This window comes from Tachypleus tridentatus, chromosome 7, assembly GCF_004210375.1.
Source record: "Tachypleus tridentatus isolate NWPU-2018 chromosome 7, ASM421037v1, whole genome shotgun sequence".
Lineage (NCBI taxonomy): Eukaryota > Metazoa > Arthropoda > Merostomata > Xiphosura > Limulidae > Tachypleus > Tachypleus tridentatus.
Window position 1 is genome coordinate 67,803,917 of NC_134831.1, and position 288,358 is coordinate 68,092,274.

General features: G+C 34.5%; 2 protein-coding genes and 1 long non-coding RNA gene across 3 annotated transcripts; 2 read left to right on the forward strand and 1 right to left on the reverse strand.

The window, feature by feature from the left end:
- The first annotated feature begins 7,783 nt into the window (after positions 1 to 7,783).
- LOC143255890 (uncharacterized) lies at positions 7,784 to 153,553 on the forward strand. Its single transcript, XR_013030909.1, has 5 exons — positions 7,784 to 7,891; positions 8,817 to 9,227; positions 131,980 to 132,105; positions 148,171 to 148,238; positions 152,846 to 153,553. It is a non-coding gene; the product is annotated as an uncharacterized LOC143255890 (long non-coding RNA).
- A 25,877-nt stretch (positions 153,554 to 179,430) lies between these two features.
- Positions 179,431 to 181,634, reverse strand: LOC143255891 (uncharacterized). The gene has a single exon (XM_076512272.1). It carries the CDS (start codon positions 180,878 to 180,880, stop codon positions 180,173 to 180,175), a length of 708 nt encoding a protein of 235 aa, XP_076368387.1. The 5' UTR covers positions 180,881 to 181,634; the 3' UTR covers positions 179,431 to 180,172.
- A 92,275-nt stretch (positions 181,635 to 273,909) lies between these two features.
- On the forward strand, positions 273,910 to 274,855 carry LOC143257689 (SCAN domain-containing protein 3-like). Its single transcript, XM_076516732.1, has 2 exons — positions 273,910 to 274,156; positions 274,347 to 274,855. The coding sequence occupies exons 1-2, from the start codon at positions 273,910 to 273,912 to the stop codon at positions 274,853 to 274,855; spliced, it is 756 nt and encodes a 251-aa protein (XP_076372847.1).
- Positions 274,856 to 288,358: the final 13,503 nt, after the last annotated feature.

Consider the following 288,358-nt stretch of genomic DNA (forward strand, 5'->3'; position numbering starts at 1 on the left):
CGAATTACGTAGATAACTTATTTTATGAAATAATTTCCTTAGGTTAAGCGATATCGTTATCTATTGTTACGTCAGTTGTGTCAAACGTGAATTCGATTTAACAAAACGAACAGGTAACAGACATTAACAGAGTGTGCAGCCAAAGAGGATTTCTGTACACGTCTTCGTGTAACTTCGGTTTCGTTTGGTTTGAATTTTGCACAAAGCTACACGAGGGCTGTCTACGCTAGTCGTCCTTAATTTAGTAGTGTAAGACTCGAGGGAAGGTAGCTAGTCATCACCAGTTACAGCCAACTCTTGGGCTACTCTTTTACCAACGAATAGTGAGATTGACCGTCACATTATGACACCCCATACGGCTGAAATGATTACGAGTCGAATGCCGGAGCCTTCATGTAAGACTAACTAAACTTGCTCACGAACTTTACCATTGTAAAGTTTCTTTAAACGACAATCTGTGATGATAATTGTACTGTAGGAGGTATATGTGAAGATAGCTCAAGTTTTAGAGCAATTAATTTCAATGTTTACACATAATTTTCTATACAGTTTTGCTGTTGTTGGAATTCACGACTCGTCTGTATAAGGTCGTATGGTAACTCGTTTTGTCGTCGTTGCTTATCGGAGCAAACGATGAAAACTGAAATAGTTTACGGGCTTTCTGCAGCTGGTCCGTGTTCTCAGTGGGGGGTGTCGGTGCTTGCGACATGCACCCATTTTCGTGTTGTACAGTTCAAATACAGTGTTGTTTGAATACGGAATTTATGGAGTGCGTGAGACTATTCAAGTGGAAAAATGATTTTCTTCAATACTGGTTCTCTATACATAAATAGTCACAACATAAAGCTAACGGACTGTAAACATTGAAAATTTTCAAACAGGAAAACAAAAAAAAAGTCACAGTTTTGGGACTCTAGCGAGTAAAACTGAAATACTTTTATCCATTTTTCCTTTGAGTTAAAATAAATTATTTTTTTGCCTTTTTTAATGTATAACTTCTACAAGGTAAACTTGCAAATGTACGGAAGTATTTTCGATAAGTAATTGCTAATGGTAAATGGTGTAAAGAAGTAATTATTAATATGTCTGGAAGAAAGTATAAACCACTGGGGAATAATATGAAAAAGTTTACTCATGCAAAAACTTGCTATTCATATCTACTTGGTGAGTTATAATGTGACACAAACGTACATAGACGAACATTCACGAAACTATGGTCTCTTCGTGCATAGTTTTAACGTATTAAAGAAACACAGTACAAAGATGAATAATTTCGAAAGATGGACTTTTCTTCTTCAGGGGCAGAGTACAGTTTCATATTTTTGTGTTGGGCTAATTTCTTGAACTTACATGTTTTTCCAACATCACGAAAAAAACAAACAGTAGCTCTTATTATTCAGTTCCTGAAGAGTTGTCAAACTATATTTCAATTTGTGCTTCAGTAAGTAAGTGTTACGAAAGTAGGTGTATTGGTCTTCGATGTATATTGGTTTGATTCTAAACACTTACGATGTTAGGTTACGTTATTGTTACATACAACATTTCAAGGAGTAGGTTATACCATGATTTCTAATTAATGGTTTATTATAAGGCCTAGAGTTTAGACATTGAAACTACGTATTTGTTCTCGAATTTATGATAAAACGTGAAAAACAACATTAAAAAAACCAATGGTAGTTTCGTTCTCAAAAGGACTTTCAAGTTCACCACATAATAAAGAACGTTGTAGCTTAGTTTCGTTACTTTGAACAAACACAGCAGTCTATGGTTCACTACGTTATACAATCCCTTTTCTCCTAAATAAATGGTGCGAGTTCTTCATTCCTAATGTTTCCATGGCAACAATACATTCGTTGTTATCAACTCAAAGGGATGTATAGCTGTTCATCTGGTCAGTCGGCGGATCCATTCGTTCTGTTCAGTCACGTGAATGTCGATCTGCTTTGTGGTGAAGAGGCATTGTCCATCTAGCTGATTTTTCTACCTTCTCTCTCTCTCCATATCACCTCACGGCCTCAGATCATCTGTTTGTCATATCGCTAGCTGGATGCCGGTCTTGTTTGCTCTGTACCAGAGAACACACTCGCCGAAGTAAACCAGAGAGTTTCGGTCAAGCCAAGCGAGTTAGTTACTCGTGGAAACTCTTCGCACGAGCTGCCTGAATGACTTAGAAAGAACAGGCAGAGAAATATCACACTGTTTACAAGGTTTGTTAGAGGAAAGATGTTAAGAAAATATAACATCTCCTTTATTATAACACTGGATTACATAGCAATACTCACCATTTAAGTATGAATTTGTATTGATGGATATTTCTGAAGAAACAGATGTCATAAAAATATAGAACTTTTACACGCCAGAAAAAATATCAGGTAAAAATGTGTTTTTAATTACACAAATCAGTGTGTATTAAATCGAAAAATAACGTTTTCTAGTCATCCGTCGCACAGTGTACTAATACATCTGTTGTGCTCCGTACGAATCTAACATATATTTCTAAATAGGATGTAGACAGAAGTAAATTACAAACCTCCATTAAATTGAGATCAGAGAGGGTTTATATATTTTTCACCACATTACGCCATCCAATGCTCTGTTAACATTATGGGATTGATATAAAGAACTGCTGTTATGGAACTAAACTTGTTTTCTATAACAATTGCGATTTTTCATTTTCTGCTGTTCAATGTGATGGGAGTGCCCGAATAGCTAGCGTGCCTAATTGTGAAGCTGAAGTTCCACAATAAAGTGCTTAGCACCTTAGAAGTTCCACAATAAAGTGCTTAGCACCTTAGGGTTGTGAATGTTGGCGACACATCGACCTCATACACATTCGTTAGACACGGTTTTCAATAAAAATAAAAAAAGGAAGTTCGTGCAAAACCGCACAAAGGCTATCTGCTCGTTACAGTTCCAAATTCTGAAGTGATAAACTGAGGGAAGACAGATAACAGCACCCTCTACCGACTTTTTTGTGACAGGACAATGGGTTTGATCGTTGTTTCTATAGCACACCCATGGTTCCAAGGTGGAGAACTCATTTTTGTGGTAACGGGATGAAAATCGCGATTCCTTGGGTTCACTCTCCGGTTACGTCATTCACTAGGCCTCAACTGACCCAGATTTATTGGAATTATAGAATCTAATGCTTATAATATCGACGTCCTTCAGGTAACCTGTGGCCTGTTGCCTGAGGACCAGGTATCACATAGTAAACTATTTACAAAGTAGCATTGGAGAAACTACTCCTTAGGTGTCTTGTGGTTTTGGGTCTATATAATAACATTCTGCCAAAAGTATAGAAACAGGCGACACAATATTACTTAAAGTTACACCAACGACACAACTGCTGATGGGTGCAATAGTACTAGGCACTAATAGTCTATACTTACGCTGTGTTTATAATGCTTAAGATAAGCTTTTTTTGTGTTAGAGAATATGGAAATGTTTTACGGATTACACCAGTGACGGTTGTAATGGTTGAATGTTAAATGTTTAAATCGAGGATCTCAACGAGTGTTTGAAAGATGAAGAGCATAGGTAACGACCTCTTTGACTTTTTTTATAAATAAAGTGTAGGTGAATATGCTTATAATAACGGGTTTAAAAGTTATTTGACAACCAGATTTATTGCTGAAATTGTGTCGTTTGTTTCTTTTGAATTTCGCGCAAAGCTACTCGAGGGCTATCTGCGCTCGCCGTCCCTAATTTAGCAGTGTAAGACTCGAGGGAAGGCAGCTAGTCACCACCACTCATCGCCAACTCTTGGGCTATTCTTTTACCAACGAATAGTGGGATTGACCGTCACATTGTAACGCCCCCACGGTTGATAGGGCGATCATGTTTGGTATGGCGGAGATTCGAACCCGTTACCGTTAGATTACGAGTCGAGTGCCTTAACCACCTGGCCATGCCGGACCGACTGGAATTGTAAATTGCGACTTGAGTTTATTAGGTAAATTCAAGTAAGTAATTGTGTGTTTATGGGAACCAACAGGATACTGAACTCCATGTGGTATGTACTTCTCACACGATTGTTGTCTCATCTGTGATGAAAATTTTATTACCATGTCACTATTAGTTACCTGTCTCTTAACATCTTGAATTACCTAGTTACAAAGGCTTTGATAATATTCTCTATTTAGTGTCGTAAGGATCACTTCAGACCAAACTCTAATCATCTACTTAAGCTTTATACGACTTAAGTTTGAATAACCTTTCATTACCTATCTACAGTTAGAACACATGTAATTTCTTACCTGTAACTTGACTGATTTCATCCACAATCAACTGAAAGATTTAGTTGATGTAAACCCAGCTGAAGCGAAAAGAAAATCTAATGTTGTTCTGCAAATAAAACGCATTCTTTGTCTATTTTTAACAATGAAAAGCAATTTCTTTTCAACCAATAATTGCTACTTTATGGTAATCTGAATAAATTTTGCGACAGTTTAAGGTTATACATTGACATATATATATTATTTGGATTCTGATGGGTTTTTAGTTTTAAATCTAGTAACAAAACGATGCATGATGAAATGTACTTTAACTTTGGAGTTTTAAGAAAACACCACTTGTATGATACGTCTTTATCTCACAATAATTTACAGCGTCAGGTAATTTAGTATAATTTGTTTGCTTATGTTTTTAGCACGAAACTGCTTTATGGGCTATTTGTGCTGTGAACGCTTTAGCATTATAAGCACTTAATATTATTAATAAATTAACATTTACACTTTGACCACTTGTTATATTCCAGTTTTATTCTCTCCGGGTTTCAAGATGTTTCTATAAAAAAAAAAAAATTAAGAGTTTTGTGATTAACAGATGGCCATGCGGAATGTCAAGTCTAGAATGTACCGACGACACAAACTGAGCATGCTTCAAAGATTAGACAGTTGGACATACAAACCGATTTACCATGGAGTGAAAATATGAACTAGCACCAAGCTATTAGTTGAAAATCCGGTTTCTATTTATGACGCAAGTGGGCGATTTCTCATCATGAATAGTCCCACTTATGAAACACACAGACACATAGACTAATTAATTAATGCACAAAGCTATCAAAAGTTCTCATCTACGTCGATTACTGTCAGGTATTCACGTGACTCTATCCATGCACGTGTATCGCGTGAATGATGTAGAAATGAATTAGAAATACTCGAGGCAGTGCTGGTTACGAAGACATTCACCGTTGTTTTATTTTTAAAAGAGAATTATAATATCCAGAAAATAGTTTAGTTAAACAGAGACAGGCAGAATATCAAACCTAGTTTTAACTTGATATTCTGCGGCTATGGAGTTTTGAATTAATCCTACGTGTTATCAACAATAGTCATAAAAGTTATATAAGTGCTCACAAATTGATATAACCGGACAGAGATGGGTTAACAAAAAACTGCAAATAAACTTTAAAAATCACTTTATTTTGTGTTAAAAAATGTAAAAATTCTGATTTCACTATGTTGTGTATTATCTATCACATACCTAAACATCGATATGTCGTTTTAGTATTTTGTAGTAATAATGTCATGTTCAAACTCTGATGTAACTGAATTTTATTATATAGCAACAATGTTATGTCCAAACTCTGGTGTAGCTGAATGGTATTATATAGCGACAATTTTATGTTCACAATTTTTTGGTACAACTGTTTAGTATTATACAGTGATAATTCTATCTCCAAATGTTGGTGTGACTGACTATTATTATATTTAAAGTAATGACATATTGTAACGATTATATACTATTATTATTTCAAACATTTGTAAGAATGATTGCTATTACATTAACAATAATGTTATGTTCATACTTACAGTGGTAGTGCTAGCATGAAAATCAACTTTTCCAAACAAGGATACAACTACACGTGGAATTCTGATCAAGTGTTTAATGGTTTGTGAATAACTATAAGTTTTATAGAACTGATAAACGCGACGTGAAAAAGAGCTCCTAGGGAGATGCAATTGAGTAATAAACATTTAAAACGATTATGAAGGAAGACAAGAAAAAGGAAAATACAAATTACGACGTTTGTTTTTTTAAATTTCGCGAAAAATTGCACAAGGGCTCTCTGCGCTAACAGTCCCTAATTCAGCAGTGTTAAGACTACAGGGAAGGTTGTTACCACTCATTGTTAACTCTTAGAATACTCTTTCGCCAATGAATAGTGGAATTGACAGTTACATTATAACGCCTCCACAGCTAAATGGGCGAGCATATTTGGTGTGACCGTGTTTCGAACCTCTGGCCCTCAGATTACGAAGCTAGTGCCTTAACCACCTGACCATGCGGGGCCTTTGATAAGTTTATTTGTAATCATGACGTTTAACTTATTAAAACATCATCGTCTTTCTCCTTGTTTAACTATTTTAAAAGTTTAGTTATCAAACGTACTAAGATATTTCTTATTTCTAAATACCATTCAGAGATGTGATTGACAAAACTTTACATCTATATAAAAAAAAATAGAACCAATCATATTCAGTAGTTAAAACAATTCTTGAAACTTTATTTTATTACTTTTTACAGCTTTTACAGAAACGAAAATTTAGTTTTAGAACTGGTACAACGTTTCGATCACCTGTGCGAGTATTCTCGAGTATATAACTTTTTTAGTATTTAAATGAAGCCCGTCATGACCAGGTGGTTAAGGCACTCGATTCGTAATCCGAGCGTCGCGGGTTCGAATCCCAGTCACACGAAACATGCTTGCTCTTTCAGCCATAGGGACGTTATAATATAATAGTCAGTCTCACTATTCGTTGGTAAAAGAGTTAGTGGTGGGTGGTGATGATTAGTTACCTTCCCTCTAGTCTTACACTGCTAAATTAGGGATGGCTAGCGCAGATAGCCCTGGTATAGCTTTGCGCGAAATTATAAAAGCAAACAAACAAATATTTAAATGGACATTCAGAAACCTAACAATTTATTTGGATTTTAGAATTGAAGGTTGCTAATTATGCTTGTGAATATTAATCTGTAGAAACTGTAATAAAATAGTACTTAATAAATAAGTAACTTTAAAATGAAACTATTAACTAGTCAAACAGTTTTATTTGTAATTTTTTGTAGCTTTCCAGCATAGCTTACTGTGATGCGTTGTAAATATGGAGAAAAGGATAAGGTAGAGGACGCTTTTCATTCGTCCTATTTTTGTAATTAGTTGAAATTATATATTGTTTTCTAGTGTAGCGTAATAATTACTTTGCTGGAGTGATTTTGAAAAACAAAAATTGAGGTGTTTATCTAATTTATATTTCGGAGTAGGCTGAAGCGTTTGATGTATTTGATCTCCAGTCTGTTATCTTTAAACTGATATTTGTAGTTTTTATGAATATATTTATCAGATGTGACTCTTTTTCTGTACTTTATCTTTCATTTGTATCATTGATTTAGAATTATTTATGGTTATCTTTGACTTTTTGTTTATTATGTGTTGTACTTTCTCTATTATATTAGCATACAGACATACATAAAACGATCATGAACTTTTATAACCAATAGCACGTGGCATCATTAATTGAAACTGAGCTTTTATTATAGACGATTGTTATACTGTTGAAACAATTACGCTATATGCGCGTCTTTCCAATAGTTTTACTACTTCGTTCGAGCTATAAATGTTACTTGGTGTATTGACAGAATGAGACTCCACTGCGCTTCAAACTCAAACATTACGGTTTTGGACCGACAGATGGCTTCAACAAGTCCAGGTTTTGAATCAGATGTGGGTTTGCGTCAGATCGTGGGGTGCCAAGTCATCCAATCAAAACAATTCAAAGGACTGGCAGAGACCATGTAAAAGATGCTTGAAGAGGGTGCACGTGCTCTTGTGTACAATGGTTTTGTAGCAAACCAATTACTCTGCACGGGGTTTGAGCAGTCGGTAAGCTAATTAAGTCCTGGAGTTGTATGAATCTAAAGTTCTTTATACGTAGACGTAGGAGTAATTATACACATGCGCTGACGTTAATTGAATACAAGCATTATATACTAAAATAAATATAGGTAGATTTTCTGAGTTTTTGTTTATTTATTTGTTTTAGTAACTTATATTTCTGTTAATTTATTTCGTGGCTCAGGAACAGATATTTGGGCGAAAATAGAAATGTTTAGTATGGTAGAAACCTTAAGGACTGTTGATCTACAGTAGCGGTGTCCAACACTTTTTTTCATAATTGCCAAAATTATGGTTTGGTTTGTTTTTAATTTCGCGCAAAGCTACACGAGGGCTATCTGTGCTACCCGTCCCTAATTTAGCAGTGTAAGACTAGAGGGAAGGCAGTTGGTTATCACCACCTACCGCCAACTCTTGGGTTACTCTTTTACCAACGAATAGTGGGATTGACCGTCACTTTATAACGCCCCCATGGCTGAAAGGGCGAGCATATTTGGTGTGATGGGGACCAAAATTAATTGAGAATGTGTTAATATTTTCGTCACATGAAAAAAATGTTTTAATAGTTATAGAAGGGTTAAAAATACAAAATAATGTTTTCAATTATCTATTGCTAAACTTAATTATATTTTGGAAAATGAGTGCTAGAAGTAAAGCATCAATTCGCCACAGGTCAATAGCTGTTTCGCCACAGGTCAATAGCTGTTTCGCCATGTGTGGTGAGTGGCGACTGTGTACGACACTTCGGCTCTACAATATAGCATGTGGGATGTGAATTTAAATATATTGAAGCTGCACCAAGATTTTATCGATTGTGTTGTCTCGAAATATTTTCACCTGAAATAGATTTTTTAAAAATAGCCTTTATCACAGCAGTGACAATATTTTACAATAAACAGAGTGTTTCTTACAGGTACGCTAGATGGAACTTCGACTGACAGATGGAAGAGTTCTGTACAATGTCTGTCGTGTAATGAAATTAGATCGGCAATCGATTTCGTGACAAACTTCACAGGTGTGACATTTCGGAATGTGTACACGTGGCAGACACGAGCAGTAAACGAGCTTTCGTGCTATGGTCTGAACGGGGTCTTCCTCTATCCAATAGGATTAGAATTATCTTTCGCGAGGAGCAAGAATTTTCTGTCGCAGTCTCCAGAAAACATGTGCTATTCTGTGATAAACACATGCTGATATATTCTAACACGGCTTTAAAACTATGTTATCCTATAACAATAATCCGTAACAGCAGTCGACCTTGAATTGACATTCAGCCAGTTGAAGTCTTTATTCGACACGTTTCTTTGTGGTTTTAGCCTTACAGGTAAGTTGTGATGACTGGTTGGACAGATAATTATATTTGATTGAAACATCGCATTCTTCACATGCAGTTTGTTCACACCTAAATGTCCTGAAAATTTAATAGTATGTTAAGTTGGATTTTTCTGCAAAATAGTTACCCTATGGAGTCCTATTTTTATATATCACACTTGCATTTGAAAATCAATTTGATTTTTTACAGAACAGTGTATTTTAGTCCTGCTTTTTTTCTGCCTGTTTTTTTGTACTTATAAAATTTTAAAATATGGTTATTGTATGGATTTTTTTTTCATGTTATAAGTTTGGGGGTTATGTTTTCGAGGCTATTTTTTCTTCAGTTCTTTGCGAACAAAAGTTCTAAATAAATCTGTTTCATACCATCATGCCGGGCCTGGCAAGGCCAAGCGCGTAATGCGTGCGACTCGTAATCCGAGGGTCGCGGGTTCGCGCCCGCGTCGCGCTAAACATGTTCGCCCTCCCAGCCGTGGGGGTGTATAATGTGACGGTCAATCCCACTATTCGTTGGTAAAAGAGTAGCCCAAGAGTTGGCGGTGGGTGGTGATGACTAGCTGCCTTACCTCTAGTCTTACACTGCTAAATTAGGGACGGCTAGCACAGATAGCCCTCAAGTAGCTTTGTGCGAAATTCCAAAAACAAACACACAAGCCATCATGCCCTCTAGTAGCATAGCGTTAAGTTTAAAGCCTTATAACGCTGAAAACCAAGTTCCGATATCCATGGTAAACACAACACAGTCAGCCATTGTGTAACATTGCGCTTCACTACGAACAACCAAATAAACAAAACTTGCTATCATTTTTTGAAAACAAATGTTTGTTTCTTAATTTTTCTATCATGTATTTTATTTCATATAAGTTGTTCTTCTGTAACGTTTAACATCTAAAGCATTTGTTTATTGTTAAGGACGAAGATATACAAAGGGTTACTCGTGCTGTGCCCACTACGAGCAACAGAACTCATATTGTAGCCCAACAAACCTTCACATTTACCCCTGAGCCACTGGGGAGGCTCATCTAAATCACATTTCGTTAAAACAGTTTTTCATATCTTAAAAATACGAATTAATGTACTAACTAATGCCTCTTGATAGTAACTCATTGGAATTACTTCCAAATTTAAAAAAAGGAGAAAGGTAAAACCACGTTTCTAGTTGTTTGTATTGGAACAATAAGCGATTTGCAGCATCTATGTTTAAGTTCCGTTTTGTTTTTAATATTTTATATATCTGTATGTATAAAAATTACTATAAATATGAATTAATTAATCATTTGTTCTAACTGTACATTTACAGATCGATAAGAAATAAATTCCGATGATTATATTTTAAAATAAACTGATCCCTTCTACATTCATTAATGTTTGTTACAGATAATTACCATCACATTATAATACAATGTGAAATGTAGGCTTAGCATTTGTCACAAAAATCCTACACAAGAGGCAGAAGTCACCACTTCTCGTATTCCACTTTAACAGGCCCGGCATGGCCAGGTGGATTAAGACGTTCGACTCATAATCTTAGGTTCGCGAGATCGAATCCCGATCGCACCAAACATGCTCGCCCTTTCAGCCGTGGGGGTGTTATAATGTGACGGTCAATCCCACTATTCGTTGGTAAAAAGAGTAGCCCAAGAGTTGGGGGTGGGTGGTGATGACTAGCTGCCTTTCCCCTAGCCTTACACTGCAAAGTTAGGGACGGCTAGCGCAGGTAGCCCTCAAGTAGCTTTGCGTAAAATTCCAAAAAAAATAAAACAAATAAACCACTTTAATAATTAGTAGTGATTTGTAGTAGATGAAAGATACATTTGAAGTGCCATTATATGCATTTTTACTTTTGAAGCTTAAATCCTGTATCAAAACTGAAAGATAACTATTTTTAAAGGGAGAATTCTTGTTGTTTTTTGTTTTCGCGCAAAACTACACCAGGGGCATCTGCGCTAACCGTTCCTAATATAGCAGTGTAGGACTAGAGGAAAGGGAGCTAGTTTTCACCCGCCCACCGTCAACTCTTGGACTACTCTTTTACCAACGAATAGTGGGATTGACCGTCTTTATAATGCCCCCACGGTAAAACTGCGACCATATCTGGTGGGATTCGGATTCAAATCCACGACCCTCAGATTGCGAGGCGAAAGCCCTAACTACCTGGTCAAGCCGGATCTCTTAAAAGGAGAGTCCCCGCTGTTACAAGAGTAAGTCTACGAATTTACAACGCTAAAATCAGGGATTCGATTCCCCTCGGTGGACTGAGTAGATAATCCGATGTGGCTTTGCTATAAGGAAACACACACACACCCACGTAAAGGGAGAAAGTATACTTTTGGGCCATGAAAAGAAAGTCGATCGATTATTCTGTTATATGAGAAATTTCATTTGCTGGCAGTTTTAACAAACATTTAGGGTCATTTTTTCATCTCTGAACTGTTAAAGTGGTATCTGAGTACCACTAAAATAAAGTGTCGTCACGATTGCATTCCTTGTAAAAAATCATTGTTGATAGTAACAGTTAAACGTGAAAAACGTTTCTATTTTTTCATTGTCCTATTGCATTATCGACATTTTGAGTTAATTTTTTTTCTTTTATTTGTTGGTAGAGGAAATTAGGAAAAAATGTATCGATATTTGTATTGGTAGTTAAAAGAAGCGCACGTGAGACGCCATGTTGAATGTTACTAGTGGTTTAATACGAGATATTATACGTTGTTCTCTATATGAGGTTTATCCTATGCAAACCTTGCACGACACGAATATGGCAACAAATAAAGAATGCCATCTTGCCTTCTCCACTTCCACCAATTGTTTGCCCATGTGTTTCATCCTTTTGTTTGCTAAGTAAGAGAATGATTTATTTATGTCAGTTATTGATACTGCTGCAGCTGTATGTTGGATGAATAGACAGATAGAATATTGAGACAAATGGGGAGTGGAAGTTGACAGACAGATGAATAGAGAGAGCAGATAGAAAGGTTTATAGAAAATTAGATGGGTGAAAAATATAAACAGGCAGAGATGAAGGAACTTAGTGAGTTCAACTTATAAGATTATTAAATATTTCCAAACAATATTTTCTTAGTGATACCGAACTGTGATGTCGGTAGAACATTCTATCTTTACGTTGTTTCGTTATAGTAAAGTTTCCACTGTCTTAGTAGCAAGTTTTCCTGTTATATGCTCGAGTGTTCTTTGGTTTGATTTTTTTACCTTTGTAAATGTTTTTAGTGACTTTCGTGACTTTGGGTTTTGCATCATCGCCACGAAAGAAACGAACAGGTATTTATCCTCTTCTGTAATAAATCTGTTAGAATCCATCATGTAAATGTAAAAAAAAAAAGCTACAATGTTATTGGTTGCGATGACCAAAATCCGTAAGAACATTTTAAAAAATATTATATTAACGTCATACAAACAACATCAGAAAAATTGTAGCTTGAATTGCTGTTTTTATAGATTTGTTAGAAACACAATTTCTGACCCGTTTCCTGCACCTAAAAAAAAACAAAAACCCATCTCATGCAAGATTAAGGCAGAGAAGTTGAGATGTGCATACCTAATGATTGACATATTAATCTAGAAAAATGTTTTAGCATTCTGCTTGTAAAAGTAATAAATGTCTTGCAAAAACTTGGTTTTTAATTTGTGTTGAAACAGACTTGCAATAATAACTTCAAGTGATGTATTGCAACAGAAGTAATAAATATAATATTGTTGCAATGAATGAACTGCACTCGTCAAGTTATATTTAACAATCAACAAATTCTAGGCTACTGTTGAATCAATAATCGAGCAGCATGTTTATGAAGTATCGTATTTAAAACAAAAAAACGAAAACATTTCTGGATGTTTTTTCTTCTTCACCCAAATATGTAACTATTTCAGTAAAGAAGAAGAAATTATTGTGTCAGTAATGTTACATAAACACGTAATTATCCTTAAGGTGTTAGTGGTGAACAAAGAACTATACCTCTGAGCCTACAGGAACATTTCATATCATTATTGTATCAGTCATCAAAGAGTGTATTTACGAAGTATTGTACTTTAAAAAATAACATAATTATCAACTTACTACGGACGGCATATTACAAACCTTGGCGAAATCAGTTAACTTTTCCAATCAGTGAGATAAGATGCACTGAAATACTCTTATCATATTATAAATATTTATTAGTGGTTTAGCACGAAATTACATGGTGGGCTACCGTTGGTATCGAAACCTCGGTTTTTAGCGTTACAAGTCCCTGGACTTAACGCTATGTCATTGAGAGACAAAATAAATGATGACACGGATGTGTACATTCAAACTATTTGGCAACATTTAGATCAAGCTATTCTACGCAAAAGAACATCTGGGTGCAGGAAGAAAACGTATTTTCTTTACAATAAAAACAAAACCTAAGTGTTCAGCCAAGTCTTTTGTAACTGTTAAAGATCACATATATTAACACGATAATTGCAGGAACCACAAGGTTAAACACAAACTTATTAGGTAGTTTCAAAACAACTTTATTCCTATATCGATGTGACAGTGACAAAATAAGAGAAATAATTAGACAGTCGTACCTAAGAGACAAACGTCTTAACAAAATAACCGTATTATCTCTTGAACATAAGAAACAGAAATTATACATTGAGTCATCACTTTTAGTTATGAAGTCACTAATACATTAGATCTCAAAATTGCTAATGAACTGTGGTTTCAATTTCGAAAACTTGAGGTAATTTACAGTGAAACCTGGAAGAGAGTTAACTGAAGAGAATCATTAAGTTATCAGTACTTTAAGGATTGTTTGTCTGCACACTATTCAGTTTTTTCATCCATAACTTTATTGTTTGTCAAAGATATACAAACGTAACGTATACATACGATCCACTAGAATTATCACAGGTTTGCTAACTTACGAAACAGTTAAATTTATTTCAAGCATGCTAAAACACCTAAAATTAGATTCCGCTTATTCAGTTGAAAATCCACAAAAAATAATATCCAAAGACGATATTATAGATATCCTGGACTTTCTTTCTCAGATACTTGTCGAAGATACCGCGAACTTAATACACAAACAGATGAGTAACAATAGGTCACTTCCATCAGTATTCCAAACATTATTAACGTATTATAAACTTGTCTTGACTTTATTACTTTTACTATAATGTTTAGTGTTAGGAGATATTAGACACCGTTATCGCCTGTAGCATAAGAAATATCAATGACACACTTTAATCATATCCGTCCCCTAGTGGTACCCTAATGTCTGCGGACTTACAACGCTAGAAACAGGGTTTCGATACTCTGGTGGGCAGAGTACGAATAACCTATTGTGTAGCTTTGTGCTGCCTAATTCCAAGCAAAAACTGAACATATCTATTAACACTGCATTTTCATGAACTTCGTATATGGTTAACATACATTTGTTTTATTAACCCACAGACAAGAATCTTTGATGTTTATCCTAAGTCATTAGAACCCTCTTTCATTTCTCTACGTTCTGATTCACAAGGACGCGGGTCTAAAAAAGTCACTTACTACAGTTTATTAAAAAGATACTCAAACAATTAAATAATTAAATTTTTGTTTACATCGTACAGTATCTGCTAAAATTAGGCGTTAAAATACCAAAAATATAAGTATATAATCATATTTTCTAATTCCACCTAGATGACGACTGAATATGCTCAAGATAACGGTTAGTTTAAGCAGTGACAGGAAAAACTACAACACGAAACCGTATGTTACTTTTGTTGGTCAACACATCACAACTTCTAATGAACCACAGATCGACGATCATAAACGAAATAAATAAATACAAAAACAAAGCCCCATTCGGTTATTTACTGTGCTTACTGAGGGGTATCAAACTCACGATCTTAGCAGTATAAAACCGAAGACTTATTGCTGTCCCGGCGGAGGACTCCATTACCACTCCTCTTATAAAGAATGCTGTTTATATAACATTTTATGTGATTGTAAGTAAACAACAACTTTAATAGACACAACGCCCGTTACAGTTAAGATTCAAAGAGATACAACAAACTGAGCTAGAAACAAATTGACAATAGCCTTTGATGTTCAGGAAGATGACCATATTATAGACTAAAAAGCACAAATAATAAATATCAAGTGGAAATAATCAAAGAATATATTACCATTTAATGACAAGACAGCAAATCACTAGCATGTACTAAAAAGCAAAAAACAGTCAATAACCATTCAGTGCTGTATAAACACCACTTATTAAAGATGTCAAACACCATTTCTAGTAGCATCGGCCTAAAAATGAACCTTTAAAAATGTCTTTTTTGTGCTTTATTCGTAACAAATAATTGTGCAAAGAATTAGTTGAAATCTATACATTTTATTTTTCCGTATGATACTTATAAAAGTATTTTTTATTACATTCAAGTATTTGTTCATTAGAGTGAAGTTTTAATTTTTCAGTTTTTGTAAAAGTGAAACTCTGTATGCATTCATCGTGAACTTGGTATAGTTCGTTTTCAGAATTATCTGCATGGGTTAACAACTTTAATACGAAACAACGTATATTGTTATGATTGTTGCGAGACATCTGCCCTTAAGCAATATGTATTGTTTTGATTGTTGCAAGACATCTGCCTTTACAAAAGTATTTTATGAGGAAACAAATTTACATTATTCAGGATGGGCCCTGCATGGTCAGGTGATTAATGCACTCGCCTCGTAATCTGAGGGTTGCGGGTTCAAATCCTCGTCGCACCAAACATGCTCGCCCTTTCAGCCGTGGGGGCGTTATAATGTACGGTCAATCTCACTATTTGTTGGTAAAAGAGTAGCCCAAGAGCTGGCGGTGGGTGGTGATGACTAGCTACCTTCCCTGTCTTATACTGCTAAATTAGGGACGGCTAGCGCAGATAACCCCTGAGTAGCTTTGCGCGAAATTAAAAAACAAAACACTATTCAGGACACTGTTGTCTGACGAAGGCTCTGGTAAGACGGCCGAATCAGTTGTTGTATCAGATACTAAACAGTTTGAAGTGATTGAAAAATATTCTTTCGAAGTCTTGCGCTTCTAAAACACAAAGAAATGTACCATCAAAACAGAAAATACGAGATAAATTTTACAATAGTAAACATAATGACAAATGATTTTTGTATGATTTCAACATCACTAACAAAAGTTATAGTTTGAAGTCAAACGACACGATCTCTAACAGTGAATGTATTACAGAAAGTAAAAGAATTTTAAAACTCTGTATTGTCAAAACACAGACATAAAAATACACAACATTATAAAAGCAACAACAAAAAGTCTGCAACAGCCATGTTTTTGTTTTTATTAATAACAAAAAATAATTTACATTATGATAGTTATTAAACGGAATCCCTAACACGTGTATGTTTTAATAACAATTTGCATTATATAAGTACCAGCATTTGTGTTATAGAACCAAATTCTTAACACAATGTTCAATAAAAGCTGGTTAATTAGTCAGTGGAACTTAAAACATGTGTAATACAAGAACAAGATAAATCTTTGTCGTGAAATTCAGCTTCGTCTCGTTAAACAGAATTTTTTCCTCCACGACCATAGTCAGAATGAATCAGTTAAGCGGAAGACACGAAAGTTACAAAAAAAATCTGACGGGGACAATAGCTTGTACAGGTTATATGTCCCCCCTTTTTCGTGGCATGGTGGAACGGCATTTGTATAGACGTTTTGTACATTTGTATAGATGTTTTGTATATAAAAATCCCAGTGGAAAATGTAAAAACAGCATGCAAAGTAGTACTCTAAGGAAAGTCGTCAAAATGAGTTTAGTCCATGAGCACAGACTGAACCTATTCATCCCTTTTATAGTGCCTATTGGGGAGGAGTGGGGGATAACGTGCTTAACAATAACCTTCACGTGAGTCTAGTGGTAAAAATCACATGACCCTCTTTCCTCTTTATCCCCTTGGGCCAACATGTCAAAGCTATAAGATAAAAGGGGGGAGGGAGGGAGGAAGTAGTTGTAGAAGACCGAAAATGCAAAGTCCGGGAGAAATCTCGTGCTCTTCGCATTCATTTAAACCAGATCATATCATCCACATAAGTAACCTTTTTGTCTTATTTCAAGATCGTTTCTAGAAAACAGTTTTGTTTTAAATAAAATTGACAGAACGATGCATCAGCGTTTTTGACTCGCATAATAATTTATTTGTGAAATTTAGCATTATAATTATAAAGAAAAAATTTAGTAAAAACTTTACATGTTTAGTTTGAAAGAATTCCACCTTCTTGACAAGAACACTTTTGTTTTCCTCATAGCTTAAATTCATATTATCTAGGTGACTCTATATATCTTCCAGACTGTGCATTTGTCGTCCATTGTTAGAACTATTTCTAATTTCGAGAACTTTTTCCAAAGTTATGTTGTCTTTCTTTCTTATAGTACTGTTTGTTGTCGCTTGTTTATGAAGACCAGCTATAACATTACAAAATAAGAAAACTGCAAAATTTTATTTCTTGATGTCTGTAATTTATGTAAGGTTATGAAAAACAAGACTATTAAAGAACTGGACAAACTCATATTTTTGCTGAAGAAATTAAGGCTTAATAAACGTTGTAAAAATGTATATTTTTGATATTAAACATAAAGCTACACAATAGCGAGTACCGTAGCCCAGTTTTTAGCATTTTAAGCCTTTAAGCGTACCGTTGCGCCATCTGGAGGAGGTGGTGGCACAAAATTGTCAAATGACAATAATAGTTTTTCATTTGACTTACTTTTCACTTTTAAAGAAAATACGTTCAGGAAGAGTTTAGTGACGCTAAATTTTCATGTGTTAGTAATTCAGAACCAGAAACCTCTGTCCTTGTCACATCTTTTCATATCCATTTTCCTTGAAATAACTTAAAAATTCGTCGCTTGTTTCAGATAATAAGTAAATAAGAACGTGGTTGCTTTCCAACTGTTCACAGCTTATTTTGTTTTAATTTTAGTTTCGTTACCTCGTACACAATACTGTGAGAAATAGTGACAAAGATAAAAATACATACAATGTATAAATAGACACTTTACCTCTTTCTTGACACGTAATATTGCCTACTAGCACATGTGTAAAGATAGATTGTGGACAAACAAACCCTTCTGTAAGAGAACTGTGAAAAAGACATTAGATCTAGCTATAAACCTAAAGAAGTTAAAGCTTTTTTTTAGACTGAAATAGAATACTATAAATTTAAAGATTCAGCGGTAGCTCAGTTGCATTAATTACATTTAGTTCACGCCTTGTTTCTCTTTATTATTAAAGAGTTTCTATTATTCATTTCTCTTTCATAACTTACCTTCCAACAAGAGTGAAATATTTTTACTTAAGCTAAAAAAATGTAATCATTAAAGAAACATAACAAGAATTCAGGCATACGGGAATCCTTTATGGACTTCCAAATGTTCATAATTCAAATTGTGTTATGATGTCTATGAAAGAGCGTTTGAACATTTGAAACAAATACGTGTCCAATATAAAGTCAATGTATGTTATCTCAGTGGTGGATAGAGAACATTTCATGTTTTTGAAAGAGTTAGTAATGAAAGAGAACTGGGGAATAAAGAGACTTTGATTATAAGCTGACACGAGTCTGAACTGAAACAAATGCCCGGTCGAAGATGGAATTTCAAATTAATAAGAACGTGCTACAAAGAACTCGTTTCCTTTAAGCTCATGTGAAGGTGTAAATATAAACATAATTCATACTCATGAGAACTTCCACACATAAGGACATGCGAAGCAGGAGTAACGTTTTCTGTCTTTGAATTAGTCGAAATGATGAGAGTTGATATCTTCTCGAAACTGAAATTCTTAGCTGACTGTGGTATGAGTTTGCTTAATCAATACGAAACATTTTTTCCCCTCTTAATACAACTTACACTACCAGAAGGCGTGGAAAAAAAACAACTGAGAAATATAGATAACATGATAGTTTTAATCTCTTACGTATGGAATGAGTGTGAAGGGGCATATGACAAACTTTCCATAACCTCTAGAAAACGTTGTTACATTCCAAGATATCCAGAGGGATTCCTGTTACATTCCTTGTTATTCCGGGATATCTACAGGGGATTGTTATTATATCCCTTGTTTCACCGTGATATCTATAGGGACTGTTGTTGCATTTATTTTTGTGATATCTCTATGCATTGTTATAATATTCCTTTTTTCTCCATGATAATTATAAAGACTGTGGCTACATTCCTTGCTTATCATTGATATCTAGAGATATTGCTGTTACGTTTTGTGGTTGTTTCTGATATCTAGAGATATTGCTGTTACATTTATTGTTTTCCGTGATATCCTCAGGGATTACTGTTAAATTCTTTGTTTCTTTGTGATATCTCTAGGGATTGGTATTGTGTTCCTCATTTCTTCATGACATCTATAACGTTTGGTGTTATATTACTCGTTTCTCCGTGATATCTATGACTTTCACCTGGAATATTCTTTATACTAAACAACGACTAATCTACAAATGATGTTCTTTGACACCTAACTGGCTTAGTCCTCACGGTGGGGACACATTGACAGATAATATCACCCGGAGACACCCTGCTGGTCAACCCTGGTCGCTCTCCATCTTTCATAAGAATCAGGACTTTTCAAGCAAAACTCTGTAACGTTCCAGCCCGTTGCTTAGATCTATTCAGAACTGTGCAGAGTTTTAGCTACACAAGCAATGTTGGAGTTAAATAGTTACTATGTAACAGCGTTATCATATTTCACCGAAACCAGTCTGTCAAGCTGACAATAACTGCTTGATATGAAAAGACTGGGCCAAGCCTCAGGAGAGCCTATACCACTGATGTGCCGATCATTATGTTTGCATAAATAGAAATCATTGTAGTATAGAAAAAAATGACACAGCATACAACAAACATTTGATTTCTCCAAATGTACAAATTATTCAGTAATCTCAGGGAGTTTGTAAAACACAAAGTTTTTTCTGTCTGGCTAAATACAGAAAGATTTACAAGTAATACAGATGCATATAGAAGTTTTCTAGGACATGCTGCAAGATATTTCTGAACTACTTTTTGTTCGTATGACTTCGAATGATTTAGATTCCAACATAAGGTAACTGTACATGTTATACAGCTGCGAAACAATCGTTTTAAATTCCTATTCTATATTACATATTCAGATATATTAATACGTTCATAGAACAATTACTCTTGTTAAAAAGAAATATGCGCTTTTGCAGCTGAAATCTCAATTTTGGTGGCAATTTTAAAAGTTCAATGTAAAATTATAATTACTAAAGTTTAAGGTTTATAAATCTAATACAGCTTCTCGCTTTGCAAATATCAAAAAGCCATAAAAATATTGTTTGTTTGGTTTAGAGCAAATGTATATTGAAATATCTGCTGTGTCTATCCTGGGAAATCTAACCGTGGACATCAACGTTATAAGTTCTTAAATTTACTGTTTCTCTTCGAGAAATATCTAGGTAAATAAACTTGGATCGAGACCATACAAACGCGATCGTACTAGTTCTAGTGTTTAAAAACAGAATAGACGAAAACAGTACCTGATTAAAAAAAAATCCTCTCGCACAGTTCGTTAAGTAGCGACAGAATATATCACATTCTGAAAAGAATTTACGAGTCCAACAAATGCACTTTATATAACAGTTAAAATAGTAATTTACAACCAGATTTCTTATTAAAGCGTGGGGCTTGTATTTTGGTCGGGTCTTAGGTTAGAGTATTTTTAGAGATAAGGTATGTCTGCAGACTCACACTACTAGAAACCGAGTTTTGATACCGGTGGTGAGCAGAACACAGATAGTCCATTGTGTAGCTTTGTGGCTAATTTCAAACAAATAAAAGAATATTCAGAGTCTGTCTGAGACCAAATCACTTTATAACAGGGTAACGTTTCAGTCGTTATTTTTTGGTAAAGAATGAGTTATTAATTAATGTTCTGTAATTTAAAATTTAAAGGAAACACTTTCTGACAACGAAACAGCGCCGACGCTAAACTGAACTGAAGGGTTTACTCTCTGTTTTTAATTAGAGAAACAAACAAACGTCACTGGTGCTTCGTGATGACTAGAAAACCCACTTGTAGAGAAAATTATATATGTAAAAACTGCTGGTATGAATAGAGAAAGCACTATGTAAAGGAGCGAACAAAATATAACATTCCAGTTAATACCAAATTTATTCAAAAACCAGGCACAAAACTAAGGTCTATACTATGTAAAAACTACACTGACAAACACAACACCAACATTATTTATAAAATACAATGTGATAACTTCTACGACTTCTATGTTGGAGAAACAAGTAGAAAAATGGAAACCAGATTCAAAGAACACAAAAAGTCACCTTCATACGTTTTCTAACACTGCAAATCAAATAAACACAACATAACCATAGAAAACACTCAAATACTAAGTAAAGAAACAAACATAAACAAAGTAGTGTCTGTTAATTAGACTGTTTAATTTATTGGCTTATCAACAACTTCTATAGTCTAAATGTAGGTTTATTATAATTATTTCATAATAAAACAAACGTTGTACTGTTATTAATAGTATAATTTAATTAATTAAGTCCAACACCTTTAAAATGTAATTATTTTCAGCTGTCAAGAGCTCCTAACCACTTCACTACGATTTGGTTTTATTGTTGAATTGTTCAGTTTTGTAACTACATATGTAATCATGTCGTCAGCGTATCTTCTTATCCTCATGACGCTCTAGTATTATCATAAATCTATCAATTTCAGAGAAATTACATTGCATCTCATATTATGGGTTATGAACTGTCCGTAGAATCATATTAGCCAGAATAGAAAATATTAGGAAGTAATTTTGAAAATATTTACTGTAAACAAATCCCTTTTAAAGTATTACAGAAAACAGAATTCTAATCAGGGGTGGAGGACTTATTTTTTCATAGTGGCTGCAACAGTGGCTAATGAAAACAATGTTGCTCACACTATTAAAAAAAAAGAAAGATGTTAGTTTAATCAAAATAACTGCATTTCAACTAATCTTCAATGTAAAATTTATGAGGGTTTTCATCAACAAGTTTCGTGAAACTTGGCTTAATATCTATGCTTAATGAACATCTCAGCTCTGTCTCTAAATTTATGTCAGTAAGCCAAGATCTGTATCTAGACTTGAGAAAATCTAGTATAGAAAATGTTGCCTCACACACCCATGTGGATCCAAACATGAAAAATAATTTTGAAATTGCTATCTTTAAATTTGGAAGACTCTCATTTATCAGAATAGTCAGCCACATCTCTCTGATAGAACATTTTTGTTTATCTTTTATGTGTTCTACACTTTGTAGGGTAAGAATCTCTCTTCAAATCCACACTTATCAAAAAACAAAAAAGATGTTATTTCCTTACTGAAATTTCTTAAGTAAAATTGAAATAGATCACGCAAAAATTCAAACATCAATTTCAAATTTTTAAATTCTGAGAAACGTGATTCAAATTTTTGAGATAGATTTTTGACCCAGCTTACATAGAGATAATCTTTTGCATAACAGAAATCATAGTCCTTATTATTTTCTTGAAAACTATTCAACTTTACAAAATATGTCAAATCATTCTTTTGTAATTGTTCCATAAGGGGTTTAGCTTTAACTGAAATTCATGAACAGATTGTGATTGATCGCTTATTATTTTATTTCTTCTCTGAAGCTTCGTATTCAAATTATTCAAGTGAGCCAACATGTTGCACAGGAAGTGCAAATCACACTGTCATGACAAAATTTCAATTTCAGGAAAATTTTCAATCTTACATTTTTCAATAAGATACTCTTTTACTTGAGGAAATAAGGAAGTAAATCTTTCCAAGACTTTTCCTCTACTTAGCCATTTTATATTTGCAAAATCAGTAAGATCATCAAAAGTACAGTCACTGATTTTCTTCAAAGACTCAACAAACTGTCAATGGATGAGAGAACTTCCACTTCAGATATAATTCACAAGTTTTACAACAATGTCCATCAAATGTTTCAATTCATCACTTTTAGACCTCTGAGCACATAAATTTTCCTGATACAAAATGTAATGGAAAGATGGCAGCGTGGACTTCACATTGTTTTCAATGAAATGCTGCTTCAAAATAGAAACAAATCCTAATTTCACCCCAGTCATGGCAGGAGTACCTCTGTTGTGACAGAAACCAGTTTTTTAAAATCCAGATTGAATTTTTTTGACATTTCAAGGAATTTTTCAAAGATGTTTTTTCCACATGTTTGATCTTGTAATCCACAAAGGTCAAGCATTTCTTCTCTCACTTGAATATCTGAAGTTACATATCGAAACCAAAATATCAACTGTGCAGTGTCGCTAACATCTGTTGACTTATCTAATGCTAAAGAAAAATACAAACAGTCCTTTAGTTGTTCAAGTAACTGATTTTCTTCTGTCTTTCACTAACTCTAGCATTCTGTAAACAATTGTTCTTCGACTTAATTGCAAATTATTTACCTTTTTGAAGAATAGCATATTTTATTTTAAAATCATAATTCTCCAAAAGAGTTTTAATGACCACAATCAATATTTCTTTTACTAGTTCAGCATCAGAAAATTATTTCTTTCTTTTGAGCTAGAATCCAAGCTACTTTATATCTAGCTAATGTAACTAGTTCTATCGATGATAAAAATATTTTAGGCCTACCTTTTGTTCACAAAGTTATACTTTTAGACAGCTAATTTCATTCATACGATTTTTACTATCAACTGGAAACTTTACATCAAATTCGTTGTGAAAATTGTTAAAGTGTTGCTTAAGGTTGTATACTTTATTATTCCTAAATATTTTGTTACACAAAATACACACTGGATTATTATTTACTTCAATCACTACAAATTTCAACTCACAACTTTCATTAAATTCTTGTTTCACGTTTTTCCATTCTCTTTTCATCAGTAATACCAGAATCAATTAAATTGTCTATATTTTCTGGATTTTCACTATCATCTGGATTTTTTCGTTTTCGAATTATCCACTTATTCATATTGTGGAATTAAAAACAAAATATATTTAAACACTTGAAAGTTGCACAATAAAAATACGTTTGAAGCGCATGCAAAACAATGCACACTCAATAACAAACATCTAAATCAGACTGACGTTACAAAATGGGCGGAGTCTGTGGCAGTGATGAAGTGCACAACATTAGTAATGACATGAGGCAATGCAGTTGCTGATTACCAAACTTGCGATAAAAAATAAATGATAGAAAAAGTTGATTCCTAAACTCGAGCTGGCCACAACTGTGCTATTCACTGGCCACATGTGACCAGTGGCCATGGAGTTGCCCACCCCTGTTTTTGCATCTATAGAAAGTTTTTAGATAATCTAACCTTAACGTTAATCGTTCCTAGGAAAGATCTACGAAAATGAATACAAAAATTGCCATGGATCGAAACAATTCAGGAAGTTTAACCTTAACATTGTGCACATTAAACAACCTTTTTTGGAATCTAATTCAGATTCCCGTGCTTGCACGATGAATCTGATTTTATGGGTCGCGTTCCCTCGCCGCAAAATCGCGTCGTGGGTGCATTACAGGAGTAAACGATCAGACAGTTAGAAGTGGGTGCTGTTGACTATAGATAACAGTCTCCCGTTGTTATAGCGGTAAGTCTATGGATTTACAACGCTAAAGTCAGAGGTTCGATTATCCTCGGTGGACCCAGTAGATAGCCCGATGTGGCTTTGCTATAAGAAAACACAAGCAAGGAAACACAAACTATAGATTCCTTCTTTCTAATGCAGGGGTCACCAAACTACGGCCCGCGGGCCAGATACGGCCCTCGAGGTCATTTTGTCCGGCCCGCCAGCAGCTAGCCGCTTGAAAATAAAATTTCATCAAATGTCCGACTGTCATAACAAAATAAATCACACCGATGGTCACTTTAAGCTGGCAAACACAAGATGATATGATAAAAAGAAACAAGGTTGTCATGCGCATTTTTAACCAATAGGAAAATTCTTCTTTCGTCCTTGCTGCCTGTTTATTCATATCGAGGTACGTATCTATGAAAGCATTAGAATTTTGAAAACAAGTACAGACTTAACCCTGGTCCTATCGACTCGTCCTGTAAATTCAGCGGCCTAGGGTTACCGCTTCAGCAAGCTCATTTATCTTAGTAGTCAGGTTATGCACTTTTCGTAACTCGTTCTTAGGTAAGTGTCGTGGCAAACGTACGTTTCAATATATTTTGTTTGTGCGTTCTTGGACCAGTACAATACTTTTCTCACAGCGTTCTGTGGTTTTCATTTTCAGATCCTGTTTTTTTTTCACCCATCGTTATGGTTGCTTTTAAAATAAGAAAAGTGGACTCTGAGTGTCGTGCTTTCAATGAAGAATGGGGAGAAAAGTACTTCTTTGAGGAAACAAAAAACCAGAAAGCTACTTGTGTGATATGCACCAAAAATGTTGTCGTTTTGAAAGAGTACAATCTTCGGCGTCACTATGAAACAAAACATCTATCAACATATATGAAATTTTCAGGAAAGTTCCGTTCTGAGAAATTTGAATCCATGAAACGTATTTTTGATTCTCAAAACAATCTCTTCTCGAGAAAGTTTGCTGAAAATTAATGCCACTCGTACAAGTTACAAAATAGCGCACAGGATGGCAGAGCGAGGAAAACCTTTTACTGATGGCAACTTCATCAAATAGTGTATGATTGAAGCAGCAAATGAGCTGTGTCCTGAAAAAGCCAATTTCTTTGAAAGTATCAGCCTTTCAGCAACTTCAGTTGTACGGAGAGCAGAAGAACTTGGAGGGAACATCGCATTACAGATATGCCAAAAAGCTAGGAACTGCATACCTGAAGATAATTTTCCAAAGCTGAAGCAGTTCGCATCTGGTATGGCATCAGTGTTCGGAACAACTTATGTCTGTGAACAAGCATTTTCAAAAATGAAATATGTGAAGTCAGTATATCGATCAAGGTTGACTGATGAACATTTGAAAGCAATTATAATGATTGGATGCAGCAATTCAAAACCGAACATTGAAGATATTTTGAAAACCAAACGCCAATTTCATAAATCTCACTAACTTTTTTGCGGCTTAGTGAAATTAAGATATGTACTCACTATGTGCGATGTGACAATTGTTCTTGCTAATGCCACCTTCTTTGAAAACCTTTTGGTAAATAAAAATGTTGGTTTTATTTCTGTTTGTTTTTTATTATATGTGTTTATTGCATGCTACTTCCACATGGCTAATGTGGCATCCTAAATTAAGTGTTAAGTTTTTTACAGAGAGCTTTCGTTCTAGCTTATGAGTATTGAACATAATGATCATGCAGCCCGCGGTTTTCATTCCCCAAGTAATCTGGCCCCCTGTGAAAAATTTTTGGTGACCCCTGCTCTAATGTATCAGTTTAAAATTAGGAAAGCTACGCGCAGATAGGCTTTGCGTGAAAATTATTATAAAACAAACTGGCTAACCCTAACCATTTTGAGATAATTATAGTAAACTAATCTCAACACCAAGCACTTTAGCATCCAAAACATTAAGAATGCTTCCGTAAATCTAACCCAAATAGTTTAACACTAAGAATTTTCCACGCACACTTATCCAGCACGTGAAATTTGACCTCATATAAAGCGATTTTCGGGTTATTCTAGAAAATCGAAATACTGAATCCAGAAATGTTAACAATTTCTGAAGAACGTTCCATTAAAACTAGTTGAATGATTCAGGAAATTTAACCTCAACACCATGTATTTTAATTACTTTTCAAAATATTTAGCCTCAACTCCAGATACCGAAGGACTTTCCAGATAAATTTAACGGGACATAAATGTTCAATTCGGTTAGAGGTGGAGATGAGTGAGACTCTCAGCTTGTCTTCGGGAAGAGAATGAGGAATGCACGACCATTAAGTATGGCTGACGAAGAACTCATGAGGACAGTAGACGCTAGGCTTAATAACGAAAAAGGCATCAGCATTGGAGTAAAAAGTTATACGATGAAACTGTGCAGAGAACAGAAATAGTGTTAAGAAAATAACTGAAATGATGAATGAAGCGTATGTGAATTTTTGACCGAAGATTAAGACGGTTAAAAGACGTAAGTTATGAAGGCACTAAAAAGTTTGAGTGTTTTTAAATGGACAGATGGTCTGTTGTGCTAAAACAAGTAAGCGTAAGCTAGGCTTACCGATAAGAAGCCAAACTTTATTGAAACACTATTTACATACACATTAGAGGAACTTCAATGTTTCAGTTAAAAATGATGAGGCGTGTTCAAATTCATGGGCTTAATTTTTATTAGGTCGAACTATCTTTTAATACTTTCCTCTTAATCTGTTCATTATTACGGATTTCAAACTGACGTGTGTAACAATAGTGTTGAGGTGTATATTTTGTTACCCACAAATCACTACCCAGGAGTTGGGTTGACGAATTCTGATATTGTGCGGCAAACATTAGGACAAAGCTGTTATCAGACAACACTGATTTAAAGCCCATAAAAGTTAAGAATGTATAATTTTTGTTTAAAAAATCGAAAACACCGTTAATATTATCATATTTTCTACTTATAAGTGACAATAATTAAAGCTATTATTTACCATAAATCTTATAAGGGGAACAAACTCTAGAGAAACGCTTGTACTAAGACCGTCGAATTCCGTTTCGTTTGCCTATAAAATTGCGTTCAGTGTACTTGAAAGAGAGTTTGAGTACTTTTATCAAACATAACACTTTGATTAAAGTTCTCAGATCTGGTTTGAAGAGTTTATTTTAACTCACAGGTTGTCACAGTCAAGACTATCAGCTTCGTTGGATACTAACCTAAGTTATACTAGCTTGTTGGAATGGGCTTATAAAAGATGTTTCTATTGCAAGGTTACTGGTCGTAGTTCTTAAGTTTAAACTACAGAACAGGGAAAAGGCAGAGAATTAGCAGCCCTGCTATCCACCACCCACTGTCGCTTTTATAAAATACTGAAAACTGAAAATCTGGGGAATGTTTTGTGATACTTCATTAATTTACACCTGGCTAGCCAGTTAAGAAATCTATTTCGGCCCGAAATAACCAGGTAGTTAGGGCGCTCGACTCAGAATTTGAGAGTCATGGGTTTGAATCCCCGTCACACCAGACATGCTCGCTCGTTTAGCTGTGGGGACATTATAATGTTACGGTCAGTCCTACTATTCGTTGATAAAAGAGTAGCCCAAGGGTTTTGGCGGTGGGTGGTGATAACTATCTGCCTTTTCTCTAGTCTCCATAATCTGAGGGTCACGGGTTCGAATTCCCGTTATACGAAACAAGCTCGCCATTTCAGCCGTGGAGACATTATAATGTGATGGTCAATCCCACTATTAGTTGGTAAAAGAGTAGCATAAGAGTTAGCGGTGGGTGGTGATGACTAGCTGCCCCCTCTAGTCTTACACTGCTAAATTAGGGATGGCTAGTGCAGATAGCCCTCGTGTAGCTTTGTACAAAAAAAAACCAAAAACTAACAGAAATCCATATATAGATGTATGATATATACATAATAGGTGATCTTATTCATAGGCGAAAGAACTTGTCTGTACTGGATATGGCAAATGTAGTACAACTGACATATTTTAACATGTTTCATCTTTAGCTTCACCCATAAGTTCGCAGAATTAAAACGACCTTACTTAAAAAATAAAGAGTACTCAGCAGTTACTGAAAGGGTTCTAGAGTGGTCACGAGATAAAGCGATGCAGGTTTCCATCATTTTCATCATTATCTGTACTTCCGCCGGATTATTATACCACATAATCGAAAGGATTATCAGCCACTGACTATGTGAACGCCAGATTTTTCCCAGCTGAATGGAACGAAGTTAATTGCACTTCCTTTTACTCTGTCCTCCTACCAATTCTTGTGTATGTCTAACACGCAATTTCATTTACCATTGCACTATTTACAAGTTGGATATATTTTGTTTTAGTAATTTTACTTAAATGATCACCCTCACAGAAAACATAACCAAAAATGCAAATATCGTAAGGACTGCAGAGACAATCCGATTATATTTTTTAATTAGTTTTTATGTTAACTGAAACAATTTTGATCACGTGTACTTTCAAATTTAATATATATACCATCTTCCACCAGTGGCACGGCGTTGTCTGCGAACTTACAACGGTAGAATCCGGGTTGCGATTCCCGTTGTAGGCAGGGCACAGATAACCCATTGTGTTAATATATATATATATCTTAGGCAAATTATAACTTAGAGATCTTAAAAAGTGTACATCTAATAATAGTTTTCTAATTCAACTTGATACTTTGTATTTGTAAGTAGAAGGTTTTTAGGGTAATATTTTTATCTATAGTTTGGATAAGTTTGGTTTGTTTTGAATTTCGCGCAAAGCTACACGAGGGCTATCTGCGCTAGCCGTCCCTAATTTAGTAGTGTAAGGCTAGAGGGAAAGCAGCTAGTTATGACCACCCACCGCCAGCTCTTGGGCTACTCTATTTATCAACGAATAGTTGAATTGATCGTCACATTATAACGTCTCCATGGTTGAAAAGGGCGAGCATGTTTGGTACGACGGGGATTCGAACCCGCGACCCTCAGATTACGAGTCGAGCGCCTTAACCACCTGGCCATGCCGGGGCCTAATTGGATAAGAGAAAAGGGATATTGCCATAAGAAAAGGTCCCTTAAATAGGAACTGGTTGAATAGAACTTACTTACTCTTGAACTACATCGAGGTTATTTTAATGTATAAGTTATTTACTATTATGACAAGCTATGGGATTATTTTATGTTCGCTCAGCTCTTATCTTTCATAACTTCACCAATTGGATATAAGGATTGGATGTTACAATTAATGAAAGAATATTGTTTGTTTGTAGTTAAGCACAAAGTGGATTATCTGTGCACTGCCAACAGCAGGTATCGGAAACAGACTTCTAGCATTGTAAGTCCACAGACATACCGTTGTGCCACTGGGGGAAATGAAAGAGGATACGAGTTTTGGAACATATTCACATAAAATAACTTTGAGACCCAACATCAGATCAACTAGAATTCAGATTGTTAGTTTTTAATTTTAATAGTTCATCAAGTCCGATTCATAAATAGTTAAATAACATAGATATTAGAATAACTCAGACGCCTCACATATTTTAAATATTCTTTCATTTGATGTCGTATCCATGATTAGACCACCTCCTTATAAGCGTAGAGAATGCTTTTTTCACCATGTGTCCCTGTTTTATGTCATTCTTTCACAGGCACAAGGAGAGATACATCCTATTGGTCAATGAAGATGAGTTCTATGGTCGTGAAAGTTTTACACTATCCATAGTTGGTGTTTCATTACGAGGTGTAACAATTAGTTATAAAACAATAATGTATAAGCATATTAAGATGATTTATATTTTTTGGGAGGACATACTATATTTTGAAACAGAACGCTGGTCCGTCTTCTTCAAGTATGATATGTAGTTAAGCAATACAGAATTTATATATAAACACAGAAACATAAGACTCGATGGTTCTATCTAAATGAAATTATGTCACCACGTGATAGGATCATAGGCAAAGGTCAGATTAGTTAAATGTGACTTGCTAAGGGAAATGATATTACTAGGTGATAATTGAACTTAGATAATTCATAAGGTGACACAGTTAGTTTTAGGCCTTTTCTATTATTTTACTTTTTCCACATATTAATTCATATTGTTTGTTTGTAAACTTATTTTTCTACGAGCTTCCACATCATCAGAGCTAGCAGAACAAAACTTAGTAAGAGAAGTCGATGTGGCCCGGGGCGTCCTTATTTATAGGCATCCCCCCCTTCAAGGAGGGATCAAACACACTCAGAAGGTCATTTAGACATGAGGAGATCTAGGAGCAAATGCTCATGGTTGCTGAACCTAACCTCTGTTGACCAGCCTGTGAATGTAGATTCACTTTCGGAATCTCAGGAACGCCATATTTGTAGCTGAGTTCCTCCTCCTACTCAAAAGCTGATGAGACCAAACGTAGGACACATGCTCAGGTACCACAGACGAGTGTCCTAACACCCCACTTTTGGGTTAGCTATAATTATTTTACTAGGAGGTGAGGGCATGATGGAAATTTAGGAAAACATTTCCAGGATCGCTGATCCCGAATATCTATTGTATTTTGCCTTCCTATCCCCTTCTCCGTAGTTCATAAGGTAATGGGATCAAACGTGGCTCAGGTGCCACGGGCGCGTGTTCTAACGGGTTATGTTTTCGGATACTGACCCCTTTGTGAGACCTTTTCTGAAGATAAAAACTAGTAAGAATGTAGAAATTGATAATTAAGTTCCACACAGTGTATTCGTATTTCGAAATACATAAAAATATACAGGAAAAACATACAATATATATTTTATTTATTTGGTGTTTTAGAAGATGTATACCGAGACGACATATTTTCATGAACGATATTCTTGATGTTGATATGTCAGTTGATTGCTTGACCCTGTAAATGCAGGTATGTAACAATATCATGGATGATCTGCAAGACAATGGATAAAAGGAAGAGTCTTCTCGACTCTTTAAGATGCACTAGAGTTCGTCTAATGGGAACGCCATTATCAAATGACTGTTGTTTTTTGCCAGTTAGTTCAAGACATTTATTTTCAGAATTCATTGACAGAAGCATTAGCAAAGGAAGGTTTCATCCACTAGATAAACAGTTGGTAACCTAGAGAAAGAAGGATTGAACAGGTTTGCAAGGCACAATAAACGTCAAGCTGTATCCCAGTTGATTGGTATTTTCAATAGTTGTAAACATTTGACTACAAACTAGGGGGTATGAAGAATAAATTAGAAAAATGATATAAGGTAGCCGAAAAACTAGCCTGAAAATCGTTTATCTTAGGCACAATCAGGAATAAAATGGGTTCAGTAGTGTTTGAGAGCAGCATGAGTGATTAGAATGATTAGAAGTGTGAGATGTCTAAATAAGTTACATTTTACCCCTTCTGTAGTAGTAATAAAATAAAATATAGAGAAAAATACAGAAGGTTTTTGCTTCTGCTTGTGCATTCTGGCAGTGTTTTCTACTTAAGGTTGTGTAATAGTGTGGGAATAGTTCTCGGCCTCTTACGTTTTTATAATATGGAGAATGATACCTATATTTTACATAAATTTTGCTGCCAATTGTGTTAACACCATAGTGATGGAGTTCGTCTCATGATAGTGCAACATTTGACTAAAGGTATTGCGTGAAATTTGATCAAAGGATATTAGAGTGACCTCTATAATTTCACTTTGTCATGTATACTTACTTTTGCCTTTGTTTTTTCTTTCGAGCATTTTATCTCAGACATTATAAAATAATTTATTATATGCAAATATGAACTGCGCAGATATACAGGTTAGGGCTAACTATTTTTATTTTTACATTCACGAAAGTAGCTTAAATATCGTTACACTAATTTTACCGTTCTAAAGAGCGATAGCCATAATTACTTAGCTTGTTATGAAGAACAGATCTTGGCAACTCTTACAATGTGTGTGTTTTTCTTATAGCAAAGCCACTTCAGGCTATCTGCTGTGTCCACCAAGAGGAATTGAGCCCCTGATTTTAGCGTTGTAAGTCCAAAGACTTACCGCTGTCCCAGCGGGAACAACTCATATAGTCAGAACCTAATCAGGCCAAGCATGGCCAGATGGATAGGGTGCTTGACTCGTAATTAGAGGGTCGCGGTTTCGAATCCCCATTGCACCAAATATCTCGCCTTATCAGCCGTAGAGGCGTTATAATGTTACGGTCAATCCCAATATTTGTTGATAAAAGACTATCCCAACAGTGGGTAGTGATGACTAATTTACTCCTTCTTGTCTTTCACAACTCAATTAGGAACGGCTAGAGCAGATAGCCCTCGTGTCAGACCTTAGGTGTTTTGATATAGATCTGTCCCTTCCCTCAAATGTAATTATCAATATTAATAGCTATTTGTAAAATGAGAACTTGAATCAACACATGATTTAGATACTGCACAAAAAATAAAGACAAATTTCAGAGTGAGGGTCCTCTACCGGTGGAAAGTTGGTGAAACCAGAAAATAGAATTTGATGCTATTCTTTATAGTAAACTTCAAAAAATTAGTAATATGCATTTTATTGTTCGTAGTGTGATAGTTACAATAAATAAAACACCAAATAAAGTACGTAGCAAACGCTATTAATTGCTTTTCAATCGCATCGTAATTATCGTGTGGAAGAATTGTGCGTTATTAACCCGTTGTTTATATTATATATTCTTAATGTTTATAATAACGAACAGGAGATGGCATTGTAATGGAGCTATGGAGTTTCTAGGCATGACGAGTAGGATTGCAATCCGTAATGTACCACAAAATATTTCTCGTGTTTTAAGCTGCGGGTACATTATAAGAGAAGCAACCAAATCCCTTAATGTGGACAGTGAGCGGTAGGGTGCGGCTGTTACTGTTTCAAAATCAGGGACAACGGTGGATAACCTCAGTAGCTTTCTGTCAATACAAACTAAAATATTAGAAACGGCGAGAGCTAATCATAGCATCTTTGTCATGAATACGAATACAAAGTGTCAAACGCCATCAAACGTTTCGAACTGTGAAAGATCGTAGAATAGCGTCACCTGCATTCCTTTGAAAAAACAAATGTAATATGTTCGTTTCACAATTTTATATTATATATCTTATCGTGTACAGATATAAAAGGTATTGTTGTAACTTTAAATTTTAATATTTTTTACAACATAAATATGTTTTTTATTTTTCATCGTAGGAATTTCTTGTTTTTGTAGTTTACTGTTGAAGGAAACGAAATTCATTTCACATAATAAAATATAGACTATTTTTATTTATTACTGATAGTAAGAGGAATACTATACATGTACAAAACTATTATATTTTTACATAAGTATACACCCAAATCTTTTTTTAAATTTATTTCAGGAAATATAAATTATCAACTGGTGTCATCCTTTCCTCTTTTAGTTTTATTAACTTCATCTATTAGCAAATAATATTTGGGCTTTGAAAAAATGCACGAGGAAGCAACAGAAACAAAAGCTCTTTCATGTTCCGAATGTCTACAGTAGTATTAACATTTCCTAGGCCTAGCTTTAGGACTAACCTTATTGCAGGAAGCCATTATTGTCAAGGAACATGACCGAGCTGCTTTTCCCACCGTTTTTACCTACATGGTCACAACCCTAAGCACCCAAACCTATTGTTGGTTAACATTGTAAATCCAAATCAAGTATTGGATGTCTGTTTCTTCCTCCCTCCCTCCTCCCTCTTCCTTCTCATAGATAAAATAACCTCCTTGTCTTGTTTACATTTTCCGTGAAAAATAAAGTTCGAGTAAACACCTTGAACGGAAGCTTTTTTTTTTTGTTTTTTTGTACTGGGTTCGAGGTGTATAATGAAACCCGACATCTACCAGAGAACTTCAGCAACATTAGCGACGAATAACACTGGTTATTATAATCAGAGAATGTTTATCCAAGATGCTAACTAAAATTTGATATATGTCAGAGAAATTTATCAACCTTAAACAGTTCGTGCTTTAATTTTTGTTTATAACATTATTCATTAAAACCAGATTGTGTTTAGGTACAGAAATTACAGAAACAGAATCTCACGTAATATATTGATAGTTTTTTATAGTGAATAGAAGATATTTTCCTAATGAAATATGGGGATACCCTACTAATAAAATCATTTCAAAACTAAGTTGTATTTTTTTAGTCGAGTTTATTCATCAATCTTTGGGAAGTATTACTCCATTCGAGAAAACTAAGTATCATAAACGTGAAATCAATTTTGTTTGAGCGATACCGCAATTATAATACTGGAGGGTGTACAATACATGGCGTCTGAAAAGTCTGGAACCATGGGTACTTCCATATATTGTGGCGTTTTCAAAACATCAGAAGAACGAGTTAATTCAAGTTAATCGAAACTTGTTTCGAATTAAGAGAACGCCACGTGACATTTGTTGACGTGCCTATGGTTACAGACATTCTGGGCACCTTAATACTAGAAACAAAATAATCTTATATAACACAAAAGTGTCGTTTTTAACTTAATCATTTACTCAACGTTTCGCTTTACAGTTTCTTCAGGAGGGTTCACTAAAACATAAACCGAAACTGATAGTACAAAGCTTCACATATTATTTCTAGTATTAACTTGTCTTCTATACATCAACACGCACTAAAGAAATTAGATAATTTCGGACACCTTGTAATATATATTTAATTTAGTAGTCGTGTCCTTAATACACCAGTCTGTTGTAAAGTATAGAACACTCGCAAGCTGAACTGTTCAAATAAGTTATGTACAAGTTATTGTATTTAACAATTGACGTAAGATGATGTATGCCACGTGAAAGACAGTGATGGAAGTTCTTGATATTGTTTAATTATCACAAAAATAAATTACTTTTTCCCATAAAAATGATTAACTGTATAACATATGGTTACTACTGGAATGTTTCTTTGTTATCTGAATTAAATTCAGCTGAACGAGTGTTACAAGCAGTCGTAAGTACATAAACTTTCCGAGCTCGAGCTACAGGAATCTAACATCTCCATGGCACCAGTCGACACGAAGGAAGAAACATTACAATTAGCTAAAGGAGGAATCCAACCAGACAAAGAAACAGGAGGCCCGTAGAAGCTGGTCAGGTTTGACACTTGCGGGGAAGGCAAGACGTAACCAAAAGAACACGAGGCTTTCTGCGTTTCCACGCTCGGAGCTGAATTGTCCACAGTGTCCGAGTTGGGAGCTACCCAGTTCAGTGCGTCTGAGAATCCGTCATGACTTTCTCTGTTGTCTAACATTTTTACCGTTTCTGAAAGCACCCAAATATAGTTGTGAGCGAAACGGAGAGTTTCTATCTTGGTGAGTTTTGTATCATCGGAAAACGTCGGGAGTACCCTCCGCAGCCTGTCCAACGCACTATTTAAGTTGTGCATGCGGTTTCTCTCCCGATCATTTGCCTTCACTCGTCGCGTTTTTTTGAGCGTCTTCATAAGCTCAGGACTCCGCGTTCGTGCTCTGCTCTTACTGTAACGCTTTCTCTGGATTATTGTTTTTGTTGTAGATTTCTGATATTTTTCATTATCACCCGGAGCGTTGTTTTTCTGTTTGTATATCTTTCTCTCACTTTTTGCTGCGCTTCTCACGTTCATATCCGATTCTAGTTTTTCAAAGTCACCATCTATATTATCTCTTTGAACACTATTTCCTAGGTCAAAATCCCATTTGGATGTTTCACTCATTTGCCGGTTTGAGTCTATTGTACTTGAGAACACACAAGAGTTTCCCGGCGGTGTTAAAGCTGAGAACATGGATTTGAAAATGATAATGTTAACACAGGTTAAAATATGGGAATTTCAATAAATCTTATTGAACACTTGTTCGCAGGATCACAACTGCATGTTCCGAAGCTAGGTAAGTCTAAAAGAGAAAAAAATGGTGACAGTTATAAAGATAGTGATGAAAATTCTTAATATCGTTCAAGTTTTACAAAAATACTTAACTTAGCTATATACCAATATGCACTATGTGTGGGGTCGGTTGATTTGACCGAGCCTATATATTTAGACATCGAAAAGAAATATTTTGGGAAGCGGTAACTATGTTAATTGTTTAAAAAATCGGTCAAAGCACTGTCCTACAAGTCCAAATTAGATAGCATCGTACAGTATTTATAAATGTGTAATTCGAAAAAAATCCACGATGTTATTTACCCCAATATACAACCAGTTAATATAATATATTCAAGGTGTCAAAATTCATAAATATTCTTCATAAAAATGGAAAAAAGGTTTGGATGTTTTTAAATACATAGCTATAAAATGGGTTATCTGTGCTTTGCTTATAATGGGCATCGAAACCCAAATTTTAGCGTCATAAGTTCACTAACTAACCGCTAGGGGCAATGAAAGTTGCTTGTTGGTTTTAAATTTCGCGCAAAGCTAAACAAGGACTATCTGCGCTAGCCGTCCCTAATTTAGCAGCGTAAAGCTAAAGGAAGGGCAGCTAGTCAAAACCACCCACCGCCGACTCTTGGGCTACTTTTTTACCAACAAATAGTGGGATTGATCGTCACATTATAACGCCCACACGAGTCGAACGCCTTAAACCACCTGGCCATGCCGGGTCTGGCAATGAAAGACTGCTGTAAAACATTCCTACATTAGTGTTATAAATAAACGAAGTTATTGAATAATTTTATTTTATTGGAATATTAATATACAATAAAAAGTAAATCACCATTCAGTCTTTCATTAAAACAAACAAATTGTTGATGAATGTTAAGAATACGAGAAAACAACGATTTGAGTTTTATTTTCTATGACAGAATTAGTACATTGTTTTAAATACTGAACAAATAGAAATGGGTGAAACTTGTGATGTACGTGAAGCTGGAATATGAAACCAAATGCTTAATATTTCTTTCAAGTAGTTAACGCGGTTCAAATCGTCTCGTGATAGCTTTTGTCATTCCGTGAAGAACAAAACTAATAAGTATGTCAGTAGAGTAAGTTTTGATTTCATAACTTATCCTCTAAAATTGTATATATTTATCATCTGGTTAAAGCATACAAATGTTTTTTAAGATTGTCAAGTAAGAAAAGGAAAAAAATAAAGAAAGGAAAAAAAAACGACACGTGCTACATTTACAAGAATCACGTGCCGAAAAAGTTTTACTTTTTGTTAGAAAGAATCAAATTTAAGTTTGTTTATAAGATCAAGTGAGTGTAACGTAAACCGTGTTTTTACAGAGCCTACAACACTACATAATAGTCTATGATGCAAGTTTGGATAAAATATCGCTAAAATAGAGAGAAATATATATTTTGCACATGTTTGTTGTTAAACATAGAGCCGTACAACGGGATACATATGCAGTAACTCGTCGCCGGGATCCAATTCCGAATTTAGCATCATAAACGCTAAATATTACTTGACATTTATGACCTGTTTTACAAAGATATTTTCAAACAACTGATTCAGGAACGCCGCCATATTCAAATACGAAGCTTATACAACATCGTAGAGTAACAGAAATAAGTTTTTAGACACCACCCAATGTTTAGCATATTTTATTGAAAGGTGACGTGCGCCATACCCATGCAGCGGGAGTGAGGATTACTTTCTTAACATCATTCCTACGCTACTGACCCCACATCTACAAACATCAGACCTCTATCATGCAAGTCTGAATTACACACCATCGTTTGGAGTACGCCGTCTCTAGTCTGAATTAGACAACATCGTTTGGAGTATGCCGTCTCTAGTCTGAATTAGACAACATCTTTTGGAGTATGCCGTTTCTAGTCTGAATTAGACAATATCTTTTGGAGTATGCCGTTTCTAGTCTGAATTAGACAACATCGTTTGGAGTACGCCGTTTCTAAACCATATATGGATGAAGTTGCAAATAGAATGAAAACAAGAATAAACTAAACATTTTTGAAATGTAAGGTCTCACACTATAATGTTACCTTATAGGGTCGACTTACTTTTACTTGTTACAACAGATAAGTTTGCCAAAACTAGACTTCTTTGTTAAATTTTACTAAAAATAAATACGTTGACTTCGAATCTGGGAAAGAAATGAAAACACGTTGATTGATCCTTCTAGCTAGAGAATGGTTGATTTCACTCATAATCGAAGTTCGATACCCACGATGAACACAGCGCAAGTATCTCTTTGTATAGGTTTGCGCTTTAAAGCAAACAAATCTTCAGGCGTCGACCTTTTTGTGCTCTCTTGTTTGTTCAATAATTACAAAAGTCTGAGGCATTAACCATAAGACACGAACTATAAGTAATCGTTCGTAATTAAGAATTATCTGAATGTTCAGTTCTTATGTTTCAAACAAATCAGTGAAAAAATCACGCTATCACATTTATATCTTAAGTACGTGTGCATGGTTGTATGTGTTTTCTTATAGTCCAGTCACATCTGGATATCTGCTGCGTTCAACGAGAGGAATCGAATACCTGATTTTAACATTGTAAATCCACCATGAAACCTTAAATACACTTCATGGATCTGTATCCGAAGTTCATAGTCGTTGATTCGATATATGAATGACAGTATAATAATAATAATAATAATAATAATAATAATAATAATAATAATAATAATAATAATAATAATAATAATAATAATAATAATAATAATAAATTTAATGTTTTCAAAGTCTTAGAAAGAATTATGATAAATAGAATGAGGATTACTTTAACAGCAAGTGCTATGATAAAGTAGGTAAGCTGAGAAGTGCTGTATAAGTCTGCGACGATCAGAACATAACAACACAATCCTTTATAACGCCTTAAATTAAAATTCTGCACATTTTGCCACGACTTATTTCTTTCATCTCTCCGGATCTGATGTAATTAATTCGTAGCTACATATCAGGCTTATGTATACGTGTGCTTTTGTACAAAACAGAAAATAGGAAGATAAGTTTAACAATAAGTTTTAACAATACTGTGGATTTTACAATACATTAGATTTCTTGAAAACTTAGAACTACCAAGAAGTTTGTTAGGAAAAGAAATGTATAAACCTCTTTAGTTTCTTTTTGATATCATATACTGATTTTTATTCCTCTTTCTATGAACGCCCTCAAGTGGCACATCTGTATGTCTGCGCACTAAGAACGTTAAAAATCGAGTTTCTATACTCGAGGTGGGCAGAGCACAGATAGCCCATCGTGTAGCTTTGCGCCTAACTTCAAAACAACAAGTTTCTATAAATATATATATAAATAAGTATATCTAGTCAATTTGATGATCCATTAAATAAATCATTTATTAAATGCAGAGAACAATATTATAATATAAAAGATTTTAACGAGGAAAAAAAAATACAGAGGTATGTTATTGTGACGTGACTTACCAAGTAACACCCTCAACCGTGGTGCTGATACAATATGTTTTAATCCCTCGTACACACAAATAACAAACAGTACGGATCCAGCACGTCGCGTAGTGTATGCAAGAAGTAATAATGTAACTACAAGACACTCCGGTCCGCGTGGACTAACATAGGACAACTCGGCAACTTGCTTATATACCACAGTTTGAGAAAGCGAAAGTCAGTCGACAAACCAAACCCGGGCCATAGGGTGGCGCGTGCCCTGTCAGCGGTCCGTACATCGTTGCCCTGCGAGGTGGAGCCTGACTCTTTCAACAATCTAACAAACTCCCATTTCTCATTGGCTACTTCGATTTCTCTCATGGATGAGACTTGTTGGCTAATCATTGGAAAGAACAGTGATTTTCTGACAGAGTTGTGGCGAGACAGCACTGTCCAGATTGGTGTGGCTTGAAGGAAATTTTTGTCTGGACCCAGTGTTCACGAAGAAGTTTAAATATTAATGTATCTCGGAACGGCTGGTATGAGCATTAACACTTTTAATGACAAGCAAACAACAGCGTTTCGACCTTCCTAGGTCATCTTCAGGTTAAGAAAGAGTGTGAGTTCAAGCATAATATAATGTAAAAGATAACACAAAAAATACAAAACACTTACACTTCACTTCAGCAAGAAATTTAAACATTATATGTAAGTTGGAAGAATATAAATCCTAAGTTTATTATGCATATCTTGTTGTTACGTAGAAACAAGTACAACAAATCTTGTTAGCTCCCACTGCATTCTGTTGAACTCCTCTGGTGGTGAAATAAATATTCAATTTAATTTCGTTTTATTGTTTTATCTAAGAAGTTTCGCACAAATTTACACAAGGGTCATCAGCGATTAGCTATCCCTAATTTTGAATGGATAGTTTAGTGGGAGGGCAATTAATCAACAGTATCCATCGTCATTTCTTGGGTAACTATTGCTTCTGATAGAACAATAGAATTTGACCGTCACTCGCATAGCACATCCACTGCTCCAAAGAGTGGAGTGATATTTTATAGCCACGGGGTGCGAACCATATGTTTCATACTCCGTAGACATGAACCACTAGGCCACGCCCGACTCTTCTAATTTAATTACGTGTGAGTAAACATATTTCTAACTCATTATATATATATATATATATATATATATATATATATATATATTTCAAACATCAGTCACTCGTCTCTTTAACTTCGGCTATCTTAGTTTCGAATTCAGAATCAGTTAGTGCAGGAGTGAATAACTGGGTCAACATGGTTTGTGTTTTGGTGGGAGAATCTCACTTAATTAACCTTTAAAAACTCTCCTGGTATCGATATTTATGGCTATGTATCACACACACGTCATATAAAAGATACTTTATACATCAACATGACTAACACATACATCATATAAGAAGATACCTCATACATCAACGTGACTCACTCGTACATCATTTTAAAAGATACTTCATACATGAACATGACTCACACATACGTCATATAAAAATATACCACGTACATCAACGCGACTCACACAAACGTCATATAAAAGATATCTCATACATCATCATGACCCACACATACATCATATAAAAAGGTACCTCATACATCAACGTGACTCACACAAACGTCATATAAAAGATATCTCATACATCATCATGACCCACACATACATCATATAAGAAGGTACCTCATACATCAACGTGACTCACACATAGATTATAAAAGAATATACCTCATACATCAACGAGACTCTGTAAACATTAATCTTTAGCCTAGGTTGAAAAGTATTCCTCCACTAGATGTGTAGAACGGAACATTTTCTAAGTAATGTCAAAATGTGTAAAACTGGTACCACGTACATTAGTTGTTTTTTCAATTTCTACAGTAATTTTTCAGAAATTTGAGATTTTTTCTTTAAAGGAGTATATTGAAGCTGATTGATGTCTGGAATATATAGCCTGTTTAACTACAAACTGTGTTTGTATGTATATATCTATGTATGTGTCAGTTATCTTCAATCGGCGAACATTAGAGGTTCGAGTATCTTTAAGTATCAACTTCAATATAATAAGAACCGTTAACTCGTTGGAAGTATAAAGACTGTAAAAAGCTCACGGGAGACGTCTTGAAATCTGCCCAAGTGGCCTTTGTAGGGTTAGATGTGATTGACAGTGATAGGGTTGAAAGATTTTTTAGTAGACCATTAAATTAAAGCATGTGTTCCTTTTGTAATGTCAACACCTGCCGCTTTCCACTTATCTTAATACTCTTTTCTACAGACCGAAAAAAAATGAGAGGAAAAAAAACAACTCTTCATCTCCCTAACCCTACCACTCTTTAGAACAATTACAGTTCAGGTAGCAGGGTCTTATCACCCAGCTGTGCCAGTAATAGAGGCATGCAACGACACTAAGAGAGAACGAGAGACGCGCATTTAAACCAGGATGGATATGAGGTGTAATATGAACAAATTGTTTACGAACAAAAAGAAGGAACGGTTAACGGTACTAATAACATTATGTAACGAAATGTTTACTTTTTCTTGTAACTGAACAGAAAGTGTTATTACCCAATTGCTTATGCTTAAAGTAAATGGAAAAGATCTATTTTCCTCCTCAAACTTTGCTTTTGTGACCTGGGAACGTATAACGAAAACATGATGGGAGACTATATTTGGGGGCTGATACGTGAAAGTGATTTGCGTTACAGTCGCAAATCTCGAAAAAACTACTCACTTCTAAACATTTTTGTATAACTTTAGTATAAATACATGTAGATCTTGATTCATATGTTGTTTTATTCAGATCTTATGTAAATGAAAATGTGCAAATTTGCTCGTTTTTACATAGAAAATAGGTTAATTTCTAAATTTCGTTATCCTGGTCACAAAAGCAAAGTTTGAAGGGAATAATGGCCATTTTTTGTACTTTCACAACATAAGCAATTAAGAAATAACACATACTATTTAAAACCAAAATTTGACTCAAAGGTATGGATGAATCGATGCATACAAATACAGAGACAACAATTTCGACGCATGGATGAAGAAAAATTATTACGTACTTCACAAAGTTTCCGACCAGTAATTACCGTATTGTTTCATGTATAAATATATTAATGTACTTGTGCGTGTATTTTCTTATAGCAAAGCTACATTGGGCTATCTGCTGAGTCCACTGTATACATTCGTATAGAAGGAAAGAGGTAAATGAAAACGCGCACTTCTAAGTTATGTAGTGATAAAACAGTCATTTATAGAAAATACAAAGCAGTTAATTATGTACCTTTTTCTGTTTATATACATATATATATTATACAGATAAACATATGCATGAAAACACATGTATAACTTTATATATATATAAATATGTAAAAGTACATATACACACTTACACAGCAGAAACATTTTAACGGTTAAGTTTCATTAATCCTAGAGCGGTTCTTTGGTTTTAACGATTTAATTTTTTGGTGTGTTTAGAAATAGTGGTTTGGTTTGTTTTGAATTTCACACAAAACTACACGAGGGCTATCTGCGCTAGCCATCCCACATTTAGCAGCGTAAGACTAGAGGTTAGACAGCTAGTCATTACCACCCACCGCCAACTCTTGGGCTACTCTTTTACTGACGAATAGTGGGACTGACCGTCACATTAGAACGCCCCCACAGCTGAAGGGGCGAGCATGTTTGGTACGACGGAGATTCGAACCCGCGACCCTAGAATTGCGAGTCGTGTGTCTTAACCACTTAAGTCATCTAAGAGGCCGAAACGTTGTTCTGTACTTTATTTTAATTAAAGTTTTAATACTTATACCAGCTGTCTTAAGATACATTTTTTCTTCAAGTGGGTTTTATTTTCATCACGAGCAGTTTTTGTTTGAACTGTGGTAGATACCACTCTTGTGTGCCGTGTAGTTATTTTGTTTCAGAGGCTAGATAAAAGTTGCCATCTTGGGCAAAGTTGTGAGTGCGGTTAGTGACAAATATCTTTAATACAGGCAGTACGGCGCCCTTCGTTGTAACTAGTGAAGTGACCTCTGTTGTGAGGTAATCATAATAACATGCTGTTGGCCTGGTAATGAGATAAGTATCTGTTCAAAGCGGGTGTAGTGTTGTGGGCCAGGTTATGAAAAGTATCTTTTACACAATCGTAATAATTGTTCTTGGCGAGTTATGACCATTGTTGTGTACACGATAGTAGCCACTGTTGTTTTAGTGAGTTGTAAATATTGTTATGTACACGATCGTAGTAACTGTTGTTGGCGAGTTATGACCATTGTTATGTACACGATTGTAGTCGCTATTGTTGGCAAATTGTGACCATTGTTATATACACGATTGTAGCCACTATTTTTGGTGAGTTGTGACTACTGTTATGTACACGATTGTAGCCACTATTTCTGGTGAGTTGTGACTACTGTTATGTACACGATTGTAGCCTCTGTTGTTGGTGAGTTGTGACTATTGTGATGTACACGATTGTAGCCACTGTTGTTGGTGAGTTGTGACTACTGTTATGTATAAGATTGTAGCCACTGTTGTTGGTGAGTTGTGACTATAATTATGTACATGTTTGTAGTCATTGTTGTTGGTGAGATAGGGAGCAAGCATTATTATGTACAGAATGGTAATCAGTACTGGTGATTAGTTGTTAATACAATTGGGAGTACATTTGTAATCATTGTTGTTGGTGAGATAGTGGGCATCATGTACATGACATCACTATTGGTAATAAGCTGTGATCGCTAATGGTAGCACTATGGTAATCACTGTTGTTAGTGGAATAGTTAATATTGATGTTGTAGTGGCTGGTACTGCAAGTACTGAAGTGGCCATGCTGTGAGTTGTGTGGTGACCACTATCACTGAACAGCTAAAATACACCATAACATATTGACTGCGGTCTGGTTTGATAAACCTGTCAGAGTAATCGATATGTTAATATATTAACAAGAAAGAACTATATATATATATATTGAATGTTCTTGTTTGCATCCAAGTAGCTATTCTCCCGTAAATAATCTTCAATTAATTTACTATTTTTGAAATTTTTATACGTATCGTGCTGTGTCACAAAGCTAAGTTTTCCATCGTTGTTTTCCATGTACGTACAGTTGGAATTGACTTTGCCAAAGTTTACGGTCAACCAGTTCATTAAAGACATCTATATCTACCGTTTACGGTTTAAGCTGCTATATAAAATGAATTACAACCTAGAAAGTCTACCCCGTTTGTTTAAAGTAGATTTGTTTCGAATCCCTGAATTTAAATCAGGACAAAAATCATACGTTCATACGAATTCCGTATTGTGTATTATATAACATCTGACTGTGTATGTGTAATACTGGGAAGAACCTCATGGGATAACCACGTGTAGGTTTCGATTCCAGAAGCTACGACGATATAATGTTACACTTAATAAGTTTTACTACTTAAAGGATAAAATATATCTTGTAACACAGACATAAAAAACGTAATCAGAGAGACATTACAAGGAAACTGTCAATCACACAACTCAGAGAGACATTACAAGGAAACTGTCAATCACACAACTCAGAGAGACATTACAAGGAAACTGTCAATCATACAACTCAGAGAGACATTACAAGGAAACTGTCAATCACACAATGAAAGAAAGATAAGAAACACGTGAACAACAGAAAACACAAGGAACATTCACACATAAAAACACGATGTTTAATAGACAGAAAAAGCGTTTGGTCTTAATATAAGTCAGAAACACACATTCAGACAAGAATCAGAATCATGCAGCCAGAAACTGAATAAAAACAAACACATAAATAAAATATTATCGTAATAGATAAGTTTAAGTTAGACACCAGAACATAAATAACATTCAAACAGAGCATGGACAGACAAAAACTGCATTGCAACCAGAAGACATCAGCAGTGGCATTACATACAGAAGTCAATAAGGCGTCAAAAATAGCATTACAAACAGAAGTAAAGCAAACATCAGGAACAATATTACAAACAGCAGCCAACAGACACTAGAAGCAGAATTACAAATTGCAGTCAGGAAGACATAACCAACAACTATATTACCTACAGCTTTTAGGTAGACATTTAGAGAACAGCATTCCATACACAGTTAGACATATATCAGAAAGGGCATTACAATAATCACTCAGGCACATACTAAACCAGCATTACAAACAACAACCAAGCAGGTATAAGAAATTTCATTGCAAACGGTAGTCAGGCAGATGTTAGAAACAGCATTACAAGACAAAGCCGGGAAAACATTAGAAACAGAATTAAAAAAAAAAACAAAACAGTCACATAGAGATTAGAAACAAGCCACATGCATTAGCCAAACTTAGAAACATCTACTCAGATAGTCTTTATATATAGATATTACAAACTGGATGTGTCACATACTACCACACACTCACACATCGTGCAAAGATGTGGGAATTTCAGACAAATATGAACATACAACACACAAACATTTATTCAGATAAACATATTAAATGGTTTGAAGTACAAACAAGTACTAAGTAAGAGGCATGAATACCAGTATGGTAGATGTTTATTTAGACAAACTTGTAAACTCGGTTTGAGTATAAACAAGCATTCTGAGTAATATTTATCAAACAACTGAAGGCTCAGTAGGAGATTTTTTCACAATAATATGTCAATATAACAATATCTTTTTATGCAAACCAGAAACCAGTGTAGTAAGATCATTTTGTAGCAAACCAGGTGACAGTATAGAAAGGTCTCTTTCTAGCAAACCAGGTGCCAGTATAGTAAGATCTTTTGTAGCAAACCAAGCGACAGTATAGACAGGTCTCTTTGTTGCAAACCAGGTGCCAGTATAGTAAGATCTTTTGTAGCAAACCAAGCGACAGTATAGACAGGTCTCTTTGTTGCAAACTAGGTGCCAGTATAGTAAGATCTTTTGTAGCAAACCAAGTGACAGTATAGACAGGTCTCTTTGTAGCAAACCAGGTGCCAGTATAGTAAGATCTCTTTGTAGCAAACCAGGTGCCAGTATAGTAAAATCTTTTTGTAGCAAATCAGGTGTCAGTATAGCAAGATTTCTTTGTAGCAATCTAGGTTTCAATAAAGGAATTTTTTGTAGGAAACCAGGACCAGAAGAGTAAAATATTTTTTTAACCAGATGCCAGTGTAGCAAGAACTTTTTGTTGCAAACTAGGTGCTAGTATAGTAGCATCTTTTTAAATCCAGGTGTCTTTATGGTAAGATCTTTTTGTAGCAGTCTAGGTCTAAGTATATTTGGACCAGGTACCAGTATTGCAAGACCTTTTTTGTAACAAACCAGGTGCCAGTATAGCAAGGTATCTTTGTAGCAAATTAGGTTCCAGTAAAATAAAATAGTTTACTTGCAAACAAGATGTTATTATAGTGAGATATTTTGCAGCAAACCGAGTGTCAGTATAGTGAGATTTTTTTTTGCAACCTAGATGTCACTATAGAAAGATCTATTTTATTCCAAACAATGTGTAGTTTATTAAGATTTTTTATTGCAAATCATGTGTCAGCATCAATAAATACATTTGTTTAAAATCATTTGTCAGAACAGCAAGATCAAGATGTCCTAAATTATGTGTCAGTTTCAAGTTATCCTCTTGTTCAAAATCATACTTGTGTATGATATAAGAGTGAACCGTGTCCAAACCTTGTAGTTTGTAGACGGCCATTTAGATAACGTTCTCATATTTCAGGATAATATTCAGAGTATCGAACAATATTTACCCCTCAGAATTTATTGTGAAATCAAAGACGGAAGTAACTATATTTTTTGTTCACTGAATCTTTGCTATATTATGACATATATGTGGCGAGAAATTTCAGTAAAAATATATTTACACACAGGCACACACCTTGGAGAATTCATAGATACATAGTTGAAATTTTTGTTTCTATAACAAGACAGAATCTATAAGTAAAAGTTATATTTTAAAGTCAGTTGGACAAAATAAATTATTGTTAGTAGACCTTACCCTCTCTTTAATTTTATTTTAATTGATAAGTTTGACGAATTAGGTAGAAGATTTCACCAATTTTACTTTTCACACACGCGACACGTGCCTCGACAACGAAATTTCAAGTAACAACGATATGCACACACTGTCGTCCAAGTGCAATTCTTTTTTCCGAGCTGAGATCGACGTCAGAAGGCCTATCTAATCGATTAACTCTAGTTGTTCTTGAATGTCAGCAGGCCATCAGCTTAAAGTCAACTTAGCTTTTAGGACACTGTCAAAATCTTGACATTAAGCCTTCATTTCGAAAGGTGTACTGCGGCCTTTTGTTGACTCTTTAGTTGAGCTCTGAATAAATGAATCACTTAACCTATGAATGCTAATCAGGTCTTCCGAGTAGCTCGTCAAACCATTCCTCTAGCCTCAGTCCGTGCGAAGCACGCTCTGCTCGTGGCAACCCGTTCTGTCAGGTGACGTAGTGTCGAAGTGATAGATGTGGTGCCGTTTGTAGAAGAAGCTTCTATTGTTGGAAACTTTCAGTCGTCTACTGACTAGGTGGCGACCACAGAGGGGATTATGTGCAATATCTGATTGTTAGGACAGTACGTGTAGCGGACAGGCTATTGATAGCTCAAAATTTTATGCAAATATGAGTAACTGTGGTATATTCATTACGGTGTTTATATAACCTCTTAACGATTTCATATATTACATAACCATCGAGAAAATTCAGCATGATAAAACAAAAGTGCTCGATTTATGACCAAGCTATCATTACTTGTGCGTTACGAGATGCCCACACTCTGATTTGGATGTTGTCAAATAGCAATGTAGAAAACAAAAGGAGACTCTATGTGTTTTGAGATATCGAGAAGCGAATAGAATTTGCAAGCTGGAAGTATCTGTCTGCGTTTATAAACGGACGCTTGTCAGTCTCGTACAATAAGTTTCCTGTCATGCTACACTAAAAAGGAACCCAGCAAACAAAAGTTTGCTCATAATTCAGATAAAAACAGTTTTTTACTGTTAGATTCTTTAGCTTTGTCTGTGTATTGAAGCCATTTCTAATTTACTCAAACGAGGTTAGTTATTTTCTGCTACAAAGAGAAGGCAAAGATTTCGTTTTCAATAGTTATATCTTCTATTCACGAGTATCACCGCAATGCTATCGACACGTTTAGGTACAAAACAGTACCTGAATAATCCGTGTAATTATGGGAAAGCACCAAAGATGCGGATAGATAAAGGTTAACATTATCATTACACGATAATTGAAGCTCGCAGGAAGTGGCTTTTGTTCCATTACACTATTTTCAGAAACTTCAGCCCAAACCCCGTATTTAATGTCAGTGGGCTCGTTCATTGGCTAACGACATCGTTCATTAACCTCTTATCATCTTGTCAGTTCTGTTTCAGCGGGAACGTATTTGCGGGATAGGTTCCAGTAACAGATCTGCTGTACATGAAAGTGCACATTTCTATTGTTATACAGTTTTAATTTACTTAAGTAAAATTATGTTAGACAAATATATATTTCTTGCAACACAGAATCCATTGTAGATATATTTTATCTTTTTTACTAATTTGTTTGTGACTTATGATAAGATTTGTCGACACTGGCCATTCGTGTGAATGGCGTAACAATACAGATTGCCATTACTTACAAAGTACGAAACATAAAGGCAACAGTTGGGAAACTTATATAAAAATACATACAATGCAAAAGATGGACAAAATTCGATAATTACAATCACAGGTTTTACTGAGAAAAAGTTATTGAATTCGCCATAAATGTAAATTGAATTGGCTAACCAAAGACAAAGAAATTAAAAAGTGAAGTCTTGAAGCTTGTAAAACGACCGATAAGTTGGGTTGAAATATCTCTAACCAAAGTAAATCGCAGGTTAGAGACATTATTAGTTCGAAATTATTTTTAACTAAGCCTAATACATCTCATGATTTCGAAATAAGATAGTTTTTAAATATCCTTACACTGTCAAATAAAGCGAGAACTAGAACTCAAGATATTTGGAGAAGTTCTGTGTGTCAATTTTTCATTTGTTAAGTTCTCTTTAAATCGTTCCAGTTTTCAGTGTTGTTTTTTTGGTTATCAGTTTTGTCGAGTTATTATACTGAACAAAATATGTTCACTTTTTTAAGTCTGCGAGATCGAATTTTTCTTTTAAATATGTAGATTTTTAAAAAAATTAATGAATGTAAGAAAAAGCATTTAATAATATCCTGTTACTTTTATGTTAATACAGTGAAAGTCGAAGCATTGGAAACTAATAGGCCTAATATTTATGATAAAGTATACGCAAGAGTGCAAATGTTTCTTTTTGGTTTTTTTACGTTTCTTTGAACTTCAAGTATTTTATGACTTTTATTTAATACTTTTATTTTCTATAAATATTTGTTTTTCATTCATCTATATACATTTATTTATCTTCTACAGGTTTGTTAAAAGTTTAGACAGGTATTCATTGTTTTAACAGATGTATTTGCCTTTTGTTAAGCACAAAGCTACACAATGTGCTATCTCTGCTGCGCCACGAGTATCGAAATCTAGTTTTTAGCAATGTGAACCTTCAAACTCAACAGAAGATGGGTACAAGTATCTTGTCTTTGAACGTGTGTTACGAAAACTTGTATGATTCTGTCTTTACAGAGTCTGATGAGAAATCTATGATCATCACAGGTTAACTTAAAGAGGTATTGATGTTTTAATGTTGTAATCAACATGAAATAACAACATGTTGTATTTGATAATGAGGACCTGCGACATTGCACAAAAAAATCCTTGATAATAATATATGTATAACAAATAAATTTAGTTAGACGCTTCCTAATGTTTGTCTACAAAATAGGCCCTTCTAAGGACAAAGTTAACCATGTTATTGTCCCCACAATTTTAGTATTTGATATTTTTTAATCTTAATGGAGTATTTTCAAAACATCGGCAAAATAGTAAAGTCAAAGTCTCGTTTGACTTGACGTAGTCACGCTTAATTTATTACTGTTGACTACATGGGAAAGAAAAATGACCAGTCAACACAACAGTCGTTCGGAACATGGACCTTACGAATAGCAGCCCGATACTCAAACCACTTTATCACGTTTGGTTCCCTGAACATGTGTGATAAATAAGAATGGTTTAGGTGAAAAGCACGCAAAATTATTTTATTATCGTAGTGTTAGAGTTAAATTATTGAAAAATGAACACACACGTCGACATAGTCAACTTTATGTTTGTGTGCAGTAATGCGTCTCCAAATTTCCACGGATATACAGACACATTAAAAATACAAGAGCTCTTAAGCACGATTCAGATACATTGAATATTGACATTTATATTCTAAAATGTTTTGTCAAAAGAAAAAATATATTTCCATGTAGTTCAAGGTAATTATTCTGATTCTCAATATGGGCTCGGCTGTTACGACATATGCAGGGATACTTTATTCAACATGGAAATAACCAGTGATACTAAATATATGTGCTGCATTATGTTAAAGTGAGACAATTAGTAACTAGCAATATAATTAAAACGGCAGTATACAATAAGGTTGTCTTTTCATTTTTAATTAAGTCATGCAATAAGTAAAGAATAAAACTACAGGAGAGACGCCGGTTCCCCTTTTTTCTTTCTTTTATTTTAACTCTGTCAGGTCACGCCAGAATTAGGCTTAATAAGGCATTTATATCAGAATGAGTTAAACGAGTTCGTGCTGTGTGACCATGTTTTCCATAGTTCGTTGCTATATTGAACATTGGAAAAGCCAAATAGTGACAGGTGTTAGATCATTTTCACTGAGGTTCCAAACTGAAATTGTCGTTTAATATGCTCGTAAACTCTGTTCTAGTGGTGGTAGAACAATGTTTCAATGATTAATGAAACACTGAATAACAACGCATTCTTGGGTGACGTAACAACGTGAACATTACACATTCAGATTACGGGGTAATTTGCCCCATGAAATTGGTCGTTTCAAAATTATGTTTATTTTAGAACAGTGATGAGCATTATATATGTAGAGTTATCAATTTAAGTAAGTGATTAATGGAGCACCTGGTGAACAGTTAATAAAACTATGGGGAAGGAATTTGTTCTAACTGGAATATTAAGTCACGTACCGTGGAAAACCTGTTCAAAATATAGAACATCAGAAGTTAACGAAATATGTTTGACAGAACTATTTTGTATGACTTCAGTATCTCGTAAATTGTTTTTCGTTATTATTTTTATTATATTTCTATTGTTCATTCCATATATCATCTATCTAGCTCAATTTCATTAGAGGAATCAGAATTATTAATATCTATGCCATTCTTTCTCTCTTCTGGAGATATTTTAATTTATAAAACCCAAAAAACAATAGGTCCTGCTTTTGTTCGAGATGTCGTATGAATAAGTCACACAATGTATACACGAAAGGAACGAAATCTTGTCATTTTGAATATCTGGCCATCTGTCGGGGTGAAAACTCCACTAGCACGAGAGTATAGCAGCGTAGAACGAGGGAGAATGTAGGCGGTTCTTTGTGTTTAGATGGACAACTACTGACACGGGTCGTCAACACAAAACTAATACAACGTATTTTTATTTTAAACCGTACTTATCCTTTATTAACGTGTATTTAAAAATAGGTTATATTTTATGGTATTAATCAGCGTGAACGAGTTAAGTCATAAGAGAATAAAAATAATACCTTTCTAAGTATGTTTCAGTGAGGTAATTTAGAATGGTATAGACGTGTATGTATCATTTGAAAACCTATATGGTAGAAAAAACACACCACAAAAACCTGAAAGTAAACTCCATTTCTGTTAGACTCTTCCATAAATGATGAAAATATTCTAGCGTCAAAAATTCAAGTAAGCTTATTTCTTCTCTAGGCGATCAAAATCTTTTTGTTGCAATACTACAAGTAAACTCAATTTTTACTTGATCTTTCTTTGAATGATTAAAATCTTCTGGTGTTAATACTGCATAAATCCATTTTCTTCTAAGTTTTTCTCCAGATGACAATAGCTTATACCAACAAACATCGATATTCACTTTAGTTTTAGAGGACAGTATGCTTTTACAGACACCAGCAGCGGTTTATTCCCTTTAGGTTTAGGATAGCGCATATTTTTATACCCACCAGCAGTAGTTTTTTCACTTTAGTTTTAGGCTACAGTATGTTTTATAGCCACCAGCAGTGCTTTAATATTAAAGTTAGGACAGTATAATTTTCACCTATTACCGGTTATATTCACTATATTTCGCGGTCAGTATATTTTTGCACCCACCAGCAGCGAAGATGGTTTCCTCTAGAGGTCTCAATTTTATCTCAAGGAAATTTCACCTTTACAATTGAACCTTGGTATTGAGTGAAAGGTTTTGTCGGCATCAAATATGTCAGACAGACATACATTACAACATATATTTGTTTATGGTGTGAATGCTTTTTTTCCAAATTGAAAAGGCCCAGCATGGACAGGTGGTTTAGGCACTCGATTCGTAATCCGAGGGTCGCAGTTTGAATCCGCGTCACACCAAATATGCTCGCCCTTTCAGTTGTGGGAGTGTTATAACGTGACAGTCAATCCCACTATTCGTTGGTAACAGAGTAGCCTAAGAGTTGGCAGTGGGCAGTGATGGCTAGCTACCTTATTTCTAGTCTTACACTGCTAAATTAGGGACGGTTAGCGCAGATAGCTCTCGTGTAGCTTTGCGTGAAATTCAAAACAAACCAAACCAAGTTGACGAAGCATTATTATAAGTAATTATATTATTATAAGAATGTGTAAGTCTTGGTAGAGAACAGTACTAGGATGTTTCGCATTTTTTCTGCATATTTAACGGAAAACGAGACTTTGATAGCTATTAATGAGATATTTCTTTTCAGGTAATAATGTAGTGTTAAAAAATATAATAGGCCTAACACTAATGTCTTATGACACGCATAATGAATTATAAGCATGTGTTGGTAGCTTAGAAAAGGCATTTACACCATTACAATTATTTTTGCAACAAATGACTTACATAGATAGTGTTCCGACAATGATGTGTTCTGGATTGAGTGGAACGTGTTGTCGGCAATAGATATGAGGAACAGTATGGCTGGAATACTAGTATCATATATTTTTCTAATTCTAGAACATTCCTGAGCCACGAGATAAAGAATGCATTGCTAAAAATATAATAGTCCCAGCAGTAATGTCTAATGATAAATATAATTAATGATATTGGCCTTTACATTTACTTAAAGGTTCTACGGTTCTATCATGGAATTTTCTGATGTTGAAGCTGACCCACTTTTGGAATAACAAAATTAGCTTTTGGTTCGGAAGTTATTCTGATGAAAAGCAAAGTTAATACAAACGTGATAATTTTAATAAAAATAAAGAATGTTGAGTTATTTTAATTCTTAATCTAAAAATCTGCTTTTCTAATCACTTAAACAAATTGATAGTAAATATATTTCACCCATTTAATCTCGTTCACACCACAACATCGTTTTAAATTGATGATATAAACAGTGCCTATACTAGTGCTATGTTTGTTGCATTTTATTTGGTCTCAGGAGCTTTGCTATTTATGCGAAAGGCCTAGTTGGCACTAGTTGTGACAGATGTAATGTGGTTGACACATTATGACATATTCTTCTTTATTGTCGTCTATGAATTTTTAAAACTACTTTAATAAAAGTGATAAAAAGTAAGTTAAACAAACTTGGGGAGGTTGTTTAACTTACTTTACAAATAATACAAATAGTATTTCGATCACTACGATATCCGTCGTACCCCAACAAGCCTCATGAGCCCTAGTACTGGATGAAAGAAACCAGACATGGCCAGGTGGCTAAGGCACTCGACTCGTAATCCGAGGGTCGCGGGTTGGAATCCTCGTCGCACCAAATATGCTCGCTCTTTCTGCTATGAGGGCGTTATAATGTTACGGTCAATCCCACTATTCGTTGGTAAAAGAGTAGTCCAAGAGTTGGCTGTGGATGATGATGACTAGCTGTCTTCCCTCTAGTCTTACACTGTTAAATTAGGGACAGCTAGCGCAGATGGCGCTCGTGTAGCTTTACGCGAAATTGAAAAACAACAACGAAAAACAAACTGGTTGAAAGGTCTCGTCAGCACTGGTATGACAGGTATAGTGGATTTACATATTATTACATTTTGCTTTATTTTCACTTACAAGTTCTTATAATTACTAATACAATCTTTTGTCGTTGTGGTCACGTGACACATACCGCGATAAAACAAAGGAATAAGATGAAAAAAAATTCAATTTATCAACTGAAACCGAAAATATTGTGGCCCAAGTAACTGATGATATAAATCAGTGGTGCACAAAGTGTTTTCTTATTGCAAAGCCACATCGGGCTATCTGCTGAGCCTACCGAGGGGAATCGAACCCCTTATTTTAGCGTTGTAAATCTGTAGATTTACCGTTCGTTGTACTAGCGGCGGACATCTGCGCTAGCCATCCCTAATGTAGCAGTGTAAGACTAGAGGGAAGGCAGCTAGTCATCACCACTCACCGCGAAGTTTTGGGCTATTTTTTTACCAAAGAATAGTGAGATTGATTATCACATTGTAACGACCTCACGGTTGAAAGGAAAAAGATGTTTGGTGTGATGGGAATTTTTGATGGGAAATTAAAAGGTTTTTCTTTTTTGCAAAAACACTTGACAACTATTATAAAACAAACAGAAACCTAATCAAGTCCAGCGGTGTAGTTACTACAATATGCAACACATTACAAGCCATCACTTACATGTACTTATTTACACCTGTAGATTGGATTCGTCCGCCAAACAAAGAGTTCTCACAGCTGAAGACTGAAACAAAGCTGTAAATGTAGTACGTGTATGTTATAATACTCAGTGAACGAATAACAAAAATAAGTGTAATTCTCATAGTTTTAAATAATTTCAGGTTAGGGGTAAGTGATCAGATATATAATTATAATTGTTCTTAGATGTATATATTTTTTATCCCCACAAGTTTTAAAAGGTCATGGCTAAGGGGAAAGTTGCAGCTCCTAAGCCATTCCTCAGTTGCTTGTATTTAAATATTATAATATAAATAATACACTCATTTTGAGGCATATACTCTTTCAGTAGATTGTAGTGAACTAGAATTAATACCTACTAGTAATATTAATTATTTTCGTAAAGTAGCAAAGTTAAATAATGAATAAATTAGACAACTCTCTGATGTACTTCCTTTAAACATTTAAATGTAACACGAATTTTTCATTTTTTTTACAGCACGTCGTTACTCACAGAAATAATAAAATGAAATATGAATTCATAAACACATTATGTACTAATATCAATTATCGTTAATAATAACAACAACACTATTTGGACTTATGTGAGGTCTCTGAACTATCGAGATGTGAGCTCGAAATCCACCATAACGTCAAGACAAACGTACAGCGCTATCTATCGACATTTGTGCGACATGATAGACATTTGTTAAGTCATTAAAAAAAAAACAACATCGGCGAAATTTAATGGACTACATATATTTCCACGTGCGCTTTCAGGCGTGTGTGTTATGTCAACCAAGTTTTTGTCCTTTTCTTTACTTGGTTTTCGTCATTCCATATACCTTTCTCCTGTAATCTAGTTACGTTATGACTGGGGTACTAAATTATAGCCATAAAACGCTCTAGAGCTTATATTATCTAGTAGTGGAGGTGCTCTCTGATCTCAAAAACTCTCTTCTATGGCGAATGAGGTTATAGGATTACAAACTCTTCTGTTTAGCAGTAGATGAAAGGCAACGACTTGCAAGTTTATGAAATAAAAGAAGACAAAAGTACGCTTGTCGTTTAAGCTTCCCAAATTTGATTATACATAACTTTACTCGACCCTTGTTCATTAAATAAGTAATGTTTTAAAGATCAGATCGCATAATTTAAAAAAAATGGTATATTAAAGATGCATTGTTAAGAAAACTACTGTTAAATTGAGGCATCATGGAAAATATCACAGATATTACCTTTCAATATCATGTGCTGTTTTGGGCGTATCTCTACATCAGATAAGTGAGCGTATCTCCGGTAATAATAACATTTGAAATGAACACTTTATTTTTGTAGGCCTGTCCTTGTAGCTTTAAGATTCCCTTATCTTGGAGTGAGTGCCTCGTACTTATGGACTTACTAAGCTAAAATACGGAAATAAATTTCCCACGGTGGATACACAATGAGCTCATTGTGGTTTTAATCTAAAACAAATGAACATACTTTGAATGATGACAAAAATTAAAAGGTTCGTATTTACTCAATTATTTACATGGCTGACTGCGCTACATGTTTATTATTGTGAAGTGTTTGCAGTTTTAACCATCATCTAACACTAATTTAATGTCATATTTTTCATTTCAGTTTTACCTTTTAAAACTATAGCTTTATAAAACCCAAAGAATATTTGAACCTTAGCATTATTATCCAATACTGAGACGGATAACAACACAATGAACGTCGTCAAATTATTATTCGGTCAATAGTAGCTCTGTGAATTCATTGTTAAATTTTAACTTAAGTTTGTTTGTTTTTATTTATATTATTTTATTATATTATCTACTGTTCAGAAACTTTATTTTTTTATGATTAGTCTGTCTAATGAAGCGTGGATTTGTTAAAGATAGCAACAAGTACCTTGTTCACTTTTTGTAGTTTGTAATTTATTTAAAGCAATGAAAATCATTATTATTTAGAAAACTGAGCTTTTTTAAAAAGTTGCAAATGTGTGAGTAGAAGTAAGTTACTCACTATTATTGTTACTTGCATAATATAGTCTGAATAAATTACCCACTACTGTTGTTACTTGTCTAATATAGTTTGAATAAATTACACACTATTATCGTTACTTGTCTATTATAGTCCAAGTAAATTAAACACTATTGTTGCTGCTCTTCTAATATAATCTAAGTAAATTACCCACTATTGCTGTTATTTGTGTAATATAGTCCAAGTAAATTACTCACTATTCTTGTTACTTATCTGATATAGTCTGAATAAATTACCCACTATTGTTGCCACTTGTCTAATATAGCCTAGGTAAATTAACTATTGTTGCTACTCTTCTAATATAGTCCAAGTAAATTAAACACTATTGTTGTTACTTATCTAATACAGTCTGAATAAATTACGCACTATTGTTGTTACTTGTCTAACATAGTCTAGGTAAATTATATACTACTGTTGTTACTTGTCTAATATAGTCCAAGTAAATTAACTATTATTGCTACTCTTCTAATATAATCTAAGTAAATTACCCGCTGTTGTTAGCTACTCTTTGTTATGTAGTCCAAGTAAATTATACACTACTGTTGTTACTTGTCTAATATAGTCCAAGTGACTATAATTATTCAGTTTAATGTAATCTTGAGACATAAATTCTGACACACATTATATATTTATGAGTACAAGTAAAAACAAATAAACAAAAGATTTTCTTTATTTTTACATGTAATTTATTCATTATTGTTTCGAAACTCCTGTGAAAAATTTCCTTTCATTTTAACCATTTGGTTAGTTACAGAAAACTCTTATACTTGTTAAATAAGACATGAAAAACTATTTGGCAGGTAAAATGTTAATATGACGTATAACTTTAGAGAAACTATCTTTTTTATTAAAAGATCCTTGTAGACGTATGTGGTGGTGAGCAAAGAGAAACGTACACTTAAGCAGTTATCCTTAAAACAGTTAAGTGCAGTATATACGTGCCAGCTGACACTTAGTTGTTTGTATTTAAATACCACGACTGATGCTTTTAAGTCAGCCAACGCTTCTCGTCACAACTCAAGGCCCAAATTAACTCGTGTGAACAGGAACCCGTGTGTATCATACAAAATTCGTTGTGCGTAAGGCACATTAAACATCAATTTTACACGAACATTTTTTGAACAAACCTGACGTGTGTTTGACTTTCAGACAAGAATTACATTAGTCAGAAACTGCAAATCACCGAAGCTTCCCATGACGACTGTTCAATAGATTTTTGATGACTGTTATAGCAGTTTATCTACGCTTTTTATCCGGTCACGAGGGTGCTCGGGGAAGAAACGGATTTTATGAATGAAGATTCGATACACTGTTCGATTTTACCAACACTGTTGTTACACAATTGTCTCCTTTCTTCATGAAGAAGTCAACCGATATTAATTATTCTACTGGAAAATTTGGAGTTGTAAAAGAACGTTGTTAACGTGGGAAGCCTCCAAAATCAGGGTAAAAGTGAGGGCATTTCTCAGTGACGTGGAAAAAAACCCACTTGTAGAGAAAAATATATATGCAAAAATGAGCCGTTTTTGCATATATATGAGGGCATTTCTTTTCAATAGTATGCAATAGAAAAATAATTTATCAACGAAATTGACGAAACTGTATTCTTTCGGTGAATATAACAACAGTAAATATTCTATTGCTTTTATCTTATTTGTAGCAATAAATAAATAACAAATCATGTTTAGTCTTCAATAAAGAAGTAAGTGTTTTAATAGGCTTATGGGTTACGTATTTTCTAAAGTCTCTACAAAATACTAGCATGTAACTGACAAGAAGAAATGTGTTGAGTGACTGGTCGTTTCGTTACGGTAACTTTTTTGCCTTAAGTAACAGAGAATGTATTGGAAGAAAAGGTTTAGTTATTGGTTTTTACATGCAATACTTCACAGTTGGATATCTTTTATGTGTTCACCACTGGAATCGAACTTTCCTTACTACTGAGAGAAAAGTAACATACACTTTAGACCCAATAATAAACTCACTGTTTTGTCTCAGAGATTCTTTAAAGATTTAGCCTTAGATCAATTTAGCCATATTTTTCTAAATTATTCATCCAATAAACTTCTTATGAGGCTGTAGATTTTTAAAATATATTTTCTATGGACATTATGAGAAATCCCCCATTTTTCTTTATGTTTGTTTGTTTTTGAATTTCGCACAAAGCCACACGAGGGCCATCTGCGCTAACCGTTTCTAATTTTGCAGTATAAGACTAGAGGGAAGGCAGCTAGTCATCACCACCCACCGCCAAGTTTTTGGGCTACTCTTTTACCAACGAATAGTAGAATTGACCGTCACGTTATAACGCCCCCACAGGTGAAAAAGCGAGCATGTTTGGTTTGACGGGGATTCGAGCCCGCGACTCTCAGATTACGAGTCGAGCACATTAAGACTTACTGTGTCAATGAAAACTTTTTGTCAATAATTTGTTACGTTTTGAATACAAAAGTGGTTATAATTCTTGATAGGCTTCTTAAATTGTGATTTTGTTACCAAAATTTTATAAGCGTAAAAATTTCGTCACAAAAATGGTTTTATTATGATTTTTTGGTGCGTATCATTTCACAGAGCGTCTTCATTATTTCATTTTATGGTAAATCATTTTTTTACTGTGTTATACAGTTTCTGGTGGATGACAAATCGCTTCTTTATTCTAATATATGGTTTCTTATTGGCAAATAATAGCTTTTTGTACAATTGTATACAGCTCCTGATAGGCAACGAGTGCCTTTTGACTTTGGTATACAGTTTTTGGTGGACAGCGAACCACATTTTCACACTGATATATAATTTCTGATGGGCAAAAAATAACTTTTCACTTTTTCCGATGAGCAATGAACCACTTTTTACTCTGGTGTTTTGTATTTGGTGATCGGATATATATATATTTTTTACTATGGCGTTCCATTTTTGTGTGGAACGAATATTTATTTTCACAGTAGAATACAGTTTTACTGTGGACAACGAATGACGATTTTGTTTTCTACTGTAGTATGCACTTTCTGGTGGATGCCAAGTAATATTGTACTCTGGTTATAGAGTTTCTTGTAGGTGGTGTGTAATTTTCAACTGTTGTGCACAGTCTCTGGTGAGCTGCGAATATTTTTAATATAATATACATTTTCTGTTGGATGACGAACTACGTTCTTCTATATTGTACAGTTTCTGATAGATGACGAATCACTTTTTTCTGTGTTGTACGGTTTCTGATAGATGACGACACACTTTTTCCTGTGTCTGGTTTGAGTTTTCTTTCTAGCTTTTGCCACATATATTTTCTTTTTTTTGTTTCTAGTTTTATCAATCTCTGACTTTTTCCCTCAGTTTCTCTGCATATCTTATTTCTATTTCTCTGACTTTTTATTTCAAGCCTGCTCTACAAATCTCTCTATGACCTATAATATTCATACTTTTCAAAATACTCCTTCATCTATTTTTTGGGACTTCTTATCTTTTTTTAGTTAGACAGTTGTCTTCCTTATCCAATTCACGTCTTTTTGTCGTCTACATAATTACATAACTCCACTTCTTTCGTCCTATTGAAAACTCAGCAGTTATTTGCACTGTATTTATTTTTAGATATCCCATATTTTACATCACGTACAATTGTTTATTTAAACTTTCTGTCTTATTTTTACATCGAATAAAATTAGTTTTTCGATCTTCATACAAAGTTTTTTTTTTTTCCCAACAAAGTAAATAGTGTTTAATCATTCTATGATTAAAACCATTATAAAGAAAATACAACAACGGTGAAAATAAATAACGTTCTATTTACTGGATGGTTTGGATTACATTATCAGTAGTTACCTCCAACATCATTCACATCATGACATCATAATTTACCACTTCAGTTACAGTACATATGAAACTACGTATGCGTAGTTTGTTCTATAATATTTTAATAATTCGTATTGTTTTTGACTGTTGGTTGCTGAGCATAGAATATGTTGAAATCCGAACTGTCCAGCAATAAACGGTTGCTGAATTTTTAATTTGTGTTTGAAAAATTCATCCTCGTCAGTAAATTTAGTATTGTTTTAACGCCTGAGTAAAAGGCGTAAGAACAGCGTATTGTTTAGTATTAAACGCTGCTTGTATGTTCAGATACAACTACAGTTCAACGAGACTTGTGTTTTATAGTAACAAGTCACAACATAGGTAGTAATAATATTAATAGTTAGTAATAGCGAAATTTCACTGACAAGGAAGATTGCAGAATGGATAACAGGAGACGCACACTGCTAGCCTGAGGTCACAGATTATTCTGGCTTAGCGACGAGAACGTGGGTTCGTCAAGTTCATAGTTAATTCGATTTTACGTTCATTCTAGTACAGCATAAACTGTCACATTTACTCTGGTAAATACGCTTTGAGTCCACGTCTTTTAACGTAAGCTGTATAGTAGAAAGATGCAAAACGTGGCTTAATAAACATACAGTTATGTTTTTTTTTTTTTTTTGTATAATGGTCCTGCACGTGTCTAACAGATTATCTGACAATAAAAAAAGAAATCGTTTTATAAAAGGAAAATGAAAGATATTTCACGCGACACGATTAAAACACGTGACAAGTTGAACAGTAACTTATGTATGTTGTTAGGTCGCGAAATACATTTTTTTCTACAGTTAATAGTTAAATTGGAATTAAATTCTTAAAATTTGACAACACCTTATGCACAGGTTGTCTACGCTGCCAGCTTAATAATTCATACAGGGTTCGGGTATAGTTGGTTTTAATTTTAAACTACTGACCAGAGGGAGAAAATCAGCAGTAAACAACTACCGTCACGAGGCCTTGTTTGACTCTTTGAAGCCAATAACGGAATCAACACATTTTTATAATGCGATCAATACTCAAAGTCTACAGTGGCTTTAGCGGCATTAAGTCTCGAACCTTGGACCATTCTAACTTTGGCATAACACGTTAACTCTCTTGCTTGCCACAAAAAACAAAACACTTTCATACTTTGGTAGGTGCTCTGTAAGCTCAACAGTCAAACCTCCACTTAGCTCAATAATTGTCACCGATTTCTAGGTGCTTTAGTCTATCAGTTCAAAATTATTAATCAAAACCTTTGGACAAATATTTTTTGCAGTCCAACATTATTTTTCCTTTAATTTCACAGTACGTAATATTTAATTTTCCTATCCGAGTCAGTCCAAATGTTTTGAAGTAACTATTAGGCTATGCGAGGCCTCGAGTTAATAATATTTAACTGTTTCGAGATGACCAGAAACCCACTTGAAGTGAAAACATATCTGAAGATGGATAGTATGAGTATTAACACTTTTATCAAAATAAAGCAGAGAACGACGTTCCGACTTTCTTAGGTCATCTTTAGGTTAACAATAACTGTTATTTAATCGTTTGTTACAACAATGTTTATATCAGTCTGGAGCCTCGATACGACTAAGTGGTTAGGGCGCTCGACTTGCAATGAGATGGTCGAAGGTTCGAAAGCCCGTCCCACTAAACATGTTCACCCTTTCAGCCGTGGGACGTTATAATGTGATGGACAATCCCATTATTCGTAGATAAAAGAGTAAACCTAGAGTCGGTGGTGGATGGTGATGCCTAGTTGTCTTCCCTCTAGTCTTAAACTGCTGAATTCCGGACGGCTAGCACAGATATCCCTTGAGTAAATTTTCGCGAAATTAAAAAAAAAAAACACGTCTTAATTTGTCTTTTCCTTGTTCTTGTCTTCTGGCGTAGGTATAGCTCGTGTACCTTTGCGCTAAATTCAAAACAAACAAATAATAAGTATGGGACATGTTCTGGGTCCTTGTTTTAATGTTTCTGAGTTCTCATGCTGTCGACTCTATACAGTATTTATGGAAATTAGTATTTGAACAAAAAGTATTTTCGACAGAAAACAAAACAAGGAAAAAATGGATCAGTTGAAATAATTATTCAGGAACGTAGGCAGAAATCTGTGAAAGAGGGGTTACTTTTGGAGGAAAAGGAATGACTGTGTGAGATATAATAGGGGTTACTGGAGCATACGGAAACTGAAATCAGCGACATCTACTTCTATTTTTCAAAAACTGCGTTTCTTCTATGTGTATAATCATAAAAACAATGATCGTTGTTATGCTTAGTATATTTGTTTGTCTGTCATTCTTTATGTCACCTGAACAGTTAATTATAGATAAAATACATATCAAAACGTTTAACTTAAAGAACGCATGAATATTGTCATTTCTTTCAATTCCTAAAATTTCAGATCAATACCAACATCGCTCCGCCAGTTTGGTAGCTCATGAAACGACAAAAGATGGCTCTAAACGGCATTAGACAATCACATTTCTTATGTGCTGAACGGCCAACTTGAAAAATTTGTTTGTTTAATTTGGAATTTCGCACAAAGCTACTCGAGAGCTATCTGCGCTAGCCGTCAATAATTTAGCAATGTAAGACTAGAGGGAAGGCAGCTAGTCACCACCACCCACCGCCAACTCTTGGGCTACTCTTTTACCAACGAATAGTGGGATTGACCGTCACATTATAACGCCCCCACGGCTGAAAGGGCGAGCATGTTTGGCGCGACGCGAATGCGAACCCGCGACCCTCAGATGACGAGTCGCACGCCTTAACACGCTTGGCCATACCGGGCCAAGATATTGTTTGTTATTAAGCACAAAGCTACACAATGGGCTATCTGTGCTCTGCTCACCACGGGTTTCGAAACCCGGTTTTTGGCGTTGTAAGTCCGCAGACATACCGCTGAGCCACTGGGGGGGGCATTTTAGTGAGAGGAACGTGTTTGACTGTATAGTTACTGTTGTTTGGTTTGTATTTATATAATTTTCTTATCGATATGTATTATATACATGCGTGGCTTTATTGTATCATGCAGAATAGATCTAATTGAATTGAATATATCTCCTTAAACACTTCTTACAGAAATAATAACTGTGAAAAAGCGCTCACTTCCATAGCGATCTTTTCTTGCGCTCAGTACAATGACAAGGAAAGATGGCACCCAGCGGAAAAAAATCTCGAAGCTGAGCGTAATAATATGTTGGACACATCAATCGCATTGGAAACCAAATATTTTTTGTCAACAATGCATTGCATTAAGTCTCTTTTGCTTGGCCCGGCATGGCCAAGCGCGTTAAGGCGTGCGAGTCGTAATCTGAGGGTCTCTGGTTCGCATCCACGTCGCGCCAAACATGCTCGCCCTTTCAGCTGTGGGGGCGTTATAATGTGACGGCCAATCCCACTATTCGTTGGTAAAAGAGTAGCTCAAGAGTTGGCGGTGGGTGGTGATGACTAGCTGCCTTCCCTCTAGTCTTACGCTCCTAAATTAGGGACGGCTAGCACAGATAGCCCTCGAGTAGCTTTGTGCGAAATTCAAAAAACAAACAAACAAAATATTTTGCTTAAAAACAAACGCAATGCAATTTTTGTTAGTGAAATAACACATGGAATAACAAAAGATGGCTGTAAACGGCCACTAGACAATCATGTTCCCTGTACACGCTGATCGAACATTCTGTATTTATTCTTCGTCATTATTGAAAACTACACTTGAAATTTTTCAACAGGGATCTTCTAGTCCTTTGTTACCATTTAAATCTATCTAATCATCCGGGATCTCGCTTCTTTCTTGGACGAGTTAACAACTCATATATCTTTCTGCAAGAATATTCAGGACCTAATACATTTTTAATACCATTTATAGTCTCTTCTCGTGATATCTCTGATGAAGGTAGCCCCTACTATCTCGTAGGGTCCTCATTATGATGTCTCTGAAGATGGTAGTTCCTATCACTACGTTCTGTCCTTTTCATGATACCCCTAGAAACAATAGTACCTATCACTACGTCCAGTCCATATTATGACATCCTTGAAAACGACATTTATATCTAGATAATACTTGGAAACACAGTTTTTAAAGATTTAAAATCAGTTAATCACCTGAACAAATCGAGTTGCATTTCAATTATCTGATAATTTTTATAGAAACAATTAAGAAGAACGTTAGTTGTTTAATTAAACTTGTAATATGGAAACTATTTTTTGTCACTGATCAATGATTCCAACCACCATGTATAGTCCTTCTCAAGACATCTCTAGAAACAGCAGCCTCTGTCATTACATCCAGTCCTTCTCAAGACATCTCTTGAAACAGTAGCCTCTGTCATTACATCCAGTCCTTCTCAAGACATCTCTGGAAACGGCAGCCTCTGTCATTACATCCAGTCCTTCTCATGACATCTCTGGAAACAGCAGCCTCTGTCATTACATCCAGTCCTTCTCAAGACATCTCTGGAAACGGCAGCCTCTGTCATTACATCCAGTCCTTCTCATGACATTCCCGGAAACAGGAATCAATGATCAGCCGAAACGTAGGACATTGACTAATGGGTATTTAGTATCTAACAATTGATAATAAAAATTACATATAGGTGATTGTATCGGCTACTATCAATAACAAAATTGAAATCCCATCGGTGCAGCTTTTCCTAAAGACAGTAAGTTCAAACCATCAGGTGGAGTGGAGCTTATTCATTGAATTCTATGTGTGTGGGTTTTCAGGAGTATATTCAAATGGTACAATTATTTTTAAGGACCATTAGAAGTGGTCAAGAAATTACTTTCTATTGAAACTTTACAGAGTAAAATACCTGTCCTACTAACATCTCACCCAATGTTGTTTTTGACATGAAGCAAATTATATTTGTCTGGGTTCTGAACTTACAGGGAGAAATGTGCAGGAATTCATAACACACTGAGTATAGCGAAAATGGGTTCGACTCTTTGGTCATTTGAAGATTTTGACTTATCTTGATACAACGGTATCAAGTACGCCATCTGTTGTTGGATTAACGTTCTTCTCAACTTCAGATATTCAAGGTCCCGAAAAATGAAAGTAAACAAACGTAATCGAGTTATTAAACATGGCTATTTTGTTCTTGTACTTGCAGTGCACTAGTGAGAGCATCTGACACAAGAGGAATGGAAAGACTCCAGAGGAAGTATGGGCAGTTATTTCTTAAACATAATGCCGAAATAGGCAAACAAGTATAATATAAATGTAAACAAATGAATAGAGATAAAATAGCATATGGCAAACGAAAATAGTTAAGCTGACGAGCACTTTCTTTGTACTGTAACTTCAACCCGATTGTATTCAATGTGGCACATTCTGATTGCAGTTGGAAGTCATTCGATGGCTCAGCGGCAAGTGTACAGGTTTATAACGCTAAAAATAAAAGTTCGATATCCGCAGCAGGCAAAGCATAAATAACCCATTGTGTAGCTTTACGCCCAATGACAGACAAACAAAATACATGTACCTCTGAGAGTCAACGGTAAGATCACGGACTAACAACGTTAAAATCCAGAGTTTGAGTCACCGGGACAGATGGAGCGTATTATGTAGCTCTACGCTTGACACAAACAAACTTTATGAAAATGCATTTTGTAATGGAATAACTTCTAAGAAAAGAAGAGCACAAAGACATTGGGAGAGAGGATGGGTGAACGAAAGGTATCAGTATTCTCACGTATTAGTGCTTTTATGAGGTAATCGGACGGACAAGGATCATTTTGGAGGAACTTTAGTTAGAAAGAATGGAACCGCTTTACAAATTCGAATCAGAAGCGTAGATTCGCGAACTATAATGTGAGTCTGAATCACTCTATTTGTTTCCGAACGAATAAGAGAAAGATGAGTCTGTTTGTTTTGAATTTCACGCAAAACTACACGAGGGCTGTCTGCTCTAGCCATCCCTAGTTTAGCAGTGCAAGACTAGAGGGAAGGTAGCTAATCATTACCACTCACCGTCAATTTTTTGGCTATTCTTTTACCAACGAATAGTGGAATTGACCGTCATATTATAACGTCTCCAACGCTGAAAGAACGAGCATTTTTGGTGTGACGGGGGTTCTAATCCGCAACCCTTAGATTAAGAGTCGAATGCCTTAACCGCCAGACCATGCCGGACCAGCAAAATCTAAACAACAACTCCATATTTGACTTCAATTTATAGTACAATACTTGGCTGAAGATCTTTGTATAAATGATAAATAAATAACTTAATAAATTAAATAAATCTAGCATATGAACCACATTTCGTGGTAAACATGACTACAACATTAGTAAAAATCGGTAATCGCTTCTTAAAACTAAAAGAAAGATTGGTTTACTATTAACAAAAGTGAAGTAATAATAGTTACCTAATGACGTTTAAACATTAAAATTACACACTGGAGAGAAATTGAAGGAGATAAACAAATAATAGCTTTTTAAACAAAATAGCTTATAAATGTTTGATTCTTTGTTTTTGAATTTCGCGCAAAGCTACACGAGGGCTATCTGCGCTAGTGTCCATAATTTAGCAGTGTAAGACTAGAGGAAAGGGAGCTAGTCATCACCATCCACCGCCACCTCTTGGACTACTCATTTACTAACGAATAGTGAGATTGACCGTTATATTATTGTGTATCTACGACTGAAAGGGCGAACATGTCTGATATGACAGGGATTCGAATCCGCGACTCTCAGATTACCAGTCGAACGCTCCAACACTGGCCTTTTTATAATATATACAGTTTATAACACTAAAAACTTAAATTATTTTCTAAAATATATCTAACATTTTTATATTAAACTTCATTGTCTCAGATTATAACTTCCGAAAAGTTTGTTAAATAACGAACAGTACTTCAGTTTTATCTCTTCTTTTGTCACAGATCTAGAAGGAGATACATAACATATGGTGTTAGGGTTAGGCGGTTGTCAAGGTAACCACGTGACAGTATAATTTATTCAGAATGTTGTCTCCAAAGTTATCGATGGTCTACGATCTTTTAATTCCCTGATGGCTGCTGCCCAAAGTTTCGTTCCACAGACAGTGCATGTTTGAAATCAGCTGCGAGTACTAACAGTTCAGCAGTTCTTCGCATACTGTTAGGGATAAGATGTCATTGTCGAATAGGGGAGGACTTGGGTATAGTACTCAAAAAGAACGACACCTGGCAACAAACTACAAACTATTATAACACGTTAGTCATACTGTATCCAACATCAGCATTCACTATTGCAATTACTATAAAGTTTACTGAACATAAATATTGACTATGCCACAACTTAATGTCCACTACATTACCCAATCATAAACGCCATATACATTTCAATTTACTTAACATTTACTACAGAACCCAGTAATAAACACTATCTATACCACATCCTACTTAACGCCCACTACAGTACCAAATCATAAACATTGAGTACCACAACTCACTTGGACTATATAGATCAACCAGACAGCACTAAAAACAAATTTTTATTATTTTGTCTTGTAAATCAAGCTTTCACATCTTAAGTAAAATGCCTATTTTCATTTTTTAGAGCAGATAATTTGGTACTGTGTGTTATTTAGATTCAACTTTTATTGCTGGTTTCTGTAGATAAATACGTGTTAGTTCATTCCGTGGATTTATTGATGTTGTCATGGTTGAAAGATCCTGATAAATATATCAGACTACATACAATAATATAAAGAGAAATACTGTTTATTTGTTTTGGAATTTCGCGCAAAACCGTCCCTAATTTAGCAGTGTAAGACTAGAGGGAAGGCAGCTAGTCATCACCACCCACCGCCAACTTTTGGGCTACTCTTTTACCAAAGAATAATGGGATTAACCGTTACATTATAACGCCCCTATGGCTGAGAGGACAAACATGTTTGGTGCGACCGCGATTCGAACCCTCGACCCTTAGATTACGAGTCAAACGCCTTAACCCACGTGGCCATGCCGGAGCCCAGAAATACTCCAAATCACCTCACTAATTATGATGTAATATTTGGACCCTACCGGTACCGAAAGGTATAAAAGTAAGTTGATAATTTGGTATTAAGTATTACTGCTGTTTGTGAAATAAAATAGTCGTTGTTGAGTAGAAACAGCCTAATGTGAGTATTGCTACAATATCCTAGGGAAATGACTTTCTTATATAGAGGCTCAGTACACTGATTATATCCTAGAACAAACTCTCTTTATGACAACCCTTGTAAAAAATTAAATTTTTTTCAACTATATTTTGACCAGAGTAATTGTGTTGAAAATGATACTTTTCAACAACATAAGAAGTTACAATTATGTTTTAGAAAGCAAAGATTAAGGTTTGACAGTGGAAATAATACAATCCTAGAAAATGATTTGAAAATATCAGAACAACGTGACTTGCGTTCTCAAAAAAATAACAAAAAATCGACACGCGATTTTCAGAGAATTTTCCCAAATAGTTGTTGTAATTTTCCTCTTCATTAATTCAGAAAACCAACTAGTTTCCACCAAAAATTCGATACAATAGCTGAAAGCCGAGACAAACCACTGCAGTGATCTTCAGCTTGGGTGCACGTTCGGGCGGCCGGCTGTAGTCGGTTCTGCTGTGCCGTTGATCCGTGAGATCGGATGTGGCAGGTGGCGAGATGCTGTCACAAATCTCGAACCTTCGAGTGAGAACACAGTCAGACTCATTAGAAAATGGTTTAAGAAGTTTATTTAAGGGCTGCCGCAGGCTCGTAGCTATACATTTACTATTTCGCGCTTGGTTGTAGAAACTGGTGTTAGTTTTCAGATAGGAGGAAGTGAGTACATTTTATAGCCCTAATTATGTTATATTAGAATTTTTTTCCGCTAGATATGTTGACCATAGCCAAATCCTCAAACCACTAAACAGTCTGTGATTTGGAGAAAACCCACTTGTATAGAAATATGTATGTAAAAACGGCTCGTTTGGGTTGAACCTGACAATGACCGAAGAAGGTCAAAACGTTGTTCGCTCCTCTACGTAAAACATTTTCTGAACCTAAACGAGCCATTTTTACATGTATATTTCCTTAAACAGTCTGTGCTATTCAAAAGTAAAATATTGTTTTAATATAGTATGGGTATTTTACGTGTTAAGTATGAATGTTGCGCTGTATTGTGTTATCCTATCTTAATGAGTATTGGAAAATAAAATATTGTTTTAATATAGTATGGGTATTTTACGTGTTAAGTATGAGTGTTGCGCTGTATTGTGTTATCCTATCTTAATGAGTATTGGAAAATAAAATCTCGGATTTTAATCTTTTAAATATACCGCGTAGTTTCTTTATCCTTTCTTTTTGGAAGCCCTAGTAGGAAATGTCTACATAAATGTTGACTCTGCTCTTAACCCTTGTCAAAATATTGTGAAGACACTTCTTCGTTGTAAGCTGAACTTCCTTTCACATTAAGGAAGTTGTTGTTTTGAATATTATGTTAATGCCACGATAAAAAAATAATTGTTTTAAGTTTTATTTAAATGTTTCAAGAAGGATTTTTTTCTTTTCAGAGTAATTTCATTCTTTCCCCCCAAAGAAAAAGAAAACAACAACAAAAATATTATTTTCGGCATTATCTTAATGTTGTTCTGAGTATTGTAATGTGTTAGTTGTCACCGTAATGTGTCATGTGTCATCTTAATATTATTGAATATTGTAATGTATCGTGTGTCACCTTAATATTATTGAATATTGTAATGTGTTGTGTGTCACCTTAATATTATTGAATATTGTAATGTGTTGGGTGTCACCTTAATATTATTGAATATTGTAATGTGTTGGGTGTCACCTTAATTTATTCAATTGTAATATATTGGGTGTCACCTTAATATTATTGAATATTGTAATGTGTTGGGTGTCACCTTAATTTATTCAATTGTAATATATTGGGTGTCGCCTTAATGTTATTGAATATTGTAATGTGTTGGGTGTCACCTTAATGTTATTGAATATTGTAATGTGTTGGGTGTCACTTTAATGTTATTGAATATTGTAGTGTGTTGGGTGTCCCCTTAATCTTAATGTTATTGGCATTGTAATGTGTTGAGTGTCACCTTAATGTTATTGAATATTGTAATGTGTTGAGTGTTACCTTAATATTGTTGAATATTGTAATGTGTTGGGTGTAACGTTAATATTATTGAATATTGTAATGTGTTGGGTGTCATCTTGATGGCCAGGTGGGTTAAGGCGTGCGACTCGTAATCAGAGGGTCGCGGGTCCGCATCCCCGTCGCGCCAAACATGCTCGCCCTTTCAGTCGTGGGGGTGTTATAATGTGACGGTAAGTCCCAATATTCGTTGGTAAAAGAGTAGCCCAAGAGTTGGCGGTGGGTGGTGATGACTAGCTGCCTTCCCTCTAGTCTTACACTGCTAAATTAGGGATGGTTAGCGCAGATAGCCCTCAAGTAGCTTTGTGCGAAATTCAATCAATCTTTTTTGTTTTTTAATACGATGCTTCTATTGGTTAACACAATTTACAGATGCTCGGAAATCGACAATAACATCTGATATTTACTTTGGAAACACAATTTCTATGAAATAACTCTCACCTTCCTGTTCGGTGTGCCCATATTCACTGGCTTTGTTTTACCAAATTCTTGCAGAGTTTGTGTAGTTTTTAGATAAAAAAGAAATCATTTAAAATAAGTAAAGGCTAGGCATGAATGTGCTGCCATCTGCAGGCTTTTCGGCTAATTAATATTGTTGAGCTAAGCACACTAAATTACTGCTTTTACTCTTCAAAGTTAAATTTAAGTAGTAAAGAAATGTGGATTTAGAGTAAGAGTATTTTTCATGTTACACATTATTAGTTGTTGGTATTACTAACCATTATGTTTTGTTTAATTGTAAAAATTCCAGTAATTTCGAGTGCACATTAAAAAAAAATGCTTGAAGATAACTAATAAAGCGTTATTATCCAGACAGCATCATGTTATTTTGTTCATTTATTTTAGTTTTCATTCTAGTCGTACATCTATGTTTCCCAATAGCATAGTGGAATGTCTGCGGACTTACAATGCCAGAAACCATATTTCAATACCTGTAGTGGGCAAAACACAAATAGCCCATTGTGTAACTTTGCGCTTAACTTCCAATAAACAAATCATACATCAGTTATATAACTCACAATATGTAACAAAGAAAACTACTTTTTGATCAGTACACTGTTGTAATATTTTTGTATTGAAAACCGGTTTTCACACGGAGTTAATTTTATAAAGTTTGTATTTCATTTGTTCCCTTATTTACTTGTTTTTAAAGTTCGCGCAAAGCTACTCGAGGGCTATCTGAACTAGCCGTCCCTAAATTAGCAGTGAGTCTAAAGGGGAAGCAGCTAGTCATCACCACCCGCCGCCAACTCTTGGACTACTATTTTACGAAGGAATAGTGGGATTGACCAAAATTGTAACACCCACATGGCTGAAAGGGCGAGGATGTTTGATGCGACAGAGAATCGAACCAGCAACTCTCAGATGGTGAGTCGAGCGCCCTAACCACCTGCCCATTCCGGGCCATTATGAAACAAACAAAGAGAACATAGAGTATACAAAGAGAACATAGAGTATACATACTCGCACCTACAGTCAATCCCACTGAAATGTGATCAATTCCCCAACTTCCTTTATTATTGGATAAAAGCCTGTGCAACTGAACTTGCTGGTTTCCAATCGATCTACATTTAGAAAATAAACTAAGAGAATGTTCCTAAATTTTATAGGAAAATACGATTTCTTTGTCCAGTGGTTAATGCCACCTCGTGACTTTTGTTCTTACTCAGCATTGTTCAGCCGTCACAAAGAGAAAATGTCGATTCGACCAGCAATTTGGATGTTATACATTAATGATATATTGTTTCAGGCAGATTAAAAACTATCTACTACAGAGAACAAAGAAACAAAGCTAATAGAAGAAAGCAACCTCAAATACTTTCTAAACCACGTGTGTATGCTGAAACAACATTCACACTAAATAAATAAAATATAAAAATATTTCTATGTAGCTAAAGTAGTTAGAAAACGTAGAATATACCTGCATCATATTACAACGTTACTTTATATAGGTAAGATATTTTGATTTACAGTATCATTAATTAGAATTATAAGTCACTGGGACAAGCTTATGAAGTAAACGTAAAAACATTTGATGCACCTGATATGTGACAAAAATGACCATTAAATATAGTATGTGAAATCAACAACAATAACAAACATTTTGTTTCTGCTGTCTTTGAAAAAAGTGTCATTTTGATAAATGTTATTCTGAATGATCTTTTCTTCAGTCATAACTTATCCTTTCGTTAACTTATACACGTACATAAATTAGTGGTAACTTTACGGATTTACAACGCCCGAATTCGGTGCTCGATTCTCCGCATTTCACAGAGAGCAAGTAACCTACAATGTAGTTTTGCGTTAACACAAACAATACACACACGCACACACACAGATTATATTTGTAGCTGCTGCCACCTAGTGTTAATTGAACAAGTTAAATTGCTTGTTAAATTCATAGTATAATTTTTGTTCAGGCTCAATGTGAAAAAATATAAGCACCTTTTTTCCCCTTTAAAACACCTTAGGACATTTTGGTTGATATATTAATTATATATCCTTCTTTGCATTCACTTATAAGTTCTTAGAATTATTAATATCATTTTCTCCTGCTGACACTGCGATTGTTGGATCGGCTTCGAGAGTACAACGAACTAGCTAGTTCGTTAATTAGTCTGAATGGTATTAATGTTAATTTAAGCCACAAGACGAGAATTAAAAAAAAATCTGATGTTAAAATATAATAAATAACAACGTGTTGTTAGTTCTTAGCGTAACTTTGTTTATAGATGGCTTAAACAAGATTAAATATAATTACAATTTACTTCTTCAATCTAATTTGCACCATAAGAGATGCTGTTCATACAAATGATAATATAAATAGTGTCTTGACCACTAAATAATTTTTATATCGTATCTACTTCAAGGCGATCTGGCGACTTCTAGTATTTAGAGATAGGTCTTGTCGGCAGTGTATCTGCTTAGAATAATTTATTATGATGGAATGTTCTATAATAATTAACCAAAAGATGCGCACTTTTTATTATCTTAAATCATTTGCTTAATGATGTATCTGTGTCTTCGTTTTATTCCTCAGTTATTAATTATTTGTTAGGTCGTTGTTTTATTATCGTTTGTAGGCTATCGTATTTTAATAGTATTCCAGGAACATACTAGTAAACCCGAGTGTTTAAAATGCTAGAAATCGGGTTTCGATACCTACAGTGTGCAGAGCACAGACGTGCTTAAAATCAATCAGCGAACTAACAAACAAACAAAATTAATAATATTTTAGGTTACTTTAAGCAAAGACCAAATTATTTGGTAGCTTCACCCGTTTCTTGGTGCTAATCATTTGCACACTGATTGGTTCCCTGTCGGAAGAAAAAAAAAAGATGTGTTTTAGAGTATCTCGAGTATTTTAGGTTTGGAGCCCATCAGTTATGCACACCGAGAAGTTATTGTGTCCCAATGCTAACATTTGTTTGAAATTAAGTACACAACTGATTGTCTGTGCTCAGTTCACCACGAGTATCGAAACACGGTTTCTACTGGTGCAAATCCAGAGACACACTGCTCCTCCACTAGGGGTCATAATTGTAGATAGCGAGTTAGGATAATGAACTATGCCACTTTTTAATACACTCCACGAGGTTTCTAAAGCATTGGAAATGAAAGGCAACAACTATCTTTAGTAGACAACAAAGGAAAGAGACATTTCAAAAAATATTTTCCCTCGACATCGTTTATTAGTGATTTCTGTTTTCTACATACAAGTTAAATATTGATATAGAATAATGTATATATCTTTGGTGTAGTTTAAAGAAAATGGACACCATATGTGTATTTTTTCAAATAATTTTTACATTATGGAAACTTGTGGTCCAGGAAAGTCAACTTTAGACCTTATTCACAGATGAGTCAAATAAATATCTCAGTTCAAACAGCTTAAGAGGCTTCAATACTTGACTTTTTTGTTTATTTATACCTTAAAAGGCAAGAGAAAAGAGCTAAGACTATTTTTAGGCCTAAATAACTACAATATAAAAATAATGTTTCACGTATTATAATGCCATTTCAACCTTCCTGACCAACTTAATAATGTTATCTAAAAGTTACAATAAACTCATCCACCAGTATACGTCCATGTGTGCGCATACATAATATACGCATTTGCGCACGAAACTACCGAAATACTGTGTAACAAGTAGCACAGTGTATAAGCAATTGTCACAAGGACAGGTAAAATTATGTTTAGGAACTTCACAACTTCATATAAAATATTTAAAATCTAAGTTTTGTATTACTGTTACTTTATATAAATTATTTGTTTTAGAAAAAAGCCACATTTGGGCTATCTATTGGTATACACTGTGGGGAATTAAACCTCAGATTTTAGCGTTATAATACCGTAAACTTACCACTTTCCCATCGGGATAAAAAGAAACAAAAATCTTCGTTTTTCTTTTCTTCTGAAAAAAAGTATATTCCAAGGTTTGAATTTTGGATATTTGTTCAATTCTAACTTGTTATGTTGCTTGTTTTACCACCTGCATACCTGATCGTGCACGTACAGATATACGCACCTGCGCACCCATGTACCAATACACGCATCCCAGCGCACATATATTTAAATATACAATTGCGCATGCGTGTACCGAAATATGAACGTGCGCATATACCAGTGTACATGTTTAAAAATGGAGAAAAACAAACAAACTTGTTTTATAAATACATTGGGAACTTGACTAGTTATACTGTTCACACATATTACACTATTTCTTTTCATTTTATAACCGTTGTATTTTCTTTGTTTTAAATATTCAATTATATCAACAGTATAGCCTCTGTCATTAGATTATTTGTATGTTTCACTTCATTATTGTAAAGCGGTATGTCTCCGGATTTACAACTCTAAAATCAGCGGTTCGATTCCCTCGGTGGGCTGAGCAGATAGTCCTTTGTGGTTTTGCTGTAAGAAAACACACACACACATTTCATTATCAAGCTAGTGTTTATACAAATTATCTCTAGTCCATTAGAGAAGGTCTTGAATTTGAAGATTTCAGTGGTGATTTTGGTCAAACATTTACTATGACAGCGGAGTCAGTTGCAGCGTAAGTTAACTCAACTGAACATTTTAATTGACTGCAGAAGCAATTTAATGTACTACGTTTAGGCTTAAATTTTATTGTAATGCCACAGATTATATGCATTGCACATGTGGTAACCAGTAATGGTTTGGTTTGTTTTGAATTTCGCGCAAAGCTACACCAGGGACTATCTGCGCTAGCCGTCCCTAATTTAGCAGTGTAAGACTAGAGGGAAGGGAGATAGTCATCACCATCCACCGCCACCTCTTGGACTACTCATTTACTAACGAATAGTGAGATTGACCGTTATATTATTGTGTATCTACGACTGAAAGGGCGAACATGTCTGATATGACAGGGATTCGAATCCGCGACTCTCAGATTACCAGTCGAACGCTCCAACACTGGCCTTTTTATAATATATACAGTTTATAACACTAAAAACTTAAATTATTTTCTAAAATATATCTAACATTTTTATATTAAACTTCATTGCCTCAGATTATAACTTCCGAAAAGTTTGTTAAATAACGAACAGTACTTCAGTTTTATCTCTTCTTTTGTCACAGATCTAGAAGGAGATACATAACATATGGTGTTAGGGTTAGGCGGTTGTCAAGGTAACCACGTGACAGTATAATTTATTCAGAATGTTGTCTCCAAAGTTATCGATGGTCTACGATCTTTTAATTCCCTGATGGCTGCTGCCCAAAGTTTCGTTCCACAGACAGTGCATGTTTGAAATCAGCTGCGAGTACTAACAGTTCAGCAGTTCTTCGCATACTGTTAGGGATAAGATGTCATTGTCGAATAGGGGAGGACTTGGGTATAGTACTTAAAAAGAACGACACCTGGCAACAAACTACAAACTATTATAACACGTTAGTCATACTGTATCCAACATCAGCATTCACTATTGCAATTACTATAAAGTTTACTGAACATAAATATTGACTATGCCACAACTTAATGTCCACTACATTACCCAATCATAAACGCCATATACATTTCAATTTACTTAACATTTACTACAGAACCCAGTAATAAACACTATCTATACCACATCCTACTTAACGCCCACTACAGTACCAAATCATAAACATTGAGTACCACAACTCACTTGGACTATATAGATCAACCAGACAGCACTAAAAACAAATTTTTATTATTTTGTCTTGTAAATCAAGCTTTCACATCTTAAGTAAAATGCCTATTTTCATTTTTTAGAGCAGATAATTTGGTACTGTGTGTTATTTAGATTCAACTTTTATTGCTGGTTTCTGTAGATAAATACGTGTTAGTTCATTCCGTGGATTTATTGATGTTGTCATGGTTGAAAGATCCTGATAAATATATCAGACTACATACAATAATATAAAGAGAAATACTGTTTATTTGTTTTGGAATTTCGCGCAAAACCGTCCCTAATTTAGCAGTGTAAGACTAGAGGGAAGGCAGCTAGTCATCACCACCCACCGCCAACTTTTGGGCTACTCTTACCAAAGAATAATGGGATTAACCGTTACATTATAACGCCCCCATGGCTGAGAGGGAAAACATGTTTGGTGCGACCGGGATTCGAACCCTCGACCCTTAGATTACGAGTCAAACGCCTTAACCCACGTGGCCATGCCGGAGCCCAGAAATACTCCAAATCACCTCACTAATTATGATGTAATATTTGGACCCTACCGGTACCGAAAGGTATAAAAGTAAGTTGATAATTTGGTATTAAGTATTACTGCTGTTTGTGAAATAAAATAGTCGTTGTTGAGTAGAAACAGCCTAATGTGAGTATTGCTACAATATCCTAGGGAAATGACTTTCTTATATAGAGGCTCAGTACACTGATTATATCCTAGAACAAACTCTCTTTATGACAACCCTTGTAAAAAATTAAATTGTTTTCAACTATATTTTGACCAGAGTAATTGTGTTGAAAATGATACTTTTCAACAACATAAGAAGTTACAATTATGTTTTAGAAAGCAAAGATTAAGGTTTGACAGTGGAAATAATACAATCCTAGAAAATGATTTGAAAATATCAGAACAACGTGACTTGCGTTCTCAAAAAAATAACAAAAAAATCGACACGCGATTTTCAGAGAATTTTCCCAAATAGTTGTTGTAATTTTCCTCTTCATTAATTCAGAAAACCAACTAGTTTCCACCAAAAATTCGATACAATAGCTGAAAGCCGAGACAAACCACTGCAGTGATCTTCAGCTTGGGTGCACGTTCGGGCGGCCGGCTGTAGTCGGTTCTGCGGTGCCGTTGATCCGTGAGATCGGATGTGGCAGGTGGCGAGATGCTGTCACAAATCTCGAACCTTCGAGTGAGAACACAGTCAGACTCATTAGAAAATGGTTTAAGAAGTTTATTTAAGGCTGCCGCAGGCTCGTAGCTATACATTTACTATTTCGCGCTTGGTTGTAGAAACTGGTGTTAGTTTTCAGATAGGAGGAAGTGAGTACATTTTATAGCCCTAATTATGTTATATTAGAATTTTTTCCGCTAGATATGTTGACCATAGCCAAATCCTCAAACCACTAAACAGTCTGTGATTTGGAGAAAACCCACTTGTATAGAAATATGTATGTAAAAACGGCTCGTTTGGGTTGAACCTGACAATGACCGAAGAAGGTCAAAACGTTGTTCGCTCCTCTACGTAAAACATTTTCTGAACCTAAACGAGCCATTTTTACATGTATATTTCCTTAAACAGTCTGTGCTATTCAAAAGTAAAATATTGTTTTAATATAGTATGGGTATTTTACGTGTTAAGTATGAATGTTGCGCTGTATTGTGTTATCCTATCTTAATGAGTATTGGAAAATAAAATATTGTTTTAATATAGTATGGGTATTTTACGTGTTAAGTATGAGTGTTGCGCTGTATTGTGTTATCCTATCTTAATGAGTATTGGAAAATAAAATCTCGGATTTTAATCTTTTAAATATACCGCGTAGTTTCTTTATCCTTTCTTTTTGGAAGCCCTAGTAGGAAATGTCTACATAAATGTTGACTCTGCTCTTAACCCTTGTCAAAATATTGTGAAGACACTTCTTCGTTGTAAGCTGAACTTCCTTTCACATTAAGGAAGTTGTTGTTTTGAATATTATGTTAATGCCACGATAAAAAAATAATTGTTTTAAGTTTTATTTAAATGTTTCAAGAAGGATTTTTTCTTTTCAGAGTAATTTCATTCTTTCCCCCCAAAGAAAAAGAAAACAACAACAAAAATATTATTTTCGGCATTATCTTAATGTTGTTCTGAGTATTGTAATGTGTTAGTTGTCACCGTAATGTGTCATGTGTCATCTTAATATTATTGAATATTGTAATGTATCGTGTGTCACCTTAATATTATTGAATATTGTAATGTGTTGTGTGTCACCTTAATATTATTGAATATTGTAATGTGTTGGGTGTCACCTTAATATTATTGAATATTGTAATGTGTTGGTGTCACCTTAATTTATTCAATTGTAATATATTGGGTGTCACCTTAATATTATTGAATATTGTAATGTGTTGGGTGTCACCTTAATTTATTCAATTGTAATATATTGGGTGTCGCCTTAATGTTATTGAATATTGTAATGTGTTGGGTGTCACCTTAATGTTATTGAATATTGTAATGTGTTGGGTGTCACTTTAATGTTATTGAATATTGTAGTGTGTTGGGTGTCCCCTTAATCTTAATGTTATTGGCATTGTAATGTGTTGAGTGTCACCTTAATGTTATTGAATATTGTAATGTGTTGAGTGTTACCTTAATATTGTTGAATATTGTAATGTGTTGGGTGTAACGTTAATATTATTGAATATTGTAATGTGTTGGGTGTCATCTTGATGGCCAGGTGGGTTAAGGCGTGCGACTCGTAATCAGAGGGTCGCGGGTCCGCATCCCCGTCGCGCCAAACATGCTCGCCCTTTCAGTCGTGGGGGTGTTATAATGTGACGGTAAGTCCCAATATTCGTTGGTAAAAGAGTAGCCCAAGAGTTGGCGGTGGGTGGTGATGACTAGCTGCCTTCCCTCTAGTCTTACACTGCTAAATTAGGGATGGTTAGCGCAGATAGCCCTCAAGTAGCTTTGTGCGAAATTCAATCAATCTTTTTTGGTTTTTTAATACGATGCTTCTATTGGTTAACACAATTTACAGATGCTCGGAAATCGACAATAACATCTGATATTTACTTTGGAAACACAATTTCTATGAAATAACTCTCACCTTCCTGTTCGGTGTGCCCATATTCACTGGCTTTGTTTTACCAAATTCTTGCAGAGTTTGTGTAGTTTTTAGATAAAAAAGAAATCATTTAAAATAAGTAAAGGCTAGGCATGAATGTGCTGCCATCTGCAGGCTTTTCGGCTAATTAATATTGTTGAGCTAAGCACACTAAATTACTGCTTTTACTCTTCAAAGTTAAATTTAAGTAGTAAAGAAATGTGGATTTAGAGTAAGAGTATTTTTTCATGTTACACATTATTAGTTGTTGGTATTACTAACCATTATGTTTTGTTTAATTGTAAAAATTCCAGTAATTTCGAGTGCACATTAAAAAAAAATGCTTGAAGATAACTAATAAAGCGTTATTATCCAGACAGCATCATGTTATTTTGTTCATTTATTTTAGTTTTCATTCTAGTCGTACATCTATGTTTCCCAATAGCATAGTGGAATGTCTGCGGACTTACAATGCCAGAAACCATATTTCAATACCTGTAGTGGGCAAAACACAAATAGCCCATTGTGTAACTTTGCGCTTAACTTCCAATAAACAAATCATACATCAGTTATATAACTCACAATATGTAACAAAGAAAACTACTTTTTGATCAGTACACTGTTGTAATATTTTTGTATTGAAAACCGGTTTTCACACGGAGTTAATTTTATAAAGTTTGTATTTCATTTGTTCCCTTATTTACTTGTTTTTAAAGTTCGCGCAAAGCTACTCGAGGGCTATCTGAACTAGCCGTCCCTAAATTAGCAGTGAGTCTAAAGGGGAAGCAGCTAGTCATCACCACCCGCCGCCAACTCTTGGACTACTATTTTACGAAGGAATAGTGGGATTGACCAAAATTGTAACACCCACATGGCTGAAAGGGCGAGGATGTTTGATGCGACAGAGAATCGAACCAGCAACTCTCAGATGGTGAGTCGAGCGCCCTAACCACCTGCCCATTCCGGGCCATTATGAAACAAACAAAGAGAACATAGAGTATACAAAGAGAACATAGAGTATACATACTCGCACCTACAGTCAATCCCACTGAAATGTGATCAATTCCCCAACTTCCTTTATTATTGATAAAAGCCTGTGCAACTGAACTTGCTGGTTTCCAATCGATCTACATTTAGAAAATAAACTAAGAGAATGTTCCTAAATTTTATAGGAAAATACGATTTCTTTGTCCAGTGGTTAATGCCACCTCGTGACTTTTGTTCTTACTCAGCATTGTTCAGCCGTCACAAAGAGAAAATGTCGATTCGACCAGCAATTTGGATGTTATACATTAATGATATATTGTTTCAGGCAGATTAAAAACTATCTACTACAGAGAACAAAGAAACAAAGCTAATAGAAGAAAGCAACCTCAAATACTTTCTAAACCACGTGTGTATGCTGAAACAACATTCACACTAAATAAATAAAATATAAAAATATTTCTATGTAGCTAAAGTAGTTAGAAAACGTAGAATATACCTGCATCATATTACAACGTTACTTTATATAGGTAAGATATTTTGATTTACAGTATCATTAATTAGAATTATAAGTCACTGGGACAAGCTTATGAAGTAAACGTAAAAACATTTGATGCACCTGATATGTGACAAAAATGACCATTAAATATAGTATGTGAAATCAACAACAATAACAAACATTTTGTTTCTGCTGTCTTTGAAAAAAGTGTCATTTTGATAAATGTTATTCTGAATGATCTTTTCTTCAGTCATAACTTATCCTTTCGTTAACTTATACACGTACATAAATTAGTGGTAACTTTACGGATTTACAACGCCCGAATTCGGTGCTCGATTCTCCGCATTTCACAGAGAGCAAGTAACCTACAATGTAGTTTTGCGTTAACACAAACAATACACACACGCACACACACAGATTATATTTGTAGCTGCTGCCACCTAGTGTTAATTGAACAAGTTAAATTGCTTGTTAAATTCATAGTATAATTTTTGTTCAGGCTCAATGTGAAAAATATAAGCACCTTTTTTTCCCCCTTTAAAACACCTTAGGACATTTTGGTTGATATATTAATTATATATCCTTCTTTGCATTCACTTATAAGTTCTTAGAATTATTAATATCATTTTCTCCTGCTGACACTGCGATTGTTGGATCGGCTTCGAGAGTACAACGAACTAGCTAGTTCGTTAATTAGTCTGAATGGTATTAATGTTAATTTAAGCCACAAGACGAGAATTAAAAAAAAAATCTGATGTTAAAAATATAATAAATAACAACGTGTTGTTAGTTCTTAGCGTAACTTTGTTTATAGATGGCTTAAACAAGATTAAATATAATTACAATTTACTTCTTCAATCTAATTTGCACCATAAGAGATGCTGTTCATACAAATGATAATATAAATAGTGTCTTGACCACTAAATAATTTTTATATCGTATCTACTTCAAGGCGATCTGGCGACTTCTAGTATTTAGAGATAGGTCTTGTCGGCAGTGTATCTGCTTAGAATAATTTATTATGATGGAATGTTCTATAATAATTAACCAAAAGATGCGCACTTTTTTATTATCTTAAATCATTTGCTTAATGATGTATCTGTGTCTTCGTTTTATTCCTCAGTTATTAATTATTTGTTAGGTCGTTGTTTTATTATCGTTTGTAGGCTATCGTATTTTAATAGTATTCCAGGAACATACTAGTAAACCCGAGTGTTTAAAATGCTAGAAATCGGGTTTCGATACCTACAGTGTGCAGAGCACAGACGTGCTTAAAATCAATCAGCGAACTAACAAACAAACAAAATTAATAATATTTTAGGTTACTTTTAAGCAAAGACCAAATTATTTGGTAGCTTCACCCGTTTCTTGGTGCTAATCATTTGCACACTGATTGGTTCCCTGTCGGAAGAAAAAAAAAAAGATGTGTTTTAGAGTATCTCGAGTATTTTAGGTTTGGAGCCCATCAGTTATGCACACCGAGAAGTTATTGTGTCCCAATGCTAACATTTGTTTGAAATTAAGTACACAACTGATTGTCTGTGCTCAGTTCACCACGAGTATCGAAACACGGTTTCTACTGGTGCAAATCCAGAGACACACTGCTCCTCCACTAGGGGTCATAATTGTAGATAGCGAGTTAGGATAATGAACTATGCCACTTTTTAATACACTCCACGAGGTTTCTAAAGCATTGGAAATGAAAGGCAACAACTATCTTTAGTAGACAACAAAGGAAAGAGACATTTCAAAAATATTTTCCCTCGACATCGTTTATTAGTGATTTCTGTTTTCTACATACAAGTTAAATATTGATATAGAATAATGTATATATCTTTGGTGTAGTTTAAAGAAAATGGACACCATATGTGTATTTTTTCAAATAATTTTTACATTATGGAAACTTGTGGTCCAGGAAAGTCAACTTTAGACCTTATTCACAGATGAGTCAAATAAATATCTCAGTTCAAACAGCTTAAGAGGCTTCAATACTTGACTTTTTTGTTTATTTATACCTTAAAAGGCAAGAGAAAAGAGCTAAGACTATTTTTTAGGCCTAAATAACTACAATATAAAAATAATGTTTCACGTATTATAATGCCATTTCAACCTTCCTGACCAACTTAATAATGTTATCTAAAAGTTACAATAAACTCATCCACCAGTATACGTCCATGTGTGCGCATACATAATATACGCATTTGCGCACGAAACTACCGAAATACTGTGTAACAAGTAGCACAGTGTATAAGCAATTGTCACAAGGACAGGTAAAATTATGTTTAGGAACTTCACAACTTCATATAAAATATTTAAAATCTAAGTTTTGTATTACTGTTACTTTATATAAATTATTTGTTTTAGAAAAAAGCCACATTTGGGCTATCTATTGGTATACACTGTGGGGAATTAAACCTCAGATTTTAGCGTTATAATACCGTAAACTTACCACTTTCCCATCGGGATAAAAAAGAAACAAAATCTTCGTTTTTCTTTTCTTCTGAAAAAAAGTATATTCCAAGGTTTGAATTTTGGATATTTGTTCAATTCTAACTTGTTATGTTGCTTGTTTTACCACCTGCATACCTGATCGTGCACGTACAGATATACGCACCTGCGCACCCATGTACCAATACACGCATCCCAGCGCACATATATTTAAATATACAATTGCGCATGCGTGTACCGAAATATGAACGTGCGCATATACCAGTGTACATGTTTAAAAATGGAGAAAAACAAACAAACTTGTTTTATAAATACATTGGGAACTTGACTAGTTATACTGTTCACACATATTACACTATTTCTTTTCATTTTATAACCGTTGTATTTTCTTTGTTTTAAATATTCAATTATATCAACAGTATAGCCTCTGTCATTAGATTATTTGTATGTTTCACTTCATTATTGTAAAGCGGTATGTCTCCGGATTTACAACTCTAAAATCAGCGGTTCGATTCCCCTCGGTGGGCTGAGCAGATAGTCCTTTGTGGCTTTGCTGTAAGAAAACACACACACACATTTCATTATCAAGCTAGTGTTTATACAAATTATCTCTAGTCCATTAGAGAAGGTCTTGAATTTGAAGATTTCAGTGGTGATTTTGGTCAAACATTTACTATGACAGCGGAGTCAGTTGCAGCGTAAGTTAACTCAACTGAACATTTTAATTGACTGCAGAAGCAATTTAATGTACTACGTTTAGGCTTAAATTTTATTGTAATGCCACAGATTATATGCATTGCACATGTGGTAACCAGTAATGGTTTGGTTTGTTTTGAATTTCGCGCAAAGCTACACCAGGGACTATCTGCGCTAGCCGTCCCTAATTTAGCAGTGTAAGACTAGAGGGAAGGGAGATAGTCATCACTACCAACCGCCAACTCTTGGGCTACTTTTTTTACCAACGAATAGTGGGATTGACCCACATTATAACGCCCCCACGGCTGGGAGGGCGAGCATGTTTGGTGCAACCAGGATTCGAACCCGCGACCCTCGGAGTACGATTCGAACGCCTTAACACGCTTGGCCATGCCGGGCCAACCAGTAATGAATCTAACATTGAATAAATCAAAGACAGTAGAATGAAAAACTATGGTTAGATACAAACATCAAGTTATAGGGCCGAAACAAAATGTTAAAATGAAGAATAACTTGAGAAAAGAAGAAAAATTACCTAGACTCTTATTAAAATATAATATAGTTGTTACACAAGCTGATAAGAAGGGTTTATTGTTATCTAGTTATATTTTCAACGTATATCAGTTGTGAGATGATCATTTTATATCCCCTTAAGAAGAGATTCAACATCAAAATTCATTACTTAATAAAAAACACATGTTAATAAATAACTTTATCATATGAAACGATAAAGAACCCGATTTCTTCTAATTTTTGCCCACTTCATTTTTATACTTTACCCGAGATTTACAAATTAAATAATAGTTTCAGACCTATTTTATCTAGTATAGGAACCTTATCTTAATTAGTATATTGCTAAAAGTTTTTCGTATTTGAATAATAAGAACAGATTTACGATCAGAAATTACGTTTAATTTGTTGAATAAATTAAGAACATTAATCGAAACCCTTCTAACAAATTGGTATCATTTGATATAGTTTCTTTGTTTAATAAATTATCTGTAAAATATGCTGTTGACTGTTTCCATCATAGACTAGTTCAAGGTTCCATTTATCTGGATAAAACTGTTATAATTATTAATTTAATTAGAGTATGTGTTGGCAATTTTTTTTCCAAGTTAAAGAAAATATTGTGAACAAAATATTGGTTTAGCCATTGGTTCTCTTGTTTCTCTACACTTACGTTATATTTATATAGACACTTTTGAACGTATTGCTCTTAACAATGCAAATTTAAAACCTGATTGCTAGATTGGATTTGTTGCTGACGTCTTCTTGGTTTGGAGGCATGAGGACACCGAATTAAAAATATTTTCTAATTATCTAAATAATACTGACCCTTCTAAAGCCATCCAGTTTATATATAAAATTGAACAATATAATTGTCTACCTTTCTCAGACGTACTTGTAAAAATAAATAACAACGAAACTACTTTTACAACTGTTTACCGAAAACCCTTCTCTGTTTCTACGTCGCCACGTCAAAATCATGCCACCCATTTTTCTCAAATGTTTTCATACTTATATAAACACAGCAGTTAAAATTTGTTCCGATCTCACTGATTTAAAAAAGAAAGAAAGAATTGAGGTATATATAAGCAGCTGCTAAAGAAAGAGGTTATACTGTGGATATAACTAAATGCTAACGAAAGAGGTTATACTGTGGATATAACTAAATGCTAACGAAAGAGGTTATACTATGGATATAACCAAATGTGTAATACAAAGAAAATACAATTCAAATTTAATTAAACAATGCATTGGATCAAACAGTGTTTATGATAAGAACTTGTATGTACTTGTTTTGAATTTTGCGTGAAGCTACACAAGGGCTATCTGCATTAGCCGTCACTAATTTTATAGTGTAAGACTAGAGGAAAGGAGCATTGCTCAATAGTAGCCACCGCCAACAATTACGCTACTCTATTACCAACGAATAATGGGATTGGCTGTCACATTATAACGCCCCCACGGCTGAAAGAGCGAGCATGTTTGGTGTGACATGAGGTTCGAACCCGAGACCCCAGATTAAGAGCGAGTGCCTTAGTCATCTGGCCATGCCGGGCCTTTATGATAAGAAAAGAAACAGTATAGTGATATTCATATGTGTAAACGGAATAACTAGTAAAGTCGCCAACGTATTTAGAAAACATTATTAAGCCGTTTAATAAAGTTAAAATAATATTTCTTAGAACTAATGATAAAAAACGATATTCTCCTGAAAAATAAGTTATATATCAAATTAGATGTGAAAGTAATAAATATATTGGTCAGACTAAACGTAATTTGAAATACCGCATTAATAGACATAAATGTTATGTACCTAATAAAAAATGTTAATTTGTCCGGTGACCGAACACAATGTGGAAACCGATCACTCAATACAGTGGCACAAAACAATAAATTTAAGTAAATCCCATACTTTAATCCCCCGCTAGTACAGCGGTAAGGCTACGGATCTACACCCTACAATCAGGGGATTCGATTTCCCTCTGTGGGCCTAGCCGACAGCCCGATGTGGCTTTGCTATAAGAAAACACATATATATACACACACCCATACAGTAAATGAGTTTAATATCAGAGAATCCACTACAGGATATTATTGTAAGCTAAATAATTATTTGTTAAATAGAGATGAAGGGTTAGGTGGCGTTCATGCTGAATTTTGGAGGGAAATATTGACTTCATGTGTGTTGTACTTATGTCATCCTGGTAAATTACAGCGAGTTCCACCATTATTATATAAACCTCCGCTGTTCACATAAAATTTTATTTTTGAAAATGGTGGCAGAAGCTACAAAACATTTATAGTTATTTTTAATTTTTTTGAATTGTATTATGTAATGTGAACATTGTTTTGATTATATTTATAAATAAAGTTTATTGCAAAATATCTTCCTTTTTATATTATATAATTTAGCAGATCTACTTTCAAATGTAGTTCTTGTAACTCGATTTGCACAAATGGGATCTTTCAGGAACAAGTGGATTATCCCATTTAGATAAACGTATTTTGTTATGAATTTTATAAGTATTGAAATACTGTTGAAGAGTATGTGTTATTGTGTAAGCTCAACTCACGTGTGTAAAGAAATTGAGTATACTTTTGCAGAGTGCTGCCATCTATCAGTAAATATGGTTAACTTTTAACTAAATGTTTCTAATTGTAATACTGTAATTTTGTGGACATGATTTTTTACTATACATGCCATTACATGAAGAGCTGCATAATTAATTTACTAGTTAACGAATACTTTCAAAGTTACAATTAGAAACTTTAAGTGTTTCTGTTACCACCTCACCCCAAATAGCTCAGAGATAAATTTGAGGGCTTACAACACTAAAAATCTTTATTCGTCACCTTCGAAAGTCACAACACAGACAGCTTATTGTGTTGCCTTGCGGTTAGAAACATAAAAATAAACAAACTGGGTTTCTCAAACTGTTTTTGTCCGTTTCCTTATATTCTAAGTACAATGTGTTTGTGTTTTGATATAGTTGAAATATGTACTTATTGAATATAGATACTTGATACAATTTCTGGAAATGTAAATAACGCTGACAAATACAAATAAGTATTATTCTGTGTTCTAATAGGTAAATGTCAAATAACAGTAGACCAAACATGCAAGGCACTGCATAGCCAGGTGGTTAAGGCACTCAATTCGTAATTGGAGGGTCGCGGGTTTGAATCCCCATCACATCAAACATGCTCGCCCCTTTCAGCCGTGGCAGCGCTGTAAAGGGACAGTCAATCTCACTATTCGTTCGTAAAAGAGTAGCCCAAGAGTTGGCGATGGGTGGTGATGACTAGCTGCCTTCCCTCTTGTCTTACACTACTAAATTAGGGACGGTTAGCGCAGATAGCTTTCGTTTAGTTTTTCGATTAATTCAAAACAAACCAAACATGATAAAAAATGGTTGCAACCACAGAGGTAAACCGCTGTTTAACAAAGATAGGGTAAAAACAGCTAAAACTGCGAAATTAAACTGTGAAATATATAAGAATGCACGAAAAAACGACTACAATATCGCAGGTATATGCAATAAAAACAGTTCCAATTCTATTTGCACATTTCGGAATATAGGGGACGATTGTTTGTTTTTTGAATTTTGCACAAAGCTACTCGAGGGCTATCTGTGCTAGCCGTCCCTAATTTAGTAGTGTAGGACTAGAAGGAAGGCAGCTAGTCATCACCACCAACCGCCAACTCTTGGGCTGCTCTTTTACCACTATTCGTTGGTCCGTCACATTATAACGTCCCCACGGCTGAAAGGGCGAGCATGTTTGGCGAGACGGGGATGCAAACCTGCGACTCTCAGATTACGAGTCGCACGCCTCATCACGCTTGGCCATGCCGGGCCTATAGGGGACGAAACAAGCGATAAAAAATAAATGCAATGTGGTAAATCAGTTGTTCAGGTTTTATGAATAAAATAACTACCTTGATAAATGTTAAGTGTTGGATATAGGAAAGCGAATACTTTGCACTGACAAACGGTAAATGTTCGTTTTTGGAAATCGATTACGTCAATAAAATTGACTGTAGTAACTTAAGGATTCAGCCTTGAAAGTAGGATAACATTTATGTAAACGAATTAGTTACAGTTTATGAAGGGCAACTAATGAAGTAAATTAAAATAATGTTTTATAAAAATACACATTTCTTGTATTTAGGATAAGAATGTGTTAGAACTAATATTTTGTAAGAGTGTGTGTGTGTTTTCTTATAGCAAAGCCACTATCTACTGAGCCCACCGAGGGGAATCGAACCCTTCATTTTAGCGTTGTAAATCCGTAGACATACCGTTCTACTGGCGAGGGTACATGAGTTGCTAGAACTGATATTTTGTTAAAAAGGATACTTTGTAAGAAATGATATTTTGTCAGAAAATTATATTTAGTAAGATACGCTATTTTCATAGAAACAATATTTTGTATGATACGGTATATTGTAAGAAACGTTATTTTCTAAAAAACAATATTTTGTTAGAAACAATAGTTCGTAAGAAATGATATTTTGTTAAAATCAACAGTTTGTTAGTAACGATATTTTGCGAGTGAGAGAAACTGCTTCCACTTAAAGTAGAAAATGACTTTTGAAATCATACACACCTGCTAAATGATTGGATATAGCAGCGAACGATAGAGGACGCCTTTCAGAGGAAGTAAGAAGGTAATAATTAAAAGACACCGTTTTTCACTCAGATTTTCATCATTCAACACCTCTTGAGACTGGAGTAGCCAACAGAGTGTTTGTAATAATAGGGTGTATGAACAGAACAGAGCAACTGTGTAGAAGATATTCAATGAAATGGACACTTATCATAAAACGTCGTCGATGGGCGGTTCAGATTTTATCTGTTTAAACACATAAAAATAAGGTTGGGTCAACCAGTGCACAAACATCGTGTTTCTTGAAAGAATCTCCGATCTACCAAAGTGCTCTTATCGGTACTCGATCAGTTTCAACACTTTTCTGACTTGTACTATGTAATTGAATCTTTGTAAGACTTCTGACATGACTGATAGCTCCCATATTTAGACTAAGGTTTGTTCTGTTAAAAAAAAAGTATACAAGATATATGGTTTATTTGTTTATTTTGGAATTTCGCACAAAGCTACTCGAGGGCTATCTGTGCTAGCCGTCCCTAATTTAGGAGTGTAAGACTAGAGGGAAGTTAGCTAGTCATCACCACCCACCGTCAACTCTTGGGATACTCTTTTACCAACGAATAATGGGATTGACCGTCACATTATAACGCCCCCACGGCTGAAATACAAGATATATAAGTCTTCCCTGTATATTTTATTAATTAACTTTAGCAACTAATTAGTAGAAAGACACGGAATACTTTTTCGGCAAAAATAAAACGAAACAAATCTGAATTTAAACATTAATGAGTCAGACGTTTCGGAACTAGAGCTAGATAATTCTTGTTTATTTTGGATAGCCCATTGTTTATTTGAGTGAAAACTTGCGTCATTAGTAAAACAATAATGATGAACACGTAGCATTAAAACTGTACCGGAAACGTTTCGATAACTCGAGCGAGCAGTTTGTTCTCTTTGTTGGTGTTGACAACACAAGATAACTTCTAAAAGCCAGCATTGTTTCGTGCTAGTAAAATCTGCATTATGTTATGTTCCCTATTAAGATGCTAATAAAGCATTCTGTTACAGAAGCCTGGCGTTTGTTTGAAATAAATACAGTTCAATAGAAAGAAATACAATGAGAAAAACAGAATTAGCTTCGTTCGATAGAAGTCATTCACAAACAACACACTCAGTCAACTGCTTCAAGACTCTTGCTTTCTTTTTAATCCTGGCCTGGAATGGCCTAATGGTTAGCGTGGGTCAAACTGGGTCCAAAGTTAGATTTGCGATTCCGATAGACAGATACCGCACTTTCATCTGTGTGCTCATTATGAAAGCGACAATAATTTCTGTTACTTGGTTCAGCAAACTCGACAAAGCGACGGATGTTCTTGGTTAGTCAGTGTAATTTGAAAATAGGGACATATCTGAAACAGCCCTACATGCCTAGATGGCTAGTGCGCTCGATTCGTAATCTGAGGGTCGAGAGTTCGAACCCCCGTCATACCAAACACTATCAAAGACTATCAGTCTTTGTGACGGTCAATCCTACTATTCATTGGTAAAAGAGTAATCCAAGAGTTGGCGGTGGGGGAGACGACTATCTGCCTACCCTCTAGTTTTACACTGCTAAATTAGGGACGGTTAACGCAGATAGCCCTGGTGTAACTTTGCGTAAAGTTCAACAAACAAACAAACTATATGTAAATATTAGGGTTGAATATTCCACATTCCCTGTTGTTTCAAACATCGGTATGTCTGCAAACTTACACCGTTAGGAACTAGGTTTCATATCGGTATGTCTGCAAACTTACACCGTTAGGAACTGGGTTTCATATCGGTATGTCTGCAAACTTACACCGTTAGGAACTGGGTTTCATATCGGTATGTCTGCAAACTTACACCGTTAGGAACTAGGTTTCATACTCGTTGTGAGCAGAGCACAGATAGCCCATTGTGTAGCTCTGTGCTTAATTACAAACAAACAAATATCATATATATATATATATATATATATTGTGAGAAGCGACTATCAGCTATCTCCAAAGTCTGCATGTATTGTGGGAAGCGACTCTCAGTTCTCTCATCTTCAGGCTAAATTACAGCTACTAGAATATTAATTAAATTTACGTGTTTTTTTTTTCATGAATATCCCCTTCTACCAAATTCGAGAATTCTGAACAACGTTTTTCCCTTTCTCTTGTTTGTCTACGTAGAATGTGAAGGGGCTTTGCACGAACTTCCAAACAAACAAATCTAATAAAAACAAGAGCACTCAGAAAGAGAACATACCTTCTGTCCGCTGCTTCTTTTCGAGGTTGAATTTTTTTAAATCGGATGACGTCAAATTCCACCTCCAAAATATCAGAAAACCTTCTCAGATCGAGAATGATGAATGATCTGGATAACCTTTTTTTAGTGTGATGATGAATCCCAACCTCAATGTGCCCGTGAAATTTGGTGCTAATCCGATCACTTTACAGAATTATTAACCCGAAACCGCGAGAGTAACATCTTCTCATTGTAAAGCGCAGATAGCCCTTGTGTAGCTTTGCGCGAAGTTCAAAAAACAAAACAAAGAAACTCATTATAAAAAAAGTTTCAAAGTGATCCAGAATCGGTATCCAGATTTTGGAAAGACTATTTCATATTGACTTCACACCTTGGGTAAAACCTTTGTGTACATCGATCCACTAGTTTTCGAGATAAGCGCGCAGAGACACAGACACACACTTTCGTCCCCATACCTAGCGCGAGTGTAAAATTCAATGTATAATATATAACATAGTAAAACGATACAAGATCCAGTTTGTTTGTTTATAATTCTGTTTGCATTATTTTTTCTTAATGAAGTTATCTTAGTCCAACTTTCTGTCTTAATTAACATTCTGTAAATAACTATTCTTTCACTTGATTATACTTAAAAAACAACAACAAAATAACTGTGGTACTTTGATCGTCTTCAGATCCAATTGTTTTATACACAATTATCGTGATGTTTATTATCTCAGGCGCTCGATAAATTTGAGAAATTTCCCGTTACGTGTATGAATAACTAGAGATATTTTTATTACACTTCGGCTTTCTTTTAAAAGTACAATAGGAATTTTGAGGAACCTGAGAATATTCTACTTTTGAAATTAAATTAAATATATATATATACAAGAGAAAGATTTTCAATTAAAAAAACTACGAGTGCTAAAGAAGAATGCTAAAACAAAAAAACATATAACCGCCATAATTTATGTATAATAAGTATTTGATATATACAAAGCTTAAAAGCCGCCAAATTTATTGTATCAATGAAACAACGTACTTAAAACTAGCTAAGCAAATTACATAAAAAAATGTAGGTACAATGCTATACTGGACGTTTTCAGCTCTCTTGAAAGTTTAGTTGCGATTAACTTCAAGCTTCTTCGCATAAGGTTTATTTTGTTTTGAATTTTAAACAAAGCTACTCGCTAGCCGTCCCTAATTTAGCAGGGTAAGACTAGAGGGAAGGCAGCTAGTCATCACTACCAACCGCCAACTCTTGGGCTACTTTTTTTACCAACGAATAGTGGGATTGACCCACATTATAACGCCCCCACGGCTGGGAGGGCGAGCATGTTTGACGCGACGAGGAGGCGAACCCGCGACCCTCAGATTATGAGTCGAACGCCTTAACCCACTTGGCCATGTTGAGCCACTCCCCTAAGAAAAGTAGTTTTTTAGGTTGTTAAATATTGGGCTTTCTTCGTAATAAGTACAACAGATTGTATTTTAATGTCATTCATGATAAAGTATAATATTTGGAAAAAAAAGAAGTGAAAGATGTTTAGCCACTGAGAAAGTTAGTGAGCAATTGCTTTTAAGTCTTGCTGCAAGAAGGAAAGAAAACATACGAATAGAAAACACAAATTTTGTCTTTTGTTTGATATTCTTATAATATCGCATCGTACATTTCTTTACCACCAGTGGACTTTTAATGTACATTTTTTCATGTTATGTATTTGCAAACAGACTACTTATATTCTTATTATGAATACCACGTGCGCCACAGCATAAAGGATGCTGTCCAATAACTGGCAGGAGGTGTGACGTGTACCACGTGAGCAATACGCGAGATCGATAACTTGAATTGACTACAGTTGTTTTAAATTCAAGAAACTCTTATTTGTTCTATCCCAGTATTTAAATAGGAGTGGGATATAATTTCTGGAAGTTTAATATTTTCTGAATATAAAATAATAATAGCTTACAACAACACTCAGCTATCGTAAAAAATCGTTTTTATAGGTATAGAAGTCAGTAAAGTAGAAAGCAGTTAAAAGGAACTTGGGTTGCATTTCAGAAATAGTCGAAAACTGCAAAACTGTAGAGTACTACAGAACCACTGGAGAAAGATATTTTTAACGAGGTGTCAAATTTAGAAATAAACGTTATAGCAACAAAACAAGGTATTTACGTAATAAAAATCAGATACTTTTATCGTCTTTCACGCCTAAGCAATGAAACGAGTTAACAGCTATGAGGTTGCAAAATGACAAATATTTTTAAGTTCTGAAATATCTTTCCATTCTTTGCTTTCCGAATTAAACAACAAGGAGGGGATTCCTGGGAAAACCGCCATCATCGAACAAAGACTACTGTTTAAAGGAAATTGATAATTACAGATTTTATGATTAAAAAAAAAAAAAAAAAAACGGCCTGATGAACTGTTCCAGCGGAGAGGCCTGTCACAACGGTCGGTCGATCTCTCCTCTTCTGAAGGTCATTCAAAGCACGAATTTCTGGTGTGAAAGGCAGCAGCAAGAAACTATTTATAAAAAGGGTTGCAAGGTTTTAGCTTCAGGGTGGGATATTTATTTTGCATAAAAGACTGCGTTTTGGTTGGTAGATATGAATTCTACGTCAACATCACGGGTGTCCTTATCATCACGTATCCCACAATACAAGCGTTATATTTGTAGTTAAGTTTTTTATAACATTTCTTGAATGATTACTTGGGTATATTGTTTTTTCTTTTTGCCTAATGAGTTTAACAGAATATTCCTAGGCAAACCAATTAACATAAGATTTCAAACCTATGGGATGTTCACCAAGTCTACACAGAGCTAATGCCTAGAAGAGCTCTGAAAGTTATGAAAAATAGTATTGCTTAGGAGACGCGCCTTGTTAAGGTACATGTGACTTGTTCAGATTGACGAAACAGAAACTTCATACCTGTCCTCCCCCCAGTGGTACAGCGGCATGTCTACGGACTTAAAAGCTAGAAACAGGGTTTTGGTACTCGTGGGGGGCAGAGCACAACTAACCCATTGTGTAGCATAACTACAAACAAACAAATTATATATATAGTAGTAATACATGTAGTCGTGAGTGTATAATAACTGTGTACTAGCATTCAAACAGTGGGGTAGGTAAATGGTCTTTTAAATCATACGTCACTAACAGATGAACAAAACTGACATTATTAGAGAGTCTGGTTCGGGTGCTTGAACCGGTTTGTTTTGTTTTGAATTTCATGCAAAGCAACACGAGGTCTATTTGCGCTAGCCGTCCCCAAGTTTGCAGTGTAAAACAAGACGGAAAGCAGCTAGTCATCACCACCCACCGCCAACTCTTGGGCTACTCATTTACCAACGAATAGTGGGAGTGACCGTGACATTATAACGCCCCCACGGCTGGGAGGGCGAGCATAGTTTATGCGACGGGGATTCGAATTCGCGACCCTAAGATTACGAGTCGAGTGCCGTGACCCTGGCCATGTCGGGTTTATGCTCGAACCGAACCATATATTCACTGGCTGTAGGCAATTATGGAAAGTAATAAGATCAAATAAAGAATTGAAAACTCAACTGCAATAAACCTAAACAATTCAAAACGGTAAAAATACTGTAATAAGATACGAAAGGTGAAATAAATGAAAACAAGTAAAGAAGTAAAACGAGTATGTTCATCAACCACACATAATCAAAAGCAGCCTTATCTTCCTTCCATAGAAATATATTATGCATGAATTTTCATTTAACCCTTTGACGGGTACGGACTGCCTCCAGCAATTGAATGCGAGTGTATTGTGAACAGTGTACGACTCGCGAAAAATTTGCGTGTGTTAAAGGGGCCGCAATCAAAGGGTTACAGTAATACAAATGATATCACATACCAACAGACAGAAGTGCATCAAATATATTAAACCAAAATGAAAACAAACGCGGCAAGGTATTTTCTGGATATAATCAGTTTACAGCTCGCCGATTTCGATTTCCTGTAGGCCTAGGTCATAAATTCTTGAAAACAAAAAGTTATATATATATGTGTGTGTGTGTGACAGCTTCATTGTTGGTTGTTGTCTTATTCCTTAATAAAGACGCTTAGTTTCAAGCTAAGGAGACGCTGTTAAAGTTACATTAAAACGTTTATTATTCTCTCCTGTAGTTCTCATACCCAATAAAATGCTTCATATGTTTTTGTTTCACATTTTAATCAATACAGTATGTGTGCTCATAAGATGTAGAATGCAGCCAACTCAATTGTTTGTTTATCCTATCTCAGGCCACTTCCCGGGAAGAACTTGGCGCGTCCCTTACTGTTTGTTTATTGTTGTTAGGCTCATGGCTGTACAATAGACTTTTTACGTAGAGCTCTTTACGGGAATCGAACCCTGAAAAAGAAGGATGATAATCCTTTAAACTTACCGCTAAACCAACGCCAAGAAATCTAGAAAACAACTGGACTTTTACACGGAAATTCTGTGTAATACTCAACTATTTCATGTCTGATAACAGATCTAGAATTCTGTTTTATAACTAACTGTATATTGCTTGAGTGCTTATTGGTTTTATAAACATGAAACATACCTGCTTTGGTTTGCATAACATGTCAGAACATATATAAATAACGCACAGAGAAATTTTTTGGGGATACTTATTGTTTAAATTAAGTTAAAATGAATTACTGTGCCATTTATAAACACACCACAAGGGTACGTGGAAGAATCAGTTGCTGTTACATTTGTTGATAACTCAATTACATGTAGTAGCATTACTTTTTTTTAATTTATTGGTGACACCATCAAACATGACAGGCTAATTTTAACACACTTACTCTTGAATCCACCACATGTGTTATACTTATTTTAATAAATGTATTCATGATTACACCACACGTGGAAAATTCTTCTTTATTTTTTTCACATTTATTGAGAAATCTACTACATAAAAGTATATCTATTTTAATACATTTATTGAATAATCCACAAGTGTTAAGTTTTTTTCCAACATATTTACTAACGACTTACTATTATGTGGCACACTTAATGTAATACATTTACCAATTGCTTCCCAACATATGGTATTCCTATTTAAATACATCTATTGACGGATTTATTGCACGTGCTGGCCTTGTCTTCCTGCACTTGTATCCATTCAGATCTAACTGTACAAGAGTTCACCTATAATGTACTTTGAATGCAATCTATGATGTTATATTTTAATTTATTTAGAAGATAATTTTTGGAAACATTGTATTTCTCATGAAATACTCGAGTCTTTCAAAAATTTGCATTTTCTAATTTCTCTCAAAGTGTCTTTTAACAACTTAGTAGAAAGTTATTTTGCATATTTGAAGGTAAACTAGTATTAGGCCTATATCAATAACACGTTTAAATACATCTTTACCGTTGTTATTTTTCAGTACAAGAGTTAAAAGCATAATTTTTCTTAATATAGGAACATCTTATTTTCTAAAATAAAACAGCGAAATTTGTTTTCATTGAAAAAATACAGAACAAATCACAGCTCTAGCCTCTCATATTATATAAACCAAAAGCAAGATGCTTCTGAAAATAAAAATGAAATAAATATTTTAATTGATATGTTTAATAGAGAGCGCTAATAATAATGATTAATAGAGGGCGATAATAATAATGATGATGTTATAATATATGTTTCGTAGAGTACGTAAAAATAAGGGAAAATTATAAATATGAGAATCAGTGAGTACTCGGTAAGTGATTCGGTTCAACGAGAGTTATCGCGTGTATTCAGTTATTAAACTGATTAGCCAAGGAATTATTGAAGTAAATTGGGCGTATGAATCGTTAGTCTCGGATTTTCTGTTGAAGCATCGTTCGTAAACTTAGTCTCCAACTTGTGTTAAAGTGAACTTACCCTGCAGCAAATATTATTTGAGAAATAAACCATTTCTTTATTTACATGAACAATAGTTCGTATTATCTCTATAAAATAATTCAGAAGAGCCCGCCCAAAGATACAACACATTTCAACGATATTATTATTGTTCTATCGTAATGTGACAGTATAAAACACCGATGTTTAGTTAATAAGTCATAATATATTGTATTTGAATACAGTTTCTCAATTGAATCACAACACTCTTTGCAATACTCTCATATTATAATTACGTTTACCATATTAAATATTTTTATCCTGCCACTGCATTTTGATAGAGTAATAAAGTAACTTAAAAGCACTACTAACAAAATGAATTGAATCAATGATACTGAGACGAATCTAAATATAGTACATTTACTTTGATGAAATAATGTTCAAATTTAATAATATTTTGTTATAATTGTATAGATTTCTAATGGCAGAAGTTTCACCGACTGTTTTTTGACTTGCTCTGTGGGACATTGGTAAGTCTTCGAATTTACCACGCTAACTTTAGGAGTTCGATTCCCCTCGCTGTACATAGCAGTTACCCATGTGGCTTTAATACAAGAAAACACACATACACACTTAATAAACCGATGACAGCAGGTGCTGCCCTCTGTAACAAATTTCGTTTGACGTGAAGGGATGTGAAAACCTATTGAAAGAGCATTTTGTTGTTAGTTACATTGCCAAGGACTGTCGCAATAGACCTGGAGCTAATTAACCACTAAGAAACACTGACAAAGAAAAGTATTACGTGTACAGCAGCAATCTATATCTTTGTAACAGATAACTGTTTTTTCAAGGTGTTCAATTTGGCTTTATTATTTTTGTTTAGAGCAATAAAAAATAAACCAGCATGAATAATTAAATCAGTCTACACTGTGCAAAATTTTATCAGTTATATGACATAACTTTGATAAGAACGTAGCCTGGGCAAACTTTTGCCTTGAGTAGCAAACATCTGGCTGATTTGATTTCACTGCTCTTACGTGTACGTGCAAAGAATATTAACCAGCGAGAAACTCACTACTCACTCAAGCGAGCTTGAAAACATTTATTTATGTCGTAGCCAGAAAAGACGTTATATAGAGATGTTTTCTTTACATAGATGGATGTAAAGTACATGATTAAGATTAGGGTCACGATAAAGTTATGGAAAAAAAAGAGAGAGACATGAGATAGGAAGTGATTTGATAGAATCAAACTCTTTATTTATTTGATCGATAACAAAATGGATTCGGAAATCTCTAGTTATAAATTACTTATCATCCAAAGTCCAGAACTTTTATAAATACGATTTTGGAGAAAATACTGCGTTCTCCCATGGATCAATGACAAGTCTAAGAATAATTTTTTTTATCGGGATTCGGTTCACGTTTTGAACCAGAGAGGGTTAGGTTCAGCTTTGAACCGAGATGAAATTCGAAATAATGCAGATATATCTATTAAGATGAAGATTAAGCTATTCAATAACATGGTTCTTTCATTGTTTTATTGTTATTATGGTGGAGAAAAATGGACAGGATTTGAGGAAACCGAGTCTAGATTGAAAAGTTTTGAAAACAACTGTTTAAGAAGGTTCGTGTAGAGCAGAATGTTAGATAATATAAGAAAAGAGTCATTAAAAGAAGGAGAAGTGAACAACAATCAAGTTTACCAAATTACAAGGCTAAAATTCAGGGCTCGATTCCCCGCTGCGAACACAGTAGAGAGTCAGTTGTGTAACTCTACATAAAAATAACAAAGATGATTAAAAGTTGATGAGCTATAAAGATCACAATCAAATCCCACTTTCCGGTTATAAATCAATAACCCAAATATTGGCGATGTACGATTTTGACCAGCTGTCTTACCTCTGATCTATTAATTCAAAATTGAAGACAGCTGTGCTCGAATAACCTTTCTGTAGATTTAATCGAAAATTTATCTTACATGCGTATCAAATATTTACATAATTAAATACCATGAGCTTATATTATATAATATTATATATGTGATGGACGATGTAAAAAGCGGTTCTCACAGCGGAAACAATTTATAGCTACAAGTTTGTTTTCACTATCTGAAAATTTGTAGACATTCTATCACTTCATAATAATTCAGAGTAATTCACGAATACCAAGAGAAATTTGAATAAATGACCAACATCAAAACATTGAACAAAACAACAGACACGATGTTTCTCAGAGTGAAGAGTAATCGTGCTATTTTAATATAAAAACTGAGAATTTAACCGGATATGAACAAGAAACTTCGAAACCAAAACGTTGTCCCATTTGACTAAAATAATAATAATCACCACAGGCTAAGAGAGGCTGTTATATATATGTAACGTTTAATAATATAAATAGCTATTACGTAATTCGCCAATTCAAGTGTTTCGGGCAAATATTCGTTATCTCTTTAACGTCCTACGACGTCATCATGGTATACGTATATATATATATAGTGAAATTAAATAAATATATTTCAATAAAGTTGAATAAATAAATAAAACTATGGTTATAATATATATATATATATATATATATACCTCTTTTGGCCACTAGCCAAAAACAGGCACCGTGGTCGGCAATACAAATCTTAATGAACTGAAGGTTACCATATGTTAGGTATTAAAAAACATCAGCACAATTATTTTTCATCTCCATGTTTTTCCAAGACTAGAATAAATAAATTCGTTATTTTGAAACACGGCAAAAGGAGGTTTTAGAAGAAAAAAAGTTTGTGAGAGAAAGCAAAATAATATGTAACTTTTGAAAGTCCCTAACGTATGACTGAAACACTGGTCCATACACATGACAAGTTGCAAATATAAACTGGAAATGAAATAATGGAACTGAGCTTTAAACAGAAGTTGAGAGTGACAGCTATTAAACATTGATACTAGTAAACTGGAAACAGAAGCTGAAACTGACAAAACAGGACATTCATACAGTTAAGCTGCAAACAGAAAGTAAAGTCGCACCAATATAAATAGAACAGTTACTCTTTTCTTTAAAGGATTCCGACTGTGAAATTTTGCGGTAATTAATAGATAAAAACTTGATAGATTAGCGTTTCATCGTTTGATGATCCAACATAGTTTCCGAATAAAGAGTTGATAAAAAAAAAAAGACCATTCAACTGCCAGAAGGTAGCCATACAAAGGCACGTGTCTATCGCTTGTCCTACAGGCAGCTAAACAGAAGATTATGGAGGGCCTGGGGGAAATTGCTCTTGATGTGCTTTAGAAATGAACTAACGCCTCCCTGGACTCCCCGTTACCCACCTGTTGGTATTGACATCTGGACCAATGGGTTCGGAATATAATGCCAACCGTTATTAACGTAAGTTACTCTAGTTAGACTCCATTATGTTGTCATGTGCCACGTGCTTATAGTTCATCTGGTCACGTCATGACACTGCGTAAGTATTAATGTTAAGAAAATAACCTCTCCGTCAGGGAATTATCTCCTGACTGTGCTCACATTCTAAAGAAATGTGTGCTTCTGGGCACTGACCTTGAACACTGTCATCATACCTCCCCCCCCCTTCCATTAATAAATCTCAAAGATCCTATGTGAATAACCATGCATTCACAAGTACACATGATTTAAGACAGACTCTAAAACGCATTTGTTAAGAAGACAACTTATAGTAAGAACATCAAGAGTATTTCTAATTGAAAACAGATTCCTTTGAAAATCACAATGTTTGTGATCCCAGCTCTATCGGTAAATACTCATTCTCAAAATATTAAGCCTGAATTTTTGTTTTGAAAATTATTAAAACCATTTCAAACATGTGAAATAACAATAAAAAAAAATTGAGTTTGATGTATTTCTACAAATTAATTCAATGTACACGCGATGTAAATACAGAGTGTTTGTTTTGAGTTTCGCGCAAAGCTACTCGAAGGTTATCTGCGCTAGCCGTCCCTAATATAGCAGTGTAAGACTAGAGGGAAGGCAGTTAGTCATCATCACCCACCGCCAACTTTTACCAACGAATAGTGGGATTGACCGTCACATTATAACGCCCCCACGGCTGAAAGAGTGGATACTACTAATTTATTCCTATAAGTTATTCAATAGACAAGTTGTTTGAAGATTGTATTGTTATTTATTCGTCATTAAAGTTCCAACTTGCCTATTAGCGAGGTATTCGTGCGATTTTTGTTTAATGTCACTTGTCTGAGGAATTTCTATCCCTCGTCTGTTAGAGAACAAGGGAATATTAATAAACAATATCTGTTATAGTGATAATAGTCCATTCTATATATAGTCAATAATTTACATAGATCTTGAAAAATATTTGAAATATTTCGGAATTTTAAACTTAAAATTTAAAGCTTTATTTACCGCTAATTATTGTCGCATCTGAATAGCGAAAAATATCCTCTCTCCTGGTTTAACTACGTTTTTCTTTTATGTTTTTGGAAGCCGTAATTATTTTGCAGGAAATGAATCATATATATAAAAAACCCGTGAAAAATGGTTTACGTGATCTGCTTACATATGGTTTTAATCATTTTCATACCTTACGTAATAAAAAACTTGACTGATTTATGAAAATGGTAAGTTGCAACATTTTGAATTACGTCTGGTCTACATTTTAGAGTCATATCTAATATTTGAGCCTATTAATTAATGAGCAAAAAAGGTGAACAAGGAAAAATGTTAGCCCTAATGCTTAAAAGACTGGAAGACAAAAGTTAAAATTACTATTTAAAAATTGGATTTTGACACCCTTGGTGGGCAGAGCACAGAGAGCCCATTGTGTAGCTTTGTACTTAATACAAAAACAAACAAACCTTTTAAAAACCCTCAGGTTCTCTTACAGTTCAAGAATTGTTAAAAAGTTAGTCCTTAGATTTTCTTAAACCGTTATATGATTTTGCTTCGACATTCACGTGCGTAAGTAATTCATATGGGTTCCAAATTCACGAATCACAATTCATTGTTTATTTTTTACGACGCTACGCTCTTAGTGTTTAAATTGAGTATGTCTTTTTTTTTTTCAAACCAGAGACATTTTATGGGATTGATATGTATATACATACATACATACATATATATACTTATGTTAATAACGTTTTCTACACTTAGTATACATTGATTATTTATCTGATATTTTCCATGCTTTGCATCACACAGTTATGCAGATGTTAGAAACGTGATGAATTTTAAGAGACAAATAATATTCAAGAAACAGAAGCATGAAGTTGCTTGCCAGTTTAATTAATTTTGCTTGTTTGTGTTCAGCACAAAGCTGCACAATGAGCTGTCTGTGCTCTGCCTATCACAGGTTTCGAAACCCAATCTCTAGCGTTTTAAGTCCGCAGACGTACCGCTGTGTCACTTAAATTTAATATCGGACAAACCTAGTAGCCCGTTTTCCCGGGTTCAGCAGTGTGATTAACTAGTCATCGAAGAGAGTTCCGCAGAATCATATAGAAAGAACCCCTACAAAACTATATAGGCAAATTTAGTCACAGTGTAACAAAATTATTATATCTAAAAACCTCGTTAGGGTTATCACAAAATAGCATTTGTAGAAATACAACTAATGTGAATGTCTGTCTATATTGTTTGTTTTGGGGCAAAGCCACATTGGGTTATCGCTGTGTCCAACGCAAGAAATCAAACCCAGGTTTTAGCGTTGTAAGTCCTTAAATTTACAGCTGTTTCAGCAGGGAGACCAGGACCTGTATATTACTACACATAGAAATACATTTAACCTAAACTGAGCAAAACGTTTGTCCAGTAGTTTTATATTTACCAACATTAAGCGAAAATCTGAAATTGACGCTTCCGTATATTTCACTACCGTAGTTTGCTATCGTAACCACCAGATATATATTATTACTTAATACCATATTTATATTCAGTAAAAGAGATTCAAGTATTATTATCCAGACATTTATATCACTGCCAATGTTTAGAACTAAATACAACAAAAATAATTGTTAAAAAAAAGGACAACAGTAATTGAAATGATTCAATAACTGCAAATTAACCCTAAAAACTAAAAAAAATGTTACGGATGGCTCAGAACAGTAAACAGTTCCCAAAGTGTTCGAGGTCGGTATGACCTGGTGGTTATAGGCGCTCTACAAGCGATCTAAGGGTTGAATTTTCGGATTCCCATCACCAAATATGCTCGTCCTTATAGCTTCGTGGGGAAGCTATAAAGTTATGGGCAATCCCAGTATTCGTTAGTAAAAGAGTAGTCCAAGAGTTGGTGGTAAGTAGTATTGACTACCTACCTTTTCTTTTAACCTAGGCTCGGCATGGCTGGGTGGTTAAGGGACTAGACTCGTAATCTGAGCGTAGCGGGTTCGAATCCCTATCACACCAAACAAGTTCGCTCTTTCAGCCCTGGGAGCTTTATAATGTAACAGTCAATCCCACTATTCGTTGGTAAAAGAGTAGCCCGAGATATGGCGGTGGGTGGTAGTGACTAGCTGCCTTTCCCCAGGCTTATACTGTAAAATTAGGGACGGCTAGCGCAGATAGTCATCGTGTAGCTTTGCCCCAAATTCAAAACAAACCAAACCACACAGGAAGTAAGTTCTGGGAAGCGTTGATGTAGAAGCTACTTTTGCTTGCCGATGCTGCAATTATATAATTTAAGTTGAACTGCTTGCTGGGAAATTTTCAGTTTTATAACGATTTATAAAAGAAATCGTATGTAAAATACTTTTTAATCCATGAAAATTGAAACATTTTTTTTTATAAATCGAGTTCTTTCGAAAGGTGGACCTTACGGTTTTTATAACTTCATATCAAGACTTTTTGAACCTACGTGTTTTTCTGACACCATGCAGCAATTTTTTATTCACATATGCACGTGACTAACTCATTAGCACGTGCCATTTTTAAGTATCGTAAACAATGACTTAAACTTCATCACTAACATTGTGTTTTGATATTTTTATAAATCATCTTGAAATTACAAATTCGCGTATCTGTGGGCGTGTCCAAACAACGTGATTCTGATGATGCGAAACAAAATATTACTCAGTTAAAAGTGAAGAGTTTCATAAGTAATATTTCATTATTTTTATTATTTTTGATGCTATATAAGACAAACACGTGTTGATTTTTTTTTAAAGCTATTTCATTGTTACAATAAAATATACTAGAATTCTTCATACCTTTATCTACATAAAATAAATTATGGTGAAGAGTTTACTCCTGTTCGTAAATCATTCCCATATAATATCTATAAAGGTAAAAGGGCGTGGCTTTAAAACGCCATTCGTCGAATTACTGTCTTTTTTGGCTTTGAAGTTTTTGTTTAACCCAAATTAACTGTCACAAGAAGATAGGAAAGGAGAAACGTAGTTTTGTCGGTGATGTGTTTTTGTTTGAGAATCTACTGCCATAGCGTGTTAACCTGTTAAGAACAGCTGCTTGGAATGTGTAGAGTAATAAATAAAAACATAAAAGTAATATGCTTTTATTTGTTTGTTTGTTTTTAATTGGCATTAAGTCTACAGTAGTAAAACAAGCATAATTTGCAGTAACTATTTTTTTCATTTGTCTCAATAAGTGTTATCCAAAATTATACTTACAGTGGTTATAGTGTAATGATTAAAGTAGTCATGAATTTCACCGCTCCATAACTATTATATAGGACATATATATATATATATATTTATTTATCAGGTCATCCCTTAAGTAATGTCCGATTTTAGGTTCAGAAAAAAGAGAAAGGATTTCAAATGTTTTTAATATTATTTAATCAATAATGTGTTTTCCATTATTATTAATTACCTCCTGCCAACGATTCACAAGCTTCTGAATGCCACTTCTATAAAATTCTTGGGGTTTGGAGGAAAAGAATGTAGAGAGAGTAATTTTGACATCTTCGTGTGTTCCAAGCTCTTTTCCATCAAGATAATTTTGCGAACTTCAGAATAGATGATAATCAGATGGGGCAAGGTCTGGAGAATAAGGATGACGTGGAAATTTTTCCCAGTCTAACTCTTCAATCTTTGCAGATGTGATCCTAGTTGTACGGGTCATGTATTATCCTGGTGCTATAGACTTCCTGAAAGAAAACCTATCAAATAAGCAATACTAAATAGACTTGTTTAGGTCGTTTTAGTGTAGCTTAGATTTATAAGTGGACCATTAGTTGAAATATGTAACGCATGTTCTTGTGAGACACCTGACTTCATTTGTTTCGCTCCAGTATTAAGTCGTGTATTTTCAAAATTCTACTTCACGATTTCTCTTTATTTCGACTATGTTTTTTATATTTTTCGACTTCATAGGATACCGCAGAGGAAGCCTGGACAATTTATGGTAATCTAATACTTTGTTTGGTAATTAAATAATTTTATGTTTTATACTATACGCTTGTGTTTGGCTGGTTTGTTTTCACTGTCCGTGTTCAATTTATCTTTTGTTTATCAATTAAATGCAAAAACGTTATCACTTCCTGTTGAATATATCAATGTAACGTATTCTAAATCATATTTATAACTAGGGACATTCTTCGTTGATTTCTAATGAGACCTGTAATACTAACAATAAAAATAAATATAAGTGTGTGATAAACTTGTGGTAATTCAACCCACTACAGACCACAACATCAGAACGAAGCGTATTTTATTCTTATTTCATTCACGACCGTTGGGGTACTTTAGATGCTGATGCTCCAGCTACGATTATTGGGTTGATATATCTGGTGGGCCTATTTCCTTTCTCGATAGCTGTCCCAAATTTAACAGTAAAAGACTAAATCAATCATCTAACCTATAACTGCTAAAATGACATCTATGCTTTGCCCATTACGGGTATTGAAGCCCTGTATTTGACTATTCTTTTTCAAGAAATAGTGGGATTGACCGATTTATAGCACCCCCACGGCTAAAAGGGCAAACATGTTCGGTGACGGAGATTCGATCCAGCCTGCTCAAACGCCTCAACCGCCAGGCTAAGACAGGTCCATAATGGTTATATTCACAGTCAAAACACCCTTCTGGGTGAATAAGGACAAGGTGGCTTGTACTCTTGGATATCCTTTTTGAAGATTTTGTTTAGGAGGTGTTTTAGATTCAAGCTCCGATTCCAGATTCTATTTTTCACTTGTCACCGTTTTCAGGTGAAAATATGTGTTAGAAAGTGTCCTTCAGTGGTTTCACATAAGATTAAAAACCGGGCATTCAGATTCTTATTGATGACTAAAGGAGACGAACCTTGTTTTTTTCATAAAAACGGGCACAGACAATAACGCCCGTGTAACTAATAAAGAGATCACGAAAAGATTCGTTATCCAATAAAATTAAAGCCAAACATAGGTTCTTCACAACCAGTTCAAGAACAAAGCTCGTTATGTTTTTTTGTTTTTGAATTTCACGAAAAGCTACATGAGGGCTATCTGCGATGGCCATCCTTAATTTAGCAGGGTAAGACTAGAGATAAGGCAGCTAGTGATCATCACCCACCGCCAATTCTTGGGCTACTCTTTTACCAACGAATAGTGGAATTGACCGTCATATAATAACGCACCCACGGCTGAAAGGGCGATCGTGGGATTAGAACCTGCGATCCTCAGAATGTGAGTCGAGTTCTTTAACCACCTTGCTATGCCGGCCCACATACATACCGCTATGCTTTTGGGTGGAGCATTCCCAATAAGAGCAAGATCAGAATAAGCAAAAATATCAGAAAATAAACTCTTATCATTTAATCGTACTGTATGTGCACGTTCATGCGACACCAAATGTATAAGAAAAGATACCGCTGCTAAACCTATGTTTATATGTTGTCGCACATAAATTGAAACAACAAAGATCAGATGAAAAATGAAGAACGAACACGGCAAGCCAGGCTGTTTTCTTCATTTTTTTCTCATTAGAATTTCTAGTTCTGACATGGATTGTAAATCAAAACAATACACAGACAATGTTTGATAACTGTAGAATTTACGTGTCGCTTTTATCCTTTTATAAGGTCTTGACAAAACAAAGGGCTTGCGTTTTACATCTGATTACCTGTAACTCAGGAGTTGGGTGTGGTTTACTTACCGGAAACCCAAAAATAAAACATAAACTCGGCTGGAGAAATTAACATATCCATATTACGAATAAAACTTATCAGAATAACCGAACATAATTTGCAGAGAATGGAACGTCAGTAATGCTTATGGACAAGACATAGGCCACACATAAGAAATATTGTCAGACTTATCTGAATGTTAACAGCCACCATGAAAACGAGACACGACTTATAACAAGTTCTGTTGTAAGTCTTTCATTTTATAAGTAGCTTGTACTAGTAATATGTACTTATTACTTGGCGCGCAATCCACAAAGACGTATATACTGTGTACTGTGTTTCTCGATTTTTGTAGGTGACTAAACACACAAAAAGACAACAACCAGTAATTGTCTATTTTAATTAAATCACTTGTTTAGTGTTGATAATTAGTTTTACAAATATGATACAATATATAAACTGGTAGTACCACAAGGGTAACCAAGAAATCAGATAGGATAATTACTAAGTTACCAAATTTTGAAAAAGACGATAAAAAATTCATATAAAGGTATTTTTTCGCAGTGACGTATAATGCTGAAATTCGAAGTGTGATCTTAAAAGTGGACACACTGTAGATAGTCTATTGCGTAGAATTGCGCTAAACTAACCAAAGAAAACTTAATATATGCTACCCAGCAGCTCAACGGTAAGTTTTATCAGTACTTCTAAAGCTAAAGTCCTAGGTTCGATTCCCGTGATGAACATAACGCTGATAGTGTAATCTGTAAGCTTTCTGCTAAAAATAAAGGAGTATATACTGGTAGGTTTGTTTGTAGTTTTATTAATGCAGTCTATGCTTCACGAAGTTTATATATAAAACCACATCATTTAACTAAATCTACATCTCTAACTTAGAATTTGTTGATTGATGAAGATCATTTGATTTTTTCCTTCACGTATACCCTTCTGAATCTAAACACATGCATGTCTATTAAAACCAGGTTTCATGCGTTTATCGTTCCAGCAGCCAGAAAAGTGATAAGCTCTTAAAGACCAGGAATTATTTCGTGCCTTGAACGTTTTGTAGCGTCTATTTCATATACTTCCATATGTGGAAAGATGTTTATCATCTTAGGTTTGACATAATCGGTGTCTATTACAGCTAACGTAATCGCCCTTCTTGAAAAGCGGCGTGCACTGCCAGTTCAGAGGAAAGTGCTTAAAACATGAAGCTTCTGGAATAAAGACTGCTTAATCGTGATTCTAAAGTGCATTAATTCCACACAGAACGTGTCATTATCGTGTTATCAGGACCATCAATTAATAATGTGGTGTTCTCATTGGTCACGCATAGCCTGCGATCCTGATTTCTCGATCGACACAAACCGCAGACAAACTAACGAGCTGGATATTGTTATCTTGGACGGTAGGCCTACTTAGTGTTGCCTAATGACGGTAAACATGCCATTACTAGTAAATTACCAACTGATTAAATTTTCGAAGTATATTCTTTTTTCCCCTAGTATATAAGTAGTGTAGCTTAATATTGTTCCCCCTTTTACTTACTGGTCAACCACTAGAGGGCGTATTATAACCACCAACCCAGAAATGTCTTAACTGTTAGATGGTGTGTGTCTTTTCTTATAGCAAAGCCACATCGGGCTATCTGCTGCATCCGCCGAGGGAAATCGAACCCCTGATTTTAGCGTTGCAAATCCATAGACTTATCACCGTGGGACCTCTTAGTGGGAACTTTGACAATAAACTTAATACAATAAATATTAGATAAATATTTTTTGTGAACAAAGTTAACAAAATTTCATGACCTTTAAGAAGTGATTTTAAAATAATTAATTTACAATGTGTTTTTTAAAAATATATCTTAATGTCTTCAAGCCTTATTCAGAACATAAACCCAGTGACCAGAGCGCTGCCTTTTATCCCTGAGGGAGGAAAGCTCACTTTCCGACAGCGTCCGGGCCATTTTTTTTCTCTGCTGATCCTGGGTATTATGGAATGTCATTATTTCGTACTAGACCAGTTTTAAAAAAGAAAAATATTCATCCTACGATTTAAACCACTTTTTAATAATCAAGAAGAAAAACTATATGATATTTTAAATATCGATTATACGAAATTGTTTACAAAGACATAGAGACAATCAGGATACAAGGTAAATAGTGCTAAAGACAATATCAGGATAAAAGTAATTTGAGCTAAAGACATAATCAGGATACAAGGTAAACAGTGCTAAAGACACAATCAGGATACAAGGTAAATAGTGCTAAAGACACAATCAGGATACAAGGTACATAGTGCTAAAGACACAGACAATCAGGATATAAGGTAAATAGTGCTAAAGACACACAGACAATCAGGATATAAGGTAAATAGTGCTAAAGACACAATCAGGATACAAGGTAAACAGTACTAAAGACACAATCAGGATACAAGGCAAATAGTGCTAAAGACACAGAAGCGATCAGAATATAAGATAAATAGTGCTAAAGACACACAGACAATCAGGATACAAGGTAAATAGTGCTAAAGACACAATCAGGATACAAGGTAAGCAATGCTAAAGACACAAGACAATCAGGATACAAGGTAAGCAATGCTAAAGACACAGAGACAATCAGGATACAAGGTAAATAGTGCTAAAGACACAGACAATCAGGATACAAGGTAAATAGTGCTGTAGACACAATCAGGATACAAGGCAAATAGTGATAAAGACACAGAAGCGATCAGAATATAAGATAAATAGTGCTAAAGACACACAGACAATCAGGATACAAGGTAAATAGTGCTAAAGACACAATCAGGATACAAGGTAAGCAATGCTAAAGACACAGAGACAATCAGGATACAAGGTAAATAGTGCTAAAGACACAGAAGCGATCAGAATACAAGGTATATAGTGCTAAAGACACAGATAATCAGGATACAAGGTAAGCAATGCTAAAAACACAGAGACAATCAGGATACAAGGTAAGCAATGCTAAAGACACAGAGATAATCAGAATACAAGGTAAATAGTGCTAAAGACACATACAATCAGGATACAAGATAAATGGTGCTAAAGACACAATCAGGACACAAGGTAAATAGTGCTAAAGACACAGAAGCGATCGGAATACAAGGTATATAGTGCTAAAGACACAGACAATCAGGATAAAAGGTAAATAATGCTAAAGACACAATCAGGATACAAGGTAAACAGTACTAAAGACACAATCAGGATACAAGGTAAATAGTGCTAAAGACACAGAAGCGATCAGAATATAAGGTAAATAGTGCTAAAGACACAGAAGCGATCAGAATACAAGGTGTATAGTGCTAAAGATACAGACAATCAGGATACAAAGTATGTAGTGCTAAAGACACAATCAGGATACAAGGTAAACAGTACTAAAGACACAATCAGGATACAAGGCAAATAGTGCTAAAGATACAGAAGCGATCAGAATATAAGGTAAATAGTGCTAAAGACACACAGACAATCAGGATACAAAGTAAATAGTGCTAAAGACACAATCAGGATACAAGGTAAGCAATGCTAAAGACACAGAGACAATCAAGATATAAGGTAAATAGTGTTAAAGACACAGACAATCAGGATACAAGGTAAATAGTGCTGTAGACACAATCAGGACACAAGGTAAATAGTGCTAAAGACACAGAAGCGATCAGAATACAAGGTATATAGTGCTAAAGACAATATCAGGATAAAAGTAATTTGAGCTAAAGACATAATCAGGATACAAGGTAAACAGTGCTAAAGACACAATCAGAATACAAGGTAAATAGTGCTAAAGACACAATCAGGATACAAGGTACATAGTGCTAAAGACACAGACAATCAGGATACAAGGTAAATAATGCTAAAAACACAGACAATCAGGATACAAGGTAAATAGTGCTAAAGACACAGATAATCAGGATACAAGGTAAATAGTTCTAAAGACACAATCAGGATATAAGGTAAATAGTGCTAAAGACACACAGACAATCAGGATACAAGGTAAATAGTGCTAAAGACACAGACAATCAGGATACAAGGTAAGCAATGCTAAAAACACAGAGACAATCAGGATACAAGGTAAGCAATGCTAAAGACACAGAGATAATCAGAATACAAGGTAAATAGTGCTAAAGACACATACAATCAGAATACAAGGTAAGCAATGCTAAAGACACAGAGATAATCAGAATACAAGGTAAATAGTGCTAAAGACACAGACAATCAGGATACAAGGTAAATAGTGCTGTAGACACAATCAGGACACAAGGTAAATAGTGCTAAAGACACAGAAGCGATCAGAATACAAGGTATATAGTGCTAAAGACACAGACAATCAGGATAAAAGGTAAATAATGCTAAAGACACAATCAGGATACAAGGTAAACAGTACTAAAGACACAATCAGGATACAAGGTAAATAGTGCTAAAGACACAGAAGCGATCAGAATATAAGGTAAATAGTGCTAAAGACACAGAAGCGATCAGAATACAAGGTAAATAGTGCTAAAGACACAGACAATCAGGATACAAGGTAAATAGTGCTAAAGACACAATCAGGATACAAGGTAAACAGTACTAAAGACACAATCAGGATACAAGGCAAATAGTGCTAAAGACACAGAAGCGATCAGAATATAAGGTAAATAGTGCTAAAGACACACAGACAATCAGGATACAAAGTAAATAGTGCTAAAGACACAATCAGGATACAAGGTAAGCAATGCTAAAGACACAGAGATAATCAGGATACAAGGTAAATAGTGCTAAAGACACAGACAATCAGGATACAAGGTAAATAGTGCTAAAGACACAATCAGGACACAAGGTAAATAGTGCTAAAGACACAGAAGCGATCGGAATACAAGGTATATAGTGCTAAAGACAATATCAGGATAAAAGTAATTTGAGCTAAAGACATAATCAGGATACAAGGTAAACAGTGCTAAAGACACAATCAGAATACAAGGTAAATAGTGCTAAAGACACAATCAGGATACAAGGTACATAGTGCTAAAGACACAGACAATCAGGATACAAGGTAAATAATGCTAAAAACACAGACAATCAGGATACAAGGTAAATAGTGCTAAAGACACAGATAATCAGGATACAAGGTAAATAGTGCTAAAGACACAATCAGGATATAAGGTAAATAGTGCTAAAGACACACAGACAATCAGGATACAAGGTAAATAGTGCTAAAGACACAGACAATCAGGATACAAGGTAAGCAATGCTAAAAACACAGAGACAATCAGGATACAAGGTAAGCAATGCTAAAGACACAGAGATAATCAGAATACAAGGTAAATAGTGCTAAAGACACGTACAATCAGGATACAAGGTAAGCAATGCTAAAGACACAGAGATAATCAGAATACAAGGTAAATAGTGCTAAAGACACATACAATCAGGATACAAGGTAAATAGTGCTGTAGACACAATCAGGACACAAGGTAAATGGTGCTAAAGACACAGACAATCAGGATACAAGGTAAGCAATGGTAAAAGCACAGAGACAATCAGGATACAAGGTAAGCAATGCTATTGACACAGAGCTTATCAGGATGCAAGGTAAGCAATGCTAAAGACACAGAGCTAATCAGAATACAAGGTAAATAGTGCTAAAGACACATACAATCAGGATACAAGGTAAATAGTGCTAAAGACACAGAAGCGATCGGAATACAAGGTATATAGTGCTAAAGACACAGACAATCAGGATACAAGGTAAGCAATGCTATTGACACAGAGCTAATCAGGATACAAGGTAAATAGTGCTAAAGACACATACAATCAGGATACAAGGTAAATAGTGCTAAAGACACAGAAGCGATCGGAATACAAGGTATATAGTGTTAAAGACACAGACAATCAGGATAAAAGGTAAACAGTACTAAAGACACAATCAGGATACAAGGTAAGCAATGCTAAAGACAGAGACAATCAGGATACAAGATAAATAGTGCTAAAGACACAGACAATCAGGATACAAGGTCAATAGTGCTGTAGACACAATCAGGACACAAGGTAAATAGTGCTAAAGACACAGAAGCGATCAGAATACAAGGTATATAGTGCTAAAGACACAGACAATCAGGATACAAGGTAAGCAATGCTATTGACACAGAGCTAATCAGGATACAAGGTAAATAGTGCTAAAGACACATACAATCAGGATACAAGGTAAATAGTGCTAAAGACACAGAAGCGATCGGAATACAAGGTATATAGTGTTAAAGACACAGACAATCAGGATAAAAGGTAAATAGTGCTAAAGACACAATCAGGATACAAGGTAAGCAATGCTAAAGACACAGAAGCAATCAGGATACAAGGTAAATAGTGCTAAAGACACAGACAATCAGGATACAAGGTAAATAGTGCTAAAGACACAATCAGGATACAAGGTAAATAGTGCTAAAGACACAGAAGCGATCAGAATACAAGGTATATAGTGCTAAAGACACAGACAATCAGGATAAAAGGTAAATAATGCTAAAGACACAATCAGGATACAAGGTAAATAGTACTAAAGACACAATCAGGATACAAGGTAAATAGTGCTAAAGACACAGAAGCGATCAGAATATAAGATAAATAGTGCTAAAGACACAGAAGCGATCGGAATACAAGGTATATAGTGCTAAAGATACAGACAATCAGGATACAAGGTATATAGTGCTAAAGATATTTAGCATTTAGACATTTATTCAGACAATCAGAATAAAAGGTAAATAGTGCTAAAGACACAATCAGGATACAAGGTAAATAGTTCTAAAGACACAATCAGGATACAAGGTAAATAGTTTTAAAGACACACACACAATCAGGATACAAGGTAAACAGCGCTAAAGAGGGATAAATAACCGTTAAATTTAGTAGTTGTCCAAGTGCATGTAAAGCAAATAAATAATAAAAATAATACTACAAACTAAGTGGTTATACCCAGAAAAAAAAAACCATTATAAAACACAGAGCTAAACTTGCATTGAAATTAATCAAAGTATTGGACTAAAAACATAATTATTATCATAGGCAAGGCATTTGTATACTAAAACTAATGTGACAATTTGAAGTAGTGTACCTAGAATGAAAGTGAACTTTGGTAGTATCACAGACTGTCATTATGGAGTTATAACGAAAATAATGTTTCGGTATGGACTAATGGACATACAGGGAAATTGAACTTCAGTGTTGTAACAGACGATACATGCATAAGTACAGAGGGAATTACTGAAAGTACTGTTACTGCGCAGACGTACTCTAGTCTATATTTTATTTAGACCATTAGTTATAAATTAAATATATAGACCTAAGAAAAGAAATATAAATATCTGTTTAGTTATTTTTGTAAATTTTAATTTCAAGACAAAACAAGAAGAGAAACGTAAGAATCAATCTCTAAAATTTTTTTTTTTTCATTTATGTAAAATGTATTATATATTATACTAAAGAACGACAGATGGCGCTAACAGTATTATATATGTCGTAAGGATAACAGGTTTATTTCAGACCCTATCGTCCATTTTATTTACCATAAAAAAAAAAGAAGGATTATTTAGTGTTCCCCAGTGGGACGGTGGTAAGTATACGGACTTCTTAAGGTGAAATAAGGGGTTTGGTTCCCATCGACGGACGCAGAATGTACAGCTCTGTGTTGTTCTGCTCTAAGAAACACACACAAGTCTCTCTAGTGATATTTTGATTAAGGTATTTAGCGGTAGTATGGCACTGAAGGTAATATAATTTGTGAAGTGTAAGAGGAAGCTGAGATTATGTACAGAAATATTATTGAAAATTAATTAAACTTTCAGTGTTTTATAAGTGATGTTGAGAACTCTTAGATTTTCTCAAATTTGAAAATTTACAGGAGCAGAGAGTCGATGAATTATTTAGCACTACACAAAGAAAGAGACTAAAATGAACTAATCATTATATAAATGATTGGTTTTGTTAACCACAGAGCTACAACGAATGGTTCATCTGTGATGTGCCCACTGTGAGTATCAAAATCCGACTTATAGCGTTACAAACCCTCAAACATACCAAGAGGCCACTCTTATTCATTGCAATAAACAAAGTCACTTGAAAAACAACCAACCAAACAAACAAGGGTATTTTGTCTTTATACTTAGAGGGAAAAAAGTTGATTGTCTAAGATGTTTGAAGTTAAGTACAAAGCTACACAATAGATTATCTGTACTCTGCTCATAATGGGTATGAAAACCCGATTTCTAGCGTTATAAATCCGCAGACACTCCGCTGTGCCATTGAAGGGGGACTGATTGTCTAAGAATAATCTGAAAAATAGATATGCATCCTTTAAGCTGATCATCGCCAACGATTACTGGAGTTCCTTTTGCCGACTGTAGCTAACAGAGTGCGTGAAACATTATACGATCGTTTGCAGGATATAGATCGGTTTGTTTGTGATACTATTTTCTGTAAAGCAAGACGAGGACTATCTGCGCATAGCCATTGCTACTTTTGTAGAATTATACTATAAGGAAGGCAGCTAATAAACAGTGCAACTCGTCAACTCTTGAGTTTTTTTTAGGGGGCTGAATAGTAGGATTTAACTTTCGGAGTCCTTACACGTCCTCCAAAGTAAGGACAGTACTTTGCGAAAACGGGACGCAAACCACGAGCCCTCTTTCAGAGTCCAAACATACTAACTACTAGACCACTCCCGATCCATCTCATTTTGGAATTTTTCAACCTCAAAAATTAAAAACCCTTGCTGAGGGGCAATACACCTCAGGTTTGATCGTCTATGATTTTAACTTGTTGACAGGAGAGAAGACAGTCATTATTTTTAATGTTGACTTATTCATCAGAGGGAACATAGCCAGTCAGTATTATCCACCACTAAAATGGTTTTGTCCGTTTTTTTGATTGAATAACAGGATTTCCTGTCACTTTTATACATACACCTATATTTGTAGAAATATAAACAGTGTCTTCAAGTAAATTTTCCTTACTATTTTTATTGCATTACTTTATAACGCCAGTTATTTATTTGAGGCAGCATTTAAAATTTGAACTTTTAATAGTAGAATTACTTACTGGTTCCAAATTCCACTGTTTTTGTAAACACAATTTTTAAAAACTATTTCTTGAGAAAAACATATTTTCGCTGGTCACACGAATCTTAATAATACACGAGCCACACACACAAAGACCACGTCGATATTGACAGTTACTCAGACTAATTATTAATACTTCTGAAGTACCCTATGTAATTTACATAGAAAATGAGTGATTCACTCAATGCTTTGTTCAATTCTTTACACAGAGCATTACGAACAAAGAAAACTCATAAAAAACATGAAATAACCCAATATCACGCACTGTGTGGACCACATTAGTAGTGAACGATATAAAAATAAGCCAGTAATTTCAGGGTTTGGACTTAACAAAATCTTTCTGTAATAGATTTATTCAACAGTTTTAATAAGACCTAAAGCTGCAACGTTATGTAAATAGGAGTAGAAGACCGGATGAAGTTATAAAGCTATCATCACGTCTCCATAAAACCATCTTACTATAGCGACTAGTAAGTAACACTGTACATTGAGGAGTATTTTAGTGTTGAACAATGTATTGAGGAAACATGTGAATCAAGAATTTGGGGGCATTGGAATAATAGTTTTGAATCGTATAACTTGAAATGTTTTAACGCTAAAGCAGAATTTGAGAGTTACGTATTTTTAACACCTTTTGGCTTAATTCAGAAATAGATAATATTGTAGAAAGTGATAACACTGAATAATTGTTAACACTGTGCAACTTTAAAGCAAAGCGGTTGTAATAGAGATGAGGTAAGACTACTCAAACGATAAACCGGAGTACAGCTGAATAATAAGAAAATAAGATGGAACTGAACAAGTGATAACACTGAAGAAGTATGATGGAGCAAAGTGAGTAGGTAATAACTATGCGGAGTACAACTGAGAAAGTGTAATAACACAGTAGGGTGTAACTGAACAACTGATAATATTACAGAAGTAGAATGGAGCAAAGTGAGTAAGCGTAGACAATAAGAATGTCGAGAAGAACTGGGGCTGTAAGAAAATTTCATATCACTAAGTGACTGACTTGAATAACTGATAAAAGAGTGGGGTAGAGCTGGTTAATTAATAGGTGGTTTTAAGCACCTATGTGTTACTTTCTTTAAATGTACATTACGTCTCTGTGGTGCAGACAATAACTTACCAGTTGATTGTTTTGGGTTGAACTCTTTTGGTTTGTTTGTTTGTTTGTTTTGAATTTCGCGCAAAGTTACATGAGGACTATTTGCGCTAGCTGTCCCTAATTTAGCAGTGTAATACTAAAGGTAAGGCAGTTAGTCATCACCATCCACCGCCAACTTTTGAGATTCTCTTTTATCAACGAATAGTGGGATTGACCGTCACATTATAACGCTCCAACGGCTGAAAGGGCGATCATGTTTGGTGTGACGGGGATTCGAATCTACGACCTCGAATTACGAATGGAGTGCCTTAGCCACCTGGCCATGCTGGGCCAAACTCTTTTGATCCGCAACTATATGAAATAACCTACAAGTCACTTAGTCAACGCTAGAGATCTTCAGGCATAACATTTATAATTGATTCGGTTTGTTGTGAAAAAACATTGTGATACTCTTTCTCATTTCCTTCATTAATAAAACAACAGTTTCCTTCTCGAGAATTTCTTCATCCAGGATTAAAAGTATACAATCTTCTTTTCACTGGACTTTCTATATTATTATTACGTTGTCCGACTTATAATCACATTCGGTTATTTGGGCTAAATCCTGCCTCGTACCTGTGAAGTTTCACACGTTGTGGGACTTTGCTCATCTATGCTTGGAATTACCGTTATCAAGTAGTATCACGGCGTAACTTTTGACACCTGAATAACAAAGGAAGAGATACTAAGCTGTTATTTGGAACAAGTGTGGAAGGCAAAGGGGTTTTCTCTCGCACATTGTGTTGTGGTTGATGTGCAAAACCTATCATTATGTGGTTTTACCTGTAAGCACATTTATCTTTTTAAGACAAAGCTACTGTTCAGTTTATTAATGTAGCAATTCAGACACATACAGCAGCTTGCTACATGATTTATTTTTCTGTAACTAAACAGTAAAAAATCTTACTGATTTAGAGGCATATTAATTTAATTAGCTTGCAACACAGCTTACCAACATATTCTCCTGAAAGCTGCTAACTATAACGTAACCACTTAAACTCCCCATCATACACAAATCAGATAACTATTGTAACGATAAGGAGGTATTTGTTGATAATTTTCTACAATAAGCAGACATTGGTTAAGACCTTTGTCATACGATACGATTTTTGTAATTTTGTTAATAATACTATGTCATTAGATGAACCTTTTGATATTATAGACCAATCGTTTGATAGCTCTCAAACATTTCTCAACCAACTAAACCCATGACATCGTTTTATTTATTTAACTACAAAATTATAAAACTGCGAAGACTTTTCATGTCTTTTATGAATATGATGAAAGAAACGAAAGCTGTGAAATTAATTTTACTTAAAAACCCATCAGCATAAACACCTACCAAATGTTTTCCTACAAATTTCCATGATTCACAGTATAGTCTTCATAAAATGCTAAGGGAACCAACAAGCTAATATCTAGTAAAATGTGATATTGAAATATCACGGAATATGACGCTAATATTTAAATGTTGTGAATAAATTTATTTTCTTATTAATGATATCAGTTTGGTATGTTTTGAATTTCGCGCAAAGCTACACGAGGGCTATCTGTGCTAGCCGTTCCTAATTTAGCAGTGTAAGACTAGAGGGAAGGCAGCTAGTCATCACCACCCACCGCCAACTCTTAGACTACTCTTTTGCCAACGAATAGTAACATTGACCGTCACTTCATAACGCTCCCACGGCTGAAAGGGCGAGCAAAAAAGTATATGAAAGTATTCTTGAAAGTAATTTGAAATTGTTTTATATTTAAGGACGTGCTCTCAAGAAAACATTGAAGCAACACTTTCCCACTGTTTAAAGCTAATAAAACAGAATTCAAACAGATTTTGAACAATTTTTGAGCTACATCAACCCTGAATTTTTAAATAATATTTCAGTACAATTAACCCAAATATCGTTTGTTTTTTGAATTTCGCACAAAGCTACTCGAGGGCTATCTGCGCTAGCCGTCCCTAATTTAGTAATGTAAGACTAGAGGGAAGGCAAGCTGGTCATCACCACTCACCGCCAACTCTTGAGCTTCTCTTTTACCAACGAATAGTGGGATTGACCGTCACATAATAACGCCCCCACGACTGAAAGGGCGAGCATGTGTAGTGCGACGGGGATTCGAACCTGCGACCCTCAGATTACAAGTCGAACGCCTTAACCCACCAAGCCATGCCAGACCAAATGATATCAGAAGATACTGAATAGTCACACGGTCCAAAACATGCAATACTACTACATCTTGAAAACATTCAGAAATGACCTTGTAGGGGGTACAATAAAAAAAGTGTTTTTTTCTATTATGGTATGAAAGCTATTTAAAACATCAAGGTTTTTACTATCAGTATTGAACTATGTAAATAATACTTTTCAACGTTTTACTTTCCTGTGGCCATGAGAACAATAAGTATTGAACCATGTAAATAATACTTATCAACGTTTCACTTTCCTGTGGCCGTGAGAACAATAAGTATTAAACCATGTAAATAATACTTATCAACGTTTTACTTTCCTGTGGCCATGAGAACAATAAGTATTACTTATCAACGTTTTAACAATAAGTATTAAACATGTAAATAATACTTATCAACGTTTTACTTTCCTGTGGCCGTGAGAACAATCAATATTGAACCATGTAAATAATACATCAACGTTTTACTTTCCTGTGGCCGTGAGAACAATATTTTCCTGTGGCCGTGAAACCATGTAAATAATACTTATCAACGTTTTACTTTCCTGTGGCCGTGAGAACAATCAATATTGAACCATGTAAATAATACTTATCAACGTTTTACTTTCCTGTGGCCATGAGAACAATAAGTATTAAACCATGTAAATAATACTTATCAACGTTTTACTTTCCTGTGGCCGTGAGAACAATAAGTATTGAACCATGTAAATAATACTTATCAACGTTTTACTTTCCTGTAGCCATGAGAACAATAAGTATTGAACCATGTAAATAATACTTATCAATGTTTCACTTTCCTGTGGCCGTGAGAACAATCAATATTTAATCATGTAAATAATACTTATCAACGTTTTACTTTCCTGTGGCCATGAGAACAATAAGTATTGAACCATGTAAATAATACTTATCAATGTTTCACTTTCCTGTGGCCGTGAGAACAATAAGTATTGAACCATGTAAATAATACTTATCAATGTTTCACTTTCCTGTGGCCGTGAGAACAATCAATATTTAATCATGTAAATAATACTTATCAAAGTTCCACTCTCCTGCAGTCATGAGTACAACAAAAGTAAAAACATTGTTACTAGAAGTTAAAAAAAAAACCTGATTTGCAACAAAAATGTTTCAAGAACGGCCTCTCATCTGAACACGCACATTTGACGGGTCCACAAGAGAGAGAAAAAACTATTTCAAAATAAATGAAACAATAAAGCATGGTCATTTATGAAAGTAATTGTGTGAAACTTTTCAGCTTTACGTGTTGTTTTTTTAATTAGGAGTTTATTAACTTGTGTAGTTTTCATGTAACTGACAGTTTGAAATATTACTCTTGATGCTATGGCAAACAGTAAAGCACAACGACTTATATTAAACTGGGCTAGAAACGTATTTGTTTTCCTCGTAGTACAATCAAAATTCTATCTACTCCACGTGATTCTTTTTTCCTTAACAGTTCACTGTTGCAGAAAGTGCTTACGCATATTCAAAACTGGGAGCCAGGCATTGATTAGAATCTAAGTATTCATGGTTCGCAACCCGCTCTTACAGTGACGCGTTTCACATTTTTGGGTTTAGGGTGCACTTTAAGAATGATGTTGAAATCCTACAAAAAGCGTTGGCGGCGGGTGTTCTTGATTAGTCGGCTCCGCTCTACTTTTTAGTTCAAATGTTAGGGACGGCTATGCACAGATAACCTTTGTACAAACATTTGAAACAAAAAACAGACACTATTTTAAAAATAAAACGTGATCTGACCCTGAAATACATTTGTATATATTTGTGTTGGGCCCAGCATGACTTGTAATTCGAGGGGGGGTTGCGGGTTCGAATCCCCGTCGCACTACACATGCTCGCCCTTTCCACCGTGGGGGCTTTATAATGTGACGGTTAATCCCACTATTCGTTGGTAAAAGAGAAGCTGAAGAGTTGGCGGTGGGTGGTGATGAATAGTTGTCTTTCCTCTAGTCTTACACTGCTAAATTAGGGACGGCTAGCGTAGATAGCCCTCGTGTAGCTTTGCGCGAAATTCAAAAAACAAGCGATATTTGGGTTAATTGTACTGAAGTATTGTTAAAAATTCAGGGGTGATGCAGCTCAAACATTATTCAAAATCTGTTCGAATTCTGTTTCATTAGATTTAAACAATGGGAAAGTGTTGCTTCAATGTTTTCTCGAGAACACGTTCTTAAATATAAAACAATTTTAAATTACTTTTAAGAATACTTTCATATACTTTCTGAAAATTGGCTAGTTTTGAACTTGGGCCAAACGTAGCTCATTGATTAATGTTGAGTAAAACAGAGCTGAGGTTCACGTCTTTTAACAGTTAGAGCAACAACAACAACTAACTACACCCTGCACTTTGGGACGGTTGGTACGATATAAAAACAGTGACGGTCAAATCGCCCTGTTCGTTCTGACATTAGTAGTTCGGAAATTGTCGCTGTCAACATGTTTCTTACCCTCTAGTCTAGTGTATTATAAAATTAGTGTTGGCTCAAGTGTAAGTCTTTCCCGAAAATCCAAGAAAGAAGCAAGATAAGAAAGTAATTGACAGTAATTAAAATATTGTTAAATATAAAGGGTTTCTCTATTTATTAAGTATTTAAGTAATTCTGTAAAGTCTGTTAAGAACGTAATATTGCGTTGTTAATAGTTCATGACTTATTAATGTATACTATGTATAGAAAGTAAACTGTCATGGCTTATTAAAAAACTGTTTAAGCGCAAAGTTACATAATAGGCTATCTGCGCTTTATCCACCATGGGGAATCGATTCCGGATTTAGCGTTATAAATCTGTAAATCTATTGGTGTGGTGCAAAGATGATGTACTAGCTGTAGTGATTTTTAAGTGAGTAAAATTGTCCCAAGACTCAAGATTTAGTCGGTATTCTTAAATAAGTTTCACTAATGTATTACTAACGTATGTTTTAATAAATGATAACTGTAGGGCCAGTACACGATCGTTGAGGATTATAGGTGTATTTGCACTAGGGTTTCCGAAACAAGGTCCGTCCCTGGCAGTACCTCACCGGAATTTCATTCTTCCCCCTCCCGCTAGTACAGCGGTAAATCTACAGATTTACAACGCTAAAATCAGGGGTTCGATTCCCTTCGGTGGACTCAGCAGATAGCCCTATGTGGCTTTGATACAAGAAAACACAATCGACTCGATTATTGATTTTGGTATGACATACACCGAGGTATATTAAGTTATTTTAAGCCAAACACAATACGTTAAACTCGTGTACCGTTTGTTAAACCGAAACTGTTAAAACCACTGAGGTCAGTATTTAGTTTCGTTATGTTGATTTGTAATATCTTTTTTTTTTTCAAATTGGGTTCCAATCACACGTATTTGCATAGTTTTAGCACATGAAACATGAAATTCGAAATATGAACACAACAAACACTACATAAACATAAAATACAAACATAATTATGTGTAAAATTTAGGCTTTAAATGTTGACCACCCCTCACTAACATGCGTAATTGATCAGAGCCAACTATTAAATTTTTTTTGCTTCTTCAGCTAGCGTATAATTAGCTAAAAGCTGTCACGTGGAAAGTAGTTTTTTGATAACATAAATGATAACCTTCTTTGGGTACGCGATTTTCGTTAACCCAATTAGAAGAAAATTATACACATCACCAGCTACAAATCGTCGATATTTTCCTCTTTCGCGTACGTGATCTTTAACAGTCTAATGGAATAATGAAAGGGTAAGAGGACATTGATAAAGAAATTAATTATCGATGCTTGAAAACATGCAGTTATCAAAAAGCATTAATTCAGTATTTTTTCATAAATTTTTCAACGACCCTCTTTTCAGGACTTTATACTAAATTTTGATATTAACACATTCACCTCTCCTACTCCGTAACTGACAAAGAGAGTTCAACATCTGAGTTACACGATCATCAGAAAAACAGCCCCTATGAAGGGGGTTGATGGGTAATGGACGGTACCTACTGACTGAGGCAAATTGAGGGTGGGGGAGAAGTCCGACTGAAACCGCATTACCCGTTTTTGAAGAAGCCTCACTAGGATCTTTACAATGAATCTTTACAAGGTCTTAAAATCCAGGAATTATTGTCGAATAATAGATTAAAATCCAAAGTTACAAGGTCTTAAAATTCATGTAATTATTGTCGAATAATAGATTAAAATCCAAAGTTACAAGGTCTTAAAATTCAGGAATTATTGTCGAATAATATGTTAAAATCCAAAGTTACAAGGTCTTAACATTCACAACTGAAAACGAGAAATGATGCATTCATCAATTCTAAAATAAATAAAAAATAAATAAATAAAGGAAACATTGCATTATATGTTTTCACGGCACATTATTTTTCAGATTAAAGAAAACGCAGGGCTAAGTCTGAGCCAATAAATAGATGTTTTGGCTGAAATTATAATTTTATGCTTGGAAACCTATTACAAGACATACCTTACAATTTTTTTCCAGAAAGTGAAATTAATGACAAATCCAAGAAACCTTTGAAAAAAATAATAAAAAAACTATTTTTGTTCCCTTTTAACTGCATAATTGAATAAATGCTAAGTTTATATGTTTATAAAACAGCGAGTAGTTATTGTTTGCTTGTTTTAACCACAAAATGTACAATGTGTTATGTATAATGGGCCCACCGCAAAGATCGAACCCTAAATATTAAACCTTAAGCTCTCTATGGAGTCACTGATGAGCAGTTGATTTATAGTTGCACTATGACTTCATCATGCAATCAAACAATAATATTGTTTCATTTTACAATCAAGAATATAAGTGAGTTAGGTCAAAGGTAAAATTAATTTTCCCTCAAAATGCAGACCGTAGAAATGTAATTATATTACTTCATAACTTGCATTGTTTCAAATGTTAGAGTCTAGTTGGTGAAAGGAATTAAAAACAATGATAAACAAATCGATAAGAATAATATACGAGGTCTGTTAAAAAAATACGCGGACAGACGTCATAAAACAAAATGTACTTTATTTAGAAGTTACAGGTCTGGGACCCCTTCAAGGTAATCTCCTTCCCAACGCACACACTTATCCCAACGGTGTTTCCACTTGTTGAAACAGTCCTGGTACGCTTCTTTTGTAATGTCCTCCAGCTCCTTCGTCGCATTTGCCTTAATCTCGGGAATCGCCTCAAATCTTCTTCCTTTCAAGGGTCTTTTGAGTTTGGGGAACAAGAAAAATCGCAAGGAGCAAGGTAAGGTGAGTATGGGGGGTGGGGAAGAACAGTGATCGAGTGTTTGGCCAAAAGCTCACGAGTTCTGAGGGCTGAATTTCGCAGCAACGCGGTGCATCTTCAATTTTTCGGTCAAAATCTCGTAACAAGATCCAACTGATATCCCACACTCTTCAGCAAGCTCCCTGACAGTCAGACGTCGATTTGCCCGCACCAGGGTGTTGATTTTGTCGACGTGTGGGTCGTCAGTTGACGTGGAAGGACGTCCAGGACGCTCATCATCTTCAATGGACTGTCGACCATTCTTAAAACGTTCATGCCACTTGAAACATGCCATACGCTTCATAGCAACATCACCGTAAGCCGTGTTAAGCATAGCAAAAGTTTCAGTCGCAGATTTTCCAAGTTTAACACAAAATTTCACAGCAAGTCGTTGCTCCTTCAAGTCATTCATTCTGAAATCCGCCAAACGAAAAAATTGCACTTCACTTAAAACCGCGTAGCTAATACACAAATGAAGATATCTGCAATAGGGAAATGGCGTCGTAATCAGCTGATCTGTGCAAATCTAGCGACACCAAGCGGATTTCCCTGGAACCAACTGGAGCCGCGCAATTTAAACAGTCCGCGTATTTTTTGAAGAGCCCTCGTATTGTGCGTGTTTATTTCAGGAAATAGGTTTGTTTTTAAATGCTTTATGTGCTTGTTTATAATGGTTCAAGGTGACGCAAGATAAACAGCACACTCTTTTCAAATTCCAGGTGATTAGGGGCGCTTCACTCACAACTGGGGGTTCGAATCCCCGTCACACCAAACATGCTTCCATTTTCAGCTCTTGGAGCGATATTATGGCACGGTCAATCTCACTGTTCGCTGGTAAGAGAGTAGCCCAAGAGTTGGGGTGGGTGGTGATGACTAGATGCCTTCCTTCTAGTCTTATACTGCTAAGTTAAGGACGGCTAGCTCATGTAGCTTTGTGTGTAATTCAGAAACAAAGAAACTCTCAGAGAAAGATATTATTTATTTACCAACAGGACGAAATAAAGTACCATTGTTTCACAGAAATAGTTAATGGGCGAAAATATAACAATACAAGGTAAACATACAAATCTGTTTTGATATTTTCTAGTTTAATTCCCTTTGATAGATGAAACAAATGTAAACGAAGAAATTAAATTTGTTAATAGAAATGCTCCTTGTTAAAGAAATTAACAAAGCTTCAGATATTACCCTCGTAACCTTTTATAAGGTAATAGGTTTGTTACAGAGGTCATCATCAATCAATAGAATATCTTTATTCAAGAAAGTAACTGGGTTATCAACGGGATTTGCCACCAAACATGCTTTTCCTTTCAACCATGGAGCGTTATAGTGTGACGGTCAATCACACTGTTCGTTGGTAAAAGAGTAGCCAAAGAGTTAGCTGTAGGTGGTGTTTATTAGCTGCCTTCCCTCTCGTCCATCACTGCTAATTTTGATACGGCTAGCTCAGATTGCACTCGTATAGGTTTGCGTGGAATTCAAATAAACCAAACCGAAAGCAATGACATTTTCCCAGGAAATGTTGTTTTTGAAAAAATATAACAATTCTGTTTGCTTAAGATAACAAGTTTTTTATTATGTTGTTATTTAAGAGATAGTTTTCTTTAAAATAATATAACTTTGTTTTAGATAAGTACCTTAAATAAAGTCTCTACCATACTAGTCGTCTGCATACAATCTCTACGTCTGACTTTGATCATTTAGCAGATAACGCTGCAGGGTCCTGACCCATATACCTTAGTCGGTGCAACCCAGTGTCGTTTACGTAGCCAATGGGTCCAAATTTGAGGTATTTAGAAAAAAAATCAAGGAAGATCCGGTGGTATTCTAGATTCAGACCAGTGGTTTTGATTATTATTTTAACTGCATCTGCGAAAGACTTAACAATGGATCCTATACCACAGTGGTAAGTCAATGAGCAAAATATCCTACCTTCGGAAGAACAACCCGATCTGTACACACACCTATCGTTAAAGGTGTCTCTCTATACCATAACCGATCCTTCACTGAAATGGCCATACTGAACGGTGCCCCAAAAAGTAAATGGTTCATTTTGGGCTCTCCAGTTACTGGAAGGTACCCGCAATTTCAATAGAAAAAGTCCAAATCTTTTGTACGTGACGTTAAAGTTAATTCTATCAATTTGGAGCATTCTGGAGTTTATATCCACACAGTGAGCAGTAATTTATTGTTACATAACATCAGACGTTTCTAACTGCTTGAAGTTGTTGATTTTCCATGTATTGTCCCAAGGTATCTAGTCAAAATACCATGGTGTCCCACTGTACCTGAATATAAGCCGAAATGAGCTGCGTTTGAACAGCTCTGACAGTTGGAGCCATCCAGTGGCTTATCCGTGTGTCAGCAGGCTTAAAGTGCTAAAAATTTGGTTTCGAAAACGGTGGTAGAGAGAACATAGGTAGTCTATTGTGTAGTTTTGTTTGTATTTCCCGCAAAGTTACACGAGAATTATCTGTGCTAGCCGTCCTTAATTTAGCAGTGTAAGACTAGAGGGAAGACAGCTAGTCGTCACCACCCACCGCCAACTCTTGAGCTACTCTCTTACAAACGAATAGCGGGATTGACTGTCACATTATAACGCCTCCTCGGCTGAAAGGGCGAGCATGTTTGATATGACTGGGATTCGAACCCACGACCCTCAGATTACGAGTCGAGTACGTCAACCACCTGGCCATGCCGGACCTTGTGCTTGATAATAACCAAACCAAAAACATGAATTGAAGAGATTGTCTTTCTAGAGGAAACTTGAAAAGTTTAAAAACAACGGAAAATTTGCACAATGGGATACGTGTAACGTGCTCATTGTTTATGATACAGTGATTAAGGAGTTCTTTATTATATATATATTCATACAATTACGTGACTGTACAGTTAACCTCACAAGTTTTTCTTCTTCTCTAGAATGTGTAGCTCATTACAAAATTCCTACCTTTACAAGAGCCATTTGATTTATCTTCAAGAACATTCAGTAAAAGTAATTTCCTTTATTTGAATAACAATGACGCAATACGTTTGAAGGTTAATAACAAAACTAAAATATTTTTCCAATTTATGGATTGTAATTATTAAGCCATATTATTGTTTGTTTTCTAATTCCTGCTTTTGAGCTTTTGTCATTTCAAAAAATTATCAAGAACAAAAAACAATAACTGTACTTATAACCAACCAGACTTTCTTTTCGTTTAGGTTCTTCGGCTGGTTAACGTTACTTTTAATTACTTATAACCCAGTCATCTTGGATTTTATCCTCCTGGTGCACAAAAAATCTATATTTTGCACTGAAAGCATTTTTTTTAAAATTTCGCGCAAAGCTACTCGAGGGCTATCTGCGCTAGCTATCCCTAATTTAGCAGTGTAAGACAACAGGGAAGATAGTCATCACCACCCACCGCCAACTCTTGGGCTACTCTTTTACCAACGAATAGTGGGATTGACCGTCACGTTATAACGCCCCCACCGCTGAAAGGGCGAGCATGTGTGGTGCGACGGGGATACGAACCCGCGACTCTCAGATTCGCACACCTTAACCCACCTAGCCATGCCGTGCCCACTAAAAGAAACTTTTGTTTATATTTTCCAGGATATTCGGTTTTCTCGAATCGAATGATGTTCTGAAATATTCGATGCTGTTTTATACAGTTTTAAGAACCACAGCTTTAATTGTTGTTATAAACAGTTATAAAAACATTTAGTATTTGTAATGATTATACTTTAATTTCAGTTTGAGTTATAACTCAGATAATCGAATTTCTTTAAAGTTGTTTCTAATAATGAGATAAACCATATTTTTATATCAGGTCACATATATTGGCTTACCATAGTAGTTACAAAAAATTTTTAATTAATAATATCACGGAACGTCATTATACAAACTGCCCTTCGGTGGTACAGTGGTATGTCTGCAGACTTGCACGCTAAAAACCGGGTTTCGATACCCGTGGTGAGCAGAGCACTGATAGTCTATTGTGTAGCTTTGTGCTTAACTCAGAACAATTATTCAAATCTAAAGGTATTTTCATAAACAACAACTCGTTTTCCCTGAATGAGTTCTTAAATACTTGAGCTCGTGTTGGTCTCTGTATTTCAGTGTTGGTGACCTAGCAAGTAACTAGTATTTGGACTGAAATATTTGAAAATAAAGTCTACAGTACAGTGCATATTTATGCGAGGTTTAGTTTCGGTAAGAATACGACAGTTGCCTGTGTTTCACTTTCATGGCTTCTCATTTCTCAGGACTGTGACTGTGCTCAAACTGACGAATCTCCGAAGTTAAAGAACTAGCACACCGGTATTAAATAATTTAATTACTAGTGAACGACCCCTGTCACACCAAACATGCTCGCTCTTTCCGCCGTGTGGGCGTTATAATGTGACGGTCAATCTCACTATTCGTTGGTAAAAGAGTAGCCCATGATTTCGCAGTGGGTGATGATGACTAGCTGTCTTTCTTCCAGTCTTACACTGTTAAATTAGGGACGGCTAGCGCAGATAATCCTCGTATAGCTTTGCGCGAAATTAAAAAACAAACAAACAAACTCGTGAATGATTGTGAATTGGCGGGGATTTGAATAATTTAATTACTGGTGATTGGCTGTACCTGCTATCAGTTAGATATTTTTTGCTACAAATTTTGAAGTAAAACGCAAAACATGTGTTTTTACTAATCGTTTAATAGTTTGAGGCTTTACAAAAACAACAACAAAATATAACTAAAGAACGGGATTAAATATTATTCTAAACCATATAAGTTTGAAACGGACACAATTAGATAGTGCAAGGGTTTTGATGTGTTTTTGTTTTTTCTGTTGCTAATCCTGTATGATGTATTCCGAACTGTAGGCCTGGCATGGCCAAGCGCGTAAGGCGTGCGACTCGTAATCCGAGGGTCGCGGGTTCGCGCCCGCGTAGCGCTAAACATGCTCGCCCTCCCAGCCGTGGGGGTGTATAATGTGACGGTCAATCCCACTATTCGTTGATAAAAGAGTAGCCCAAGAGTTGGCGGTGGGTGGTGATGACTAGCTGCCTTCCCTCTAGTCTTACACTGCTAAATTAGGGACGGCTAGCACAGATAGCCCTCGAGTAGCTTTGTGCGAAATTCCAAAACAAACAAACAAACCGAACTGTATTTAATGGGAAGTTTGTCTATTGCTAATCTTGTATGATGTATTTAAAACTGATATTTGATAGGTTTTATTTGTTTGTTTGTTGCCAGTCCTTTATGATTTAATTTGAACTGATGTCACGTATTTTATAAGAGGAGAAAATGAAACGCTGTATATTACAGGTTGAGAAAGTCCAACCAAACATCAGCATTGGGGCCGAGAGTTTACTTAAAGTCAAGACAAAAATTACAGCTATCAAAGCAACTATCCTATGAAAGTCGTGTTGTGCCGTAAGGTTGAGCCCAAAGGTAAGACAATCATCCATGTTTAATTAGAGGGCGTAGTGCAGCTCCTACGGTTTGGAACAATGCAGGAGCTTTCATTAAGCTTTGATGCATTACTCCTTCAGTGTCAGCCTTGGACTGGTAAGACACTTAATTAGTGTGTAATCTGTGAAACGTTAACCACTTAGTTGCTATTAGCTACATCGTCAGGGAAACCAAACCACTACCAGGTTAATAAATATGGATCCCTGCTGGTAGTTTTCCCCTTTGGTCCTGTGAGGTACACATCGTCTAAAAGTCAGATTTTTTAAGTCCATGAACACAACTGTCATAAACACGTCATTAGTATCACCACACTGAATGGTTTATGAGGAAGTTACAGTAGAAAAACGTGACACACAAGAGTAAAACCATTCAATACTGATATTTTGGTGTTTGAAAAGTGGAGGAACTCAGCCAGGGCACTGGTTGAATCTATTTTTATTTCAGGTCCAAATAGTATGCAACGTGTTGACCATTCACTATTTACACCGTTGTAGGTTCTAGAACTTCCTAAGTTCCACTGAAAGTCAGAATACATCTCGAAACCCCTAATAAGAGTTGAAGAAATTCATGTTTACTTTTGTAAACAATAATTTACAAATGACGAAATATGTGTTACTTTTAATGTTTGAAATAAAGCACACTCTGTTGTAGGAACCTGGAACTGGTGATTAAACATCATGTCTCAATATGAATTCCTTTTGTGCTAAACATGACAAAACCAGAGGGACGCTCATTAGAGGGAATACCTCCCCAGCATATGCAACGTTGATTATTTATTGCTCTGAATAAAAAACAAAACAATAATGAAAATATATAGGCACGTCCGTTGTAATCAACGGACACAGACCGTTTGTGATAAGAGAATGATAAATAATATTATATATATATATATGTTCACCAAGTTTTATAAAACCCTTCACATATTTGACTGAGTTGTATAATCAAATTAGTGTGAAAATCAGTACCTATGTTAACACATAGGAAACGTTTCTTTTTATTTTCTTGACCTTTGATCTCCACAAACCATTCACTTCGAATATGGATCGTAGTCCAAATGTATACCAACCTTCGTCAAAATCCAATCAGCCGTTTTTGAGAAGTCTTGCTAACACACACACACACAGGGGTGAAAACATAGTCTCCGTCACCTTCGATAAGACACTCAACTGTTTTTTCACCTTGTTTTTCAGAGACCACTTATAGAAATAATTGTAATTTTTTAGCTTGAAAACTTTAATAACATGTTCGGCTTATGTTATGTGATTCTTTATCAGTATACTAAGCTATTTCTCAATCAATCAAAATATTATTATGAAATAATTTCTATAGGAATTTAGGCGACGTGACTCAAAAATTAATTATTTACCTTTAAAGTTTAGGTTTTTGATAAACACTAAAATAAGAGTAGCAAACAATGGAAGTGTAAAAACGGTTTGTGTAAATTCGATCAGAATACAGACTGTCAACATCATTAAAGTTATCACCGTAATAGTACTTTCGTCGAACGTGAATTGGCATGTAATTTTAAGTGCCTAGGAAACTAAAGAACATAAAGGAGTGAACAAAAAACTAACGAGATCATTTGAAACCATTAAGTGAGAACCTAAAATGTAATAAAACATTAACCACCTCCTGTTCAGAACTTTTAACACAAAAAAAAATAGTAAGTCCGAAAAAGAGTGTGTATGTGTGTTTTCTTATAGCAAAGCCACATCGAGTTAACTGTTGAGCCCACCAAGGGGAATCTAACCCCTGATTTTAGCGTTGTAAATCCGTAGACTTACGCTGTACTAGTGGGGGGGGGGGCGAGAACGAGAAAGTAAGGGAACCATTGAATAAAACTAAAAAGAAGAGAAAGGAAGCTGCTTTGTATAACTGCTGGTTTATAAACAATTGAAAGACCATAAAACAATGGTATATTACCGCCACTGCTACGAAAGTACCAGAACAATTTTTTCGGAAACATTTTAGTTAATTTAAGTATTCGAAACGTTGAGTTACTTCTTTCTTATTTCCAGTTATACAATTTTTGTTTAAAACTTTATACGTGTTTTTATTATGAAGTAAAAGTAACTCGAATCGTAATAATTAAAATTAATCAAATCGTGTAGAACAAGACAAAAACTCAGATCCTTATTTAAGATGATTTGCTGTTCATCTAGAAGTTCATTGTAAAACAGATTTATAAGTGTTTCACCATTGATGCTCTGCTTTGAGTGCAAAATTATTTTATGTTTAATTTAAGAAGATTCAGTTTCAAAAAATTTTTTCTTCTAAAATTCAACTTGCACGATCATCACTAGGGGAAGACAAGGTAGGTTTGATTTACCTATAATTCTGTTACACTATTTCCCTGATTAAAATTAACTTACCACCATCACGAACCTTCACATGTTTTCGAATACTGCAAATCAAATAAATACAACATAACCATAGAAAACACCCAAATACTAAATAAAGAAACAAACATTAATAAATATATCCAACATCTAAGCACGCCCTCTACATTTCTACACTCAATTACATAACCGTCTCCAAACATGTGGTCAGCTACCGGTCAGTAACCCTTTCTTTCTTTGTGAACCTGACGATGACCGAAACTAAAGGGACACTCAGTAGAAAGCATACTTCCGCCGTGAAGCGTTAATAATGCTGGTATTTCAAAAATTACGAAATATGTCTTTATGTTTGGACATGAACCATTTTTAGCTGGACAACTAGCAATTATTTTCTTCATACGTCTACTAAGTTTCATCAAAATCCGATTATTTTTTAATGAGTTACAAAGCAAAAATAATGTAAAAATTCGGTACATATGTTAACAAATGAGGATTTTTTTTTCGTGACCGTGCTCTGACCTTGACCCTCCAAACACTACTCACTTCTAAGATAGGTCATAGTTCAATGTGTAAAGCAATTTTCGTCCGAATCCATTCATCGAATCTCAAGCGATCAATTCAGCCTTTCACCCATCACTATACTGGTACAGGTATGTTGATGATACAATTGTTGGATTCACATCTACAGAACACACACTTAGGTTTTTAAATCACGTTAGCTCGATACACTTCAACATTAATACCACCAGTAAACAGGAAAAACTAACCAGATAACATTCCTTAACCTCAAGATCACTAAAACTGATACACAATTCAAAACAGAAATTCACAGAAAAATCACCCAAACTGAATTATACATTCCCTGGGACGCAGCACATGAAACAAAACAAAAACTCAACATATTAAGAAACCAAATAAACACAACCACAAAACTGTCCATCTGATAAAATTAATGATAAAATCAACAAAATAAAACAACACTTCATTAACATCAACAAATTTTCTCAAAAAAACCTTGGAAAAAATTATACACACACACCTAGACCAACAATAAATCCGAAGATACAACAGACTACAAAACCTGACACTGCTGCATATCATATTTTCCCGACATCAACGAAAAAAATAACCAACATTTGAAAAAAAAAAATAACAAAACACAACATTCAAGTAAACACCAAATTTATTCAAAAACCAGATTAAAAACTAAAGTCCACACTATGTAAAAACTACACTGACAAATACAACACCAACACAATTTATAAAATAAAATGCAACAACTGCCACGACTTCTATATTGGAGAAACAAGCAAAAAAATGGAAACCAGATTTAGAAAACATAAAAAAACAACAAACCCTTCAAACGTTTTTGAACACTGCAAATCAAATAAACACAGAAAACACCCAAATACTAAGTAGGGAAACAAATATAAATAAACGCAAAATCGAAGAAGCCATACTTAACAACAACAGTCCAAAATTAAACCAATATAAAGAAATGTTTGCTTGTTTTGGAATTTCGCACAAAGCTACTCGAGGGCTATCTGTGCTCGCCGTCCCTAATTTAGCAGTGTAGGACTAGAGGGAAGGCAGCTAGTCATCACCACCCACCCCCACCTCTTGGGCTACTCTTTTACCAACGAATAGTGGGATTGACCGTAACATTATAACGCCCCCACGGTTGGAAGGGCGAGCATGTTTGGCGCGACGCGGATGCGAACCCGCGACCCTCAGATTACGAGTCGCACGCTTTAACGCGCTTGGCCATGCCGGGCCTTATAAAGAATCACCTTTATACCTATATTGATTAATAACCTAACATCTAATTGCAACGCCCTCTACAGTCCCGTACCCGTTTACACTCTCGTCCCTAAGACTTGTGCCAGGTAACGATCAGTTGCAAACTCTCTCTTTGTTAACCTGAAGATAACCTAGGAAGGTCGAAACGTTGTTCTCTGCTTTATTAGCAAAAGTGTTTGTACCCATACCAGCCGTTCTGAGAAAACACATTAGTTTTTGTTATATATCTTAGTTTCAATAATTATTTGAAACAACTAAAAGATAAACGACAGGATAGTCTGGAGAGAAGACAAAACTGTATCAGTACTTGTGTATACGAAAAGGAAGTAAAAATAATTTGGAGAAAAACAACAACAACTAACAATGCTTGATATATTTCCATTCTTTCTATACTCTTGTGCAAATATATATATGTATATATATATATATATACTCACTCTTGTTGTTGTTGTTGTTTGAAGTTAAGCACAAAGCTACGCAATGGGATATTTACCATCTGCCCACCACGTGTATCAAAGCCAGATTTCTAACGTTGTAAGTGCGCAGACGTTCCGCTGTGCTAGTGGAGGGTCAACCTGAGTCTTTATATATACATACAAAATTATAATGTTATTTAGAGATACAAAGAGATGTGTGAAGAGCCAATCTAGAAAATCAGAAACTCTGAACCTGAGACTATAAGTTTAATCAATAATAAGATATTAAAACTTCACAGTCCTCCGCACCTCAGTGGTAAACCTGAGAGATTATAGCTGAGATTCGAAGTTCGATCCTACCATTAAATACAGTACAGTATTGTGCTTAAGAATAAAAAAAAAGTCGAAACAAAAACCGCTCAAGCTTTTATCCTAACTTAAAGAAACATGGGGACACATTTTCATCGAAACATGATACTATACTATATATTTTTAATAACATTAATTACTATAATGTGCACTAACTCTGAGAATCTTATTAGTAACGTTCACAGTTGTATAACAGAATACTGTTACAGACATATAACACGATTAATCAATGAATAAATAAGTATCCCAGAATTTGAAAACATTTAGTCTTCTGTCTGGAGAGAATTTTAGAAGCTTACAGAAAAACCTCATTAAATATTATACAAATGTTTTAGATATAAATAGAGCAACATCTGATTGAAGAAAAATGACAATAAAATATAAAAAAAGTCACCAGAATGTTTGTGGAAAGATACACGAAGAAATATCTTCGTTCAGGATATTATAATTTTGAATTTCTTGTCAACAATATCCAACAGAATTAACTATCTGGCTACTCTTTTCTGACTAAATTGAGAAATATGACTGTCACTCTTAGGGCGCACCTATGATCCCCTATATGGCAAATTACTTTCCGCAGGCGTGACGCCGACCAAATATTCACTTTTGAGCTCCAGAATACAAGGCATCATAAGACATCCAGATCCAATGGAACTGTAAGTTACTTTTCCAGACATGACTCTGCCATCATTTCATAAGCTCTAGAATATAAAAAATCGTAAGAAGTTTGCTAAATAAGTTAAGAACCAATAGAACCATAAGTTTTTGAGCTACAGAATACAGAGAATCATACGTTACTTCTTGTAAAAGTGATTAAAACGCCTTGTAGCGAGGTTCAGAGCAGACACGGTTACACACAACCCAGTATTCGTTCTGAACTTTGCTGGTAAACGCTAAAATACTTGGTTTGAATTTCGCGCAAAGCTACACGAAGGCTGTCTACGCTAGCCGTCCTTAATTTAGCAGTGTAAGACAGCTAATCATCATTACTCACTGCCAACTCTTTGACTACTCTTTTATTAACGAATAGTGAGTTTGATCATCACATAAAGATAACGCCCCCATGGCTGAAATGTCGAGTGTGTTTAGAGTGACGGGGATTCGAACCCGCAACCCTAAGATTGCGAGTTGAGCTTCCTAACCATCTGGCCATGCCGGCCCGAACTATAAGTAATAAGAATATTTTTCATAAGCGAACACTGATTAATTAATCTTCTAAACGTGAACCGACCTTGTATTTTGAAACTTAGATAACTTCCTTTAGGCTTACATAACCTACTGTTTTGAAACTTAGATAACTTCCTTTAGGCTTACATAACCTACTGTTTTAAAACTTAGATAACTTCCTTTAGGCTTACATAACCTACTGTTTTAAAACTTAGATAACTTCCTTTAGGCTTACATAACCTACTGTTTTGAAACTTAGATAACTTCCTTTAGGCTTACATAACCTACTGTATTGAAACGTAGATAACTTCCTTTAGACTTACATAACCTACTGTTTTAAAACTTAGATAACTTCCTTTAGGCTTACATAACCTACTCGATTCAACTGAACGCTTCTTCATTTTATTTTTATCCTATCGTTGTCTGAATCACTTCTTTTATTCTCACCACCATTTTCGACTGCTGTAAAGACAATTCTTTGAGAACTGAAAAAAATGAATAAAAAAACGTCTACTTTGAACAGTGACTGAAGCCGCCGAAACGTATGAATTTATTCAAGCGTGAGACATTGCAATTATTAAACAATTAAAATAATAAGAATATAAAATGACATACGATGGGGTTAGTATTGCACGAATCATCGAAAGAAGGTTTTCAAAAACAAAATTTCAGAAAATGACAGATATAAAAAACTTACCTGGATGTTCACTTTCACTCTCAGAAAATCAGTTTAGTCTTATGAATTCACTTCCGGCCTCATTACTGTCAGAAGACCAGTTTAGTCTTATGAAATCACTTCCGGCCAAACAAAACTGGCTAGATCTCTAGGTTAAAGCAAGGTCTTTCTGTTGATACAGAACTTTGACCTGGAAGAATATTCTTCAGAGGTCACGTTATCCTTCACGCGAATTTAACGACGCCTTTTTTTTATTAAGTGTATGGATGTTAAAACAAAAGTGCCTTTTTTATTCTTGAACTGAGCTTAAAGCTACACAACAAGTCATCTGTGCTCTGCACATTATGAATATCGAAACCTGGATTCCAGCATTGTAAGTCCGCAGACATACTGTTATACCAATAGGGGGCTGCCTTTTTTAACTCAGTTATTTGGAAACTTATATATGAATGAGACATTATTCTAAGATCTGTAGGATGCGAGAAGTTTTAATTGGTAAGGTATTACTTTAACATTTATAGTCTCCCGCTGGTACAGCGATAAATCTATGGATTTACAACACTGAAATCAAGTGTTCGATTTCCCTCGGTAGACTCAGCAGATAGCCCGATATGGCTTTGCTAAAAGAAAACAAAAAAAAATACTTATAGTAATACGTATAATATAAAAGCATTGATTTCACAAGGTCTTTTAATATGCGGTGGACTGAACTGATACGAAGGAGGAGTGGACAGAAACCTTAGCATTACTACTATTGCATTACATTTACCATGTGAACATTTGTTATAAGTTCTAAGCAAATTTTAGTCAGTTTCAAGTAAAACAACAACAAATAAATTCTGATAAACTGATTCAATTACATGAGAAGTCAGCAGAGCCACCTAGATTCACGTTTGGTCAATACCGAGTGAACAAAAATTGAACAATAAAAATTTTTGAAATTGATATTTAATATAGTTTTAAGTAAAGTTTTACAAAAAAAAAACCAATGGTATTTAACTTTGGTCGCGGGTTTGGTAATACACAATTCCTCGACATTCGTATTGACTTATTAGTGAGTTAAATAATATGCAAAACATTCTTGGAATTAACATTTATATCAAATCAAAGTGCAATGTCACGCTTAAATGTAATCACTTTATTATTATTATTTTTTTTACTTTTATTCTGGGACGTAACAGGTTTTATTTTTCGTTTTTTATTTGTCTTATGCCTTGAGAAAAATAGACTGACATAATAAACTATTTTTATTGGATGAAAATTTACCTTTAGGGAGATTTTCGTCTGCAACTTCAATCCCCGATAAAATTTATGAACCTTCGACTTCTATTGTTTATGCATGCACTCAGGGTCTGGTCGGTTGGTTAGCCGAAGGAGGTTAATTGCAACCTTGATATCATAACTGAAGTCAATAACCTTTAGCCTGGAGGGAAAACCTATGATTATGACACAACGCCCTCTCTCTCTTTGAACATTAACTTTTGAAGTTTAACTCTTGAGCTGTTGATTAAATTGTCAGCGAGTAAGAAGGGAATGCCGCACCATCAGTTCATTACCATAACTTACACCACAGCTGCGGTAGTGTAAGGGCATTACGACAATATCATTTACTCGGCTTTTAATCGGATCTTGCTTTTTTGCAGCAAAGAATGTAATACAGGTATGTAATCGTTATTATTTACCTGCGTCTGTTTATGTAATCTACTGTGAATGAATTTGAATACTAGATGTTTATATAAAAAATGTTATATTTTAAAGGAAAATACCTGCATCCTGTAGATGGCTCGTCGTCAATTTCTGGACGCATATTGTCAAGTATTAATAGCGTTCGCACATTTGAGCGTAAGTACCACTTGATTCACCAGAATACTCAACTCTGTCGATTTAATCTGTGAATATCAAAGACAGGCACGACTTAATTTTACCTACTCTCTAATGTTAGTTCACCTTGTATTAAGAGTGTCCGGATTGCATCATAATCCGACAACACGCACCCATGCGAGTTTCCTGTCTGCTTTCGAAATATTTATTATAGTTTTTTCTTCAGTTGAGACCTATGGTTCTCTTTCGTTACCTGTAATGTTATATTTTTATTTGTTATATATAAATAAATGCACAATACTGCTTTATTAACGCACTCGTGCATTTCATTCTAAACAGGACTATTATTTTTGCGTTTATAGAAAATTCTGCTACTGCTCTCCATCCACAGCTAAGGGATTAACTGTCATTCTTATAACACATTCAAAGCTTAAAGTGCAAGGAATATTTCGTGGTTTCACACGTATTCGAAAACGGCATAATCAAGAGCCAATTCGAGCCTGCATAACACTTTCAAAATTTTGATTAGGAATTATGAGGCTAAGAACACGAAATGAGGTATGTAAAGGCTGATTCCTACAGGATAATCACGTTGCGTTATCTCTCCAGGTCAGGTGAGCGTCAAGCAACTACATTTGGTAAACTGACCAGATCAAAACAATAATAATATTAAAATGTTTAGGTCAAAACGTAAGAGGCCGAAACAAATGTACTACATAGACTCTTTGCTTCATAATAAAACACATAGAATCACTATCGATAGGTAATCTGGTTAAGAAAGCCTGTAAATATTTTTATTTATAAAATAATTAGATCAAAGCAATATTTAAAACAATGGTAAGTATCATTTAAACTAAATCACGAGACAAAAAATACACAATGTAAACATCTTAGATCACAAAGAAAGTGTACGTTGTATGCTGTATAGGCCAAAGATGTGCAGTGTACGTAAGCCAGGTTAAAATTATAACAAATCAAGTTCTGTGTGGCTTACGTAAACTAGACCGTAGGACAAAAAGATTACCATATAAAAATTTAAGTCACAACGCAGATGTACGGTATAAGCTCTCTAGGCTATAAATGTACAATATACATATATCAAAAGATAGGTCGATAAATCATATTGCATATTAAGTTAGAACAAATCAGTTCATGTGTGACCTGTGTAAACTAGACCGTAGGACAAAACGTTCACCATGTAAACATTCTAAGTTGCAATAAAGATGCAAAGTACAAACTGGCTAGGCCTAAAAATAGTCGAATCACGAAATATTTACATAGACCAGGAGAAAGGTGAATAAATTATGTCAGGTATATTCGGGGCTGGATTATTTGGTAGGTACGATGCCTAAGGTCTACGCAATTTCATATCAGAACTTATAAGTTATATATTTATAATTTATCGAACTTTTGGTTTAACTTATATCGCTGGTAAGGCCTAGGCCGTACAATCGACTTGATCCGGCACTGGGTAAACTTACTATGTCAGAATAAGCATGAAAGAAGAAACGGAAAAGAAAAAGAAAGTTGGAAAGAATTTCCCTTTGTCAACTGAATGGAGCAATATAAAAATTTACAAAATAACGAAGGAAAACAAACTAGCAAACAAAGTGGTCGGATCAGGAGAAAGAATCATGTGAAAATTCAGAAAATAAATATAAGCTATCAAATAGACTGGTTGGTTGAGAAGAAAGTAAATTAGATATATTAAACATAGATTTAATACCTTCACACGATTGGTTGGATGAGTAAAAACTAAGGTTGTTTACGTTTGTATGGAAGTGAAAATTTAAAAGCTTAAATGTAAAAATTAATTAGGCTGTGCTTAAACTCAAATAATACCACCTACATACAGGTTGCTTCAGAACAAAGTTTAATAATTATGTAAGTTAGACTCTGAATTAAGTTTTCAAGTTAACACCGATCACAATTTAGTCATACGTACGTTTTTCAATAGGCCCTGCATGGCCAGGTGGGTTAAAACGTTCGACTCATAATCCCCGTCGCACCAAACATGCTTGCCCTTTTAGTCGTGGGGACGTTATAATGTGACGGTCAATCCCAATATTTGTTGGTAAAAGAGTAGCCCAAAAGTTGGCGGTGGGTGGTGAAACTGGCTTCCTTCCCTCTAGTCTGAGACTGCTAAATTAGGGATGGGTAGCGCAGATAGCTCTCGTGTAGCTTTGAGTGAAATTTAAAAACAAACAAACTTTTTTCATTAATAAGATTCTTGTAAGCTCTTGCTTGGTTAGGTGTAGGGTGAACAAAATAACGTTGGTAAACTAACCAGATGATGAAAGCGGTAACATTTCACAATGTTTAGATGTATTTGATCAGAACAAATATAAACCTTCTAAAACTGGCTCGACCAGACTAAAGATTGGAAACTGAAATGCGCATCACTTATTAAACTAGATAACTGTATACGGTTACAGAGTGTAGTTCATTACACAAGTGTAAATGTGGTACATACGATCATTAATTAACACGTGTCGGTATCCAAAGTGTTGTAAGATCTACAATGTATTTACATTGCGGCATATGTAGCCAAAGCTTCAGTGATAGCACTATGTAACAAGATTTTTACATTTTCTTGTTCCTCGGTAGAAAGTGTGATTTCCCAATTGCTTATGCCTAAAGTAAATGAAAAAGACCTATTTGTTTTCTCTTCAACTTTGCTTTTGTGACCTGGGAGCGAAAAACGAAAATATGATTGGGAGACTACATTTGGGGGCTGATACATGAAAGTGATTTACATTACAGTTGCAAATCTCGAAAAACTACTCACTTTTAAACATTTTTGTGTAACTTTAGTATAAATACATGTAAATCTTGATTCATATGTTGTTTTATTCAGACGTTATGTAAATGAAAATGTGCAAATTTGCCCGTTTTTACATAGAATATAGGTTAATTTCTAAATTTCATTATCCGAGTCACAAAAGCGAAGTTTGAAGTGAATAATGGCCATTTTCTGTACTTTTACAACATAAGCAATTAAGAAATAACACATACTATTCAGGAACGAAAGTTGTGTTACATAGTGTAAGTTTAGGGGCTCATAGCAACGCTAAAACTTGGGATAGCTTATTGCGCATCTTTGTGCTAAAGAACAAATTAAGAAGGCTATAGGTTTCGGATCATCTATAGATCGTTCAGCACACGTTTTCTTATATGGAACTGTGAAATTGATAAAAGGTTTCAGTTGTAAAGTTCTCACTTGTTTGTTGTGATCCATTTATCATTTAGCTCAGTGTTCCGTTTAAACGCCAGCTCCTGCTACAGTAATGTGTTTAAATGTCAGCTCCTGTTATACTGTTGTATTTAAACGCCAGCTCCTGCTACAGTAAAGGGTTTAAATGCCAGCTCCTGTTACACTGTTGTGTTTAAACGCCAGCTCCTGCTACAGTAATGTGTTTCAACACCAGCTCCTGTTACAGTGTTGTGTTTAAACCCCAGTTCCTGTTAAAATATTATGTTTAAACGCCAGCTCCTGTCACAATGTTGTGTTTCAACACCAGTTCCTATTACAGTGATGTGTTTAAACCCCAGTTTCTGGTACAAGTGATTAGGTGAAATGAATAACGATTTTATAAAGAAAGCGTTACATTTCTAATGATTCTATATTTTTTATCATGTGTACAAGTATATGAAGGAGTATTTATTTGTTGTTACTTATTCTCAATGAATTCTTAAACGTGTAAACAGTTCAACATATCATATTATATTGTGTAGCTTAGTCATAGGTCATATCACAGTGTGTAGAATAGTAATTCGTCGGAACATCATGTTGTAGTTTGTAGATTAATCATAGATAGGGACATCACATCGTGGTGTGTAGATTAGTCATAGCTACAGACATATCATAGTGTGTAAATCAATCACAGGTCGAGGTATCACATCATAGTGTGTAGAATAGTAATTAGTCGGGACACCATGTCATAGTGTGTAGATTAATTATAGGTCAGAATATCATATCCCGATCTTTAACTATTCTTCACACTACGGTGTCCCGATTTATGAGCATTCTATCATGTTTATAATAGCTATCAGTCGGAACGTTATATCATAGTGTGTAGGATAGTAATAGGTCAGGATAATAATAGTGTAGAGAATAGTCAGGTATGAAGAGGTTCTGATGTATTCCGCGACACGTTTTGTCAAAGAACTGATAAGAAACAAATATGTTTTCATCCACATTTTATTATTTTAACTTTTATAACAAATCACATATACATGTATTAGTGTACCAAACATATAAGGCACGGTATTAACGCCAAATGCTCGTGAAGCATTGCAAACCCATAGGCCTAAAATTTGTGATAAAAATCACGTTACATTGCATATATATGTATTCACATTCTTTTTAATTTGTTCATTACGAATCACATGTCAGAGATATGTATTTGAGATAAATATTTGTCCAGCTAAGCGCGAAAAGTTTTTGACTTATGGCAAATAAGAAAGATTTGCAATTCTGTCTTAAACTCATTGATCTAAAGTCTACAATGAATAAACCAAGAGGAACATACACACAAAAAGAACTTGTAGGCTGATATGACTATTATAACAAACATTACAATAAAATCTATTAAACACTCTGTAGCCTCCGGATGAATCAGAGGTAAGCTTGGGTTCTTATAATGATAAAATTCTAGGTTTGGTCTCTGATGGACACAGCGTGAATACTCTAATGCACAGGTTTGCGCTTAAAACAGACAAGCAACTCCAAGTTTTGTTTTTTTCTAAGCATGATAGGTCAATTTCTACTTACGTAACTTTCCTCAACTTTACCGGTGGGTTTACACAAAGTCCTAACTTTTTTTTTTTTTTTTTAACTTAGATGGTGGATTAGAACCAGGCTTGTTAGGGATGGTATAGGGTCATATTTGTTCAGTGTTCCGCCTGTATGTTTTGAACAAACCAATAAATTATTGCTCCGTGACTTGAGGTGCCACCTTGGTGACGCAGGCATGTTCATAATGGGATTCGTGATCGCTTCCAAAGAAACATGTTCATTTCTACACTTATAGAAGCTAAAAATGATCTGTTAAGGTCAGAATGTTGTTTTACAAAATTGGTTTGGGTCGGAGAATGTAACTCATTTTGACATAAATATAACACAATATGACACCAGGCGAAGGACTACCGTTTAAAAAAAACAACAGATAGTAATTAGGTAAACTCAAATATTTCTCTCCCCATCCCATAGGTGCTGCAATGTTTTCTTTAAACAACTTTTTCATTCGCTAAATAATCAACTTATGCTTTGAAGACCAAATGTTGTAAAAAAGCTGTTTTACAATTCATCATTTTAAATTCACGTGCACAGAATTTGATTAAAACGTGCTGAACATTATTCTAACTATATTGCGCCAGAAAACTAATCAAATTGTTCATTCATTCTCACTGAATAAACAAATCTTTCAACTCGAGAGTTACCACAATAATCCGAACAATTAACTATCAAATAACAATACCGAGAATTATTAAGAACATTACCATGAAGCACGTGGGACGTCAAGACCTGCAAGCCCAAAAAATATCTTCGATAAAAACTCCACGATAGCTCAGTGGTAAGCTTTATGGCATATAATGGTAAAATTCGGGGTTCAATTCTTGTAGCGGACACAACGCAGATAGCTCATAGTGTAACTTTGCTTAGCAAGGAATGTACTTAGCTTCCTCCTCGTAAATAATTTAACGGAAAGAAAAAAAAACACATCAGAGGCAATAAGAAGGTTTATTCGTTGTACACAATAAGTAAAACAAATAAAATGGCCACAATCTCTAACCTTGCTCAACCAGAACTACCTGTACGACGTCCTTCTTGTCCGTGGGAATGTACTTTCCGGAAGTTACCCATTACACTTTACGTGTAAGAAGACGGACAGCGGATGTCGTTAGTCTTAGTGGTAAGTTCGTTTTATCAGACCATACCAATAAAACATCATGTTCATCTTTCTTGATGAATATAAATCAGTTCGAGGTTCAAGGATTTATTGTGTAACAAATTAAACTAATTTTTAGCCCGTTTTTCTATAGGATCTGGGCTAACGCTATTGGTCAACGCACTGCACTTACCAACGTTTAACTCAAATACGTACGAACTGTATACGTGTTACACGCACACACATATAAAACTGGTACACAATCTAAAACAAATACATTGCTTCTACATCAAGTATATTTATAAGCTTTTGATTTCATGAACACGTAAAATAATTACTAAATGATAAGGTTAATGATTATCATAATTTTATAATGCGTTTTGTCCACTCTCTCTTTTGAAACCTGAGAGAGAGAAATATTCGAATGATCTTTGCTATTGTTTTATTTCTTTTTACTGGTTATTGTATTTTATGCTTTTTAGCATTTGCTCCTTTTCAGGGCCATTTCCATGTAATTTATATTGTGTTTACTGTACAGGCATTATTTGTTATTCTTCTACATTTTGTGCTGTAGGGTCCATGAACTGTTGTTATATTATGTGTGTGATTAATAGTGTAAATTGCTGTTTAGTTATGTTTATGATTATTATGATGCAGTGTTATTGTTTGTGCGTTTTGATACAGAGTAATGAGGTCGTAACACTGTATTTATTGTATTGCTTGTTTCGGATTTCGTGCAAAGCTACACGACAGCTGTCTGTGCCAGTCGTCCCTAATTTAGCAGTGATAGACAAGAGGGAAAGCAGCTAATCAACATCACCCAGCGCCAACTCTTGGACTACCCTTTTATAGTAAATAGTGGCTGTCACACTATAACCACCCCCCTCACCACAACACACACAGCAAAAAAAGTAAACATATTCAGAGGTACAAACTCGAGACCCAGAGAGTCGAGCCCACTATCAACCTGACCCTTCATGTTTTGAGCTTGTAACTTAACTTCAGCCTGAATTTTGCCTCGCTCAAAAAGCATTTACTAATGTTAGCAAAAAATAATAGCAATTGAATGTAACGAGTATCGTTTTCGTTTTCTTAGGCTCGGCATAGCGAGGTAGTTAGGGCCCTTAAGTGGTAATCTGATTGTCGCGGGTTGGAATCCGCGTCACACCAAACATGATCGCCATTTCAACCGTGGGGGAGTTATAATGTTACAATCAATCCCACTATTCATTGGTAAAATAGTAGCCGAAGCGTTGGCGGTGGATGGTGATGACTAGTTGCCTTTCCTCTAGTCTTACACTGCAAAATTTTGGACGGCTAGTGCAGATAGCCCTCGTATAGCTTTGCGCAAAATTCAAAAACAAACAAACAAATAAATCATTTTCTTAAGACAAACTTAATCTAGATGGAAATTGTTAGTGTACAAACAGTGTTTGTAAGTTAAAAGTGATCGCTTAATTATCAAAAAAATCGAAATGCTTAAACCGTATCAGTAATTCTATGGTGTTGTGTAAGTTGCCAGTTGTCGAGAAAAAAAGTACATTCTTTATTTTTTGTGCTTTCAGTTTCTTCTACGTGTCGGTCACGACTTCTTTCAGCATAAGTTCTTACTTCATGCATGGATATTTAATCAGTAAGTTGTTTTTGATTTTCTAAGAATATTTGACGTCGAGAATAACATCAACTTTTAGACAAGTTCTATTATTATTATTGTGTGTGTGTTAATAATATGAGGACACCCCATAAAAGGCCCGGCATGGCCAGGAGGTGAAGGCACTCGACTCCTACTCCGAGGGTCGCGGGTTCGAAACCCCATCACACCAAACATGCTCGCCATTTCAGCCGTGGGGGCGTTATAAGTGACGGTCAATCTCACTATTAGTTGGTAAAAGAATAACCCAAGAGTTGGTGGTGAGGACTAGCTGCCTTCCCTCTTATTTCACACCACTGAGTTAGGGACGCCTAGCAAAGATAGCCCTCGAATAGCTTTGCGCAAAATTCAAAAACAAACACGCCATAAAATGTTTTTTTTTTTAAAGAAAAAACATTCTTGATTACATCAAAACGGGTTAAAATATTCTGAGGCAAAAAAAAAATCGAGAAAAATCTATAATCATTATTTTAAGGAAACTATAAACATTTGCAGATTTATATAAACAACATATAATAGTATATTTTTGTCTGTCTTAGAGCTTCGCGTTTATAGTAAACCAATGAGCCTATATCGTATTGAATGAAGATGTAGCCAAACATAAACAGCATGTGTCAAATCCTATAATCCATCTGTAGCTATATCTATCTACAGCGCCATAACTCGTTGATCCAACGCGTAATCGAGTGTTAGCAACGCGTTGAACCAATACGTTATGGTCCCGAGAGCTTCTCATGTGGTCTGTATTTTGAACTGACAGAGCAGCTGGCTGTTTAGTGAGCAGAATCCACTGCCACTACCTGGACTTTTATTATCTGGCTTAACCGATACTCTTATAATGAACCCACAATTCCAAAGTGTGGGACGCATTTTGGGGGCAATCGGTCAGAAACCATGAATTCTCTACTAATCAGTAGACTACGCAAAGCCTCATAAGGTTATAACGTTTGATCTATGAACATGTATTTTTGCATCATCTTTTTTCTCGGAGATTCATTTATCGTCAACATTAATCTTTACAAACAATTAATTCCCACAGATACTGGCCTCGAGTGTCTGCGGACTTACACCGATAGAGACCGCATTACCATATCAGTTGTGGGCAGAACATAGTTGGCCTATTGTGTCGCTTTGCGTTTAGCTAAAAACAAACAAATCCACAGTAGTTTCATCTTTAAGTGTAGCAATTCCCTGGTTTTCTAATTTATTTGGGGAGGAAAGCTGTGGAAAACAAGAAACAAAATGTTAAATAATCTAATTCTCTCAAATCCTTTCGTCCATTTGTACTTGTTTCCTGAGCTTGTTTTATTCAATAATGATAGGGATGCCATAAGTAGTGTTTTAATTTTAGTAATATTACTGAATGATGTGGCTATTCTTGGTAATCCACTCTCAATTACACATCTTTGTTAAGCTCTCCAACAGGTGTCTGTTGCTACATATGGTGAGTTGAACAACAGCCACTGTTAGGAACGTATAGAAACTGATCACGAGGGTCTTGTTCGCGCGTAGTTTCAATTGGTAACCTGGAAGAACAACAACTTACATTCAGCTGAACAAATCCAAAAAAATGACACGCAAAGTGACTTAGAAAAGCTGTCTGTATCGTGAACTCTTTCTATGTATATACGCTTTTAAATGCGTTTTGAAACTATTGTCCTACAAGAAACGTACTATATATAGAGAAGAGTATTCTATACGAAAATGAATTAACTTCTTACATTAACTAGAAATAGTTATTAATGGATTTTCGTAAACTGTGACGAACATAAGTCAGAAAATATCAAATATTGTACGTCTGGGGTTGTTTATCATATAGTGTGTATCTGATGTTGCTTAACATATACTGTATATTTGGTGTTGTCTTTCATATACTGTATATTTCGTGTTGTTTATCATATACTGTGTATATTTATTGATTAACATATACTGTATATTTGGTGCTGTTTATCATACAGTGTGTATCTGATGTTGCTTAACATATACTGTATATTTGCTATTGTTTCTCATACAGTGTGTATTTAATGTCACTTAACATATACTGTATATCTGGTGTTGTTTGCCATATACTGCATATCTGGTTGTGTTTATCTTATAGTGTGTATCTAGTGTTACTTAACATATACTGTAAATCTGGTTGTGTTTATCTTACAATGTGTACCTAGTGTTACTTAACATATACTGTATATTTGGTATTGTGTATCATACAGTGTGTATCTGATGTTGCTTAACATATACTGTATATTTGGTATTGTTTTTCATATAGTGTGTATCTAGTGTCCCTTAACATATACTCTATATTTGGTGTTGTTTATCACATACTTTATATCTGGAGTTGTTTATCATATACTATATCTCTGGTGTTTTTTTTTTATCATATACTGAATAGCTGGTGGTGTTATTTTAAATATATCAAGTGTAGTTTTGTCAGATACATCAATTCTCAATGTCTGTTTTCTTAATATATGTCGCATTTAAGTAGCTCTCTAAGCAATTAAGAAAAATGATAGTTAATGCTATATTTATGGTGTTTCTAGTTTTAGTGTAACGGAGCATGTCACTGGTACTCACGTTATTTGTATTTGACGCTTTTGAGATATATACTCAGAGGCCTTTTACTTGAGCAATTAAAAGATCTAGAGTCGTTTTTATAGCTGATTTTTATGCCAGTAAATACAAAAAGCCACACTTATTTAAGTCGAGCAAACGGAGTACAATCTTATTTTTGTTTGTACAAATAAGTGTTGGAGATGGGAAACGTTCTGTGAGCACTGCCTTCAAAAAAAAAAAAAAAAAAAGAAAGAAAGACTCGTGAAATGACAAAGGAGCACGTGAAAATATTGTGTTATTCTGGTTTACCACACACTGTTGAACTATACGAAATATCCTTCTAATAATAACCTGTGACTAAACAATATTTTCTCCATGGTCATTCTTCACTTAATGTATAACAAAGAGCAAAAGTAATTGTCAAAATTCATTTTTCTTTCTTTTTTTTCAGCCTTGCAGTCAGTGGCTCATCGATAAGATCGAAAGCTTTTAACGCTAAATATCAAGGTTGTATATCTGCAATGGACACAGCGAAGACATGCGAAAACAAATGTACTATTTTATATGCAAATTCTCGTGGCATGTGCATTATAAATGTGATTTTTGTTAAGATATCTTTCTCTCTCTCTTTTTGTCCTCCGCTGGGACAGCAGTAAGTCTACGGATTTACAACACTAAAGTCAGGGGTTTGATTCCGCTCGGTGAACACAGCAGATAGTTCAATGTGGCTTTGCTATAAGAAAATACACACACACACATACTTTCTTTACAGAGACTAAGTAGTTAAACACAATTTACCTAAGCCATCTTCTTATCAAGATATATTTCTATATAGCTGGTTATATGTTTTCTAATCTTCCAGTGAGTTTACTTATTAACAATAAATTCTGCATATGGGACTCGGAAAAAAACAACAACTGACATACAAAGGGTTAACTTGTTTGTTTTTGAATTTCGCGCAAACTACGCGAGGGCTCTCTGCGCTAGCCGTCACAAATTTAGCAGTGTAAGACAAGAGGAAAGGCAACTAGTCATCACAACACACCGCCAGCTCTTGGGCTACTCTTTTACCAATGAATTAACTGTCACATTACAACGCCTCCACGACTGAAAGGGCGAGCCTGTTTGGTGTGACCGGGATTCGAACCCGTGACCCTTAGATTGTGCCTTAACCACTTGACCATGCCGGGCCTCAACATATGCTTTAACACATTCCATTTAACTTATTAAGTCTGTCATACAACAATACTAGTTTGAACAGTTTTGGATGGATTAACCATTGTTTGAGCAAATGCATTGTAACCAAACTTAAGTAGGATAACGCATAATTTGAGAGAAAGCAATAAACTATTATAACTTTCCTAGATTTTTTTAATTGTAATATTCAGTGTTCTTCCTTTTTATCAACACTAAAAATAAAAGAAATAAATATTTCGATCACAGTAGTTATTCTAATTAATAACCTCTTAAAACAAACATAGTGATATAGTTTAACAAAACAGCGAATATATGCATAATAACAACTGAATTACTGTCAAACTATATTTAATGAGATAGGGCATTAATATTTAAAACTGATATAAACCGTTAATTCCTGGCGTCTCAGCTGTCAATTTGAGGACTTCGAAACGCATGGTGGGCAGAGTACATTATGTAACTTTGTACTTAATAAAAAACAAGCAAATATAATGCCATTTCATTGTGAAAGAGTTAGTTACTTATTATATGAATATAAACAATTAGGTCTTATACTGTATATATTTGTGCTTTGTTTTGCATTTCACAACCCTACAAAATTGTTCGTCAGATTGCCCAAAGTTTTAGTGTATTTCTTCCTTAAATATCATGCAGCGTCAGAATTATGATCTGTTCTACTATTGAACTTTTTAAGGAAGTTTCTCATTTCAGACTAAATTACAAAGCAATTCTTTCTGCCCTTGCTTTATCATGGTTATAAAAGGGAAAAATAACAACTTATTTCTGGGGTTTAGAAGTACTCGTTTTAATTATTCTCTTTCAATATTGTCTATTCATCTCAGATTATTGAAGCACATGTCACCCTTTCACCACATACCGTCTATGTATTGTGCCCCTGGTGTTTGAGCTCTGCCCATCATGGTCGGCGCAGTGTGAAGCCATAGCCGTATACTAGATCATTTTTAATGTTCTCGAGGATGTAGTCATTGACCAGTCGGACATTTCAAAACAACAAATGAAAACACTTCCATTACAACATCTTCTCATATTGTCTCTGTAGTTATTGAAACCGACAGGAGGGCAGGTAGCTTTGATGAACCGAACATTGATGGAGGACCACCTGTGCAGTGTCTCTCACGGCTTGTTGCTCTAACGCACCGCCACATGGGACAGCTAGAGCAAGTTCTTGTGGTGGTGGGCAGCAGAAAGTTTACTATTTCTTGTTATTGGATAGAATAAAAAAAGAATTTCAGTATCATTCGATCATAGGCAACTTTCCCCCACTAGTTCGCGTGAAAAGTTGAATGCGTTTTCTTACTGGGATATACAAAACGTTAAACGTTACCGCGAAATAGGAAACATGTATCTTTCTCTACTGGAAAGTAAAATAAAAACAAGTCAAATTAGATAGACACAGAGTTCAATATCTCGTAGCTGAAAAGGTTAAATATTTCTCCATGTTCAGCAGATACAGTATTTGATCTATTTTAGCGTTGGGCAAAGAAAGAGTTCATTTCATATTTCACTGTACTGTAGAGACAAGAAATCTGATATCTGCTATAATCGCTCTCTAAAATACGTCTTTGTATTTTCAGTCGTTATGAGTTCTGATGTTTTTGTCGTTTTTAGCTAAAACTATCAGTTTGTTGTCATTTGAGTTATAAAAACTGACTCCAGTACATTTCTAAGTCGGGAAATAAAATAGCCAGTCTCTTTTCGTGTTCGTCATTATTTCAGGTAAATCAGAATATAATTTCTTTATATTTCGGCCATTAAATACAGACGTCCTAAAATATTCTATTGGAATAGTTTGGCGAACAATTATTTAACCTCATCTTTATTTCTTATAAAATTTTTTATAAATTCAAAAAAATTCTAAACAGCTTCAGAATGATAAATTGTTGACCAAATTAGATTCACCGCTTCAAGACTAATATGTGTAGGATTTATTACTAAATCGCATACAAAAGTTTCAGTTTGTACAATACTTACTTTCCATGTAAAAGATATAAATTCATACTCTCAGATAGCTCATATTGTATGACGTTTTATGTTACATTAATTCATGGAAAGTAGGAAGAGGTTTAGCAGTGGCGTGAGTTAATTCGTCTCTTTGATAATCTTCACTTTCTACAAGATTTCTTAATAATATAAAAATGACAGAGTTCGTCTTAATTTGTTTAAAATGACGTCGTTCCTTTTCACGCCGATTAACCACTTAAGAGAAAAGATTAATTGGTGTTTGTTTTACTTCAAAAGTTATAATGTCCAAGCTCAAAATTAATAGTGTATAGAGTACTATCTAAAAGGCGTTAGAATGAGATAATATTTTGTTATTCTTTCTATTTTATTGGGTTAATTTTTACACGCCATTACAGAATGTAAAGTACACAACCATGGTAATGCATCACTGACCCCTGTTGATAACTGAATGAGTCAAGGCGAGAATACTTATTATTCTTGAATAAATATACTGATCAAATTTAGGGTCTGAAATAACTGTCATGGTATCCCATACAGTGAGTTAACTATACAGAAAGAAGCAAGCAAGGAATTAACATATAATACAGGTATATGCTAGAAGAAATCGTTTTACTAACACCTCACAAATAAACCTTGATAAAAACAGTGTTTAACAGTATATATTAAGTTTTGTTGTCATGCCACGGCCTAAAAGTAAATTGTCAGTAGAATAGATGGTTCGCGTGAAAGAGTTACGTTATGTTGATAGGATTTTCTGACAGACTGCCGCAGACTTGAAATATTTCCCTGTGAGACTGAGACAGGAAAATTTGAAAATAGGAAAGGAAGAGGCAGGACAACTAAACTCAATGGTACTGGTGTTAAGTATCTTTGTTTATTCATCCTTCGGGACAGAAGGAAAACTGCCACTGATCTCAAGCATGAGATAAACAGCCATGTGCCAAATGACAGAAAAGTGTCCAGATCTACAGTATCAAGAAGATTTAACATGAATGAAATATTTAGTTGTGTAACGGCTGAAAAACTTTTACTGCAGTCTCCAAATATTGTCAAGAGACTAAAATTTACTAAAAGGTACAAAAACCGGACAGTTGATAATTGAAAGAGGATGTTATGGACGGATGAGTCCAAGTTTGAAATACTTGTTTCAAGGCGTAGGTTGTATGTCTGGTAGAAGAAAGGGAGAAAGATACTTACCTGTAAACTAAACACTTACTACGAAACATGGGGGAGGCAGCGTGATGGTTGGGGGCGTTTTTCTGCTGAAGTAACATAAGATGTTTGCAAAACAGATAGAATAATGGATCACCTTCAGATACTGATCCCTTATGGTACACCCAGTAGTTTACGTAATATTGGTAAAGGATTCTATTCAAACATTTATCCAGCCTTATCTAAGTCTATTGATTGTTTGGAATTAAACAAAAGGCTATAAAATGGGATATCGGTGCTCTGGCCGCCGCGGTATCAAAACCCGGTTTTAGCGGTGTGAGTCCGCAGACATGCCGCTGTGTCACTGGGGGCACTAAGCTGAAACAGAAGCTTCTGAAGTCATTCAAATGACACAATAGCCCCTCCTAAAGATCCCCAATCTCAATCCAATTGAACAGATCTGGGAGTTGATAAATCGAAAACTTGAGAAATCAAAAGTTACTTCTAAAGAAACTTTATGATAATGCATTAGAGACATTTGGAGTAAAATCCCGGAGAACACTTTGACTAGATACGCTGTAACAACACTTTTCACTTTTCTGCAGTTATTAAAGCAAAAGGGGGACACACAAAATACTGTTTGCTGAACTTAAGCACTTCCACTGAGCTTCTATTGTACTAAATATAAAGATTAATAAAATTTTGATGTTTCACCTGTGATTTACCTTTCACTGTTCTTGGAAAGTAGCCTAAAATTTTGTTTTAACTTTGTCCTAACACTTTAAAACAGTACTGTGTATAATGTGTTACGGAAAAAGAAAGTAGAACTATTTGAAATACATTTAAATAACATAAAGACGGATAGGCAATTATTCCTTCTGCAGTATCTATACCTTTCTGGTTAATAGATTCTCAAATATATTAGTATATATTTCGAAACAGTCTGTTTTACAGTTTTGAGTTGATAACCTAAATGAAAGGCAGGTATTCAACAACACTCACCACTAAATAATCTTAATGTTACCTTCACAGAGCATTCACGTCCTCAAGGTGTGGCGCACGTTTCTGAGGCAAATAATCGCGAACATTGTTGAATCCTACGAGTTACAGTGTGAGCAAGCTAAGCACTGGAACCTTCCCAATAATACACCATACATTGTTTTATATCACTGATCCAACCAAATCTCTGGTGCTCGTAGCCAAAATTATGTTCATACCCAATCGTTGTTTCAGACAGTGAGTTAATTAATTAAAACTAAATTCCTATAAGTACTAACGACAGAATATCAGGTGATGCCTGTTATTCTAAGCTTACGTTTTGGATTTTGTTATGTTTTCCTTTTTGTTGTTTGAGTTCTAACGGCGGTTGGAAAATAAATGCATTCTCTTGTCTTCTTGACATCCTGGTCCAGACTGAGGTTTTTGAGTTGAAGGTTATTTGTTAAAAGACAAAATAAGGAAAAATGTTAAGCCTAATTGTTTTAAAAACATTGGATCTCGACCTGTGTTCCATAGATCTTCCATCTATCAAGAGGTTCATAAACTTTCTAAAGTGTGTCTGTGACGATAAAATTCTTCCATGTTTCAATTAAAGAATAAAGGTGCTATTCTCGACTAAATAATTATAATATTTTACTCGATAATTTTATTAGTTTACTTATTTACGCCACTGTCATTTTTAAACATTGTAGAACCAGCTTCCACAGGCACGTTCTCAAGAATATGTTTGGTCCATAAAGGGATCCATGGGGGTAAAATGTTTGAGGATTATTGTTTTAATCCGGCTTTGTTGCACGCTTTAAATAAATAACTGATTGCATATAGTGTTGACCAAGTTTTGTGTTTAGTGTATTATATAGTGTATTCTTTCATTTCATTATACATCCACGAACAAATAAATATACAACTATCTATGTCGTATTGAAGTTACACAAAAATAACTTTTTAAAAATAATTTACTACATTACGAACCTAGTTTCTTAAAACTGGTACGTTATTGAAAATACCATAAGATACGTCTTTAAGAAGAAGAACATCTCTAGCTTAACCTATCACGCATTATCTGGATCCCTTATGCTCTTCGTTTCTTAAGTAAACTATGTATAAAAATAGGTATTGAGGCACTTTTCTGTTTTGCTGGAGTTAAAGCGTAATCTAAAACTGCACTTAGAAATTATATGCTAGGAAAGAACGAGAAGGAAAATGTTCCTGAGAGGACATAAGTCAAATTAAATGTACATGTACTTTAGGTTTCACCATCATTTCAATATTTCCCTGTGGGACAACCATTGTGATTTCTATAGTAGGTAATGAACGACTTTGTAAAGTAAACTACATTTAATTACACCATGGTTATGGTGGAGAAACATACTACAACTTAAAGAATGCTCTTTATACTGATGTAATCATAGGACCTGTAAAATAACAGATCTCTTGAACTCCTACACGGTCGTCCCACCCCCGCCTTCGCCTATACAGGGACCTCCACGGAGAACCTTATGCTTATCCCATAAACCTTTGAAGGGACGATTTTTAAGTAGGGTGTGCTGAACGTCGTTGCAAAACCTAAAACTTTTGTATATACTATGACCTCAACGACTGGGGGTGTGACAGTACCTCCCGTACCACATGTACCTCTTTCCTGCTTTATCTTTTTATACTTATATCATTTTTCCACGGGAAGTACCTTTTGCTGAGGTGCTCTGAGTAAAAATATTAAAAGAGGGTGATTATTGATTTACTTAATATACGTTTCTGAAACTATTCCTCCAAGCTATAAATCTTAGTTATGGTGCACAAGTTTTTGAACTAATTTGATAAATAACTTTCAGCAAGAATTCACAAGCGTTAAAAACAAATGAAAAACAAAGGTGTTTGTCAGAAGTAACGTTTAATTATATAAATATGAAATATCTCTAAAGGTATTAAATGAAAAATTAGATTTCTACTCTATTCATTTCACGATAACAGCACATAAATAAATAAAATTAATTTTTGAGCTGTGATTATTAAACTTATTTTAATTTTCTCACACAGATGTTTATGTTCAGACTAAACTGTTCTGTTTATTTGATTGTGTGCTACGTTTTTGATATTATATTTTATATGTATAAAAATATATTTAATCGACACCTGGTGGAATGATGTATCTTATGTATGCATATAATTTACGACGAAATTGACTTTCATTCTGTCAGAAAAAAACAACGTATATTTAATTAGGCGACACCTGGTGAATTGAATAGAACATATACAAGTTAGACTAGCTGCGAAATTCACATTTTAGTATTTAATTTTCGTGCCAAGTTCTCCTGGTTAATAGATATGAGGAAATCGGACGAAACCAGCTACTTTCAGGTGAAACGGAGAGGGTGTTTAATAGAAAGCTCCTAGTTTTCTGCACAGAGGAATTCTCTCTCAAGACATTAAAGGAGCGCTTTAGGCTCATTTTATATTTATCTACTGAGCATGTCAAATAGTATTATGCAAGCATTATTCAATCACTTCCTGAGCATTGCGTAAGGGAGAAACTTTCAACGCCGTGAGGCATCTATCATCTTACCTAGATAGAGCCTGTCTTGTACAGACAAAAATTGAAAACAAAGATAACCAGCTAACTATGAGGAAAACAAAAAGGTTCTGCTGCTGAGAAAATTTTAGTAGATAGAACAACATTTGTCGGTAGAGTTAGCAAAAAATACCTTCGTTAAATAAGTTCCTCTGGTGATATTTGTCACACATTTTATTTGATTGTGACAAATAAAGCTACTCTTGAGACATAAAGAACGGATCTGGGATTGAAATAGATGTTTTGGACCTAAGTAAGTTCAGTACTCCCCCAGTGGTCTTGAGTTGGAAGCATAAAGGGCAAACTCGTTTCTTGAGGAGTGAGGATTGCGTGGAGGCAGCAACATTTGAAGTTGGAGACCATAAAACGAAGCGTCTATTTTATCATGTTCTTTCTAGGAATCTATTTTTTTCTCAGGTGGAGCTTTAGCCATCTATTAGGTACCTTCTTTTCTGACCGAAGAGGTACGAACGGTAATATGAGACCCGAGCTACCAGGTCGCCTAATGTTTTGTATTAGTTCTTCCACAGCATTGATTAAGCTGTTGCAGGTTAATTGAACCTTTTTGTTTTCAGCTCCATAGAAGGATGTATGTTATTTCTCTTGCCACGGTGTTGGATCCTGTAATTTGGTATTGGTAATATGGGGTTGATGTTTACGGGTGGCCTAACCTACTCAGAGTTCCGCTTTCGGTCACGATTTCCATTTCGAATGGACGGTCTCATGTGTCACGTGATCATACTTTATTGGTTTGTCGGTTTCGGTTTTTGAGCACCTGACTATTTAGATGCTATTTCCTTGATCAGAGTGAGCTCCAGTAAATAAACACCAAATGTTTAAACCTAACTTTGACGGTACATATGCTGCTTTCGTTTCTGACTTTCTAACACAAATAAGTTCAAACAACAACACAGTCGTCTCTTTAGGAGACAGGGAAGAATAGGGTAATACAGTAAAACAATACAGAAGTTGGCATTGACGAGAATTAACGCAGTATTAATAGAGAATGCTTAATTTTACAAATTACAATTGTGATGCCATATTAAAAATGAATCATTATCTATACGAACCTTTTCAAATTTTATTATTATAAAATATGTCAATTCACATTTCTGACTTCTTTGTACTGTCGGAAGGTGAAGGGTTTTTTTTTTTTAAACTTATATATTGAGGTTTACTGCGCCTGCAGAACACACGTTTTGTTCTGTGTTAAACTTCATTCTAACTGTTTATATGCAAACCAAACACTTGTGGTAGTTAATTATGCTCTCTAAGTTAACTATCAACGTTAGTGCCTCCCACCTCCACGTGGCTTAACGGAAAGTTTGAAAACTCTTAACGCTAAAAATCAGTTTTCGATATCTGCTGTGATCACAGCTACCCATGCAGACTTGTGATTAACAAGAAACAAATAAAAAAAATTGTGGTAATTTGCTTTATGGCACAAATCTGGTTTAGTTGACTTTGAATTAATCTTAACATTTTCACTTGATTTTGTTTTTTAATTTCGTGAAAAGCTACACGAGGGCTACCTGCGCTAACCATCCTTAATTTAGCAATGTAAGACTAGATGGAAGGCACCTAGTCATCTCCACCTACCGCCTACTCTTGGGCTACTATTTTACCAACGAATAGTGGGATTGACTGTTACTTTATAACGCCCTCACGATTGAAAGGCCCGGCATGGCCACGTAGTTAAGGCACTCGACTCGTAATCTGAGGGTCACAGGTTCGAAGCCCTGTCACACCAAATCTGCTCGTCCTTTCAGCCGTGATGGCGCTATAATGTGACGGTCAATCCCATTATTCGTTGATAAAAGAGTAGCCCAAAAGTTGGCGATGGATGGTGATGACTAGCTGCCTTCCCTCTAGTCTTACACTGCTAAATTAGGGACGGCTAGCTCAGATAACCCTCGAGTAGCTTTGCGCGAAAATCATAAAACAAACAAACAAACGATTGAAAGGCATGTTTGGTGTGATGAGGATTCGATCCCGCGACCCTCAGATTACGAGTCGAGCGCCCTAACCAAATTTTCTACTATAAATATAGGTAAGTAATATAAGTCAGTTAAAACATTGTATACCTGAATTAAACTTATTCAATTAGTTATGTAAGTCCTAAAAGAACTCAGACACATTAAACAGTGGAACTTTTGATTTATTAAGTTTTAGCACGTCTACAGTTTTGCATAATTAAACGGACTTCTGACGCCGAAAACTGTGTGTAAACAATCGTTACGGGCACAACACAGATAGCCCATTGTGTAGTTTTTTGCTTAACAATAAACAAATAAAGCATCACAAAAGCTTGGAGGCTGCTGAAAGATACGTAGAAATAATATGAAACAATAAAAGTTTAATTTTTCTTTCTCACTATGCTAAACCTATTGGGCTGTTGAGATCCAAAAGAAATTCGAATACACTATTTTTAAAGGTGACTGTAATAAAAAGTAATATAAGTTCGCAGTAAGCAACTGTAACTTGCTCATATTATTGCTTTTTATCACATCATCTAACAAATCAGTATTTTAATAACTACAAGAAACATGTGAAATAAAAGCAATGTTGCTAAGTCTGGATGTATCAGTCACAGGATTCTCTCATACTTTACTTGAAATTTATGGATAATGAAGAAAAGGTACCGATAGAGAAATTGGAAACAAAATTATTTCTTGGCTTTGGTCATGAGCTTGTGGTCACTTTATGCACCATTCTTCATAATCTTTCTCAACCTTGCTGACCTTGTCTTTTTTTTAAAGGGATTCATTATTAGTCCCAACCATCTCCATGTTTTTGTGTGTGGTTTTAATAACCTTTTATAGCAGTATATTTTTACCAGTATGGAATTACTTTATTCCTGTTTCCTATTACGTTGATCAGAACAGAATCACGCTTTACTTTTTGTGTATTATAACGCTATCTTATTACCCTCTCTCTATTTAGTTTGCTTGTCACTACATTACTTTTCGTCATGTTCGTCAGGCTTGTTGTTGTACTTTTGCCTCTGGGGACAACAGTTTTTCTTTCTTAAGTTTATTTTTCTTTGTTGTTGTTAATATCCTTTTCCACTGCGGTACACCATTTAAAAATCAACGTGGAGTTAAGATAAACTTAAAAAAAAAAAAAACTTTGTTTCGTTCAACAGAAGAACGTTGACCACAAGAGGTCAATGATCGATCAGCTTTTGTTTTCGAACTGTTATAAACAAAAAACAGTAAAATAAAAGTTCTGTTGGTTCTTGGAAAATTCGACATGGTCTGATAAAAACCAAAACACGGCTGAACAGTTGTTAACAAAAGAAGCCTTAAAGGCTCGTGCTTTTTTTCCTTTTTTTCTGTGTGAAACTATCCATTTGTCAAAGATAAGATGAAACATCGAGAGGTTTTCACTGTTGGATAGATGTAGATAAGTGCAAGAGGTCATGAAACGATCCGGTATAAGCAAACTTGATTCATGGAACACTTTGTTTATCTATCTATCTGTTTATTTATTTATATATTTGTATGCTTAAATATTTATCTATCTATCTGTATACCCATTTATCTATCTATTTTCTGTTTGAAAGATATATCAACAACTTACTAAGTTTTTAGAAGTAATCTCCAAAAATGTAATATTTTTCTCCTCAACTGAAACGAAATTCGAGACTCACCAAAGTTATGTATTCATTATATCAATATGTTGGTTTCATATAGTTTTTTCTCTGCTCGTTTTATGTTAAAGATGAGTTAATAAAAGCATATTTTTTTGCGAACTAAATTATTCAAATAATTTTTTCTCATAAAATAAAACTGAAGCTTTAAGGCCAACGAAATATGTAGTCGTAACAAAAAAGTGTTTTTAGCTTATCGTAATGAGAACATAATTTTGTTCAGTCTTTTAAGAACCTATCTGCTCTAAGATTTTATGCAAGTACAACCGATTATTTACTTGTTGATACTGATCATCGATCGATGAACTTGGTGATTTAAATATCATCTAATAAAAATGTATTTTCTCCCAGCGGCTTAGCGATAAGTCTTTAGACTTATTACGCTAAATTCGAGTTTCGATACCTCAGGTAAACAGAGAACAAATGGCCTATTGTGTAGCTTTGCGCTTAACAACAATCAATCAAGATGTATTTACTTTTATATATTAACGAACACCGCAGTTAGAAGAGATAGACAAGAGTTAAAACAATAGGATCATAGGAAGTCCCTAATACGAAATTGTCCAGACATGGCCAGGATTTTAGGGCGCTCGACTCATAATATTAGGGTCGTGGGGTCGAATTCCCGTTACACCAATCATGCTTGCCATTTCAGCGGTGGAGGCATTATAAGTGAAGGACAATCCCACTATTCGTTGGTAAAAGAGTAGCCCAAGCTTTGCCGCTAGGTGGTGATGACAAGCTGTTTACCCTCTAGTCTTACGCTGCTAAATTAGTGACGGCTAGCGCAGATGGCCTTCGTGTAGCTTTGTGCAAACTTAAAAAAATCAAACCTAATACTAAACTAGCCATGTTAATTTGTTTCCCCTTAAGGAAAGGAAAGGAAAAACAATTACAAACCATTTCATAAGAACAAAATTCATGCATTAGAAACGATAAATTCATTATGTGTGAACATCATTGTATTGACAGCAACATAAAGTAATTAAAAAAAAAGGGGGTAGAAAATTATATCTGAGTAATATTAAATCCCAAATGACTCAGCAGTAAGCCTATTGGACTTTCTCTGGTCTGTCCATTTTACTGTTGTGATCTAACAAGAACTACATCAAAAGATGAACTCAATGTTTCTGGTCTATTAAAAAACTTAGAGGCTTAAGAATAAGTTTTAAATTCATCTAGATTTTGGTTGTTTGAAGAGATGAGTGTTTGTGCGTTTGAAGGTATTTTTTGAGTGCTATTTTCGTTTCTTGTACTGAGCTACGTAGAATAAGAAGGAATTAAATTGTGTGGTTTAAAAAAAACTGAAGTGTTAGACGCCGTTTCTTTCGTGTGAACGTCTACTATAAGGCAAATAGCAGTTGTTTTTGAAAAGATAAAGCCTATTTGTTTATTGTTAAGCACAAAGCTACACAATAAACTATCTGTGCTGTGCCTACTGAAGGTGTCGAAACTCGTTTTTAGCGTTATTAGCCTTCAGACTTAATCCTGAGCCACCAGGGAGCAAAAAACACAAAGAAACAGTTAGAATCTCTCTGAAAGGGGAAAAAAAATTATTTTTGTCACCAGTAGTTCAACAGTAAGTCTGCCGACTTACGACGTTAAAATTCAGTTTTCGATACCTGCAGCGGACAGAATAAGTGTTGCCTACTGTGTGATTTTGCACTTAACAACAACCAAACCAAAGTATTTTCCATTTACAGAACTTTGAGACTCCTCTCCACTGGCACAGCAGGATGTTTGTAGACTTAAAACGCTAGAAACCGGGTTTCGATACTAGTGGTGGCTGGAGCACAGAGAGCTTATTGTTCAATTACAAACAAACAAAATATTACTTTCTATTACATATTCTTTTATACTACAAGCTGCTCTTGTTTGTTGCTTGTGTGACAAATGGTTTTTTTTTCCTTACTTCTTCCAATGAACTCTTATCGTAGTTCACTAAGAAGTAGACTTATTTGATGCACCTGAACTGTTAAATTGTCCAATTAGGATTAAAGCTCGTGAGTTATCAGAAAAACCCAACACTGTGTATTTTCACAACTAAGAACGCTTAGGAATTGGGTAGTTGAGTAAGTGGATAATTTTTACGGTGGAATTATTTATTGCGCCAGATTAGTGTTCACCAGTACTGACCTTTAGATATTCTAAATCATAAAAATCGCACGACATACCGGTATACAGCGTAAGTGCGCGCCACCTAGCGCGGCAAAAATGAAAGTCATGACCTTCACGGCACATAATCCTCATAATAACAACCAAGTGCAGGCGGCATTATTACCAGTCACGTAGCATGTTGTAACCATCGTAAGCTGTAACCGTTTATAATAATTTTCCTTGAGGTTTATTTCTAGTAGAAGGGGGTGATGAACTATGGGAGAACAGCAAAACGTAACATTCTTCGTTTAGATATACCTGGACGAAGATGAGTGTGTGCGTATGTTTTCTTATAACAAAGCCACATAGGGCTATCTGCTGAGTCCATCGAGGAGAATCGAACCCTTGATTTTAGCATTGTAAATCTGTAAACTTAACGCTGTACTAGCGGGGAACGGATGAAGACGAATATGTGTCTTAGTAAAACATGGGGCACATTTGAAGCATTCTTTCTGCAAACAGTTACATTTTACAGACTTTAATCCGCTTATAATTTGAAAGGGTTGGAGCAAAAAATTTGGCGAGAAAAAAAGAGTAATAACTCCCTGGGAGAGCTTTTAGTTTTATATAGCTTTATTTCAAACCATAAACCAAAAAACAAACAAACAAACAACACAACATTCGCATGGACTTAAACTCTTACGTTGGGTCAATAGGAGTTTCGATTTTAATGTTTGTTTGTTTGAAATTAAGCACAAAGATACACAATGGACTATATGTGCTCTGCTTGCCACGGGACATAGAAACCCAGTTTCTAACGGTGCGAGTCCACAGACATACTGCTGTGCCACTGGGGAGGCTCGATTATAATGAGTATTATCTGTTCGTTTATTTTCCTGTTAAGCACAAAGCGTCTGTGCCGTGTCTATCACATGGATTGAAACCCGAATTTAGCGTTATAGTTCTCAGCCATACTGCTACGCCACCGAACGACCTTCTGATGAGCATGTTTAGACTATGTGTTTGCTCTATCCTCTTAATACTTGGCAGACAATTAAATACTTAAACAATATTCAAAAACAAAATACCTACAAACTCGCAATGTAATTTTTTTTCCAGGTTTAATAAGTCCCCCCACAGGGACAGCGGCAAGTCTTTGGATTTTAGGTGCTAAAATCAGGGATTGCATTTTCCTCAGATAGCCCATTGTCGCTTTGCTCCAGCACACACACACACACACACACACACAGAGCTTTAATAAATACACCGTATTTGGTATATGAATGAATAATATAGCTATCAGCTTTAATCATAAAATAATAATAATACTAATCGCCAGAAGTATGAAAGCTCGCTCTAAGTTCTCAATGAAGTGAAAGTGAGGCTGTAGCTAATACTTTGCTAAACTTAGACGGCAATAATATAAAACATTTCAAATAACTATATTATTTCTGTCCTATTAGCTAAACTATTTAAACAATTCACATTGACTGAGATGAAACCTGTTTGTCCTATCTGGCCATTGGTAAAAGTTTTCTATAGAGCGATAAAGCCAAAAAACAATGTGTGAAATATATGTTTATAATAAAAATAATAAAACACTTTTGCACTAGTTAAGTAGCAAAGGGGCTCTCTCTCTTGTATTCGAACCAGTTTTAAAATTTACAAGTCTTTCTTTTGCGTTATGAATGTTTATAAAATAAATATATTTTAGTGCTGTTCCAATGAGACTCAATGATGTGACACAAATAAAAGCAAATACATTATATATCCTTAATCTGTTTTAAAAGTTCTGTCTTAACATGATATCTAATTGGTATAGAACTTTGTACTGTCGTTTACGATTTGTATTTTGGTGGAACATTCTTGAAAAACCTGTAGAACGAAGAGCCGAGTGTTTTAATTAAAGAAAAAACACAACACACAGCAAGTTGATGTTATAAAGTCGTTTGTTTACAGTATTAATAGGTCTTTTGTACACTAGTATGCACTACTGAAGTTAAATCATGACTCTGAAAATTACCTAGTACATTCAACCACATGGACAAAGCAGAACTTTTACTTGCATTTTAATAAATTGTCAAACATTCGTGACGTAATGTCGTTGAACACGCTCATCACTTTTCGTTATTTATGCGTTATAAGAGTGGCAGTCAATGTTTTTATTCGGTACAAAGTTGGATCATGCTCTTATGGCGGCGGATTCAGCTGGCTATCTTACCTTTGATTACCAGTTCAAAATTAAGAACGACTGTATTACATTGGCCGATTAGCCCACGAGGCAAAAACTGAAAATATCTATCATAATAAGCTTATGCATTTCCCATTATCTTCTTAAGTAGAACACATAAACATAGGACGAATATTCATTGTTATTCTAAATCGTGTTTGGTCGACTTTACCAAAGTTAGACCTCTAGTGCGTGAAAAACCAACCTGCTCAGCAGCCATTTTGAGGTTACAAGAGAAGACATTTTCTAATTACAGGATATCTCAAATATTTGACACCATTCTTAATTCAGGCAGTTCACATATCATATTCTTATGACTTATTCGTTTATTTCATTTCTTCAAATGTTTCTCTAGGTGTTTGACTAATTAGATGTAATACGAAGACAGAACTTTTATAAAAGATTGGGGAACTATAGGTGGCGTTCGATAAAGGTGCTTTACGATTTTTAATGCACTTCAGTCAAATGGTCAGTTAGCTTTATCTGTCTCCTAGCTTTTTGCTAGGCTGCATTAAAGTAGCCGGTAATGATTATTAGGTAGTAGATATAACACCAGAAGGGCAAGTTATGGAAATGAAATTATATGTAATTGGCATTTCAAAAACTTGTAAAATGATGGAGTGATGTTGATGTTTTATGTTAGACTGTAAGACGTGATAAAACGTTCCACTAAGATTATCATGCGCACGATGTTCTCGTGTATGTTAACCTTCAGGTAAGAATAATAACCACAACAACTGAAACTAAAGAAAATGTGTTGAATAATTAAACTCGAACTTCTGACTTGTATAAAGCAGAACGAACACAATGTAAAACATTTTATAAAACTACATTTTTATTTCTCTCTCTGTGTAACTTTATACAACTCGCAATACAATACAACTCTCTAACTGGTGCAGATCTTATTTCAAAGATGAAGCCTAATAAAGACCGCAGAAAACCTAATATAAATTGAATCTAATAAGTGCTATAGACTTATTACAATGAGATTAATACTCTCTAGTACGTTTTACCAATATAATTTGACCATCCAATAAGTTAAAATAAGCATTTTCCAACGATTAGTACAAGACTAAGGAATTCTCTAGTGATACCTACTGTGAGAAAGTTTAGTAACAACAAAGAGGGAATGACCCTGATAGCATGTGATTAGCGCGAGAACATGGCGGCATAATGCGAGTTCAACAGTACTTTCAACACAATACGTGTGCCGAACGCGCGTAAGGGCGAATACATTGTAAATATTACTAAGAAATATTTAGTTTTTAGCTTGAAGGAAAAAGATTTATATATGACACGTTCACATACATAACATTTGTTTTACGTAGTACTTCTAACTAGCCTGTAAAGATTTCTGCTATTAATACAAAATGATTAATGTGTTATTCAAATAACACATTCTCTCTTCAGAGTTGCTGTTGATGAAATTATTCATTCAAAATATATGTGGAGACATATGTTCCACAACAGTAATTCTGTGAAGAACGTATTAACTAAATAAGCTCATCTGTGTGCTCTTATTACCATTGATTTAACAGCTCTAAAAATTCCAGGTACGCAGCTTGAAATCGTTTCATTTATCTTAATCTGAACATACGTTAAAACAGATTTTTTTCATTTCAAGAATCATTAATTCTAAACAACAACAACAACAAACTTTAATCATTTTTTCTAAAATTTGTTTTTTTTGTTACTTTTCTATAGTGATCTATTTATTTAGTTGCATATTTACCTCCCACAGTAGCACAGCGTCATGTCTGCGGACTTACAATGCTATAACTGAGTTTTGATATCCTAGATGGGCAGAGCTGAGATAGTTCTTTGTGTAGCTTTGTGATTAATAATAAAGAAACAACAACAATATATTGACCGAAAAATTAGTACTTCATTTTATGTCTTACAGTGGCTCAGCGGTAAGTCTAAAGGCTTATAACATGGGGGGCACAACATTGATTGCCAACTGCAATGTACTTAATAACAAACAAAGCCCCTTATTTTATGTAGTTAGAATGGTAAATTTTATCTATCTCTAAACATGAATCTTTGTGCAATGTCGTAACGTTATTTTATTTCTATGAAAATATAAATTTATGGGTGTTGTTCTTGTTTTGAATGAAGAACAGTGCTACATAATGGGCTCTGCGTTGTAAGTTTCAGCGTTGTAAGTCCGCAAACACATCGCTGGGCCACTGGGGGGCGATTTGTGAGTGACTTACTAAACGGTTTTCTTGCCCTCATAGCTATTAAGCATAACGGCTTGTAACGCTAAACAAATTGGGTTCCAATATCCGCAGTGAGAAGAGCCCTAGTCTGTATCTTTGTGCCCTATCAAATAGTTCAATTAAAACAGTTACAGAAATTAATTAAATCAAAACCAGTGCTAGCTCGAAGAATAAAAAGAAAATTAACCAATACCGTTTAGTGTCTTATAAAAGTGATAGTCAAATCTTCCTATCCGATCAAAGGAGACTAGCTCAAAAATTTGTGACAGACGCTTGCGAAGAGATGGTGTTCCTCTGTTCTATCATTTTTATAAAAGTAGATGGATTTGTGTAGCTAACCTTTTATTGCATCTTTCTTTGAAAATCATATGAGAGAAAAAGTGGGTTGGTGAAATTCTGCTTTTTTTAAACAAAAATCATCAACGAGTCAATATTTATGATATAGAAAAAGTAAATTCACCCACATCAGGTTCGGGGACTGGTTAGTTTAAGTATTTAAGAATAAAGGCATTACAGATACTGCGTAATACAGCAATCAGAGTGTTGTATTTCGCACCATTAGCTGGATGATTCTGTTTTATATTTACACACAAACATGCATACAAATCAAAGATGTTTACAGTGAGATTAAGAAATCAAAAATTATTCTTCTACTAACAGCTCCTGTTTTATCATTAACTCGTAATAGAAAATGTCCCGTGGCCATAGCTCCCACACATTGGGGATGTTCCATTCATTTCACAAGATCCGATTGCAGATGTCAAATCAGTCAGCAACTGTGGAGAATCTGTTAAAGGTTAGGAGCTGAGTGCTTCAACCCACAACTTCTCAACTCCTACTGCCTTTCGCTTTCTGCTTTAAGGTTGCAGGAAGGCGATTACCTCAGTGGCACAGCGCCATATCTGCGTATTTACTAGAAACTGGGTTTTAATACCAGTGGTGGCCAGAGGAGATATATCTCATTATGTAGTTTTGTGCTTAATTTCAAACAAACAAATACCCTGAATATTTAGATATTTAAAATAGAAATACACCGCCCTATCTTTCCACAGTGGAAAACTTCCAAACTTCACTGTTTTCTTTGATAAGTCGCACAAAAAGGCAAAAGGATCCAACAAATAAGCAAAAATATTCCTGTGGTAGAAATAGACCACTCTATAATTCTACAGTTTATAATCAATTTCCGTTTTCGCTCTCGTTTAATAATTATAAAGTGACTTTAAGTAGAACTAAAAACCTTAATATTTCTTACATTAACATCCCCTACAAACAAAGGTTTGTTTGTTTTGTTTTTATAAATTTCTCGCATAGCTACACGAGGGCTATCTGCACTAGCCGTCCCTGATTGAGCAATGTGAGACTAGAGGGAAGGCAGATAGTCATCACCACCAACCGTCAACTCTTGGGCTACTCTTTTACCAACGAATAGTGGGATTGACTCTCACAAATAACGCCTCATCTGAAAAGGCGAACATGTATGGTGTAAAGGGGATTCAAACTCGCAAGCCTCAGGTTACGAACTGCCTAAACACCTGACCGTGCCGAGCTCCAATTAGAAAGGAAGTTTAAAAAACATTCTTTGGTTTCATACCGCAAAATATTCAATTTGTATTACATAACGATAGGTAGCGTCTTGATGGAGATCGGTAATTCTTTCAATTACCCCTAAGGTTTTTATCATCTTTATCAGTTTTATCTTAGAATTACAGTTAACGTTTTGATTAGCTGCATAAAAACATTCCAATGTTTTTAGTACTGTTCCGTGAGGTGCATTTAATTAGGCTTAAGTTTAAAGCTGCGTGCTAAGTGCTTTTGTGGACCTAAAAGTACATGTTGTATATTTTTTTATATCTAAGCTTTATTTTTAGGACGTACAGTTATTGCTGCTAGGTTAAAAAAAAAAAAGGAGTAAGCCCATCATTAATTATAATTCTACACGTCTAAGCACGTGACATAGAATATTCCCTATTCTTTTTTGATGATTTTAAAAGTATTTAGAAAATCGTGGCCATTAGAAAAAATGTGTATTCACTTTAATGGAAATATTATTACCAGTGTACATTATAACTGCACCTTAAGTGATAACAAATATTTGAAAATACAAGTTTGGTTCGTTTATTGTTGTGGGGTAAACGTTTAATCTTTTTTTACAGTTTGAATACATAAACTTTTATAATTACATAAAAAAATACAAATATTAACCACCCAGAAGAGAAGAGGGAAATCCATAGCTTCTGTCCTACATTTAGGTTAAGTTATATCAACGACTTGCTAATCCAAATTGTCAACATAGGCGTTACAGTCATCTACAATTTTGTTATCAATTTAACTGTATTTTTATAACAACAAACAAGTATTTATTTGTTTGTTTGTTTGTTTTTGAATTTCGCACAAAGCTACTCGAGGGCTATCTGTGCTAGCCGTCCCTAATTTAGTAGTGTAAGACTAGAGGGAAGGCAACTAGTCATCACCACCCACCGCCAACTCTTGGGCTACTCTTTTACCAACGAATAGTGGGATTGACTGTAACATTATAACGCCCCCACGGCTGAAAGGGCGAGCATGTTTGGCGCGACGGGGATGCGAACCCGTGACCCTCAGATTATGAGTCGCACGCATTAACACGCTTGGCCATGCCGGGCCCAACAAACAAGTAAAACATTCACCTGTTTCTAAAATTAATAAACACTTTATATATACATACATATTAATGAACACCAACTTTCTTAGTTTTAAAATAAAACTAAATGTATTTTATTCTCATTCCTGTCTTAAAACCTTTTTTAAGAACCATCGTTTTAAGAACCATTGTTTCTAAGTTTAATAACTACTTAAGCCACTCATTTCATATAAGTTTATTTCTCTCATTTTCTGAAACGTATAGTTGCAGATTTTGTTATCATGTTTTATTTGAAGACAATATCTTATTAATATAAACTGCATCAAATTTATATTAGAACATACTTTTAAAGACTTCTTCAAAACCATTTTTTTTTCAATTTTAACTTCATAGCTTACTTCCATTTTATTTTATTTTTTATCCGCGGTTTCGTGGCTCATATAACGTCTCTGAGCTTTCGTTTGAAGTACGGACTGGCATGGCCATGTGTTTAAGGCACTTGACTCGTAAACCGAGCGTTGCGGTTTCGAATCTCTGTCACACCAAACATGTTCGTCCTTTCAACCGTGGTGGCGTTATAATGTGACGATCAGTCCCACTATTTGTTGGTAAAAGAGTAGCCCAAGAGTTGGCGGTGGGTGGTGATAAATAGCTGCCTTTCCTCTAATCTTACACTGCTAAATTAGGGAAGGTTAGCACAGATAACCCTCGTGTAGCTTTGCGCGAAATTCAAAAACAAACAAGCAATATTTTGAAATACAAACGTTTACCTCATATATTCGTCATCTCTTGGCCCATTTAAGAGTTAATTACAATTTTGGACTCAGGAAGTTAAACCTTTTACAGTGATGTATTTGACCACACTGAAGGTTTCATAGATTAAGTTACTCTAGTCTTCCTGAAATAATTTCAACTTGGTCTTGGAGGTATCCTGATGAGTAATAAAATTGAATCGGGTATATGCGCGCACCACACTGACGCAGGAAAGTTTAGTTAGTAAAAAGGAATAAAACACAGATTAATTTACTTTAATTAATTTAAATTTACTCTTCCTTTTGGTCTTCACAGTTCTGTTCGACATCACAGCAGGTTTCGAAGTTGTGGTTGAGCTGATCCACTTAAATATACACTAAATATTATGACATTCACATTGCTCTTTTTCCTGTTTTTATCTTTCTTATGACATTTCTCTTTGATTGGCATAGAAGTAAAAAAAAAGTGGATGAAGCAAGGATGCGGTAGTCGTCACACAAGTCATTATTTACTTCATCTTTGTATCTTCCGAATTCCACAAAGTAAGTAGTGAAATATTCTCCACCTCCTGATCGTGTATCCATAATTTTTAATACCCTTATATCAACTATACAGAACAAAATATTTATTAAAATCCATATGCAAATACTGTTAAAATAGTTAAAATAATCGATATATGTTTGTTGACTTGTAGATGTTGGCCAACTCACTTTCGTACTTGGTAAACTTAACAGTCCATTGAAACAATATAAATCAACAACACTGAACAAGCTATTTAACATGTTAAAATAAACCTTTTAGTCGCCTACATCGTCATGCCAGCCTCTTCACCACGTTAAAGTGAGCTTTACGGTTGCTTACGTCATAGAACAAACGTTTTATAATTTTATCATATTAAAATAAGCCTCTTAGCTACTCACGTCATTGTGTCACGAAAATAGACACAAATTATAAGACGTTATCAATGAAAATAAAATATATAATAACATGCCAACCATCATATATCGCCTATATTCAGTGCTAATGAAGCTTTTTGTACATTACCAGAGCTCATGAGGTCGTCTGGGATACAATAGATATTGCAGTGGTCGACACGCTATTTATATCATTAATTACTTGAACAACAGTTGTTTAGGTGTGAAATGGGTGAAGTTAGTTTGTGACATTTATTTACGTTAACACCAACTTGTTTATTATTAATATAATTTATTCAGGGCCTGGCGTGACCAGGTGGTTAAGGCACTCGACTTGTAATCTAAAGGTCGCGGGTTCGAATCCCCATCACACCAAACATGTTCACGCTGGATGCATTTTAATGTTACGGTCGATCCCACTATTGGTTGTTAAAAGAGTTGGTGATAGGTGGTAATGACTAGTTGACTTCTCTCTAGTCTTATACTGCTAAATTAGGGACCGCTAACGCAGTTAACCCTGGTGTAGCTTTGTGCAAAATTTTAAAGAAACAAAAGCATTTATTTACTTATTTTAACTGCTTATTATTCAGAAGAACTGGCGGACCAATAAGGCCACAACATCAACGGGAAAAAAATACATCAGTAAATACAAGATGTTCTATGTTACATTTAGTGCCAACAAGGATTTTTGGTCTGGTCAGGGTTTATCAAGGCTACTGAAAAACGACAGATATAGAAGTTAGCGGTAGAAGCGATATTTATATCATCAGTTACGTGAATGACAACACCAACAGTCCTTATGAAACGGTGTCGAAACATCGCGCTTGTTATTAGAATTCACTCTTATCTTTCTGTATGTATTGAAATTTTGGGTATTACAAACTACAAAAATGACTTAAGCACTGCGATAAACTGGTCGTATCTGTTTATCTATTTGTATACGTAGGGTGACTGAATTGCTCACTAAATATTGTATGCTGTTTTGATCTAAGAGCTAATTTTATTTAAACGAAATGATATTTTGTGGCGGTACTGCCGAAGACAGCTTTTTATTTTTATCATTCAGCAGCTTATGTTTCTGTACTCAGGACGGCTGGTATGGGTATTAACACTTTTATTAATAAAGCAGAGAACAACATTTCGAACTTCTTAGGTCATCTACAGGTTAACAAAAAATCCACACCAGCCGTCCTGAGATACATTTTTACGTCAAGGGGGTTTCTCGTCATCACGAATTTATGCTTCGTTGAAATCAAAGCTATTCTCCTGGTCTTACTAAGTGTCGGCTATGCACATTGATATGTGAGAACGCATTAAATAGTTGTGTAATGATTGTATTTTGATTACTTGCCTTATTTATACGGGGTGAAGTAGTTAACTCGTGTAAGAAATAATTGTCAACTATCTAGTTAACCCTGCATATTTATTACTGCGCAAGATATATTAGTGCATTGTTTCTCTGAATAAGATTTCTAAACAAATAATCTGGTACATATAGTTATGTTCACTTATCTAACAACAACAGCAGCAGCAAAATTAGGATCCATTACATAATGTTTCACATAGCCCTATGGCATATTCCCAAGTTTCAAAACTTAATTCGTTTTCAAGTGTCCCCTGTCAGGTTGAAACTGTTCTACTTGAGGGCACCTATTGGACGGATGATCAAAGGGTTACAAAGCCGTGTTTTCAGGGCTCCCTGCCGAGCTATTCACGCAAAACTTTAATGGGGAAAACTTACATAAGACGATCCGTCCACTGTATGGAAATCACAATGCTGATTTTCTCAGCTCCCGGGCTTCCATCGTGTTTCAACCAACACTTGTAGTTTGAGCTTCCAGCCAAAGAATCTTATAACAAAACATCATAAAATAATAACCAAACGTTCATTAGTAACAATAATAAAAAACGATGGCTCGAGTTTTGTTGAAGCTCAGGTATTTCATTTCTGTGATGACATATAATGGTAATGAAAATATTTATGTAGTTACTTAGTATCTTGGATATAATTACAAAGCACTTTGGTGTGAAAAAGCAAAAACAAAACAAAAACACATATTAAAAATAGGCATTTAATTTTATCCTAGTTTTTAAGTCAGTGAACTGAAAAGGAAATTAACAACAAACAAACAAGTTGTAATACTGTTCAAGTTACGGCGAGGAACATACCTGAAAGGAAATTAACAACAAACAAACAAGTTGTAATACTGTTCAAGTTACGGCGAGGAACATACCTGAAAGGAAAGTAACAACAACAAACAAGTTGTAATACTGTTCAAGTTACGGCGAGGAACATACCTGAAAGGAAAGTAACAACAAACAAACAAGTTGTAATACTGTTCAAGTTACGGCGAGGAACATACCTGAAAGGAAATTAACAACAAATAAACAAGTTGTAATACTGTTCAAGTTACGGCGAGGAACATACCTGAAAGGAAAGTAACAACAAACAAACAAGTTGTAATACTGTTCAAGTTACGGCGAGGAACATACCTAAAAGGAAAGTAACAACAAACAAACAAGTTGTAATACTGTTCAAGTTACGGCGAGGAACATACCTAAAGGAAATTAACAACAAACAAACAAGTTGTAATACTGTTCAAGTTACGGCGAGGAACATACCTAAACAACAAACAAACAAGTTGTAATACTGTTCAAGTTACGGCGAGGAACATACCTAAAAGGAAATTAACAACAAACAAACAAGTTGTAATACTGTTCAAGTTACGGCGAGGAACATACCTGAAAGGAAATTAACAACAAACAAACAAGTTGTAATACTGTTCAAGTTACGGCGAGGAACATACCTGAAAGGAAAGTAACAACAAACAAACAAGTTGTAATACTGTTCAAGTTACGGCGAGGAACATACCTAAAAGGAAATTAACAACAAACAAACAAGTTGTAATACTGTTCAAGTTACGGCGAGGAACATACCTAAAAAAGTAAACTGAAATTTTAAGAACTGTAAATTGGAATAATTAATGTTAACTTTCAAACAGAGCAAGATATCTACAAATCAACTGGATTACAATGCATCGTTTCATCAGTGGGGTACTTTTGTTGTTAACAACATTTTCGGCTGTAATCCTAATAACGCCTTAAATGACTTGAGCAGCTTAGAATATTTAAGTTAATCGTAAATACATACATTAAGCTAACAATGCAACCAACTCTCTACAATAAAAGTATTTTTATTTTAATAAAAGACATAATTATAAAATAACAACATTAGGTATATCAAAGATTCTAACCAATACTGCTAACGAAAATAGCAATATAGGAATAATGAAGTACACTTTACTTACGGAACACAAAAGCTATTGAAAATACTAGCTATTGGCTTTGAATACTGCTGCTGATTTAAGTTAAGCACAAAGCTACACAATGGGCTACCTGTGATCTGTCCACCACGGGCATCAAAACCCAATTTTTAACGTTGTAAGTCCACAGATATACTGCTGTGCCACTGATTTCACTGGGGCAGATTTAACTGCAGTGAAATTGTAATGCTGCAGTGAAATTGTAATGCTATCCCACTGCAGTGAAATTGTAATGCTATCCCACTGCAGCATTTATAAGACGCATTTATGATACGCACAGAGGCTGTAGTTTTGTTTGATTCATCATAAAGCCATACAAACAATGAGTTACCTGCGCTGTATCTAACACGCAATTCAGTGTAATAAGTCCTCGAGCTTATTGTGATCTACTAGGAGACGAGGTTGTAGTTTAGGGAGCATCACTTCATTAACTATTTTGTTTATTAGTTTCATCTGTACTGATTTACCTATAACCAATCAGCTCACTACTGTTTGCAAAATAGAGGTGTCTTATTAGTAACTGTATCTGAGTTTTATTTGCCAATTACTTATGCTATGTTGTTATTGTAACATTATATGAATTGTGTACTCTGGTTAGTTGTCACGAATGTAACTTTGTAAAACACGAAACAGATGAAATACAAATCATGTAGTTAATTGTCTCTGTTGAAGCATCATTTCCTTTTTCAAACAGTATATATTACAGGTAGTTTTGTTTTTAGAGTATTTTAAAATAAATATTATGCTAAAAGTTTGTTTGGTTGTTTTGAATTTCGCGCAAAGCTACTCGAAGGCTATCTGCGCTAGCCGTCTCTAATTTAGCAGTGTAAGACTAGAGGGAAGGCAACTAGTCATCACCACCCACCGCCAACTTTTACCAACGAATAGTGGGATTGACCATCATATTATAATGTCCCCACGGCTGAAAGGGTGAGCATGTTTGGTGCGACCGGGATTCGAACCCGCGACCCTAGGATTACGAGTCGAACGCCTGAACACGCTTGGCCATGCCGGGCCCTCCTGTAGAAGTACATCTAGTACATATATATATAAATATACTTTATCAAGAGACAAAGTCTACTATTAGATTCAAATTAACTTCTCTCACTTCTAGAGAAAGATGATCATGTAAACCTTTAGGTCTAAGATATTATACTGTGGTTAATATGATTTATACAATAAATTTTTGGGACGGATAACAAATACAATGGAAACTGTTATTAGGCCACCTCCCAGTATAAAGTTGGCCCACCGAATCTGTATCAGTGGCAGAAATTTATGGTGGATAATGCAGAGTTCAATTCTATCCCAGAACAATGTCATTGGGTTGATTGTTCTGGATTAATAACATTACTGAGGAAAACCGGTCCATACAAACATACAAATAATATACTAAATTACAAATACATGGGTGTGCATGAAACTAATAAAATGGCGTGTTTACAATGTTACTTGTGTTTGATATGTTATAGGTTTTCTGTGAGTTGTGTTTAATGTTGGATGTGTCTTGTTGGACGTGTACGTCATACACTAAGTTGATGCAGATATACCTATTATATTGGACTGACAGCAAATAAAATGTTCAATGTAATAGAGGTGTTGCTAGGTATTTAGAATATTCAGGGTTCAGGCACATAGGCACAGGAATTTTCGGCGTTTCAATTTGATATTGTTTATGGTTTTCTAGTCTCATTTATTAAGACCCAACCCGAAGATTCGGGGCAGGGGACCTGAGTGCCACAACCTAGCGACGTGTCCTTTTTGTAGCGAGTGATATCCTTTAAATTCAAAGTTAATTGCAGACAACATGTTTAACTGTTTGGTTTATCATGAGCAGTATATTTAATAACATAGATTTAACATGTTTAACATGATTGAAATTCCAATACAGTTTGACTATAACCGCAAAATATACACTGAGTTTGTGGTGGTTAATGTACTAATGTACTTAATATAGTACGTGTGTATTTAATACGTAGTTTATGACGGATATCCATAATATTTTTAATATAATGAACTCATGAAGAATAACATGTTTAATATATCGAAAGTATGATTGGAAATATATTTAATATGTTTAATGTATGATGGGTAATATATTTAACATCTTTAACGTATGATTGGTAATATAATTAATATGTTTAATGTATAATGAGAAATATATTTAATATGCTTAATGTATGATGGATAATATCTTTAATGTATTGAGTTTATGGTGGTAATATGTTTAATATACTGAATGTACGATGGCTAACATGTTTAAACTGTTAAGTTTATGGTGGATAATATGTTTGATACGCAGAATGTATAGTACATAATATGTTTAGTATGCCGAATGAGTTTTTGGCGATTTGTATACTTAATATGCAACTTTCAGCTCTCAGTAGAATGAACCTTTACTTGTGTATAGGTATTATAAAATTTATTGCCACGTTAAAAATGCACGTAATTAACGTGTTGTAAACCAGTCGGTTTTAATGTCTTAGTACAAAATAATTCAATGTCTGTAACTTCATTTGTCCATTACTTACAACAGTCTATATCTGTGAGTTTTGTTTATAGAAGAAAAAAAAATGTTTGTAAGTGCACAACATTTTTCATCATATATCTGACGAGATAATTATATTGAAGACTTAAGAAAATCGCAGTTACAAGACATACGTCATGCATAACTGCAGGAGAGGGTTTAGTTGTGTAAAACCTAAAACCATATAAAACTAACAAAAAGAATGTTCATGCATTACGCAGTTCAACTGATATAATTGATGAAAGTATATTGGATTAGTATGAAATAATATTTATAAATGTATGTTATAGAAACATAAACAAGTTCGCGAGAATATAAAACCAAATCAATGACCAAAAACACACTAGGTTTCTGAAAACGTTTTATTAACATTTTAAATTGATGGAATATTCAAAATTATTTATTACATAGTTGTTTGTACAAAGTTAGTTATGTACAAATTGTATATACAAAGTTGATACCATTGATGGAATGCACACAACCACACAGTAAACTCGTGACCGACTTAAAGTGTTAGATATTCTAAGGCTTTACGCTACATCGGTGTCTTAAAGTTGCTTCCTTAAAACCATCACGTAACGCAGATTGACTAGAGTTTAACGAAACTTTGTGCGTCCAGCAGCGCCAGTTTATTCAACAAACGCGCGTATCATCTCTCAAAAACCGCGCGTACATGGCACTTTCATCGTGCTAAAACACATCAGAAAACGACATTAAAACAATGGGAAATATGATAGGTGAACAAACATGTAAGATTGAAATCTTGTCCTTTAAAATACTTTTTAAAGTTATCTTTTTTCTAGCTCTAGTTACCTAAATTAATGACATTAACACGAGACTAATAATAAAGTCTATATAACTTAAAACAGTGTAGTGTTCTCTCCTCTAGTGGCGCAGCGACATGTCTCTGGGATTGCATTGCTGACAACAGGGTTTCGATACCTCAGTTAGCCCTTTGTGGAGCTTTGTGCTTAACTTCAACCAAAATCAAACAGACATTAATTCTAAGAACATCCTTATACGTTAATAGCTTGGAAGTGTCCAGAAAAAGGGTAACTTAGTCACGTAAAATAACTTATAAAATACGCATGTGGAAATTACGCTATTGTGAAAATGACGTTTTCTTCTTCAGTCTCTGTCTAAAAGTTCACATAAAGCTGATATATAACTCTGGGCCATCTGAAGTGTTTCGTATTTAGACAGTTTCCGATCCTCACCAATCGAAGGCACCACTTCCCGGAGACGGTCAAATGCAACATTCAAGCTGTGCATCCGGCGCCGCTCACGAGCGTTTGCCGCCAGACGTCTGTTCTTCAGTACGGTAGGAGCCGGTATAGGTTTTTCTGAGGATTGTCGTTTGGAAGGACGGGTTTGGTTCATATTCTTTTTACATACGGATGACTGGGTGATATGTATCATAGGGGAGTCAATTCTAAGTGGTTCACACGAATGTGGGAAACAGTGAGAGTCATCTAGGCCAGGTTTTACTGAACTGTCCCAGAGGTGATGGGTTGAGTCTATGGAATCGGTTGGTGGATAGAAGCCTTCGTCCGAAGGTTTCAACACTGGAGTCAGCTCCAATAAGTCGTGTTGAGGGTCAGCTGGAGAAGAGACTTGCTCGCTGAATGAACTTTGGCACTCTTTAGAATACTTTAGCTTTCGTATGTCAGAATGACTACTACATGAGCTGGATTCTGGACTGAAACAATCATCAGAATAGATCTGCCGCGGGATATCTGAGCAACAGTTGGTATAGCCGTCAGGATCAGTTTCGGAGATAACTGGTTCACAAGTGAACAACGAGTCTGTTAGTACAGTAAGAAGTGCAGTGTCCATCTTCTCTTCTGTCGTTTGGACAGTCGCAGAAAGATGTTCTCGATCTTAGCAGGACTGGGCAATCGCTGAGACGATGCTAACAACAACAACAACAACAGCAGTTCGTGACGACCTACGCACACGTTTATCCTAATCTACAGGTAACCGGCTAGACAGCAACTGACTCCCGCCGACCTTGTTCACCTTTATATACAAGCAGGCCAGACGTGTTGTCGGCACTTGCATCATTATCTTCTTATCTGGTTGGGTGGTGCCTAATCTACGTACGTAGCCCTGAGCGCCCCCTCTATGGTAGAGGAAGAGTAGAAGACCATTGTCCGGTGTGTTAGGGGGTCATGGGCCAGTTTTGATTCACTTCTAAAACTGCCCAAGAAAAGGGATTCTACTATAACACTTCTTTATATCTTTTAATATCGTAATTAAAGAGTAACTGAAAGATTGTAAACATTATATGAGTCCTACGAGACGCGATACTGTTAACATTTGGTTGAATGAACGGAAACTACTTGTTGAAGAAACACAATTGAAAATATCGTCCTCTGTATTGGTGTGTCTACACCACGCAGTTGGCGTCCAGTCCATTCAGCCAAATTTCACCATTTCTTGTGTGATATTTACACGTACACATTTATTCAAAAATTAGAGAACATACGATAGGCTTAAAACAAACTTTCGGTTTTGTTCTTAGGTACCTTTCTTTTCGGTTAATAATAATTACAATTTGTTTCTTTGTAATTACGCACAAAGCTACACAAAGGGCTATTTATGCTGCCTACCACGGGTATCAAAACCCAGTTTCTAGTAGTGTAAGTCCAGAGATATACTGCTGTACCACTGGGGGACACCAATTACAGCGAATGTGCACTGAACGTCTGTTCTTGTAATTACATTTTAACAAAGATCTGTTTGTTAAAACAATACTATAGTAGTTTCTATTTTACTTAATTTCGAGAATATTATTTGAAAGAATACTTAACAAATTTAAGCTGTTTTTTTCTTTGTCTTATTTTCAATACTGACTGAAAAACCAAAAACAAAACGTACATGATATTCAGGAGTAAGCAAAAAAAAAAAAAATCTTCAGAAGAACGAAATTAATTTATAACTTTTTTATTTCAACAAACACAAGTTTCAGAAGTCTCCAATAGTGAATCTGAATTTTTGTCGATATTATTAAGCCTTTTTAACATGCACTTTAAGCGCAGGTAACGATCGTGTAATTTATTGAAAATATTTAAAACAAACAAACAAATCCTAACGAGAAATCTAATATTTGTCGTCTAGTATTCTAAAAATGGCCCGGCATGGCCAAGCGTGTTGAGGCGTTCGACTCGTAATCCGAGCGTCGCGTGTTCGAATCCCGATCGTACCAAACATGCCCGCCCTTTCAGCCGTGGGGTGTTATAATGTTACGGTTAATCCCACTATTTGATGGTAAAAGAGTAGCCCAAGAGTTGGCGGTGGGTGGTGATGACTAGTTGCCTTCCCTCTATTCTTACACTGCTAAATTAGGGACGGCTAGCGCAGATAGTCCTCGCGTAGCTTTGCGCGAAATTCAAAACAAACAAACAAACAGTATTCTAAAATAATGAAAGTTTCAAGCTAAAATCATAAATATCCCCACTGGAGCTCTACAATGGCACAACGGTATGTCTACGGACTTACAACGTTAGATAGCGGGTTCTACTTTAAAACTTTCTAACGCTCTAAGTTTTACACCAAGCATCGAAAATATCAACGTTTTGTTTCAGATAGTAAGAAATCGACACTTTGGGAAAAACGTTTTAGCGTCAAACACAAATGTGAATGATTTATAAAACCACTTTTGTAAATATTAATATTATTATTAAGTATTAATAGAAGAAATATTACCAGTCATATACTCATTCATATCGAAATTATTTTTAGGTTTTTTTCCCTTTTTGTAAGTTTAATAAAATATTTCAATTTACATGACTATATATAGATATAACAAAACACTGGAATATCAGACTGTTCTTTTTTCTCCTCTTTACTAATTTCTTGAACCGGCTTCGTGACTTCAAATCTCGTTTTTCAAGATACAATTTTACTGAAAATCTATAATAAAGTTTACAAATGCTGTTTTGTCAACTAAACATAAAATTTTTTAAAATACTTATATGTATATAGAAAAGAAAATGAAAAATGCATGTATTTAAATTAGAGTTTTGATTAAAAATAAGATGTGATATCTATGTTCTTAAGTTTGTTTGTTGTAAGCGTAAAACAATGGGCTATCTGATCTGTGTCTACTTCAGGAATCAAACCCGAATTTTAGTGTTATAATCTTCCTAACTTACTGTTGAGCTATTAGGTTGTCCAGAAATAAATGTCGGAATTCTCACGGTGACATGTAGAAGCTGAATGTTGAGTAACTTATCATTGGTGGGTTTAATCCAACGTTTGTCGCTTACAAGGTGTCTTAATTGTCTGCTGTTTCAACTCTATTCAGAATAAGTTTCACAATCCCCAAGGCAGCATGGACAACAAGGACTTTTGTCTCATTTTCCTCTACGACTTCAAACTTGGACGAAAATCTACCGAAACTACACGGAATATCAACCAAGCATTCGGCCATGGATCTATTATTTAACATACAGTTCAACGTTGGTTCCAAAGGTTTCGACATGGAGATGAAAGTCTTGAAGACCACGAACGTCATTGAAGGAAGCCATCCTTAGATAAAAACACTTTAAGAGAAGCTGTTGATACAGACCCTCACACACCAGTACGTAATCTTGCAGAAAAGCTAGGCACAAGCAAATCAAGCATTGCCAACCAACTGAGTGCGATTGGAAAAACGAAAAAGATGGGTAAGTGGGTTCCGCATGAGCTGACTGAAGATCAACAAAAATTCGAGGGGTTATGAGACCTGTCAAGGACGATGTTCCAAAAATTGAACGAATTGGAATTGAGGTTCTGCCTCATCCATCTTATTCCCCAGACCTTTCTTTTACAGATTTTCATTTTTTCAAGCACTTTGACAACTTTTTAAACAATAAACAATTTCAAAACCAGTCAGCTACAGAAGAATCTTTCAGGGAGTTCATTGACCATACAAACTCTGATTTCTACAGCAGGGACATAAACAGCGTCGTTACATGTTGGAAAAAGTGTGTTGAAGCAAACGGTGCCTACTTTGATTGAAACATGTTTTACAACACTGGTTTATACGTTTCCAAACTTCACAGTTCAAAGACGACATTTATTTCTGAACAACCTAATATTTCTAGCAATTAATTTAATTTAATAGGATACATTATTTGAAATAAGAATTTGTTTATAGAGGAAATATTTAAACATATGTTGTAGAAAGAATTATAAACATTTGAACGTAAACCACGTCGTGGGTAACAATGACAACCCTCTTCGCAAAAACCAACCTATTCCTATAATTAACGTTAAATAAATCAAGTAAATATTTATAGCATAAGAACAATTAAGGATGTACCACGTGCATCTTCATGTTCGAATCATAAACGAAATTAAAGTTTATTTATATTTAATAACTGAACGCCAGATGTCTCGTAAACAACTAAGCACGTGACACACTATTGTAAATGAAATCCTATGTAACTGCAACACAAAACCGCACTTTCGTATCTATTTCGGTATACATTTTGTTATCGAACTATACCTGCATTTGTTAAAGAACGTATTGTGGTAACTAGCTGCATATGTAACAATTAATGATTACAAGTATATATTTATATTAGTTTTTGTAGAAACTGCTGCAAATTGTCTCTGGTTCAGATGAAACCGTGTGCGAACGATTCACTACGCTCCACTTTGTGATTTATATGACAGCAGTAAAATTTTATAGTCTGAATTTGCCACTTGGTGACACTAGTGAACCGATTATATGCCTGATTCCAGGTATTTTAGACATCTATTCCTTTGCACTGGATGGAAAACAATAAACATTTACATGTTCTTTACGGAGAATTTTCAGCATAATTCATGTCAACAGAAAAGGTTCAGACGGAAAACAGTAAATATTTCCATTTTATTCTTGTGTAAATAGTTACAGGTTCACTAGAATATCTACACCATAACTCTTTAGTACTGTAATATATTTTTCCTTTGATTTTATTATTATTAACATAAGCACACTAATGATTCTCGTAGAGTGTTGTTTCATGATACAAATGTGCCATGTTATTGTTCAACACGTTTTACAATCTTCTATCGCAATTATAATTAAGGTACTATAGGTATTTGTACATAGTAGAACTAAAGGTGATGTGTGTGTGTGAACTATTACAATATTACTATTTATACAGAAGATTGATATTATGACATCATCAGGAGGGTTAAGACACGAGTATCATTGGTTGCAAAACACAGATCTCAGCAGTCCAAGGCCCGGCACGACTGATGATTTAGGCGTTGGACTCGTAATGTGAAGGTTGTGGATTCGACTATATTATTATTTTCAATGACAGTAAATGTAATTTTTCTACTTTCGTGGAATTACTATTCATTCTAACATTTCGTTTCGACGCCATATCTTGATGTTTATATCTAACAACAGTATTTTTATTATACTGTCTTTAATTTGTTCAATGTCAAATTCATTACTAGTTGGTACGGCATGACCAGGTGGTTAAGGCAATCGACTCGTAATCCTAGGGTCGCGGGTTTGAATCCCCGTTACATCAAACATGCTCGCACTTTCAGCCGTGAGGGCGTTAATGTTACTGTCAATCCCACTGTTGGTAAAAGAGAAGTTCAAGAGTTGGCGGTGGGTGGTGATGACTAGCTGCCTTCCCTCTAGTCTTACACTGCTAAATTAGGGACGGCTAGCGTAGATAGCCCTCGTGTAGTTTTGCTTGAAATTCAAAAACAAACAAACTGACAGTCTTGATCGTTCAGACACATATTTGTCGAAGTTTCGAAGAGGTAGTTTTACTCATACGATGCCATAGACTGATTATTTGCAAGAAAATTTGACACAGTGATTAGTACGCCTACGATCAGAAACTTTCTGATCACACTAACAGTACCACTGATTTGACGGTAATCATTCGTATTTCTGTACGGAGTGAAGAACAGTGATAATAGACCTTGTACCGTGAACATAAGGTCTACTTATTCAACCTCGACTTGAGAACTGATATAACTGGTCACATCTACACGTGACCATGTTATATATACTTGTTTGTAAATGTTGATATATCTATGTATTGTGCCTTTTGTTATTAACTTGGAGGACCAGCTATCGACGTATCATTTCGGGACTTCCAAGGTATGCCACATATATGTATAAGAAAATTTTAAAGATGGTTCAGGAATAAGTTTCTCTGATGAAGAACGAATTTTCGACGGTAAAAATGATAATTAACTGACGTCATCTTGAATTCTCTAGTTAGGGCATCAATTTCGATTTTGTCTGTTTCACTTTCCTTATAAATGAAGGTGTTAAAAAATAAACAATGTGTTTATGATGTAGTTCAATGATTAACTGCTTGCCGGAGTTGTATTTAAAAGGGTTATACTATAAGGAGCGTTAGAGGAACCGGGTGAGTTTCGGGTAGACTATCTAAGCGACAGTGTGTCGTCTCAATGTAGCCAAACTTCCGGTACAAAAAAGAAAATGCGCAGAGATAATCCGTTCGTAATTATGGTTTTGTTAGGGATAACTGTTCGTAATTCTTTAATTTCAAATAAGCTGCTTTGTGGTAGGTCTAAATGATGTGAACACTTAGCCGTAGCTGGTCTCAGATGGATTTTCCATGAAGTTTGTGTTAGGTATCGTATCACACTTGTTGCTCTAAACAACGTAGATACATTACTTATTTTATTCTTAGCAGTATAAATAACATTTTGAAGGGCTGTCTTCTGTTTAAATTCCAAATACGTACAATTTGTAATATCGAGATGCACAGCAAAAAGAAAACCACAACTGTCGCATTTCGAAGAAAAATGTTTATGTTTATTTGAAAACCGACGACAAAATATATATTACGAATATACAAAACCTGTTTAACATGACGACAATATATATAACACGAATGTACAAAATCTGTTAATACCAAAAACACCGTCAAAAACTGTAAGTATTTTTGGAGTATTTGATTTTTAGCGTTGGTTGTTGTAGCGTCTTTCTTCAGAGCCGAAATTGATTTATTTTGTAAATTTCGGACGAGGTTTTGATTAATATCATTTGAATTGAAATAGCGGTAGCAATGCATTATAATGAAACAAAATTTTCTTTATATAATTATTTTGAATTTTCATTGTGGCGCATGTCGATAACTGTTGTTTCGTCATTTTCTTCAAATTATTGACAATAATTTTCATTTCTGAATGTTCCAACAGTGGTGAACGTTTACCAGGCCCGGAATGGCCAAGTGGCTAATACACTTGACTCGTAATTTGAAGGTCGTGGTTTAGAATCTCCGTCACACCAAATATGCTCGCCCTTTCAGCCATGGGGGCGTTATAATTTTACGGTCAATCCTACTATTTGTTGATAAGAGAGGTAGCTCAAGAGTTGGCAGTGGGTGGTGATGATTAGCTGCCTTTCCAATACAAAATCAGGGACGGCTAGCGCGGATAGCTCTTGTGTAGCTTTGTGCGAAATTCAAAACAAACCAAACGTTTGCCAGGGTTAACTACTGAGAAGTTAAAAATAAAACAATAACAAACAAACCGAAAAGCCATTTTGAGTGAGAAGAAGAGATTACGACAATGTTGTTTTTTTTTTGAGCACCAACCATGAATCGAAGTTTGTTATAACAAAGTGGTTGTGGTTTGTTTTCTATTTAACAGTTTAAATAACGCTACCAAGTAAAACGCTTTGACAAACTGCCAAAGTCTGGATTAAATTGAAGATTAATTAAGTCTTTATTACTGAGATCTACACAATATATTGATATATGAAGAGAGAGATCAAACCAACTATAATATACGTAATTCTATTATTCTATAAGCGTAGATAAAGAAAGTTTATGAACTGGACAGGGCTAGTTAACACTTGTGACCACAGAAATTATGTAAAATGGACAAGATTAGTTTAACCTATGAGAAAGCAGGTGTGTAAATTGGATAAGGTAAACTTTTGCTAAGAACAAGGTAGGTGTATGGTTTTGAATGAAATGTATCTTCACAAATCATATATATATATATCTACATATATTAAGATAGGCCTTCAGTTAATGTCAACATGTGTGAACAATGCTCAGTCAAACGGATAAAAAATCTGGTCTTTAAGACAAAATTATTTACTTATATCACAAAAAGGTTTAGTAAAACGTATAACTTTCTAACACTTGTGACAAATAAAATATTATAGACGTACTTTAGAATACGCTCATAAAGCTGTAATTTTATCAATAAGCTTAAATCAAAGCAAGCTCTAACATCTTCAAAGCAAAGATGACACACGTTATACGAAGTAATAAATAGACTTAAGTAAATATTACTTTAAAACGATGAATGCCACCAGTAACGCGGTAGAAAAAAGTGATAAAGTATTTTATCGTAAAATAGTGACGTTTTACTGAGGACAAATTTTAAAATATGCCCAGTGTAAATATATAAATGTGCCACTGTCGCTTTGTAATTGTAGTGAAGGTGATGTATATGAATGTGTTAAACATATGAACAGAAGTGAATATATATACATATGCTTTAAATACGTGTGTAAATGTAGCTTAAATATCTGGTGACAATAAGAGGTACAATTGTAGTAAAATAGAACTATAGTATCTAATTTAAGTACTGGGTATGTATGGATATATCGAAGGTAGGTTTATTATTGTGGTCAATGTGAGATAAACAGAACTAATTATTTAAATTATGTTAATGCAGGTTGTGTTTATAGACTTTAGTTTTCTAAGAGTCCTTTTCATTATTGAAAGATATATACAGTCTAGCCTCTGGCGGGACAGAATCAAACTAACGCAGGAATTCTAGTAACCACTTGCAGGAGGAGCCAACCGAAAGGTGATTACAGGGTTGGACCACTATCTGGGTAATTATGTCAAAGTCTTTCTTTGTCTAACGAGCCTAATTTTCTTTAAACTTCAACGCTAATAGCCAATCTTGATACTGTCTGCCAAGCTGTCTCCAGGAAATTGATAAAGTAGATTCTTTTCGAAACAGTCTTAAAATGCTTGGTTAGTTAATTATTGTTCTGCCTAGTGACCATTATGAACAGTCGTGTTCGAAGCGTGGATCCATTGTGAAACAATTGTCAAGACATCTGTATTACGACCTTTCTGAAATACTACCTGAGCGACAGTCGTCATGTGGCACGTGGGTTGTAAGTAACTGAGCAGAAAGCCGTACACTTAGTTATACCATGTTCTAAAAATGCGCAATAAACCATTATTTGGGAATCAGCAAAACTGTCCAATTTCAAAAGTCCTTAAGCCACCCGTTTTTGTTATGATATAAAGAAGACATAATTCATTATCAGCTACAGAATGTATTCTTCAGCACGTGTGTATACAATGAGTTTCAGCTTCATCTATAGCTATTAATATTGACTTTCGATCAGATCTAGCTATGTATTTAGAGGAACTAGAGATCAGTCTGACAATAATGACATCTGTTGAACTATATTTTCTTTACGTCGTTATTTATGACGATTAAAATTCATTGTTCCATCAGTTGGGTATCGTTGCTGCTAATTTAATGATATTTTCGGTCGTAATCCCAACAATTCATCCGTCTAAGTTCAGTACTATTCTGCAAGTGCTAACTTGCTTATCACGTCAGAACGATGATAGATTGCAATTTGGTTTGTTTTGATGTGCCCGGATCGAACAACAGAAATACCTTACGTTAAAAAAATGAATGAACATAATAAAGTTTTTAAGTTATACCCAAATGACCTGAATAACAATAAGCTCTCCCTCTGAAATTCACCTCTGTCACTTCCACAACATTCATCTCACTCAAATCTTTTCTACAGATCTCGAACACGGTAGTCGCGTATTTAAAGTAAAAGAAACAATTCTGACTGACTTGACGAAAGAACACAAAGACCGCTCTCGTGCTAATGATAGCTTTCTTAAAGAGTGCTAGTGATAAATAGCGGCGATAGACAAAATGGATTCCTAGGACTTTCTGGTTCACACTGCCGTAAATATGACCAGTACTTGAGTTTTCTGCGTAAATTAACTGCATTCTTGTTATGTTAAATTTATGTTGTTTTGAGGGAGGAAAAGTTTAAATAAATCTTAGTAAGGTTTATCTAACCTGATCAAAATAATTTTTTCCAACTTAGGGTATATTGTGCATGTTGTGTAACAAGTGTTTGAATTTTATATTTCTTTGTAAAAATAATTAAAATAGTGTACAAAATGAGACAACGTAAAATATATATATATAAATAAAAAATAATATTTTTGAACGTGGAGAAATTCCATTACGGTTTGGACAAACTAGGCAATATGGACAGTTCAGAGGTCGTAAACAAAATGCTCTAATCATAGCATGTTATAACTTTTGATGACAACCTGATCCCCACACCACAGTTTTTAGAGAAGCGGTTCATAGAGCGGCTTTTTTTTTTATCCAAGTACAAACTTTTAGCACATAGCTCCTTCATATCTTCAACGATTTGAGATCTAATTACAGGTTTCGACTCAGGAGGTCAAACCCTTTCGATTGATGTATTTGACCACGCCCAGGGTCTCATAGACGAATTTATTATATTTCTGTCTAAAAGAATTTCAATTTGAATATAGTCTAGCAGATGTCCTGATTACATATATGCACACATATAAAGAAAACAATGGGTATTGATTATCGTCAGTAAATCACGAGATAGAGTGTGTAAACAATCTCGAGGAGATCTGATCGTAAGCAGAACGATTGAGATGTGAATGTTGTTCAAATCAAGAAGGATAAACTCAGTGAAGTATTCGGGTTAATCTAGCTGTCTTCTTGAGACCTGAGACTAGCCAATACTTGCCAACGGTTGACAGGCAGCACTCCTTCCACCCACTAAGCCATTTGATTTACTGGGTAATAAGATAAACATCAATAACCACATTTATGTTCTATTTACCAATATCAAGATCAGAAAACAGCCGTAAGGCCAAAGAATCCCAGGAAAGTAACTTCAGTTATATTTACAATTGGAGGTTACCTTATCGCTTCTAAACGTCAGCACTTCGGTAAACAGGTGTAAGAAAAGAACGTTGTCAGAAATGGATTGGAATTTGTACTTCACTGCTGAGATACAGATCAATAACAAGACAAGATGATAATGTAATTTATAGGATTTGAGCAGCAGATCGCAAATCCGAAGGGCGCAGCGCTTTGAAGCTCAAATTTTGTCTGTCTTGTTCTGTCTGGTAGTTAATTATTACTTTTCAGTTCTGTGTAAATAGTCTATGGTTCGAAAACAAACATTTATACATTATAAATTTTTAAATGTCAACTTTATAAAAACCGAGTTCCTAAAATTAATTGCCTATTCTTCGATTTTATATCTAAAGTGACATCGCAAGTGGAAGGTTTTGTGAAATAACCAATGTACAATCCTATCATTATATTATTATCTGGAGATAAAATTGGTACCTATAAAATAGGTAACACGTTTGAATTGTTTTGATTTACAACTGAAAAAAAGGCGTGGAAGCTAAACATATTCTAATAAATTTTACACTAAAGTCGAGTTGATAGGTAGATATCTATTTGAACATTAAAAATCTCTTGTTTTTGTAGTAGATATAAGTTAGCCTATACGGTGGGAATGTGCGTTGGCAGAATGATGCTGACTTCGATCTAGATTTATCTCTTGTTGAGGAACAAAATAAATAATGTTGTGTTGTTAATTGTTAATCTAAAATCCGATTTGTAAATGACTTGAACAAAATTAATAGTAATTGTACTTCCCTTAATATGATTCACACCATAATAGTCATTGTTCATGAAAATTGATGGTCTAGGTGTTAAAACATAGAGCATTACTGTAACTGCTATGTTCCAGCTGGCCTGATGAGGCTTGGTATTTACCAAGAGTTCGATGGCATCGGCTATGGCAGATGTGATGTAATTGACATGTTGTATCATGTTATCCTTTGCTTTCACTCGCATGTTTGTAGTAGCCAGATATATCAGACATGAAATTGATTCATTTATATATATTTTAACGTTTTTGATGTTATCTCAAAATACGAAACCAACATTCACATATCTTTTCCTTTCAAATGCGCCCCCCCCCCATAAATAACGCTGAACATTCAGAAGTGTTGGTAATGCTTAAGGCCTTAGTGTTATAATGATTTATTAATAACTTCTAATGAATTTCTTACGCCTTGAACACAGGTTTTTAGGCATAATTCTGCAAAGTGATTGACGTGTACGGACACCGCTATATAATTCACAAAAACAAGAACTGTCTGTTTGTTTGATCTTAAACACAGAGGTACACATTGGGCTATCTGTGCTCTGCCCACCACAGTTATCGAAACTCGGTTTCTAGCGTTGTAAGTCCGCAGACATACCTCTGTGCCACTGGGGGGAAAAAGAGGAAGAGAGATTAAACCTAATAATTAGAAAACCAGGTATTTCTAAATTTATAATGAATGATACATCGTCAAGTTTTACATATAAAGTGTTTACGTACAGGAAAAAAGTATTTTTAATAATGCGCAAAGCTACACCAGGGCTATTTCTGCTAGCCATTACAGTAACGAACCAGATGTTTCTTAAATTTTAAATATTAAAATCCGTCATTTAGACTGTTCAAAGGTAGGTTTTTTGTTATACAGGTGTCGTAAAAACTAACACTCTTTAAAAAAGTATGTTTAAAAAGCTATGTACATAAAATCCTGACAAGATGAATACTGACAAGATTGTTACTGGATTCTATAATGGATAATCACGCAGCACTATTAAGCAATAGCAGCAGAGGAATTGTAACTGTTCATAAAGCAAGTATAAGAATGTGTTGTTTTTTTCGTTTTAATTGTTAGATACCAAATTTTATTTGGAAGTTAATTAGGCATAATGTGAAGATAGTTCACATTATTTATATTTAAGTACAATTTTTATTACCAACATACTAAATGTTTACGTATATGTATATTACGGTCAATAATTATATGCTTGAAAAAATGCATATTTTCTTCTCTAAAATTGTTCGCATTGAAATGCAAAAGTTTAGAAATCAATTAAAAATTCCTTATCTCAGAAAATACACATAAAAAATGTACTTTGTTGGGAAGTATCTCCGTGGGAAACGATATAGAGTCACGCATGAGTTATTTCACGTAAGTAATCTAGTCACGTGCTTCGTGCATCCTTTATAAACGGATATCCTACACATTAGATCAATATTAATTATCAAAATGATGTTGATGACGCAAAACAGAAAAAAATCAGTAGAGTTGTATGACATAAAAATAACTTTTCAGAACCATGAAAGATTGGGTCAATTGCTATATACAGTTTTCAATTTTAACTATTTATACTTTATATTTTGAAATAAAATGAAATGTAACACATTTAAAATAAACTTACGAAATTAGATTGAACTTTTATGTTTAGTTTCCCTATATAGGTCTGAAATTAAGTGAATTTTTACATGTTTAAAGTACAATTACGTTCCCCCGAGCTAAACTTTAACATAAAGCTAACTCCTAATTTCTGACCCCCTCAGTGGCACAGCGGCAGGTCTGCGGACTCCTGCTTGCTAGAAAGCGAGTTTCGATACCCGTGATGAGAAGAGCACGGATAACCCATTGTGTAGCTTTGCGCTTAATTCCATACAAGCAAACTTATTTATGAAAATATGTTTGATAAGGTATAAGGCTTAAGTAGATTAATTTTTTACGTAAGAAATACACTTACCCTTATAGGTCACTGGATCCGAGGAATAGACTTCCAACTCGTTTAAACCTAAACCGAAACACTTCATTTCATAATATTTTTTTCATATTCCATCTTTGTACATTTTCAAATGATGATTTTTGCTTGAAAGTGTTTTAAGCACAAAGAAAACCAACAACAAACAATATAGGAACAATCTAACGAAACTTATAAAACCTTAGGAGAAATCTAACGAAACTTATAAACCTTAGGAGAAATATAACGAAACTTATAAACCTTAGGAGAAATCTAACGAAACTTATAAACCTTAGGAGCAAGCTAACGAAACTTATAAAACCTTAGGAGCAATCTAACGAAACTTATAAACCTTAGGAGAAATCTAACGAAACTTATAAACCTTAGGAGCAATCTAACGAAACTTATAAACCTTAGGAGCAATCTAACGAAACTTATAAACCTTATGAGCAATCTAACGAAACTTATAAAACCTTAGGAGCAATCTAACGAAACTTATAAACCTTAGGAGCAATCTAACGAAACTTATAAACCTTAGGAGCAATCTAACGAAACTTATAAAATTTTAGGAGCAATCTAACGAAACTTATAAACCTTAGGAGCAATCTAACGAAACTTATAAACCTTATGAGCAATCTAACGAAACTTATAAAACCTTAGGAGCAATCTAACGAAACTTATAAACCTTAGGAGCAATCTAACGAAACTTATAAACCTTAGGAGCAATCTAACGAAAATGATAAAGTTCTCTTATTCGAAACACTTCTCAGTATATGACGAAGTTCTACATATCCATAAAGTTCTATGCATATGATAAAACTTTATAAACTCAATAAACTTCTGAGTGTATGAAAAATTTGTATATATGGATATATATATATTCAATACCGTTCTGAGTACACGATGAAGCTGTAAAAACCACGAAGAGCTGATTACTTGACATATTTCTAATCGTGTGGCAAAGTGCTATGTATATATGTATGACAAATGTTTACGTGTGTCGTAATAATTATATTTTACCTATATGGCTGATTAATAGTACTCAGAATATATCAAGTTTTATGTATATAGTGAAGTCTTGTTTTAGTGGCTCCCTGGCCTTGAACGAATATCTATTGAAGTGATGAATTTCTATGTGAAAATAATTAAATATATATGTATATGCACGTAATGAAGTTCTTGTACATAATAAACTGGGTCTATGATACATTTTGTTAAGATAAAGTTTTATGCAAGCGACAAAAATCCGTATTCATGAGAAAGATTATAAAAAAAAATTAGTAAGTGTGTACTACCATTGGAATCTAACAGATATTCTTGCAATTTTTATTGGAACAAATAACCATTAGAATTTCTATGTGTTCAAAAAATGTTATATTTGGCTTAGATTGCTTTGGTTTGTTTTGAATTTTGTGCAAAGCCACACGAGGGCTATTTGCGCTAGCCGTCCTTAATTTAGAGGTGTCAGACTGGAGAGAAGGCAGCTAGTCATCACCACCTATCGCCAACTCTTGGGCTACTCTTTTACCAACGAATAGTGGAATTCACCATCACATTATGACACCCTCACGGCTGAAAAGGCGAGTATGTTTGGTATGACGGTGATTCGAACCTGTGACCCTTGGATTACGAGTCGATTGCCTTAACTACCTGGCCATGCCGAGCCATCCGTCTAGATTAAACTACCTAATTATTAGAAAACATTCGTGAAAGTTATGACTAAGTGAGTTTATGTTTGAATTTAATAAATACTTGCGTTCTTAGTTTTTAACACGAGTACAAGTAGATGGTACGTAGAAAATACAATGTTTATTTTGATATAATTAGTTAAGAGACATCTGGACATAATTAATACACAAAAATTAATAGTAATTTACGTAATTCATGATTTTGATTGAAATATATTAATAAAATATTTCGGTTTGAAACGACTATTATAAAAATGTTACTTATTTAAATATTTATCCATGTAAGATTAAAAGGAAATGTTTATCTATAGATGATTAAAAAGAAATGTATGCAGATTTCCTTATGTTTAGTATTTTGATTGTGAGAAAATATTTTACACCATTCACTTGTTTAGAGAATTGCAGTGAAGTTATATAGAGATGATGTAAAAAATTAAAACAAAAGAAATATGGACGAGTCTTATGGATATATGGTAATATTTGGGTATATGTATCTTTAGCAAAATTTGGAATATATTTTGTGAGTTGAAGTGTTTTTGTAATAATTTGAAAGAGATTTTTAAAAGTGCTTGCGTGGGCATGTGTTTATTAACATTAGGGAGGGAACTGAAACGTGAATGGGCGTGCCTTTATTAACATTGGGGAGATAGATATCTGATAAACGTGGATGGACGTGCCGTTCTTAACATTTGAGAAAGATATGAAATAAAGAAAGGTAAACCATCAACTATATAGTAGCGTATTAGATAAATACTGTGTTAATTATAAACAAATGAAAAGTGTATCTTTATGGTCAGTTGGTGTTACTATTGACTATTCAACCAATAATTATGAGTTTTATATATTATATATCTATTAAAGTATACATTTCGAGGCAAATCCACCTGTAAGCGCAAGAATCGATGGTAGGTAAGAACGATAAAAATATGCAGAAATCTTATATATTTTATTTACGACCATATTGTTGAGAAAACCATATTTTTATTTGTGAAATGAGTTTCAATATCTTAGACATGCTTTTCGCTTTCTTAAGAAAATTATTTTGTTTGTTTGTTTGTTAAGAATTTCACGTAAAGCTACACGAGGGCTATCTGCGCTAACCATCCCTAATACACTCACTGCTAACTCTTGAATTATTCTTTTACAAACGAATAGTGGGATTGAGCGTGACATAATAACGCCCTAACGTCCATGCCATAAAGTGTGTTGAGTCGTTGCCTGCGCATATTTTATCTAAAACTAAATAAATAAATGCTAAATAATAAACTAAATAAAATATATAGCTATAAAGGGCTCGCCTCACTTCCACCTAAAATCGCCATTACTTTCGCCATCTTTTACTTGCACGATTATTTCCACTTCTTTTTGTCACCTTCAAGGATGGCTACTCTTTCTTCAGTATCTATAAAATTCGCAACCACACAGCGTTTGTTGTAATTTGGCACTTTCTATCAGCCATCATCGTGATTGTTGATAGGACGCCCGAAATTGAGCTTGGTGCTATCTTTCAAACTGCGGCTTAAAGAATTAGAATGTCTAGACGTCCGTGTAACATAGCCGAAATCAATCATGTAGTGGTAAAAAAACTGCGATGCAGTCAGCAGCGTCGTGTCGGAAAGAGCAGGAACTATATGTATAAACAAATGATACATAACACTAGTACAGTTGCAACAATAAATTAATAATCGCTGTTGTACATATGTCATGCCTACCATATAAACATTAAATTGCATCGACGGCCTGCACCCAGCTATATAATTAAACATATAGGAGATTATGAGACTCCATATAAACCACAGACTACATTAAAACGATTTGTTGTCAAATGTTATACAACTACTGTTATTTATTAGGTAGTCAAATAAACTTAAAAACTGTTCTAGAGAAATAGCAATGATGCCTTTAGTAATATTGCTCAGGTTTTATTACAATACTCAAAGCCATTTTTGCTGTAAGCTGACAGAACAGTACGAAATAGGCGATTCCTATTAGAACTACTAAAGTGGTTTATGATATATATATATATATATATATCTCTATAGCTGCAGAAGCTGCATTTGTTTGTACATTTGTGACTCAAGTGGTGTGTTGAAAGCGCAGAAGTGTAAAAGGTTGTTCTAGTGAAAAATAATAAGAAACGACCTTTTTTTATTTGCTGGATGAGCGGCTCATAGAACGGCTGTGAGTTTAGTGGATTTTTTTTTTTCAAAACAAATGTTTAGTTAAAAGTTCCATCATGTCTTGACCGACTTGAGTTCTAATTACAGATTTGGTCTCAGAAAATCAAACCCTTTCGATTGATTTATTTCACCACACAAAGTCTTATAGATTAATGCATTCTAATCCTGCATAAAATAATCTCAATTTGAGAGCAGGGTGTTAGAGATCCTGATTAATGATAAAATCATAGCGGGTGTACACATGCCCCACACTTGGCATTTCTGGCGCATACAAATATAGCTAATAAAGTAGGAAACAAAGGTCTCATAGATTAATTTACTCTAATTTTGCTTCAAAGAATTTCAAATGAGGCGGCTACTGAGGATTCACTCTCGTTTATATCTTAACTTACATCTCAGGTTATCTTGACTTACATCTCAGGTTATTTTATCTTACATCTCAGGTTATCTTCATTTAAACTTTTCCCTGTATATTTATATTGCAGTATGTGTGTTTCCTTATAGCAAAGTCTTACCTCATTAGGGTATCTGCTGAGTTCACCGAGGGGAATCGAACTCCTAATTTTAGCGTTGCACCAGCGGGGGACAATATTGTAGTAATTAAAATATTAGTATTATCAGTATTTAACAGAAATTAGGTATTTTTAATTTTTGTCAAATATTATTTTAAAATCACGTAATTGTACTTTCAATGATTTACAGTTATTTGTAGATCTTTACAAGAAACTCTACCCACACAAACCTATTTCCAAAACCTAAATGAGATTTTACCAAGTTCAACGTGAAAGAACCAGGTAAGGGTATTTTTATCATTTGCGTGTCAACTCCGGGCATCAATTACCTGTTTCTTTCAGATAAGTGATCAACTCTATTTGTCGATTTCACCTGTAACATTCCACTCAACCCGAACAAGTAAAGCACCACTAAACGAAGAAAGAGACCTATCAGTGACTGTCAGGAAATTGAATAAAAAACGAACGACTATTACGAAGTTGCGTGACGGTTAGGTTTCACTTTTCCCTCCGTTATTGCGTTTTCCCATAAACAGCATTGTTTACCCAGTATATGACTTGGAGCATCTCCTTCCATGTGCACAAGTTTTCTTTTCTTGCCTATAACTACTTGAACACTGAAACAATTCTTTTTTACGCGACTATTTAACGATATTTAAGTAATCTTCGTATTTTAATAAGTAAATATGATAGAACTGCGAAACTTTAGTGTAATGTGGATTTAAAATATTTTTACAGAAGTCTTTTAATGTTTTTTTATATTTGTCAATAACCTGTGTATTTTATTTATCTATTTATGGTTAATAAAATAATGAACTATAATGTGGTGAGTAAACAGAGACCACGTTTAAACAACTATATGTTAATGTTTTATTATTATAGACAGCATTCATAGTTGGCGTTTAAGTAACAATATGTTAAAATTTGATTATTATAGACAGTGTTAACAGTTGACATTTAAGTAACGATATGTTAGTGTTTGATTATTATAGACAGTGTAACAGCTGACGTTTAAGTAACAATATTTTAATGTTTGATTATTATAGACAGCTTTCACAGTTGATGGTTTAGTAACAATATTTTTCAGTATTATAGACAGCATTCACAGTTGACGTTTAAGTAACAATATGTTAGTGTTTGATTATTATAGACAGCTTTCACAGTTGATGGTTTAGCAACAATATTTTTTGTTTGAGTATTATAGACAACATTCACAGTTGACGTTTAAGTAACAATATGTCAAAGTTTTATGATTATAGACAGTGTTAACAGTTGACGTTTAAGTCACAATATGTTAATATTTGATTATTATAAACAGTGTTAACAGTTGACGTTTAAGTCACAATATGTTAATATTTGATAAATATAGACGGCGTCAACGGTTGACCTTTAAATAGCAATATGTTAATGTTTGATTGTTATAGACAGCATTCAAAGTTGACGTTTAAATAACAATATGTCAATGTTTTATTATTATAGACAGTGTTAACAGTTTAAGTAACAATATGCTAAAATTTGATTATTATAGATAGCATTAATAGTTGACGTTTAAGTAACAATATGTTAAAATTTGATTATTATAGACAAGATTAATAGTTGACGTTTAAGTAACAATGTATTAATGTTTTTTCTTATAGATAGCTTTCAAAGTTGACGTTTAAGCTAAAATATGTTAATGTTTGATTATTATAGTCAGCGTTTACCGTTGGCATTTAAGTAACAATATGTTAAAGTTTGATTATTATAGACAGCGTGATCAGTTGACGTTTAAGTAACAATATGTTAATATTTGATAAATATAGACGGCGTCAACGGTTGACGTTTAAGTAGCAATATGTTAATGTTTGATTATTATAGACAACGTTCAAAGTTGACGTTTAAGTAACAATATATTAATGTTTTATTATTATAGACAGTGTCAACAGTTGAGGTTTAAGAAACAGTATGTTAGTTTTTATTATTATAGACAGCGTTCAAAGCTGACGTTTAAGTAACAATATTTGATAATTATAGACGGCGTTAACAGTTGCCGTTTAAGTAACAATATGTTAATATTTTATGATTATAGACAGCGTTCAAAGTTGACATTTACGTAACAATATGTCTATGTTTTATTATTATAGACAGCGTTAACAGTTGACGTTTATTTAACAATATGTTAATATTTGATTATTATAGACAGCGTTTACCGTTGGCGTTTAAGTAACAGTGTGTTAATGGTTTATTATTATAAACAGTGTCAACAGTTGACGTTTAAGAAACAGTTTGCTAGTTTTTATTATTATAGACAGAGTTCAAAGCTGACGTTTATGTAATAGTATATTAATCTTTGGTTATTATAAGAAAAAATATTTTACTTTGACTGTCTGTTCTAATAGAAATATAGAACAGAATATCGCCAGTAAGTGATTGGTGTTTTGAGGTATATGTCTCATTTTAGGTAACATAAATAAAATCTAACGCTTTTCTCTGCGTGTTTATGGAAAGATTCAAGCACCTTTATCTTACTCTGAAACAGTCACAAAAATATTAAGGTGATATAATAGTACAAATGTTTTGTTAATAATTCTTTGTGACTATTTTTTTCACGAACAAGGTTAACCGTTTGTACACAGTTTCGTATATCTCTGTAACTATGTTCTATTTCGTTATTTTTAAACATTTATCATCGTACTTAAAAAAAGAGATTTCGAAATCTATACTTCTACACTATGCTGGGTTTACTTATCTAAAGTTATTTTATATAAAACCTGTATTATTTGTGCTGATATATAACTCATAACCACGAAGGTAAGCGTTGTTTACAACGTATAAACGTGAGGTACTCTCTCGAATTCACTTCTCACATGGCTATAAGCATCCCCTAACAACCATTCTATCAGTTACCTGGTGACTGAAAACCAGGTGTACAATAACTGCTTTCTTGCTCAGTTTTTGGGAGACAATTTCCTTAAGTCACTGAATGGGAAACAGCTTTTGTATATCCTTAGGATATTATACGCGCATAGTTATAGAGGTATTCTTCAAAGTATTTTCGACATCAGACAGATTATAACTTGTTAGCTAATGACAGATTCATTTTGAAAAAAAAAAAAAAATTATGCTGATTTTTGAATCTAAATTAATTTTTGATCTTTCTTGATGTTTTATTTTATGATCAAATCTTCATGTTACTTTAGCTATAGTCGTAGTAAAACGTCTGTAATGTAAGTTGATGTTTAAATCACTGTCAGTGTATTAGTGATTATGCTTTAAGTCAGCTAAACAATCATAGTAAGCGTGACTAGTGCACTACCATCTTCGTTAAGTACGACGTAAGCCTGGCTGTAATCATTGTTAACCTTAATTCACAGATTACAGCTGAAAGAACTAACAGCATAGCCACGTGGAAGCGAGAAATAAATCCAGCCGTCCTGAACTGTAATTAATATCTCGCAGCTAACAAGCCACGGCTCTTTCACATGGGAATCAAACTTACTCTAACTATTCTTTACCTTAACAAAACCATAAGCTTAACTGGATTTGTAGAGTCAAACCCATCCCAGCTTTTGTTTTTTTTTCATTCTACTGTCAGCATCAGCGAACAGGATTAACGTTCTACAGCAGTAACCACCTAGAAAGTGAAACGGTTGTCCAGCCCTTCTTCACCTTGATTTTAAGTCAATCCAATTTATTTTCTTCACTGTAGGTTTATACTTATAAATGACCTATAACTAGATCAGATTTGAGCATATTTTACTAAGGTGAGAACATTTGAAGTTCAGTTCTGCCATTTGCCCACAATAACTACAGCTTACAAGTTGTATAAGTTCACGTCGATTTCCAGGAAATTATATATATACATATATATAGAATGTTATAAATTCGTGCACTTTCCTAAGTTTATATCATTCTCTCTTTGTAAGTATATAAACATATGTGTGTGTTGTATGTGTTTATTATCTAAAGACAAAGGAAAAATATTAACATATTTTTTTTATTTAGCTGTATAACATGGATTGGTTTATGGTGTTAATTTATTATGACTGACTTCCCTTGTATTTTGCTTTAAAACAATATAAAGTCATAATGAATGACACACTTTTACATATGCTGTAGCATTATAAGTGTCTTAAACCATTTTTAGCACATATTAAGGTGAAGATTTCACGGTTCAATTTTAATGTGAATGTTCTAAGAGTTTGTAGTATGTTAGCATTACCTGGTAATTTAGTTTAAGACATAAACATCAAACTTTCGAACATGAAATAATATGAGCAGCTCAGACTCACCTTAAAAATAATAAACGTCTTATCTGCCAAGTGTATTTTTAGTATTTCATTCTCACTATAATATACATGTAAAATATTCTTATTCACTAGTAATTACTGAAGACTATATAACGTCAGTTATTTTACTCGTTTGTTTTGTTTCTTATAAGATATCAATAAAGCAATTTACGAATTATTTAAGTTGAGAAAACAACTACTTTAGAATGATTCTTGTAAAGTTTATACATATGCAGAAGAAGTTGGGAGTTTGTGGTGAAGGGGGTTGGGTGAAGCTGTAGACTGGAAAGGGAAAACCGTTTCCAGTTAGCGCCATCTTATCTTTACCACCTGTAACCCTGTTGGAATTAACAGCTCACGTACACATCTAAATAGCGTAGTTACTATACAATCATAGAGACAGTGTCAGAAATCTTGATTTATAGGGCACGATATGATACTTAAGCAGTTCGTAAATTTTAGTAAGTTTTGCGTTTTGTTGCCCTGTTTTGCCTTTCAGAAGTATCGAAGTTTTGGGGGCCAGTTGCTTGCCACGTACATCAGGTTTTACGAGAAACGAGACAATAGTTTTTAAAAGTTCAAATGATCTATAATAAGATTGTCTTCCGTACCAAGTAGCAGTCTTTACTGTCTGAAACGGTTAAGAGGTTGACGTGATTACAGAAATGCTAGGCTGCCGAATTACGCCTCCTTCCATACTTCTTCCAATAATATAGAAACAAAAGTTGCTCTTTATTAGCTATCTTATTCTCAAACATTAAAAATCTCTTAGGTGGAATATTTCTTTCCAGAATTCTTACCTGAATTCGGTGTTTTAACAAATAGTTGAAGCTCTACGTTGCTATAAGTTAACTACCATATTGCTTTACGTTTCCAAGGGTATAAAACGATAAAGTTAATTAATGCAATTATATTGTTAAGTGCGCATTTTTATATTAACTAAATTAAGCTAATTCTCTGCTAAGTGTCTTGGGTATACATCATTATACTAATTAAGATGTGAGCTCTATACCAGAGCTACTATAGCTATTTAATTAATCTAATTATTGTGCTATGCTTTTCAGCGTATACATTTTTATAGCCAATTAATTAATTTAAGATTTGTTTCAAGTTTCCATGTAATATAGTTACAAAATCACTTAATTAATCTGCGTACCATTTTAAGGTTTAAGGATTTTCACTAATATAGTTACGTAATTAATTGCGCTAAGTTTCTAAGGTACTTATTACTATAGTAATTTATTTACTTCGCGTGTTGTGCTATATTTACACTACATTTAACCAGAGTGTAATTTATAATAGTCAGCTAGTTAATTTAATTATTGTGCTAAGTTTCTAGAATATTTATATACCTTAAGGGTTGTGTTAGATTTATACTAGTTTTCACCAAAGTATACTTAGTTGTAGCCGGTTAGTTATTAGTTTATTTGGCATTTCTTATGACAGCATGGGCTTTCCATTCTTACATTTTGTTGTTTCAAATGTGTTTTGAATTTTATCAACCTAGAAAATATTGTTCTGAAGAAGGTTGGAAACGTTTTTTTTTTATTCCAAATCTCTACATATGTACAAATTATATGACACCTTTTTAAAATAAATATTCTAAGCTCGTGGTGATTTGGTTTTACTTTGCCTTGTAGTAAAAATGTTTTCTATGTATTGTGTAAAAGATATATACTAAGTTAACGTGACATATCGAAAGAATTTGGAGAATAAGAATCGAACGTGTAAAATATTTAAATATATGTGTAAAAGTATATTTTTTTTTCTTTCAAGAACTTAATAACATTTCCGTTATGAGCTAAAAGAACGGTGTAGTGTTATTTTATAATTGTTAGCTACTTCTCACGTATAACTATTGGCTAAATATTACTCACATCTTTGTTTATTTAAATAAAACACATACTCATAACAATGTAATTTGGAATATTTATACAAGATGGAAATAAGTAATCGCCTTTGTTTTATCGACACAGGACGTAACTTCACGTAACGCTGTTGAACGTTAAAACGAAAAACTCTGCTTTTCTTATGAATCAAAACCTCTCAATGAAGGTTTACTATCAATCAAAAATTGTCAATTGTTCACTATCAATCAAAACCTGTTGATAAATGTTTACCATGAATCATAACATATTATTATACGTTCACTACACATCAACATTTGTTAATGAATGTTTACTATGAAACAAAAACCTATTAACATATGCTTATCATGAGTCAAAACTTGTTAATGTACGTGCACTATGAATCAAAACCTGTTAATGAATGTCAACCAATAATCAGACTAATTTTTACCGATGCTGCTTTGCGGCTCCAGACGTAATTTCTAACTGTTTTATATTCAATTGCTTTTGCTTTTGAGTAAGCGTCAATTCTCTTTTGGCGATTAAAGAGCATCTTCAATCAATGACTATTTCTCAATCAATCATAAGCATTGCTTTTTATCGAGCAAAGACAACTCCTTCAGATATTTTTGATTAAATATAGTATTAAAACCTCACGTCTAGTTATTAATTTATAGCAAATAAAATCCACTTATTTACAATGTAATAAAATCTAGTAGTATCGCTAAGGTCTCGTGAAGGTTCAAGCTAAAAACGACGAACATTTTCATCGCCAACCGGAATCAGAAGGCAGTGAGCTACAACTTCCAAAAAGTGTATTATCATCTCTTACTTCATATGTTTGATTTAATTATGAAACCTCTGGACAAAAAAATAATCAGATAAGCCAGTCTGATTTTTCTTCAACCTGCTCAGAGTCATATTAAATCCTCTTCAACAAGTTAAACCGAGTTAATTTCGCTATTTTTCTTTCAAATAATATAATAGTTGAGTTGGAACGCCAACAGTAGAGCTGAGACAACTTCCCTCACTCAACTCTTGGACATATCTTAAAGTAGATTGGACAGTACAAACGTTAGGGTGCTAAAGAAGATATAAGTGTTCAGTAAAAGGACGAAACAGAAATGATTATTGGTAATGTAATATACAGTACGTCGTTCTGTAAACAATACGATACTTACACGAGCAGTCACGGCTGTGTCGTTATCCTTAACAGTGTTCCATTGTCAAATAGATCTCGGTGGTTTGTGATGACGAAAAACCCACTTGAAGTAAAAGTGTATTATCAAGATTAACCTGAAGATGACCTGAGAAGATCGAAACGTTCTTCTCTACTTTATTTTAATTAAAGTGTTAATACCTATGCCAGTCGTCTTGAGAATACAGATATCGGTGGTTGTTTGTTTTAGCGGTCACAGAGGGCGGTAGTATCGTTTCAAATATATAACATTGACAGCTGTTACCGCGTCTTCGTTTGTTTTTTGTTGAATTTCGCGCAGAGCTGCTCGAATATTTCCTGCGATAGCCATCACTAATTTAAAATTGATAGAATAGAAGGAAGAGAAGTAGTCAACACCGACGTAAACTCTTTGGCTATTCTTTATTAAAGATAAGTGGGATAAACTGTAACCTTATAACGTCTCTCCGCCTGGAAGGTCATGTTAGGTGACGGGCTTCGATCTCGTGATCAAAATATTTCGAATCGATCGTTCAAATCAGCATGCCATGCCCGACCTTTGCTACTGTTGCAGAGTTAAGGTTTTTTTTTCTTCTTTACAATGTCTTTTGAAACGGTTTCAAAATATAGTTGAAAGGTTTATTTTTAAGCACAAAACTACACAAAGGTCCATCTGTACTCTATTCTCCACAGGTATCAAAACCCAGATTTTAGCAGTATAAGTCCGCAGATACTTTAATGGAACGAAAATATGAGACTAAACCATATAAAAAATGATCCCTTTGTGGCAGGATGATAGTGTTACAAAAAAGTATTTCTTTGTTATCCACAAACCAGTTAGTTACTAATTTAAAGAATACTCCTGAAAAGAGCCGAAACTCCTATGCGCTGTTTCTTTTCGTTTCTGTGCGAAGCGAGTTCCTAAACCCTGTTTATTTTTTGGTGTGTGGGTCAAATTACTCGTGGTTCGTCGTAGCCAGCTGGTTAAGGGCGCTTGACTCACAATCTGAGGGTCGTGGGTTGGAATCCCTGTCCCACCAGACATGCTCGCCCTTACAGCCCTGGCAGCATTATAACGTGACACTTAATCCCACTATTCGTTGGTAAAAGAGTAGCCCAAGAGTTAGCGGTGAATGGTGATGACTAGTTGCCTTCCCTTAGTCTTTCATTGATAAATTAGGGACGGATTGCGGAGATACTTCTCCTCTATCTTTGTGCGAAATTCATAAAACAAGCATAAAAAATATTGAGATGTAGAACTCCCCAATTCATTAATTAATGACAGTTGATGATTATTTCACATCATTCTTTACTAACTCAATGTATGTTTTCAATAAGATCCTTTACATTACTCTAAGTTTTATTATGATATTAATTCAGTTAGTTTATTAGTTCTGAATTTTGAGCAAAGCTATACGGAACATATCTGCGCTAGTCGTTCTTAATTTAGCAGTGTAGAGCTATAGGGAAGACAGCTAGTCATTACCACCCACTACTATATCCTGGGCTACTCGTTTACCAACGAATGGTGGGATTGATCGTCACACCCTCAGATTGTGAGTCGAGCACACTAACCACTTATATCAATGCAAAATCAATTAAATTAATTGTAAATATTGTCAAGTGAAGATTCACAGTGAAGACGAAAGCGAGATTCACATTAAGGTTTCTATTAACAGTGGACAATAAACTTACAGACGCTAGAACAGAAAGGCATTAAGTACAATTCAGATTTTATCCAACTTGTGGTCTTTTACGACTACACTGAGCATTATCCCCTCGTGTACTAAAGCTAGAGCGAGACTTAGCTAATGATTGATCTGAATTAAACGAAATGAAAACAACGTTGAATACATAGAAATAACACAGAACGAAGAGAGGGCTTTTTTATCTGTTTTATATTTACCAATTACATCAAAGTCACACAAAGACTACTTTGTTACTTCATAAGCAAACAACCAAGAAACGGAACTCCCAAATTTTTATGGCCCAATAATCCAATGAAAACAAAAAAATATTCTAAATTGAAACTTATAAGGTAAACGAAATTTTTTCAAGACGTTGATTTAAGACAGTTATAAGGTAAATGCCATTCTTTCAAAATGTTGGCTTAAGGAAGTCATAAGGTAAACACCATTTTTTAAGACGTTGGTTTAAGGCAGTGTGAATGTTTTATGTTTCCCGAGTAATAGAACAATTGTTTTGTCATTATATATTTAGGTGTATTCATTTTTCTGTTTGCCACAGCACTTCCTTTGGATAAGCAGTAAACTTAGAATGATTTGTTGTACTTTATATCGAAGTAGAATATGTGTTATTTACAGGAAGTCTTTGCACATTTTAAATTTTAACCTTTAAGTGATTAACTGGCGTAGGTAGCGATCGTTGAGGACTTGTCCGTCTCAACAAATGTTACATCACCAAAATGTTGAGGACTTGTCTGCCTCAGCAAATGTTACATAACGAAAATATCCAGATAACATGTGCATGTTTTTATTTATGTATTTGCAGTTTAGTAAACTGGAACTTTCTTAAGAATCAAATGCATAAGCTAATGAGGAGTGTGTCGTCATATATGGGAGCTGAGGCGCCATGTTTAGTACCATTTTTATTACTTGTTTCAACTCGAATTCCTCACCATATTTTAATGCATTGTCGCCATAGTAAACTTATGACTAGATGGGTATATAAAAAGCCTCCCAGATGAGAAATATTCATAGATCAAGTTCGTTAATCGACGTAGAAACCAAGGATACAAGATTATGAAAGATCTTTGAGTATGCCCTGTGGACAGCAATTACCTTAGAAACCATAGGCCTAACCATCCACAGCAATTCTTTTATTTCCAAAGAGAAGGCTGTTCATAATACTTTGACCTATAAAAAACATTGCGACGAAACTGGGCATATGTTTATATGTTTTGATATCGTTGACGAAATAATAACCAAACACATAACTTGAAATTATTGATTGTTTTCATAAGAAAAGTAACTGAAGAAACATGTATCACAGCAGCCACATTCGACTACAACCCTGTAATTTACTAGTACAGTTCCTCTGGACTATTATTCGCTCGATCTGTTTGAACGTGATCTTGTAGGTCAATGTTCACGTGCAGTTGAAGGTCTGATGAAAGTTTGTCAAGATGTATGGCCTAAAATTAACCACTTTTGTTACAACGGAAGTTGTTGTGTTGGTCAATAGTTCGTAATAATGGTATTGAAACTAGGCTGAATGAAAGAAATAGTTCCAGGGCAATATGTATTTTAAGACATTGTTTTTGAGTTTCAACGATTAACATACAATAGATTTCAAAATCCTATTACAAGATCACATACAAAGTAACTAGCTCATTTCACCAATTGGAAAACAATTAAAAGGTTTTTATTTTAATTGAGATTTTCAACCTTCTGACTCTTTATCTGTTAAATTTGACAACCCATTCTAAATTATAGAACTTTTTACAATAACAACATGTAAGTTACTATCGACTATGAAGATAATTTGCAAGACACGTTTAAATATTTTTGTAGTCTATTAATTCATAAGCTCATCTCCATTTTCTCTCTCACTAGAAGTTCGTGTTACAACGTTGTGACCATAGCGATAAATATACTTATTAAAATATCAGTATGTATGGATCTGTCAGATTATAACGCAAAATACGACTTGCTTGAATATAGATATATATGTGTCTGTCACTAAGAACAGCAACAACAATTAAGTTGCATACCTCCCGAGAAGCTGTTGTCTTTTTAACCCCAGCTGAGGCTTGTTGAGACTCGATTTATTATTACTGCCAGGATTTTGATATTTCAATAGTTCTTGAGAACACGTCGTGACCTTTACGTTAAGAGCATAACAGTTTTTTTTTTCTACGATGATTTTCTTACGGGGCTACAACTCGGAACTAGTTGGTCCTTCATAAGGACACAGGAACTGATGAGGATCTGAGTGGCGGTTGCACTTGTGGAATTTGTGATTTATTCTTGTCTTCTAGAAATAATAACATTTAAACAACATAAAAATAAACATTTAAGATTATTTTTATAGAAGAGTCAAAATTATTGTCAAACTCATTTAGTCTATATTTGTTAGCGTTCAAGATATAGCTGTCTCACAGAGCCGTCTGACGGCGTGGAATATAAACGAATCAGAATGACGTATATCTAGCCCGTTTTATTTTCGTCTCTTCCCCGAGGCCACGAACAGTCCTGTATACCATATGTTGAGTATGGTAAATACCACGCGCTCTTGTTTTTAAGAGTAATTTCGAATTATATACCTGACAAATATAAACAGCATTTAAATTTAAGTATATTTTACTTCTTGCTGTTATGAATAATTTGGTTTTCTTTATATTTGTAGATTCACCTTTAACATTCTTTTAGTTTTACCAATGAGTAAGATTGTTTGTTTTAGAACAAAACGACACTGGATTATCAGCTGTGTCCATCGCATGGAATCAAACCTTGAATTGTAGGGTAAGTCTGTAAACCTACAAATGTGTGAGTTTGAGTTGTTAATTCCTATAGCTACCTAAATCATTGGCCAGGTGGTTAAGGCACTCTACTCGTAATATGATGGTCGCGGGTTCGAATCCAAGTTACACCAAATATACTCGTCCTTTCAGCCGTGGACGCTTTATAATGTGAAGTTAATTTCACTATTAGTTGGTAAAATAGTCCAAGAGTTGGCGGTGGGTGGTGATGACTAGCTGCCTTCCCTCTAGCCTTACACTGCTGAATTAGGGACGGCTTGTGCAGATAGCTCTCGTGTAACTTTGCGTAAAATTAACAGCAAACTATTTATTAACCTTTTCACACATGCTATCACTTATGTTATAAGCTTGGTTTATCCTCTTGTCTATGTTATGTATTCATACTTTTATCCCTATTTTCCACATTACTGTTTACAGTTCATAGTTTGGTAGGGTTGTATTCAACTTGTCAACTTAAGCTTTAAAACTCGCTTATCATGTCTTTTTTTCATTTTTTGTTAAAGTGGCGGTAAACTTTCCTTCCTTCTTCGTATTAGCTGTCAAGTTTTCACAGGAAGTAGATTTTGTCTTCTCACCCGTCAAAGGCAATCTCTCCTCCACCATAACACTGGTAAAATATCTTCAAGAAGTAGGCTTATTTCTCACACCGTACTACCCGTTAAATATTGTAGTGACGAATTTGATTTATATTAAAATGTATAATAAAATATATTTATCTTCCTTTTTGAACATCACGTATTGCCTGTTAGAGGTAATTTTATCTTACATATTATTTAAGAAGCCCCCAGTGGTTCAGCGGTATGGTATATCTGCGGACTTACGAAGCTAAAAACCTGGTTTCGATACTCGTGGTGGGTAGAGCACAGATAGCTCATTGAGTAGCTTTGTGTTTGACTCAAAACAACAACATTATTTTAGCAGTTTGTTTGTTTGTTTCTGAATTTCGTGCAAAGCTACATGAGGGCTATCTGCGCTAGCCGTCCCTAATTTAGCAATCTAAGACAAGAGAGAAGGCAGCTAGTCATCACCATCCACCGCTAATTCTTGGGCTACTCTTTTACCAACGCATAGTGGGATTGACCGTAACATCATAACGCCCCCATGACTGAAGGGTGAGCATGTGTAGTGCGACGAGGATTCGAACCCGCAACCCTCGGATTACGAGTCGAACGACTTAACCCACCTGGCTTCTCGTTTAAGAAGCATTATACTCTGAATGTAATAGTGCAAAACTGTTAAAAATAGAAATATTTTCTTTGCCATATTCTTTTAAAAAGTTGTTTCTATTTCTTTCTTCCGAAACCATCCATTAAAACCTGTCTCGCTGGGACAGCGATAAGTCTTCGGATTTACAACGTTAAAATCAGCGGTTCGATTCCCCTCGGCTGACACAGCAGATAGCCAGAGGTGGCTTTGCTATAAGAAAACGCACACACACAACATTAAAACTTGTTATATGATAAGCAGTTTATTATTCATCTCTGCACCACTTATTGAAAGTTATAATAGAATTGGTCGAGGTTTTTTCTCACGCGGGCCTGCATAGCCAGACTCGTAATCTGAGAATCGCGTGTTCGAATCCCAGTCATACTAAACATGGTCGCCCTCTTAGCCGTGGGCGCGTTATAATGTGAGGGACAATCACATTATTCGATGGTAAAAGAGTAGCTCAAGAGTTAGCGGTGGGTGGTGATTGACTAGCTGACTTCCCTTTAGTCTTATACGGCTAAATTAGGGACGGCTAGCGCAAATAGCCCTCATGAAGCTTTGAGCGAAATTCAGAAACAGCGGTTCTTTAGAGCTATTAGTTTATCAACTTTTATTTTGATCACGTATTTTATCTTAAGATAAGTAAGGATTATCTTTTGATTTCCATATAAGATGCTCAAACGATAAGCCTACTTCTAGTTTTCCTCGTGTTCGTTGTTAATATCCTATTTGTCGTAAGGTAATGTTACGTTAACATTAAAACTGTGATAACGTTGATTTTGACACTTCCGTATTATCTGTTAAAAGTTTCCGAATCTTTCTCTTCCACATCCCATAGTAAATGATAATATCTGACACTGTGTTCATTTTTTACCTTTATATTTGTTGTTTAAATTTTTATGTGGTTGATTTTTACCAGCTATGGCTTAGCATGGCTCAGAAGTTAGGGTACTCGAAAGATTTTGATCATGTTCGATTTCTTGTTTAGTTATGGGATATTACAATATGAGGGTCAGTGCTATTATTCTTTGGTAAAGAGTAGCCTAAGACTTTGGTAAAGGGTAGTTATAGTAACTGCCTTCCTCCAGAATACCACTTCAAAATAAGGGATGACTGGCGCAGAAAGTTCTCGAGTAGTAAAACAAATAAGCAGTCCATTTTAGTATTATCTATTATAACGTTTGATAAGATTGGTATTTTTTAACCTTTATATTAGTTGTTAAAACTTGTCACGTAGTTAACTTTTGCATTCACATTCTTGTCATGAAATTTGTTTTTTTCATTTTCTATTAATTGTTAAAACTTGTGATAAGGTTAATTTGATCCTTTCTCACATTAGCTAGGATAACTTATGACGTTGATTCATCTTTCGGGCAAGACTTGTTCTTGCGGAGGAACACTGGGTTTACGAGCTGTCGAGTATGAATACATGCGATAATATAAATTATTTCCTGCGCTGTTTCTTTTTCCTCAATATTAGTTTTTAAAACTTGTAATGAATATATTTTCCATCTTAATTTCAACTACAAAATATTTTATTAAGTTATTTTATTCTAGGTTTTACTTGTTCAATTCTGATAAGGTATATTCATTTCCCTTTTTGCTCAATTTGTAAAACTTTGCCATTTTTCGTCTACACTAGTTTAAAAAATTATACAGTAAATTTATTTTATTTTCTCCATAGCAACTGGAGCGGACACGACTTATTGATTAGTATGACAAGCTGAGTATTGAATGGTCCAGTTGTTGGTAGTAAATATCCCCAAATTTGAAAACTTTGTTCTGAATAATGTATGCTAGAAATGATTAATTGAAGGGTGTGTAAAGTGTTAATGCGTATTTCTAAAGGTAATGTAAAACCATGGTTGCTTTTATGACTCGTATGTCGTTGCAAAAGGTTTAACGTCCATCAGTGAAACTATTTGATATCCAAGTTAAGTCTGTGGTGTTATACAGATGTGCTGGATCAGATGCAACCAACTAAGAATTATTTCCAGTAAATTGAATATTATCTTTTATAGATATATATATTTTACGTAAGAGATGCCAGATTTGTTGATGCTTTGGTAATCAATAGTGCTATCACATCATGTAACAAAAGGGCGTAAGGAGGTGACAGATTTGTGGTAAGCTATATGACTGCCATAATTTGAAACAAAGAGGCGTAAGAAAATGCTAAGTTTGTAGTCCATTGGTATGCCATTTCAATATCACATGTAAAAACTAAGGAGCTTAAAGGGGGATGTCAAGTTTTATGGTCCTTTGATAAGCAGTACCTCAAATTTAAACCTGTTCGATAATATAGTTATGTTGATAATACCTTTGTTATTTTTAAAAAAACAAAACAAAACACGAATTTGTTTGTAGAGTCTTTAAAGACACAACATTCTTTTGTCAAGTTTACGTATAAAGAAGAAAATAAGTCCAATTTATTTTTTAAGAAATTGCCAGTATAACTTTGGCAATTATGGAAAAAAGAAATGTATCATAAACCAACATGTAGAAGATTATACTGTCAGGTTGACAGCTTTATACCTGTTAAGTACAAGGTAAATCGAACAAATATATTATTTTATAGAGCTTAGCATATTTGCAAAATAAAAATTAGAAAGTGTGAAACAAATATGTTCTTAAAAACTGTTTCCAGCTATCATTAATTAAAGATGTCTTGAAATGTTTGTGACGAGTGTGCACACCCTTCGTAAATTATCCCACTTATGAATAAAAAACAGTTATGTTTGAGGGATTAAATATGAAATATCTCGAAATAAAATTGCCCACAAACTTCAGTATGTGTACCTTTAAAATTAGTGTTGTGAATACAGAACGTTTTAAAGATAAAGGACAGAATAAAAAACTTCAACTGTCTTCTGTTGTTTATCGATGCAACATGGACGAGATAATGAAGCAACGTGTTGCTTCAACACATACATGAACATCTGAATTCCACGATGTGGACGAAATTACATGTATGCAACATACACAAAAACTTTTGAAGCCCAAGATACGGACAAGATTATAGAGAAACACTTTGTTTAGAGAACATATGAAACCCAGTGCTGGTAATTCTTAGAACATCTACACGTGGTTATAGACTGCACATGAAAATAACATTTTAATAATTTGTAGTCACAAGAGAAGCAAGATGTAAAAACTAAAGCTACGAAAACACCCCAAATATATATTTTTAAAAACATAATTCAAATATCATAATTTTTAACAAGTTTGTTTTCAAGATGCATATCTTCCATGCGTTAAAGATAAGCCACAAATTCACCCCTTAAATTCTCATAAAAAGTTAAAGGAACCACTTTGAGAGAAATTATTTGACCTATTATATAGTAAAGATGTATCATAACTGCTGGCAGCCATACGTAAGAATACCTTACTTAAATGTTATGGCTCGTAATTCAATGCCCTTGCCATAAGAGAATGCTCAAATAAATAAATTATAAATTATATTTTAGCAAATTCATAGTTCCCAAAAAAATCTAGCTAAGTGAAACTCACTTTGAAACTCGAAGTATTATATAAGTGACAGTATTTATAGTTATTAAAACTTTGTAGTCTTTTATAGTTATTTTTCTAATTGGATAAAAATTATGTATCTGTATTTTTGACTTAATAAGAGAGATTCTACTTGAATTATATATCTTTATTTTGACTTAACGTGACAGATTATATTTGATTTATATATCTTCATATTTTGACTTGATGTTACAGTTTGTTTTTGGGTTTTTTAAGCACAAAGAAACATATGGCTTACTTATGCTCTGCTAATCACAGGTATCGGAATCCGGATTCTAGCGTTGTAAGTCCGCAGATGTACTGCTGTACCACTGAGGGGCTAATGTGATAGCTTCTATTTGAATTATATATCTGTATTTTTTTACTCACTGCTACAGATTATAATTAAGTTATATAACTGTATTTTTTACATAATGTTACATATTCTACCGAAATTTATCGTCAGTTGGTTCCAACTATTTTTAAACAGAAATAAATATTTGATTTTCTTGTGACATCAAAAACAATTCTGCAAATGCTTTTGTCGTGCTTTGTTGATTGAGATAATAATTCATGTTTTCGTCTGACACAAACCTGTGGAAAACAAGCTTGAAAAGTAGGCTTAAGAAAAATAAACTAAGCAACTTTTAAACTGGAAACAACAAAGGTAGAGAAAATGATTTATTTCGAGTAAAATTTTCATAATCCGAAAACGTAATGCGTTAATATTACATGCTATAATCGTGCGATGCATCAGATCTTATGTAATTACTCTGCACTTGAATTCTATATATGAAACCAGCTTGCATCAAAGTCGAGGTAGATATTCGATAATAGAAGTTAGGGTATCTTTTACTCATACGTGTTGTGTACGTTTTACATACCATTAAACCTATAACTGAACTATAAAATCACACTTGTGACCTTACCTAAATTCTTTGATGTAACTTGTAAGGTTTATAACCATAATATGAGCCTATAGATGATAAAACTCTCAGTGTGATCTATAGCGTGTCTACTACAGAAGACAACCCTGATGTAATTCATAGAGTTGAAGCCTATTATTAGTGACGGTCGGCTTCTTTCTACGGCTGCGCCACTGGATTACAGCTTCAATAACTTATAAAACTTGGCACCTAGCCGTGATACTTCAAAATGTTCCAACCTTGAAGTTAAGAAAACGGTATCATTATCAAAAACTGTATTTATCAGATATTGGTAAATAACTAAATAAAAGCTTTTTTTTGTTAAAACTCCATTAAAACTATATTATTTTACCTGGATCATTTACTATTTACAAGTATTCATGAATCGTGTAAACTTCTAGAACGGTAAACATGGACATTTCAAACAGGTAAAATAATAATACGAGAATGCTTCAAACTACTTACAGACATTTTAATACGTAAACCGACAACAACAACATTGTACGTAAGTTTTAGTAGTCTTACACTGCTAAATTAGGGACGGTTAACGCAGATAGCCCTCGTGTGGCTTTGCGCGAAATTCAAAACAACCCAAACCTTATTTTATTTTAACCCCACTAGTTGACGCCTGATAAACAAGCAAACTTTAAAATGTGTTATTATAGCGTAAACCTGGAAAACATTTAGCTGAAATTCCATATGTATTATTATTTAGATATAACTTCGGTGTTGTTGGAGTTTAAAGACGAGCGGTTATGCGTGTCAACCACATTGACGTGCTGGCGCAAGTAATACTTTCTGTGAAGTGTTAGGTGGTGCATAAGTTTTCATAGTTATACATATTTTATTTATAACAGTTTGTGAATGTATAGTATAACTTTTAAGACCAATTGAGTGAAACAAGGTAGGGTATAAGCTGTACAAACTCGACGTGCATGGTAACATTTGCACTTACATATCAAACCTTTTTAGTACCTATCACTGCAGTAGCCAGTAAAGTTCTTCGGAGGGGTGGTGGTGTTAAAATAATAAATGTAACAATCTCATCTGTAAAGTAACACAAGTTAGATAAAATAACATAAACAAGTTTAACCGTTAAACACTTAAATGTTAATTTCATCAAGGAAACTCACCAGTAAAAGCTGTAAGTAAACTACATATATATATATATATCAATTCGTTTAAGAGTGTTAACCTAATTGTTAACGTAAGAGCAAATTGACACCTTTTTTCTATATTTTCCTTTCTCATAAAGCCAGACCCGGCATAGCCATGTGGGTTAAGGCGTTCAACTCCTGATCTTAGGGTCGATGGTTCGAGTCCCCCTCGCACCAAATATGCTCGCCTTTTCAGCCGTGGGAGCGTTATAATGTGACAGTCACTCCCACTTTTCATTGATAAAAGAGTAGTCCAAGAATTGGTGTGGGTGATAGCCCTTGTAGAGCTTTGCGCAAAATTCCATAAACAAAACAATTTCTCATAAAGTATAGCGATGCAAGTTTTAGGAACCCGGCATGGCCAAGCGTGTTAAGGCGTTCTACTTGTAATCCGCGGGTCGCGGGTTCGAATCCCGGTCGCACCAAACATGCTCGCCCTCCCAGACGTGGGGGCGTTATAATGTTACGGTCAATCCCACTATTCGTTAGTAGAAGAGCAGCCCAAAAGTTGGCGGTGGGTGGTGATGACTAGCTGTCTTCCCTTACACTGTGTTACACTGCTAAATTAGGGACGGCTAGCGCAGATAGCCCTCGAGTAGCCTTACGCGAAATTCAAAAAACAAAAAAAACAAGCAAGTTTTAGTATGTAATTTTTCCCTCTATCGGCAGTTTTTTTTTAAAAATCATGCTAGTAAGATAACCACTTAATATACCATCACTGTTTCTATATCTAATATCTTATTTACATGTTTTTAATGAGTTTAGATTGCCGTGTTTTTCATAGGACATGTTCTTGTTTATTATTATACCTTATTGATTTCGTTTACTAATAGGTTGCACAATAAAAAATACACACAACGTCCAATTGGTAAAGGTCTAACTGAACGATTTTCTATTGATAGGAGATTCACTTGTAATAAACCATCTCATGATGTCATTAATATTATTGATAGCTTAATCGCTACGACTTATAAAAAATAATTTAACTGGCAATCTCACATGAGATGCTGATATCACTCCCGTCTCAGAGGGCTACCTTCATTTCTTATCTACGAAAACCAAACACACAAATAAGTGTTTATATTATTCTAGTAATTAATCGGTTTATCTCTTCAGTCAACGATAGCAAAGAAATTTTAAAAAGCAATCGGTGTTATTTGTCTGTTCGGAGAATGGAAGTACAGGGTGTCGATAAATAAAATAGCCCATTTTAAAAATTGATAACATCAATAATATAGTAGATACAACTCTCCGGTTTTATTTATAGAGCATTTGGCTACTTTTTCCACAAGATGGTGCTCCACCATAATGGAGTCCTGAAGGCTGGGAGTTCATGAATAACACATTCCCAAACAGATGGATTGGCAGAGATGGACCAACGTAATGGCCTTTCATGTTTCCCTGATATAAAACCGTTGGATATTTTATGTGGGGGAGAGGGACGTTGTGAGAGATCAGGTATATTCAACACCTGTGTGTGATATCGTGGATCTTCGTCACAGAATAATCGATACAACAAGGAAAGTAGCAGAATAATTGATACAACAAGGAAAGTACTCTTTAGATGCTCAACAACACCAGGAGGGTTTAAATTTCCCGCAATGCTACACGAGGGCTATCTGCGCTAACCGTTCCTAATTTTGTAGTGTAAGACTAGAGGGAAGGCAGCTGGTCATCATCACCCACCGCCAACTCTTGGGCTATTCTCTTACGAACGAATAGTTGGAATGTCCGTTACATTATAACGCCCTCACGGCTAAAAGGACGAACATGGTGGTGTGACAATACAAAAGTTTATAAGTTTTTCGTCAAGTTAAATAACATCAGAGTGTTCTATTAGTAATATTTTCGAAGTTATTAAAATAATATTATTATCATTATTTCAAAATGGGGCAGATAATTTATGAGCACCCTGTATAGAATCGAAAGACAGGAATATGTTTAACTCTGCCTGAAGGGGAACAAAATGAAAGCTGAAAATATCACAGCTGATGTGTGGTAATAAAGGGTCCAACATGTTTATGAAATACTTCATGCTTTACAGGTCAAAAGAATATATATGAAAAACTGATTCTTAAAACTCATACTCGCAGTGCGTGGAGTTCATAACTGGTTTAACATAAATATCCCTTTCAAAAAACGATAATTAACCAAAATCTTCCATTATTTAAACAAGGTTTTATTTGTTCTTCGGAGGGTTATGTCGAGTATTTCACACAAGTTTCTTTACTGTTCTACGTGCGAGCAATGTGAAGTTGATTTTCAGCTTATATAATGTTTATGAAGTGATATCCGCTATTTAACATATATTCTAACACAATATCCACTGAAATATCTTAGGCATTTCTCAGATATGTTATTTCCAGTTTCTATATGATAACAACAATATTATTGACTTCACATTGCTATTATCGTTTTAGTGGCCCCCCGATAGTCTTCGGATTTACAAGGCTAAATTCAGGGGTTCAATTCCCCTCGGTGGTCTCAGCAGATAGCCCGATGTGGCTTTCTATGAGAAACACATATTATCGTTTTAGTAATTCTCTCAGTAGCTGAGAAACCTCAAACATTTAAACATCGGTTTTTCTATATAAACCCTCAGTTTCCAGATTTTACTTTAACTGAACATTGATTATTGTATACATTTCTCTTCTGATTTTACTCCAATTAACACCTATAGGTGTTTTTAATTGGAGTTTATTCACCATAGTAAACATGTTATATATGTATAGGATTTGAAAATAAACATCAATGATACTATTACACATCGGGCTATCTGCTGCGCCCACCGAGGGGAATCGAATCCCTGATTTTAGCGTATTTACAACCTTGGTTTCGTCATAAAGATATAATCTGTACCTGATTTTCTTTACTTATATTCATGATCCTTCCATCTCAAGTGCACAGCGGTATGTCTGTGAACCGACGACGCAAGAAATCATGTTTTGATACCCATGGTGGGTATCTATGTGCTTAACTACAAACAAACAAATATATTCATAAAGGATTTAAGAATAATGAGTAGTATTAAAGCTACTAATTTGTTCTTATATATTTTTCACCAGGAAGGCTATTACTATATTGTAAAGAAGTATGAAGCACACTGTTCTTTAGCAAGGTTACTGATAAGGTGTTGGGTTTCCCAAAACAAGCACAATTCTCTGACAGGTGGGAATTGAACGATAGATAAACTTTTTTAAAAAAAATCTATAGATAACTGGTTGTAATTTAGCTGAGGTTTTTTGAATAAATAATTGCCTTATAAACTACTCCTGTCGAGCGTGGAATGGCCTGGTGATTAGGATAACCGACTGGCAAACTGCGAGTCGTGGGTTCAAACCCCGTCACCGAACATGCTCACCCCTGAAGGTGTTATAACGTAACAGGTCAATCGTAGTATTTGTTGGTAAAAGAGTTGTTTGAGAGTTGACAGTTGGAGTTGTTGACTGGTTACTTTCTAAATTAGATTCGGCACAGATATCCCTTGAGCAATTTCGTGCGAGCTATGATGGCAAACAGAAAAGGGTCAAGTACAGAAACAGCTTCCTCACGAATGTTATGTGTCCTTATGCTGGTCTCAATGAATATTCATCTTTCTGCGCTGCCGCTAAGAGTGAGCAAAACCTCTTCTTGTACAATACGATGTTATGTTAGAATTTGGTATTTGAATGGAGGGTATTATACTTATTGTCCTTTGGCTAGAGACTGAAAAGGCATAAATGGTAGTGCAGTGAAGGTCATATATGGATTCAGGCTGCAATTTTTTTTATTATTATGTTTTACTTTAGATGTTCTTCTTGTTTTTTTTTAGTTAGGTCTGGGCGCAAAGCAAAGGATGAACTACATATACGGTGCTTATCGCATGAAACAAAACTCAAATGTTAGCGTTGAAAGCTCCAAGCTTACCTTTAAGCCATCAGAGATAATATTTCGTTGATAAGGGTACTATACTAGGTTGTCATTGGAGTTCACTGCAGGTACCATGAACGAATACTCCGTTGAATACAACTGTTAGAATCATGTTGATCCACATTTAAAGTTGACTGCAAGTACCATGAACGAATACTCCGTTGAATACAACTGTTAGAATCATGCTGATCCACATTTAAAGTTGTCTGCAAGTACCATGAACGAATACTTCGTTGAATACAACTGTTGGAATCATGTTGATCCACATTTAAAGTTGACTGCAAGTACCATGAACGAATACTTCGTTGAATACAACTGTTGGAATCATGTTGATCCACATTTGATCTGAAAAAGCCGTTTGGTAGCGAAGTTTCCACATTTAACTTCTTTCCCCATCAAATCATCATGTTGCGTTATAAATAATATCTCGCTTACACACGTTCACCCAGTGGTTCAACGGTAAGTCTGAAGCCTTCCAACGCCAAAATCCAGACTTCGATACCCATAGTGAGCATAGAACATGTAGCTTTGCTCTTAACTACAAAAGAACCAACGAACTTAAAACCGCCAGACTGGTAATTCTATTATACATGTTAAAGTTCAAAGTATAGAATTATTTTACCTTTCATTAGGTCCTGGATACGATTTGGGATAAGATACTAACAGTCTTTTCCTGACTACTTTTAATACACTCTTACCTTTGAACTAAATATTTATTGCATGATTGTTTGTGATTTTATACGAAATGAAGACAATTTTGTCCTTTAAATTTAATTATCTATTTTACATCTAAAGTAGTATTTTTTGTTCTAAACCTGTTTGGTTTGCTTGTTGTTACGTGCACAGCTGAACAATGAAATCTATGTTCCGTTCACCGCGGGCATCGAAATATACCTTTTATCTTTATTATAAAAAAATCAGAATTACCGCTGAGATACAGGGAGAGAGGGGCAAACTGAAGAAATAATTCTTTATTTTAAACCTATCACAGCGATTCTTTAGTTTGGGCCTCTCACTAAAGCAGATACGTTAGAGATTTCCCACAAAACAAAATGTACCAAATACCCAAAATGTGAGTAATTAATTCAATGTGATGTAAAATTCGATGATAAGTAATAAAATGTTTTAAGTATAATGGATAATGATAAGACTTCAATTAAAAATAAACCCTTAAAACACTAACTGGCCAGGTGGTTAGGGCGCTCGACTCGTAATCTAAGGGCTGCGAGTTCAGCCGTGAGGGCGTTATAATGTGACGATCAATCCCACTATTCGTTGGTAAAAAAAGTAGGCCAAGAGGTGGTGGTTGGTAGTGATGACTAGCTGCCTTCCCTCTAGTCTTACACTGCTAAATTAGAGTCGGCTAGCGCAGATAGCCCTCATGTAGCTTTGCGCGAAATTAAAAAACAAACAAATTAAACACGTTCTATATGAACTGCTATAACAATAGCATACATTAAGTACGAAGATTAGTGTATAACTATGTATAGTTTTTGAATAAACGACAAACGCTTTTATGAGAGTTAATTACTTTAAAAATGTATTTGTGTTGGTTGAAAATATACAGATGTCATATTAGTGCGACTGCTTAGAAACTTTCATGGTCAATTTTATTAACAATGGAGTTATTAAAGGAACACTGCAAAACGTCTCCCAGTGGCACAACGACATATCCGTGAAGTTATACTTCTAGAAATCGGGTTTCGATTCTCGTAATGGGCAGAGTACAGATAGCCATTTCTGTAGCTCTGTGCTTAATAACAACACTGGAAAAAAAAGTCCAGTAAAAAGATACACAACTTACAATAACAAAATAGAACACTCGTATTAAGTAAAATATAAATCTTCTCTGTATAGCATTTTAACAAAATAAAACAACCTCTCTTTTCAAACTAGTAAAATCTACTTTGTGTAATATTTCTCACTTCTGATCTTAGCTCTTAATAACTGCGGCGCAAAGTATGTTTTTAACGTTTTGCCTTAGTTACTAAGGTAAGCACACGATCGCTCAGGAATGCGTGAAATTGAATAACTATTGCACTTCAGTAATTAGGTCACACACATTTGAATTTTTGTTTTATGAGGTTAAGATAGAATGATATTTTTAGCTGGCCTTGAAAAAGGAATGAGAACATTGTGAACGTGCTTAGTTAACGAAATTTGAAATAAACGAACTTATTTTTTATCCAATTTGGTGTACGTTAAATTAGGTTATTTAAAGTTTTTTTTGTCATATACTGTAAAAATAAGGGTTAGTGTATCAACTTAATGATGATGAAGCGTTAGTAGTTCTAATCGCGTCCAAAAACCTTCAGGACAGATGCAGATTAGAGAAGTCTCCAATTAAAATGTTGTTGTTTAGTGCAAAGTTATAAAATGCGTGATCTGTGCTCTGTCCTCAGCAGGGATCCGAGTCCCAGACTTTATCTCTTATTACTGACCTGCCAGTCAATAAAACTGACATCAGAATGAATAAATATAATTCATTGTATGAAGAATTTTTACAATGCACTATGTAACTTATAACAGCGTTCCAGTACACAGCTTTAAAAAGTATTGGAATAACAGTAATAGTAAATTAACATTTGGTAAATCCGTTTACTTTTTAATTTAATATTATAAGCTTAACAGGAACAGGAGTTTTTAGTGTAATAACATACACGTGTGTTTAGGTTGTCCTCTATGAAATACTGAAGTACTTTTTGAGTATAAAATACTCACCTACATTAACGCGTGCATAAGGAAAACAAAGTATATTATTTAGAACAAGAAGTTTCGAATTTTCCATTAACAAGTTTTATATACTTTGAAAGGATGCGCACTGTAATAAAATTTGCAATAAGACTTACAGTGACGTCTATCGAATATCAGTAGCGTTAGTATTAATTGTCATGAAAGGTTGCACCAGTCACGAAACCCTAGTAGCAATCGAGTTAATTACAATAGAAAATATAAGCAATGCCAAAAAAACACACACGTCAATTTGAAAGTTAAATGTGTCCGTATCATTTGATTGTAGCTGTAATGCATGTCTTGGATGTAATAAAGCATCAACGTCTTGTTTTAATTATTATCATTGGTAGCACCTACATACTGTTTTAATAGACACGAAAGAAAAAGGCCCACTAGGAGCCGATTTATCATTCTGGGTTTTAGTTTAACATGAAAATTTATGATGGAAGGAACCCCGGAGTCAATTACATTTACGAATAACACGTTAAACTGCTTTGTTAGTATGTTATTATAATAAAACAAAACGCAACAAACCGAGCAACCTTTGTCTGCCTAAAGTTACAATATGTGCGATTTTGATTGGTCAACAGAACACAATATGTCCTTAATTTAGCCTTTATATTTTATACTACGTTTATAATTGAAGTATATTACTACTTTAGCTGTTTCTAAAAGTTAATTTTTTAGACTACGTTTAACATCCGACAATTTCTTTGTGTTTGAGACGAATCTTTTTCTTTTCTTTTCTCTAAATACAAACACCTACGATTTGGCGATGGATGCTACTGACTAGATGGATTTCGAATAGTTGTATCTGTTCGAAATAATGGACGACTGGTGCAGTTAGCATTTGAGTATACGTGATTATCCGATAAACAAACCAATCAATAATGTTACGAGTTGTAGAGGTTTACACAATGTTTCACGTGGTCAGGTGGTTAGAGCGTTTGCCTCTTTCTGTCTGGGTTTTGGGTATCATATATATATATATATATACCCTGGAGGGTCAGGTGCTTTTTGACCTCTTCCTCCTTCCTTTACTTGTATAGTCATGCAGTATTGGTTGGTGTTAGTTATTGCTTTATGGTCAGAGTGGGCTGAATTGCTCCCGACCCTTTTGCCTAGTAATCCGAAATTCACTGGTTCGAATCCCTGCCCCACTAAACATGCTCGACCACTTAGCCATGAGGGTGTTATAAAGCTATTGTCAATCCCAATATTCGTTAGTAAAAGAGGAGATCAAGGGTTAGCAGTGATGACTAGTTGTCTTTCTCGTTAAATTAGGGACGGATGGTGCAGAGAGCCCTCGTGCAGCTTTGCACGAAATTCTAAACAAACCACAATGTTTTACTGGTCCTCGAACAGCAAGGGGTGCTAATTTTCAAAGATTTAAGACGTTTGTCTACTCTCTTTAGGAAGTAGTGGTTCGTTCCTCTAAAAATAAAACCTAATTCGAGCTTCACCGTCATTGAATAAGCCTATGTACAACAAACAATTAGGTTCAGGTCTGTTACAGCATCATCTGCTACCGGCTGCGACCGGTGACATTTGTACCAGCAGAGTCAACACATACTTCTCATTACTTTCTCTCATTGTTCTCTTGTCAACACCTGAAAATAACAGACCTCAACAAAGTTCAACGTTTACACTTTATAGTCGGGTGTGCCGCGACACTAAAGATGAAGCAGAAGACTACAGTGACTGGCTCTTCGAGTTATTCAAGCCAGCTATCGAACTCTTTCTACTAAGTGAGTCTTGTGTGGATGACATTAATGTTACGAACGTGGCTACTAGTTTACACGTGGATAACCTAATTAGTTGTGCTAAATTATAGCTCGATAAAGCAACAATTAAAATACACGAAAAAGGGCGAAGCGTTCTGTGGAAAGCTCTATTAAAGTTGTTTTAAGTGATGAAAAATCGATCACGGAAACTATAAAATCCAACGAACAAGTAAATGAAAACGAAACAACTTTGAATAAACACACAATGTCCACAAATACTAAACAACAGGAAAGATGCATCAATGTACAGAAAAAACAAAAGAACAGCACAAAGTAAACAGGAACCATCGAAACATTCCATTGTAATATAAGGAATACCTGGTTCACACAAAGAACCACAGTTAGCTAAAGAAATAAGGAAGCACAAACCTAATGCAAATATAACCACCATCAGACGTTTAACTAAGGGCAAAGTCCTGGTAAAAGGGGTCGAAGCCAAAGATTTACACGTTTTAATAGCGGATTGGCCGAAAGATACATTTCGTTCTAGTAAAATTAAAATACACATACCGGGTATGAAACCCAATATACAGTCTTTCATAATCATGTGGATACACTATTCCACTAACACAGAATATACTAAAGATGAACTCACAAGAATACAGATTCCATACATAAACATCGAAAGAATAATTTCAAGGAGAATATAACAGCCTACTGACATTGTCAAAGTCTACACAGACAATACAAAGCGACATTTAGGAACTGGTAACTAATGGTATCAGCTTTGATACCAGAAGTTTGAAGTCGAAGAAACAAAAACACTAGCCGTGATTATTACACAACCCTTCAACAGTATAGTAACAGTAGCATGCAAATAGTTACCACGTTGTGTCGGATATGGAAGTAACCACTTCACAAGTAACTTTACAAAGAAATATAGCAGGTGTGGCCAAACTTGCTTAACGTAAGAGCCACATACGATAAACTTCAGATCTTTGAGAGCCGCCAGACATGAACAAATATTACACACACATTAAGAAATACATGTATGTAATAATATTTATTTATGTATGTAGTTTTTAAACTGTTAACTTGTATTAGTTTTAATAATAACAAAGTACACATACATATACCAAATGTTTTCAAAATCCTTGCTGATTATTGTTTTAATTATATTAAGCGTATTTAATACGGTAATGAACTACGGAACCATCTAATAAATTGTGCAAATTTGCATTTCATTAACATCAAATGAGACTGCCAAAAATAAAAAGGGTAAAAACAGATATTTTTAATAATATTTACTTGCCTTAGTAAATATCTGGTCAAAACATGGATAAGAATATGTGAAACATTAAAATTAGAGATACCTTAATCAGATACCACCTTACAAAATTTTAGTTTTATTATAATATTTTTCCGACACAAACAGACATTTATACAATTATCAGGCTATTTACTGCTAGTAGAGGCCTTGTGAGTTTCCATCTTTGTTGTGAGTCGTTGAAATTCCGGCCGATATGTTGTCTAGGCTGTACGAATTAGCTCCGTTAGGTGTTGATTTGTAAGGTCTGCATGATGCTTCGACTTCACAAACTTCATTACAGAGTCCAGTGAGTTGCAGCAGTATGTTGTGCTGAAAATCGAGATGAGCTGCTCGTTGGTTTTCTTCAGTGCAAGATATTTTATTTCTAGAAATTGTTTCCAGAACACAGTTGTAGAATGGGATTTATGGATCATCTTTAGACCCACGTCCTCCTGTACTTCTATCAGTTCCATTTTCACAGCAGATGGTTCTGTAACCAGAGGTTTGAGAATTTGACAACCGTCATTGATCATATCAATCATGAATGAATTTACAAGAAAGGCGAAGCAGAGCTTTAGATTCTGCAAGTTCTCAAACCTCTCTAGTAAATTATCAAGCAGCCCTTGTAATTTATCTTTGTATTCTTCCAGTTTGTTGTCTTTTATTTCAATATCAGGGACTGTATTTACTCTCCTTTTGAGACTGGGAAAATAATTGAAGTTTCTTGACAATATGTTTCTTTGAAAGAGTCTTATTTTATTACGAAAGCTGAAAATTGTGTGAGTAAGATCGGAAACAATATTATCCTTCCCTTGGAGCACCAAGTTGAGAGTTTGTAGAGGATTCATTATATCATTAAGGAACATTAGATCTTGCATCCATTCACCATTTCCCAGTTGAGGTTAAAATCTTTTCTTTTCTTCAAGAAAAGTAAAAATAGGCCCCAACAGATCCAGAAGCATATTTAAGACATCGCTGGTTGACAGCCACCTCACAATGCAGTAGAAGGAGACATCACTGGGTTTATCTTCAAGTTCCAGTTCTTCAATACAATTTTTGAACTGTCGGTGAGTCTTCCCATTTAAGTGTATTAAATTGAAAATTTTAAGAAGAAATTTCATAACATCTTCATACTTGAAGTACCTGACTGCCAGATGTTCACGATGAATAATGCAATGAACAGAGAGAAACTCTGGAAAGCTGGGATCATATTTCATAAGTGTAATTAATCCTGCATTTTTCTCCACCATTGCAGGTGCTCCATCTGTTGCAACACTAATGAATTTATCCAGTGAAATATCAGCATTTGTAAAGGCTCTGTCAAGCGCATTTTTAATGTCAACACCATGAGTTGTTTCTTTTAGTGCCACTAAGTCCAACATTTCTTCTTTCATAGTTACATCAGAGGAAACATAAAAACATAATGAACAAATACCGCTAGTTGTGGGTTGTCTTGTATGTCTGTAAATTAGTCAAGGGCTAAGTTGAATGCAAGAGAATTCTTTAAATAATTTTGCAGATCAGCACTGATCTGGGAGATACGTCTCTTTGTAATGTGGCGGGAAGCTAGTGTTTGTGCTATTAGTTGCTGAAGTTTTGTGTTACTTGAATATAACATTGCAACAACTTCAGCTATATTCTTCTTAACAAATACACCATCAGAATATGGATGTTTAGCACGAGCAATGTTCTATGATATAATAAAACTAACTTCACTCGTTGTATCAACTTCTTCACTGAACATTGTCAACAGTGTCTTCTGGCTATTTAGTCATGGTTTTAACATAGTTAACTTGTTTTCCCATAATTCTGATTTAGGTGAATAATCAGACGAAAAGTTTTGTGATTTGTTTTTTAGTGGCGTTTCAAGTTACTGGCTTTGTAATGACGGAGTAACACATTGCAGATAAGACACAAAGGCTTACCTGCTTTAATGGTGAATGCAAAATCTTCCTCGTACTCTGGCTTAAAATTTCTGTTTCTATCTTCATATTTTCGCTTCTTACAATTTGATGACGCCTTCTTCTTTTACAAAGTTTTCGCAGACACTTGTAAAAAATTAAGTGAAAAGAAACGATAACTCTACAGCGCACAGTATCGCACTAACACTCCGCTAATTTCGCTGCCCGCAACACAGCCACATACGCGACAATAAGGCGATCGCTAGCCACGCCCACTAAAATTAACATTGTCAGCACCGGCTTGTACGTTTACTGATTTTCCAGCACAATCCCTCTGTAATCCTTACTGATCCGAAATTTCTTTAATTCCTGACTCAAACCTAACATTAAAATTAAGATTTAAATTCTTAAATATATTTACTCACCATGAATAATAAACTTACGTTTTAATCGAATGAATTCTCAGTTTATACCCAGCAAATAATTATAAAACTTGAACATTTTTATTTACCTTTTATATTAATTGTGATACAAAAAAGAGCTCAGCTGACATATTCCCGCGAGCCGCGGTTTGGAATATAGTACATCTTTGTGTTGTACCTCTAACCAACACCATAAGAATGTTCAACATAAGTAATAAATAGCAAACAATTGTTCACATTTTTATGTTGAAAATGATGTAGATAAATGATCACCTACCCATAACCTGTGTCTTCAATCTCGTACCTCATCATAATTAATCAATCATAAAACCTAAATTTGATTATCGGAAAATTAAATGGTATAAATATGCAAACGAATTAGATAAATTAGTATCAAAGTTAATAGATGACACTGTAAAAGAACCATTAGATATTGATGTATACTGTCAAGCAGTTTCTGAGTGTCTGATAAATGCCGCTAATAAAACAATACCAAAACAACAATCATACAATTATTACACAAAATAGAAACCACATTTACATATAACAAACATGATTATTATAAGAATGTTATACAGAAGACATTACATGGATAAAGAAGATTCAATTAAATCAAGACAGGTAGGACAGTTACTGTTCCAAGTTAAATGAATATACTGACTCTAAGAAATTTTGTGCATATTTAAAAAGATTCATAAACTATCAAAATACAAATATCCGACTTTACACTACCATAACAGAATAGTCTACGCAAATAGAAGCTTTTAAAGATCAATTAAAGAAACCTTTTAAAATACATCAAGAACCAGATATTAATAACTATTTCTACAATAAAATAAATGAATATCTACAAGACATCAAGTTATAAACACCAAGATGTCCTACCGCTACAACACTCCTCCAAAATAGCAGTCACGATCCAGCATACAAAAACCATGAACACAATAATTAAACCAGAGGTTACGTTATCTATAAAACTTACAAAAACAAAGCTCAGAAGAAGATCAAATAAAAGCAATACTGTTAAAGAAATTCACTCAGAGATTGTTTGACCATTTAACAGCTGTATTTAATCTATTCCTTACTTCGGGATACATCCATGCTTCTTGGAAACAAGCAAATGTACTTATGTCCTTGAACGAAGGAAAACCAAAGAATAAGCCGGAAAATTTTAGACCGATTAGTTTAACTAGTTTAAACCTTGTTGAATGGACGGCAACTGCCTGTTGTGAAGACACAAGTGTAGAGGACGACGTTTCGAAAGTCTTTGGCCTTTCGTCTTTAGGACCTGAATACGGTCTAAGCAAACGCTTAGAGCCAGTAATTAGCAATAGGATCTCAACTTTTCTAGAGATCACATCAAAATTACCTGAAGTTCAAAATTATTTCAGAAAATTTCAGCAAACAACTGATAATTTAGTTGGCTTATTGAAAGCGTAATACATTGTTTTAACCAATAGAAATGCACTGTCACTTGCTTTCTCGATATCGCATTTGCTTTCTGTATGGCATGATGGTTTAAGAATCAAATTTAAAGAAATGGAATTACCAACATGAGTTATTCACTGGTTGTCCAACTTTATTGATGTCAGACAATGTAGAGTAAATGCTGAGGGCACCTACTTGGAGTACTTTACTCAAGAGGCTAGTGTTCCTCAGGAATGTGTTGTAACTCCTATCCTGTACATCATATATGTAAGTGATATGCAATTAAACGATATTAACTACAGTTCAACTTGACAGTTTGTTGATGATGTAACTATCTGCAACAGCTCAAACATACCCTTAATAGTATTAAACATTTTAAAGCCAGTTTTAGATCAAATTGGTGAGTCCTGTCAGAAATATAAAAGCAAAATTAATATTATCCACAAAATTACTTACATTCCGTAGAAACACTCCTAAATCATACTTGAGTAGTTCGTCATCAAAATGGTTAGGCCTTACGTATGATTCAAACTAACTTGGAAAAAACATATATCAGAAATTACCAAAACAGTCTTGCAACAAGTAATCTATCATAAGAGATCAAGGGAAAATACAAGAGCTTCCACAGAAAACATTATTACAATTTATAAACAGTATATCAGACCAGTAATATAATATACATACCCAGCATGGCTAAGTGTAACAAAAACATATCTTAAGAATTTCAACATGATACAAAATTCGGTACTAACCACAGCCTATAGAGTATTAAAATCCAGAAATTCAACATTTTGACATAATTACACAAATAAAACTTATTTCCACTAAAATACAGAATGATAAATTACTCATTCTCCCACTGTAATAAAAATTTATACAAAAATGAATTGTTAACAGAAATAGATCGCTATATCATACACGATTTGGTAGGGCTAAGTATCTCTTACTGTTAAATCTCTGTTAAGACCATTTGCGTTAGACATTAAAATTATTTTACCAATAGTTAAATACCATCGTAGTATTTAAAAAGGGGTATTGTGTGTATAAATACGCATTGATAAATATATCCTGTGAATTTAATTTGATTTCGCAACTGTTTGTGATCTTACGAAACGAAATGAAGCAAAATACTAAGGTATGAACTTTTTGAGAGTATTTGTGACAAAATTAAGAGAATATTTTACAATTACACTAAGTACTACTAACATTACATTCAAGGACTCGTCCCTGAAACGGCAAAGAAGTTAAATTACTATTTTGCGTTATAATGTTATCATTAGCACTTGACAGTTTTTAAAGTTAAATCATTAATTCAGAAGGGAAGAAGACGTTCAAAATGTACCTGACTCTCCCAGGTCCTCAACGACCTACAAACCCGGCACCAAACATCATCCTTAAGTGTAAAGTACAGCGTATAATTTATTTTGGAATATCATGCAAATATATACAAGAACTATCTGCACGTAGCTCTACCTAATTTTGAACCGATAATCGTTGAACTAGAGAAAAGGCAACTAGTCAACACCGCCCACCGCCAACCTCTTTTCAGATTGAATGCTGGAATTTCACTGCCACTTTTTAGCACATCCAGTGTTTCAAAATGTGGAACGCGTTTCTGGGGCGGATCATGAATCCTTGAATTTACATTCTGGGCACACTAACTAATTGGCTATACCCAAAAACATGTGCTTCATTATGCAGTTTTTGCAGAATGGATTGATTATAAACGTAGCAAATAGTGATTTCTCTCAATATGTATACAGAGGGAGATTACCTTTTAATAAACTGGGAATAATAAAATCTTAGTATTAGATATTTAATTAACCATTTCGTGACCCGCTGTGTATAATATATACGAACTACGTATTTATATTATAACTTTTGTTGCAGTATGTGCACCTCCATAAAATTTGCTAGACCTTTAGTAAAATATTTCGTACATAGAAAATCAGATTTTTAAATGGAATATTTTTACAAAAGATTTCTTTGTGAGTATATTGAGTCTTTTACGTTACTGTTCCCAGCTGATTCAGCGACAAGTTTACGGATTTACAACGCTAAAATCAAAGGTTCGATTACCCTCGGTGGGCTCAGCAGATAGCTCGGTGTGGCTTTGTTATAAGAAAACATTCTTACTTTACTAGTCCAAGTGCGAAGTGACTTTCGTATTAAAAACTATTCTTCTTCCCAGAAATCTCAAGTATTATTTCTATAATTTGTAAAACTTCCTACATAAATTTCAAACGTTTGTTTTAGTAAAACTTTACATTTTGTCTTTGTTTTCCCTAGCTATATGCGGTCTTTCAATTTTACCGACCTCGTAACCATAATAACAATTTAGGAAAACAAATATAAATTATGCTTTTTTCATACTAAGGTGACTACAGATTGTAACACGAAAACATGAATGTCTGGTCTAAATAGCTTAAATCCGGTAACATTATTCATTTATATATATTAATTATTTTTATTGTATTGGCCTTTTGTTATGCCTGACAAATGTTACATAATTTGCTCTGACGTGGCGCACGCGCACTCATGTAATTGTATTGAATAATATAAAACTGACATTTAATCTTTACAAAGTGACGTGTTTGCGCTGTGTTTTAGTGAACTAGTATTTAGTAAAATACAGTTACATTTCAATTATAATACATTGTATATGTATATAGATTAGTACTATTTACAGATAATTTATTAAACCTGTTTCTCTTAAACTTAGGACAGTAAATAAACGACTTTAGCAAACAATTATATCCTCTAGTTACGATGGCCTTTGTACTCGTTTACAGCTTGCTGTAAGTTTCTTAGCCTTTTTAAATTTCGCACGTGGAGGATGTGAAAGGAAATACTTTTTTGGGTTTTATATATACATTTGAAATAACAAAAAATCATAAATAGTTATATCGATACCATAGAATTCCACCATGAGTTATCAATCTTAGTAACTAAGCTGTATTTTTTTCTAAATAATTATGTAATTTCGAGCAAAATAAAGACACAATCTATCTGATTGGAATCTTAATTCAAAAGAAAGAGATGGCTTTCAAGCACTTTAAAATGACTGATAAAGCAACTAGAGAGACATTCTGAGTTTTCAGTTGGTTATTCACATATATTATAAGTAAGGGTACGTAAGGAACATTTCCACAAAAAAGAGGAAAAGCATGCTTGATGGGACAAGATTCGAATGCGCGATCCGTCGCTTACGAGGCAAAGACCCTATATATCCAGCTACGCTAGGTCTACGTGATTTTTAAGTATCATCGGAAATAAATTTCACGTAAAAATTCCCTGTTTTATTTACATTATTATAAAACGTACTGGAAAATGACTTTCTTAATTTTTTTGTTTACATCAATCTTACGTTAGGCAGGTTTACAAGTTCTTCCACTTTTAGTCCTTTCGTAACATCTTTCATATTATTCAACTTACGTGCTACATTTAAAAAACGAAAACTATAAAGCTATGCTTTATTTTCTTAACTTTTTGAACGTTGCTTTACAGAAGATGGACGGAACAATAAAATAGAAAGTATAAATACACAATATCACCTTGTTTGGGCAACACAGCACAAAAGACCCACACATATCAAAGCATGAGAACAGTATTAGTATTCCCACCTTTACCCATTTGGCCTTTGAAGACGTGTGCATCCAAGTGAATCCACGTGTGCCACAGCACGCGCTAGGAATCAGCCGAAACTTTGACCAACTGACCTTTAGGCTCGTGCCCTTGTTCTCACCCGCTAGCATTAAAAATTTTCAAGACTATAGCTAAGCACACATTGTTGTTATTAACTTAGCGCCGAACAGACTTTCTAAACTAAGATGGCATTGTCAGCCTATGGCAATTTCTTTTACCCCCCCAAACTTTTTTTATGTAGCCCTCCTAGTGTTTCCCTGTGCCAGCTGTTGCTGACAGTGATAACTTACACAATGTCTCTTCGCATGGAAAAAAGATTTACAATGCATACTTTTCAGTACACGCGTGCATATATTATAATAAAGGTAATTGTATTAGGAGCACGTGAGTACACGATTTGCCTTGAGTAATAATGTTGAGCAATGAGAATCAGAAGCCAAATAAAATATAATATAAATAATTATTTTCTGATTAAAGTAAATCGTACTAACCTGAGAGCGATAAGAGACATTTTAGGTTTATCGTGTTTCAGAGCAACAGTCTGAATGTTAATAAACATGGAACACTTTTCTATTTTCTAGTTTCTTTGTAAAGGGTTGGTTTGTACTGAATTTCGCGCAAAGCTACACGAGGGCTATCTGCGCTAGCCGCTCCTAATTTAGCAGTATAAGACTAGAGGGAAGGCAGATAGTCATCACCACCCACCGTCAACTCTTGGGCTACTCTCTTACCAATGAATAATGGGATTGACCGTCACATTAGATAAGCCCCACGAATGAAAGAGCGAGCGTGTTTGGTGTGACAGGGATTCGAACCCGCGACCCTCAGATTACGAGTCGAGTGCCTCAACCACCTGGCGATTCCAAGCCGAAATGTACAGAGCCGCGTTTGACTTTGTTCAGCTTTTAACTTATGTCCTTGTATTAAGTTATGTGAATATTTTTGTGTGTCTGTTGTGTAACACACTGTTCATTAAGTGTTGTTGTTTTCCTTTTACTGTTGCCCAGAAACCATAAGTTTAAGCTTAATGTTTTAAGTCTAATTAATGTTAACTTGTTATTTTTTTATATATTATATTTATTTTGCTTTCAAAGATCTATAGTAAAATAATATGCTTTAGCCCGGACAAAAATAAATATAAAAATTTTATCACTGAAGATACAAACTATTTAATTTTGAACTACATCGACCGCTACCAGTAAAGTTTTGTACCCGACCTGCTTGGTCCTACGAATTTGTTTATAGCTACTTCCTATGACTGAAGTTAAAAAATATGAATTTAAAAATAACTATAATTGATGCCTGTCTTTTCTCACACTCCTGGTGTCACTTGCTCGCCGTTGAAAATGTTTAATACATAGCTCGAGATACGACTGCATAATCAATCAACTCAAATTACAGGCAGTTTTACCGAGGGTCGGTGTGAATTTCTATAAATTTACTCTCTCAAACATTTCTGGATAGCTATATAAAAACATCATTGGACATCACTTGAAACCCTCTAGTTATAGCGAGATTTATCGATGGACAAGGAGTTACCTTTTAAGTAGAATATTTAATGTTTATCACATAAAGCGTCGTAAATCACAGTTCTGCTCAACTGACAGGTTCGTGAAGACACTTCATCAAGCCCGCCGACAGTAGTATTTCAGGTGGATGTTCTATCTAACTTTAAATGACAAGCTAGTTTCCAAAACACACACACATACATATATGTATTTACATTTGATGTATTTCTTTTTTAATACTTTAGAAACTTGTATTAGGGATCAGTAGGTAGAAATGTATTTTATCACCTGAATGGCCGCATAAACCTTGTTGAGTATAATCTTGCGTTTACGTTCTACCTTAAGACGACAAAATCTTGTCGAAATGTCGTAGGTTAAAAGTTTTTCATCACTCACTCAAGTCGTCTGAAAACTTTTATTTTATAAAAAGTTGGTTGCTCGTTATCAAGTTTCAACAGAAGCATAAACTGACAATTTTGACAAACTAAAAGAGATAATTCCTATTTGAGATAACTAAGATACAACTATGACTGCTAGCAAAATATAATGTTTCCTCACTGATCACATGGTCTGTAAGAGTAACTGCCAATATTAATGCTTAGTCAAAAGTTCCGAGAAAATTCTTGTGGCGGCAGGTGTTTCTTGCTCCGGTCAGAAGTTTAAAATTAGAATAAAGCCGTTTGTAAATCGTGTGTTTTAATCGATAGATCAACGTGTTTCATTGCACAAATTGCATGATTGGTAGCAGCAAAGCAGGCCTAGGATGGTTTGATGGTTAAACAGTTTGATTCGTAATCTGAAAGTCGCGGGTTCAAATTCCCGCCACACCAGACATGTTCGTCCCTTCAGCTATGGGGGCGTTGTAATGTTTGGTCAGTCCCACTATTCGTTGATAAAAGAGTGATCCAAAAGTTGGCGGTCTTAGTCTTACACCTACTAAACTAGGTAGCCCTCGCGTAGCTTTGAGCGATTTTAAAAACAACAAACAAATACAAGAGTATCTTAAAAGAAGAGAAACAAAGCACCTGTCCTTGAAAAACAAGCGAAATATGAAAACTTCTGTTCGGAGCGGTTGGTGCGCTGAAGTTTATTGACAAATTTAAAGAAAAGAATAATGGTTGAACAATTTGGGATTTGTAATCGGTTTACACTGCATTTTGTTTTTGAATTTCGCTCAAAACTACACGAGGGCTATCTGAGTTAGCCGTCCCACATTTAGCAGTGTAAGACTAGAGGGAAGGCAATTAGTTATCGCCACCCACCGCCAACTCTTGGGCTAAACTTTTAACCAACGAATAGAGAAATGACCCTCACATTATAACGCCTCCACTACGGAAAGGGCGAGCATCTTTGGGCGTGAGTGGCATTCGAACCCGGGACCCGTAGATTACCAGTCGAGCGCCATAACCATATAGCCATAACATGTTCTGCTTCTTTGTAATTACTCAGAGAGAAAACAAGACATAGTTACAGTTATCTTGTTTTTCGTAGTGACGGTGTGAATATACAAGTTGTCTTGGTTTGGTTTTGAATTTTGTACAAAGCTATACGAGAGCTCTCTTCGCCAGCCGTCCCTAATTTAGCAGTGCAAGACTAGAGGAAAGGCAGCTAGTCATTACCACCCGCTGCCAACTCTCGAGCTACTCTTTTACCAAGAATAGTGGGATTGACAGTCTCATTATAAAGCCTCCACGGCTGAAAGGGCAAGCATGTTCGGTGTGACGGGAATTCGAACCTTGCGACCCTTGGATTACGAGTAGAGTGCCTTAACCATCTGGCCATGTCGGGGTTCAAGTTGTCTTGCACCTTGTTTTACCCGCCATTATACCCCAAGTAGAGCAAGAAACGCGCCGTCGCTAACTAACGAATGAATATAATGTCCTTATCAACGCTATACGTGTAGCTAGCTACCAGTTTGGCCTCCAGTTTTGATTCCATTTCTTTAAACGGCTGAATCTTTTGTTTTGCTACTCTTTTTTTGACACACCTAAGATGTTTTTAATTGATGGCTAAAAACTGAGCCCCAAGTAACTTTGATCTGGCTTTTTTTGTTCACGTGCGCATGAGATGCCATTAAGGTTGGAAATTCCATTTCGTTTTTGTTTTCTATTCTATACAGTGTTTGAATTTTTACAAACATTTTAACAACGCCAATGAAATGGCAAATCAACGAACAATACAAATAAAAAACAATTTTAAAGCAAGAGGCAAACAAGAGTTTTATTCTCATTTTCTAAGAATCGTTTTGTTGAAAGAAAACAGCGTCAATAAGAAACAAACCAAAACGTTTAAATCTAACCAGATAATGCTATATCACTTTCATTTTTATAAAAATAGTCTTAAATTAAACTTTTCAGCAATTTCGTTAATATAAATAAGTATACGTGCAAAAAGAATAAAAGGTACATTTACAGTTACAGGCGAAGATTGTATAATAATGGTATAAAAATGATGTTCTAATTATCCCATCGTGAAGAAAAACAAAGCAAGATGTTTTTTGTTTTGTTTTTTGTCGCATTTTTGTAACTGTGAGACAGAGAAGAACCTGACGTTCACACGTGTAAATTAGAAGAAACCATCTTGTTGTTGCTAAACATTTGAAGAGTTAACGCTTTTGAACAGGAAAATTAGTTCAGGAGTATTGCTTCTGTTCCGATGGTTGGTGTTATTATGTTTAAACAGATGCTTAAAGGAAATAATAACGCTGAAACAAGTTGGTGTTTCAGCCAAGTTGGATGATAGGTTCAGACAACATTCTTGTTTACAGTGAAAACAAATAGATGTTTTATTTTTATTTGAATTTGAAACTGCATTATAGTGTTTTGTATTATCAAGTTATCAAAAATTGGCCACACGTTCTGGTTAGCTACTTCCATTAAACCACACATTTCGTACAACACCAAAGTTCTGTTTTATTTAACACTGTTGTATCGTGATCAATATAAATTTCAAGGACATATTACATACGTTCTTATATTTAAAACATATTGTTATGCCTGTTTTTGTATAAACGTGATAGTTATGTTTCAAATAATTTTTAGAAAAAACTTCGTGACTGGTTGATCAAATTCTAATATTAAGATTATTATACGTTTTCACCATTTTACTGGAAATAGTGTTATACTACTTAAAGCTAGTGGTATATAACATTTTTTAAAACTAATAAGACCTGTCTGTACATTCTGCTGCTAAAAATAAGCCGAGCAAGGTTAGTTAACTATTAAAGAAAATGTGTTTTATGAAGTGTTTGATTTTAGAAAAAAGTGAAGTTATAACTCACGGAATAAAAGTCAAACGTTTCTTATTGGCTGCGATAACATGTGGTTAAGGGAGAAATTGTTCCGTTTTCTTAACAAATAGAAATATTTTATCAGTGATGTCGAGAAACCCACTTGTTGAGAAATATATATGCAAAAACGGCTCGTTTGGGTTGAGAAAATATTTTACATAGAAGAGTGAACAACGTTTCGACCTTCTTCGGTCATCGTCAGGTTCACAAAGAAAGAAAGAGGAAACTGACCGGAAGCTGACCACATGTTTGAAAGGGGTTGTGTAACTGAGTGTCGGAATGTAGAGGGCAGTGTTAGATGTTTAAATATATAATTTTATATTATTTATTTTACTATTTTTTAATATAGGTATAAATGTGTTCCTTTATATTGGTTTATTTTGGGTTTAAGTTGTTGTATAAGTAAGGCTTCTTTAATTTTGCGTTTGTTTATGTTTGTTTCTTTATTTAGTATTTGAGTATTTTCTATGGTTATGTTGTGTTTATTTGACTTGCAGCGTTCGAAATATGTGAAAACGGCTCGTTTGGGTTGATAAAATATTTTACGATGAGAAGCGAACAACGTTTCGGCCTTTTTCGGTCATCGTCAGGTTCACAAAGAAAGAAAGAGGTAACTGACCGGAAGCTGACCAGATGTTTGAAAGGGGTTGAGTAACTGAGTGTCGGAATGTAGAGGGCGATGTTAGATGTTTGAATATATAGTTTTATATTATTTATTGGTAAATACATAGCATGGGCATTCTCCAAATATGTAACAACAGCCAGCTCATTCATCAAAGACTCTTTTAATTTCAAGTCTAATCTAAATCAACTTAATCATAAAGCCTTAATGGCCAGTTTCGATGTTATATCCCTCTTTACAGAAGTTCCAACCACTGAAGCCTGCAAGATAGCCTTAGAACTCTATATCCGAGACCCTAACCCAACTATAGACATTCCAAGCAACCAATTAGTAATCATCATAGAATTCACCACGATGAAGACAAACTTCATGTTCAACAACCACAACTATATACAAACAAATGGCCTGAGCATGGGCAACCCAGTATCACCAGTTCTAGCCAATATTTTTATGACACAAGTTGAAACACAAGCAGTTAATACAGCATTACATCCACCACTGTACTGGTACAGATATGTAAACAACACGATTGCGGGATTCACATCTACAGAACAGACACTTAATTTCTTCAGTTACATTAACTTTATACATCCCAACATCAACTTCACATGTGAACAAGAAGAAAGCAATCAGATATCATTTCTTAACCTCAAAATTACAAGAACTAACACACAATTTAAAACAGAAATCCACCGAAAAATCACCCACACGGGACTATACATTCCTTGGGACTCAGCACATGAAACAAAACAAAAACTCAACATACTAAGAAACCAAATAAAATTACCGATGAATTTGACAAAATAAAACAATACTTCGTCAACATCAATAAGTTTCCTCCACAAACCGTAGAAAACATTATACGCACACACCTAGACAGAAAGCAATATCAACCAACAAAAGTAAATATATCTCACGAATCAAACACTCACGAAACCATATATTGCTGCATACCATATATTCCCGACATCAGCAGAAAAATAACCAATATTTGGTAAAAACTAGTAACAAAATATGACATTCCAGTTAACACCAAATTTATTCAAAAACCAGGCAAAAAACTGAGGTATATGCTGTGTAAAAAGTACACTGGCAAACACCACACCAACATTATTTATAAAATACAATGTGATAACTGCCACGACTTCTATATTGGAGAAACAAGTAGAAAAGTGGAAACCAGATTAAAAGAACATAAAAAGTCACCTTCAGACGTTTTCGAACACTGCAAGTCAAATAAAGGCAACATAACCATAGAAAACACTCAAAGTAACAATAAGTTATAATAAAAATCTTATTGTATCCTACAACTGAATAGGTTCAAAAGTTAACTTGCTACCTTAGATAACTCTGTTGAATAGTCACTGTGGTTTCACTAGGGAATATATCTTACGTTATTAACCTTTAGACACTATTTGAATAGATTATTACTGATGTATATGAGAGTACAGGTTTGGAATTGGTATATCTGGATTTGATTTTCAGACAAAGTGCCACAAAATTAGAAACAAATATATCTATAGAAGTGTGTGTATGGGGTGAACAGTTTAGTTTATTGGATATAAAAGAGGCTGTATGGAAGAAACACAGAACTGTTTTCAATGGAGTTCAGTCAAATTGTGTTAATGTTAGACCTCAGTTTTGGAATCTTCGCTCTTTGTGATTTACATCAAACATATAAATGAACAACCAGTCTATAAATTATTTAAATTTGCTAGTGATATTAAAGTGTTAGGAGTTACTAGCTGTGATGAAATGCGGTTGCTTTACAATAGGATTTGGAATAACTGGTGAGATGGGTGAATGTATTACAGATGGCTTTTAATTATAATAAAAGCAAGATTACGGCATGGCCAGGTAGTTAAGGTACTTGACTCGTCATCCGAGGGTCGCGGTCACACCACGGATGAAAAGGCGAGCACGTTTCGCCAACAAATATTGGGAAGAAGAATAGCCCAAGTGTTGGCGGTGGGTAATGATGAATAGTTGCCCTCCCTCGAGTCTCACTACTAAATTAGGAACGGCTAGAGTAGATAGCCCTCGTGTAGTTTTGCGCGAAATTAAAAAGACAAACAAACGTTGTTATCACAAATTGAATTATAAACATAATTTCGATGGATAATAGTGTTATGAAAGAAAAGGAACTTGGCGTTCTGGGTTTAGCACTCTTTTAAGATATTCAAGTAATGTGTTGTTGCTAGCAAATAGGATTTTAGTTTGTAGCTACACAAATAATGTATACAAGATTGAAGAGATTATGATGTCATCGGTTAGATCACATTTGGAGAGCTTTGTTGTGTCTTGGGTTTTTTACCTTAGAAGTGACTTTGAATTGTCAGAAAATGTTAAAAGAGAGCTAGCTATCTTGGAAAAAAATATTTTCATACGAAGATAGGTTAAAGTTTCTAAAATTATTTTATCTTGAAGAAAATAGTTAGAAGAGTTCTGACTGAGGTGCTTAAAAAGTTTGTTAAGGGAATTTGAAATTCTGATGATCGTGTTTTTTTGCTTTGATGTTGAGACTGGTAAGACTTAGGGACATAAATTTTGATACGTTAGGAATAGCTTAATTTTTCATACATGGCAGTTTGTTTTTGTAATGGGTTGCCTTGAGGTGTGGTGAATGCAATTAATTAAAAAAAATAAACGGAATACTTGATAAATATTAGAATGAATTTGAAAGTTATTTTTTATTTTAAGGTTTAGTATAGTGGATGAGACAGTCTAGATGGACGAACTTGTCCTTTGTTGTCTTGAAACTATAGTATATGTACATGTATGTGTAGTAGCCACAAAGATTGTTTGTTCTTGTTGACAGTATATTTTGAGGAGTTGTCTTCTATTAGAGTACAGAAAGTGACCATATGCACACACCTAGAGCAACAGAGAAAATATAGTAGTATTATACTTCATAGTAACAGTGTAAATACACTGGCTGTATTGAATCTAACAAGAGATTGAATGCAGAAGTAGTCTTACTTCTGTTGGTAAATGCAGAAGTTTCAGTGTAGAAATGGTTTTGTATCCATCGTTAGAACATTAAGTAAAATACGTACTTCACCCATTCGTAACAAACTAATGGATTAGATTATAATTAACCACAGTCTGAGTTGTTTGCTCAGACATTTCAAATATACCAGGTTTCGAATGATTAATCTAGGTGCACAAGTGGCAGTTTAGTGATAATACTATATTTTACTAGTATTATCTAATAACGCCTCAATTTGAAAATCCTTATGCGATGTCCTGTGAGGACCACATACAAAGATATGAGTCTTTGGCAGCTGAGGGTGTGCCTAAAACGAGTAAAAATTGCTTGGGCCAGACTGTTGATGTTGTACGACATAAGAACCTGATAGACGGCTTGTAGTTTAGCATCAATTTGTGATGGGAACAGACCACCAGCAGAAAAATCATAAAAACTTGCCTGTAATTAGAGGGGCTTCAAGCCTTCCACCACTTCATTTTAAATAGCTGGGTGTAGAAATATTGCCCTGAGCTGAAAGAACTCAGAGAGCAGGAGGACTGGCGTGTATCTTCCAAAGAATTAGATAAAGAACTCGCATATAGTTGAGCTAAATCATTGTAATACCTGATGCCGTTTGAATATTTCTATAAATTTCTTTATTTTAATAACAAGTTAGGAAGAAATGATATAGATTATTGTCGAATTTTATTGAGAAATGAAAAAAGTAGCATCATTCATGAACTAAAGTTTCGCTCATAATTAACCCTAACTGTAATTTTTTTATGTTAGTAAAATGTGGAGAAAATATAGTTTTTATGCAACACTCTATTTGAAGTTCAAAAACATCATTACCACATAAAGAGTTTACAATAAACCATGATTTAATAATAAGGTAAAAATCGGCCCGGCATGGCCAGGTAGTTAAGGCACTCGAATCATAATCCGAGGGTTGCGGGTTCGAATCCCCGTCACACCAAACATGCTCGCCCTTTCAGCCGGGGGGAGTGCGTTATAATGTGACTGGTTAATCCCACTATTCTTTGGTAAAAGAGTAGTCCAAGAGTTTGCAGTGGGTGGTGATGACTAGCTGCCTTCTCTGTCGTCTTGCACTGTTAAATTAGGGACGGCTAGCGCAAACAGCTCTCGCGTAGCTTTGCGAGAAGTTCAAAACAAACCAAACTAATATAAAAATCTAGAATGATTTTAACTCATCTAATTTGTTTCGTACTAAGAAGATTGCGCTAAAGTTTGTTTGTTAGCATCCACTAACCAACATGGAGTTTTTTTGAAAACCAAAAAATGTAAAGTTTGGTGGAAGTACTTTTCAACATTTCTCATCAAACGCTATCTAAAGTAAAATGCGACGATTTTTTGTGATATACTATCATACATGACACATTGAAGCAATACAAGTTTCATTAAGGCCGGCATGACCAGGTGATTAGGGCACTCGACTTATAATATGAGGATCGCGGATTCGAATCCCTGTCGCACCATATATGCTTGCCCTTTCAGACGATCAATTTCACTATTCGTTGGTAAAGAGTAGCCCAACTTACGAACTTCTAGCGCAGATACCCTCGTGTAGCTTTGCGCAAAATTCAAAACAAATAAACAAACAAATTTTATTAGTTTCGAAACCATATGTCAGTTTAATGAACTGATTGCTTGGAATTAAGCAAAAAGCTACACGATGGGCTATCTGTGCTCTGCCCACCACGAGTATCGAAACGCGATTTCTAGCCGTGTGAGTCCGCAGACATACCGCTCTGTCACTAGGGGTTGTTTAATAGAAATATATCAAGATTACAGTACTGTTTTTTTTTTTTTTTGCTGACGTTTCATCTCTGTATCTACAAAAAATTACATATTTTCTTTGTTAATGATATTTAAACAGAACAATAAAAAACCCTCAGTCGTTTTTCTTTTCATACTTTGAAGAAATATACACACAGTAAATTTGGGTTTCAAATATCTTATTATATTACTAGCTGGAGTAACAGTTCTCTGGACGGGAGTTGTGTAAATTCATGAATAATGAAAGGTTATCTTATGATAAGAAAAGTTGTTTCCCTTATACGTAATGGTAAACAACGCAAAATGTTCATAAATCTGCAAAACATAAAACATGAAACCGTAAGTTTTCATGCATTTCCACGTGGACCCAACAAACCATCATACCAAATTTGGTGAAAATACATTTAGAGGAGGTAAGATAGCGTAAAAAAAAGCCAAAACGCTCATTAAAACCGTAAAACTATTTTTTTAATATATTTCCCCATGGATTCAATAAATTTCTATGTAAAGGTAGAAAAGTAGTGGTAAGAAAATACCCATAATACCCGCAAAATATAAAAATGAAAGTTTGTAAGTATATCGCCATGGGCTTAATAAACCTCCATACCAAAGTTGGTGAAGATGCATTCAAACCGTGAGAAGTAATTACATGGACATACAACAGACAACATACAGTATAATTATATTTACATAGGTGCATTATAGCGGGTAAGTCAAGCAGTAGCGTGTTGTTCAATGCACCCGTTAAAACAAAGAACATACAATTATTATTACCTTGAGCAATCAGAATATTCAGTAGTGTTTTTCAACACTGAGGGCTATGATATTCCAAAGGAATTTAAAAATTGCATTTGTTAGACATACCTTTATCACATATATCATTATTATTTCTTTGGCAACAATGCTTTATTTTTGCCTTACGTGTAAATTTTGTTCTTCTCAACAACAAAATGATTTAGGAGACCTTTATCGACTTTGCACATCCCGTCATATAACTTCATTTTACGTTGTTTTGGTGTAGTTTCAGAAAACAAAATACATGTAATTGAATATATTCTGTTTATTTATCGTTAAGCACGAATTCTAAACATGAGTATGATAAAACGGGTTTTGGCCACACCTCAAACTTGCCACTGAGCCAATAGGAATGAGAAGTTTTTGGTTTTTTTTTATAATGATCGATATCAAGTATTTCAGAAACAATTTACTGTTCCACCATAATACAGAGGATAAACCAGTTAACCAAGGGGACCAGAGTGTTCTGTGTAAACAGAAATATACACATGAACCTAACTGAAAACTAGTCTAGTCTTTCAACGTAGTATTAAAGTATCGAAACCGTTTGATATATACATATACACAGCCATACAACAGGTATATATATATATATCATTCTGCTAGTTTCCCGCTAGTACAGAGGTACGTCTGCGGATTTATAACGTTAAAATGAGGGGTTCGATTCCACTCGGTGAGCTCAGCAGATAACCCCATGTAATTTTGCTACAAGAAAACACTCACTCACCCACCCATCATTCTGCTGAAAGCTTCAGATCGGTTTCATGTTCATCTCAGTTGGTATGTTGGAGATTTGGGTAGCTGACAAATAACCTAAATTCTCTGCAGTAATTATTCTGTCAGGGTGGGGCACAGCACTTAGTTATCAATACTACCAAACTCCTCCAGGCATCTAAGTAACTAGCTGAAAGACAATTAAGTAAAGCGCTTATTAATAGAAGGACGTACGGTTATAGGAACTTATGTCATTGAAATTCTTCGTCAAAGCGATTATATATTTTATTTCAAATCGATCAATCTATTATACCAGGAGAATTAAATGTAGTCAAGAGAGTTTTATCAGTACAAACCCTTTCAACACATGAGACTAAAAACAAATCATACAAATGTAATTATATGAATTATCCACACGTAAGCGTCAGTTTCGCGTCTCTTAACTAATAATTATGGAGTCAGTTACGGCTGCTTTTCTCACAACAACTTGAAAGTTAATTTACTAGATTTTTTTGTCATTGTTAGAGGCGATTCCAGATAATTTAATTGTAACAGATGACCGATGATCAGTATCCGAGGGCCTAAACTTTAGTAATTCCTTTTTTGCGTGTTTTACACGGCATGATCACAACATTATTCTGAAAAGCTCAATTTAACTTCTTTTTAATTTCTCAGGAAAATCAAGATCTCACAAAGTCTTCTACCAAGAAATGCCGTGTGTGTTCGAGCATATACATATATACTTTTTTATCGTTTATATTGATAAGTACTTTTACATATTAGGCAAAAACAATATTACCGAGGGACATGTTTACAGCAAGCAAAGCGTTAAGGAACGTGTTTGCAAGAAACATACTATCATTACGGTACTAATAAGAGAATTGGGTGATTCGTTCATTTCATTCAAAAATGACAAAATTTTACAGATAACTTTATCTTGTTATCTTTATTGAGGAAAAAATATTAAATAAGTCACTAAATTAAAGTAAACATACTTTATTAAATATTAATGTACGTTAATTATTATTGCTTTAGCTGAAATTTCAAGAAATCTCCTCTCAAGTTTATAAAAGCAACGCAGAGAGACAGTTTTATATTGTTGGTATACTATAAGCTTCTGAAGCTATAACTGTGGTTAACGCTTATTAGTCCGGATATTACAGATACTTCACCAGAAACGTTCACATATTTCGACAATTACAAACCGTTTAACTTCAGTGAATTAACTTCGGACGTTAGTATTTCACGAGAACGTTAGATATGTTCATCGGTGAAAAGTGAGCTCCTAAACGGCGTGAGACTAGCCAAGAAAGAGCTATCAGTTTAGTAAAACGTACTGATATCAATTCGAAACTAATTTCCTCATCGTGAATTGTCGAGAAAATATTTAACTGGAAACTAGATAGAAGACATAATATTGTAAGTAAGTTTCTAAAACTTTTGTAAATATATTATTATTTATAATAAACATTATTACAAATCCTTTGTATATGAAATTATATGTATGTTCAGAAAGAACATTTTGTGTATCAATCTTGTTAGCAAATATAATAAATTTAATACATATCGATATTTGATTATTTTTTAATTTAAATTCAAATTTCCGGATATTTGAAATCGTAATACCTAACATAATAAGTCGGAGACTCGTCCGGTATAAATTATAATACATACTAAATCTTAATTTCAAAAAATGAGCTTTAACAGCTTTGTTTTCGAAAGTACACTCACTGGTATCTAATTGTACGATATCCAATTTCAAAATATTTTTGCACATATCCTTACATTTGGCCAGACTGGACGAACTATTTGTTATTTTCAAGTTTCCTTTTCGATACACGTCATTCGTTCTGCCATAGTTCTTTTGTTTTATTATTGGCAATTCTTAACGCTCTGTTTTTTATTTATTCATTCGAACGTGTTTGTTACCAAAATACTTTAAAGGCATGCGCAGATATATAACATAGATTGCAGATTAGACATAAGAAAGTGTGGAACCACTAATTCCAAAGTTAACGCCGAAACTTAAAATAATTCTTGTAAAATCATAAACTCGCATTTGTAAAAAAAAAAATCGAGTGTCATGGAACTGAATACAAAGAAAACAAACGTTAATACCAGAACTACCGATTAAGTACTTGCAAGACACTATCTTTTTGAATTATTTCTGCTCCAAATTGCTTGTGGATCTTTTGTTATACGATTCGACATAGCTATGTGGTTAGGAGTCGTGACGTTCAACCTGAAGGTCGTAATTTCGAATTCCTATCCCACCAAACATGCTCGTCCTTTCAGCTATGGGGGCGTTATAGTACCACAGTCAATCTTACTATTTGTTGATAAAAGAGTAGCCCAAGATTGGCAGAGTATGGTGAGGACTAGCTGTCTTCCCTCTAATCTTTCATTGCTAAATTAGGGATGGCTAGCGCACATATACCTCATATAGCTTTGCAAGCAATTCAAACCAAAGCAATCTTTTGTTACTTATAGGGTACCTAGTGGCATATGAGTGAAACCGAAAACAAAAAGTAACTACAAAATATCATAACCTTTCGTGTGATACCATTTATTAATGTTGATATCTCTTACCTGCTTCACGCCGAATAAAAGCGAGTTTACTCAGTTTTTTCTGTTTAGATCATTAAACTGAGCAAAACAGGCTTGTATGATGCAATATGTAAAGTCTATTGGTAGTGAATGGTATAAAAACATAAAAGGCCCTACATGACCAGGTGGTTAAGGCACTCGACTCACAATTCGAGAGTCGCGGGTTCGAATTCACGTCACATCAAACATGATCGCATTTTCAGCCGGTGGTGCGTTATAATGTACGAGCAATCATACTATTCGTTGATAAAAGACTAGCCCAATAGTTAGCAGTGGGAGTTAATGACTAACTGCTCTCCCTCTAGCCTTACACTGCTAAATTAGGGACAGCCAACGCATATAGCCGTCATGTAACTGCGCGAAATTCAAACCAAACCAAAAACAAATAGATAATTTGAGTGTTAAGGAATAAACTGCCATTTAACTTCAGATTATTAATATTATTTATAAACACATACTAAAATCATTTACTCGTGTTAAAAGTGACTTCAAGTGTATTCCATACCCAAAATACTTCTATTTTACTTCTGTTTTCAAAAGTTTCATAAATTAACAGGACGTAAAAATCAGTTCTAAAACTGGTATTAGTCATAGAAGGTTATTTTCATATTAAACATTATGACACCAAAAATATTCAATATGACATTACGTTAAAATTTACATTATTTCTTAAAGTATCCTCAAATTGCAGATTAAATAAACTTTCAAAAGGTTTAAAATTAGTTATGAGAGTATGTCTTGTGGATTTCTTTCACTACATTTTCTCAAATTTTAAGAGTAAAATCACAACACACACGTACACAGTTTAATAACCAGACAATAGAAGTTATATCTTTCCAAAATATAAGAGAGTAAAATCACAACTCACACGTACACTCTTTAATATCCAGACAACAGAAGTTATATCTTTCCAAAATATAAGGGAGTAGAATCACAACACACACGTACACACTTTAATGGCCAGACAACAGATGTTATAGTTTCCAAAATATAAGAAAGTAAAATCACAACACACACGTACACACTTTATAGCCAGACAACAGAAGTTATATCTTTCCAAAATATAAGAGAGTAAAATCACAACACACACGTACACACTTTAATAGTCAAACAAGAAAAGCTGTATCTTTCCAAAATATAAGAGAGTAGAATCACAACACACACGTACACACTTTAATAGCCAGACAACTGATGTTATAGTTTCCAAAATATAAGAGAGTAAAATCACAACACACACGTACACACTTTAATAGTCAAACAAGAGAAGCTGTATCTTTCCAAAATATTAAAGAGCAAAATCATTCCTACGTATACCTAGACGCTGTATTTATTTTTTGTATTTTTCTTATAGCAAAGCCACATAGAGCTATCTGCTCAGCCCACCGAGGGGAATCGAACCCCTGATTTTAGCGTTGTAAATCCGGAGACATACCGCTGTACTAGCGGGGGGCTTAAAAGAGTGTGTTTGTGTGTTTTTTGTACAGCAAAGCCACAAAGGGCTATCTGCTCAGCCCACCAAGGGGAATCGAACCCCTGATTTTAGCATTGTAAATCCGGAGACATACCGCTGTACTAGCTGCGGGCGCTACCTAGACGCTTTAATAACCAAACAACAGACGTGTGAACAAAAACAAAATTTCAAGCTTGTTGCATACGTTTAATAGGACGTTAAAATCCTGCTCTTTTAATAATGTTATTTTCTTAAAATGAACGATCAGAAATAAAACATTACTATAGTTTCTGACTCAAAGGTTTTTGATCCAATATGAACTCCAGTAATTAAATAGTGTTGTATTATATTTTCAGTTAGAGGTAGAATTCTTTTTCTGTTTATGTATTAATTAATATTGCATGCTTTACAGTTAGATCTATTAGATGTAAATTTATCTATTTGTCAAGTAGTACTATTCGTTTTAAGAAAGAATAGATAGATGTAACACTGTTTTGTAACTTTCAAGAAATATTGAACGCTTTCAAAGTAAAACATTGGATATTAAGTTTCTCTTTCTCTGTCTGTTATTCAGTATTACAACTTTTGAAGGTAGATGTGATAACTAGACGTTTAGAACTATATATCAATCTCTGACGCGATCTTTTTAGTTGACATATATTTTGAAATAATATACTTTGTTCCTGCTTGAAATTCTGTTCAAATCCTTGCAATAAGAAGTGAGATCCTCGGGCCTTATATACATACATCAGCAGATAGAGTGATTCAGTTTGACGCTACTAGATGAGTATATCTTTTTCTTTTGTTTAATTATAAAACTATGCTAATATCCTAACAAGTACTTTCAATAAACTACACTTTTTTATTTTACAGAAACACTAAATTGGTAATCACTTTTAGAGACCTAAACCAGGTGTAAGAACTGTGTTTGTAGTTTGCATATAAATATACATTTCGTTTTCGTTACAGTTTAAGATTCGTCTGTAAAATTTGTAATGGTGGCGAAAATAACCCCTCTCTCTCGCTCTTTTTTATACTGAATGATACTTCATAAACGTAAAGAAAAGTCCAACTTGAAGTCCAGGGTATTGCGCGCGATGTGTGGTCTGTTTGTAATCATGAGCAAATACGTAGGCAATTTATTAACATTACGTTAATATTTACATTATTTCTTAAAGTATTCTCAAATTGCAGATTAAATAAACTTTCAAAAGGTTTAAAGTTAGTTATGAGAGTGTGTCTTGTGGATTTCTTTCACTACATTTTCTCAAAATTTAAAGAGTAAAATCACAAAACACACGTACACACTTTAATAGCCAGACAACAGAAGTTATATCTTTCCAAAATATAAGAAAGTAAAATCACAATACACACGTACACTCTTTAATATCCAGACAACAGAAGTTATATCTTTCCAAAATATAAGGGAGTAGAATCACAACACACACGTACACACTTTAATGGCCAGACAACAGATGTTATAGTTTCCAAAATATAAGAAAGTAAAATCACAACACACACGTACACACTTTATAGCCAGACAACAGAAGTTATATCTTTCCAAAATATAAGAGAGTAAAATCACAACACACACGTACACACTTTAATAGTCAAACAAGAAAAGCTGTATCTTTCCAAAATATAAGAGAGTAGAATCACAACACACACGTACACACTTTAATAGCCAGACAACTGATGTTATAGTTTCCAAAATATAAGAGAGTAAAATCACAACACACACGTACACACTTTAATAGTCAAACAAGAGAAGCTGTATCTTTCCAAAATATTAAAGAGCAAAATCATTCCTACGTATACCTAGACGCTGTATTTATTTTTTGTATTTTTCTTATAGCAAAGCCACATAGAGCTATCTGCTCAGCCCACCGAGGGGAATCGAACCCTGATTTTAGCGTTGTAAATCCGGAGACATACCGCTGTACTAGCGGGGGGCTTAAAAGAGTGTGTTTGTGTGTTTTTTGTACAGCAAAGCCACAAAGGGCTATCTGCTCAGCCCACCAAGGGGAATCGAACCCCTGATTTTAGCATTGTAAATCCGGAGACATACCGCTGTACTAGCTGCGGGCGCTACCTAGACGCTTTAATAACCAAACAACAGACGTGTGAACAAAAACAAAATTTCAAGCTTGTTGCATACGTTTAATAGGACGTTAAAATCCTGCTCTTTTAATAATGTTATTTTCTTAAAATGAACGATCAGAAATAAAACATTACTATAGTTTCTGACTCAAAGGTTTTTGATCCAATATGAACTCCAGTAATTAAATAGTGTTGTATTATATTTTCAGTTAGAGGTAGAATTCTTTTTCTGTTTATGTATTAATTAATATTGTATGCTTTACAGTTAGATCTATTAGATGTAAATTTATCTATTTGTCAAGTAGTACTATTCGTTTTAAGAAAGAATAGATAGATGTAACACTGTTTTTGTAACTTTCAAGAAATATTGAACGCTTTCAAAGTAAAACATTGGATATTAAGTTTCTCTTTCTCTGTCTGTTATTCAGTATTACAACTTTTGAAGGTAGATGTGATAACTAGACGTTTAGAACTATATATCAATCTCTGACGCGATCTTTTTAGTTGACATATATTTTGAAATAATATACTTTGTTCCTGCTTGAAATTCTGTTCAAATCCTTGCAATAAGAAGTGAGATCCTCGGGCCTTATATACATACATCAGCAGATAGAGTGATTCAGTTTGACGCTACTAGATGAGTATATCTTTTTCTTTTGTTTAATTATAAAACTATGCTAATATCCTAACAAATACTTTCAATAAACTACACTTTTTTATTTTACAGAAACACTAAATTGGTAATCACTTTTAGAGACCTAAACCAGGTGTAAGAACTGTGTTTGTAGTTTGCATATAAATATACATTTCGTTTTCGTTACAGTTTAAGATTCGTCTGTAAAATTTGTAATGGTGGCGAAAATAACCCCTCTCTCTCGCTCTTTTTTATACTGAATGATACTTCATAAACGTAAAGAAAAGTCCAACTTGAAGTCCAGGGTATTGCGCGCGATGTGTGGTCTGTTTGTAATCATGAGCAAATACGTAGGCAATTTATTAACATTACGTTAATATTTACATTATTTCTTAAAGTATTCTCAAATTGCAGATTAAATAAACTTTCAAAAGGTTTAAAGTTAGTTATGAGAGTGTGTCTTGTGGATTTCTTTCACTACATTTTCTCAAAATTTAAAGAGTAAAATCACAAAACACACGTACACACTTTAATAGCCAGACAACAGAAGTTATATCTTTCCAAAATATAAGAAAGTAAAATCACAACACACACGTACACACTTTAATAGCCAGACAACAGATGTTATAGTTTCCAAAATATAAAACAGTAAAATCACAACACACACGTACACTCTTTAATAGCCTGACAACAGATGTTATAGTTTCCAAAATGTAATAGAGTAAAATCACAACACACACGTACACACTTTAATAGCCAGACAACAGATGTTATAGTTTCCAAAATGTAATAGAGTAAAATCACAAAACACACGTACACACTTTAATAGCCAGACAACAGAAGTTATATCTTTCCAAAATATAAGAGAGTAAAATCACAATACACACGTACACACTTTAATAGACAGACAACAGATGTTATAGTTTCCAAAATATAAAAGAGTAAAATCACAACACAATTACGTACACACTTTAATAGCCAGACAACAGAAGTTATATCTTTCCAAAATATAAGAAAGTAAAATCACAACACACACGTACACACATTAATAGCCAGACAACAGATGTTATAGTTTCCAAAATATAAAACAGTAAAATTACAACACATACGTACACACTTTAATATACAGACAACAGAAGTTATATCTTTCCAAAATATAAGGGAGAAGAATCACAACACACACGTACACACTTTAATAGCCAGACAACAGATGTTATAGTTTCCAAAATATAAGAAAGTAAAATCACAACACATACGTACACACTTTAATAGCCAGACAACAGAAGTTATAGTTTCCAAAATATAAAACAGTAAAATTACAACACATACGTACACACTTTAATATACAGACAACAGAAGTTATATCTTTCCAAAATATAAGGGAGTAGAATCACAACACACACGTACACACTTTAATAGCCAGACAACAGATGTTATAGTTTCCAAAATATAAGAAATTAAAATCACAATTCACACGTACACACTTTATAGCCAGACAACAGAAGTTATATCTTTCCAAAATATAAGAGAGTAAAATCACAACACATACGTACACACTTTAATATACAGACAACAGATGTTATAGTTTCCACAATATAAAACAGTAAAATTACAACACATACGTACACACTTTAATATACAGACAACAGAAGTTATATCTTTCCAAAATATAAGGGAGTAGAATCACAACACACACGTACACACTTTAATAGCCAGACAACAGATGTTATAGTTTCCAAAATATAAGAAAGTAAAATCACAACACACACGTACACACTTTAATTGTCAAACAAGAGAAGCTGTATCTTTCCAAAATATAAGAGAGTAGAATCACAACACACACGTACACACTTTAATAGCCAGACAACAGATGTTATAGTTTCCAAAATATAAGAGAATAAAATCACAACACACACGTACACACTTTAATAGTTAAACAAGAGAAGCTGTATCTTTCCAAAATATTAAAGAGCAAAATCATTCCTACGTATACCTAGACGCTTTAATAACCAAACAACAGACGTGTGAACAAAAACAAAATTTCAAGCTTGTTGCATACGTTTAATAGGACGTTAAAATCCTGAAATTTTGAAATAATATACTTTGTTCCTGCTTGAAATTCTGTTCAAATCCTTGCAATAAGAAGTGAGATCCTTAGGCCTTATATACATACATCAGCAGATAGAGTGATTCAGTTTGACGCTACTAGATGAGTATATCTTTTTCTTTTGTTTAATTATAAAACTATGCTAATATCCTAACAAGTACTTTCAATAAACTACACTTTTTTATTTTACAGAAACACTAAATTGGTAATCACTTTTAGAGACCTAAATCAGGTGTAAGAATTGTGTTTGTAGTTTGCATATAAATATACATTTCGTTTTCGTTACAGTTTAAGATTCGTCTGTAAAATTTGTAATGGTGGCGAAAATAACCCCCCTCTCTCTCTCTTTTTTATACTGGATGATACTTCATAAACGTAAAGAAAAGTCCACTTGAAGTCCAGTGTATTGCGCGCGATGTGTGGTCTGTTTGTAATCATGAGCAAATACGTACGCCATTTATTCAAATGCTAATTGGAAGCCCCGGATTTACTGTCAATATTACCACGACAATAAACAGAACAGCTATTCCTTATGCGTTTTTATTGTTGCTTCATAAATTAGATACAGTTCGCCGGTACACAGAGATAATATATAGTCGAACCTGCCTTTTTAAGAATGCAAATGTTTTTATGTAATAAACCGCCTCTTGTTCATCGTTTCCATTCGTAAGGTATCAGGTAATAAGTAGAGGAATGCTAATGTCTTAAAATTTGGTGGTAATTACTGACAGTTTCAAGGGAACGACATCAAGAAGCGCTGAAATGCGCATAATAATCGTGAAATATGTCTGTTTATCCGTTTGACTCTTTACGTATAGTAGCACCTGCCTGCTTATACAGATTTGTTACCAGTCACAGGAAAGAGGCAACTTTATTCTTGATATGTTCAAGTCATATCCTCAATAGAATAATTTATGTTAAACATTGTGAATGTATGAATGGAAGATCACGTGAATAGATATAGTAGAAAATGAGATATAAGAAAGTTACAACAAGTGAAATGTGAGTGGGATTTAGATTTTTAAAAATAAATGGAATACTTTTGTAGAACGACTTGATTAAAAGACAAGCCTGCGCAGGTCACGTTGAATTCGTCGATCACAAGCCCACACAGGTAGACTTTATGACTAGTTTCAGAGTTTGAATGAAATACTAAAACACTAAATCTGTGTTTGAATGATGTGAAACCTATTCCATAATGGTAATATATATATTATATATATCCTTATACCTATGTGTATGTATATGCATGTAACAAATGCATTATTTCAAGTTATATATATTAACCGGATTATTCGTCCCCTGGATGGAAGTTATTTAAATTCATGATTATTTTAGGACATGAACAGTTGTCTTCCTTACATGTAATTGTAAAACAACACAAAAATGGGAACAAAAAATGTCAAATTGAAAATTGGAAAGAAACTCCCGCATGAACCTAATGAACTTCCATATCAGTATTGGTGAATATACATTTTTTATTTTTCAGAAAATAAAAGGTTTAGGAGTCTTTTTTTTAATGACAGCGGTATTTGATAGTACATTCCGGTGTAATTATTATCAAAGTTTCTAATGTGAGTTTATTCTTTATATGATTTATATTTTAACGTCTTAGAAAACTGATAAAAGAAAGTGTGAATTGTGCGAAACCAAATCAAAAACGGTTTTTACAGTTTGAGTACGTAGCTCATTAAATAACTGGTACAGAAGCTGTCTACGTTTGGTTTCCGTATTCGTGGTTTCATAGTATCAGTCTCTTTGATCTCTGACTTTTCAATATATCTTATGTTTGAACTCCAGTGACAAAAACACACGTCTTTTCATTACCATTCCTTCTAACTGTTGTAGGATTAACCTAGTTTTTGATTACTGGTTATATAACGTTATCGTATCTTGATTATGTCTTGTGGTGTGAATTATACCTTACACAGAACTCACGCCCTTCATTTTTAATTTAGTAACAATTTACTAAAAACAACTGAAAACGTTATTATTTGTATTATTTATGCGACTTTGTACCTTCAAGTTTATCTGTTTAAACGTAGCCTCCTTTCCGTCTTCTCTCTCATGGTAGGCCGGCATGGCCAGGCGGTTAGGGCGCGCGACTCCTAATCTGAGGTTCGCACGTTCGAATCCCCGTCACATTAAACATGCTAGCCTTTTCAGCAATGGGGACGTTATAATGTAAGGGTCAATCTTACTATTCATTGGTAAACGAGTAGTCCAAGAGTTGGTGGTGAGTGGTGATGACTAGTCTCACACTGTCAAATTAGGGACTGCAAGAGCAGATAGCTCATGTGTAGCTTTGCGCAAAATTAAAATCAAACAAATAAACCACTTTCACGTAATTAGCTGAAAACAAACAAAGGTTCATGTAGTGTTCTTTTCTGTTTATTTTACACAGCTCCACGAATATTTTGTTTTAATTACATATCAAGTTGTTGACCAAACAGATACCACATTTGAAATTTGATTTCTTGTTAGTGATAGATAAAAGTTAATGGGTATGCATATTATATGTGGATATATGTGTGTGTGTGTGTGTGTAATGTTTTCGTTATTAATAAACTATTTCGTTCTTTCCTAATTTTCCAAATATGACTTTCTGACAGAAGACCAAATTATTTGATTTTAAAATTTTAAATTGCATTAAAAATATTATTATTTAATTATTCTAATAGTTCTAAGGAGAGCGTTTTTAACAATCTTTGAGACCTTTTGTAAGTTTTGAGTTCCCAAAGTTTAATTTCATGCCATTTGATATTGCTTTAAGACAGACTAGAGAGTCTTTGTCAGTGTAACATATTTAACAGCCACCAAAAAAAAAAAAAAAGTGCCTTCTGGAAACCAAAGTTATTTTCACGTTGGTCACATTGGTCATTTTGAAACATTTAACCATTGTGATCACAAAGGTGATTTTCTTCTTTTTCAAAACCATTACTTGTACTCGAGGTGTGATTTTATTATTCTTTTAGTCCAGTTACACAAAACCGAATTGGCATGATCATTCATTCCGTGCGCTTTAATAATGGCATTATAAAGGATGCAGTTAAAAAGATAAATCTGTTTTTCACACTCCATTGACAGCCAAGGAACATTATTACAAGAAGATTCCTGGTCTACTTCTTTGTCTAAAAATTACCTCCAGTCACGAGGGTCACTGGTTTGTAAGTAGCTGAGTTAGACACATTTTAAATCCTCTCACTGTACTTGATATTGTATTCAAGCTCAGTAGAACCCGCAGGGTTTTTTCTTTGGTAGTTTGTGCGTGATACAGGGAAGAACAAGAAGCCAGAACATGTTGGTTACATATGGAACAACATACAGAGATGTAGCAGCTATTCATGTTTAATATATATTCATTTTATTTTAATAGCCGCATAATCCTTTCAATAGGTATAAAACACATTAACCCGCGCAATGTCTTAAAGAATATCTTGAAACTAGGATCATAATATCAGCACATATTAACCAGTCTAAGAAATTAGTGATGTAATCTAGACATATATTACTTAGGATGTCATAATAATGTTACGTATATCATGTTATGATTGTCGTGAAAATAATGACAATTTTGTCAGGAAAGTGAAGACATAGCTTTAGCATGTAATAACCATTGCCATTAAAGTAATGACATAAATCTAGCATATAATAATTATAGCCATGAAAATAATGATATATATTTGGTAGCTAATAACCAAGGACGAAAGTAATGGGATAATTTTGACACCTAACAGCTATATTGAAAAAGTAGTAACATAACACTATCACTTGTACTTGTGTCATGAAAGCGATAACCTAATCTTGAAATTTAATAATAATGCTATGAAAGTTATAAAATAAACTAAGCCAACTTTATCGATTAATACCATGAAAGTGGTAGCGTAATAAATAATCTAAAATAAGTAATAATTAATTTTTCTTAACTATGAAAGGTTAATAATGAATAATCATGGTTATAGAGACAATTTAATCGCAGTGGTTATTTGTTATTAACCATACCGTGGAAGCTGCAATTTTGATATGTTATAACATAATCATGTTATATATTTTAATTGTAATGAAAGTAAGACATGGTTAATGATCCAAAGTAAATATTATTTTTTGCTATTTGTACCTCTAAATGGCAAAATGGATAAAATTGTGTTCGGGGCTAAACATTATATTTTTATTTCAAACACCTATCTTAAGATTAATTTATTTAAAAAAAAGTTTGTTATTTAATGCAAAAATATAAACAATAATTAATTAACATATACACGTTCACCAAGTTATATTATTTATTTGCAATTATCCACAAGTTTTTATGGTTTCAGACAAGTTGTATTTTGTATCATTATTAGACTCGTACATATACCAGCACACTCTTATTACACTTCCATCCATACGTATACAATCTCGACCAAAATGTTTACTTATTTTGTACGAATTAAGATTGTTATTATTTATATAGAATACAGATACAATTAGCACTGAGAAATACAAGTTATGTCAAACATCTACGTACGTAATTTTTATGAGACAGGTTCTATGGACGTCATTAATGAATTATTTAAACAGCAAACGATTTTATCACACATTTGTAGAAAGATGTGCAAATCAGCACTTCATCTGTCACAACAGAACTTTGCCAAGACATATGCAATGACAAAATAAAAGAGAAAAGTATTATAAATAGTGTCTGTAACCTTATGCAAGTTAATATTATATATTCAGTGCTTGTTTGGCCCTCCTTGTACGCTATTAGCCTCTAAGAAGGCGACGTGATTTGCTACAGACAACATTATTGATCTGATCTGCCATGATTTTATCTCAACTCGTGACTAGAAGACGCTGAAATTCAACAATAGTAGCTGGTTTAGTTCTGCCCATCGGTTTCAACGGGGTTACAATCTTGAGACTTTGCTGGCCATGGCAATCTTGTGACTTCCTCTTGGTCAAGATAATCCTGCACTATACGTACAATGCCACTACCATCCTTGAACTCAAAGTTATTGCCAAACCTAGCTCTAGCATATGGCAGAAATATCTATTTCTTGTGATCCCTGTAGGAGGAACCATTGACGTTTCCCTGAGAGATATAAATAGCAATTTTTCTACCATAATGAATATCTGCCTGAACATGAATTGCACCACCTCTTGTGTGTTCTCTGTAGGAGAAACAATTTTCCCTCATTTATTCTCCAGAAAAACGATGAACTTTAATCCAATCACCAGTCTCAAGAAGCCAGAAACAGGATTCATCTGAAAAGATAACAAACATGTCACTAGTGTTCTAACTGTAAGTTGGCATATTGTCTTGCCGAAGTAATACAGTGACGTCAGTGAATTCTTGTTAATATCAGGTTTCAGATAGTCCTTCTTGCAAAATAACTTCGTTTAATCATTCTCCTATTTACTGCTTCTCTTAAAAGCCTTGAATGAATGTATTCATGTTATTCCTGTCGTAAAGGAGTTGCAATACATCTTTAAATATTGATGTGTTAACCTAATCAAAATAATTCATTTTAGGCAGCGGTTTTTGACGTCTACCAGTTGAAGTTCCTGGAACAACGTTTCCTGTAATCCAATGGTGTTTTAGGATTACGTATACAGTGGACTGTATACTGTTCTGGCAATGCCCCTTTGCTTCGTACCATTTATGTACACTCGTACACTTTGACGCCCTATAAATTTTGGCATGTGACGAGACATGACTCGTACAGAGAAACTGCCTGGACAAAGCGTTGATCTGTTTCGAAAAATAGTCCAAGAAAAGCACAATCGTTAATATAAAACAGATGAGTATGTGTGTTTTGACGAACAAGTGCTCAAAACAATTTATATATATAACCTCTATTCTTCCTTCTTTTTTATATCTTTTTTAAGAATGTGAGGCCTACGAAACTGAGGTTAAACTGGATTCACAGTGTATCCCCAACACAATTTGGGTCTTACTTCTGCCGATATCTCAAACACAGGGCTACATTGTATAAATATTCACATTATAGCGTATACCCAGGTTATATTGTACCTTTGCTGTTTCTCTTATTTCTGTTTTTCTTGTTTTATGTAATATTACAGTTACACACACACACACACACACATATATATATGTGCATACATACCAGCACATTAGGATCACACTTAGAACCGCACATTACCAGAAGATAAATGTTTTTATAGTTAATTATTATTACTATTCCACACTCAGGTAGGAGGTACAGAATCATTTACAACGTGTACGTAAGAAAAAAAAAAGTGTTTTAATTAGATGGTGCTAATAATGCAACAAAATTAGTCAATTGAACAGCTTAAAACGTAAGTGGTTTTGTAACGTTTATGTAATAAAAGTAGGTCGTAGTGACGAAAAGGTATGGACAAAATTAATAATTGTGTGTAATATATATACATTTCTAATATGGGTGTGTCCACCCATCAAGAGCTCACACACTCTGTCAGCTCTAAATCATCAGTGCACTTCACGGAGGCAACAATTAATTTGTGTATCGCCACCTCTCGCGATCTTTTCTCTGCTACCGGATGGCGCACTCATGTATCTTAAATAATAAGTTGGACCTGAAATTAACTTTGAGCAGAACTTCTTTTTGTTCAACCTTTTCTCACTATGCTGAAAAAATAGGTTACTTATTTGGCTTTATGATTTATGTTAATTAAGGTGTTTCGTGAAGCGAATATTTAGAACTAGACAAATAAGATAATGTTTTTAACATATTACGTTTGTTTGCATTGCCTTAAAGAAAATAAAGGATATTTTTATTGTCATTTAGTTTTATGATAGTTTTAATTACAGTTGTTGTTGTTGTTTTGAATTAAGCACAAAGCTACACAATGGGCTATTTTCGCTTTGCCCATCTCGGGTATCGAGACCCGGTTTTTAGCGTTATAAGTCTGCAGACATACCGCTGAGCGAGTGGGGGGCGTTTTAATTACAAGATTCTTAAAAACATCCCATTAGTTGCGTTCTTAAAGTGGGTCAGCTGTAGGTTTGATGGTATGGACAAAATACAGATAGGTTATTGTGTGGCTTTGCATTGAAACAAACAAACTCGTTTTTAAATAATGTCCCTCGCTGGGACAGCGGTAATTCTAAAGATTTACGACTCTAAAATCAGAGGATTGATTCGCTTCAATAACACCGCAGATTGTTTGATATGGGATTAATATAAGCAAAACACACTTTAAACAATTATTTTATGATTCTAATGAAGTTTCCTTCAACATGGTTTAAAAATTATTTCTTTAATTTTTTTTATACTAGAAGTTCAAACTAATTTAATTTTTCGCATCTTGCTTCATTTAGTTTCCTACATATCATGCTTAAAATTATTGTATGCTTCATTCCCTGTTATTTTAAAAACAGTGTTCTTTAGATTTCTTGGGTTGTTTCTATAAATGATGAATCGAGTGTGACTTGGTGGTTAGCATTTTGAACTGTGCACCTGAATTTGTAAGTATTTACGTAAGCATCTCATTGTTGAATGAACACGGCTTTTTGCGCTTTAAACTATTGGTACGTTAAAAAGATAACGGCTGAATTTAACTATCAGGACACTGAAAAAATATTACCAACAATTAATTATATTGTTGTAGTTTTGTGAACGGTGGCTCGCAAAACTGGATAATATAATATGTAAAATATAACGGTGTATAATAGATGTAGATATTTTACACAAATAACAGTCATGAATATAAACAGTTTATGAAGGAATAATGTTTTATTGGAATATCTGTCTCTTTGGTTTTGCTTCAGTTATTCTATCAGGTCATCACGTAAGTAATGTCCGAAAATTTAACACAAAAATGTGCATCATCATATCTGTCTTCCTAGAAGGCTTTAATGACTAAAATATGTAGTAGGACGTGTATAAAAATGTTCAGACAAATAAAAGAAACTAATCCAACTCCACTTTTCAGATCATTAATCAAATAAACCCTTTTGAAGATGACGTGTCTGAGGAGCACATTAGACATATAATGCTTTATGTGTTTAAAAAAGGTAATAATGCAACAGAAACTACACAAAACATTCAGGGTGTTTGTGGTGAGGAGTATCTCAATTAAAGAAAATGTTGGTGGTTTCAGAAGTTCAGATCAGGTGACGACAGCTTAAGTGATGCGCCACATTTAGGTCGTCCTGTTGAGTTTAATGATGACTTACTGCTGGCTGCACTTGATGAAGATTGTGCTGTAACAGTTAAAGAATTAGCACAGAAGCTTAATTCAACCCATTCAACAGATCACCATCATCTGCAACAGCTTGGAAAGGTGTCAAAACTTGGAAAATGGGTTCCTCATGATTTGACAGAAGCTAACTTTGGAGCAAGAGTGGACATTTGCATTTCTCTGCACTCTCGTGAACGTAACGCACCTTTCATGGACAGGTTAGTGACTAGAGATGAAAGATGGATATTTTATAAAAATGTTAAGTGCCGCAGACAATGGCTCAGTTCAGCTAAACTGGACCCCCACCCTAGGAAAGTCTTGTTAAGCATTTGGTGGGATATTGTTGGTGTGATCCATTTTGAGTTGCTACCAATCAATGTAACTATTACATCAGACTTCTATTGTTAACAGCTAGAGCGCTTGAATGTTGCACTGAAAGAAAAGACTCCTGTTCTGAGGAATCGTAAAGGTGTTGTGTTGCACTAGGATATTGCACAGCCCCATACAGCAAGGATCACATCTGCATAGATTGAAGAGCTATACTGGGAAAAACTTCCACGTCATTTTTATTCTCCAGATCTTGCCCCATATAATTATCATCTATTCCGAAGTTTGCAGAACTATCTTGATGGAAAAGAGCTTGAAACTCATGAAGATGTCAAAACTATCTTCTCTATATTATTTTCCTCCAAACCCCAAGAATTTTATAGAAATGACATTTAGAAGCTTGTGAGTCGTTGGCAGGAAGTAATTAATAACAATGGAACATACATTATTGATTAAATAACATTAAAAGCGTTTGAAATCCTTTCTCTTTTTCTGAACTTTAAATCGGACATTACTTAAGGGATGACTTGATATATGGATAAAGAACTGTATCTTAAGAGCTGGTAGTTGGTGCTACGGACTTACTGTCTTCCATTTCTAAATTAGGGACAGCTAGTGCAGGTAGCCTTTGAATAGCTTTGCAAGAATATCCGAAAAGAGACATGGATGACCGCTTTTTTTGTTTTAGTTACGTTGTAGTTAATGTCTTAAATTACTGTAACATCCTTTTCTGTAATTATTAATTGGTCACTTCCCTTTTTTACTTTGCTGGTGATTTCTTTAATTACCAGACTGTCGCTGTATAAAGTATTAAAAGATGGCGTTCTTTGATTGCTTTATTTTTGGTTTCCTGAATTACCTGACTGTCGCTCTATGTAATTATGGACCTTTCATTCATTACTTTATTTTTGTTTTCTTTTGTTTTATTAGTCATTGCCCTCTTAACTTACCATGTTATTACTGTTGTTATATTTATAAAAGTTACCATATTCGGGCTAAGGATGGACGATTTCTTTATTTTCTTGAACAAAATATTTTTCCACTTCGTTTTTATGCCTTCGTTTTTCTTATCAATCATACGTTGATCTAAAGCTCTCAAAATTAGGTTCTACGTTTTTGACTGTTTAATTTTTATGGCTTCTTAAAAATGTTTCTTAGTTTTATTAACACACTAAATTTCACTACTTTATTCTATTGTTTTATTGTTTATTCTATTGTTTTAGTGTATGAAATATTGGAAATAAATTAGAAACTTATTTTGGGTGTCAGATATTAATGAAAATCGGAATCATATCCAGATTTTACCGTTTTTTCTCTCTCTTTCATTTCTTATCACCTCAGTCTAAGTTTTAGCTGCTGTTCTCTGTGTCACAGAAACAATAAGTTGTTAATACATGATCAAACGTTGTTGCCATAAATCTAACTGAATTTTGACAAGTAGTAATTGGTCTAGGCGTGTAAATTGCTAATAAACAGACAGAATGAAGGAAAGCATGAGATCCTTTCTATTACGTCGGATACTTTGCGCCTGTGAATAAATCATAATTTCTCAATCTCCCTTCTGGCAGATTTGCAAGCGATTCTTTTGTCGAGTCATTAGTTCTCTCTGGTTAGACGTCAATAATCGAGGTATCTCTTCTCCTCTAGCCGCTATTGAAAGAAACAGTCTTTTGAAACGAGGACTCTTGCTACATTCATTGCCAACTGAAAGGTAATATCTGTTCACGTTCCTTGTTGCAAGATTGGCTTTCTTAAAGTAACAAGTCCCTGAGGGTTGCTTATTGAGTTGTGTCCAATTTAAACAGGTCAAAGGAAATCACAAGCCAGAGTAATAAAAGCTAAAAAAAGTTCATTAGTAGTAAAACGATAGGCATGATATCCCTCTCTCTCTCTCTCTCTATATATATATATATTAAAATTTTATAGATATATTTGTAATATCATTTCTATCATAAGTTCCAAAATAAATCATATTGCCTCAAGGTTTCATGTTAACATACTTTTATAATAATGTATGTTCGATAAAAACGTTTACAGTTAGAACATATTCTTATCATCCACATATATCTATGTATGTGTGTTTTTATTTTGCTTCTTTTTAGTTATTACTTTGTAACTGATCCAATGAAAAAATACTTACAATCTTTATTCTTTGCATTGTTGAAATCACTTTTATTATCTGTGCCTGATAGAACTGTAAAGTTTAAACATTGGAAGATGAATATATAAATCGTCAAGGGTATTTTTATCACAGCACAAGTGACGTGACTATAATATACACATTGCAAAGGTTTATGTGTTTCGCTGATAAGAAGAAAATGAAAACATCGGAAAATATATTTTTTACTTAAACATTACATAATTGGTTATTCTGTAGACAACAATGAAATAATACCATTGAAGCAAATGTGAGATCGAGTCTGTCTGCAAAGATTTCAAATTACTTATATAAATTTCACTTGATTTGCTAAATGTTAACCGTCTTAAGTTTTATATTGTTCTCAAGGCAATTTATAATTTTTTGTTTATCTTTTGCTGTCATTACTTAGATATCCGACAAACGTTTCTACTTGAGGCTCAAGTATACAATAAATGTTTTTAAAAGCTTTAAGAAGTACGTACGTTTTGGATTACGCTTGTCCCTTTAACTGCCTGTAAACGTACTTTTGTGTTTCTTCTACGCTTTGATGACTTTTACTAACACTTGTTAAAAAAATTAATGAAACGTTTCGGCCTTGTACAATACAGGAGGAACTTCCTTTAACGTATTAGATGTAAAGATGAAGTGATCACGTCAAATGATTCACCTTAGCAGTGTTATTTGACTTACAAATACTAATTTTTTTCGAAGTTTCAACCGAAGTAATTAACTCATAACATAATTGAAATTTCGCCCGAATTTACTTTCTTGCAATATTCTTTATAGAGTTATAATTCTGTTTGTTTTGCTCCAACTCTACTGACTCAGCGATAAGTCTGTGGGCTTATAATTCTCAAAATCAATACCCTTGATAAACAGAACACAGATGGCTCTTTGTGTCACATTAGGCTCCATAACAAACAACAACAACAATAAACGGTCATTCTAATTTCTTGGTTACTGACCATGGAATTTCCTGTTGCATTGTTCCTCCTTAAGAACTTAATCGAATTATTTTAGTTTTGCCGAACCTTGTTTCATTACATGAAACACTCCAACCACGCACACCAATTATAACATTTGATGTTTATTTTAGAGGTGTTACATAAGTCGATCTCATTACATTGTATATCAGTTTAAACAGCAGATAGTTATCTTTTATGCCCATCAGTGGCACAGAGAAATGTCTACGGGTTTACACTGCTAAAAATCAGTTTTCGATACCCTTGGTGGGTAGAACGCAGATACCCCTTTATGTAGTTTTTCTACTTAATAACAAACAACAATTATCCTTTTAAATAAGATAATTTTTACCACATTTTTAAAACCTTTTTTTGAAAATCTTCTAGACTTTCACAGCGATGTATTATTCAACATTTTTAGACTTGTGTAATGTAGGTAGAAAATGACATTAGAAAGACACATCTGGAGGAACGGGTTTGATAACCATATGTATGTAGAAATGATAGTTGGCAAGAACCGCTTACGGAATAAATATATCTTGTTGGTATTTTGGATTAAAATCATTTCCTTGCACCTTAAATATGGTAACATTTTAACTTTGATTGTCACTACTGGCGTTGTTTCGTATGGCGGTTATATTTTCAAGTTTAGATATCTTTGTCCACATTATACATGTCTGTGAAATTCCTGTTTCTGGCACAAAGCCATATTAAGTCCTAAAACAGTTTTATATAAGAGAGGAATCTGGTTTAATTATTGTAATTGGTGTGTAACTTTAAACAACAAAATTCATCTGAAAGAGAGAGAGAGTGAGATTGGTCAGTATTACTAAGTGCAATCCTGCCCAACCATTTCGAACTGGAGTTAATCGCTTGAAATAGAAAATAAAAAAGAAACCCAAACCATTGTTTCAGCCTCGAAACATATGAATATCTTATCTGTGTTGAGTATATTATTTATTGTATCATAATTTCATATTCAATCTTATATTCCTTTTTCACAGGTGTGTCAAGGAAACTCCATTGCTACGTGATAAACATGCCATTCTTATTTATTTAATTGTTCGCCCGAATGGCACCTTGTGTGTTTTGTTTATTTGTAGTTAACCACAAAGTTGCAAAACTTTGCCTACGATAAATATCGAACCCCGGTTTTTAACGTTGCAAGTTCGCAGGAATTCCCCTGTGCCACTGGGGTCAATACCTTGTGCATAATGGGCTAAACAGCCTGGTCACAAAACACCATGTTACAGCTATTTAATTGTTCGTAATTTTGAACTATAGACCCACTGCCAGACGCTGCTACTTTAAACCGAGTAACGAAACTGACATTCGTTCCCATAACGAACCTACAGCTTTATGCACGATGCGTGCGTTTGTTAGCATGCATGCTTGAATCTGAGAAACTCAGTTCATTAGGCTCGGCTCGAGCCTAAGAATAACGTTTTTTTTTCTTGGAATTTGATTGAAACTACCTAACAAATCATGTATGGGAGTATGAAACTGACGTCTTGAGCTCACACTGTACTATGTGGGTGAAGTTTCACCCGGATCTGCTCGAACATTTATCACGTCATGAAATTCTTCTTGGGTTTGCTCATCTCTAATGTTTTTGTTTGTCATGCTTGCATTGCCTAGATGTTTATCTTTTTCCTTTACTCTCTTGAAAATTCATTTTCTGAACTCCCGCATGGATAAAAAAAACAACACATTTATTTCACCACACTATGTTACAAGCCAAACATTCTATATTAAAACATCTCATAATATGACCTACGACTACCTAATCATGCTGCATTATGTTCTGTGAACTTGTAAAAGCTGAGTATATTTCACATTTATAACACGAACAAAACATACTGAGAACAACTATAACAAACAAACAAACAAAACAACATTTTTGTCGTAGCGTTTGAAGATATTTAAGATTTAGAGATAATTAGTTATACTAACAGAAACACTGCTCTATGAACAGCTGTTTGTAATAGTATTTATACTTTATTGAACAAGTTTTAAAAAGAGTGAACGTTTTCTAAGAAATGTTTATCTGAAAAGTACTGCACGGGAAAAGCGTTCGGATTGTGCTCTTTAGTGTTACGTACCATAATTTATCTTGGACGAGTCTCCGCTTTATTATATTAAGTACGTTAGTTATTACAATTTCAAATAGTTGGAGTTTTAATTTTAATTTAGAAGTTAAATGACTGTTGATATATATCAAATTTATGGTATTTGCCAACAATATTGATACACACAATTTTCCTTCTTGATACAAATATATTTTAATATACAAACAGCAATAAAACTTATAATAACGGTTATTACAAATAATAGTTTATGTACAAGAGTTTTATAAACTTACAACCAGTACTAATTCTTCTATCTGGTTTGGAACAAAATTTTTTATCAATGGTTCACGAAAAGCGAATTAATTCTATGGTGATGCAGTGGTACACGTATCTTGACGGGAAAGCTAGTTAGCTCTGTTCTCTTCTGGTTTCATATAGGTTTTCACAGCTGAAGTTATACAATGTCTTCATAGAAATACTAACGTCTGAAATTAAATGGTTCGCAATGTTTGAAATCTATAGACGTTTCCGGTCAAATATCTGTAGTTCTCCAATTAATAAGCGTTTATCAAAAGTTTAGCTTCTGAGATTTATAATATACTGACTGTAGCGACCCAAAATGTTAAACTGTCTCTCTGCTTGTTGATTTATAAACTTTAAGGCTACGTTCTCGAAAGTTCACTTGGCCCATCAAATTGGCATTTACGCAGATATATATATATTGTTGATTCTTACACTCGAGAATCTTCCACAAATTTAGAGAACAGGCAGAACTTTTGGAATACACACTTAACAATATAAGTTAAATGCATTTCTAAATATATATTAAGCTGAAACAAACGTAGATAAAAAAATAAATACATAATAGTAAATCCATTATATTAGTCACACGTAACTCATAATTTATTGCATCAAAATTATTCAATATACAGCTCAAAATGCTCATAAATTTTACTAATATAAATTGTATTTTTATATACATTAAATCTACAACCCTTTATTGAAAAAAAGTAGTTGTTTTTTAAGAACTCCACTTTCTCAGTACAACATTTAAAATTACACCAATAAAGATATAATGAAATTCACACATACAGTTCTAGAGAAAGTAATGTTCTTCTTGTGTGAAAAATACTTGTATTTAAAACTGTGTTCTATTATAAAGAAATAGTTGTTACGCATATCACAGTTATTTTTCTAATTGACTGAATCTTGAATACCCAAAGTATTATTTTTTTCGATTTTTGTTCGTGGTGCCATTCAGTAGATAGCACAGGAATTTTAGTTACATACATAAATAGTGACATACACGCTACATCCATTATAGTAAGAAAATGTGGATTCTTTCCTTTATAGTTAGCAGTTCCAATTGATGACGTATTTATAATCATATGCTTTTATAAAATAAAGAAAGAAAGAGGATTTTTTTTCTTATAGCAAGTCACATCAGGTTATCTGATGTATCTACTGAGGGGATCGAACCGTTGGTTTTAGTGTTGTAAAATCCGTAGATTTACCGCTGTACCAGCAGGGAAGAAGAAAAAGAATACAACTATTTTAAAACAAGAACAGATATATCTGAATTTACGTTCTTAAAACGAAGATATATGGGAAGGGCTCTGAATGTTTTAAAACCACTCCTTCAATTTCATATACAGAGGCTCATATTTCTTAAGATAGATGTCCGTATGAACACCATCACCCTGCAAAGTTTTTATTATTACTTTTAAGCAACTTGCCAGAATTAAACTTCTTTGCTCATTGGTCTCTAATTTAAATTTATATATTTTTTAAAAACAGAAAATATCGCACACACAAACACATTAGACAACAAAAAGTCAAAGAGAATGAAGTAGAGTGATAGCAGCAAATAAGTTTTGGTAGGAAATTAAAAAAGAAATAGCAGGAAGATTTAGTTTAGCTGGAAAATAAGACAGCAAAATAAAACCAGAGTGCAGGAAAAAAAGTGACGGTGGTAAAATTTAGTTTGACTGGAAATTAAGACAGCTAAATAAAACCAGAGTGCAGGAAAAAAAGTGACGGTGGTAAATAGTGAAATAAACTGAAAACACATGAAACGTGATAGATACCATCTTACTAACAGGTTTCGTTGTTTTCATTTCTGTTATTTTTCCTGTTTTATTGGGGAAAAAGTTTTGGTAAAGAGTTTTAAGATGTAATAAGAACTGGTGTTTTTTAGGCTAATTTGCATTTGGATTCATATGACGAATGGGTCAATCGTAAACGACTCGACTTTAGAAGCTTGTTAGCAGCCTAACAGGCTGTCAAAAACACGGAAAGGTTGACTTCACATATATAGAACTGTCAGCTTAACATGAGCTTACCACGAAGAATATGATTTCCCCTATTTTTTAGGGTGTTGTAAAAATTAATCTACTACATTCATTAATATATGACATTTAGTAACTTTGAAGTTGATGCACGTCTAGGAGTAATTATGGGTATTGAAAGATTCATGCTTGGCTGAAAGTTGTTAAATATTAAACACGTATAGGTCGACATTGACTGACGCTTCCTTGACTTGAACATTTTACCGCCGAGAGAATATTTCCACGCGATAGGCTCTTGCACTGAGAAGTTTTTTGATAATTGTCATCCGTGTCTGAAAGCGAAGTCGCGCCCTAACACGTCAGTAGAAGATATTGTATAGAAGACTAGCCAAAACGGTTATCTTAAATACGTATGTTCACATGTGATGTAAATACAGGTTGGAAAGTGACGTCAACAAAAGACTTAGCAGTTCTTTTTCACCATACACAGTTTAGAGTGTTTCGGCATTTTCAAAAGCTGTCAGCGTGTAATTTATAATTCGATTCAATAGATATAGGTGAAATTCACGTGCTTGATTATATGATAGTCATTCACCAACGAAGGTGTTGCGTAATTCTACCTCGTATATTTATATCAAATTTATATATATATCAAAGTTATATATATATAACTTTCAAGATGTATATAAACTATTCTATCTTCTTCAATAGCACATTGTCTTTGTTTTGTTCTTAAGTCCGTCATGCCACCATAAAAAATACATTTGTCACTTATCAAGTGTCCAGCAGGTTATTATATTTTTGTTTATCACACAGTTGATTAAATGATCAAATTCGAGAGTCTGGTCTTGAAGGTTAGCTGTTATCCTTCGAGACATATGATGCTCAATGTATATAGAACGATACCGTTCTATTCTGTATATGTGGAAAATTAACGAATTTGACGCTTCATTTTCACAGATTATGGAATCATTTTTTAACCCTGTACTTCTCTACAAAGGTATTATACAGGATGGCGTATATCATGGGTCCTACGTATTTGTTTTTGTCTAAGAGTAGAGCTATACAATGCTTGGCCTATTCGCACTTTGCCTAGCATGGGCATCGAGCCCTGATTTTTAGCGTTATATGCCCTCAATCTTGCCGTTGATTCACTGGGGAATGGGCATCGTAGCTCTTATATAGTTAAAAATATTAAACAATATAGAGGCATATATATCAAGTTGGAGACTCGGAGCCTTTGTCGTAAGAGGTTTTTAAACAAAAAATCATTACATTGTTTAAGGTTGGCATGTCCACAAATTTGTAGTTGTTGAAGCCAAATACTCACTTCACTTTTACGTAACATTTACGAAGTAAACGTATCATAATATGCTTGTCTACGTGTACATCAGTGCAAAATTAATCATAAAAAATAGAAAGGAGTAACATTTGTGATTATTGAAGCAATATTATAAAGTACATACGGTGAAAAACTAGGCTTGTGTTTTACATACAGTTGGGTGGTTCGTTTTGACTAACATCGGCTGAAAAATACAGAAGAAGTAATTAATTAAAATGTTTGGGAATTAGATGTTTTCACATAAAGATGTAAACGTTGAAATTAATTGGTTTGGCTTTTGAATTTCACGCAAAGCTACACGAGGGCTATCTGTGCTAGCCGTCCCTAATTTATCAGCGTAAGACTAGAGGGAAGGCAGCTAGTCATCACCACCAACCGCCAACTCTTGAGCTACTCTTTTACCAACGAATACTGGGATTGACCGTCCAATTATAACGCCCCCCACGGTTGAAAGGGCGAGCATGTTTGGCGCGACGGGGATTCGAACTCGCGACCCTCAGATTACGAGTCGCACGCCTTAACCCCCTGGTTATGCTGGGCCTAATTAATTGGTAAAGAGCCTTTTTATTAAATACTCTCTTTTTCTACTTCACAAAACATTTATTTATTGGATAATTAAATCAAGCTGACACAAAATGCGTTTGGGTATAAACGCAAAAGTGTAGAATAATTATAGACTATAATATATGATAAGGAATACATTTACGAAATTGAACCATAAGGTGGCGCTTCTTGGTGACATTTAAACCAGCCATTTTCAATGGGGGCCATATGGCCCCTCTGGGGTCTCTGACACATTTGAAGAGGGCCATAAACTGAAAATTGTGATAAGGGAAGCTCCAAGGGCTTATGGGGGCCCCTAGTAACTGAATCGATGAAATACCCAAACAGCATTTTATGATCGTGCCACAACGTTATAAGGTCACCGAATACTGCCGACAATGTTTTTCTCGCCAAGAAACGCATGAGTAGAATTATTTCTGAAAAATAATAAAAATAATTATAAAGTACTTATTACAAGGAAAATAATGAACAAATGGCTAGTTTCAAAAATATAAACAAATGTAAACAGTTATGATAACACATTAATAAGAATTTCATGTATCGCACATAGAATGTCGAATTAAATCATTATTTTTTTACAAATCAAGTAGAAAATTTAAATTGGAAGCTTAGTTTACATAGAAAAATAAATGAGTTTATAAACTTAAACCATTATAAAAATTAAAGAATATTTAGTGTGTATTTATGTATGAACATACATAAACAGCCACTAACGAGAAAAAGTGCACTACACACTTGAATGGAGAAATTTAACAATTGAAGGCTCAACACTGTACTACAGCGGGGAGAAATCATCCAATAATATTTTATGAACAGAATAAAGAAGCTACTTGCAAACTGATACTGCTTTTCATTCGTTTTCTCTTCATTTATCGTCACTCTATTTTCAATTCCGTCAACTATTTGTGTTTTTTTTTTAACTTTTGAGCTTTATAACATTTAAATTTAAATTACACATTTACATTTTCAATTCTGTAAAAGGAATTTGTGCTATTAATTAATTTGTATTGCAGATTTAATGTTAATATTGATTTTTATTTACAGATACTATTGCTAATTATATTAATTATTATTTTATCATTCAAAACGATATTTAGGACTATTTTAATATTTTAAGTTCCCGATCTGTTATACTTAAATTATTAATATCTGTTATTTGCTTTCTTTGCATCGAGAATAGAAAGACGCTTAAGAGACTCAGTGTTTAATTTTAACTTGAAAGGTGATTGCACATTCATAGTTTAAGTCTGTTGAACCAAAGCATTCAATTATGCAACAAGTGTGGAACATTAGGGCTTAGTATAAATCGATTCACACCGACTAAATATTCTTTAATTTTTATAATGATTAAATTTTATAAACTCATTTATTTTTCTATGTAAACAGATCTTCCAATTTAACTTTTCTACTTGATTTCTAAAAATAATGAATTAATTTGACATGCTATGTGCGATACATGAAATTCTTATTAATGTGCTATCATAACTGTTTACATTTGTTTATATTTTTAAAACTAGCTATTTGTTCATTGTTTTCCTTGTTATATTGTAATAAGTACCTCATAATTATTTTTATTATTTTCAGAAATAATTCTACACATGAGGTTCTTGGCGAAGAAAAAGTGTAGGTAGTATTCGGTGGAATACTTATCGTATAGTTTTATCACATCCCCGCAAAACCCATCTTTGCTCATGTGTTTAAACTGCATGACTGCATTATCAAATGAAAGCATGAGGCCAAGCCAATTGAAAAAAACAACAACATTTGATACCTCGCATCCAGAGAAGAAAAATAAACCCTTGGATTTCTTCAAAAACCTTCGAGATAATTTTGAGAGAAGACCAATATTGAAACAACTGTTCACTCAAACGTCACAGAAATTAGACAAGAGTCTTGTTGCTTCATACAAAATTAGTAAACAGATTGCTAAAACTGGAAATGCTCACCACCTTGGTGAGTCGCATATCCTGCCTTCAATGTCCATAATGATAGCTGATGTCATGAACTTGAGTGCTAAAGAAACAATTCAGGCAGTTTCTTTGAGTAACTCCACTGGTGCCAGAAGAATCGATGAGTAGGCACGGGACATTGAAGAGGGATTGGTTAGTTCAGTACAATTGAAAAAAATTATCTTTACAAATAGACAAAACTACTTTACAAGATAACAACGCTTTTCTCATGGCTTATGTGAGATTCTGGAACAGAAACGAACTGATGGAAGAAATGTTGTTTGCCAGAAGGATTAAAACGGACACTAGGGGAATGTATATTTTTGAAGAAGTCAAAATTTACTTAAGCGAGAACAATATTCCACTGGAGGATATAATAGCTTGTGCTATTGATCGTGCCGCTTCTGTGGTTGGCCGATACAGAGAATTCATCGCCCATCTAAAAAGCGTTATACCTTCTGCCTTTACCATTCATTTCGTCATTCACAGGGAACATCTAGTAGCTAAAAATTTAGAAGGATGTCTCAATCTTTCACTTTTAATTGTCATAAAGGCTGTAAATTTCATCAACTCCCATGCCCTTCAGGATCGTCTTTTCCGGCAACTGTGTGAAGAAAATGACTTCCGGACGCTGCTGCTGCATATATCCGCCTTAGCATTAAATTTTATCTGGCAGATATATTTCAGAAACTTAATTTGTTAAACAAAACCATGCAGGGCAAAAACAGTAACCTCGTAGATAGTAAGAAAGCCATTGTTTTTTTTTCCTTAAGAAATTCGAAGTATATTGGCACAATATAGTACGTGGGGAATTTTTACAATTTCCAAATCTGAAGACGATCGCAGATGCACTGAAGGACGATGACCCTACCGTTTATGTGAAACAACTCAAGCAAATACACAAGGATATGCAAGAAATATTTAATGACCTGTTAAACCTCGGTGTCTCGGATTGGAATTTGAATCAATTCGAAGTAAAACCCACACAAGTTGAGGCAGATATTCAAGAGGGTTTGATTGATCTTCAGAGTGATATAATTGCACGTCGTCAGTTCAGTCAGTTTCAGAAATATTTTTGGATCAGGAGCTGTCGAATAAATTTCCAACACTGTGGGAAAAAGCCCAAAGATTTTTTATTGCCTTTTCCTCAACATATTTGGTTGAATGCGGATTCAACAAGGTAGTTTGCTTGACAAAATCCTGGAACAGAATTGATATCGCTACAAGAGGTGACCTCCGACTGTCATTGTCTAATTTGGAGCCCGATATCATGAAACTTGCAGAAAAGCACGAATGTCAAGAATCGTGTTGGGTCTGATAGATGTTTAATTTCATAGATTTCTTTTTTATGTTTTGTCCAGCATGTCGGAATGTTTAAGTTTTTTTGTGTTAAAAAGTAAATTATTTTCCGTCTATCTGTTCGTGTTGTATTCTTGTTAAAAAAGGGGGCTCTGGAACCTGAGAAGAGCTCCTAAGGGGGCTATGGCAAAAAAAAATTGAGAAAGGGGGATTTAAACAATACTTTCATAATCCCGGGACGAAGAATTATTGTTTAAAGTGTGAATTTGGAGTAGTACTTCAGCCATCCAAGCAACCAAGGTGTTAACTGCACTTAATTTCAAATGATGCACGTCACTGAAGACATGATTTATGCTGCTGTCTGAGATGTCCCACCCTTTCTGGAGTTTGTTGTTGACATGGATGAATGGTACTTGAATATTGTATTGAAAGTGTTAATAATCTTTCTTTCATCATACTTAACATTTGCTTAAAACTTGCTATGTTTCAAGGTCATCATGCGTCGCCACCTAGTGACGTGTTTTCGCAGTAAATATGTTTCTTATATGTTTTAGTACTCGCGTACCACCTAGCTGTGCAATTCTCTCACCGTCATCACTTACGCGCTTATACATAAACTTACTTTGTGCCAGCTTTGGTACCACCTGATTAATTGCCCTTCCAGATTTCACATCATAATCTGACATTCAAGACACACCTCTTGCAAACTTGCTTCTTTTTGTTTTTGTTCATCAAGTTTGTTTGCTTTTGAATTTCGCTCAAAGCTACGCGAGGGTTATCTGCGCTAGCCGTGCCTAATTTTGCAGTGTAAGACTAGAGGGAAGGCAGCTAGCCATCACTACCAACCGCCAACTGTTGGGCTACCCTTTTACCAACGAATATTGGGACAGACCGTTACATTATAACGCCCCAACGGCTGAAAGGGTGAGCATGTTTGGTGTGACTGGGATTCAAACCCGCGACCCTCAGATTGCGAGTCGAACACCATAACCTTCTGGCTTATTCTTCAAAAAAAGTATGTATTGGTTATTTTCTAATGACTTTGATGACATATTTTTATAATTTGTCTTAGAGAAATTCCTTTATTCAGACACATATTTGACACATATATTTTATATGGTTTGAGATATTTTTATGCCATACAAAGGCTTATATATTGTATATGTGTCTTGCCATTCAACTCTTATGTAGTGTAATTACATGTATTATCGGCTGCTTCCAATCGTCTATATATCTATCCATTTGTATAGATTCTTCTTTTGATGGGTTTTTTTTAGATGATTTATAATAAGTTATGAATATGTAGACTGATAAATGGCGCCGGTTATGAGAATCGTGACTTTATTTCATAATATAACTTTATTTTTCATGCCGTTATTGTATTTATCATGATTTCAAGATGTGAGGCCTTATCAACAAATTCTTGTTAAATGAATACGTTAACAAAACTCTCGTTTTTAACTCACTACCCGCCAGTTACAAACTACCTTACAATGTTTTTACAGCTGCAATAACGCCTTAACAATCTGATAAGAATTATAAAGAGTTTAATATGTATGATATTATCGTAATATAACGTCATCACGAGCTAATGAGCGGAACGAGGCACGTGTCACGATCCTTGCAAATAATAACTAGAAGCACGTGCTTACATTGCTGGAGGAGGTATTAGTCAAAGGTATAATACTAACTAAAAAATAACGTTAATAAAATTCATTTTGATGAGTCTGAAAAAAACTGTACTGATAAATAAAATTGACAGTATCGACAAGCTAGCATATCTGGTTTTATACATAGCTGGCAATATCGGGACAATTGTATGCCTGGTTTTATAAATAACTGCCATCTGGAGGATAACCAATATGACCGTCATCTAATTGAAATATTTTTGTTTCGGAAGTCTTCCAAATCAACTATAATGTCACTGCTCACTTGGTGGTTTTCTGTGAACAACGTAGAGAAAAAGCTCAAAGAAATAAGTTAGGCTTAGTTATTAAAACTGTTTGTTATCAGATGTGAGAGTGTCAAAATAGAGGGAGACTCGTCAGATTCCATATTTATTTATCCATCTCGATGAACATAAATCTAAAACAAGTCTAGTTGGGAAACATCAGTGCTAAGAAAGCACACAATTAAACTTAGGTGCTAATAAATACTCGTTTTAATATGGTAACGTTTTTTATTTGTTTTTATATTTTATTATTATGTTACACAAGTGCCTAACAATTATATATCCGTTGGTAAACACTAATGTACAAACAATAAAAAAATATCCATATACTTCAAGAATTAAAAGAGTTAGTTCAGATATTTCTGTACTAAAAAAGAAGAAATTACCGTTAGGGTTAGTCTGTTGTATAAGCTTTCTTTAAACGAATATTTCTATTTGTATTTATGGAAAATATACTAATTTTGAGCTACCGATCAGAAGGACGGCAACTAGTTAACAGCACACTACGACTCGTTATCCACACTAAGGGATTGACTGCCACTTTTATAATACATCCGTAGTATAGGTGAGGGGAATAATTTGTATTATTGCAGGAATTCGAACCTGGGTAGTCAGCTATACTATTGAGAGTTTTTTAAAAGGTTTAAACAAAACCTGAAGTAACAAGTAATTATTTTTTACCACTCGTTAAGTAGTTACCATAGCAACGTGTGAGAAGTGCTTGTAGAAACTATTGTGTGAGGTGGTTAAGGCGCTCGACTCGTAATCTGAGAGTCGTGGGTTTGAACCCCCGTCACACCAAGCATGCTCGCTCTTTCATTTATGGGGGCATTACAATTTGACGGTCAATCCCACTATTCATTGGTAAAAGAGTAGCCCAAGGGTTGGCGGTTGTTGGTGATGACTAGCTGCCTTCCCTTTAGTTTTACATTGCTAAATTAGGGACGGCAAGCGAAGATAGCCCTCGTGTAGCTTTGCAAGAATTTCAAAAACGAACAAACTATTTTGTGATTGTTAATATTGGAATTATGAAAGTATCTGGTTATTCACTATAAAAACCTGTGTAGATGTGTTACGTCATCTGTTTTAATTTTTCAAACGAAAACTTTAAATGTTTGCAATATTAAATGGAATATTATATTCCATATATTTTTAACCAAAAAAAATCCTTTGTGCTAAGCAACATAACATGTTTTTTTCATAGAGGTGTCCCAAATTTTAAGTCATTAGACTGACTAGAGGGAAGTTAGCCAGTAAAAAGAACCCAGAAAAAATATTTTGCGATCGAATAGTATGGTTTTATAACCACTGTTATGAAGTGACATCCATTGTTCCACAGTGTGAAGCAAGGTTTTGTGGCCAAAAAACGTAAACATGAATCTTGAAATTTACAATCAGGACTTGCTATCCACTTACTACGGCCGATAGTTAGGCAAGCAGAGAATTAAACAATGTCTATGTGTCTCAGAACGTCTGGTATGGGTATTGACACTTGTATTCATAATCAGAGAACAACGTTTCGACCTTCCTAGGTCATCTTTTAGTTAACAAAGAGAGAGTTTGCAACTGACCGTTTCTCGTCATCAAGAATAAACAATATATAATATAATGTTGTAAAGCTAAATTTTAATAAAATATTTGAAATAGTCCAGGTTGATTTAAATAGTGATAAATATTATTTATACTAGTTGAACTATGGCCATGATTCATCATTGAGGTACACAGCATTAAGTAATATTAACTGAACCGCATACGCATTTAAACCCTGAGAATAGTTGATAAATATTGAAAAAATAGATATTTTCAGATTTTATTCACGAATACCTAAACTTATATATACTTTGTGATAACCGGTAAATGTTAAAAAGGCTTGATATAAATGTGCCAAATTTATCACCAAAATTACTGGAACAGCACGATCCAGTTATCAGTGGTCCGTCCCCATTACATTCGCACCTGGATCCCCTGAAGGGTTTATAAGGTGCCTCAGCTAGCCAGTTACAGTCAAGATGCTACAACAAACGAAGTTCACAAACCTTTAAATACATATAGTTAATGGATAATATCTGAACTTGTGAAACATCAGAGAGCTTGCTTATTTCTTTTATAGCATAATTATCTACAATATTATACTACAGGCCATTTTCAGCTAAATAAACACACCAATCTTGATGTACACGACAGACCCCAATATATTACGACAGATTGAGATGATTATCAGAATAATGGCGATCTGTTTCAACTGATATGTACCGGTGAGAAATTTCAATAAAACAAGCTGCAGCTAACACGAAGAATATACTCATTTCCCTATTAAAAAGGGTCTGGGCATGGCCAGGTGGATAAGTCACTCTACTCCTAATTCGAGGGTGGCAGGTTCAAATCGCCGTCACACCAAACATACTCGTCCTTATAGTCGCGGGGGTGTTATAATGTACCGTCAATCCCACTATTCCTATGGTAAAAGAATAGCCCTCTTGTGGCTTTGCCGAAATTCAAAACAAACCAAACCTCGTTAAAAAGGAAAGACGACACTCGTCTTCAGAGTTCTACATTTACTTATTCACGAAAGCATAATTATATTACTCAGAGTTAGCCTTATTTTATAGACGAGTCAATTAGAACAACAAGTAATAAGAAAAACAATACCAACAAAAACGACCTAACCATGATAACGAATAAGGTTGATCATTACTCGTGGATAAATTACTTTTTCTCTCGGTTAATCTTATTTTGTTAGAAATTCACGAGATACAATGTTGGAAAAATTAACATATGAAATATAACTGTCGCCTTCTCTAGAAGCAGGAGCAAACAAAGGCATATCTAAATAAAACAAAAAGGCGAAACATATGGACAAAAATCTCTTTATTTCTCTCTCTTTTTTTATACAAGTATTTTGTGATTTAATTCAAATTTCAATGCCGTTATTTTCATATGTACAGTATTTATGCACACAAGTTCACATTCTTAGTGAAAACGTCTAAAATGTATTAAAACTAATGGTTTTCAAAAATATTTTCAAAAATGAAAAAGTATAATCTCAAAAAATGATTTGCATGTACTTACTGGATTTTTTTTTCCGAAAGGAAATACTTAGTAAGCCAGATTATTAGACAAAGGGTACAACTTTTTACAGTTAAAAAAAGAGCCGTCAGTGTTCTCCGAAGAAGTGTGAAATTGTGCTTTAGAACATTGAACGGCCCGAAATTTTCGTATTATTGACTTCAACGTTAAAAAACCTGGTTTTGACACTTGTGAGCACAGCACAGGTAGTCGTTTGTATAGCTTTGTGGTTAACTATAAACAAATATTTAAAGAGCATAAAAATCCAGTTAAACAAAAATAATTGCTAATTCGAAAATTAAAAGCTTATAAGTTGTAACGTACACGTGGTTAAAGCTCTCGACTCGTAATTTTAAGGTCGCGGGTTCGAATCTCCCCAGTCGTGTTGTAACAGTCTGGTGGTTATGGCTTTCGACTCGTAATTTGAAGGTTGCGAGTTCAAATATCCCCAGTCATGTTGTAACAGTCTGGCGGTAATGGCTTTCGACTCGTAATTTGAAAGTCACGGGTTCGAATCTCCCCAGTCGAACATGCTCGTCCTTTCAGCCACGGAAGCGTTATAATGGTAAAAGAGTAATCAAGAGATGGCGGTGGGTGATGTTAACTAGCTGCTTTTTCTCTACTCCATCACAGCTAAATTAGGGACGGCTAGCATAGGTAGTTTTAGTGTATCTTAGCGTGAAATGCAAATAAACATACGTTGTACATCTATAAGGAAGAAAAAGGTCAAAATAGGTTATTTTATGTTGATGTAACTAGATTCAGTTGTTGAATTATGTTACCGTGTCTGACTATTTAATACACGATACTAAGTTATCTCATTAAGTAAATACAAGGGATCGGCATGGCCAAGCGTGTTTAGGCGTGCGACTCGTTATTTAAGGATCGTGGGTTCGCATCCCCGTTGCGCCAAACATGCTTGCCCCTTTTAGCCGTGGGGGTATTTTATGTGACGGTTAATCCCACTATTCGTTGGTAAAAGAGTAGTCCAAGATAGCCGTGGGGGTATTTTATGTGACGGTCAATCCCACTATTCGTTGGTAAAAGAGTTGGCGGTGGGTGGTGATGACTAAGTGTCTTCCCTCTGGTCTTACACTGCTAAATTAGTGACGGCTGGCGCATATAGCCCTCGAGTAGCTTTGCGCGAAATTCAAAAAACAAACAAGTAAATACAGATTTAATGGCTAATTGGTGAAATAAACTTACACGTGAACTTTTATATGTTTAAATAAAATTTCTTTCTTTCATTGTTTGTAATTACGCGCAAAGCTACACAATGAACTATCTGTGCTCTGTCTACAACGAGTATCGAAACTCGGCTTACAGCGATGTAAGTCCGCAGATATACTGGAGGGCTTTAAATACAGGTAGTATTCTTATATGTAAGTTGGATTACGAATATGTTAATAAAGCTTTATATATACATGTTATTGCACATTTTTTAACTGAGATAATAATATAAAAGATATTGCAACATAGTTTTGGTTTGATTGTTCAGATTAGGCTCAGTGTAATTTATTTATTGGTAGTTTGTGTAATATTACAAGTCTTTCTTTAGTGGCCTTATACCATGGGTCTTCCGTAAGAAGAATATAATAAGATCTCGATTGCCACTGCCGACGAGGCCTTTTGCTCAATACGAGGTTGACAGTGAATACGATACAGAAAGTTTTACTTGAAACGCTGTTTATACAAGTCATTTATAAAACTTCGTTTATAAAGATAAATGATGCTGTATGTAATCTATCTACTGAAAACACCAATTTAAAGAAAATGAAAAAAACATCAATCAAAGTTTGAAGTGTTTACATTTTTTTTTTCTCAGAAGCTATCTGAAATCAAACGTAGCGTGTAGTGAATTCATTAAAAATATATACGCAATCGCTGTTAAAAGTTTTTGTTGTTGTTCTTCTAAATCCAAAAGTGCTACATGATATTCTACCAATTATTAAGATTCGAGATTGGCCTGAGTCAGGCTTAAAAAATAACCGATAAGCTTCATTCGTTATGCAAGTCGTCAAGTTAATAATAAAGATAAATACTATTGACATAAATAATCAAGCTTAATTATACAAAGGAAACTTTTAAACTTTATTATTTGTGTGTTTGCTCACGGCAGTCACTAGAAAAAGAGGGAAGCAGTTAGATTTTTTTTCTAATGTAAGGTTTGAAATTATATTATTGGTATTTTTGGAACAAAATCACTTTACAAACTAATATATTTTTCCCATTGGTTCTATTTATTTAATACAACAAGAAATGATATAAGAAAACTTCATTATTACGGTAAGCGAACTTAAGTTGGTTGTATATATAAATATATAGCAAAAATTCTTATAGCCGTTTCTCGTTGTTGCTTAGGCTTATGATGTCATGCTTCACCTAGCGGCTGTCGTTTAAAGTTCTGGTATTTTGTTTTCTATCTACTGTATAGGTGTCATGGCTGAAATAAATGGTTAAGATGAAGTAAAAAGTGGTGGTAAACAACAGGTGGAAGGAGGAACCTTAATTACTTTAGTGTGGCCTTGAGAATCTGAAGTTTTCAAAGAATGTACTGGGGTGAATTTGATTTTCAATGTGTATAACTCTGTAATCACGTTAATCCGTTGTCTCTGCTCATGCAATACAAGAAGTTTTTATATCTTGTATCACGTCACAGATGCTCCTCTGTGTTGGTGTTAAATCTGATCGTAAACTTGTGGTACATAAAAGTACATTACCTGTGGATGAAAAATTCCTGCGATTTAACAATGTACTGTGAGCATTGCAGAATGGAACTGCCTTGTTTTTTGGTTTTTTAAATTCAGAAATAGTATTTACATGTAAATTGAACATTATTCCAATAACAACATATCCTAAACATTTATCTTTAATAAAAGTTGTTCACTCGATGAGAATAAAAAGCTTCAATTACATAAAAATTAACTGAACTGGTTGCTACTTGAAGAGCTGTCATAATCCAACGTTTCTTATGGTTAGAATCCAATTTTCCTATGGTTTGAATCCAAATACAGAAAAAAAGCGTCTGTAGATATTCTTGTCTGTTTTCATCACTCTAAGCCCCCGGCATGGCCTAGTGGTTAAGTCACTCCACTCGTTATCTAGAGTCACGGTTTCGAATTTCCCTCACGCCAAATATACCCTCCCTCTCAGTCATTAGGCGTTATAATATGACGGTCAATCCAACTATTCGTTGGTAAAAGAGTAGCCCAAGAGCTGACGGTAGGCGGGAATGACAAGCTGCCTTACCTATAGTATTACACTGTTGAATTAGGGAAGGTTAGCACAGATAGCCCTCGTGTAGCTTTGCGCGAATTTCAAAACAAATAAACAAATTCATCGCTCTAATCTGTATAATCTGTAGCTTCCAGGTGATTTGGTTGCAAAGTTGAAGGGCAGCGCACAGATAGCTCTTTGTGCTTAACAACAAACAAACAGAGCTTTATGTTTAATAACATATAAAAATCATCTGTAATTATTTGCTTAATCTTTCATATAACCATATTTTGAATGTAAACGCACGTTAAGCCAAATATGGCCTAATCGTTAACGTGGCAATTTGAGGAATGGAGGGGGGGACTCTAGGTTTGATCCTGTGATATATGTAACTGATCGCTATTTGAGGAATGGAGGGGGGGGGCTCTAGGTTTGATCCTGCGATATATGTAACTGATCCGCTTTCAGCCAAGGGTGTGTTGTAAAGCTATTCGGTTAGAACTAGTTGTGTGTACTGCAGTGCCGTTGACTGTGTGCTTTTTTTTTGTGGTCAACAGTTCTATATTAAGGGCTGCTGTGTTTGCGTCTTGACATCCTTGACCTGATGTTTAAATTCATGTATTGTAAAGTCTTTGTTCGGGTTGAAAATATTTATATTGAACATATGCGAATGAATCATTTGTACATTAAAAACTCCTCTCTGCAAGGTTTTGATATTAATAATATTTAGAAAGCCTTGCTTTGTATGCCGTACGTCACCGCCTCGTAACATGATAAGCTATCTATCTAAATTTAGATAACAATTTTTCCCTTAAGAATATTTTCTACATTTAAAATATTTTCTGGGCATTATATTAGGTAATTGTTGAATTGAAAATGATTATAATTCTACTTAAAGTAGGTTTTAACATAATTCTGTTTGTTCTACCTAAATAAAAACACAAGATTTTTCAAAATTAAAATATTTGGAAAAAATCAGTTATTATTTTTCAGATAAATAAATATGTTGTATTTTGACAATAAAGAAAGAAACAACGTAAATATCAAACTTATATAAAGGTGTTATATTGAGTATCTTATATGCCAGCGGTATGTCTGCGGACTACTGCAAGAAACCGGGTTTTGATACCGATGATGGGCAGAGCACAGATAACTCTTTGTGTAGTTTTGTGCTTAATAACAAGTACTTTAGATTAGAAATGATTTTGGAGTCACACCACGTCGTTACAGTCTGTGTGGCCACGTCCAGTCATGCTGTAGGACGACGAAGCATCTTGGTTTAAGCAGCATAACTCTGAATGCAAAAGAGGACCATCGTACGGACCACAGTTTCTCCTTGAACACTTTATATAATTCATTTATTGTACAAGAACAAAGTTTGTTTGGCGCCTTTTTTCAACCGTCCAATCGCACACAAATCCATAACCACTGCATTCAGAGAGTTCGAATTGGATAATATGAATCAGAATTAAAGTAAGGTAAAAACGTACATCAAAATACTAATATATAAGATGTCGTTTCGCTTATTATCTACATATTTAATTTGTTTTCTACTTGTGGGGGCGCGGCATGTCCAGGTGGGTTAAGGTGTGCGAATCGTAATCTGAGGCTCGCGGGTTCGCATCCCCATCGCGCCAAACATGCTCGCCCTTTTAGCCGTGGGGGCATTTTATGTGACGGTCAATCCCACTATTTGTTAGTAAAAGAGTAGGCCAAGAGTTGGCGGTGGGTGGTGATGAGTAGGTGTCTTCCCTCTAGTCTTACACTGCTAAATTAGGGACTTTACAATAAAGTAATAACTTTATTTTATATTCTCTTTAACTTTCTTGCCTTTGTTGAGAAATAATAGTATAATTAAATTTTATCATATCTGAATACGTCTAACAGTGTTGTTTAACCATCCTTCAGGGTAAGAAAAAAAAAGAACTGAAAACAATAATTTGAAAACACCTCACCCGCCATGAGAATCTTAAAACCACATAAGTCAGCAGTGTAACAAAAACAGGCATTCGCACAAAGAACTCATGTTTCGGTTATAAACTTTTTACCATGCAGACTCATCAGTTGCTCCTAGGCGTCAGAAAACGTAAGACGACAGTTGAAACTGCCACTGTTATTACTGTATCTGAATAGCTCTGAAAAAAACTAATAATAAAAACATAAAGAAAAACACTGCATGAGGGGGAATCCTCAAATCTACCGCGAATGTTAAAACACAGTCCATTATAGTTATACAATGAAACGCGTAGCGTTTTGTTTTTACACAGTTGTATGAATTCAATAAAGATGTAATGAATTTGCTGTATATATTTATATATCGTACTTTAAAAAGTTATTCAAGTTTCATTGTTGGTAAGATAGAATAATGAATGACGGCTTTCTTTCGAAATTGTATTGTAATGGATGTGAAATTGCCGTTCGGATAAAATGCAACAAAAACATCTTAGATTTTTAACTTTCCGGATGTTATCGTATGAAATATGTGTCTGACACGGAAGCAAGCATTGTACAGGGATTTGACTATCATTCTTATAACCTACCCACGACTTCAGAAGAAATAGAGGAATAAACTATATTTTGTGTTTTGTAAATGTGGCCACGAGATGTGAGTCGCAGATAATTGGTCCATATGCTACCTCGGGTCCAAGACAGGAATAATTTGGAGTTTTATCACCACCATAAGAAATAAATAATTATTTGCATATTAATAAACAGAAGTTTCTTTTTTATGAAGGTAAAAGAATACAAAGGTGAAAGCAAACGTTCTCTCTACGCTATTTAAATGAGATTAATATAACAAATTTCAAATAGAGAAACCTTATCTTTTCTTTTCGAAAACTCACTATGTGTCACTAAAGCTTTTTTTCTGGCGAATTCTACACCGATTGTATCCACGTATATCATCTATTGATATACATTAGGCATAGCGTAAGTCTAAATACAAACACTTTGGAAATAAACGATTATAACATACACGGAGTAAATGCGTGTATTTACTTGGAGAATAACAATACATCGAATTATCTGCTTGTTTTTCGAAAGCCATTTCCCCGGTAACGTCTATTTCTTTTAAACTGGTTTCTGGTCTCTACCCACCTGTGAGCCTAAATGCAAAAATGAGTTTGTGTTTTGGAGTAAAGGGATTTTGAAAAGGAAAAGGCCCTCATAATAATAGTGTTATATCATTAAATAGCTATGAAAGAAAGCATCATAAAATTATTTTTGTTACTCATAATGAGCTAAATTGTAACGATTTAATAAATGATAACATTTTCATTTTCTGTACTTTAATTCCTTTTAATACATAGATTATCCTTTCTTCTAAACAAATCCCTTTACGAACTTTAGATCAAAACATTAAATAAAGAGAACCTGACTTTGTACTTTGTAGGGAATAATAACAATGAACTTTTGGAAGGATTTTTGTTTTTTGAAAGACTGTATCAATAACGAAGTCGATAAAAAAATAAAGTTGGTGACACATTGTGCAGTGCTATAGGGTGAAATATGGTGGAAACATGCAAACTTTGCCAGTTTGTGGCTAGTCCGGCTACGCAATGTTCTGCTAAGCCAAACTCACTGTTAGGTGCGTTGACAAGCATGTTTGTTGCCAAAATGTCTTCTAGAACTGATAAACCTTATTCCTTCTAAATAAAATTTTCAAAGAAGATTCAAGAGTAAAGTGAAGATGGAACTGAAGAGAAAATAATTTGCATTAACGATAAGTGGGTGGATGAGTAGAATATTAAGTTACACTTACCTGTAGTTATGTTAATTCGGAACGTAAGATGATAAGTTATTTGTCCCAGATATGTAAAACAAATATCATATTAAGATTCAAGTAGTTATTGGGAGTTAGATTAGAAAGGCCAGCATGGCCAGGTGGTTAAGGCAATCGATTCGTAATCCGAGAGTCGCGGGTTTGAATCACCGTCATGTCAAACATGCTCGCCATTTCAGCCGTGGGGCGTTATAATGTGACGGTCATTCCCACTATTCGTTGATTAGATAGTAGCCCAAGGGTTGGCGGTGGGTGTTGATGACTAGCTGCCTTCCCTCTAGTCTTACACTGCTAAATTAGCAGAAAGCCCTCGTGTAGCTTTGTGTGAAATTCAAAACAAACAAACATTTAGATTAGATCAGTAGAAAAATATAAGTAAAATATTGTGTCGCACAATAAAATACGAATATTAAAAAATGCTCATAAAAATCCAAATAATCTTCCTGACCAACAGGCATGCAAGAAAACACACACACATAATTTATATATCTATATAGAAATGAATAAAGGAAAACTGTCGCAAAAACAACTAATCATAAATTGATATAAGTATACCCATGAAGTTATCGTAAGTTATAAGGGATAATTCTCTACTTCTTTTGAAGTTTTAACTCTGTCAACTTTCAGACAATAATACAACTTAAGTTATCACCACGACCAAATACCGTCTAGGTTTTAAAACGTTACTCTACTTAAAAGTGGCTTGGCCAAGCTTATCAAGACTATTATTAAACATGTGTTCATCTTGGAAGGAGGTAAAACTGTACCACGTGTTACATCTCTTATATGTACATATAAGTATCATTTTTATTCAGTAATGAGTAACTCCATTGACAAGTAATTTTTTTCCAAACAAAGGAAGAGTCTGAGAGTGACACTTAGCAGACTTACTG

Bases quoted from the DNA above. Each gene is read 5' to 3' on its own strand.
- LOC143255891 (XM_076512272.1), bottom strand. From the start codon at position 180,880: ATGGACACTGCACTTCTTACTGTACTAACAGACTCGTTGTTCACTTGT.
- LOC143257689 (XM_076516732.1), top strand. From the start codon at position 273,910: ATGACTGCATTATCAAATGAAAGCATGAGGCCAAGCCAATTGAAAAAA. The intron at 274,157-274,346 runs GTGAGTCGCATA...CTTTACAAATAG, and splicing joins TGGAAATGCTCACCACCTTG to ACAAAACTACTTTACAAGAT.